The sequence below is a fragment of the Poecilia mexicana genome, unplaced genomic scaffold, assembly GCF_051168715.1.
Source record: "Poecilia mexicana isolate PSO_F unplaced genomic scaffold, ASM5116871v1 scaffold_6, whole genome shotgun sequence".
Taxonomy (NCBI): domain Eukaryota; kingdom Metazoa; phylum Chordata; class Actinopteri; order Cyprinodontiformes; family Poeciliidae; genus Poecilia; species Poecilia mexicana.
Genome location: NW_028263375.1, coordinates 25,615,942 through 25,904,299, shown reverse-complemented (window position 1 = coordinate 25,904,299; position 288,358 = coordinate 25,615,942). Strand labels below are relative to the sequence as shown.

General features: G+C 40.9%; 5 protein-coding genes and 1 long non-coding RNA gene across 8 annotated transcripts; 1 reads left to right on the top strand and 5 right to left on the bottom strand.

Annotated features, from left to right (window-relative positions):
• Window positions 1–58,438: 58,438 nt before the first annotated feature.
• On the bottom strand, window positions 58,439–61,270 carry LOC148158725 (uncharacterized). The gene is made up of 2 exons (XR_015763083.1): window positions 60,451–61,270; window positions 58,439–58,947 (listed from the first exon to the last, which is right to left on the bottom strand). It is a non-coding gene; the product is annotated as an uncharacterized LOC148158725 (long non-coding RNA).
• A 1,075-nt stretch (window positions 61,271–62,345) lies between these two features.
• kcnq1.2 (potassium voltage-gated channel, KQT-like subfamily, member 1.2) lies at window positions 62,346–188,908 on the bottom strand. The gene is made up of 15 exons (XM_015003907.2): window positions 188,392–188,908; window positions 184,907–185,562; window positions 172,225–172,315; window positions 165,341–165,467; window positions 165,093–165,171; window positions 164,909–165,005; window positions 160,748–160,888; window positions 156,526–156,636; window positions 156,302–156,397; window positions 154,889–155,026; window positions 151,700–151,865; window positions 148,188–148,214; window positions 144,659–144,712; window positions 144,311–144,428; window positions 62,346–62,438 (listed from the first exon to the last, which is right to left on the bottom strand). The coding sequence occupies exons 2-15, from the start codon at window positions 185,398–185,400 to the stop codon at window positions 62,354–62,356; spliced, it is 1,824 nt and encodes a 607-aa protein (XP_014859393.2). The 5' UTR covers window positions 185,401–185,562; window positions 188,392–188,908; the 3' UTR covers window positions 62,346–62,353.
• Window positions 188,909–190,083: 1,175 nt separating this feature from the next.
• mrps35 (mitochondrial ribosomal protein S35) lies at window positions 190,084–198,850 on the top strand. The gene is made up of 8 exons (XM_015003908.2): window positions 190,084–190,260; window positions 191,170–191,213; window positions 191,319–191,486; window positions 193,230–193,290; window positions 193,394–193,533; window positions 194,778–194,887; window positions 194,971–195,040; window positions 198,383–198,850. The coding sequence occupies exons 1-8, from the start codon at window positions 190,128–190,130 to the stop codon at window positions 198,650–198,652; spliced, it is 996 nt and encodes a 331-aa protein (XP_014859394.2). The 5' UTR covers window positions 190,084–190,127; the 3' UTR covers window positions 198,653–198,850.
• Window positions 198,851–200,543: 1,693 nt separating this feature from the next.
• Window positions 200,544–205,953, bottom strand: mansc4 (MANSC domain containing 4). Its single transcript, XM_015003906.2, has 3 exons — window positions 205,083–205,953; window positions 204,872–205,006; window positions 200,544–204,001 (listed from the first exon to the last, which is right to left on the bottom strand). Exons 1-3 carry the CDS (start codon window positions 205,300–205,302, stop codon window positions 203,187–203,189), a joined length of 1,170 nt encoding a protein of 389 aa, XP_014859392.2. The 5' UTR covers window positions 205,303–205,953; the 3' UTR covers window positions 200,544–203,186.
• Window positions 205,954–208,441: 2,488 nt separating this feature from the next.
• Window positions 208,442–244,167, bottom strand: tead4 (TEA domain transcription factor 4). 2 transcript variants are annotated; one of them, XM_088006489.1, is made up of 12 exons: window positions 243,820–244,167; window positions 233,529–233,883; window positions 222,415–222,479; window positions 220,916–220,978; window positions 219,921–220,055; window positions 218,676–218,719; window positions 218,347–218,408; window positions 218,040–218,170; window positions 217,199–217,372; window positions 213,020–213,160; window positions 211,855–212,007; window positions 208,442–209,426 (listed from the first exon to the last, which is right to left on the bottom strand). In XM_088006489.1, the coding sequence occupies exons 2-12, from the start codon at window positions 233,533–233,535 to the stop codon at window positions 209,313–209,315; spliced, it is 1,089 nt and encodes a 362-aa protein (XP_087862615.1). In that variant the 5' UTR covers window positions 233,536–233,883; window positions 243,820–244,167; the 3' UTR covers window positions 208,442–209,312. The 2 variants fall into 2 exon arrangements, with proteins under 2 accessions (XP_087862615.1, XP_087862614.1); XM_088006488.1 differs by having other exon boundaries at window positions 220,907–220,978; window positions 243,820–244,166.
• Window positions 244,168–246,817: 2,650 nt separating this feature from the next.
• si:dkey-82f1.1 (DENN domain-containing protein 2A) lies at window positions 246,818–283,297 on the bottom strand. Of its 2 annotated transcripts, XM_014971835.2 has the most exons (20): window positions 282,782–283,297; window positions 267,468–267,554; window positions 262,955–263,914; window positions 260,301–260,428; window positions 257,912–258,024; window positions 257,629–257,826; window positions 257,280–257,373; window positions 255,374–255,418; window positions 254,977–255,164; window positions 254,394–254,503; window positions 253,796–253,865; window positions 253,480–253,557; window positions 251,963–252,103; window positions 251,707–251,855; window positions 249,882–250,059; window positions 249,734–249,775; window positions 249,504–249,609; window positions 248,459–248,737; window positions 248,085–248,171; window positions 246,818–247,707 (listed from the first exon to the last, which is right to left on the bottom strand). In XM_014971835.2, the coding sequence occupies exons 2-20, from the start codon at window positions 267,551–267,553 to the stop codon at window positions 247,676–247,678; spliced, it is 3,084 nt and encodes a 1,027-aa protein (XP_014827321.2). In that variant the 5' UTR covers window position 267,554; window positions 282,782–283,297; the 3' UTR covers window positions 246,818–247,675. The 2 variants fall into 2 exon arrangements, with proteins under 2 accessions (XP_014827321.2, XP_014827319.2); XM_014971833.2 differs by lacking the exon at window positions 282,782–283,297 and having other exon boundaries at window positions 257,629–257,829; window positions 267,468–267,711.
• Between the last annotated feature and the right edge of the window lie 5,061 nt (window positions 283,298–288,358).

The window sequence follows — 288,358 nt, the reverse complement described above, 5'->3', positions numbered from 1 at the left end:
CTTCTCAACCAGAACAGCAGGAAACTTCGAGAAGCTCATATGAAAAATAAACAAACTTAGATCAGAAGTGAAAAGTGGCGCAAACATCCAAACTTGAGAAGTTTATTTTTGCTGATTTGTGAGTCGGTTGACTCTCTTCTTTTTTCTTTTTTTTCACTTCTGTGTTCGGTTCTGGGCCTAAACTATGATTATGAAACGCGATAGCATCTCATTACAAGCTGGGTTTCCTTTGTGTCCAACAGCACAGGCTTTCATGTAAAAACCTTGGCAAAGTGTGTCGGGTTTGGAGTTTTCTTGAAAGTGTTTGAAAAGAAAACCGATTGTACTTTATGAGAGTCCGTCTTCAGACTCAACGGTTTCAGTCCAAAGCATTGTTTAGCACAGCCAAACTTGTTTGCATGCTTGTGTGCTTTTTATGTGCTTAAATTCAGGTTCCTAAAGACTCGAGACTCTGGTTTGCATTTGGAAAAAAGAAGAAGAAAGAAAAGAAAAACAGAACACACCTAAAAACAACCAGTTTAAATCGAAAGATGTAAAAATGCTTACTTGATTACGCTCCTGTAATTTGGCTAATGCCAACAAAGAGGCAATTTGCAAGACGTGTAAAAAAAAAAAAAAAAAAAAGCCTTAAAGATGCAGAAGAAGTTAAATCGATAGAGTTCATGAATGAATCCCGAACCAACATGTCGGCTGTCCTCAAAGTGACCGACCCGGACGCCTGAACCAAACTGCACCACCAGCCGCCTCTGTGCCAGCTGGAGAACAGAGCTAGCCGGGCTCAGATTCACGGCGGGCCAACGTGCTGCCAGCGAGACCGGCTTCCCTTCACTTCAGCATCGCAACGTACAAAGCGCTCTTTGTGTTTGCGAGAGCAGGAGAAAAAGATGGACGGAGAGAGGAGAGAGGGGTGGAAGCAGAGTGTAGAGGCAGGAAGGTGGAGGCCTGAGGGCGGTTTCGCAAGGAGAGGAGAGAGAGAGAGAAGAGAGAAAAGAATGGGACGACGGTGGGGGCGCTCCGCTTAAAACAACAGGAAACTGAGCGAGAGCACCTGACGCTGACGGTGAGCATCAAGGGCCGCGCCACGTGCCGCTAAACTGCAGCCAAAGCTCATTTCTGAGGCGGCGGTGCTGCTAGCGATGTGCGGAGGGGTGTGTGAGCGCCGGCTAATCTCTCTTTAAAGTGGATATGCTGCTCAATGCTGCTTTTGTTTCTGAGGCCTGCTTTCACAAGGACATACAATCCCTTGTGTCCACTCCTCCCCTCCTCCTCTCTTTGTCCTACTTGGCGTTTTATCTCCGTTGTTCACTGCACACGCCTCCTTTCATGAAACCCCTATTAGGGTTTTATGGGGTTTTAGTAACTTTGTTTTGACGTGCCTGTGCGACGCCGAAGGCCTGTGCGCGCGCTTCGAGTACGTCAAATACTTACACTCGTGTCCATGCGTTGAACGGACACAGAAATGTACATATGTCTCGCTTGGAGGTTTAAGTCAGCCGCAAATTGTTGGAGAATGGCTTTGATGCTCGACTTTGAAGAATATTCATGTTTTCCTCCCATGAATATGTGGCGCTAAGGGGTTGGTAACTCAAGCTGGCTCAGTCTGCTTCTTTATATGCTCTGTGCTTATTCAATTATTACTGCATTAAGCTGAAACAAAAAAAAAAAAAACTTACAAATGAGACATGAGCAACAAGAGAGGCTTTAATGTCCAGAATGGACAGAAGAATTAATTTGGCTTAAACGACGTGCTTTATATCTTAAAGTGAGGTACTTTTGTTTAATGGGGAAGTATAAAATGGCAACCGTGAGTAAAAATAACAGTTTCAAAGTTACTTTGTCATTTACTAAATAATGTACATCAGCCAGTACGTTTTTTAATCACAAAAGCAGCAATTTTCCCAACTTCTCCTAAAATAACATCAACATTACAGTTCTAATAATATTTTGTTTATTTTAATTAAGAATGTGATACTAAGTTTTAAATGGGCAATATTTTATATTTCATAGCACAATAAAATGTAAAACTATGTTACCCTCATATATCCAATATCCACTTTTGGAAATGTGTGGGAAGGATCATTCACATGTTAACCAACAAAACATTTACAATACTCAAGTATTTCTGAGCATTTTAATACTTTTCAGTGTAACACATGAAAATCTGCAACCAGCTGCAGCTTCTATCTTTTTATTTTGTTGCTTCACAAACATGTAAACAAGAGTGAGTTTACATGTGTAATATAATTGCTACTGCAAAACAAAACTGAGAAAGAGAAGAAAAAATAATTCTATAACAATTCTGGTTTATCGAAGGCATAAAAATCAGATGGGTTATGTAATAATGAGCTGTTAAAGACTGATTATCTGGGCCTTTAAAAAGAATTTAAGGCAAACAACCTTTTTTTCTCCCCAACACTCAAAAAAAAAAAAAAAATAAATAAAATAAAATCTGCAACTTTAAAGAGCCGAGAATTATGAAACTCAAAGTGTTTGTTATCTTGCGGACTTAGTGAAGTATTGCTAAGAAAGGCTGGAATGAGGCCAAGGCTCAAACAAATGGGAAGAAAAATACAAAAACAAACTCCGCTACCCATTACCATCCATTACAGATGAAAGACGTAAACCAAAATGCCATCAATCCATAAACACTTTAACCTCCTCCAACCTTTTTCTAGGAAGCTGTCACCACATGGAGCTCCTCTGGTCCCGTTACCGAAGCGCTCGGAGCACTTAAGATGGTTTTTAGTATGTAAAGCCAAGTAAACACACTGGGGGTAGGAGGAGGTGTGTGTGTGTGTATGTGTGGAGGGGAGTGTGTGTGTGTGTGTGTGTATATGTGTGTGGGGGGCAGGGGGAGGTGAACGAGTGAGAAGAATAAGCAGTTGCCTGAAGTAGCATTTGTCCTCAAAGACAGCTGGGCGAGTCCTGCTCCTGTAACTGGTCCACGGTGCGACGGGCCTCGCTCGCAGTCGCGTTTAACGCGTCCGTTTATGCTCTCGTAAACAGTCTGTCGCTGCGTGACACTTGAGAACGTCTCTGGGTATCAGCAGACTCCGAAATTTAACATAAACATCCAAACAAACATCTGGGAGCTTGTGCGCCTACAGACGTTTCGAGTTACGTAGAGCCAGAGCTCATTTTCAGAGAAGCTATTTCAGTGCAGCCAGTGACGCAAACACTAATATTTTTTCGGGGGCTCTAATGTGGGAACGCGAACGACCGTGACATGACTCAGCTGAGACGCTCTGAATACAAACCCTAGCTACTTGAAACTAATAAACAGCTCAGGAAACATGCCGTTGGCTAGCATGGCAGCAGCTAGCCAACGGCAGTGACTCACACAGCTGCAGATCAAACACTGGCATGCATGGAAACAAAGGTAAAACGACCAGAGTGCACCTCTCAGTGTGTGTAAAGGTGAACGTGCAAGGGTTCATGCTGCTGCAAGCATCCAGGGTGTGGCGTCGCGTTGGCTTCACACAGGGGATTCTTTATAAAAGTGGAATTCCCTGCCCCCCAACTTTGCTTTCTTACCGCCAGCTGCCACAACCACCAAATGCCCACCCAACCCCTCAAACTCCAACACCCACACACACACGCACGGGCCACCGCCCCTCCTGTGCCAGGCTGTGGTCGCAGCCAGCGTGGCATCGTCAGTCACCAGGGACGCGCCATGTTTCTACGGCCACCACAGTACGCCGGCCACACTGAGGCTTTGTTCTCACCATCAATAGGCCAGTCAGCCTGATATTATAAATGACAAGGGGCGTGCCAGCACTTTGCTCGAGGTTGAGGGTGACCATTGAAATGGATACTGTTGGCATTGTGGCGTATGCGCAGAAAAAACTTTTTGTCCGACACAGACAAGGCACTTCATTTTAAAGGTCTGGAGTTGGGATAGGACGGAGTTTTTTTGTTAAAGGTATGAGATTGTGGTGCTGATTGGAATTAAATGCCGAGGCAAGAGAAATCCACTCTGATAGTCAAACTAGTAATGAAAAGTGATTCAAATTGTGAATCTCTAAGCTTTCTCACCCGTTCCAGTCAAACGGGGAGTGAATAGGTATTATCAAAGAAAGGAGAAGTTGCTAATTTCTATCCAATGTAAAAGAAATAACAACACAGCAGCCCAAAGAAGTAAAATAATTAGAAATGTGCCAAAATGTTGATGACTTTCAGCTTGACCAGGGTTGGAAACTAAAAAAATCTGACTTATTTATTTATTTTACAATTTCTGAACAGCCCATATTTGAGCTCTACCAGGACGCAGTACAGAGTTTCTGCTGGTTTCACCAACTCAAATTTAAGTCTGCTTAAGAAATTTAAGGAAAGGTTATTAATTATAGATGTCACATTTTTTTCAATTAAATACATTGATTACAGTCCCTTTTGATCTCTTCCTATTTGTCAACATGACTACATCTGTGGTTCTCTATTCTCCTTTTCCTCTGTCTCCGCGTTCTCAGCTGTATTTCTCTCCACAGTAACAACTTTGTTGAAATAAAGTTTTTCCACAGGTCAGACTGGTGCTTGACCGCCGAGTTTAAAATCCCAAAAACTTCTGACTTCGGCGTTTGCGTCGCACCAAATGCTGCTTTTAGATCAGTGCTGGTAGTAGCAGCGCTGACCGTTTCCTGAGGTGCTTTAGCCACGCCGGGGGAACAAAACTGACATTTCTAGGGTCTGCTTGTGGCTCTTGGCAGCCGCTTTGTGCTTCTCACACGGCACATGGCTCTCTACAGTGTTGTCCCCCGGAGTGCCAAGCGTTGTTGCACAGAATGCATCTAGCCAGTGGCAAAGACAAACGGACAGTCATCCAGCCAACTGGCAATAAATTTGCACTTACCCACGATAGCTGCAAAAAGCCAGCAAGCTAGCTAGCAAGCGTCTTTTAGCAGCTAGTTAGCGGAAAAACGCACGGCTCAAACTTTTGCTTGACAGACAGGTCTCGAGAAATAAACCCCAACAAACTACGTAGTATATGAGGTGATTAACGTATTTAAGACCAAAAAAAACCTAATAAAATGCTTTTATTTCAGATGTTGCAGAAAGCGTAGTGAAAAATACAGCCAACAACCCTGTGCCACAATGATAAGTTGTCATTTCTGTTCACCAAAACCATCCATGCATATCAACAAAAGTCTTTTATTTCCATATTGTTCTGGTGTTACAATAAAGTACTCTACTGTTACATGTTTTGACCAGGATATGGAACAATTTCCTCTACTAATGAACACGTAAAGCTTCAACAAAGACTCGCCTTGGTACAGTGGAGGCAATAAAAGATGATGTGTGTGTTTGTGTGTATCCCAGACAGAGAACCCCTCCCACCCCCCTCCAGCTGTCCGTCCAGCACAGACACCGGCCCGTGCCTGGTGCCGTGGCCTCAAGTGTGCCAGCTGATCTTAAGGGCTGTGAGCCAGCTTGACCTCAGCCAAAGTCCTTTCCTACTTAACCGGGATTAGCCGCCACGAACAATGGAAAGCCATATCTGTTTTTTGTGCATTGATTGTTTACTGTTTAGTATTTAAATTAGGGTGTTGCTTACTTTTCCCGGCTTCTGTCTCTTTGTAGTTTCCGGAGTGCGTCGTGACTTTATTTCCTGCCATTCGGCTCCAGCAATTGCCTCATTTTTCAGGTTCTCACACCTGTTCTGCATCAGCTAATGAGTACACCTGCCAGCCAGTCGGTAATCTCGCCCTCCAGTGTTTATCCCCTCTGGTTCCTTTGGGTTACCGCCTCCTTTGAGGGTTTGAGGGCCTTCTGGCTGACGCCTGTGGCGATATTAGACATAATTGGACATCGTTATTTTCCAATTACAAGTATTTACATTAAACTATGGGTTAGAGGTGTGCCGATCGATCGGTCACCGATCATAATCGGGCTGATTTTCGTGAAAAAGTGCATGATCGGTGATCGGCGATCATTGGCTCTTGTTGCCGATACCGATCATCTCATTTCCAACCTGCCTGTGCAGCTGGTCTCCTCTTTCCTTCACTGCGCAAACGCGGAGCAACAAATCCTAAGCGATGTGTAACTATAACGCACTGAGTGAACGGGGAAGTTTGCGTGTTGCGGCGGAAAATTGAAGCAGGTCAAAATGCATCAACACAACGAAGCTAATACGACATAAAAACAATGAGATACTTGACGGAGTTTGGCTACATCGAGGCTCACTGCAGTAAAAAAGACATACGGAGCGATCAGATGGCAGGTAAAGCAGCGCACAGCTACAAACACTCACCCGGATTAGCATGACGGTCAGAAAGCTAAACAAATAACCCGCAAAATTATTTAAGTCTTCGAGCTGCGATGTCAGACGCTGGTTCTGCTCTCCTGTTGAACCGCTGCTACGCTACAGGTAGTAATATTTCACAGACGGAGCGCCGCTTCTGCTCCACCTGGTAGTGACTCTCACACCGAACCTGCTTAAAGCTGCAGCATCTAACTTAAAAAAATAAAGTTTACATACATATTAAAACTTTCGCTGTCCTAACATGAGACAGATAATCTCTGAAAAAAATAATCGATCTCCTCCCTGTTCTGCATAATTACTCCACTCAGTCAGAAACAGCCAATCAGAGCTAGCAGTAATCAGCTAGCCGCCATGCTAACAGGAAGTTTTCATTCAGTAACTCTGGATTGTTTATTGTAATGGAACCTGTATTTGCCTTTGAATGTTAAGTTTTATACTTGAATTTTTTTGGCAATGTTTGGCAATTTTGGCTCTTTGTATTATTTAGCCTCTTCAGAGCCTTCATATGTTATCAGTCTGTTAAAGATAGTATTACCAATAGCAGTACAATTTGCACAATGCCTGTTTTGTTTAGTTTTCTTCTTGAAAAAAGTTATTAAAAACAAGTTTTTGTCTAAATTAAGGTGAATTCATGGTTCCTTTTTCCACATAATGTAACCGGTAGGGTTTATGATAAAAAATAAATAAATAATAATTATGTGATCGGTATCGGTGATCGGTATCGGTGATCGGCCCTCATGGGTGATCGGTATCGGTATCGGGAGGAAAAAACCTGATCGGCACATCTCTACTATGGGTGCTTCTTATGCTAAACAGGGCTATATGTTTTTATTTGTTTTTATCCTGTCAGTGGCTTTTTTGACTTTTAAATTATTTGACAAAGACGAGGCAGGGGACATGAAGCGAAGACCTCGGTACTTGAACTGAGGAACAATAGGCTCCGTCAGCTCTACCGCTATGTCAATTACAATGGATGTCATTCAGACTCTGACCACTAGAGGGCGGCCAAGTGCTCCAATTTGAGCCTTCTTGATAAAATGTACAGAAATGTAGACCGGAAGCCATCCAAGTAAAAAAAAAAAAAAAAAAAAAAAAAAAAAAAACTTTTTGAGAAAGAAAAAGATAAATACTACTATTAATAATAATAAAAACAGACTCAGTAACTTTTCATTATGCAGAAGCAACTTTTTTGATCTTTATGTTATGTTATAATGTCGATCAGTCATCTAAAACATACCTGGAGTGTTAGGTAAAGGTTTAATAAAAAAAAGGCATGTTTTTTAGATGGTGAGAGGAAACAAGTGTACCTGGATAGAATCCACATTGGGAGAAAATAGAAAACCTCACGCCGGAAGGGTCTAGATTAGCGGTTCTCAATGTGGGCGGTACCGCCCCCCAGGGGGCGTTCAGAGGACGGCAGGGGGCGCTGGCAGAAATTTTTACAAAAGAGGGGCGCTGGGATTCCTTTGGGGGGCGTTTGGTCGAAAGTAAACTTTACACCTTAAATACACATCAATACCAGTTTAGACTTTGAGCAACTTGGTAAGACTGTGTTGTGTGACATTACAACATGCATGGCTGCAACTGTATCGATGGCAGCTTTTCTTCTCCTCAGTGTTTGTTAGCTTTTGGCGCAGCTCCGTTCTCCTGCTACTAGTAGCTTCACCGCATCAGTTCAGCTTTACACCGGCTGATGACGTTGCTGTGATTCACTTTTTCTGGTATTTTTGTACAAATGTTTTGGCAGTTCTGTGATCATGTCAAAGCAGCAACTTATATTAAAAAGTGTTTCATTTCCGTTTGAAGGCTGCCCGCTTCCATGGAAGGACAACAGAAAATCACTCTTATAAAAATGTAATTACTAAAATCATGATACTCTGACTTTGTATCCCTCTGAAAAATGAACCCATTTAAATAAAGAAATCCCTCCATGGTTGACACCACGATAGTGAGCGTTCATTTTATAGCGTTAACAACGGTGCTGTAAGGTCCGGTATGAAACGGGTATGATGGAACAACACAGCACTTTTAAATTTCAATAATCAAAATACCGAAATTGTTTCTGTTGTTTTAAAAGGTTTATGTCAGTCTGCCTTTTCCCCATCGATACGCTCTGCACCTTAGGGGGTTAAAAAAAACAAAAAACAAGCGCACATTGCGCAAAACTCTGAAACAGGAGAACCGGGACATAAAATGGAGCGACGAACTAGATGTGAATTATAGCATAAAAACAGAGAATCCGACGCTGAACAGTGAAAAATCAACACATGATGTGAAACATGACGATTAGGCGGCGCAGCAGGTGATGAGTGAAGATTACTGATGGTGAGCGTCAATAAACGATAAGTGATGCCCCTCCTGAAAGCTCTAGTTTGCACAATAAATGCCATGAGGGTGAAGTTTTATGGATGATGCTCTGATGTCTCATTCTCCTGAAGGCAGCACAGAGCTGCACCACCAGAAACCAACAGAAACACTGAAGAGAAGAAGAGCTACGATTAATATAGTTATAGTTCTATCCATGTTTTAATGTTGCAGAGCTCAGTCTTTTTGCAAATAGTTAAAAGTTTAAACTGGCATGTTGTACATCTTTTATCTGGTCATTTTGTGTAATATTTAACAACTAGAAAATGGCACAGAACAAGAATATATTTTCCACTCTGATTGGCTGCTGTTAGGCCTACAGATTTTAACTTGAATGTTCATTGCATTTTTCGTAGACGCTTGTGAAAATAATTTCTATTCCCATGGCTTTTTTGTTCTCTGGGAAATTATTTTTGATGATAAATACAGAAACAAGCATAAAAATCAAAACATCTACAATAGTGATAGTAATATTAATAATAAAATAATAGTCAGTGCAAAGTAGCCTGCAAATTCTTTGGTGGGGGGCGGTTAGGGACCTGGATAAAGGCTAGGGGGGGCGCTGGCCCAAAAAAGGTTGAGAAACACTGGTCTAGATCGCTTCCTGCTGCAAGGCAACAGCTCCAACAACGGCGTCACTGTTCAGCCCATTTCTCATCAATCCAGACGTCAAATCCATCATCAATAAATGCTTGTAAATCGTGGCTGGTCACCTACTGTCAATAAGAGGTGCTGTCAGAAACTGTTGATAGGATACGCCCTTCCATAGTGCGACATGTTGAAAAGTACCGTATCAAACTAGAAAAACCGGTCCGAAATTACATATCGAGTTTCAAAACTGTTATCAATTGTTGGAATGTGAAAGAGGAATATAGATTACACAAGAAACAAGGCAAGAGGAACATTTGTATTTACTCAGATTATAACGCAACAGGAAGTGAAAGAAAAGTTTACTGTCATCATCGGCTCTCAGGAGGCGATACAACCAGTCAGATGACTGCTCATGAATGTTTATGTCTGCTGTCATGAAGTGTCATTCTGTAAATAATGACACTTTTAACACAAAGCTGGATTAAAAGTGCATTAAAAATGTTAGCCTAGCATTATTCGGCAAATAATGACATCTTTATGCAATGTTGCATTAAAACTTACATAAAAAGTCCCTTAAAAGAGTCAACTTTGCAGCAATGGGAACCAACAATATCTCCACAAGATCATGATAATATGAAGGAAGCAAGTAAAAAAACTAAGCATAACTAATAGTAACGGCTTTTTGCGAAGTATTGACTGTCTGAATGTGCAGTCGGCGCCAGCCTTTTTTCATAATTTCAACATTAAAATTTTCAGCCATTGTTTACGTCCCAATTTGCAATGCATGGCTTCTTCTGGTGAAGAATTACGACGCATGTCTCTCATCAATGACATGAAAGCAGGATAAAATGCGACATGACCATTCAGACTGCGGACGCTTTGCCAACAGCCGGATACGTATCCAGAATAGCATCGCATAGGGAGGTGGCACAGATCGCATGTTTCATTGGGTGAAAAGATCGGAATCAGGGCGTTCAGACCGTGGTGAGAAAGCTGGATGTAGGTTAAACACAGGCAATAAAAAGTGAATTTGAGTTGCATTTGCCTGCTGTGTGAATGTAGACTGATTGGACTTTTTAGTGTCTTCTGGATTTTGTAATTCCCATCAGGCGGAAGACACAGAAGGCTTTTTTTCTTTCTTTAGAAAAAAACTTAATATAATTAAATTTACCCTACACTGGTAAAAATGACCAAGAACTGAACAGATTTTTTCTTTTGGGTTGAACTGAGCAGAGGAATAAGAACCTAAAATATATTTTTTTGTGCTTTTCATGTCAAGTAGGAGGAAATCTCAATGGACCTGCTGCCCTGCGCCGATGCAGAGACCTGCTGGGATGGCAGCTGGGCTGCTCGCTTCCCATTCACAGTGAGGAGGGATGCTTGGTGCTACTTCAGAACCAGATCTCAAAATAACTCCGCCGGCTTCGCTTGATGACCCCGCATTCCTTCCCGAAGACCAACTCTGGGCCTGCCGGGCCAGGCAGACATAACAAAAAGCATGGAACTGATAAAGTCGGAAAGTATTTCACTCACGCAGGAGACCCTCGCTGGAGTCTGTGTGCACTCCCCCTGAAAGACCGGGCCGAAATACGGCCGCTCTGTTTTGTCTGCCTAAAACTAATAAATCACGCATTTCAGAAGGAGAACACAAAGCAACGCAATTAAAGTCATTTATTTTATCATAGCCGACGTTGGTTTCTGCAGAGACTGCAGGGACACCGGGCAGAGCGCCTGGCTTATTTAGAGTGGAAACAGAAAATCGACGCTACCCTCTACCCCCAGGATCAGATGTCAGGTTTCTGCGATGTAAAAACATTGAATTTATTGTGGCATAAATCCTGTAAAATTTAACTGAAAAACAGACTTGTTAGTAGGAAACATGTGACAAATAAAAGTCTTAAAGTTTCTGAGGGTTTAGGGTCAAACAGCCCTGTTCGCTGTGGGTTATGTGTTCGTTAGGTGACATGCAATGAGTCAGACCAACATCCATGTATTTGGGAGGATCTTAGCCAGGACTAAATGGCTAAGATCCAAACAAACGCATATGCTTTGTTTGGAAGCATATGCGTTTGCTTTTTTTGTTTTTTTAATCCTACTTCTTAGTCCAGACAGAGAGAATATATGAAACCATACCAACCGGAAACTCGTGCGACGCCATTGGTGTTACAGCCTCCCTGACAAGTCCGTCTTGTATTTACATCAGCTTTTGAGAAACATCCACTTTGACAATATTCCACTAATGTAAAAAAACAAAACAAAACAAAAACAACACCCACCCACAATTTCGCAATCGTGGTGTTTCCACTAAATAAGAGGAATTAAAATCACACAGGAATCATATTGTTCACGCAATTAATCATTAAAAACACTTGACGCGGCATCATCGTCAAACTACTTCCTATTGATGATGATGATTAAATAGAAATCGTAATTGTTTAATCTTGACAAAAAGAGTGTTTTCACTTTAAATCAGTTTGAAATTTGACGACAGAATCAATAAACGGAGATTTATTAAAGATGTAAGGAGAGTTCTACTGTTAGATGAAGACTGATTAGATCGTTCTAATCAGTGAAGTTTCGTTCAGAATGTCCTACTGCAAGTAAAACCAAATCACACAACCACGTTGGGGTAAAAGGCTCAGTACATGTGCAATCATTACAGTGATGCACATGTAAAAATAAATAAAGTAAAATAAATAAAACTTTCTGGATTAAAAACATGTTGGCATGACACCGACAGGCAGTGATCACATGTGCAGCTGTCTGTCCTCTAACCTCGTCTCATTTAACAACACATATTTCCTGGCTTTAGGTTTCAAGCGTTTTGGCTCATTATCTATAAGAGTTACTCCCCTAAACCTAAACTCAGCTGCAGCTTCTCTTACGCTGTCAAGTCATAAAACATTCATTAAGTGAATCATCTTACGGTTCTCCCCTCTCCCAGCCAATCGGATGAGGAGTAGCACGTATCATCAGTCTGTGATGAATTCATTTGCGCTCAGATATCTGATATTTACTCAGTCAAGCAGCAGTTCAGACAGCATACGTGTTTGGATTTCAGTCTAATGAAATGCAATATTCTCTGTAATTAAATGAACAAATTAAACACGTTAAATGCATGAGGAGTGGCCTAGCAGTAGAGTTAGTGTCTGAGGGAAAGCATTAGTAGTCGATTACTGATAAACGTGAGCAACGATTACCGATAAGCATAAAAATGACTGATAAGCACGAGTAATGGTTGAGTCAATAACTCAAATATTCATTTTTGGACCTTTAGTTATTTACTGATGGATTATCTTGGACACAAGGCTTTATGTAAGGAGCGTGTTTGGTTTTTGATTTTGTAAAAACTGCACATCCTGGTGCAATCACTCGCCCGCGCGCGGCTCAAGTAACGATTGCCAATTTGCGTCTACAGTGTTTATGCTTCCCCTTGTTTTTTACACAACTAAAATCCTTACAGAAACGCATCTAATCAAGAAATCCGTCGTTTTGGCTTCATTTTGGATCCACTCGCCACAATGCGAAAGGGAAGGGGACCCACAGCTGCCGTGGTTCAGTCAGTCTCACAGCACCTAGTCTCTGTCATTTGAGAAGTCCAATTGCCTCTTCTGCTGAGAGCAAAAACAAGCAGTGGGAAAATACACACATGCTAGCTTCCTGACGCGCACACCCATAAAAATAGAGGCCTATTAAACAAGCCAACGCACTGCCCATACCAGAGCCTCAGCATCAGCACCAACAACACAGTCATTAATTTTGATTCATAGCACTGCTGCAGTCAGAGATTTAAATAGATTAGAGGGCATGAATAAGACAATTCAGGCTCCAGTTTAGCTTTAGACACAGGCTCTGTGTGATACCAGGGTTTTTTCTTCTTCTTTTTTTTTTTTTACAAGGCTACTAGTGTGTGAAACTCTTGTGGGTACATGTAAGGAAGGAGTTGTGCACACGCTCGCCCTGTCATGCACACTCGTGTCCTCGAGCCATTAGGCATACTCAAACATATGTACAGTACAAGCACAGAGCCACCTACCCTCCCCACCTGTTGCTGCCCCAGCAGCAGCATGGGACCCTGTAGCCTCCAGCTGTTGGGTTTGACACGCACACACACGCCTACACACGTTCGCGTGTGCACACACACAAATATTCACACAACTCCCCACATGCCACAAACCATACTGGCTATTATTTTTAGCTCTGTAGTAAACAGAGAGCTTGGTTTTCACGAAGCAGAGCACCCCTTGCCCGCCCCCTTCCCCTTCTTCTTCTTCATTTTGCAGGACCTTCCAGTGTTTGTGCCCCTTCGGAGGAAGCAGCCTGTTCAAAGATCACATACCAGAACCTCACAGCACCTTGGTACGCCGTGTTCTTTTTAAAACAACTAATGGACAAAGGGAGATTTCATGCAGGCGCCTTATAAAAGCACTCATGCTGCTCGGACTCTTTTTTTTCTTACCATTTGTCAAGTTGTTATTAAAAACTTGTTTTGTTTGCTTTGATTTTACTTGACTGACCAACACAAACTGTTGCACAGCTGAAGTGGAGGGAAAATTATATTAAATATTATCGTGCCTCTGGACTCACACTAAGTGGACAAGTGTTTTAGGGTATGTCTGTACCAGCCTTGCATGTCCAAGATTTTGTCTCAAGCTAATGGTGCGTTCCATCTGCACTCAAAACTCAGGAATTTTGACTTCCCAGTCAAACCGGATCGCCCAACCCGAGGTCGATCTTCCCACTTGTGTTCCTAAGGCCGACTTTGAGTTTTGATGTGGCCGCGCCTCGCACCAACAGTCGGGAGTTGTGGCGAAAACATGTTTACACTTCAAAGAGTGTGTCTGAAATCATTGTTACATGTAGTGCCTGTAACGAAGCTGAACAAATTGAAAGTGGTGTTTGTTTATGGAAAATAGCAGCTTATAAAGATGTTTGTGGGAGGTACTATGCACAGGGTCTGATTGGGCATTGCCATGTTGGCATCCCGACTTCTCCGACTGTGTTGACTGGAGCCGCGCTCGTTCGGGTGTGAATTCAAACCCAGCTGTGACGTCTGACTGCATGGCTAAGCGGAGTGCACCTTAAAACTATGTTCACAAAACAACATCTGACTTTCTCGTAGCACTTATTCCGATCTTCATGGATGATTTACGTCACCAGATGAAGCCGGATGCATTGAATCTGGATGTAGGAAATTACTGAAAATTATAATTGTGGACACTGTGAAAAAAGTGACGCGCCTCACGTCACATTCCCACCACTCCTGGTTCCGACAGCACACCCAAACAGAAGTTGCGGTCGATGCTCCACAAAAGGCCATGACTGTTGGTTGTGCTTTCCTTTTCCGGACGCCTTCCTTTGTCCATATGCGGCTCCTGTTGTTCAATAAAATTAAAGTATTCTTCTGCGTGTGTGTGGGTCGAATGGGGTCGTAAACTGTTCACACAGAAGCCTTACCATGGTCACGTTTTCCAGTAGATCACGCCAAAAAAAAAAATTTATTTCAGCAAAAAATGACAAAAGGTAAACTTTAACTCCATCTCAAGACTTTTACAGTCTTTAACAGGATTGCCAAGCACTTAGCACTTAACTCTGAGCGTGATGTAACGCTCACATATTTCACTGAAGTCGTTATGTATTTTGTAAATGTCCCCTACAGGCTGCATGTTAATCTAACATGCAAATTGGACGTCTTTGGCTTTCTTCCTGCCACTCTTCCATAAATTGAACAAATGTGACTGCTTTTCTTGACAGATTTGTAGTTTGCAACAGAAAGACAAGCTCAGGTCGCACGTCATTCCTGTTGAGGTCATGTTAACGAGAAACCTGAGGCTAAACGACTGAGGCAGAAACAGCAGTGTGATGCTGCTGTTTTGATCCTGGATGGAATGAACCAGTTCCTGCAATATTTTGGCAAAATTTTGTGCAAAAAAGAAAAAAGTACCCCAAGATAGACAATTCAAACGCCACCAAATGTTTTCATTGAACATAGTCGCCCACATGGTGCCATCTGATGTTGTGACAAATACACCCTCTGAGGAATCCAGTTTGTGTATCATGTTTGAGGACTCCAGGTTTATGCTAGAAGCCATCTTGAGTATTTTGCCTCATGCGTTAGCTTGCTTTCCCCCCACTCCCCTGTTCTTCTATTTAATGGCTCCATTTAAGGTCACTTTTTTATGGATACTTCCATGTAAGATACTGGAATAAATCCTATCTAACCCTATAATTTAATAATGTCAAACTGCAGGGTTCTTGGGCTGCTGGGGACTTCAAATATTGCATATCCAGATGAGAAAATCTTTTCATAATCCTCACAGTCTTAGAGAAAAGTCCACAAAGAAAACGGAGTGACTCCTCTAGTGTCTCTTGTGGGGGATCTTATGCTTTCTCACCTCTCAGCAGGGACAAGCGGTGATCCACTAACCCAGACTTCCTGAAAATACGCCCTGAGTCAGGAGGCTGCTAATGAGACTTGACCAGAGAAAAACTGCATGTGAGGGGATTCATGTGACTGAGTGCGCAGTTATGCTTGTGCGTCTTCCTGATTTCTGGAACCGGCAACTCTGACTGTCACGCACTCCAGGCCTCATCTGGTGACACTGCCGTAATGACAGCGAGGACGTATTGTGAAAACACGAAGCAGGATGCTTTACTGGTCCTGAACAACAACAGAGGGTCTTGGATGTGATCCTGATTAACCTCTCTGCAGCAAACCCCAAACATCCGGACCACTCCTCCCAACACACGACTGAACCACCAGTTGATGCCGGAGGGTTGCGGATGTTCCCATCTAAGATGACAGCAAAAACAGCACCTCCAGTTGAGAAACAGGTTAATTGTACTTCCAGGGCATTTATAATGCCTTGTAAACATCTTTATACCAACTTTTTTTTCAGTTTACCATGTCGCTGCAACAAACTTCAATGTTTTTAAGAAGATTAAACGTGACAGACCAATAGAAAGTCTTAACTTTGAGGTGAAAAGTGGTTTCCAATCTATTGAAACATTAGTGAAGAAACAAACTGGTAGAAGGCCAGAAAAAACCTCAAGATATCGCCAGAACACCAAGAGTAGAGATTTTATCAAAACATATTTCTATGGTAGAATGGCCCGGTTAAGGTCCAGACCTAAATTTGTTTGAAAATCTACAGCAGCACCTAGAAATACAGGTTCGCAGATGCTCGCTCAACGAACCTGTTTGAGCTGGAGTCGTTTTGCATTTAAAAGAACGGGGAAATGTTCCTGCTTGTAAATGTCGAACCCCAGAAAATTTGCAGCTGTAAACACAGTGAAAGATGGCTCTACAAAGTATTGATTCGACAGAATGGAGCACAAAAGCGTAGAGGCTGAATGCTACTTCCCTGTGTTTGGTTCTGGTTCTGGGGACGCAGAGCTAAAAATGAGAACCAAGAGATGCCTTTCAAAGGAGCACCAAACAAACAGCATCTGATTGGTCTGTAAAAATGTTTGAAGAAGTCCCAAAGTGACGTCCATTATAACTCCAGGATGAAGTCCAAAACGACACACCAGTTGTAACCAAAAGAAGCGTTGCTGTGATTTAAAGAAACGCCCTCCACCCCCCAGGCTGCCGACCAACGGCTTCCTTTAGCCAAATGGTTTACATCCAAAGAGGGGAAGGATGTCTATCCGGCTGTTGGGCCAGAAATATTTATAGGTCAAGAAACAAACTAGCATTGTCCAAACAGGCACAGGGCTAAAAACAGAATATCATTTTCTTTTGTAAAATAGCACGAAACAATCTAAATCAACAGAGTAAACAAACTACGGCGCTGGTGGAAGGTGAAGAGTAAATAAACTCCTCAGGAAGGAAGACACAGCAAAGCTTTTCCGTGACAAATCCGTGCCTACGCAGAAATACTTATGAAGTTTGTTTGTCCTGTTGACCTCTTGACATGTGTGCTCTGTGCAAACTCTGAGATTTGTCATGGATTTAGTGTGTTGGCAAACAGTGGCGATGGTGTGACAGTGATTACTTTCCAATATCTGACGTGGAAGAAAGCACACACCAAAAGATTCACCAAACAAACAGCATCTGATTTAATTGACTTGAAACCTAGTGGTTTAAAGCGTTACACACTAAAAAACAACACAAGGGAAAAATAAATATTTCTTTTCAGATCCAACTGGAAGAAAATGCAACCAACCAAATAATTCAGGGGAAGATCCAGCAGAGCAGCAAATATCACAGATTTTTTTCTGTCACTTCCATTTACCAACTCCACAAAGGAAAGACTTACAGTTTACACTGCTGCAGCTTTTCTCATTATAAAAGACAGTGGACCTTGGAATACATCGCTTTGGTTATCAAAGATGTGGCCCAATGACTAATATAAATGATAATAAATTAATTATAAATCAATTAATCAAGTCTTGCTTCATTAATTTACATTTTGTCACATTTCAACGACATACTTGAATTCATTTCATCAGGATTTTATGTGACAGACCAACACAAAGTAATTCTGGTGGAGAAGGAGAATCACCAGTGTTTTAAACATGTTACAGAAATAAGAGTCAAGTGCTAACATCTGTCACTGACATGATTTTTAATGATTTATCATGTGAACAAGCTTATTCACATGTGATTTTAACTGCATTTCCCATTTCATGGAAACACCACAATGGCAAAATTGTGTTTTTTCAACATTTGCAGAATATTACAGAAAGATTTGAGCACACGACTTGAAATCATTTCCATTACCAAAAAACTATAAAATAAAAATAAAGATTAGCTGTTGTGAACATTTCTTAAGGGAGAACAGATTATTTAATAGGTAGTACTATTTATCACTGCAGTTTCTGCACACAGTCTAAAATTAGACAAACATACACAATGGTGATAAGTGAAAAACAAAAACCGACAAAGCAATCCACAGTAACCAGACAACTGTCATCTGATTCTTAAACTAAGTTGATTTAGGTTGAAAAGAGATTAAAATGATCTAAATCGCCCAGATAAACTCTTAAAACAGTTAGTAGTAAGATTTAAGGAGTTGCTTCTCTAAATCACCTTTCGGTTCTCCAGCTTGAGAAGCCATCAGGAAAACTCTCCCTGGTTTGTACTGAGGCTAATGAAATCCACACTGACACACACACGCACGCAGGTGGTGTTTCACTTTCACTCTGGGAGGAAAGTGACTGACTGGCCTAATGTGAGGCGCCCTCTGTCCCTGCACATCTGGAGCGAGCTAAGCGGAGGGAGGAGAGGGGAGCGGTGATGGTGAAAATACAGAGGCTCAGTACGGGCATCTGTTGGCGGCGTCACGTGACGTGAGCATTGTGGTTCTTATCGCTTTATTTTTTGAGGGAATTAGAGGATCTTTGTGTATTTATGGAGGGGGAAGACAGAGACAAAGCCACAAAAGGAGAATATTTAAAGTTTTTCGTTAGCCTATTTCTTAAAAAAAAAAAAAAAAAGGTTTAGCAAAAGGCAGTCATGTCTGCTACATCTGACTTGTAGGTACTACATAAGAATCAATTATTGTTTTTTTTTAAAGCAATTGAAAAAAAAATACATTTCTGACCATGTACCACAGTAAAAAACACTAATATACAGTTGAAACCAGATACATACTATGTTAAGATTACTAAAATTATTTCTGTTTAAAAACAATTGGAAAAAGCAGAGATGGCTAAGTCGATGTTTTGAAATGAATGAACACTAATCTCGTTGTCGTTCTTGTGACTTAGCAGAATAATAATACTCATATGTTGAACCACAGGAGAATATTGATGTATTTTTATACATGTATATAAATATCTAGTTCCAATTGTATGTGTATCAAATGCCAGACTTTTCCTGCTGGGTCTGAAACAAAAGTAATTTTACTGACACTTAAAATTAATACTTTTAAAAACTCTTATTACTGTGTTCAGATTCTAGGACAAGAGTGATGTTGCTAATGAGTTTGAGGATGTTTGTTGTTACTCTGTTTACTAAGCATGTGCTAAAAACCTCCACTGCTATCTTGTCTGGCTGGCTTTGCTATATATTTTCAGAATGAAGCTAGCCAAAAAGGAAGTTTGTAAGTGCTGACAATGTAGGAATCACGTTTGCAGTTAATAAACAACAACAAAAAAATAAAAATACAATTTAAGTCATTAAAGAAATGTTTTGTTTGTGAATCTTGGGCTAGAAGCATTAGCTTGTAGCTATGTCTGATTAACTTTGTTCAGACACTTTCAGAAGCGACACAGCCAAAAACCGAGCCAGTACATGTCAAAAGGGTGTTTGTATCATTACACTTTGGCTAATTTTTATTATTTAAATCAGTAATATTGCTCAAAATATTTGTGAAATGTATCAGTTTAGGCGCTGTGCACACAAACGGTGGTATATGTTGAAAACCAAACTTCTTCTGATTGATTTAATCTTGCTAACCGCATTAGCTAGCAACAATTAGCTAGCTAGTAGCAACTAGTAAACGAGTCCCAGAGGAGGAGATAAAATGAACAAAGTAATTATTGACAAAACTCAAATGACTCAAATTCATCTGAAATTGTGGCAGGAAAAGGAAGGGGAAAAAAAAAAAACACGACTGACTCACGATGCTCCCATGCTGCTGTACCTCCCAGCAAGGCGGGACACGGCTGCTGGGAGGTTGGGAGATGACAAATCAAACGCCATCTAGAAATGAGCGAGATATTTCCACTTACCTCATATTTCGTGAGCTGATCACCTGCGTGAGCAGCAGTGTCTCCATCTGTGACTCTGTAACTGAGTCAAATGTTTTCGCGGACCTCACGCACACACAGACGAGTTTAGAGACCTTGACAGATTAACACATGCTTTCATGACTACAGAATAACACTGACGTACGCAGACTCCCCCCTATGGGAGAAAAGTGATACCAAAACAAACCAGAGTGAATGAACAAGATGTATCTGGTGACTCTGTTTTTTGTGGTAGGTGAATAAGCACAAACAATGAATTAATACAAGAGGGAGGCAAGTTGAGCCTTTCATTTATATTTTTCTTGTAGAGGTTCATGGTTGTTTTCCTGCTGTTTTTTGAAATTTTTTGGATTTTCCCACAAAGTCACGAAAGGAAGCAGTGTGTTTTTGGGCAATATTATGTATTTTCCAGACACAGAGTGCCATTTTATAGAACAATTAAGTCTTCTGTTGTGATGAAAATACTGTATGTATCAAATATGACTTCAAAGAAATTTAATTTTGTAATTCATCGCCTTGAAATTCTGTCACTTTAAAAACTCCTGTTCCTCCCGAAACTCCGCCTTCAGGAAGTCGTCACAACGCCACTCCTCTATTAACCCTTTAACAACCGGCTTGGCAAATCTCTAGGCAAAGTACTGGAACTTTTACAAAATATTCAAAATTTGTGACTTTTACCAGAAACATACAAATGAAAATCAACACTAAGCACCAAAAGCACACTGCGTCTCCTCATACTATCCATGCATTTTGATGTTTACACGTTTCAACATATACCAACATTTGTGTCAAGTGAACAGGATCAAAATTACAAGTGTTCAAAAATGCAGGGTTGTTTTTTTTATTTTAGCGACTAACACGCAGAGCTTTTTTGTACGAGTGCATTATTTGAACAAATAAGTTCATCAGATGATTTTATTTTACTTTACAGCCGGGGTAAGTCATTTATTTATAGCTCTCATCAGCAAAAGACGAGCAAGTCACGAGACGTTTTGGCACGTCGGGTTCCCCGTGGAGGAATTTCACATATTGGAAAATCAGACATTGCGGGACGCTTGCGCAGCGAGACAGCCTCATAAAAGAAGAAGATGATTTGTGGAAACCTTCGTCCGGAGGAATGTCTGAACACCTAGGCTGAACGGCTCCATGGGAATGTTCTATTTCAGTGTCAGGCCTGTTCTGGGAATAGAAACAACGCTAGACATAACAGTGGCGCATTCGCAAGGTGGATGATAAGATGCCAATTAGATGAGCTCAGTCTTGGATGTGTGTGTGTGGTTAGATGATAGAAAGGGAAGAACGCACAGAAACAAAAAAAGAACACACACAGATGAGAGGAACAGAAAAAAAGCTGTTGCAAATGAAAGGTTTCCAGGAGGAAATGAAACAGTGACACTGCTGACATAGAAGGACGTACTGGGAGCAGGTTAAGTGAGTGAAGCTGATAACAAATGAGGCCCCCAGCCCCGACCCACTGCAATGAGCCGAGTACCGGATCCAGACTTAATGCAGACAAATGCACTCGAGTTTCTGCTCCACACAAAGAAGAGCAACACTGACGATGCTCAGCAGGGAGAACCTATTAGCTTCACAGTCCTTACCACACACACTCATGAATGTGAGAAAGTAAGAGGAAAAGCTACGTACTGAAAAGACGAGCGGTCCTTACTGACAAAGCATAGAGCCGCCAACATCTTCCTGTACTGATCATTAAAGTAAGCAGGAAAGGAAAGATGTTTGAAATGTAGCTAAAAATGGTAGAAAATGAAAGAATTTCACTGATTTAAAAAAAAAAAAAAAATTGACCTACTATTTTCACTTGATATAAAAACTTGTCTGTGAAGACAGATCTTTAGCTTTTAAGTGCTTTTAAGTGTAAAGCGTGATCTATTGGTTTTATTACGATTTCCTTTTTTGAATTTACTTGCATATTTTATGCATTTAACAGCATCAGAAACACATCCCTAGAAGAAGTATGAAGGGTGAATTTCCTGTCTCTCTGTCACAGAGGAAGCAGAGCTGTTAGTTACTTTGTTCCCTCACGTCAACAAGTAATTTCTCATTTATTTTACATCACGATAAATGACCATCACTCAGCATGATAATCTTTTTAAAATAACCTTCAGATTTTGTATCAGTTGACCAGCAGAATCAGTGTTTTCCTGATATTGTGGTTTGAGAATCTTTCAAGTCTCACCATCGACTCGATGAGGTGGATCTATATCACTCGCATCTCGTTAGCTTTCCATCACACACAAGCACCAGAAAGCTCATGCTATTAATCAAACCTGTCCTCTTAACGCATGCACACCTACACATTTGAATATAGCAAACTGCATCCGTGCACAGGAAGAAGCTATTTGCTTACATTTTGAATTTCAGTTGTGACTATTTGAGAGTTGGCGTGAAAACTCTGGTTGACTCAAAAGTCACGGGATCCTTTTTGTCACAAACTCTGAGGATGTGAAGATAAAACGTGCTTCAAGTTTGGTTAATTCAAAGGTTAAATGGAACCTAATGCGGCAGTATGTAAAAACCAGACAAGATATGTTATGAGATAAGATATGATTTTTTTTCCCCCCCTCATCTAATCTATGGCCTCAGGCACCCGTCTACTCAGGTTCGTTGTGCTTATTTTTTTATTATTATTATTTTGAAGGTGTACTAACATGTGAAATTCCCCTTTGGGGATTCATAAAGTGTATTAAGTAACTCATTCAACTTTAATTGTGAAAATTCATCTGTAATTCTCAGTTCCTCCTTTTTAGGGCTAAAACAAGCTGGATTCATCTGAAATCAGGAGAGTTCTGGTACCGTCCGGTTAGAACGTTCTTTACCTCATTTCGTTCCTCTATCCATCCTTTCTTTCTTTGCTCTCCATTTTTCTTTTTTTATTGCAGATGTAACAAAACTATTCCTATGGCGAGCCGTTCATCTGTTTCATGTTGTACGGGGACATAAATCAGGGGACTGAAATGTCCTATAAACCTTGGCAACCATCTAGTGCCATGAACGGGCCCCGTTGAAAATTAGATAATTTAATATAGGAGACTGCTCTGTCTCTGCAGCACTGAAAAAAAAATAAAATAATAATGTTAAGTCCATCTGGCAGCTGGAAAAAATATGAAAGAGTAAAGCAAACATGGAGGCAAAAGCTCCAGGGAAATCTCTGTTATTCCTTCATATTGTGGTCAAAAATAACTCCACATTTTCTGTACGACTCGTTTTTACCGCCGCAGAATCTCGCACGAGGAGCAGCATACAATGCTCACTTAAGGGAAAATCTCATGCCTGGGTTGGGTCAGTGTGAACACGAAGCTGCTCCGTCATGAGAAAACAGACGTTTGGATCGTGGAAGGAATGACCCGTCAGAACCGAGTGACCGCCCTCCTCACGTCCCGTTGCTCCGAAAACATGGCGTCAGTCAGCGGCCGTGTCTTCACGCCTCCGTGCCAAGGAGGTGTCCAAACACTCGGTGGGACAAAAGGCACAAGAGTGGACTTAATGGGCCCCATTTACACCTGCCAAGCTGGAAGAAGTGATGGGCCACAGAGCGAGAGCCAAGAAACAGAGTGACGGGGGTTTGTAGAGGAAGAGGGTGACACGCTTCGGATGTCGGGTCGTAGTCGGTTCCACCAGAGATGAATATTCACAGGACGACGGCTGTGGAAACTGTTCAAAGCGAAGACGACTCTGTTTTGGGTTTTCTAGGACTACATATAGCAATTTATTCACTCCCCCAGTTGTTTTGGATTTCGTCCATCTTTTTGATTCTGGCTTGCCCTGGTGTTGTGATACAGGATCAATAACTCAAATGCAAGTTGGAAAAGGAGTTTGATTTTAGGATAAATAAAAAAAAACTGTATGTGGGAATGAAATGAACTGAAATCAGAGACGATAATGTACAGGAATAGTTGAAGGCTAAAAAAAAATTTTAGATTGAGGCAAAGTTTCACCTTGATGCACAATAACAGCCCCAAACGTTCAGCCAGACCTGCATGAAGAAGCTCAGATCAAATGAATTTTGTGGTAAGCCCTGTAAGTCGGAGGCCAATTGGAGAGGCCAATTAACCCGACAGTCATGTTTTTGAACTGTGGGAGGAAACCGGAGTACCGGGAGAAAACCCACGATTGCACAGGGAGAACATGCAAACTCCATGCAGAAAGATGAGCCGTAGACTCTTAATCAACATAATGTGTCGGGTTTACTTTGTGCTCAGCCGTATAATTAAAGTCAATTAGTCAGATCGGATACAATGCCCGATCTAAAACTCTGCTCTGAGCACAGATTTTTGTTGATGACGGAACAGACAGGAAGTCGGTGTTTTCAGGCGATTAAACAAATTTTACATGAAAGCAGCTCTTTATGCTGAAAAAAAAGGAGCTCTTATATGGAAATGAAATTTCCATGTAAAATTTAAAAGTGTAAAATAAAATTAAAAATTCCAGTTTGCCTAACAATCAAAGATACAGTTTGTACAAAATGACAGCGGACATTCACAGCGCACTCGCAGCAACACCCTTGACCTCGGTCGAATTTACCCTGGGCCGCCACTCGGGCCCCCGCGTCGCTGCCCTTTCCACCCCGTCCATCACGCAGAATTATGATAAAGACGTTACCAGACGCCGCGACACATTCTGAGCGAGGACACATGCGCGGGGAGCATTGTCCCCGCTGCTACCTTGAAAGCTAGCCTGTGGCGAGATCTGCTCATTCATCACAGGGGGGCCCTTCTTCTGCTGCGGCGTTTTCATGCTTTCACTTCACATTAAACCTACAAAAAAGGGGAACTGCAAAGGCCCCTCGGAGCCCGGCCATCGGAGATGTTGCTACTTTCAGCCACAAAGATGTGCAGCCCGGCCTCACAAACAAACCCGAGGGGTGAAGGGGCTGCGGAGGGGGGGCTCTCTGGCTGCCGTGTAATAAGTCCTGGCGTGCTAACCTTGTAATTGGCCATAATTAAAAGGAGGCAGAAGGAGACGAGGATCTTTCTCTCAGCTTCAGCTGCCAGGCTGCAGGAAGCAGTAAAGACACGCTGTCTCCTCCTTTACAAGGTGGCACACTGTCTCTCCCTTTCTTCTCGTCACTCATAATCTTTGCGAGGGGTATTTCTGCATCTCGTTTTAGAAGCACCTCTAGAATGTAGAGGATGAGCGCGAGTGTGTAAACCTTTATCCTCAAATCCTCACCGCGGTTAGCGTACGATGGCGGTGTGTGTGTTTGTGGGCGCACACACCATTTTACCATCTTTTTTTTTTCTTTTTTCCCCAGTTTGGTCTGTAATTACCACGTCTGGAGATGCGCCCCGTGTGTTTGTTGTTGTCTGTTCCCTGATTGCAGCCTCGTCGGTGACGGCTTCACTCAGCGGGGCCGATTACAAACACGATGAGGGGAAATCGGTTCCTTCTCTTTCTGTGACATCTCCACATTTCACCATGATTTTCTCCTTTTTTTTAAAATAAAAGGGCTGGTAATATATTTGTCTAAATCAGTGATTTAGACTTTTATGTAGCTGTATGTGCCACGTCAGATTGTTCTTTAGAAACGAAGAACAACTTTTATGTGAGATGCTGCTGTTAGAACATCACAGCAGCTTTCTGTACGCTGCAGCAGAGACGACAGTCGACAAAAAGCTTCAGGACGACATGCAGGTTTCTTAAGAAAAAGAAAGAAGCATCATGATCTTAATTACTGTTTTCTGGTGTAGCTTCTGCGAAATCCCAAAACAGTTATATTCCATAAATTACAATGAATGTCATTTGTTAGATTAAAAGTACGTTTTGAAAATGACGACCGGTAAGAGGGTATTAAATATTTTTTTAATTAAGCCCACATTTCTGTTTTAAAGAAGAGCTTTTAGTTGATTTGATGTAATATTCACATTTTAAATGTCATGTTTTCGTTAGCAGTTAGTGGAAAATCATCAAAATTAACAGAAGTTCAAACAACCATCTGAGTGTAATTCATCTATATAAAATGTGTCTAACATGGTGGAAAGTTTGTAAGATAAATGGGCTTTTCAATTATATTGGGTTTGTACGTCTGCAGATCAGATTTAAGTTTTGTGTTTTTTTCCAACGCAAAAAAGGAAAGAAAGCTAAATCAGCAAATCAGCTGGCTATCTAAGTTCAGCCTTGGTTTTCACTTGTTACAGATTCCTACTGACCTTTAGATTCAAATTATTTGTTACCTTTATCGTTTGTGCAGAAAGGCAATTAATCTCCTGAGGCTTGAAAATTACTAAGGGTTACACTTATGTGACCACAGTTTCAGAATATTTTTGCAATTTCCTGTTTTCCAGATGCCATTAAGGTATCCAATCATCTCCTAAAAGCTCTCGATTTCCACAATCATCTCTAATTCACGACTGTTTTTGTTTTACTACAAAGGCTCTGTCTCTGGACCACGAAGGCCTCGGTGCCGTGTGCATACGGCCCGGGCGCGGCGTCGCTACCCGAGCCGCAGCTAGCATCTGCTTCGGGGCTCCGCTGACAGACGGGAGAGTGCTGACGGGGCAGCGCTGAGCTTTTGTCACCTGAGCGTCACTCACTGTAACCCAAAACCAGACAGCTGCTCGACTCACCATCAAGCTGAAAGGAAACACCAACGGGGAGAGGAGAAAAGAGGAGGAGGAGGAGGGACATCAAGTTCATCTGGGTGCCAAGTTCATGCGGGAGACGCATTTTATGTCGTAAGCTTGGCTTTGAGAAGAAATTATAATAGGTTTGATTTAAGGGGGGGAAAAAATTCCAGTGTATTTTTTCTTTAAAACGGATGATACTTACCCAAACAAAGCAAATAACTTTCCCTATCAATCCTGAAGGACCCTAAATAACCCCACGTTCCACTAATCTGTGTCCATATAAATCTTTAACCTTTGCTGAACTTTGTTTTGAACTTCAGTTTCATCTTTCTTCTTGTCCTCTCCGCTGTCAATAGATGACGAAACGAGCCGAGGTCAGTCCTCGCCCACCGGCGGCCATATTTCCTCAGGCTCCGCCTGTGGTCCCCGCGGCTGAAGACACGCAGAGACAGACAGTGGGAGGACTCGGACCGTGACCTTTCAACCCAGCTGGGCTCCCTCCGGGTTAACAGAGGCCACGTTGCCATCTCTGCAGAGGCCAGCACCTGGATGGCTGGACCTACATGGACAAGTGTGTGTTGTGCGTGTGAGTGAAGAAGGGGGGGGAGGGTCCCTGGGGAAATGAATTAACCACCCAGTCGAGCCGCCCGACCCCTGACTTACAGCGACCTAAAGGTCAACCCTCACCCTCTCTCGCATTTCGTGCTCATTTTTATTTTTTATATATATATATATGCAGCTCTGGAAAAGCCCACTGATCCCCTTTGAAAACCTTGTGGTTTTTCCACCAAATATTGATTTCTGAACTCTTCCTGAGTTAAAACATCAGTATTGTTGTTTCTAAATTAATTTGAACTTGTTTTCTTTGCATTATTTTAGGTCTGAAAGCTCTGCGTGTTTTTTGTTATTTGGACCATTTCTCATTTTCTGTGAAAAAATAGTACATTTTTGTTTGGAGTTTCAAAGACATGTTGTCAGTAGTTCATAGAATAAAAGAACAAAGTTCTTCTTACTCAAACACAGACCTATAAAAAGTCAAAATCTGAGAAACTGATCATTTTAAATGGCATCTTCATTTTTTTTTTTCCAGAGCTGTATGTCTACTTTGCTGTGACTCGCCACGCCTCTTCCAGGTTCAATCAACGAGAAGTGAAATCAGAAACATGTAAGTATGAAGAAAATAAGCCTGCAGGTTGAGTGAGACGCTAAGAAAATTACAACTGATTACCTAGAAATTTTCTTTTTTTCTTTTGACAAAATTTATTTTCTCACCTTGTTTTTATGCCTTAAGAAAATAAAAGAAAAACTGACATAAAGGATCATAATTAATGCATGAAAGCGATATAGCAGTTTCCCCTTGTAAGTGGACAAAATATGAAAAACGTCAAACGGCCAAAATACTTTTGGAAGGAATCTTAAAAAAAGTAGATGTCGGTATGTGCGTGCAGATGACCGAAATGCTTTGGGTTGCTCCTGAGATGCCTGTGTGTGCGTGTGCGTGTGTGTGTGTGTGTGCGTGCTCCAAATGTCAGAGCAGAGTAATGAGCCTTTGTGTGCAGCGCCCCCACAAGCAGCAGCTGGGGCTATCTCTTACCTCGTCGCCCATTAAGAAAGCGGCGTTCGCTAGAGGCAAGAGAGTGGCGTTTCGTTTCCACGTTTTGGGACACTCGCGCCAGATGCGCTCTGACGGAAAGTCTGGGTTGACCAAACATGTCGACGCAGCCTGAATAACCACAGACACACACACACACACACACACATGCAGAGGGAAACTGGAGGCTGACACACTGGAGGGCAGACGGGAGTGAAAGGAGGCTGGTGGAGGTGAGAGAGACAGAGAGAAGATGATAAGTGAGTGCAGCGGGGCGGGTTGTTGTGGCTGACATCTGGCTGTAAGAGAATCTGCAGCAGCTCTGGACGCCCGGAGGCTGGATGCTGATGACAGCTCCCCGCCTGTGCCTCCTTCTGCCTGGTGACAAAGCTGGCAGCAACAGGGCCGAAGTGGCCCCGTGACGTGATGACACGGTGCTGATGCAGCACCGTGTCATGCGCTGCTGTGAAAACACACATCAAAAATCCTGAAACCCCTCGTAACGATGGGTTGGTGTCATTTTAACGCTTTTGTCAAATAACTTTAGTTTCACTTATTGGGATTTTGTGCGATGGACCAAAACAAACTGACATGATTTTGCAGGAGCAGGTTAAAAGAACACAGACTCTGAAGAGACTAATTACCCTCAGAAGTAAGGGTGGATATTTATCGTGTGGTTTATCTTTTAACGTGATAAGAATTTTGATTCATTGCCATCACAATAAAATCCAATTAATTTTATTTTAGAAGCTCCCACAACTGACCACGGGATTGTTAGTTTTACCATTTTGTTTACTGTATTTCTTTTTTTTAAAGTATAAGTAAGTACCGTATTTTCCGCACTATAAGGCGCACCTAAAAACCTTCAATTCTCTCAAAAGCCAACAATGAGCCTTATAATCCGGTGCGCCTTATATGTGGACCAATATTGAGTCACAACAGGTCTAGCAACTACAGTAAGCAGCCGCCGACTTCATTTTCACCCGTAGAAGAAGAAGCGCGCGGTGCATGCTGGGATAGTTGTCAGAACGCTGATTTGTTAATAAAGTTTGACTGACCTATCTACCTACCGTCGTCTGCAGGTCATTTAGCACCATATGAAGAAAGTTTTAAAATAGGCCATTCATTGAATGTTGCCTTATAATCCTGTGTGTACTTATAGTGTGGAAAATACGGTATCAATAAATATCAGTAAATTTGAAAATGTGTGAGCAGCTTAGTGATACAAATCACACTTCTTTATGTGATTGGTGTCCTAAAGAAGCGTGTCACAAACAGGAATGTTTTTCATGAGCAGTAATTGTGTTTGTGGGGCTGTGATTGCGATATAGCTACCTAAAAAAAAATTTATAAATAGTTCTTATTGTCACTTTCATTGTTATCGTAATTGTACCACAAAGTATCGTGATACAAGTTTACTCAGAGGCCTGAATGTTTTCTTTCTCTGCAATTCCACTTTGATTCTCATCTCCCTTCACTGCTTCATCTGGGTTTTCTCCCACTGAAGTGGATTCTCTCCAGTAGAATTCCAACCGGGCCAATCAGCAAACAGAAGGAGTTGTGAACGATGACATCGATTTTCTGCGTTGTTTTAGAGTTGTAGCTTTAGCAATGGTAGCAGAGGAAGTGAACAAAGTCGTTCAGTCTGCCTCAGCCACGCCTCCAAATATTGACCTTAACAACCGCATTTCTCTCTACACGATGGGGGACGGTTGTTTACAGTGCAGGCAGTTTTAGGTAAGCTTCATAGCATACATCTTGGCCAAACCATGACGTATTTGATTTGGTCAATTTTACAAACTTTAATCTTCAATCACAGAGAGTCCAGACACTCCATACGAAAAACAAAGTGTAGAATAACCGGCTGGTTTTTACCGGGCTATTTACAGTATTTTATTGTAAAAGTCAAACTATGTGTCGTTTAAGATCCATTTAAATTAAATTTGAAGGCCGACACTCTTTTTATACTCAGAACAGACTGTGCAAACTTTTATAACTTTTTAAAAAATTTGATTTCTCACACACACACACAACAAGGAAAGACACAGCACATTAACAAGTGAATCCATTTTGCAGAGCGCACACCGAGGTGGAAGGAGATCTGTTGCATTACACAACAGAAAACCTTTAACTGGAGATTTCATTGTGTGGCTTCGTGGCATTTGGTTACCAACCCCTTCCATCGCCTTAGAGCCGTATGCCTGTGCAACCAGATCTGTCAGCCTGGTCCATCAGATAGGCACGCTGACTGTGTCTAGCTCTGTCTACCTGTCAGTGCTGTGTGGCTGTCATCCAGCCAGTCAGGCAGCCATTGCCCGGCCACCGCCCCTGCCTTATCGGGATAATGAGCCGCATTTAGGTCCATTATGAGCTGACCCCAAGGACTTTCTCTGCTGCTAAGCAGAGGCCTTGTGCCAGTGATGGACAGGCCAGCAGGGAACCCGATACTCGGCTGGGTTGTGCCACGAGAAGCGGGCTGCAGGGGAGGAAAAATGAAGACGGGCTTCTTCGCCTAGTGAGAGTTTGCAGGTTTACAAGTAAAGCTGATCGGAAAGGCGAGTTTCAGCACAAACTCTGAATGCAGTGGCCCAGAAAAAAAGCTCTGTTTTGGTTATTTGGCTACAAGCTAACTTAAGAATATGCAGCTTGCTTCTTAGGTCACAAATGACAACATCAAACCTTTTATAGGATTTTTTACTGTCTTTTACTGTCTTGTAGGAAAACGTAATTTCTCCAGGTTCATAAAGTTAAAGCAGAAAATTGGCTGGGTTGCTGATTGTTGGGCCGAGATTTAATGAACCAGGGATCTAAAAGTGTGAAGTTGGCTTCACCTCGACTCTGAACATCCCAACAAGCTGGGAAGCGTCTGAACTTTTACTATCCCTCCAGGCTCTGAGAAGAATCAGGTGCAAGGCTTTCTGTGGAAGAAAAATAACCTTAGGCTAATCCTCACGTTCCAAACCGTCGGTCAGAAGAGTCGGGGCAGAAGATACGTCCAGCCTTCTGCATTTACTGGAACGCAGAAAAAGCCTCATAACTAATTCATCTTTCATTGCAGCAACAACAAAAAAACAAAAAACAAAGAGGAAACTACTTTTTACCAAGATAAGTTATCATATGTATGCAACCCTGCTTTGCTAATAGGGCAATACTTATTCAGTCCACACCACTCTGATACCCCTAAATAACATCTATCGTAATCAAGGCAACCAGCAGCTACTGTTAGTAGTGTGAGATTTATTGCTGGCACAGTTTAAATATATATCAATTTAAAATCAATACACATTTGAGGTCTAAGGCAGATGCTTAATAATAATGTTCAACACTCTACAGGTTGGTTTCTTTAACAATCAAATTGGCAACAACAGAGTACAGCAGAGCAATGAATATGGCCATTTTTTATTTAAAAATTTAAAATGAGGCACACCAGTGAGAAAGGCTTTTAAATCCAGAGGTACCGCCCTGTGGATTTTATGAGCCTGGATCACAGCGGACAGATCAGGGATGAAAGTTGTGGCAAGATGGAGATTAATCGGAGAAATAGCACAGAGGCCAACGACAGCGCCAAAGAATCCATGCTGGGAAACAGCAGCTAAGGGACACAGACATTTCCAGATCACTAATTAGAAGTTTCTAGAAAGTATGACCAACGTGAAAAACATAGAAAAAAAAAAAAAATTTTAATAACCTTTATGTTTGAACTGACTTTTAGGGGTACCAATAAATGTGACACCATTAATTAAGTCTTCACAAGGGATGTTCCTGCACTAAATGCACTTCAATAAAATCTTGAGAGATTTTAAGTGTGAGATTTTACTCATCACTACCAACAAATTTGACTTTGTATGTGGAACCCAATTACAAACAAAAAAGCTGAATTTTGTATGCGTGCATATTTACACACACAGATAGTACCACTACTCATTTATACATAAATATACACAGGCAAAAAAGAGAGAGAGAAAAAAACACACCCACAGACACGCAATCTAACCCTGAATCTCTTGTTATCTTCGCCTCTCTGTCTCTTGTCTTTCGCAGTCAACAGGACTCTAATCTACTGATTGTGGACGCCTAACAAGCTCTTCTTTGTTTTTGCAACAGTAAATTCCACCACAGCAAAGAAAAAAAGAAAAGAAGATAACCCACCAGCGGGTTTGGAGAAACCAACAAAGCCTTGGCTAAAATGACGCACACTCATTACCATCATCACAGAGGATAATTAGTAAAAGAGGGTGAAAATAATGTTGCCATCAATCAAAACAAAGGCCGTGGGGGGAGACGCAACTGGTGAAAGGATGGAGGGGAGCAAAAGTGTCAGGACTCAGCAGAATAGGGGCCATGGGAACTCTGAGTCAGGCACAGTCATGCTCCGAGTGCAGCAATGTGTCTGGCTGCCTGGTGAGGTATCTGGATGCATGTAGGCACATTTCCCTCCATTGTATTTGAATGTTTAAGCAAGCAAAGCAGGTAAAAGTTCATGCTAATGAGACTCGAGCTATTTTGAGTCTACGGAAACCCCAAGATTGGCTAAGTTTAGCTGTGGCTTTACACTTTCCGAAAATAAGACAAAAACAAACATGACTGGGGTGAGTTGGTTAGATTTAAAACGCATATTACCACAGTTGTAAATATATATATCTTTGCTTTTTCCTGTGTAAACAGTCTAGAGACAATCAGACGTTAACACCAACGCCTGAAATGACGACTGTTTGTTTGTTAGTCTGAACTCGTTTGGCTCCATCAGTGCACTCACTGGTGGGTTTCTTGGCTTTGTCTGCTGGAAAGAGTAATTGTACCAGCCTCGAGTGTTTTTACGAGGTGTATTGGTGTTTTCCATCAAGCCGCAATTACTGGGCTTTGTTGCACACGGCAAATCCTCCTGAGAGAGCCGTGAATGGAGCCGGGCCGCGGCGCTCGGTACTGGCAGAAACGGGTAACGTATTGATATGCAAAGCACATACGTGTTGGTATGCAAACATAGGTGGAGTCAACATCTATACAGGCTGGTCCAAAGGAAAAATAAAAGCCTGCAGATCTCATGCAAATAAGGGCCAGACTGTTGCAGCAAACGGGCAAAGTGAGATCAGGTCCCGTGAGAACGTTTCTGCGTGGCTTTTGCTGGCTGTGCAGCTGGACGCAGCAAAGTACCGTGTTACCACTCAACCCCCTTCGACTCTACGGACGAGGCATAAATTGCTCTGTTTTGATCGGCTGTTGTGAGAAAGTGGAAGTAAAAAATGACAAACTGCTGAAGAAACAGAAAAACACCAAACAAATCTGAGAACGTGTTCAAATTGTTTGGATGTAAGAAGTACACAAACACAGTTTCTTTCGCTTTTGCACACAAACTCAGAGCGACTGAAAGAAGACTGCCAGATGGGAAGAGAGAGCAGACAGGAACATTCAGCAGAGAGACGGCTGAATCTTGGCTTCAGCCGTTTAGAACTAAACCTTTCCAGTCACATTAGATTTGGGACATTTGGCCCCAAGAAGATGGGCTGGACTATGGGAAAATCTTCACATACGAGTGCAAAAGCGTGGGAAAATGCAGTCCCGTGTTCCCACACTATTAATCTCCAATTTCATGGCGGTGGTTTAAAATGTCTTTAACTTTGATGCAGCATCTCAGGCAGCTTTAACTTCTGCTACAGAAGACTGAACACCGAAGGTAGAGAGGCCAGAGAAGTAAAGTCTTGCTCAGTGAAGCAGACTTTTAAGGCAATTGGTTCACAGCATACTTTTTTCTTTTTTTTAATGTATGCTGCTCAAGTTCTGCTCAAGTTCTGCTCAAGTTCCTTATGAGCAGAACTTGAGACAAATATTAACATGTTTTTTTATTGTGTGGAAATTGTGTGAAAACAACTTCCCCAAAATGTGGAAAAAAAACCAAAAACCCCAAACAAAGTCTGTTATTAAACTATTATTGTGACACAAAGTTGTTTGTGTCTCTGCACGTGTCGTGCGAGAGACTGCATTTGCCGTCTTTCCTCCTCGAGGTCAGTCAAACGGTATCTTGTGATGCAACAAAACACACGTGCGTGATTGCACGTCCAAATATAACAATGACTCACTCATCTTTTGACAGAGACTTAGCAGATCTGCTCCAACTGTGCTGCATGTGGATTCAATTTCAGGATCCTAACATAGCACGCATTAAACACCATACTGTGAATTGGATGAGTGGGTTTACATGAAGGTGTGTGTGTGTGTGTGTGTTTGCGTGACTCCATGTATGCATACAGAAATTTGTGCGCGTCTAGCAGAGGAGACCACTAATAAGAGATTGGGAGAGTGACCCTGCGGGTTGTTGAGAGAGCCAACGCGCTTGTGCCTCGAAAGACACACGCGCACACACACACACGGGTGTATGATTATTCAGTCACGGGTCTGTTTGAGTCCGTGAGTGTATCTTACAGTGTGTAAGTGCGTATCATGATAACCGCCACCCCCTCATTAACTCCATCATGGCTGGAAACAATCAGCCACTCTGCCCGAGTTGTAGGGCAGACTCAGGAATTGCAGACCTACAGACCTAAAATTAGAGAAGCCTCGATCACCACAGCCTGACTGGCCACAGATTATACCCAGCTTTCCAAACATGCAACATAATCTCAGAAACCAAAAACAAAATAGCTTTTGCACCACTTATGCCATAATTGTTTAATGCCTGGAGGTTAAGTTTGTTGATTGGCATATATATATATAGGTCCAATGCAATGTATACTAGTTGGTGGTTTAAGACAAATATCCTATAGGTTCCTATCGCAGAAGGGGTCTCCATCAAATGCCTATCTTTGGATTTATGTGAACACTGTCAGGAGAGAACCAGCTACCGTAGAACCTCTGGTTGGCCTTAATGACACTCTGACACTTGCTCAGGTGTCTCAGGCAGAGGAGGATGGAGTGACACTGCGTAGGAATGCTGCCAACATCATCCGAGAACCTTTTCCAGTGAATGACTCCGACCCAGGACTTGTTAGAGTGAAATATGTGTCTTGGTTGACCTGTGGTTGCATCTGTGTTACTAGCTAGGAAGAGGCAAATCTGGTAACTGCGGACTCTTCAGGTTATGCTCCGGTATGTTTTAGCTACAAATTTTTGTAGTTTCTGTAGTTCTTTGCCAACTGTGAGTCAGAAATTCACTCATCATGACTTTGATTGGGTTACAAGGGTAAAGGGATGAAATCTCAACACCCAGGAAGGCTCCTCCTTCCCAAAACATACTCCAGGTCCTCTCAGTATGATCTGGATATGTAGAGCGAGGTTCCTTGAAGATGTCTAAGATTAGATGGATCGTAACTCCATGGAACTCTTTTCAGTGTGGATGAATATGAACTTCATTTAACCAACTGAATCCAGGATCTTGGTCTCTTGGACATAATCCAGGCTCAAAACGTAGATGGATTAGTGAAACAGGTTCTTCGGTTTCTTTGGTTGCTGATCACCTGAACTAGTTCACCACTTCCTGAGAAGAAGACATCAAGATGCATGGCCTTTTATTCTACTTTAGACACTGACTCCTATTTTATACAAATTAATACAATGAGCATTTCATTCATTTATTAATTAGCTTAATTAATTTCATGATGAAAAGCACTTTGAACTGCGCTGTTGCTGAAATGTGCTACACATATAACCGTGATTGATTGATCGATTAATTGTACAAAGGACATGAACACAGAGACATACAGTGAGTATTGTGAGATGTGACTAGTGCTGGCTAAATTATCATTTTAACTCCAAGGTGAAGTCCATGTTGGGTTTCTAGGCAATTAATTATTTTAGGGAAGGTAAGATTCAGGCGTACTGCCTTGAAAGCAGTTTAAAAAATACAATGCATAATCTTCACCTCTGAGGGGAGAGTCAGTAAAAGAGAAAAAGAAGAAGAAAGTGAAAAGGGACTGAAGAGAGAGCAACTGAAACCAGAAGCCAAAATTGTGTGTTAGGTGCATGCCTGCAGGGCATGGTATTTACTTTTAGCACAGAATGTGCTCTGAGGGAGTAGGGCTCATTGTACGTGATGATATAATGGCTTCTGACATGCAACAAATACTATCTGTCATCATGGGGCTGGGAAGATAAGTACGCAAAGCCGACAAGCCGGAACGTTGCCACCAAATCCATCGATAGCCAAGCAAGTCTTGATTAGTCCAGGTTTGAGAACACAAAGTGTTCAAGCCATCTAGTCAAGACAAAGGTGATTATTGACATAACAGATGTGGTGGTGTGTTGATGTGAATAACAGAACTAAACCAGAAGTTAATGTTGAAGACAATTTTCTATCAAGATGTGCTAAGGCAGTGGTTCCCAAACTTTTTCTTCTGCGCCCCCCCAAGTGGTTTCCAAACATTTTCTGCGCCCCCCCTATGGATTACAAATGGCTGTCTGGTTGAAACGACGTGTGTGACGGGGGGGGGAGGGGCATCGACTTTTTGGGGGGCAAACTGAATGTACGTAGCTGAAAATAGACGCCAACATCGGTAGCCTACAAGGTACTTGTTAAGCTTAAGGTTCTGTATTGACATTAGCTAGTCATCTTTTAGCTAACATTACCTGCATCCAACAGCTTTACTCAACTCAGTCGGTTAGTTTGGAGGGAAAAACTGTGAAAAGTTCTTTGCGTTTTGCTGGTTTGCTGCCGTGACTCTAACACAAACCTACGTAGCTCCGCCCAGCAGCAGCAGGTCTCCTTCACAGGTGGAAACCCAGCGCGAGCGTCGTAGCGCTCATGTTGCGTTTAAAGGCGGCTCGGAAAAACAGGTTACAACATGTTAACAACGGATTAAACAGTTTTAACTGCTGATAAAAGTGACAGAGGACACAAATATGGGAAGTGTGGAAGCCTCTACTGTATCAAATTGACATAGGAATAACAGAGAGTTGGCCATTCTAAGGTAAAAACCCAGCGCATACAGTGTTCATGTTTTGTTTTGTTTTTCATCCAGACGGCTTCCCGCGCCCCCCCTGCAATGACACGGCGCCCCCCCAGGGGGCGCGCTCCACAGTTTGGGAACCTCTGTGCTAAGGTATCCTGGCTGCAAGTATTTTTCGTGTAATAATACTACCAAGATGATATTTTAGGTGTAGCATTAGTGTCGACCGCTTCTTCAACCTTACAACTCAAGGAAGGGGTTGAAACTGAGCAATGTTGAGTGCCAGACTCAAGGACATCACAAACACATTAATCATGGTATCGCCGAAACCGGTGCTTAGCCCAAGAGCCACAATTGCCAGGGTCTACCACACCAGAAAGGTCCCAAGATTCAGACTGTGAAAAGATGATCCAGAAACAGTTCTGCACATAATAGTAGGGTGTAAGACACAGGCAGCTTACATGGGACACCATGACAAAGTGGCTGCAAAAGTGAATGTGAGGATTGCTCTGAGATTGAACTGGAATTCCCCTAGTCAAAGTTGGATCCTGCCATGGAGAATGACAGGACACAAATGCTGTGGAGTGTGTAGATCGGTGGCCTCAAACTGCAGTCCTCGAGGGCGGGAGTCCTTCAGCTTTTAGATGCGTCACTTGTACACACTTGAATTAAATGGGGAAACTGCCTCGCATGTTGCATCAAACTGCATCTTGCAGAGCTACAGAACTACAGAGCCGATATTGGAGCCAGGTGTGCTGAGGCAGAGCGACGTCTCAAAGTTGCAGGGAAACCGGCCCTTGAGGACTGGAGTTTTAGACCACGGGTGTCGATCCAGACACACGATCTGGACATTTTTGTTTTGAGTAAAAGCTACAGAAGAAGATGATAGTGACTGACATCTGACTTTAATGACGGTGCTATTGAGTCTGTGCGTTGACGTCACATTGAGTGTGAATGAAACCAAGCTGGATAGACGGCAGTAATAGAAGTAGCATTAGCTCACATACTTGGTACTGATCATCAGAGCCATAAAACAAAATAGAACGTCCAGGTAGGTTGGCGTAGATTCTCAATTAAACAAGACATGGCGACTGTGAGCAGACTTCTTCTCTAGATAATTCACCTCGCACCGAAAATGAATTCGTCAATGCTGATCGTGGGTTTGGAGTTCCCATCTAATAGTACAAACTATCACACTAATAGGGCTGTTTGTTGAGTCGATATTTATTCTAAGCTAGGAATTCCCAATCCGTGACCAGAAGTGAAGAACCCCATTGGATGATTGGTGAAAAGTCTTTGGTGAGAAGGCATAAAGTTTCCTTAAGGAGTTAGATACATCTAGAGAGGTTTCTAAAAACACCCTACATCTAAAAGGTAATGTCAGTCATTGATATATTGAAAAATGTTTGCTTTCTGTGGGAAAGACTCAGACAATCTGACATAAAAGTTCTTTAGAGATTCAACCAAACACCCTGGAGTTCCTCAAGATTAAGGTTTCGTCCGTTCTCACTGTAAATTCGTACAGGCCTAAGAAGCTACTTAAATAACAAAGCTGAAGTTGAAGCATTTAAGCTTGAGACACTGCATCCTGCAGATGCATAATTAAATATTGCCCGCCCTTTAGAAGATTCTTGCCATCTGAAGGTGATTTGAGGGTGTGTGTTGTTGGGTAGGCCCAACAAGTTTATTAGAGAATCGGTTTTGAAGCGATAAGTCAAAATGAGGAATGTATTTTTTCCTCAACTTCCTTCATTTTGAATGTAAAATGTTGCAATTGACCAAAGAAATTTTTGCATAAAGCAGTCCCATCTAAACACAGAGGGAATCAAGCAAACCTTAGTACTATTGCCTTAGCATTTATTTTTTATTTTTTTACATGCAAACATAGAGATTTGTGAGGCAAATTCGACATATCATCCTGGTTCCCAGTTTCCTCTTATTTCACTTTGATCCAAGTAGCTCTTTGTTTACAATCCTAACCCTAAACCTTCAATGTCATTTCCAGCAAATGAGAAATGACTAAAATCAGTTTGGAGAGAAGAGAGTCTGTCATTTCTTTGCGTACTGGTATCGCTTGTGTTTCCGGGATCAGAAAAAAACATTAGCTGATTCAAGAAAGAGAAAAGAGTTACTCGTTAGATTATTAATGGTGCTACAAACTTTTAAGTTTACAATGCCGATACTAGTTGTTCAGAAATCTACTTTGTTAGGCTCGTTGTGAAGATCACCGTTGATAGATCCGCGTTCTTTAGACACAACAGTTCACTGACTCACAGCTTATTGCCTTAGCACCTATAAAACACTTCCTTTCACTTATGGAGTTTCCACACTGTTCCAAAGAGACCATTGTTAAGACTTTAAACAGATGATCAAATATGATAGCTTGCCTCCTTTATCTACGTGTTCACTCAGATTCCGGCTCCAGTGCTGTAAAAGTTATATGTCAGTAGAAACTGCTGTGAATTTATGTCTGTATGTTTTAGTGTGACGCTGTAAAAACTCAGGGCAGACTCTGAGAGGTTAGTGCTGCATACGACAGACTATATTCTGGCTGACTGGATGGGGCTGGACAATCCCAAGGCCACCAATACACACACACACACAAACACACACACACACACACACACACACTCACCCACACACACAGATGTAACCTCATTTAACACCTGCATTCCCACAGTAGTCAAAAGCGGCAGTCAAAACCCAACCCCCCTCTTGACTCAATCTGAAAAGGGAGGAAAGGAGTAAAGTTTGTGTAGGAGGTGGGGCGGGGAGAGCGAAGCTAGTGATTTAAACTCCTCTCCCATGGCGGGGAATGAGCTGGAAGGGCCTGGAGAGGAGACGGGAATCCAGAGCAAGCTGGGGGTTGAGTGATGGAGAAACAGGGGAGGTAGAAAAAAAGGGAGCAGAGTAATCTAGCTGAGGCAGTGGATGAGCCAAGTGTGCCGACACTAAGGTGCTCTTGACACAAAGAATCACAAAGTTTCCACAATCTCGGTGTGAACAAAACTAGGTGAGCGAGAACACACACACACAGCTACACACACCAAGCTTATCATGTTCGAGTGCCTCTCCTGCCCTCTTCTGTCCACGACGTTCTTCATCTTTCTTCCTGCTGCAACATCCTGCCGGGCGAAGAGGGCCGTCGCGTACCGACACGCAATGACTAAATTGATCCCTTCATGACCTAATGATGAAGCCAACCGAGACGATCTTAGACATCAAGACAACGGATACTCTGTCCAGCAGTGACTTGAAAGAATGACCTCTTGGTCACGGATTAATGCGTTTCAACATTTCAACTGTTGGGTGTCTTCTAGCCTGCTCAGCTTCAAAAGTTTGTGTTTGTTGGCTTCGCATGCACATGCTAAAGTTGTGAAACTTCATACCATCGTAATTTTTGCTTCATTTCTCTTCACAAAGTTTACAACTTGATAGACCCAGCATGGAGACTAATCTGGCACACACAAAAACTGCACAAATACAGAAAGAGCGCCGAGGAAGCTGTGAGTAGGTAATCCCTCCTGACAGGGTGGTGACAGACAACGACAGAAACAAAGCTGACGTTGAGTGAGAGAGAGAGCGCCACGCCACGGGGGACAAAATGGGAGATAACAAGAATAAAAGTCAGCAAAAAGCATAGTTGCATAGTTGTTTAGTCAGAATGTCGCAGCTTAAAAGCTCTCCGGTTGAAATCTGCTAAGACGTTCAACATGAGGTCATCAGTGAGCAACATGGGAACAATGTACGGTACATTGCCTGGCCAAGAATCATTCTTGTTGCCTTCCTAAAATAATGACCTCGTTTTTGGTCAAAACTGATTTTGTCGGAAAAAAAAAAGAAAACAAATCACCTCATTTTTTTGCCACAAGATGCTTTAGGTAAAAACAAACAAACAAAAATACAAGCCATTATTTTAGGAATGTGATGATCTCTAACAAAACTGGATTTAACTGGACCTGGACTGGTCTTTGACAAAATAGCGGCGTCATACCACAGCCAGACATTTGCACCCCTCGCTACACTCCCTCTAGGAATCGATGAATCTCCACTCGAGCCGTCTGCGCTCTCAAAAAGTGAAAGTGACATCGAAGCCACAAAGCTAGCGTAGAGCAGCAGGGGTCAGTCAAGAGCACTGAGCACAAAGTGTGTCAAACAGAAACCATCCTGCAGGGGAAAGTGTGTAAATGGTGTGTTCTCAACTTATCTGCTTTTCAGACATCAGTGCTACTAAAGAAAATCCAGTCATCTGTTCTGTCTCTGCGATGCCTAAAACTACGGCAAAAAAAAAACAAACAAAAAAAAACACATCATGAAGGTGTGTGAGTTTACACGTGTTGGGAGGTAAAGCCATGAAATGACCCGACAGAGTATGTTCACGTTTGAATTATGTAATTGCAGTTTCATAATGTTGCGGCCATTCTGATGAGGAACATCAGTGATGGTTCCTCTTACTCTTAGCGCTCTTAGTCTGAGGTCAAAGCCGAGTTTTGCTTATGAGGTAAACAAATAAGATAAAGAGTAGTCACTATGTTCGTGGGGAAACAAAATTTAGCCATGTAACTTTTGAATAAGTGTTTATAGAGTACCATCTGTGCTTCTTAGATATTATTTGGGATGAATCCTAACCAGGTAGGTCCCTGTACTTAGGTAATTCATGCAGGTTGCTTTTGAAACTCAGGTGCACAGGAGAGGAGCAGAGCTTTAATTTGGCCCTACAAATTAAAGTTTTTTGAAATGTTATGACATGTTTAAGAAAAATGCAAGCTTGATAAAATGATTCAATGCATTTATTTTCATGTGAAGTTTTGACAACTGATGGCACTGGGAACATGGTAACCACCACATCTAATGACCTCAAATCAAGTTCCAGTTTGTCTTGGTAATGAAATGTGATTTTTGGAATAGAAATTAGGTTTTGGCCTTCGTTAATTAACCTTATTCATTACTAATTAAATTCTGTTGCTTTACCTCTGTGTAAGCTTGTGCCACAGCCTCGTATCATATCGTTTTGTTATCTCCCTGGCTTTGGTCTTCTTTTGGTCTTTCGTTCTGGGTGTAAATGAAGAGAAATAGCCTTAATCAGCTTGGCCTTCTCCTTCATTCTTGTCCCTGTCTGAAGTTCACTGCAACGTTTTATCTCCTCTTCTTCTTATCAGGCCAGCTTTAGCTCAGAGTCTCTCAGCCTCCCTTATCCTTCTCAGTAACGGTGGAGACGTACAGTATCACATCAAGACCTCCAGACTTTCATCTGTCTCTCATCCTATCGTTGTCTGCTCGTCTTTATCTGTCTTTGTCTCTGAGCTGCCTTGGGAACGAGAGGTAGTGCATCATCGCAACTGACCTTCTGGTATGACGGATGTGTTTTGGACACTCCTGTTGTGTTTTTCTTCCAGAAAAATCTATTTGATTTTTTTTTTCCTTGCATGTGAAACTTGCAATTTTCAGTGAAAAGCTGACATAAATGTCCTTTCTTCCACCATAGAAAGGCTGAACTTGATTACGACGGGCAGAAATTCAGTAGATTGTGTGGAAATATCCCAGTAGAGATTCCTGTGTCTGTAGGTGCGTTTCCATTAACCATAAAACTGTGCAACTTGTTTTGCAAAAAAATAAATATGCTTAATGGAAACACGGCAATTACAAAAAAAAAAAAAAAAAAAAAAAAAAACTCATGTTCTTTGAGAAAAAAAAAAAAAAAAGCTTTTGCGCTAAGACGAGGTGGTTTTTCTACCACTACTAAATCTATCTACTAAATCTAGTGAAAACCACGAGGAAGACAACAGAAAGTGGTAGGAGGGTAATGCTTTCTTTTTGTTTTTTTTTCAGCCAAAACGCAGCTGGCTCCATCAAACGTGTTGGATCCCGAGCTCTTCCAATTCCTCCAAAGCGCTGCATACGTGGCCACTTCCAAGTATAATGGGCTATAACGCCTGAATGAGACGCTGACGTCTCCCCTGACGGCTGACAGACGATGAGCGCTGGCGCCATCGCTGACGTATGAATGCACTTCAACAGCTTACATCCGTTACCGCCGTGACTTTAAACGACTTATTGTGTGGACAAGCTTATTCATACGCGACCTTAATTTCATTTCGTATTTAATGGAAACGCTGCACATGCGAGTTTTGTCAACATTAGCAGAATATCAACAAATATTTGCAGATATTTGTAATGAAAACACAGCTGGTGCCGCTGCGCCAGAACGGTCGAGAACATCTGTAGGAGAAGTACAAAGAGGACAGAAAAGGGGCTACTCTGCTGTAACAAAGGTGCTTTAGTGCATCAGTCGTGAGTAATCACACCCAATAATAAATCCCCTCCTCCACAGGACCCAATTGGAGTAACTCAAACTTTTGTACAGCAGTTGCTTTGCCACAGAAGACATGTGACTGCATAAACAGGAGTAACTGAGCCCCTGGTGGAGGCCCTCTGCTCTCTGGCTCTTTATTTATGGCACGGGTAAATGATATCCCCATAAAGACACAACTTGGGTGACCTTGTTCTTAATAGCTACCGTTCGATACAACTGTAAATATCCGCCTCCCCCCCTCCCCCTGTCCATTCACAAATTAAAGAACCGAACGGCAGCTCTCTGATTGCATGCGTTGCACCAAACTCGACGAGGTGAGCCTTGAGCTCTGTTTGGATCACAGAGTTAATTACCTACAACTGAAAGGTGTGCCGCTTTAATTGTACGTCAGGGAAACACAAAGCCCACAGATTTAGAAAAACACACATTTCCATAAAATGATTAGTCATTTACCAAGAATAAAAGCCCACGATGGAATACAGATAAGCCTATTAAATATCCTGCAAAACGCTCAGGGTATTTAAGCAAACAGAAACTTGGCCCGGACAGATCGAGTTGGGTGAACGCGCATAACGTGATTTGCCTTGGGTGCCATTAACCTCCACCGCTGCCTGAGGGATGTGTCTGGGCATGGATTATCACAGGACCAATATCTAAACCCTAAGATGCCCAATCAAATATTTACACAGTCATAAACACGCCTGCATTAGTAACAGTTAGCTCAAACCATAATAAACCTACGAGCTCGTCTGCAGTATCTCGACACCCTCAGCCCTAATAAAGTCTACAACGTTTTCTTTCTTTGGTCTCAACGTAAAGGGAGTCAGTTCAACACAGAGAGGCCTGAGGTTTGGGAATACGTCAATATTTTCTGCTGATGCATCAAGAAAAAGGTGAATCCAACGGACTTTGGTGATCCTTTGACTTCTCTTTGACAACTAATAACGTTGCATTATCTTTCCCCCGTCAAAACTGAAGGCCGAGACTTTTACTGCCACCGAGACATAAAAAAACTCTTCACTGAAATAACATAGCTAGGTTATTTGTGCATGTAGAACAAACCTTTAGACATGACAAGGTTTGTCACTTTGAAAGGTGACAGTTTCAAAACATTTCTTTTAAATAAAGTTACATACCCCAGCTTTGACCAGCAGTTGTCTTTTAACATGTGTTTGTGTAATCAGACACTTTATGCATTTGTTTTTCACCTTTTACTTGTCAAACACATTTACACGTGTACGTAGATGTCAATCTTTGTTTCTTTCAAAACATTAGCCCAGAGGTTTGTGGTCGATCGTAGTTTATCATATCGTTTTCTTAAAAAAAAAAAGAAAAAGACTGCAGAGACGCCATTTGGACCTCAACAAGGATTAACCTTGAAGGGCCGGGTGCTGTGCGTAAACAAACCTGATATCCAGCTCTTACAAAAACAGCCGTGTGTAAGAGCACGCACACATACACACACTTTTACACACACACTACCCATTACGAGTTCCCCAGGTACCAGCTTGGTTTAACAGTGGTGACATTTGCACTTGAGGCCCTGGGGGTAATTTAAACATGTTGGCATTGTTCACAGCTCTTTTATTGTTTCACGCAGTAGACTGAGATTGAGTAACACTTAAAAGTAAGGTGGCACCAGAGCCTTTTAGCACTGTGTAATAGCAAGAATGTGGGTCCCAATAAAACACGGACTCCGGTTCCGTGAACTATACGCTGACCCTTGCGTAACCCGTTTAAGCACGCTTACGCCCCGGCGTTGATAATGAACTGGTTGATGAAGTAGTATATTAGTGGCGAGATCCAGCTAAAAGTGGCTCGGGCATTTGGCCAAGACGGTAAAATATATGACCTGAAATATCTCACAGGGCCCTGTGAAAGTTGAGCAAATAAAATAAAAACGTAGCGGGGGCATTTACAGCCAAAGAGCTGGCCCGCTGTAGGAATTAGAGAGATGCCAGCAGAAAGTAGGAGTGGGACTGATGACAAGAGACAGTGGCAAGGAGCTGGATGATTTAGATACTGCGAGTGAGACTGCAGGCCTGTAATCCTGCAGGCAGAGAAACAGACAGGCACAGGGGAAATAAGAAGGGCACCCTCGAGGAACGGCAGACCAACAGCCACAGAAGAAAAAGAGAGTATAGCATAGCAGGCCAACGAACTGAGAGAGAGAGAGAGAAAGAAAGTGATAGAGAGAGAGACAAAAAAATACGAAAGAAGAAAAGCTAAGACCGAGGGATGGAAAGCGAGCAGCCAGACATGCAGGCAGACTGTCCGTCTCTGGTTTGTGGGAATGCGGTAAAGACACAGTAGTAGGCAGGGTCCCGGCTCTGAAATTAGAGAGTGGCGCTAAGAGAGGGGAGCCAGAGCCAAAGGCCGTCTGGGAGCTGCCAGGGGCTGCATCCCCAGCGCACTGCCGAAACGTGATTTACTGCCGGGCTCCACTACAAACGGCGCCCTGCTTGTAAGCGCGCTATCTAGCTCGTAGCGGCACGCCACGGCCTGGTTCTGCTTGCTATCTGGTTCGCAGAGCTCCAACGGCACCACATCAATGGTGGGAAGTGTCGATGTGAGGAAGACCGAGTTCGGCCAAAAATAGTGCCTTAAGGGAACCGCGGAGGGGATTGTGGCATTGGTATGTTTATGTTGCGACATTAAAAAGATCAAATACAAACACTAGGTGTCCGTTGGGCTGTAAATCACACCACACAGAGACGAAAATCATTTTTACTGCTGTGGAAATATGTCAACTTGCCTTTTCTTGTCTTAGCAAGGTAACATTTAATATGGGCGATATACATGAAGCTGTGTGTATGAATAAGTAGCCTTTTTAAAAACCTTAGTTGTTTTAAAGATGACCTGTTATGATATGTCTCTGAGATATACAAAACATGTTTGTTACATTTTTTACACAAAATCATTTTTAGAAAATAAGACTTTAGTCTGGTTGGTTTGAGGTCTTTCAGGGCCTCTTGTCACTTTAAATCTAAACAAATTGTAAATGGCCAAGACCCCCATTTCAACGTTTACACTCACACATAAAAATGACTGCAAACAGATGTGCAATTGAACAACTGTACATCTTTGAAGAGCGGGAGTGGAGCCTCCTGCACAACCAACAAGAATGCAGGACGTGGTTTCTGGATGGTAAGTCAACAACAAAACACTTGGAATTTTCCAGCAGCCATTGTACAGCGCATACAGCGGGAAAACAAGCTGAACAAACCTGCTGGAGCTCCGCTGAGGTTGCTAGGAGATGGGTTGGGCTTAACTGTGGTTGCTAAGTAAAGGCACAGTGCCCGTTGAATATGCCATAACAATCGGGAGGTTTTTGAAAAGCCCCCGAAAATACGAACTCGTCAAAAATTGGGCTGTGTGGTTTTTTTAAGCACTGAGTGTTTTTTGGGTTTTTTTTAGAAGCAGTTGAGACAAAAATGGAGGCATAAAAATGTGCAATGTGTAATTTTTGCATAATAGGTCTCATTTAAGTTGATACTAATTGTGAAAACAACATGTGTCTGTAACCCTGATCCCATAATGACTCAGTAATGTATAGGAATGTTTCAAGACTGTATTTATTTATTTATTTTTGGAGATGCTACATTCCAAAACATGATGAGGATTCATTTCCAGTTAAGTGATTAGGATAAAATATCCAAACCTTATGTAACATTTCAGTTTTTCTATCTTTACATTTTTAAACCAAAATTTCACAATGATGCCGAAGCATGTGCCGCTTGTATTTTCGGTGTTCAGCCCTTGCAAAGAAATCACTATTGCAAAAAAATAAAAATAAAAATAATAATAAATAAATAAATAAATAAACTTAATCAGCAAATGAGAACGCAACCAGCTGCATGCTGGGTAACTGTGTCATTCAGCTTCGCCCCGAGCCAGGCACAGAAATCCACAGAGTTTGTTTTCCCAACTACCAGTAAGAATATCGCCAAACCAGCCAAAGCATGGATAATCTGTGTTCCAGGATTTCTCTTTGTGAATGTGTGCATGTGTGTGCTTCCTTTGCCAAGTTTCCTCTCTTTGTTTAGACCAGTCTGGTCAGTCCAGCTCCCTGCTGAGCTCCTATTGGCCAAACACACATATATCAAAACACTGGAAAACAACAGAAAGGATTCTCTCAGGGACGAGGAGTGCTGGGAAGAGGAGTAAATGGGAGTTCAGGAAAGGACAAACAAGTGTCCAGACACAAAAGCAAGCACAGGGAACGGCAGGTGATGACATAATTATTACTGGAGGAGCAGCTATAACCCAAAGCAGGGATGCATTAGGGCAAATGACCAAATTGGTAGTTTTCCTGTCAATTCTTGTCTTTTGCAAGTTTTTTTTGAGAACACACACACAAAAAAAATAATTAGCTTCATTTGTCAAACAGTGACTCTTAAACAGCTACTTTTCTGACTTCCTATCTCAGGCAGCTGTGCTGAGGTGCTAATGCTAGATTGTTTGTAAACAGGAAGTGACAAGGTTGCGGTAAATTTCAGACTTTATGAGTCAAGCTGGGTTTTAATGCTTTAAATATACACATGACTTTGTTCATTTGTGATGTTTGGAGCTGGTAAAGAAGTCGATGGTTATTACACGCAAGTTACCAAACCTTAATGCCTTTAAACCACATAATCAGTGAGCTTTACAACTGTGATTAATTATATATCCTTGTACTGAAAGAAAACTCCAGTACATATAAACTCTACCGTGACATGGAAGCTGGCAGATTAGATTTCAGTTCAACTGCAATAAACTGGTTTCACGACCAGAATCTTTTTTTTTTTTTTTTTTACAGATTATATCCAGGGCTGAATGTCAAGTGATAAATCACTTCCAATGTGGCTTTGGTCACCTGAATCATGGGCCATGTAATGCTGTCACAGCCTAACAAAAACATGAAAACCTGAGCCAGAACTGCAACGCAAATAAGTCATTTCTCAAAACCATGAAAAAAAAAAAACTTATGTCACAGATAATGACCCGAGCTCTGACTGAGCTCGGGTTATTTTTCAAAGATGCATGGGTTAATATTTCAGCCTCTAGATATGCAACACGGGTGACTTGCAGAACTCTCTTGGACTTCTGCAAGTCTTTTGCAGAAGTCCAAGAGACCTATAAAGCAGCTTCCACATAAACCAGGGGTCAAACTCATTTCATTGTTTCATTCAATCAGGGTCATGAATGTCCTCAAACTGCTGGCAGCAAGAGAATGAATTCATAAAACCCACTAATAAGCTGTTTAATATATTAATGTTGAACATCTTTTCACGATAAAATATTTGAGTGTGTAACTGCTGTCCTGAAAGTTTTCTTTGTGTGTCTCTAAAGTTTAGGCGGCCACATGCAAAGTTATGATGGTCCAGATTTGGCCCCCGTGCCTCGAGTTTGACACGTGTGACCTAAACAGATTAAAAATGCACACTTTTGCTTTAAGTACGCTGAATATTTCCTTCGTAGTAGTTCCACCCCCCTCTCACTCTCTTAATTGAATCCAGCTACAGAAAACAAGATTGTTCAATTTTAAATTACTTTTGAAAGCCTGCCTACGTTTTTGGTAGGAATATTGTGGCTAGTTTTTTTATTCCAGTGCGTCAATTATTTCATTCTCTTTATGAAGAATGAACTTTATGGACGTATTAAGAATTAGTCATTTATTTGCGCTGATCTTGCTGCAGCTAGCATCTTAACTAAAATTGAAAACAGAACTTATTTGGAGGCATTAAATCCCGACGCATGCTCCTAAACAGATTTCAAGGACAAAATCACACATTAGTTCATTTTACACCAGAAATGAGGAGCCGCCGGTCGGGCAGGTTAATGTTTGCGTATGACGCCGTTACTGCTCTTAATATATTTATGCGAGCCTGGACATCCAGTTGTAAATCTTTATGCGTTCTTACGTTTAAATGTGTGTGTGTGTGTGTGTGTGTGTGTGTGCCTGGCTGTTTACAACACCAGACTCTTGTCTCGAAAGCTCTGCGCTGGCGCTACATCAGACCAGTCTAAACACACACACATACACGCACACACACACACATACACACACACACACATACACACACACGCACACGCGCGCTCGCACACACACTGCCCCCCTCGGAGCCATGCTTTCAGAGACGAGGGGCCCTAAACGCCTTACAGACTCCTAACAAACACAACTCTCAATGTCGGCCCGCAAGTATTCGCAGTATTTGGCCTTGCTGTAATTTACAACATACTTACCTAATTGAGATGCTATTAAGGTCAGAGCGCGGATTGTTCTGCGTCTGCCTCATGGCTAATTCACATGATATAAGCGTGACATACGCAGCGCAGCATAATTGTCCTAATATAGCAGAGCGGAGTTAACCACATAGTGAGAGTGATCTATGGTCAGCGCAGTGTACTTAGAGAAACATAAATAATGACTGATGTCTTGAGCGGAGACGTGCCTGCGCCGGCCTGCTAGGCATGGTGCGGAGTGTTTCTGCTGAAAGCTACTGACGGTGTTACACAAACACACACACGCGAATGTATAGGATCTTGATGAGGTAATCATGAAAACAAATACTGCATTAAATATAGATTGCTGAATTTTGTCTGGATTTGTGTTTTTTGGACATTGTTTTCACACACACTTTTCAAATTGAACCCCGTATGCAGCTGAAATCTGCAGGAGGACAAGGAAGCGACTGGAGCTGTGGAGTCGTCCAGCCAAACATCCCTCTGAAGTTTTTAATCGACAAGTCCAAGTCACGTCTCTAATGACTGAAATATAAATAATCTTTGCACTTTTTGTAAAAATGTGGCTGTTAAATAAGCGGATTTGTACTCACTGTTGACGAGGGCAAAGGAATTGTTTTGTGAATTGTCTGTCTGTTGATTTGCTTGGTTTTTAGTGAGATCTGATTAATGACTTATCAAACATTTATGCAATTAATTCCTAAACTGGCTTTTCACCAAGTCATTATCTGCTAAATCATGCTTTATTATATCAGCTTGTCCAGGGATTGCAGGTGGAAATTGTTTTTATTTCTGTTGCATATTTGCTTTTAAATGGTTAATCGAATGTTGTACATCATCTCTGCATGAATAGACAGAACAATATCAGATTCATCCTTTCCATTTTGAACAATGCTGACTTATGAATTCAAACCTTGTAATGTTTTATCTGTACGCCTAACGTGTTAAAATGACATTGAAAAGTTTGGTTTATTTTAAACTGATGTGACATTTCACCCCATGGAAACATAAACGTGTGCTGCTGTTCAAATAAAAATTTGTAGATCAAGGATGATCAAGATGTTATGTTCAAATCTCTCTCTAAAAAAAAAAAAAAAAAAGATCCAAACAGGAAAATATTTTAATTGAAAGATCCTCAAGTGTCTAAGGACGTAGTTACCGCCTGTCAGTCTCTCGGTTCATAAATATCAAGAAGCATTGTCGAAGCAAAAAAAAAAGAAAAAAAAATGGCTGTAAAACAAAAGGTTTGAGTTATAGCTGTTAAAAAATCTGATTTTGATCCGTGTACTAATCTTAAAACATAATTGAAAGTCAAATTCCATACACTCACTAATTTCTACCTTTAATTTGGGTAATAATAGATCAAAATGTTCCAGTTATGTTTCCTTTTTTGCTTGTTGAAAATATAAATATTAATCTCTATAATGAAAATGTTCCCCTTGTGGTAAAATATTTAAAAGTCCACAATGTTTGCTCTTCGCTATACTTTGTCCCAGTTTAAATTAATCGAAATGTCAAACATAATTTACACTTCAAACATTGAAAAAAAAGTGTTTGTGGCATTGAAAATATTATCTGACCATTTATTTCTACTTGTGAGCTTATTTGTCCCTGAAAACCTTTGATGTTTCTTACAATTTCCAGTGTTAAGGGCTCAGTTTCAGTTTCAGGGGGCAAAAGGTGAAAGAGGACAATTTGTTAAGGGTCAGATTAGTAAGCAAAGAAACATGTTCTGCACTATACAACCCGTAGTATTTGTAATATTGTCTGGGATGTCGTCAATTGGAATCTGCTGAGATTAGTTCATATGGATATGTTTGAGTTGATGCCGTTTGTATTGTTGTTTTGATGTTCTACTTTGTCTGCTGTTATGTATAACCTCAGCAACGGCTAAACTTTGGCATGTAAATGTGCTTTTCTATCTTCTAGCTGCAGCTGGCTGCGCAGCATCATCAGCGCTAGCTCGCACATCGAAGAGCAGAGGTTTAATTTTAGCTGTGCCATTTTCTATCCCTGTGCTCCTCTATAACAACCTTTCTTGTTATCACCTCCGCTCACCAAAAAAAATAATAATCGTCTGTGCTGGGAATTTATTTTTTCAAAATTTCGTTGCGTTGTTATATCTGCTGTCTACCACAAGGGGGGGAGCAGCGCCCCCGACCGATACTAACATATACAAATTTTAGTCAATACAGGTTTCAGCAGATTTCAACACAGTTTGAACTGGACCACAACCACAAAAAAAAGGAAAAAAAAAAGTGAATTATTGCTAAATATGTTCACATTTTACAACTTGAACTTGCTGCTTGCCCCAAGCGGCGGACTGATTTCGCCCCCCGGGCAAATAAAATCGCCTCCCTCTTCCCTGACAGGCGGCGCTGATGCCCAGGCCGCACCGGCCACTGTTTGAGCTCGTCACTGGGGTATTTTTCATCGAGTGCGCCTGACAGAAAGATAAGACGCTGTCGCGGGGCGTCATCCATCTTTGTTTCCAAGTTACTCTCGGAGAATTCAATCTCAAGAGTGTGGGGTTAGACACACTGGTGATTAATCAACTCCGTGTTCATGTGGGTGCGAGTGTGTGTGCGCAGATCTTCACGGGCCTTTGTCTGCGAGCGATAAATCAATGTCCGAGCCCGTACAGGACGCAGAATGCCTTAACCCCTATCAGCCCGTACAAGATGAATTCATCTAGAATTGTCTGGCGGACAATACTTTGACAGCATAGCTACGCTATCTGACTCAGCTGGAGCGGTGGGACGATGGCGAACCTGCAGGGTTATGAAGCAGAGGGAGCGGAGAGCGAGTATTTATCCTGAAGGAGGGAGGGGAAAACAAAAAAAAGAAGAAAAGAAGAAAAAAGCTGGCGGCTGACCAGGAATGAGACAGGCATGGGAACACGACTTGTGTGCACAGAGATGTCAGCTCACAGTTTATGAATAATCCCTCGGACCTCTGGGAGAAATCCTATTCAAAAGCGAATCAACTGTGACACTAAGGTTTTTTTTTTTTTTTAGCCCGGTGAGTGATTAGATTTACGTCTACGGGCGACTCGCGGAAGACGGTGTAGCTAAGAAAAGTGCAGAGCCATTTAAAGAATGCGCAGTCACAAAACGACAAAAGTGTTCCCCCCCTTCCCACCTTCCCCCCCCCTGCAGGAGATTCTGGTGCAAAGAGCGAGGGATAAAAGATGAAGATTAATGACATAACATGGCTCTGCTTTCATTATGTCACTGTAGTTGTAATCAAATCGCTTTTAAATGAATTTAATTTCCTTATAATTTATCACCCCGTTTAGTTCATGCGATTTATCTTTTGATCGTTGTTGTTTTGACTGTTTGGAAAAGTGCTGCATCTGAAGGCCGGGATTTTTGAACAAACAGGATTTTAAGAGTAAAGCAAACAACGAGTGAAACTGGTTCACAAGACATCGCTCCAGTCCTCCGACTGACGAGAGACGATGTTTGAAACTTTACGCCTTTTCAGCAAAGATACGCCGCTGGATGTAAATATTATTAACCTTTCTGTGCGTCTGATTCACAATCTGTCAGTAGTGGAAAAACTTTTTTGAGGGAAGGGATGATGTTTTGAAGTCAGGTGGGTGACCATTGATGTTTAGGTCAATTACGAGAAGAAAGTCGTTTTAGTAAGAGGAAAGCTTGGATAATTTATTTTCTGGTAATGCTAAGACTTCATCCTGGTATTATTTCAACTGTCTTATTGTGACATTATGACGTAAAAAAAAAAAAAATTATTCTTAGCCTGACCCTCATATTTTGTCAAACTGAATTCAAAGTCCAAATACTTAGAAGCTGTAAAAACGCACCTGTCAAGGAAGACAGTGGGCTTCGGGTGGAACCATGGAAACAAGATGAGCGTTGGTGGATAAAAAAATAAAGTAAAATAAAAATCCAGATTTTCCAAAAATGTAATCTTCAAAAACCAAAGTTAAAGAATGAGAACAGTCTTTGTGTTTCCTGTAGAATTACAAGGATGACTAAACGGCTTAATGACTTCCAGTTGTTTCAAATAAAAAAATTAAAAGTAGCTTTCCTCTCTAGCACCGTTACAAAAACACATTTGGTCATCCAAATTAAAAGCACTTCCTTTCAAAATTATTCACAAATGCAAAAGCCTCTCGCATCAATTCACTACTGACTTACTTCTCACAAAATGCTAATTTGAGTTGTTAGAGACGTGCGAGTAGCTTATTTAAACATTTCTGACATTCTGCCAACAAGAAATACTTTTAATTTGAGCAATAAATCAAATTTTACTCCTTTGTTTGAGAAGAATGATGGGATCCCACAGGGTGTGGCTAGTCAGACCGCCTGAACCGAGGTTTCACAAAAAAAAAAAAACTTGAAGTTTCAAGACTGGCCTATTAACAACATGGTGGTTTTGTCCACTTCTTCTTTACAGTGTAGATGGAAACATGGGTCAATAGGTTCGTACACCTGCTTCCCAAAGGCGAAAAGGAAGCCCCTGCCCCCCCTTGTCTGTGTAACAGGTGTGTCCCCCCCACAGGACCATCAAAACAAGAAACTCACATGAGCAGAAACGAAAGCCGGGCAGTGGGTGGGCACTCCAGAGGAAAACAGTAATTATGAAGGATTTATGGCTGACACAGATTCTTGCAGCTGTTTTAGCGTTACACCTTAAGAAAGCTGGTTGTGGCACCAAAACAAATGAAGCTCTGATCAGAAGTAAAGTCTATTTAAAAAAAAAAAAAAAAAGAAGAAAAAAGAAGATTTTCTTAAATTGACCCGTGTGTTTTGAAATTATACTGGCTTCATGTGCGGATTGAAGGCGAGGCTGAAGGAGGCGAAGCGGGAGGTGCAGCGTCTAAACACAGGTTTGTGTTCCCAATCGGGAGACGGTGATTACAACACGACGGCCAATGCCAGTGGGCCGTGGCACAGTCTCAGGGAGGTCTTCAGGGCTTTCGATGTACAGCGGTTCAAGATCATTACTCCCCTCTCCAAAACAAAGACGTCTGAGAATGACTGACGCTTGCAAACAGCCGTGGTAATGGGCGCATAGCGACGGCAAGGTAAATACCCAGGAAAGTGAGGGAAATCCTGAGCTGGCCGACTTGAATGGCTGCAGAATGCATTGTTCTATTGTATAGGAATTGTTTTCGACTCAGAATAACCTCATATTGAGGTGAGCCTTACGTCCAAAACATCAGAACCACGAGAGAAAACGGAATAAGCAGCAACGCAGCAGACTTGGAATAAAAAGAGGAAATCAAAGCAGTCAGCATGCAGGCGAAATGTCCGTCTCCCTCAGACTCAAAAGCATTAAGCTTTCACTTACTGTAAAGATTAAATAAATAATCTAAGTAAAACGTGTTAAGAATGCACTCAAATACAAGATCGAATGAACATTGAATGTTTTACCTTTTTTTACTGGTTTGACAAATTAATCATGAACAATCAAATTTGGCCTATTTGACAAAAAAAATATACAAAAAAACCTTTGATGTTAAAGTGAAAACTGATTTTTACAAACATAATGAAACTTAAATAAAAAACGTGACATAAAATACATGATTGCATGGATATTCACTGCATTTAAAGTGACTGACCTAATTCAACAAAGGTCCAGCCTATTGGTGCTACTAGCCTCACAGTGGGTGGGATAGAGGTCACCTGAGTGCAGTGACCTCTATCTCTACATATGACTGTAACATAGAGTCATATGTAGAGTTAATCACTGGTTAATCAGTATTCCTGCTCATCATTAAAACATGAAAATAAAAGAACAAGAGCAAATCAGATAAAATGTTACTGAAAAGTCATGGGATGTCTTCATGTTGCATATTGTTATTTAATTGTCATTATTTTCTAGAAATCCGTTTTTCACTTTGACATTAAGACATTTGTTTAGTTGTAAAAGCAATAAAAAGGTACAGAGCTCATAAAACTATACAGGTTTGGCTGGAGGAGGACCGACGCCCGGTTTCTAAAGTACGCACACAGATGCACACTGTAAAACTGTAACTGTTAAAATTATAGCCTTGACAGTATTTTTTTCAGCGCTCAATATAACCATCTGATGTTTTATCAAACGGTTGACATGCAATCTAAACGTAAGGTTGTCTTCCAGCCAAATCCCCTAATATTTCAAGGGAAATGTTCTTAAGTTAGCTTCTCCTCTGCGTGCAAAACCACGAATGCTATCCAGAGGTTTGGGAGCAACATTAATTTAGCTTTATTGCAATTAAGAACAAGCATTAATTCAAATAGTGATGCCTGCTGGAGCCGGCAGGTGAATACAAGCTCGTCAACTCGCGCCGCAGAGCACAGCCACATGAATAAAATACAACGGCGTCATCAGCATAAAGGCGTGCTGAAGCTGAAGAGACACGGTGATCCCAATGTTAATAATAAAGTAAAATGACATTAAATAGAGCCTCTAAAACCACCTGAAGGTTAATTACTAAACCAATTACCAGTAAGTCTGTTTAAGAGCAGCTCATTTCACAATGCTGGTTGCCGATATGGTACAACGACCAGAGCTAAAGCCAGACTGATCTTCACTTAAGATATCATTGTCAACCAAATATTGCTTCAGGTGAATATTTATATTTATTTCAGGTTTTAGAATCCTGACCAAAAAGAATCAGAAAGTTGGGATACAGGCAGATTTAACTTAAATCCGAGTTTAAAGGCTCTACAACAACAGGAGGTCAATTAGTCTGGAGAGTCGGATAAAAAATAAGGGAAGTTCGTCCTTTTATGTTCCAAGAAGTAAAACTCCTCAATAGTAATAAAAGAAGCTAAAACACTGTTGTTTCAGTCATACTTTATGTATACATAAAGTCACTCCTTCTGTGTTGCGATGTAGTTTCATAAAGGCCGATGCATGGTGTTCTCAAGAGCAGCTCGAAGCCCCAATGTTGATATCTGATATCCAAAACAAGGCTGGGCTGGCAAACACCAACTTCCTCCTTTATTAATGGCCGGTTAATATCTTTTGCTTAGACTACTTGCTACAATCCAGACAAGATCTAATCTTCCTACTTGGCTGGTTCTGGTGCTGGATGAAGTCCAGGACATTTTCTGTGCTGCTTCCTGAGTTGCTCTCATCCACTATCAGGTCCAATAGAGAAGTCTTAAATTATCAACCCACGGTTGGTTTTCTAAAGCATCGTCCACTTGCAGCGTTGACGTCACAATTCGCTCTCTTCCTGTAAAAGCAGCTGCTGTGTTTTTCGGTTATGCCTCGCTGCAAAAACTCCTCACTCTTTAGCTACGATCTGGTCATCTATGCAGCAAAGTTAAGCATTTAGTTCTTACGACAGCAGAACGGGTGGACCAGTGTGACACAATAAGGTAAGAGAAATAACACTCTTAAATCGCTCTCACTCGTCCGACAGCATCGACAAGACGGCAAAATCAAATCAGTTCTGCTGTCAGACGCAGGACTCCGCTTCTGAACGCCCAGAGTAATCTGATCAGTCTCGCTTAAAGTCAAAACACACACACTGTGGCGTGCCTACCTTATCTTCCATTCTGATCATGCGTGCTCCAATGGTTGGGTACTCTTTATCTTCTCCCTTTCCTAGTGAATTGACAGAAAAGGCGGGTGGGAGGGGAAACATTCAGAAAACACTTGATAGCATAACTAACATTACTTGATGACAAATCTCAAGATAAATCTTGGCATTTATCCATAAGAGATGAAAACAGATGTGGAGGCAGAATGCATTTGCCACTGAACATATCATTTGTTTTTATGGACCTCGGAAAGCTCCAAGCTGTAATTACCATCTTACGTTGGCACCAGTGAATGACATGTAAGGGCACGAGAAATGAGCAGGAGGACAGTAGGAGGAAGTACATTAAATAAATGATTGCTTACATGGGCTGTAACTGAATAGGACGGCAGAAATCAATGAATGACATTCACTCATACAGACGAGATATTTCCGCCTCACTGTTTTATCACTAACTCTGACTGGAAAGGTTTTGCATGCTCCCTTCTCTGTTTGCACCGGCTTCTATCTCCACGTTCCATGTCGATGCTCAATAAGCCCCCAGTATGAGCGCGTCAGTGGGGTCCGCCATGTTGCTGGCATCGCTGCTGCAAGATTGAATATGTCAGATAAATATGTTGGATAAATTACAGCTAATTTTCTTTTTCATTTGTTGCTATAATTTCACATTTACAAACGCATCTTTTCGAATCTTGGAGTTTTGGTTTTATAAATACAGCCAAACTGGTAACACTTCATTTGATCATAAGGTTGACATAACACCAGTCATTTAGATAAAATAGTCTATGAATGTCTGTGACTGTTGTCATGAAGTGTCACTCGGTAAATAATACTTTTAATGCATTAAAACTTGTGTTAAAAGTCCATTAAAATTGTTGACTTTGCATTAAAAGTGTCATTATTTACCAAAAAACACTACATGACGACAGTGGTAAACATTCATAAAGACTCCTTCCTGTTCATCACAGTGTCATGTCAGTCTTATGCACATCCCATCAAATAAACTGTTACAATTAATGACGTTGTTTTATGATCTGAAATAAATCAGTAGTGCATCCCAGTCTCTCTTTCTCTCTCTCATTCTCAATCTTCAACAGAAACTGATCATTTAAAATAGTCAAAGACAAAAATAATGAGCTCTCAGCAGTTATATATACACCTCTGTCTTTCACAAGACAGATAAATATGCTGCAACAGGTGAATACGGGTTCACAGCACTCTGATAAACTATCATCATTCTTGGGAGATTTAATCTTCAGGACGGCAGCAGTCAGCTGTGGTTTTAGCCCCTTCCAGATTAGCTGTTAGCTAGTCATTTGTTTAGCTAATTTGGATTTATACAAAACCAAGACGAAAAAAGAGTTCGGCCTCACAGGTAACATGCTAACCGCACTTTAAAGAGAGAGTTCAGAATTTTTTAATTTTCGTTAACTTCATTAGCATCGTATGTTTGGTCATATTAACACTTTTCGTGTTGGAACAAGAAGCTGCCGTTTCACCTTTAGCTTCGCTCCTGTTCAGTTTAGGCTCGGTTTGTTTTCCCTCTGTCAGCAGCAACGTCAGTCGACAAAGAAGCTCCAGTAGCAGTCGATGCAACCGATGGGACCGCCGAGACAGTTTGAAAGTAACGTAACAAACGAGTGTTTGTAAGTCGTCTGACAGGAATTTACGCAAAGGTGCCAATAAATGGCGGCACACGGCCCAACGAGCCGCGGCAAACAAATCCAAGCGCTTATAAACACAAAAACACTCATCCAAACAGAGCCGTGAGCGCAAACATTACGGCCCTGTCATTCTCCGGTATTTAGTCTGCTGGTGCTTGAGCATGTGTGAGTTATAAACACAGAGGTGGAGCAAGGAGTGATGGTTGTCTGTCAGATCCGGCCTGTTTCCTTGCTGTTTACCTGGCAAAAACATTCCCGGCTTCCCGAGGGTGCCATCCAGCCTGACGGAGAGCAGATAAAGACGGAGAAAAGTTAAAAACAGATACAGAAGAGATTCATCTGGCCAGACAGCTTGTTATGGTAACTGTTAAACAAGGAAGAAACACAAGACAAAACTGATTCATCTTTACACGAAAATACAGTAATGAAGGGCAGTGGAAATCCTCCCCACACTACGGGGGAGATCTGAAAATCGAAGTGAGTAAATAACATATTATTTAACAGCTTTTTCATTTTGCGTTGATCCGAAACAAACTTGCTTCACTGTTTCTTTTAAGCTAATTATTTTAATAGTAGGCGACTGCGGTGCAATCAGTGGTAGCTTTTTATGCACGTTTTATACCATTTAGAGTCGGTCGGGCACTTAATGTAAAACATCAAAATAATTATTTTGAACTCTACTCAAAGCATCAACAATCTTCTGCCTTATTTATCATTGCTTTCTATTTGAAACTTTACATTGTTGGGATCACTAACAAAGACTGTTAGTGACATTGTCGTTTATCAAAACATTAAAAATACAACAAAATATGCCAAAAACTATGATTTTTTTAATTTCTTACTACTCATGTTATTGCTTCTTTTATATCGTATCTGTGTTGATTTCCAAATGTATCTTTTTTTTGTCTTACATTGATGTTGTTATTCTGTCTATTAATATTACATCTTTTATCTTACAAATAAGTTTGGAAAAAAATGAAACTGATTGGTGTTTATTAATTCAGCCGTGGTTAAAAAAAAAGCATAAGAAATAACATTGCCATAATTATTGACCTCAAACCACACTAAGCATTTTTTGATCGTTCACTTAAAGCTGCAGTAAGTAACTTTTATTTTAAAAACTGTTTTTTTTTTTTTTTTTTTTTTACATATCTGTTAAAATTTCACAATGTGGTGACAGTATGAGACGATTAATGTGTGAAAATATGGAGCTTCTCCATCTCCTCCCAGTTCTCCCAGTTCTATCTGCAGGAATACACCACTCAGTCAGAAACAACCAATCAGAGTCAGGAGGAGGGTCTTAGACCTGTCAATCATGCTTGTGTACAGGCTTTCTAAAATTTCTCTGTAGAGAAATAATGATGATTTGGTGATTGCATTTGACAAAATGTAATGTTTATTGCTTGTTTCATAATTGCAAAACACTTTGACCTGCCTTGTTGATGAAATGTGCGATAAAAATAAACTTGACTAAGTTCCCATAGCAACCATTTTTTGAATTTTTTTTTTTAAATTTTCATCATGAGTGCCAATATTGTGATGCTCGCTATAAAGAAACTTTACGTCTTTCTTCCCAAAAATGAGAACTTCACTGTTCCTATTGGATATATTTACGAGAGCGACAGCCAGTTGCACTCACAACATATATTTCTTAATCATTTACATAACTTTAAACATTTTTTTTCTTTTTTTTCTATAAAATATCGAGGAAACTTGCTAAAAATCCATGCAAAGATTTATGGGGCATCAGAATAAGAAACAGGACAAAAAGTCGAGGCGTCCACCTTCTCTGCAGCTCCTTGATGCGAACCATCATGTTAAGGTGACCCTGGGAATACTGCTCAATCACGTCTCGCACATCATAGGGCTTCCGAGCTTGCTGCGGATCCACACACACGCACACACACACACAAGAAAAACACACGCACACATGGTGGGACACAAAGCCATTGTCAATCACAACCTCTTGTTGCTCGGTCCCCTGAAAACATCCCCCAACCCCGGTGGGTGCAAAGAGTTCATTGTGAGCTCAATGTGTGTTTTGTGTGAGTGTGAGCATGCATGCGTGTGCATACGTATGTTTGTGTGCGCACAGAGAGGCGCATGGTCATGTAGAGAGCAATCGTGTTAAGGTCCTTTCACAGCTTTGTGTGGTGTGACGTTGACACAGGGGGTATCAGAATGAACTCGGTGAACCCTTTAGGGTATCCCTGCTAGACACACTATGGTCTGTACAGCTGAGATCACTTAGCTCGTAATTGGAAACATGCAGAAGACCTGAAAAGAATAAAATAAAAAAAACGTGGCCAGAGAAACTGTGATAGGGAACTTTTACTAAAGATAAATGTGTTTAATAGCACATGTTACTGCAGGTTTTCCTTAAAGATTTGAAAAAGATAACAACACATGCAGGCTTCACAACTATAGGGCCATGCACTGCTGTAGTTTTATACGTTCCTATGATAAATGCATTATGACTATAAAGACAGACAGGCAAATTTTTTCACAAATTAAAACTTTACGCTGAATTACTGAACCCTACAAAAGACAAAACAGGAAAAAAAGAGAGACACTTCTACGACATCTCTGGAAAGGTTTACAAGATCCCCGAGTTACTTTAGCAAGTTCCAGTGAAATTTGTGCAGGTTAATTTTGTGAGATCAACTTAAAGGTTTTACAAAATTCCAAGTTATTTCAGCAAGTTCCAGCAGAGACTTTGTGAGAGCCTATTGCAAGATTCCAAGTTTCTTCAGGAAATTCAAAGAAAGGTATTTGTGATCCTGCAAAGGTTTTGCAAGAGTCCCAAGTCTCTTTAGCAAGTTCCAGTGAATGTTTGCTTTTGTAAGATCCTGTATAAGTTGTGCTAAAGTCCAAGACGCATTAGCAAGATCTTATGAAGGGTTTGCTAGACCAGTGAAGGTTCTGGAGAGTCTGAGATACTTTTACAAGGCAGAGCACAAATTCAGCAAAATCTAAAGTTACTTTTGCAACTGTCCCCCCAATTTTTAAGAGACATTTTGCGAGACCCTTTAGTGAATTCTGCAAAGGATTAGGAAAACCCAGAGTGACGTTTGTGAAATTCAGGAAAAACTTTACGATGTGACACTAATGTTTTTGCTCTTTTGTTGGTTTTTTTGCAAGAGTATCTGGCTGGAGCCCATTTGGAAATCCTACACTGTAAATACTGTAAGTACCTCCCCTACAGGAAGTGGAAAGGTTAGAGAATATCCTGGAGTTTCCTGTTATTATCTTAACTCCACTGGTGTCAAAATAACAAAAATTTAAACTAAAATATTGGAAATTGGAGATGATTTATGTAATATGTGAGTTAGCTACTGATTTACAAATGACGATTTAAAAAATTACAGTTAATTAGACATTTGTATCATATTGAGGATTTTTGTGCATGTTTAATTTATCTGGACATCAGAAGAGTGGCGTCACTGAATAGTTTCCATAAAGTGACGATCACATTTTTCAGAAGAAGATTCTCTGTTCTCACAAACTTTTACTGAATCTTTTTTTTCTTTTCTTAATTGTTTCTCAAACGTCTCTAGTGGGGCTCAGTATTTGGACACAAACACACTCCTCTTCCTCTTCGTGCATAACACACTGCTTCCACTCAGAATCTGACCTTCTCATCTGCCGTTGCTCTAACTCCTGTTTCCCCCTCTCGGGATTTCTTTTTCATATTACCTGAAATTTCCTCCTGGCCACGAAGTACTGCATTCTGCGCAGGACTTTCACAGCAGACCTCTGGGCATGGGATAACCTGGGATGAGAAAACGAGACGGAATAAGGTTACAAAACAAGAGACTGTCGCTCAGGAAGAGCTCAGGCGTAAAATTAATTTGAAACATAAATGCACACTTGAGTTCGACTTGTTGCGTTTTAAGCGCCTGCAGGTATTGCATGAACTGTGCAACGGCGAGGTGCATTAAATGTGGGTCTAACGCGTGATAAAGAGGCATGAGGATAAAAATGCTGTGTGCACTGCAGCTGCCGCCTCCTCATCCCGCTCATTGAACCTGACCTGTAGGTCACGGCATTAAATCTGCAACCTTATGCAGAGTGAAAGAGAAGCAAAACAGATTCCATCTGCACCGCAAAGGGTCCAAAAAACATAAGTCCCTCAGGTCAGAGCCGCACATCTGTGTCAACACGAAAGACAGGCCAATGCTGGGGTTCTGTGGAACACTGAAATTAAAACTAGTGGATGTAAACAACACGCACGCAGTCAAACTTGCATGCCACGATGGCTTCCTTGCATGCAACTCAGTTTGTTTTTTCAACACAGGGCCGTTTGGCTTACTTGTACTGAATCATTCGGATGTGCAATAAGCCGCACGCTGAACAGAAGGGGAAAAAAGTCAAATGTGACGTAAAAGACTGCAAAACACATCAGGTGTTACGAAAGCTGCACACAGCTTCATAACTGGACGAGTTCCAGCTTGATTTGCCCTGAAGCTCAAATATAAAATCTCCTTCAGATCAACCGATGACTAACAATGCTCTTCAGTGTTGACACAATTACTGAGAGAAGATTTTAAAGTTAGTGAGTCAAGATGGCTCATTTATATTGTGACGGGAAAGAAGCAGTGTTGCCAGTTTTCAGATGACGTTGCTGCAGTTAGTGACAACAAAATCATCCTACAATCACTCCTCAGTCAAAATGCACAGCTATTTTTGCTGCTGTTGTGAGAGACCTTTGGAGACGCTGCTGTGGAAGTCTTGTCACTGTAGCAAGTTTTACTGGGCGACGAATTTCCCAAGAAATCACCGCGTTAGTAGTACTGTCATTCTGTGACTGTTTTCGAGTAACGTAGTGGCGTAATAACTCAAGTTCGCCGTCTCAAAGACTAAGTGAGCTTTCATCCTGAACAGAAAACTCCACACTGGAACTGGAAATAATTTTGAGGTTTTAAACCGTGACATGGAACATGCTAGAGTTACAGGAAAATATACAATCTCTAGGATACACACACAGAGAGTGCTGTTTCAGTAATGCTAACCATGCTAAGCGCTAACATAAGATACCAAAGCCCTTTTCTCACAGCTACAGCCCTGAGAATGAAAAATAGCACAACATATTAAATATATATATATGTAAATATATATTAATAAATGAGTGAGTGAGTGTGTTTGAGGTGCTCTTAGGTTTTCCTTGTGTCTGCAGGTGGAGTGATGTTTCGGTCCATTGAAAAGCACCTCCAGCTGTAAATGAATAACCTCATTCTTGTGTTAAAGCCTGTGCTTTGTATACATGTGCGTCGTGCACACCTCTCACGCAACGTGTCGGTCGCAGCAGACACACACACACACACACACACACACACACACACACACACACGGACGCCGAGCTGACATGAGGAAACACATGGCTTCCACCCTCCTCCCCAAATAAGGTCTTCTGTGGAGTCAACAAGTCGCTTTGAGGTCTTAATTAGGGCAAAGGGGACGACAAAAAGACTCGAGAGACAATATGTTGACAGCGGACCGTAAAACAGGAACATCAAAGAGCAATGGGTCGCACATTTTTTCTTTTTTTTTTTTGAGGGAAATACTCAAACACTCAAACAATACCAAACATAAAGAGTGGGAGGCCTTAATCTGGGGAAAAAGAAAGGAAAAAAGAAGGATGCTGACCACCCACTCCTCGCTCTTTTCTGTGTCGACAGTGAGAGATATGCGTGTTGTTTTCCTTGCTTTCTGTGTGACTTGGACATTCTGGTGTTATTGGTGGAAGGGGGGGGAGGCAGGAGGAGAACATGTGTAGGAAACAAAAAACATGTGGGGCTCTGATGCTTGTACAACTCCCTCCTCGCCCTCCTCCCATTTCCTGCATCTCAAACAAATGCACACACATGTTTGGAGGACAAGTGTGATAAAAACGAGAACGCTGAGCGGCTCTGGTCTACCGCGCCGACTCCAGCACACATTTGGCGCGCAGAGAAACCAAACAAGTCCCGCGTCTCTGTGCTGCTGCAACAACTGCTGACTCGGCGTCTTTAGCCATCGCCCCGAGCCTCCGTGTTCGTTCTTTCACGTTGCTGAAGGTTCGTCCTGCAGACACGGGTTGGGGATTCCTCTCGAGCCGGCGGAGATCAGACTTCCTCCCCCCCACAACGACTCCAATGTACCGTCCATTGTTCTGGTTCAGGGCAGCGATTTGTATTTTTTTTTTTTTTACATTTAACTTTTTATTGAAATTTTTACATTTATTTACATATACAGTGAACTTGAACACAACACATCCACCTCTACCCAAAATAAAAAGAAACCAAAACTGTTGCTCGGGGGCTTGTACTCATTATTACCTTATTGTCTCTCATTTTCATAGGCCTTTATCCACTTTTGTCGCTCTCTGTTGTCCTGAATATAGTCCATTTTGTCCATTTTTTTTCCATTTGTGCTTGTTGCAGTCTCAATCTATGTGTCAGTTTTTCCATAATATAAATTTCTTCCACAATTTCAGTCCAATGTTCTTGGCATGGGGGGTCCTCTTTCCCCCACTTCCTCGTGATCGCTTTCTTACCCGCTATTAACAGAATCTTAATCAGGTATCTATCCTTTACCCTAATCTTGGTGTTATTAAAATTACATAGATAGAATACCATGCTACTCATAGGGATATCATACCCCAGTATCCTCTTCACAGATACATAAACATTTTTCCAGAATGCAACAATTTTTGGACAGTTCCAAAATATGTGCGAGTGATCAGCATTCATCATTCCGCATTTTCTCCAACACTCTGCGCTTGTATCACTATATTTATTCTTGATTTTAGGCGTGATGAAAAAACGTATAAGGTTCTTCCATGCAAACTCCCTCCATATCCGCGAATTAGTAGATGTCTGTTGTGTTTTCCACATATCTATCCAGTCTTTATCCGTAATTGTCATATTAAACTCTGATTCCCATTTCTCTTTAATATACTTTGTAGAATGCCTATTCATTAGTTTTTGATATAGTGTAGAGATGGTTTTCATTTTAGTTCCATTAATAGATTTAAGTATCACTCCAATCACACTATTCCTTTCCATCTTAGTGTCCCATTTGATGTCTGTCCTGTAGTAGTCTCTCGTTTGCAAATACCTATAGAACTCATGTTTATCTAGATTATACTTGTCCTTCATTTGTTGAAAGCTCAACAGCTCATTATTTTCCTGGAGGGTATACCATCCCGTAATCCCTTTCCCTATCCATTGCTTGAATCCTTTATCATATTTTAATGGTTTAAAATCTGTGTCGTATGCTATCCACCTAAGCACTTTCATTTCTTTCTTTATTTTGTGTTTTTTCAATGTTTTGAACCATGTTTCCAATGTAAAATTAGTGATCGGATCTTTATAATTCTTGATCTTCTCATATCTATCTTCGTCTCCAATAACACTCTGAATTGGACATCCTCCAAACTCTTTCTCCATGTCTTTCCACCTTGCTGAGTAGTCCGGCGAGCACCAACACACCACATGCCTGAGCTGTGCTGCCCAGAAGTACTCTCTCAGTCTTGGTAGGCCCAAACCCCCTTCGTCTTTCGGTAGCTGTAACGTTTTATATTTAACTCTTGGTTTTTTGCCCCCCCAGATGAATCTTGATAATATCTTGTCCCAGATATCAAATTGAGTTTGACTCACCTCTATCGGTAATGCCTGGAACAGATATAGAAGTTTCGCTTGCACATTCATTTTGATAATTTCGACTCTCGAGTTCAAATCCAATGGTAAAGTATTCCATCTATCTATATCTTTTTGTATTTCTTGGGTTATTTTACTATAATTCGCTTTAAACAATGTAGATATTTCTTTAGTAATATTGACTCCTAGATATTTTATTTCTTTCGTGTTCCATTTAATGGGAAATGCTTCCTGTATTTCTTTTGATGGGTTATAGTTGAGTGTTAGTGTCTGTGTTTTGCTTACATTAATTTTGTATCCTGAAAGATATTCATACTTTCCAAACAAGTCCATCAAAACTGGCAACGATCTATTTGGCTGTTCAAGGAAGGTTATTATATCATCTGCAAAAAGTCCTATTTTATGTTCTTCACCATTTACTGTAACGCCTTTGATTCTTTCATCTTGACGTACTGCCTGTGCCAAAGGTTCCACAAAGAGTGCAAATAAGGTAGGTGATAGGCAGCACCCTTGTCTGGTTGATCTTTGTATATTAAATTTTTCTGTCAGACTTCCATTTATTTTTATTCTCGCTATAGGTTGATGGTATAATGCTTTTATACTCAATATCGATTTATTGTTGAATCCAAATCGTTCTAGCACCCTATATAGAAATGTCCAATTCACCAAATCGAATGCTTTTTCTGCATCGACACTTACTAATATGGTGCTTTTTTTTTCCTGTTGCGCTTGATCCACTATATGCAATACTCTTCTAATATTATCGTGAGTTTGTCGTCCTTTCACAAATCCTGTTTGATCCTCCTCTATCAATTCTGTTACCCATTTATTTAATCTAGCAGAGATAATGGATGTATAAATCTGCGATTTGTATTTTAATGCACAGGATTAAACCACCTTCCTCGGCTCCCGTCTCCGCAGACACGCTATTTTTCATCTGGTGAAATGCAGAAGTTGCATCTAAGCTAGGTAGGCGCTACAGCTCTTAATTATCCCCCCAAAAACAGTGACTGATTTACCCCCAGGGCTTCTTCTTGACCCCTCCGTTTTTAATAAGTTTTCTCCTTTTTCATTTTCAGATGGTCACTTTGGAGATCTCCGAGTTGTCAGTGGCAACTCTCTCCATTCCCTCACCCCCTCCAAACGCCCAAACGCCCCCAGGCCCTCTTTTTGGCAGGGGGACAGTCAAATATCCTGTGCTTCCATGGTGCACAGCAATAACCTTAAAAACAAGCAGCCTCAGACATCAGTGTGCAACGGTCAGGGCCCAGAAAGACTGCTGAAGTGTGTTTGTCTCTGCGCTGATGTGTGTGTGTGTGACAGATAAGCCTGATAGCTGGTGCTTTGGTCTGTCAGAGAGATGTGCTTTTTCTCTGTTCTTCACAAAATCAGACAGCTTTCCATCGTATCTTTGGGAGATAAGAACTGTTTGCTTTAAGTGAAGAAATGCCAGAGGGTGACGTGGCAAGCACAAAAGCTGGAGACACATGGTAGCAGATCCTTGGCAACGTGGATCTGGAATAAGTAAGATAAATGACATTATAGCCTGAAGGTGAATAATAACAATAAAGTGTGAAAAACAGCTCTGCACATCCAGAGGCTTTGTTTCGTTTTTTTTTTTTTGACCGTTTGTCTTTGCAAAATAGCTCACGTTTGGTCAGATTTGATGGAGAGAATTTGCATACAGCATTTCAAGTTAAGCCAAAATTCTGAACTGGACTTGGGTGTGTACTTTGACTGGTCCACTTAGATATGCTTTGATCGCAGGCTATTGGAGTAAGAGGAACAGATGGAAGCACTCCTTTGTACCCAGCGCAATCGGATATCCACATTTGTGAGTTTTTTTTGTTGTTTTTGTATGTTGGAAATGCCTGGATTCAACACTAATTTCCCCCCTGAAAGAGAATAAAGATGCTAAAATAATATCAATACCTGTCGTGATAGATACATGATCAATATCAATAGAAAAAACTCTAAATGTGTGAGTAGTGGGGTCCTTGGACTAGTTAAAACGGCACACGTTTTCAGGCCAATTTCCACAACTCATTTACTCTTTTTAGTTACCTAGCAACAATCTGTTGTGCAGCATGCGCAGCAGCGGTTTCATGTTGTAGCGATTTTAATATGGCAAAAGGTAAAATAAAAGTTACAGATATACAATGTATGTACAGGTCTTTTCCTCTGCTTTTTTATTATCTCATTCGAATTGTAAAAAACAAAACAAAACAAAAAACAAAACAAAAAAAAAAAAACAGAAAACAACTTCCATACAGGGTGATGCTGCTGTTTAACAAAAGGCTTTCATTCAGTATCCGCCATTCAGCTATGAATAGCCTGATCGGGACATAAGCGGCACATTAGGAGTCACCGAGCCACATCAAAGCCCAGCGCCCCCGTTTGATGTACGTGACCACAAACACACAAAAGACGAGAAATACTGTACGCTCTGAATTAAACGTGCCGCATTTTACTCTCAAACCTGCAAAATATATGTCTTAACTTGCAAAAGAACGACAGCAAATAAAATGGAATCGTATAAAATATCAACATCCAAAAACACAAACAAAGAAGAACGAAAAATCAGTCCAAATCCTGCTGTTTTAATTTAATGAGACAGAAAATCAGAAGAGGTCAAAACTCTGACCTAACACACAGACAACCCACTGCAGAGGTGAACGACTAACAAAAAGAGTCAATTTCTGCTGACTTCCTCTGGACTCTGAGCTCCACTTTGTGTGAAGACAAGAGTGACGATGAGCGATCCAGATCTAAAACTCTGAAATCTCCGTTTCAACTCGCGTTTTACTAGAAGTACCTGTTTCAATCAGAATAAAAATAAGAAGAAATACATACTGTTGAGGGATTTGTTTGCATTAAAAAAGTAAAAGATCAGTGTGCGACAATGGTTTCCATGGAGATAAAACCAGTAAAATATGAGGTTTAGTGTTGCAGAGCGGAGATGGAGACAGCTTAAAGAGAAGGGCGTGGAGTGAAGTTATCCTCTAAGTGGGGTCTAATTAGAGAGATGGAGCGCTGGGTAATTTGGTGGTTATTACCCCCATGTTAGACTTTCTGGTCTAAATGTTATGCCTAGTCTGTTCCAGTGGCTTTTTTACTACTTGGTGATAATATCATGTGTTATCCCCATTAATTTGGCTCCTTTTTGTTCAGGTTGCTAAGTTGGTGGTCTGACGTTCTCTTCAGTCTCTTCAGTCCTGATGTAAGGATGCAGGTAGCCATTAGACCACTTCAAGGATTTACAACCAGTCAGACCCATCAACTGCAAATACACTCCCACACCTGTCTCTTATTACAGATTAGAGATAATTAAGGCTCTGGAAGTACTTCTTCATATGGACTGAAACGAAAAAAAAAATTACTTCTGCACACCGAAGTGGAATACTGAAGTTAATTATAGCAACAACTGGAACGTGTCTCTTTAACTTAATCTGTCTCATTATTCAGATGGACTACGTTGACGTTTGTGTATTTAAGTAGCATTGAGGAGAAATTTAACAGTTGCAAACTGGATTTTTAGGATGCCAATCATCTGCTTCCAGCTGTAAAAAACAAACAAAAAAAAAATGGTTGCCATGGTTGTGCATCCTAACAACTATCCTAAAGTAAAAAACAGTAAGGCCAGCTGCAGAGCATCCAAAACCAGAAGGGGTAATGGTCCAAACAAAACAAAGTCAATTAAAAAAGGACAAAAACTGCCACATTCAGTCAGAAGTAACGGTAGCAGCAATAAACATATACATTACCTTCTATACTGTAAGCATTTCTTCATAGCAGTGTTGTGGTACTCGAAGTTGGTCTTGGTCTTAAGACCGGTCTTAAGACCATTTTTTGATGGTCTCGGTCTCGTCTCGGACTCGACCGCATTTGGTCTCGGTCTTGTCTCGGTCTCGGGCGCTGAGGACTCGGCATTTTATTTCAAGACCAGTCAAGACCGCAACTGTGAAAATGTCACTAAACGTACAGCATTCTGTCCACTTTGTTAACATCTTTGTTTTCAGTGGATGCAAAACGCACCGATTAAAATCCAAGCAACTACGTGTTTTTGTTACTCCCCCCTCCCCTTCCCACCTTTCACTCGCGCGCGGCGCTCCAGGACACGCGCAGTGGTTTCCTCTCAGCGGCAGAAAATGTTTGTCTAATCGTCAGTAATATAATAGCGCTGCATAAATAGTAAGAAATCCGATGGCCACAGCTAACTCAGCAGCGCTTCGCTTTCACAGACGGTGGGGACAACGTCTAACTTTTTTCGTCACTTAGAAAAGTAGCTCAAAGAAGGTAAGCTCCGTTGACGTGATGTTAGCAAAGCTAGCTGTATAGAGACACATAAGCATTGTGATGAAAAATGTTATCACTCACTGTGCTGAATTATTGTGCGGAGGTGTTGACTGACTTGTCGCATATATGGGACAACGCTATGTCCAATAGTCTGCAATATAGTGAGGTGACATTCAGAAACAGTTGATTCTTCTCCACGGCTCTTTACTTATTAGATAAGACTGGAGTGTCACTCACTGAGAGCCGTTGTTCTATCAGATAGCCATACGCTGTCAGGATAGCATACATGCATTAAGCACTAAGAAATCCGACCATCAGAGGAATTGTCAGTTCACCATACGCAGCAAGTTATGATGAACATAAGTCATTAAATTGTTTTCAATGATAACTATATAGATATACATGTGTTGTCATGGTTTCAAAGTGTATTTAAAGCAGGTCTGGCTGCAGCTGGAGTCAGCTACAACACACACCCGTGTAAAACTCACTTAACCGCTAAGTCAGGATGCCATACAACTGTTAATAATAAAGTGTATGACGATCTACGTCATGATTCTATGTTGTTGATTAAATAAAATCTTATGGTAATGACGTGTCTGACAGATATAGCCGGTGTTCTATCAGATAGCCATACGCTGTCAGAATAGCATACATGCAGTGAGTACCATGCCAGCGCATGCGCATTAAGTCCGACCGTCAGTGTAGTTGTCAGTATACGCAACAAGTTATGACGAAAATAAGTAATTAAATTGTTTCTAATATGACATAATGTGATAACTAGATGGATATACATGCGTTGTCGTGGTTTTAAAGTGTGTTTAAAGTAGGTCTGGCTGCAGCTGGATGCCATACAACTGTTAATAACCAAGTGTATGATGATCTACGTCATGATTCTATGTTGCTGATTAAATAAAATCATATGGTAATGACAGCGTATGCATATTTGAGCTAAGCGTACGACTATCTGACAACGTATGCTGATCTGACAGAACACCGTGAGTTTGTGTTAAGCATATGACGATCTGACCTGACAGAACACCTGTTCTTTGTTCTTGTAATGCTCTGTGTACACTGCATCATTATTTAGTTATGTACGTTGATATTTAAATTAACAAATAACTAAAACACAAGAACGAAAGAGCACGCAGAGCATGCACATTGCTCTTTGATTGTTTTTGTTCAAAGTGGCAGCTGTAATATCTGCCATGGTGTCAGACTGCCTGGCTTCATGTACTGGGATGGAGAGTGAAAACAGTCACGATGAGCGCCTTCGGTTTGGTTACTTCTTGCTTGTTGCTCCTTGGTCAGTGTTCATGGTTGAGCGTTATTTACCGTCAGGGCATTGCCTCAATTGCTATGTTTAATGGTGCAACAGTGGTGGTTTCTTATATGAGCAATATGGGCAAATGCCCAGGGCGTTATGTTTTTAGGGATGGCACGAGACAATCACACTTTTTAGCACATAAATGGAATATTTAATATTGGTAAAATGTATTAAGTATTTAATATCTAGGTGTTTTATGGTAATATGGATCTTTCAGATTATTTTGAGAAGCAATTTCGATCATATTTTACATTTTATTGTGTCATGTAGCGCGGGCCGCTGGTCTTGGTCTTGACTCGGTCTCGACTCCCCTCGGTCTTGGTCTTGACTTGGTCTCGGACCCCAAAAGTCTTGGTCTTGTCTCTGTCTCGATACACTCTGGTCTTGGTCTTGTCTTGGTCTCGGGTTAGGTGGTCTTGAACACAACACTGCTTCATAGTTTCCCACTTCGCATTTTGAAAATCAACTCGTTTAATGAAAACAGAGCAACTTAAAAAAAACAACTTTGCTAAGTTTTGGCGCTAGAATGAGGCGAGTTTTTTTGGCTGCACTGGAAGCACTTTTTTCTTTTGCATCACGAGTCACAAGATCAACAACCGGATGTTTCCACTGGTGCAAACCACGAAGACGACGACAGGAAGTGGCTGGAGGATCATGGCGCTTTTTAATTACTTATTATCACATAAACCAACGTATTCATGTGCGATTTTCATTGCATTTCTTACTTAATGGTAACACCGCTACTGTGACATTAGCGGAATATCGACAAAGTTTTGCACACATTCGTAATGGAAACCCAGCTAATGTCACATGAGTTCAGTCAATCCACATTCGGCTCAAAAGTGTTAGGATATGAGCGAACATGTTGCTGAATCTTTATAAGATCTGGAGGGAAACCGGCTTCCAGGGCTGGAGGAGGGGGTAAGGTGGCAAGGAAGGATTTATGATTCATGGCCTAATAGGATTTGTTGCTATTTAGCTGGATTAGACATGTTAGAGAAAGAATCTATTTATTGCCGCCTATCGGGGGGTCCCTCACGCCTCGGTGGGGCGGGGGCAGCCTTCAGAGGTTAGGAAAAGCGAGGTGAGGTCAGGTGGTTTGCAAGGACCCTTGTTCTCATCCCCCCCTCCTTCCTTTCATAAGAGTGTTTTCGGGGATAACCCCTGGCATTAATGCCTGAGGAGCACCGAAGCCCTTCCCCCCCATCCACCCACCCACCTCCATTTTCAGTTCCACTACAACCACCGTGTTTGGATTAAACAGGTTTTCTTTCACAGTGTTCTGGTAATCCAAGCACATGAGCCCAGCGGTTGGTCATGCCAACACACATGGCTGTTCATGGGCGGTTTTGTGTGCGTCTGCATGTCAAGGCACAATTAGCACCACCTTGGACTTCTGGGAGCAAGGGCCAGCGAGAGGCGACGGTCCCGGCTCTGCTGGCCTTAATCCTGCCAGTGGGAAGACTGGGAAGAAGAAGAGGAAGGAGAAAACAGAGAAAGAAAGGAAGACGTGAAGGGTGACCTTAAGCAAACGGGCTTCCCCTTCATAAGCCAATGGCTTTAGATTATAAAACTGAGCTCCTTGACAAAAGAGCATTATTCTCTCATTCATGTGTGGCATATGGGACTGCAGTGGGGAGGGACTGGAGCTAAAAACTGACGTTTAATTGGGTTTTTCTACAGCAGTTTGTCTTTTGAAGACGGGCGAACGTATGAAGGAAGAGGAAAAAAATAGTAAAATGAACAATATAATCAGTCAAACGGAGCTTGAGTGAGTGAGGTCCGGATGAGAAGTGACAGATTTATGGGCTCCAGGGATACAAATGTTTGCTCTGTTTTTGATAAGAGTCGTCCTGAAAAGCAGATGTGTTTGTGGACGGGAGGCAGACTCAGACAGGAGAAACAATCTGGTTTCATGCAAACGTGGGCACACATGATGTGGTGCGTCTTGTTTACAATGACAATAATATTATATTCTATTACCTAAAACATAAGTAATGGTTCAAACATGTATTCCCAGTGTGTCAGTCGGGAGAAGCTAAAAGCACTGTACAGATGTGGGCTACTGGGATACAAATTATGCAAAACATAAAAATATCTGGTACATGTGTGTTTAAAATGCCCATTTTCTTCGCTTTTTCATAAGTCTGCATAAAAAGAATAATAAAATACACCAAGACAATGTCTCTATGTTATACTGTATAGCAGGGGTCCCCAAACTTTTTCCTGCGAGGGCCACATAGCTGTTCCTTTCTCTGGTTGGGGGCCGGTCTTAGTTTTTGGAGAAAGAAACCTTTGAAAATTCTTGTCGAGGGGGAGAGGGGGGGGGGGGCGACGACACATTCGCGCTTTTAGATAGATTTTTACCCAGAATGCAAATGGAAAAAACCGTGAGTGAAACGGTGACTGGGACTGACTAGTATATATTCCATTGAGGGAAAGTTAGTTTCATCTCTGGTATGAGGAGGCGGGCTGGATCCGGTATTGTTCAGGGGGCCGGACCAAATGAGGTGGCGGGCCGGATCTGGCCCGCGGGCCGTAGTTTGGGGACCCCTGCTGTATACAGCTGTGTGAGAGAAAGAGTTGGGGCAGTTGGGGCAGTGGAGAGATTATAAATAGCAAGCAGATTTATGGTCACATAAGAGGCTGTGAATAACCTGGCAAAGTTGCTTTAATATCCAGTTGTTCAACGTTTCACTTCAAGGGTCTGGGTTCTCGGCTTCTGAGAAACGATTGGCGAAGGTCTTCAATTTTACCGCTAACATTTGGCAATGCACTAATTGGACGCTATGAAGCTTACCAGAAATTGCCAGCGCAGTAAACAACCATCTTTGGAGGTGTGTCCAAAACGGACTGAACGGCTTCGTTCACTTCCTCCGTTGCCATTGCTAAAACTATAGGCAGACCACATGTCTAAAAACAGCACAGAAAATCGACGTCATCCTTCACAACTTCTCCTTCTGTTCACTGGCAGTCCTGGAACAAATTCTGCTGGAGGAATCCAAGCGAATGGGAGAAATTCCAGACGGAATGGGAGAAATTCCAGACGGAGCACTGGAATGCTTCTCGATCAGCATTGCGTAGCTGATCGAGAAGCAGTGAAGCAAAGAGAGGAAGGCCAAAAAAGTCCAACGGAGACTTCATAGCTAAATTTCAGAATAGATTATTTCTTATTGATTTTCCAGTTAAATCTCTTGAGTTATTTACTTTTACATTTTTGGTTTTAACTCTTGAAGATGCTCAAAACATGCTTTAGGAATAACAAATATACAAACAAGATCTTACTAATGTAAGTTTGAACAACTCAGAATTCATATGTACATTTAGCAGCAAACAGATCCATGCTCATGCTTTCACGTTTAGAGCAACACGCAGCTTAACTCCTTCAAAGTTCCACTTGTAAACAAATTACAGTGAGTCTTTTTATCATTGCCAGGTGGTTCCTGCCAGCTGAGGATTATAAGGAAGCCAATTACATTACAAGATCCCATTTTCATTTTTTTCTTCATTACGTTAACTTTTTTTTTTTTTTTTTTTAAACACTAAAAGACCACTTTGGATTTCGACAATATCAGTAAAGTGACCGGTTTATCAGTTCTTATGTTTGCCCACAGAAGAACAGCCAGACTGTTTCTGCTGACTCCAGGCTAAGATCGTATTTGTTTTGACAGTGTAAACAGAGCAAGTCATTGGAGTTTGGCGGGGAGGAGATCAGGGCGCTCAGGGTCGTCTCCGTCTGGTCAGACCGACCTTCTCAATGCGAGCGGGGGAGTGAGCCGAGGGTCGGCTAAATTATAAGACCTTGTCACGGCTTCAAGATCTTCTGAAAATGAAATGCGCTCGGTTTAACGCCTCTCATCTAGCGCTGTGATATTTAAGTGCTATTGGGCAGCTGTGTCAACATTTGAAGTCTGTTTGAGGCCTTAGGGCAAGGCTGTTATCTAAAACCCGGTGTCAGTGTAAAAGGCAAATATATCCGCTTGTCCCATTAAAAGTGATCGTGGCTGCAGAAGGAAGTACATCTGTCAAAAGCGCCACAGTTGATTCTGGCGCGCTTCTCGTTGATTGACCTTTTTTTGAGGTTGCGTTACAAAAAGACGTGACGTTTACTTGCAGTGGGAGGGCAAACGATGACCGGAAAATATGAGGAAAAAGCTGGGAAGCAACTTGGCTGCCCAACTTTAAAGCAACAAGAACTCAAGTTTCCAGTTCTGAAGCTCAACAAAGTCGATGTTAAAACCGAAACAGCATCCAAAAGATGAATCAATCAAAAAATACCAAAAAATAAACATTAAGAACAAGAGAACATGAAAATATTTTTACATAAATAAATATACACAAGAAGCCATCACTACAAAAAAGTGACGTATATTGATTTATATATTGCAATATTATCATTCCTGGGACAAATTATCGTCCAACAAAATTTGTTTTGACAAATTTTGCTGGCCTCCTAACATAGCCTCGCCCCCAATGACAAAAGTCTAGCTCCGCCACTGCTTGTGCTGTCAGGAAACTTTAAAAAAAATTCAGAGGATGTCAAATCTTTTGGAAGACACTAAGAAATCCATGGCTTTCTTTCTTACCTTGAAGTTGTATTATTAAAACAACACCAGGGTCATTTATGAAGCTCAAGGTCAAACATTGCAAACGATACAACATTGCTACGTTATGACATAAGAAATTGCGCAACCTGTCAGCACAACGTCAACGAAAAACGACCTCGTAGCACAACTCCGCACCGGCAGACAAGCAACGAGGACGAGATGGCTCGTTGCCCGGAACATTAAATAACAGGCTGCAGCTCAGAGACGTTTATCCGTCACGTCCCGAAGCATAAGCAGGCTTCAGATCAGCTGATTATCTGTCAACGTGCCACAACATTTATGTCAAAACTGGGAAAAAAATTAAATAATTTAAAAAAAAAAACTTTATAGAGAAAAAAAGAAAGAAAAAAAAACCTTCCTGGCCAAATAACAGAGGAAGGAGTATACGGGGGATTCATTCTGTTTTCAAAGAGCTCGGTTATGAGAGCCGTTATCTGAGGAGAGGCGCTGGGAACGGGGTGCAAAACCATAATTGGAGGCTTGTCCTCAGCCAATTTTTCAGGGGAAATTATCAACGCATGGGCTGGATTGCTGGATCCGAGCTGTGGGATCTCTGACGAGCCAGCGCCATGCACCAATAGAAATCACTTAGTTCACTGAAAGCGGCGTGATAGATGGAGCTGCTGCTGCGTTAAACCTGCTGACTCAGCGCACAGGCAGGTAGCGCGGACGGAGCGTGCTGCCATCTGAATGTGAAGCGTTTGCATGTGTGTGGCTTTCGCTGGAATCTGCACAACACAGCCGGCGAAATGTGGAGGGTTATTAATCTCAGAGGGAGTGCATGACACTCTGACATCTCAGTTCGGGACCACCTCCCTGCCCAATACCCCCAACTCTTCAGAGGCAATCTTGTCACTGCGCTCCAAAATAAAAAAGCTAAACATATATCACTCATGTGACGCTAACTTTAGAAACAAAATCATTTCAGGATTTTATTTGTTTTCATACAATGCTGCGCTGAGACGCCACTTCAAAGCCAGCGACTGCGGAGGAAATTGGAATAATTACAAAGCTGTTTGTTGCCATTGTCATTTGTGCAGCACAGCAAGAATCTGCTGTTTATATTGTGCCAGCATGCGGCTGCCCGCAACTACAGAGCTGAAACCGGGAGGGAGCTATATCAGGGATCCGTGACTCCGAAATGAAATGTTTTCTGATGAATGACTGCCATAAACAGAAGACAGTCCGGCATAAATCAACAGCACAGAAACATGACTTCAACAAAAGAAAAAAAAAATTATTTCAGCACAAGAGGTTTAATTAGAGATTTTATTACCGAAAAAACAAAAGAAGATTAAGGTAATTAGAATGCACCAGTCCACTTGTCTTAAAAGAGCCGAGAGATGATCTCAGTTCTGGATTTTTTTTTTTTTTTTTTAGCTCCCAGCCATCATGAACTATCACAACCCACTTGTGTTGTTTCACACAAAGGGTTTGTGTGTGGGTGTTAACTGGGTCTCAAACAGGTATTAGGAACTCAGTCTAACTTGCACAACACATCTTGAACCCATATGGTTCCCACTTGTAATCAATAGTTGGTTTGGATCAAACTTAAATATGCAGTTACCACAGGGCCATAATCCATAAACAAGCCAACATGGGGTCCATTTTTTCAGCATTTGGTCATCTCCTTAAAACATTAGGAGACGTTTACAATTTTCCAAATGGTAAAAGGCAAAGCAAAAGGAATACTTGACCTTTCCTCTTTAAGAAACTCGTCTGGATTCACCAAAGTCGTTCCATTAAAGGCGTTTCTCTTCAGCTCATCACGCAGCTTTTCCATAGGATTCAGGTCCACAGACTGAAATAATCATTGAAGAATTGTGCTAAATTTCCCAGTGATGAAATGATTATCTGTTTTCAGCTTCCTGGTAGATTCTGGTTTAATATCTCCTGGAATGTTAAAGGTTGAATGGCGGCATGTGCTTCAACACGCCCCCAAGACCTTTGGATGAGAAACAGATTCTCCACAGTCAACACACAGTGCGAGTCCGGCCAAATGCACTAGGACTCATCTGACCAATGCAACGCTTAGCTAACCCTGCATGTTTACATTTGTGATGGTAGGACAGTAAAACACATTTGATATGCCTCCCAAACTGGCTGTCATACAGATACAGTCTTTTTGTGTTTTCGCACCTGATAGTCTGGTGGACTCGGTTCGGTTGGGGACCAAAATTGCAACATTTGTTACATTTTCAGCTGCTGCAGTTCGCTTTCACACTGCACTGTGTCAAAGGCTTTTTACTTTGAAAAACCTGTTCGCCCCCTTCACCTGTGGCGGCGCTGCAGCAAGGACCGCTGAAGAAAATGACACAAAAACCTCTGAAGAAGACATGAGCGCGACTTCCTTCTTCATGAAATGTAAACAAACAAACAAGATTTCTCATTTCATCATGGGTTTGTTTTGGTTGCATTTGCCCAGAATGCCTTGTGCCACGGTGCGCTTATTGCTCTTGGTCCACTTGGCATTCACATGTCTATTCAAACTGCACCAGAGTTCACTTCGACCTAACAGGGACCAGAGTTTGCTTTTTGTTTTTCTTGGTCCCAATCAGAGCTTGAATGGACGTTCACACCTCCTGAAACGGACCGGGCTTTGTAGACAAACAGACCAGAATTGGAGTCCCCAGAAAACTGGAAGTCGTTAAATCTACAAAGGGTGAGCCAACGTTGCGGTAAACCCTACGGACAAAGAGTGGGATGTTACTGACGACGTGTGCACAGGGAGATCACTGAACATGTTCACCAGTAAAGTCCTTACATCTCTGAGAAGGAAGGAGGAAGTCACGGAGTAACAATTAAGTTAAATAAAAGATCAAATGTGAATTCATCCTCAGGCTTTTGACACATCTTTACCGCAGTAGTGGATTCCTGGAGTACAAAGAAAGAAAATCTGGAGCTTGAGAGGAAACTCTTTGACCAGGTTTGGAAATGTTATTTTGAACGTGACGCCCAAGTCCTCATTTGGGTTTCAGCTGCTCATCAATCAGAACTCAGGGTCATTTTTGTTGTACTTTGCTGTCATATTTTGAAAAGGGAGGGATGGTTTAGACTGCTAGTTTAGCCAGAAGTAAAAAAAAAATAATAATAATAATGAAAGCAGCTGCTTTTGAGGAAAGCTGATGTGCGATGTTGCACACAGGGGGAAAAAGGCCTACAGCTCTCGCCACATAATTACTTTGAAATTCAATAGCCCAATTACATCTGGTTTGATGTTTCCACAAACATGAAAAGTACTTTCATTCTGATTGTTTTAGTCGTTACGCCACAGTCTCAGTTTCACCGTGACTATCCAGCGTCAACTCAGAACCAGTCGAATCGAGACTTGAAATCGAAATATGTATTCATTAAGCGAGTGATAAATTCAAAGCTCAGTTAAAGCAGAGATGCATGAACGGTGGAGCTGGCCAGTTTCCAGTCCAGGGAGGGTGGAAATACCACAGAGAAAATCCTTTCTATGCAGGAGGCGAAGCAAGATAGAGCTGTGAAGAATTGTGGAAAATTTGCTTTGTGATCAACTAAACAATATGGGGTGCAACCCGACTTTTCACAGATATCGTACTCACTCACTTTAAAGGTCCTTAAATGCTTGAACTGACAGATGACGGAGTGGGAGGAAAGAGCAGCAAATTAAGAAAAAACAAGAGTGAAAGAAGAGCTTCATAAACAAAAGTGAAGTCAGTTACAGAAGGTAGGGAGGAAAATAAAGAGTCAGAGTGCAGAAGAGAGAGCGGGAAGAACCGCTTTTCAGTGTTTGAGTAGGTGGAGTAGAAAGGCAGAGAAAGAGAGAGAGAGAGAGAGAGAGAGAAAAGAAACAAGGAGATATAGACAGAAAAAGAAAGAGAGAGAGAGAGAAGGAGAGTGTCAAGGCTAAGGGTGATTAAGCCCGGGGTCTCCTCTCTGCCGAGACACGTGCGCAGACTTAATCAAGTTGACGCCAGCCAGCCACATTTCCACATTATCCCCTGGCCGCCTGCCTGACAGGTCCGAGCGAGGGAAAGGGGAAGAGGAGCTGAAGGAGTTGGCCTGCCCCGCACACCCCAACCCGCTGCTCCTCCTCCTCCTCCTTCTCTCTCCTCAACCCTGGGCCTCAAAGCAATGCCAGAGCACATGTGAGCAGTCACTGGGGGGAGTGGATGTGTGTCAGTAAGGTAGAGAAAAGCAAACTAACTTCACTGAATGAAGTGGCCATAAAGAATGAAACATCGTAGCAGCTTTCAGCGAAAAGCTAACTGAAAGCGCCTCTGTGTAAAATGTAAGATGTTCTTTTGTGTGTTTCTTATAAATAGGCTCTGAATCGGATTTCGCCCGCTGAACAATGCAGAAAGTGCTGTTAATCAATCTTAAAACTGCGGTTTTGTAATGAATGTGAATATGTTGTAATTTCAGTCTGGCTCTGACTCGCATGTAAGCAAACACTCATTCTGAAATTACAAAGCTTGCGTCTCCCTCTCAACCACAGTTTCGTTTCCATCCGTTCACTTCTGTATTATCGTCCTTGTGTCCTGCTTCTGAGCAAATATTCAAACACTTGGTTTTTCCTGCATTTCCTTCCGTCTTCCCCTGCTATAATTCAAGCTAATCTAAACACAAAAAAAGCCTTAATGCTCTGGGTGTGACGACTTCCTCGTTTCTATTGAGCTGCTAAGCTAAGCTATTGATGTGAGAACAGGAGGCGAAGTATTTTATTTTATTCTGAAGTAACATGTGAAGTAGTTCTTTAGTTGTATAATTGGTTGGATAAAAAGAAAATGACAGAAAAAGATAAGAACAATTTGCTAGCGCTATGAGATTACCGTGGCTGGCTAACTGTTAGCTGCTAATGAGGCTAAAGTTACGTCCGTTTTGTAGCTTCCTGTGGTGAGTCAAAGCGCGATTCCACAGTTTTCTGCCAAATCTGGACTTGATTTGATTATTTCTACTTCAAAATATATGTGAAAATATGTATACAAATATATAAATCAACAAGGCTAATCAAACATGAAATGGATGGTAAAGCACATTAATGCTACTGTCTCGCTTCTTGCTCTGCACTGCCAGTCAGCTGGCTGAAAGAAGGTTTCTGTACTTATACATACAGCAGAGACAAACAACAAAAACAACGGAGTGAAAACTTAATATTGCGCTATTTTAGGATGGCATGTCTTCTAAGCAGCCATCAACTGATATGAGGAGAGGTTGACACCGACTCAGAAAACAACAGCTGATTTCGACACGTCACGCATCGCCTAGTGACGCCTCTGACATGCCGCCGAAACACGTCTGGTACGCCTCGGCCTGCCCCTCACACCCCAACGACAGGAAACAGACACACTGAACTTCATTGAGACTTATTGCACTTGTTACGTGAATGAGTATAAACAGCAATAAGCCCCAATATTCCCTGCAATGGGTTCTTAGAACTGCAACCAAATTTAGAGATTGTTTGTTCTATTGTTTTTGGGTTTTTTTTTTAAGTCTAAATATTATTGGGATAACGTGACTACTTTTGAGTGCTGGCAGGATCCAATATAAGGAAGGTAGCAAGAAGAATCAAAATTACAGACAGTTGACCAAAAAAAGACCTGCATGAGGAAACAAACGATATCGGAAACATTGTGGGTGGGTTCAACAATGAAGTAATACAACTGATTATGGCGGGGTTAGTACCCTGTAGTATAGCTCACTTTTAATGAGCGAATGGAGCAAAGAAGATGACAGTGATGGTGACGGTAAACCTTCTCCATCTGCTGCCTTGCCTCTTTTAAAGTCTTCCTCTAAGGATGTACAATTGTAAAGACTTTGTTTGCTATTTTCACTGAATCCGGAAGCTAACTCAGAACTGCCCTCTAGAGGCCACAACAACTAACAACCAATAAACACACCGAAAGCATTAGACCTGCTACACTTCATGTTAAAAATGGACAGAGCTATTTCAGCAGATACTATGGTTTTCTAATTATTACTTTGTTTAATTTGCTTCTGGGATCAATAACATATTTTTCAATTGAATTTGAAGTGAAACAACGAGGGATTAAAGGACAAATAATGAAGGATGCACTGGGATCAGTAAAGTTAGCTGAACATGAAAAACACAGTAAAGGTGACTTCTAAGAATGAACTGAAATGGAAAATAAGAGATAAAAATAATTAAAAGTTCTAAGAATCAGCATGTGATATACTATTTCAGAAAAGTTCCTATTTTCACTCAGAGTTATTGTATTACGAGAATCTAATGGCCGCCCATGACTAAACACAAACGAGGATTGCATGCACACAAAAAAGCCTTTTGTGTATTTTTTCTTAAAATGGGAGGGAGGCTGTGCTTCTTGCTGCACTGTGCAGCAGAGATTAGTGTCATTTCACAATAACGAGGCCCTGCTTACAGCATTTCCAGTAATGGCTCAGCTTCTAATCTCTCAGGGCACAAAATCCCTGATAGGGATGCAAACAAAGAGTCATTTGGATCCCCTGTGCTGCTTCTGAACAACTACCAAGGTGTGACTTCGACACATCAGTGAAACAATGTGTGCCTGTGCTGCTTTAATCTGCCTTGAAATTATGCACAGGTGGTTTGACGATAAGGTTAGGAGTGGCTATGCGGCGAGCTCGAGGATGGATGTGTCCTGACGCAACATCGAGCGTTAACCCGTGGTTGTGTGTGCACAGGCGTTCCCGTGAAGCCCTTCAGTGACTTGTGAGTGAGGGCTGAATAAGTGAGAGGAGACGACAATGAACTGGGGGCCTCAAAAGGCCAATCCATCACTCAAGCCTCCTGTAATGACCAGTCACCTACAGGTGTGCTGATCCCTGCACAGAACTATGCACCAACACGCACGCACGCACGCACGCACGCACGCACGCACGCACGCACGCACGCACGCACGCACGCACACACACAAAAAAACTGGCTCCACCACTCATAATTCAGCTGTGAGGAGAAGCAGACGCTAGCTGCATTTCCATTACAAACGTGCGCAAATCTTTGTCGATATTCTGCCAATGTTGAGAAAACAATCGCAATTATAGTATTTTTATTAAATAACAAATGGAATTAAAATCACACAAAGTCATTAAAAATCATGGCAGAGATGGATGTGAACAGTTTCATGAGATATTTGTAGTTCAGTCACGGCGCTATCCAGGCTTTGGAACGACAAGCCTCTTGTATTTGGAAGCGGCTCCGTACGCGGCGTTTTGGGGAAATTGTAGTCGGCCATTTTACAGAAGAGCTACGGATTCAACACGTTTGAATGACGCATAACTTTTTACAAACCAAAACAAACCATCACTCTCATCATCTCATGTCATCTTTGTTTTTTTTTCGCCAACATTAACATCCTTTTGTCGATCGTGCGATGCGAAAAAAGTGTTCCCTTTGCAGTTTTGCGGCTTACCTCTATTTCAACATGGCCGAAAAACCACCTCGTCCCAGCACAAAAACTTTTTATTGATTTATTTTTTTTTTTGAAATTGCTGTGTTTCCGTTAAGAGAATTTATTTTCGCAATTTTAATTTGTGAAATTTTATGCTTAATGGAAACACAGCTACAGTGAAAACAGACGTGCAGAGCCATTCAAAGTGTAACTTTTCCGCATTTTGTTACGATGCAACCATAAGTGTGTCTTATTTTATCGAGACTTTTCAAATAAAAGCATGAAGTATGGTGTGCATTCTGTACTGCAGACTGTGGGTCTGGGGTCAATGTCTTGACAGGTTTCCTTCAATGCTTGCCCTACAATTAGGTGCACTCATCTTCACCAACTCGATTGTTTTACGCCCCCCGTGGTGAAACGATGATGTGCTCTGGTACTTTTCCGGCATTAGTGACATTTTTTGCACAAAAGCGGCCAGAAGCTTCAAGTTCTGCTCATTTTATTAGTATTTTATGTGTTCTGAAACCATTTTCTGTCTGTATTTTATGTTTCTGTGTCTTTACAATGGCATTTGTAATGTTTTAAATGTTTTTATGTATTCTGTACAGCACTTTGGTCCCTTTGGTAATTTAAAGTGCTTCATAAATAAAGCTGGATTGGACTGGATCGAAAGCCAAAAGCTCATATTTGGTTTCATGTGACGAGAGCGCCTACTTCCACGTGTTCTTCATGACGCTAATGGTTCTCTAATGCCGTCCAACAAACCTCTGAGGCCTTCACAGAACAGCTGTATTTACACTGGTTCTCCTACACATAAGTGGACTCTTAGTTCTTAAGATTACACTGGATTTTATTTAAGTGTATTAAGAGTATTAAAAAAATGGTGAAAACCGTTTTTTCTCCCCTTCAGCTTCATAAATATGCTCTACTCTGTGTTGGTCTATCAAGTAAGATCTCTGTCAGATTCAAATACATACGAACGATTTTCCCAATGAACTGTAAACTCACCAACTATAAGTTGGTCTTCTCTCCTTATTGAACAAGGACCTGGCATGAATACGTCCCAACCCAGCCCAGAATCTCCCAAGAACCTGCGCGACATTCGTGAGCCAAATAAAACGTGCTTTTCCCACATTAGCGAACAACTTCCTGTACCGCTGACTGCATATGTTTCACTTGTTGAGGGCTCACAGGAAACGGTAACCACATCTGCCCTTTACAGCTGACTCCTTCACTTAACATTTCAATTTGGAATAATCTGCTGCTTGAATTATGTTACCAAGGCTCCCCTTCCTTCATGGCAAAGGAGAACTTAAACATACCTTCCCCTACAGATTAAAACCAGGCTTCCCTTCCTGACTCTCTTTTTCCATTTCCACAAGACTGATGAAACCTCACCATTTCATTTCCTAGAGACGTGCCAGGGAAAGTGCCGTGGCGATGCCCAAAGCCCAGTTCCTTTCTTGCGTTTTTATGGGCTTAATTAACAGACCCTAATTGCTTCTGAAAAGAAATAAATACGGTGACCAGCAGAGCACATCCTACAGTTAACGGATTATTTCCTCTATGGGAACAATAACAGAATGTTCTAGTTTTGTCCTCTGGGGCCCTGTTAACCACCCTCAGCCTCAATATTCGTTACAGAGCGGTTACAAATCTCTCCAGTCTTCCGAAGATGTGTTTTGTGACAAATGACACCGCATATAGAGATGTAATATTTTCCCATGTCAAAGAAGTCACCCATAAAATCTGCAAGAAAGAAAAGAAGAAAAAAAAAAAACATTACTGAAATGTGTACCTCTCCATATCTTTGATGTGTTCGGTTTTCAAACACAATCCCAACTGGCACAGTTTCTATTCTGCATGAAACGAGAGAGGCCTCTAGCCAAAACAAAGGCAGCCGATTCAAAAGAACATGTTTTTCTCTCCCCGTGCCCTGGTCTTTCTAGTACAATGACGACAGGAAATGAGTCTCGACATCAAAGTCTGAGAAGGAAGTGACTCTCTTCCCGTCCTTTCTGTGGAGCTGTCCACTGCACCTGCCACTCGGTGGGAGCACTCACACGTACATGTAAAATCCCACTGCCAGGCTGCATGTGTTTTTTTCCCCCCTCAGTTTTCATTTACACCCTACGACACCGCCCTGCAGAGTGATGACAGGTCAAGGGACACCTAGAGGTTTCTCAAAGCACCGATTCATACGACAGGAGAGTTTGCGTGTTCAAGAGGGCGGGGTTTTTTTTGTCCTGTGGAGGAATGCAAATATTTAGCTTGCCTGGTATTAAGTGAAAATTACGCAGTACAAAAGGAATACCTGTGTTGCTACCCAGGTGACCGCCAGCCTGGCTCCATCCAGTAAGATGTAAATATAGTAATTACCAGCAGGCTTCATGGACACAAAGGCGAGTCACTAAAGGAAGCTTATTGGTCGTTACCGGACAATGACTCCTGACAAAATGTGAAGTACCGACTTGGCAGGACCAGAGGGGAATGATATTGCTCTGTGATACAGAGAAGGAGATTCGTTTGAGAGGGAGACACATCAGCCAATAGGACAGCAGTAGGAAAGAGACACACCAAAAGTAGGCCAATTACCAAAATCCGATGATATCTGGTTTAATCCCTGAGCGGTTCTCATCTCTCTTCCCTGCTCCATCTGGGATTTCTCCCATTGAGCTGAATTCCGCCGTTAGAATTTCTACCGGGCCAATCAGCGAACAGAACATGATGTGAACAATGACGCCGATTTTCTGTGCTGATTTAGAATTGTAGTCTGCCTGTAGTTTTAGCGGAGGAAACGGAGGAAGTGAACCAAGCTGTTCAGTTCATGTTGGCTACGCTTCCAAATGTTGAATTAACATCGATGGCCATCTTGTTTGGCTCGGCACTTCTCTCTTTGCAGTGGTGGGAGGGGGGGGTTGTTTACAGCACAGGCAATTTCTGGTAAGCTTCATAGCGTTACCCATGTCACAGGCAAACATTGGGTATAATTTGAAACCTTAACAGAGCCCACGCCTCAGGAAGCAATCGTTTCTCAATAGCTGAGCGTCCAGACCCTTCGTACGAAGCGAAACGCAGAACGAGGTGCTGGTTTTTACCAGGCTACTGAGTTGTAGCAGTCCAGTCAGAAACTCTAAATCTGGTCCTTTTCTGACCAGCAAAAGCGGAAACACACAGAAGGAGAGCCAGAGAATTGAGTCTTACTATTGGTTTCCAAGCACTACCAGGTCAGACTAATAACAACACCCTTCAGAGTGAAAGGTGTTACTGAGTAAAGAAGAATCACCAGTCTTTTACTGCCATTCAGCAATTAAAAAATACAATATTTTCTGACTGGTGAACACACCATTAATAGCTGCAAACAGATTAGTCTCTTGGTCTGGATCGTGTTACTGAAGGTAGAAACACATCTGCGGTTTAGTTGGGCTGTGAGAGAGAACAACAATTTCAGCAGATAACAGAAAGGCTGCTGACATGTTGACTTTTTGAAAAAGCTCGATTTGGACAATTCGGCACACTCTGACTCTCAAGGTCCAGGTAATGGTCTACATTTCCCAAAATATGAGACTACTGATTTATTAATGCTAGCAATGCTAACCATTAACACGAGAGTTGAAAAAGACATCTTGTGCCTGTAATAGGTCAGCAGTAGGTTGCCGGTTTTACAGCGTCTCCTCTTTCACACAAAGTGCGCTGTCACTTCTGCTCCTGACCAAAGTGGTGAGGCTAGAATAATCTTTTTCTCCTTAGCATAATTATATGTTTTTACTCTGTAGTTCAAACTTGAGAAAGTAAAAGCAAAAACCAGGGATCAGAAATCAGTCTCAGCTCAAGTGTCAGGTTTATTTTTTTGGGATTAAATTGATGGAAGGGGCTAAATGTTGCCATATTTACATAAACAGAGCAACCCCTTGTGTTTTATTTTATTTTTTAAAAACTTGCGCACGTATTTGCTGGTACACTGCTACTACGCAGAGTTTGAGGCGGTGAACACCAACTCACATCAGAGGTGTGACTGACAAAAAAAAAAAAAGAACCAAATGAGTGTGTTAAAGTCTAAGTGACAGAAAAATAAAGGTAAAGGAAATAGAAAGAACTGAAAGAGATGAAAAGATAAAGGGAAGGAGAGATAAAACAGTGCCCTCTACAGGTCAAACATGGTAAACTGCTTTGGCTCGGACAAACATCTGTTCTCAATGACAGACTGGCGGTGCTATACCAAGAGTTATGTAAGCTGGTGCATTACATCCTTCAGCTTTGATTTTGCAGTTACTGGAGAGATATTAGGTGTGTCAAAAGTTAGTTTAAATCAGAGGAAGCACAAAGAGCAAATACATTTCACATGAATTCAGAGAAAATACTTGCTCTTCCAACCCGTTCAGTCGTTGTGTGATTATTAGAGGACTGTAAGTCACCCTGCGTCCACATGTGCTCCCTTCTCCTCTGAACGTTTGTGTGTTTATCTGAGCGCTTCGGTGTTTGGAGTCAGCATGTGTGTCAAGTCAGAGTGCGTGAGTGAATGTTTGGATGGATTTTCCATAGTCTTCTCTCTCCACCACCCCCCTCAGATTTCATAGCCATGTGTGAGGAGTTTTTTCCTTTGTATACTGATCATAACAACCCCCATCGTCCCTCAGAAAAAGTCTGTGCGGCCAAGCAACACCTGCTGCACCGCAGGTACACCTGCAATAAAACCATAGAGGGAATTTTTCGCACCAGAACCAAATGGATAATTTTCATATGGAGTCAGATTGGATGGAAAACATCTTGTTCGATTTTCACGTCCTTTCCACGAAATTCTCGTTTGGATTTGGGCCTGTACTCTTGTTGGGTCACTCTTGCACACATAAACATGCTTTGATCTGAACGATCCCGATTTAGCTCTGGCTGTATATGTTTAGGACAACGTTCTGCTGTTTAGGGTGAAGTGTAGGGTTAATTTTCCACCACACATAGCGTTTCCCTTTGAGGCAACAAAAGAAAAAAAACAACAAAAAAACACTTTGTTCTCGTCAGATCAGAGCTCCTTCTTTCACATGTTTGCCATGTCTCCATCATGGATTGGGGAAAACTTGTGGGGACTTCTTAGAGTTTTCTTTCAACAATGACTTCCTGCAATTCTTCCATGAAGGCTGGATTTAGGGAATGCACATGTAACAATTGTCAAGTCGTCGGTTTAGGTAGACAGCCATGTCCGGGAAGGTTTAGTACATTTTTCTAATTTTGGATGATGGATATATTTCCATGCCATGCTCAAAGCTTGCGATGGATATATTTTTTATCAAACATTACTCATTGAAACTTCAATGATGGTCAGACATGCAACCCATCTCCCGTGTTCCTTGGTCTTCATGATGCTAATTGTTTGTTATATTCTCTAACAAACGTATAATGTTCACCGGATCTCATATTACTAAAAGATAGACTCCGCTTACTAAAACCAAGTTGACACAGCAGGCGAACGTGACCCTAATTTGCGATGTTTTTGCCCAAATACAACCCGTATTCAACTTTTTAAAACGGCCCGATTCCGATCTTTTCACCCCCAAAAGAATCCGATTCGTGTCATTTTCAGTCTGAATGGCCATGTCGAAATTCATCCAACTTTCACGTCGTTGATGTGAGACATGAATCATAGTTCTGCACCAGGAGAAGCCAGATGGGCTAAACCAGGGCGTAAACGATGACAGAAAATTATGATAATGAACAGACGGAAAAAAATCCGTCACTGAAGCGCAAAACATCACAATCTCACCCCTCTGACTCCATAGCTAAGTTGAAATCACAGTCAATAGTCTAGAAAAAGCCATTGCTCCCAGCTTGCTTTCTTTACAGTAGCTTCCTCTTGTGACGACACTGCTGACTCATTGCTGAACAAACTGTAAAGTCGATCCATAAACAGCTCCATAAATTGCTTCCGTAAACAGGACGCTGCTGTGTGACGTTGATGTTCTTCTTCTGCGCATGCGAGTCGCTTTGAACTATTCACACAGAAGTCTCACTGCAGTCGAGTTTAATTAACAGCATGAACAACTATGCAAAAAATTAATAAAAAATAACTGGATATAAGCAAAAGACCTGAAGAAAGCTGGTTGCACAGAGCTTTAGAGGCTTTTAGAGCAAAGGAGGAAAAATACAGATGCATGCCGCACTTTCCAGATTATATAAATCTGAAAACCATGTCACAACTAGGCAGTACTTTGTGTTGGTCCATCACATAAAATCCCATTAAAATACATTTAAATTTTGAGTTGGAGCACGTAAATACTTTTTAAAGGCTCTCAATGGACGCTCATAGCACAAACTTGTGTTGTTGTTTTTTTTAAATGCAAAATGTGTTGCAGTTTACAACAATCTGTAAAATAAACACGCATGTGTGCAATTATAATAACTGCAGGATATTTTCCACATATGTGAATCCAAACCCAGCAGTGAGCAACAGTGTAAATGCCTAAAGCAGGACCGTAAACGACAGGGACGCACCGGACTAGACTTTTATGCTCCAGCTTGCAAACCACACCCAGGCAGATCTTTGACAGCTTAGCACATGAGAACACGTGCACAGCTTAAGAAATGGAAAAAAAACAGTCCTGTAATACGAAGGAAAGAAATCCCACAGCTGCACAGTTGGTGATGTTTTGGTTCTTTTTCACAGTGAGAGCTGTCACTGCGAGAAAAGCCGAGGAATGATAGCTGCTGGGGTCGCTGGAAATGGTGTGATTAATTTTGGATGTTTATTTGAGATTGTCACACCGGCTGGGCGGGTGACAGGTGCCGAGAGTCGGTCCAAGTGCGGACGCTGGATGATGCTTTGCAGATGAGGGGTTACTTTTTCCAGAACCCCTAGCAACTGGACCGAGCCCAGCTGGCCTCCTCGAGGCAGTAACCAGACTCTTCTCTCACACTCAGGTTATTTCTCTCTCTCTTCATTTTCTGTCTTCCTATTGTGCTTCCTCTTCTCCGCGCCGCTCCCACTCCCTCTCTTATCCACCTCTCCCATATCTCTCCATCCTAGCTCCCTGTTTCAACTTCTTTGGAAAAGCTTAATGGGACTCAAACATGGAAATGAAAATAATGGCCTAGAGAGAGAGAAAGAGGGAAAAAAAAAGAAACTTCTGCTGATCTGATCTTGGATCAAATTTATAGCCTCCTAAACATCAGAGCCTTGGCCAAAGTAATACTACCCTCTCAGATCTTTAGCGATTACAAAAAAATACATAAGGAACAACTTCTGTCATGTATTCCTTTCAGCAAGAAAAGAAAAACATATTCCCACCCTTACTATATGAGTAATACTTAATCATCTGTGTTTTTGAGTCTGTGTGTGTGTGCATATGTGTGTGTCTGGTGTTTAATTCAAGGATACACGTCCAAATGAGCCCAACTCAGAACCTCTCCTGAGTGAGTGTGTTCTCCCCTCTCACAGCTCTGCAGTTCCTCCGTTTGGACCAGCCAGCCAGTTATTAGGAGCAGAGTTGTCACCGGTGGGACCGAGGGTCATTCATCACCCAACAGGCTCTCAGGACAGCAACGGTTGGACGGCTTCCAACTTGCTAAACACACACACACTCACGCACACAATAACACTCGCCTGCTGTGTCTGAATAGAAAAGGAAACGAGATGTTTTGATCTGAGAAAGCAACTTGAACTCTAACTCTTGATTAGTTTCTGTTCTCTCAACGAGTAACAGCAAATTCAAACTATCTTTTTTACACAGAATGACGTTTTGCTACATTAAAAACAACTAATTTTATCAGAAGATGCTTTTGTAAAGAGATATGTGGTCACAACATTTTGCAACAATGCATAGAATCAGTCTGTTGTGTAACGGTATCTAGCATGTATAGTCTCGCCGCTTTCAGACGCTATTCCACTCGATTCTCATCTCCCTTCACTGGTTCATATGGGCTTTCTCCCATTGAAGTGGATTTCTCTGTAGAATTTCAACCGGGCCAATCAGCAAACAGGAGGTGAAGTTGATTTTCGGGGTAATTTTAGAATTACGGAGGAAGTGAATGAAGCCGTTCAGTCCGTGTTGGCCATACTTCCAAATACTGAATTAACACTGACCGCCATCTTGTAAGTCTTGGCCCTTCTTTTTTTGGAGTGGAATTTCTGGTAAGCTTCATAGGATGGAATTGGCACATTGTGGGGTGTGCTGTGGTGGTGCAGGGGTTAAGCACAACCCACATACGGAGGCCTTAGTCCTCGACGCAGCTGTTGCAGGTTTGATTCCCAGGCTTGGCGACCTTTGCTGCATGTCTTCCCCCTTCTCTCATTGCCCACTTTCCTGTCAAATAAAGGCCATTAGAGCCAAAAAATATATATATAAAAAAGAAGGAATTTGCACATTGCATAAATCATGGCTAAACAATTGAGTGGAATTTTACAAAGTCCAATCCTCAATGGAGTCCAGACCCTGCGTACAAGGTAAATAGCATAGAACTAGGAGTTGGTTTCTACCAGGATAAGTGGCATGTATAAAGTTTAACCCCAAAAACCTGTTGTATCTACAAGTTAACCCAAAATTATTTAATCCAATTGAGTTGCAAAACAATCCTTCAATTTTCCAACTTTTTTCTTTGGACGGTAAAGTTGCACAACTAGCGTCCTGAATATGGGTATGAATAATTTAAGTTAATGTCAGAAACTCTTATTTTAAGATGAGAAAAGTAGTTATGTAAGTAATACTGCTGAGTTGACTCAATTGGACTTTAAGCTCTGCTTGTCTGGGTAGCTGATGGCACTAGGCTGCATTAGAATTAAAAAGCCCCAACCACTTTCACAAGACTGATCCTTAAGCCACAGCTAAAATCTCAACGTGTTCTCATCCCAAGACTGTCTCATCTTGTCCACTGGCTGCATCTTTACATCACTAGTGGTTAGTGTTGAAAGCGTTTTCTAAAACTGCTCTGTGTGTCGGCCATCAGCCGATCGGTGGAAAGACTTTATCTTTAGCCCATCTGACCTGCAGTGTTAGCAGTGACTTTAAAGTATTTCAAACTTGGCCCAGATGAATCTATTTTAGGTTTAAATCCAACACAAAACACCTTTTTCTCTCTTCCTTCTCATTCTGGAGAGATTGGGAGCCTTTGGTCTAAACTAAACAAAATACCAGGTTGAAAGTTCTCTCTGCGTGACTCGGGCTGGTGGGAGCTGAGATTTGAACTGAATATCACAAGTCCCTGATTTAATCTCATAATAGTTAGCTTTAATGTCCAAATGCAAGACATATGTGGGCCCTCTTTGGTTCACTCTCTTGGACCACGTAGTTCACTTTCTCAAGATAGGAGCCGGTAGAGGGAATTGGCAACGGAACCGAAGCATTCCTGCTAGTTTGGTTTGATGCTAATTAGCCAAGACACTATAAGCACCCCTCAGCGAGTGGATTTAGAGGTTCTGCTGCCGAAGATGAACATTTGGAGAAGACGGGTTTTATAATTTTTGAAAAGCAAAGTAGGAAAAAGACCATAAAAACAATGACAGGGATGATTTAGGAGGATCTGAAAGGATTAAATTGCTACATTATAACAACCGGTGCATGCAAACATTACTGCAGTTTGTTTTGGCCTTCGCCCATGTGAGCGCTGATCCTTCTGGAATCCTACTCACACTTGTATCATGTACTGTACGTTCACTGAAGCTCTGCAGCAGAGAGAGTGTTGCTACTGAGATAGGAAGGGCAGGATTTGCTTAGAGCAACAAGCCCACCGGAGCCTCCCCTCACACACACACTGACACGGATACCATGGCGCCCACATGGCACGTCTCTTCTGTGACATCACCTCCGGCAACATTACGCAGACAGAACATGAAGCCCTTTTTATTTACTGTATGTATGAGCACAAACCTAGAGACGACACTGTGCTATATGGGATAACTTAATTAAATAACCTTCAATGGATTAATAAGGATTTTCATTTTCCCATTTCTACACGGAAACTGTCATGTCAGGACAGACATTTTGCATTCTAAGAAAGAAAAACATTTTAAAAATTCACTTCATCAAATCGACAAACTTCTAACTTATTATTAAAAATGAATTTCTTCTCTGGTTTGCCTGCTAACTGGCAGCTAGAGTTAAGAAGCTCAAGCTGCTAGCAAGTATAGCATTAGCATTAGTACTGTGGTTATTTATAATTTTTAATCATGTTCTACCAAGATGGGGCGGGATCCGTTTCCCCGACAACTACAGCTAAGACGTGTCCTTCACTGCAACACCTTCCTCAGCGCTAACTAGCTCAGCTCGCCAACAAGTTTAGCGCTGGTTGCTAACTTAAATTGTCACTCCAACACAGAAACCTTGTCGACCACAGTACTGGCTGCAGTTCTTAGCTTTTTCCAAGTCAATGAAGTTGACTTAGGAGACTTTATTGACTCAGTAAAGTCTCTATTACCCACGTTACACAAATCCTCCTTACTCTTTTACCCACAATGAAAGAGGTTAGCGGCTGACTGCACCAACATCGCTGCTTAAATTTAAATCAAAAATGTTTGCTACCAAAATAAAGCAACTAATATGGTCAATATCACATTATGAAAGTAATTTTCTTGATTAAAATGTGGATAACTTGATATTTATATACGTTCGCAGCACCTGGAATGTCCTTAAATGTCCCTCCCAGCTGACAAACAACACGCATGGAAAATGTTCCACCCAGATGATGTTTCAACAGCAAGATGAGTCCGTGGAGAAATAACCATGTTAGTACATTGTTTACGTCTCTTTTTCTACTTTTTCCAACAAAATTAGAAACGCCACGATTGCTGGAAGACATAATCACCTTCATAACTTGATCAGAGTTTAGAAATCTAAATGTATAATCCAGGATTTCTTGTTTTTCTAAGGGATAATACTGACGCAGAGCTCCATTTCCACTCTTTAAAATTGGAAAGAAAGCAGAACATGTCATGTAAGCGACCCAGATGTCTGTCAGCCTCATAAGTAATAAATACTCAACAGAAAATAACTACTTACCACATTTAAAAGTTACAGCAACTAAAGCACTATACCAAGGCTGGACAAGAATCCAAGCCTATCTAACCATTAGATGACAACAGAAGTAGAAAAAAATCTCTAAAATTTGCAGTTGGACGATTACAGCAAATCTGTCATTGTGGCATTATGCAACAGTTTTAAAAGATGAATTCATTTTAAGCCTTTTTACACATATTAATTATGCATGCTCTCTCTTTCTTCACTCAATACATGTGATATTGGTTTCTGTCCAAACTATTCTGGGAAGAGATGTTCAGGTTAACATGAACCGGCGTATAAACGAGGTCAGGCAGAGAAACACAAATATTTGTGTTTCAAATTCAAATCAATCTACAATCACCTCAAACCTTTTGCCCAACTGCTTTTTTTTTCTTTTCTTTTCTTCATTTTTGATGTCTTTCAAGGTATCCAGCCCTTCCCAGGTGATCTTAACAGGTTTTAAAAGATCTTAAAAATGCATTTCAAACAGATACCTGCTTACATACATTTCTAAGATGATTATGAGCTTAAACTATAGAGCAGTTGTGTAATTTTCATGACTGCAACAATTTCTTCAGAACAACTTTTTAGTCCTGTATGAACTACAGTGTTTACAAATTGACACAAATATCGTAGTGTTAAAATGGTGTTCTTATATACGAATTTCCTTTTTATTTTTATTATTATTATGCATTCGTACAGTCTATTGCTTGCCACGTTAGGGAATAACGGGGTCAGTGTATCGCTGGCTCTTTTCTGCAGGGATTATCCAGTGATAACAATCCGGCACGGCCTCAGCGAGCAGCAATCCCCTCCACCTAAACCGAGTAGCTTTGCACAGCGTGTGACCGGAAGGATTTCTTTTTGTCTCCACAACAGGAACGGGACGAAACGCGGTATGGGAACGAGAATGGGGAAGTTGGAGTTTCAGGTCCAAACCTGATGCTGTGGGAGAGTTATTGTAGCAGCAACCTGCTGCAGATACGTTCGCTCCGGCAGGAAGACGGTTTAACAATGAGAGCGCGAATGACAGCAGCGACGCAGGCAGGGATCGCATTAGTACCCAGAATCTGCGTAGGAGCAAAGGTCATGGCAGGAAACCCGCAGAGCAAACATCAACGTAGCCGTCACAAGAGACAATCGACGTCGATCTTGAAAGATCACTTGGCCTGTTTTTGCAGTAACTTCTCTTTCAAATTCAAGATGTTAAGTTAAAAAAAGAAAAAAAGAAAAAAAAAAGAAAAAAAACGTTCCATTTGCGGTACATTTTGATGTCTGTATCGAAAACTGCACACAGGAAATTACACACCAGCTACAACAATAATCAGACAAATATATCATTCTACAGTAGTGCTTTTTCAGAAGGTAACTCAGGTCGTGAAGGGAAGTTGTACGGGAAGCGAGGCCTGCCTCGTGCTCTGCGGCAAGGATCTTGTATTAAGACCAGCCGTGGGGATTTTTTTAAATTTTATTTTACTTCCTTCTTTCCATTCATTCAGTCTTTCCTTTCTTTGGCCGGCCTACCACTCCTTCTTCATTGAAAATACAGCATATTCAAATAGCAGATGTGTGAAGCTTAAAAACAATGTAGGGTCTGACTTAACGGCACACATTCATTCAGAAAATCTAAGTGTACTCCCCTTTTTCATCCCATTGAAATACTGCTGACTCAGCACTTTCTGTTCAACCATGTGCCTCTCCAAGAGAAAACCACTAATGGACTTACTGCTGACATTAACGTGGCGGTTACCTCTTTTTTTTGTCATTGTGTTCCATGTTATTATGCGTCTGGTTTGTCTTTTTTAACCTGCTGATTAAACTGGTTAAAAACTGTTTAAAAGTACGTTTTTCCCTTTTCACTGCAGCCATTTGCTTGCTCAGGAGGAGAGATTGCTGAAAAGTCAGAGCGTCAATGCCGTTAAATAGATGGCGCGGGTTGTGAATGTGACTGTCGTGACGTTCAGACAAAGTTTTGATTTTGTAATAGAGGTTTTTCCGCTCCACAGCTGTAGGGGGCGCTCAGGAGCAAACGCTTTCGACTCCTCCTTCTGGGTTCGGAGCCAGAAGAACAAAGTTATGACGCGGTAAGTTTCTAATATACATTTCAAAACCAATTTTCTTTTCTCGAAAAGGCATTAGCCACATTTTGTGATGCGGTAGTGATGAAACGTTTTGAAGGTTGATGTAGGAACAGCTGCATTTGTGACTGGAAGGTCTCAGGCAGACGGTTTCTAATGCGAGACTTTTGACCATTTTTGAAATGCAGCATTTTCTTTTGACAACTGTGTAATTTTTTTTTATTTATTCCACTTTACATGGTCACTTTACATTGTCATAATTTGAGTATAATAACATTGAAGTTTGCAGACCTTTAATGTGATGTAGAAAAAAAAAAAAAACAGGAAAAGGTTCAATACGTACAAATACATTTGCAGGGCATTGACCCGATGACAAAATAAAAAAGCCAAAACATTGACCAGTTGACATCCTAAAGAGGAGACTACAGCTCGTTTACCATTCATTTTCAGGAAATCAAAGGTTAAACAAGAAAAATAGTCAATTTGGAACAAAACAAAAAAAATATGGGAACATGAGATTAGAGTTAAAAATATGGCAACTATGCTGAAGCAAAATCTGCTGACAAAGGAGAGTCTCATAGGTGTCAGGCCACAGAAACTTAACAACAACTCTCCTTCTTTCTCAACCACTCGTCCTTGGAGACAGGTCACACCCTGCACACACACCCACAATCACACTTTCTATATATGTACATACACACACAGGATTACAGATCCTTGTCTGCCTTTCTTCATGCACAAAACTGGACATTCATAGAGGATCTGCTCTAATGACAAACAGGAGAGGTTTTGCACCGGCAGCCAAGAGCCACTGGCTGCACTTCCTGTCTCTGTGCATTTGTTTTCTTAGGTGCTTTTTTTTTTTTTTCTAATTACACTTCATGTAAACTCTTTGTAGGACACTGCATAGAGACGGGGAGAGAAAGAGAGAGAGAGTGTGTGTGTTTGTGCACGTCTATAAGAGCATTCTGGTTACAGAGGAGAGTTCAAATGAGGCTAGTGGGCCCCTGAAAATGCCAGTATGTCTGAGTGGGAAAACCCCAGCACAATGGGCAACGGGATCTGGGCCGGGACGGCAGCAGGCTATCTGCCAGCACTAACACAGCACTGAGTATGTTTGTGTGTGTGCATGCCTGTGTGAAGGAGAGATAGAGGAATTATTTTTCTAATCAATCAATCTCTGGTCAATGGGGATGTAAAATAATAATAAAAAAAAAAAGAAATTAAAAAGTGCCTCTGGCTCAGACTAAAAGCACGTAAATCGAAGCTGAGCGTCGCAATGGCAGCTGCCGAAAGGGATCCGAATCGAGTTGTTGTCGTCCTTCCAAATTCAAAATGTATGCAAACGACAACCGACGTGTCCTGAGTGGCTAGTATTTAACAGCCCTTTGTTCTTTCCTCTGCTATCTTTAACTGCTGCAGATAGAAAGCTGGAGCAGCAGTGATTTACATGACAAATTGCTGCTGGCGGAGCAACAGATGGTGCCAATATGGGCTCGTCACACTATCACAGAATCAATTGTGCGTGAGACGGGCTACATGCTCTCTGAGCTTTAACGTCACTCGTGTTTACAGCTCGTGTGTGTGTGTGTGGTCTGGTCATGTCTTTTTAGTAAAGTCCTATCGCTGGGCACCTGCAGCAATTATGTCTTTTTTCTCTTTTTTTTTTTTTTGTGGAGGGCGGATATAAAGGTCTCCTTGTGAGCACGCGTGAGCCCGGATTACCAGATGTGTGCTCTCTCTGTACTTCTGAATCTTCAGGTGAGGAAGCAAACATGCACTCGCTCCACCCCGTCCCCTGCAGCCTGTTACTGTAAGAGAGCTTCGGCTAGAGCAAACAAGCGCTTTCCCGCCTGCAGCGTTCAACCGCCCAGGGCAGGAGAGAATGAAACAAGAAAAAAAAAAAAAATCACACTGCAGCTTCCTCCTGGCTACAACAACTAAAATGAGCCAAATCGCCTATTAAGGTGCTTTAACATAAATAACACATGTTATATACATATTACACATAAACATGTATAGAATGGAGTGAAAAAATATTTAGGAAATTCTTGTGTTTTTGTCATATGGTACATGTTGCGGATCAGCAGACAGAAGTGATCTGTTGACAGCATGCAGTTTTGAGATTATGAATTTATTCATGAGATGAACGAAAGTCATCCAGAGCAACCTGACCCTGTGTGACGATGTAGCTGCCACCTAAACTTTATGACGCACAGCGTTGGCACTTACTCCACTTTAAAGCCCACTCTAGTTTGCAGAATCTGTTTTCATTGAGCTGCATTGGAGGGTCAGCGAGCAAGAAACAGTTGGGTGTTATTCTAGACTTTGACTAGGCCACGCCAAGACTTTCATTTTGTTTAATTCTGAGCCCTTTGGAGGTGGAGATGCTGACATTGCTTTAAATCATTTCCAGCTGCATAACTCATGAGTACTTGAGTTTATGTCAGAAACTGCTGACTTGGACGTATAACAGAACGACACACCGACTCAGAATGTCAGAATGAAATAAAACCATAACAGTTTGTTGCAAAGGTACCAAAGTCCAAAACATTTTTATGCTACTCTGGCACAAATATTGACATAAATTAACTGCCAGGTTCGAAAATTTCAATCTTGCGTTGGGACAAAAACAGCAAAACACTTTCAGAAGCCCCCATTTAGAAATAAAAACCCTTGTCTGTTGTTGTTGCTCTCACTAGGTGAGATTTTGCTTCTGCTGCCCTCAACCCCACCTGCAGTTTGCTAAAATAACTTCCTCAAATATCACGGCTTTGCATAGCTAAAGATAACGGCAATAACTTTTACCTCATTCAATATGAGCTCAGTGTGATGGACAACAAGCCGGGCCTTATTTTCAGCAACAACCAGGGCGCCTACACAACACACAGGAGGCGGTTAAGCATCCATAAAAACAATTTTAAAAGTTGTTCCACGCATAAATGAGATAATTGTTTTTAGCAATTATTTCATTTATGTGATCCTGGTCTGCCCCGTCTTTTAGAGTCGCCCTGGGTAACTGCCCACATGTCCAATTATTCAAAAATGTCACTTTTTTCTGAATCTTTTCCACAAGATGAAGTAAAAATCAGTTGCATAGTAAAATTATTTTAGATAATTTTATTACTTTGAGTAGGTTAATAATAAATTAGTTTTCTCACTTAACATTAACCTGTAGCTAGAGAAAGCTAGCATTCGCTATGCTAAGCGCTAACACTTTGATCAAAACAATGGCCTAAGAGTTCAAATTCAGGGCCAACATTTTATGATGCTGCACAGTGAACTGATCCTGCATGTTATTGTGCAAATTCAAGTTGACTGAATTGCTTTTTTTGTAACTCAGCACTTTTCCAAGTGCTGACTTTTTATTTACATCCAGTAATCATTCCTGCCTCCACAATTTAATCCTCACTCAGCCTTAGAAGCAATAATCTGGAAAACATCCGCCAACTGTGAAAATATCTTTTTCACTACATATTCATAACGATCTGAAACATCCTTGCGCCACATGATGACCTCATACTTTGTGTTACTATGCGCGCAGTAGCCTCAAGGTTACAGTGGCTCGTTCGTGATAAGTAGACCGGCGGTTAAAATCCCAAGACGGGCACAATTTTGGTCGAGGGAAAGTGAATGAGTAACACTTTCCCTCCTTTAGGCAAGGTGCTTAACCCACAGCTGCTGCAGCGGAGCGGAGTAGTGGCAGGGAGAATAACTGCTGTGGTCGTCCTGGGCAGCTTTTTAAAGTGTGAATGCGTGTTCGGTGAATGAATGAGAAGAGCATGTGTGTTCCCAGCGAAAAGAACACTGGGTTGAGGTTTAAATAATAAGAATTAAAAAATAATAACAGTGCAACTGGAAATTTAAATGGGGGAAAAAGAAAAGAAAAGCTGAGAATCAATAACTAAATAATGCAAGAAAACACACAAAGAGCGGTCAGTGATAATGAGGATTATGACTCATATTGCGTACTGTCTCTGGCTTGCAGCTGTGTGTGTGTGTGTGTGTGTGTGTGTGTGTGTGTGTGTGTGTGTGTGTGTGTGTGTGTGCGTGTGTGTGTGTGTGTGTGTGTGTGTGTGTGTGTGTGTGTGAATATTTGTGCATTTGGGTGAGTGTGCTCAGATCTCTCTGCGTGTGTGTGCATGTGTGTCCCTCCATTCTGGCTGGTACTATTTGCCTCCCTGTTTTCCTCCCTTCCAAAAGATTAATCGCCCAGATGTTTCCTTGTTTTGCTGTTGGCTCTTTTTCGCATTATATATCAAACAGAAACATCTCTCTCTCTCTTCCTCTCTCTCTCTCTCTCTCTCACTCGCAATGAGTCAATGTGGTTTTTGTTAATGGTCATGTAGTGAGTGGAGGTAGAGCAGCGAGAACGGGATTTTTATTTTTCCACTTGCGGTTTAATTTCTTACAGACATGTCCAATCCGATTCAATCGCAGTGCATTTGAGAAGATCTGTGCTCTCCCGAGAAGTTTTTGTGCGGCGCAAGGAAAACCTCTCCATTGTCACCTCCGCACTGTGGAGGATTTTATGAAAGAAAAAGAAACAGCATCTGCTTCGCAGGTGTGTGATTATAGATTAATGGGCCGTCACACTGGGATGACAGATTTGCTGGTGAAACATGAATCCACGTCGTTCACACACTGTAATTTTCAGTGCTGTACTCGCTATCCACAATGAATTTCAGTCATTTGCTCTCCTCAAATTTTAAAGCACTAACATTTTGAGGGTAGTGACACCTTGTGGCACAAACTATAAACTGCAACCTATAAAGTAACATTTTTTTAGCAGATTCAACAACTTCGCTCTCAAAAGTTTGGTTTGCTTCTGTCACATAATGGTGGAAGAACAAAGGAGAGCGCCAATTAGTGTCAGCTTGCGGCAATTTTGGAAAGTGAAGGTTTTGATGTAAAAGAAAGACAATTATCCACATTCCTCCACAGAAAAAAATGTCGCTCATTTGCATATCTTGCAAATTCTTCTAAATGGTGCCCAAAGACTTCTGACTTAACCTGCACTTTAACTAGACATCAGCTAGTGACTGGAGTCAGTCAATTCTCAGCTCCGTTGTTTCCAGTCGATGACCTGCAAGTGGAACATCGGAATTTCAGATTTTCTTTCCGGTCAGTCAACACACCACGACTGAACTGATTCGGGGCGATGACGTTCCTCAGTGAAGATGGCTCAAAGTCGGCCCTTTTCAGGATTAGTGAGGTGTTCAAGATGGACGCATAGAGATGTAAGAAGACATTTCAAACTGAAGTGTATTTTCTGTGATACCTCAAGAAATGTCAGTGGTTTATTCAGGAAAAGTGAGACTTTCAGCAGACAACAGGAAGGCCTAACGCAGAGCAGGAAACTGGCTTCGTTTTCTCAGTTTGGAGATTTAAAGTCATGTCTGGTAAAAGTGTACATTCAATTAAATATAACCATGCTTCCTGTCAAGAAATATTGATGTCATGGACATCAGTGTAATAGATACACATGAACTCTGTCAGCCCTTTCTCAGCAAAACTCAACAACACAATGCCAATATGTTTGTTTTTTTTTTTTTTAGCAATGACTCAGACTCATACTTGCGGCTTTTTGTCCTTGAATGTGAACCATTTTCCAGGTTTACATTAAGGGCAGGCTTCTGTTAGCTCTTTAAAAACAAACTTCTATTTTCCTTTGTGTAATGCACTCTTCCGCCGCTTAGACTAACTATTGCAACTTAATCGTTTTCCCTCTTCCTACTCTGAACCTTCAGTGCCTATAGAAAGTATTGATCCCTTTGGATCATTTTTGTTGCTTTTACAATTCAGTCATGAGCAACAAAATTTAGGCTGTTTTGAAATTTCATTTCCAACTGGAAACTGATTTCTACAAAATAATGACAAGTAATATGCGATATAAAATAAGTGCTTGCATAAGTATTCACCTCTTTAAGTCAACATTTGCAACATTTTTTGTTTTTGTTCACATGCTTTTCGTCAACATTTTGTTAGAAAATAAATGTTCTCTGAAGATGTAGTCCTGTTGTGGATGAAAAATAAAACTGTTCTCCAGGACTTCCCTATATTTTTGCTGCATTCATTTTACCTTCTGCCTTTACAAACCTTCAGTGTTGATGCCAAGAAGCATCCACACAGCATGATGCTGACACCACCATGCTTCACAGGGAGGTGATATGCAATGAATGGACCAAACATGGCGTCTTGTCTGATCCATTTTGGCAAATGGACCAGACACTTGACCATGGACTCTCCGATGTGCCTTTTGGCAAACTCTCGTCAAGCCTTGGCATGACTTTTCTTCAACAGTGGCTTTTTCAGGAAAGAAACTGTACAGCTAGCATGTTTTAGTCTCGCTAGCTGTTGTCTCTACACCTCTGAAGATGCTACAGAAGGTTTTTAAAATGTTGACTCTGCTCCATGAAAGCTCTTATCAATAAGGCTAGAAAGGTTGTTGTAGGATAAAATAATCTCTTTCTTTAAAGGCCAAAACTGGCATTGCCAGATGAAAAGTTTTCAAAAACTGGAAATCTCAAATCAGTCACAAGCTCTCAAATCAATGTATCCAAATTCATTCATTCATTTTTTTTATTTCAATATAGAAACCATGCTCGGTCTGACCTCAACCACCAAGCAGCCTACATTAGACCAAAGTACCCTGATTGAACTCAGACATCAAAGTTACAATTTATTTAACTAAACAAGTTTTCAAAGAGCAAATACAGTCAAGTCCAGCTAAATATCGTAACACAATCCTGACCTTGTGACCGTTACGAAATTCTGTAACACTAGCTTATGCTAGTGTGGCCCGCACACACACATACACACACACTCCCTTTGTGCAGCATCATATTAAAGGTCGGTGCGTTGAACTCTACGGGCTCCTTCCCCATACAGCCACTGGCCATATGGTGCCCAGGGGCTGGCCTTAGTAATTGATGGTATCTGTCGGTCTGTCCGTAGATAGGGGCCCCCGGGGCCCCTGAGATGGCAAACCTAAAACATACAGATATCCAGCATGGGGAATGGAGATGAGGAGGGGGATATGCTAGTGTTTCAGCCCTCCTCCTCTATTCATTCATTCATCTATACAAAGAGTTAACTCCCCCAACTCCCACACTGCAAACCACAATTGTGCTCAGGCTTTCTGATAAAGGCCTTACTCTCTCTCTCTCCCTCTCTGGCTCTGGCTCTGGTTGGCTGGCCAGGACCCTCAGTCTTTGGGGCTTCAAAGCCCCCTGGCCTGGGTTTGGTCCGGCTGCCTCGGTCTGCACCGCTCACTCTCCCACTGCTGCTTAGTTAACCCCTAGAATGAGCTCTTTGACTGGGACACAGCCAGCCAGATGGCACCCACTGCATGGGGATCACTGGGCACCGGCAGATTGAGACTGGGAGAAAAGCACAACACTGGCCAGGTTTAATGGGAATACTTCAGCACACCAGTTTGGATGCTACGTGAATAGTCAGTTTTAGAAAGACGGACACTGACGTGTCAGAGGCGCCACAGGCCAATATGAGAGTCTTGCCGTATGCAGATAAGCACCACGTTACATCACAAACTACTTCAAGTGCTACTTACACATTAAACCAATTAAAATAATGTCACCTATGAGATTTCGATATTGTTATTTGGATTTCTATGCATATATTAAAGAAAGAAAACAGGGATGAAGCACTAAATTTAATTACAGCTTTAAACTGAGCATATTTTCATCTTTTTTGTCGTTCTTTTGTAGGGTAGCACTAGGAGCCTAACAAGTTAACCTGAGCTGGTTAATTAGCTGGCCGTTTCTTCAGGAAGCCAGTGGGCTGTACACACATAGTTTACTGGTTGTACTTTTCTAGGTAAATACTATTCAATTTGACCAATTGGTTGGGCTCCCTTATGCCATGGCTGTTTCTTACAATCAGAAATACCTAAAAAAAAAAAATAATAATAATAATCACTGAATGTGTTTTTTTTTTTTTTTTCTTCGAAGAAAGAGGAATGAATGGTAGGCTTCTTTCAGCCATCTGACTGCCAGTGCACGGCAACGAGTGTGGGAGGGGCACTGCTGAATTTGTAGCTACAGTGGGGAGAACAAGTATTTGATACACTGTTGATTTTTCAGGTTTTCCCACTTGCAAAGCTTGTAGAAGACTGTAATTTTTATCATAGGTACTCTTCAACTGTGAGTGATGGAATCTAAAACAAAAATCCAGAAAAATACAATGTATGATTTTTAAATAATTAATTTCCATTTTATTGTGTGAAATAAGTATTTGATCATCTATCAACCAGTAAGAATTTTGGCTCTCACAGACATGTTAGTTCTTCTTTAAGAAGCCCTCCTGTTCTCCACTCATTACCTGTATTAACTGCACCTGTTTGAACTTTTTACCTGTATAAAAGACACCTGTCCACACACTCAATCAATCAGACTCCAGCATCTCCACAATGCCCAAGACCAGAGAGCTGTGTAAGGACATCAGGGATAAAATTGTAGACCTGCACAAGGCTGGGATGGGCTACAGGACAATAGGCAAGCAGCTTGGTGAGAAGGCAACAACAGTTGGTGCAATTATTAGAAAATGGAAGAAATACAAAATAACGGAAAATCTCCCTCGGTCTGGGGCGCCATGCAAGATCTCACCTCGTGGAGCATCATTGATCTTGAGGAAGGTGAGGAATGAGCCCAGAACTACACGGCAGGACCTGGTCAATGACCTGAGTAGAGCTGGGACCACAGTCTCAAAGAAAACAATCAGTAACACTCTACGCCGTCAAGGATTAAAATCCTGCAGTGCACGCAAGGTGCCCTTCCTCAAGCCAACGCATGTCAAAGCCCGTCTGATGTTTGCAAATGACCATCTGAATGATCCAGAGGAGGAATGGGAGAAGGTCATGTGGTCTGATGAGACAAAAATAGAACTTTTTGGTTTAAACTCCACTCGTCATGTTTGGAGGAAGAAGAATGATGAGTACAACCCCAAGAACACCATCCCAACCGTGAAGCATGGCGGTGGAAACATCATTCTTTGGGGATGCTTTTCTGCAAAGGGGACAGGACGACTGCACCATATTGTGGGAAGGATGGATGGGGCCATGTATCGTGAGATTTTGGCCAACAACCTCCTTCCCTCAGTAAGAGCACTGAAGATGGGTCGTGGCTAGGTCTTCCAGCATGATAACGACCCAAAACACACAGCCAGGGCAACTAAAGAGTGGCTCCGTAGGAAACATCTTAAGGTCCTGGAGTGGCCTAGCCAGTCTCCAGACCTGAATCCAATAGAAAATCTTTGGAGGGAGCTTAAAGTCCGTGTGGCCCAGCGACAGCCCCGAAACCTGAAGGCTCTGGAGGAGATCTGTATGGAGGAGTGGGCCAAAATCCCTGCTGCAGTGTGTGCAAACCTGGTCAAGAACTACAGGAAACGTCTGATCTCTGTAATTGCAAACAAAGGTTTCTGTACCAAATATTAAGTTTCATTTTTCTGGTGTATCAAATACTTATTTCACACAATAAAATGGAAATTAATTATTTAAAAATCATACATTGTATTTTTCTGGATTTTTGTTTTAGATTCCATCACTCACAGTTGAAGAGTACCTATGATAAAAATTACAGTCTTCTACAAGCTTTGCAAGTGGGAAAACCTGAAAAATCAACAGTGTATCAAATACTTGTTCTCCCCACTGTACTTCATACCGGTGTGAAACATTTTTTGGCATCTAATTAAAAAGGACTTACAGGAACAATGTGATGGAAAATATTGGTGTTTTTAACCAAAAAGCCGAGACAAATCTTGATGCTAATAAACAGACAGTGCTTAAAAAGCAGAGCAGAATAATTCCTCACTTTTAAATTGTCTGTCTGGAAAAAGAAAGCATGATAGAGCGACAGACAAGATAGAAATAATTTCATTTTTAAGTACTGCAAAAACAACGGGCTAACCATTAGCCGCTAACAAACACTGAAGTCGGCGTCTGCTTTGCAGTTGCTGATCTGCTCTTTCAGATCTTTGATCTGAAATTTCAAATCAATCAAGTCTTTGATTTCTTTGAAATTTATGGGTCTATTTTCATTCAAATTTAAATAAAGATTCAACTTGTCCTCACAGCCTCTATGTCTCACAACCAGACTTATTTAACATTTTTCCAATTAAATCCTGCCAGATTTGAAACAGGCTAAAAGATTCATAAATGCAGAGCAATAAAACAAGAAAGAGAGAAGAAGCTGTAGAAACAACTTCTACAACTACCAAAAAAAAGGCAAATCTGTAGCATTTTTTCCCCCTCCCCATATCTTAACTCTGCAGTCTATGTGTAGCATATAGCCATTTTCCGTATTTCGTCCACTTAAAGTCGCATGCAGCTCCATTTTCTCAGGGTCTGTTGACCCTTACACATGCGTGTGTGACTTTTTCCACAGCCATGTTCGCTGCACCCCACCTCCCCATCACCAGGGGCGAGGCAGACACACACAGGATGGGATGAGTGTGAAAGCGTGGGAGAGAGAGGAGAGGAGCTCAGCTCGTTCCCACAGGCCTCCGGCTCATGGTGCTACGCTTTCAACAAAGACCTCTGCACCGGGGCGCGGCACCCCGGCGTGTAAGGCTGACGTATACGCAAACACACATGAATGTGCGCGCATACGACAACGCGTTTAATCTAATCTAATTGCACAAACAGGGGGGGACGGAGGGGGAAGGGGGGGCATTCGCAACTTGACGGTCACAAAAAGCAGATTAAAAGCGTAAACAAAGCCACGATTTTTGGCAGTGACCTTGTCGGTGCTCGTCAAAGACGACAATTACAGTGATTTCAGAGAAGTGGCATCAGCTAAGACAATCAGGGTGAAACGACACAATGTGTTCGTTTTTTACTATATATATACGCGGCTCAAACAACACGGACATCGTAGGAAGGTGGAGCATGCGTCGCGACGTTCGTCACGCAGAGAGCGGCTCGATGTTTCACTCGAACTCGGTTGTGAACCCTCTGCGTCTCGGGGATGACCTTGAACTCGGAAAGCTCTGCGGATGGGTCATCCGTGGAAAATCTCCGGCTCGTGTGACGCAATGCCTCAGGCCGTCGAGGCAAACAAACATCAACAAACGACGCATTGGAGAGGGAGCTTTAATCTCGCATGCGGCAAGCTGAGCGCCAGATGATGTTTCCCTTAATATCAAGCAGCTTGTTCCCATTTTATTACCGTTATGGCAGCTGCCTCTCTTAATCATTTCCCCTAAACAGCTCAGAGCTCAGAATCGGAGCTGCAAAAAAAATCCAATATTATTCACATGTAGCTGACAGGAGGAGGATTGTCAGGGTTGCTCATGTTTGGTTTCATTTTAAGGAAGATAAAGATTTTACTCTCCTTTCCAGTTGAGTAAAATCTCTTAAAATTAGGATGATTTTCTAATTTGTTTTGACTGAATTCTTATAAAATGTGTGATTGACTACATCAGACTGACCAAAGAAGGAAACACCTGAATTGGATCGTTTCTCGTCGCCTTCAGATAAACTAAGTTTCATTTTACGGATAACCGCTACGCTGAAAAAAGCTAAATCTCAGAAAGTATTTCTGGTCTAGTTTCAAGCACAAATATCTTAGTATGTTTGAAATAAGACAAAACTAACTCACAAGTAACTTTTCAACAAGATATATGACCTTGTTTTAAGTCAATAATTTAAAACAAGACATGTTTCCCATGTCTTCAGTGAAATAATCTGTTAGTGGAGCTGGCACTTTTTCATTTTTGTTTTTTTTTGCAGTTAACCCTACAGATAAAAAAAGAAACGAAAATCAGATCAACTTTTCTGAAGATACACGTGACAGACGATACAGTTTGTTTTTTAACTTGTGAAATAAATCCTCTCGTCTTCCTGCGGAAAATAAAACGACGGTGACCTTAACGTAACCTGTCCACGGCGAAGACGGACCGAAAGGATGCCAGAAAAGAAAGACGACCCCACTCCGAAGCCCATACCTTAAAAGAAGACTGAAATTTGCAGCTGTCAACGTGGAAAACCCAAATACCTTTCAGGTATTTTTAGGGTCTGATGAGACAAAGAATCGGCTGCTAAGCAACAATGACAAGGAAAAAAGGTTTCAGTGAATCAAAACTTTTCTGTCCATCACGCTGATTAGGACTGCACAAAATGAGTTGAATGTAAACATAATTTATTATACAGAAATTGGTATTTCCGACAGAAAGATGATCCCAAAGACATCAAAACTGTTGATTCAAGACAATCTACAGTACATTCAAATCAGGCAAAGTCAGATTTATTTGTATGCCACATTTCAGGAACGAAGCAATTCAAAGTGCATCCAAACAAGTTCACACAGTTCTTGTTTTTTTTTTTTTTTTTCAACATCACTGTATTTGTATGTTCGACATGCAATCCTCCTCCAAAAACTGAATGGTTCAAATAAAACCTGAAAGGCCCAAATTATTAAAAATATTAGACTAACACCTAAACAAGCTGAAACAACCTCTGAGTAAAAATAGAAGTGGAAAAAAATGACATTCATTTATTAATGACTTCCAAACAGCTAATTTTTATTATCTGTGTACTTTTTTTCCCCAGCCCGTAAACAAAAATACTGCCTAATTTAGAAATTAGAAATATCACATACCTTTTTTAAAAGTTTTTTAAAGTCCATGCGGTGCCGTTTCAGACGTCATTTAGCTGATTGCCTCTCAATAAAGAGCCGTCAGACTGGTGCAAAAGCTGCTTTTCTAAAACCAGGCGACTCTGAATACGCAAAATCCGTCAACCAGAATTTCACATTTTTTAGAAAACACTACAGAAAATAATTTGACATTAGTACCAGGTATGGCACTAAAATTAAATTCAGGGTTGCTTAAAGGCCGGAAATAAACCTGCTATTCCTGCGTGTCTCGTTTATCATCTTAAAAAGTGAAATCTTTATAAAAGGAGTGAGGATATCACGTTTAACAGCTGTTCTTGTGACTTTGTAAGGCATTTATACATCTAAAAATATCTAAAATGAAAAAGTCCACTAAATAAATAAATAAACTGCAGAAAGCTCATCAGGTGTGATTGTAGTTCAGTGCCACATGACCCACATGCTAAAGGCAGCAGCTTCCTGTGTGATTCCACAAGGCAACCAGAGTAACTCTCTCTCTCTCTCTCTCTCTCTGTCAGCCCCCCCTCCTCCCTCCACACCTTTTATTTATTGTATTTTCTGTTGCCTGTAAGAGCACCGGGCCTCCCCACCCTCGTCTTTCTCTGTACGTTACAGGTCTGTCTCTGGTCTGGGTAAACAATGTCGGCTATAGTCAACAGCTCGCTGCTCGCCTGAATGGCCGCTCTTATCTGCAGTGTGCAGGTTGCGTGGTGGCAGCGGCACATGTGCTGATGACAGCTTCGCGCTGAACAGGCTGCGCCGCCATACAATACCTTCCACTGTACACCTGTCCCCCGGCTTAGCAGTCTAGACTGGCTCACAATAAACCTACGACGCTCCTTAAGCAGCCATTTGTTCCATGTGTAGCATTGTTATGTTGTTTTTTTTTTTTCATTCTTTCTGAGTCACTTTAGCAAACTTTATAAATTATTTGCATTAGCTGCTGAGCTTTGTAGATGACAGAGAAAATGTCAGCCACCTGCCCACATCCCCTCACCGTGTCGCTGCCTTTGTCGCGGCACTGTTTGCCCTGGTCTGACCCGGGCCAGGCCTGTTTGCTCTTTGGGACGGACAGACTGATAAAGAGGGAGCGACGTGGAGGAGCGAGGAGCCTCTTCATTTGTACAAGCTCTCTGGCACCATTCAAGACTGGAGGCTTTGACAAATGGAGGCAATAAAGGGGCGAGGCCTGGCAGGGGCTCAATTAACCACTAGTGGCATTGGAAGAAGAGTGGGACACGGACCAGGACCTTTGCCTCTATAGAGACGGAACAAGTGAACTACAGGGAGGGGGAGGCCTGGCAATTTGTTCAGCTGTCTGTCCGTCCCTCAGAGCAGACCTGGAGCGTCTGTCTCGGTGTCTTTCAGCTCTTTCTTTGGGAGCGTTAACCTTGCTCAAACACACGCACAGCAGCTAGAGTCGTTTCTTACAGCGTGCTTGCTGTAAGAAACGCAAGCGCGTTTCTTACAGCAAGAAACATCGCAAACCGTGCGATGCCGGTTTGTCTCAAACCGGCATCGCACGGTTTGAGACAAATAAAATCCTGTCCACACAGTGCTCATCCTGAAGGATGTGCCGTTTTGACTCCGAGGCTACTTCAGCCATGCGTGCACCAATATGGCGTTCATGCTAGTACAAACATGGCATTAGTTAAGCAGAGCCAAAAAGCCAACAGTCCTTATTTAGGGGGACAAGTGCGCGCAGTCCCTGTAGCGCTGCCATCCATTCCCAGTGACAGTCATTTGTGTACCTTACACTCTCGGCACCAGCGAGCCCGTTCCATTCAAATTCAAATGGAAACCTATAAGGGGGGTTCGCAGAGAGCAATTAGCGGTGGACTTCTGCAAAGTCTGGTGAAGACTTTTAGCTCTGTGGGTCCGTCATGCAGAGGCACTGACCCCTTTCAGATTGACGAAAAGAAAATAATAATAATAAAAAAGGGAGAGGGTATTGCCTAGCAACAAGAAGAATGACCGGCGGAGATGGGACAGCATGTTACGCTCAGAGACGAGAGCTGGCGTGGTTTCATGGCGGTTGAGCGAAGGGAGATTTCAATCGTGGCAGTATGAGCATCAAACCAAGAGACACTTTGGAAATCTTTGTCTGTGGCAAAAAAGTCTCCAGAAAAGGCATTCAAGTTTTCATTATATATACACTTTTACAAGCCCCTTTACCAAATCAAACTTGCAGCTCACTAATGAGCAAATAAATCCAAAACCTTAAGTAGCTCAAGAAAATGTATTCTTAATTTAAGGTCTTTTGTTTAGGTGTGCTCAAAGAAGGTATTCTTGAAGACTTTCTTAAGACAAACAAAACCACTTTGGTTTTTTTTCCCTTTCTTTTTGGAAACAGTCACAAAAACAAGCCAATTCCCTGAAATCTGGAAAATACGCCAAATAACACGTCGAGCTGCCTGACAAGTAGCTTACAGCGAAAGAAATTGTTTTGATATCCCCTTTCTGCGAACAAGAAGTCTGCAAAGGAGCGATAACAATCTTATCTTGACAGCTGGCTCACACACACACACAGCACACACACACAAATATACAAGCACACCACATCAAACACGGCAGCACATGGTCAGACTGTGAGCACATGTTCACCAAAATTGAACAGCGAGATGTGTACATAAAGACGCTCATGTACGACCACATCCAAAGCACAGCTGTCTGTTTTAGTCCCGTTTGAAGAGAAGACACAATGACTTGTTGCAGACGACGCAGAGAAAACATGTTGGTAACACAAAGAACAGAAAGAGGATGTGAGAGTGGAAAAAACAGAGCGACTGCTTTGACTAAGAGGAAGACAGGTGAGTGCAAGACGAGAAGGAAAAGTTAACCTGAAGTGGAAATCAGAGGGAAGAGTAAAATAAAGCATAAGACCTGAAGACATGTAATGCAGTGCGATAGCTGAGGAAAGTCAACTATGCGTGTCGACCCCCCAGACACCTATCCACGCCAACATCCATCTTTCCGTCACCTTTGTACGAGTTGCAGTGATGCGAAAACATATTAGCCCTTTACAGATTTCTTCTATTTTCTTGCTCAAAACATTTCAGATCCCCCAAAAAACCCTTTCAGTAAAAACTGCCATCAATCATTTGCAATAACTTGCTATGAGTTGTTTTGCTGAGAGGCTGTGCTAGTTTTACAATGCCAAATGCACTCTTGGCTCATGCCTCATGCTGGCCACCCTTGAGCAGGATTACCACTGTTCTGTGTTTCCATATTGAGGAACGGCTCTCGCTGAGGTTTGCAAAGTCTTAGGAATGGCGTTTTAACCTTGTCTAGAAAGATAGATGGCGATGGCTTTTTTTTTTTCTTTCTTTCTTGAATTTATGTTGATGAATTTAACTGATGCTATTGTGGGAGCTATTGAAATCTTTTAGCCTGTGCTATGTTGTCAAACAGGTTCTGATTCAGAGATTTCTTCTTTTTTTTTCCAGATCTGGCAGTAATCAGATATGGGTGCGATTAGTGAAATCGATCTCAGCTGTCCAGAAAATGTAGATAATCACAGTTAATTAATGTGTTTAACAATGTTGCTTTCCGTCATCGGATCAGTTTGGGTTGTAGAGATGGATTTTGTTTCTGAAGTTACTATTCTCCTTATTTGTGATGCTTCTAGCTCTCTCTGCATCTTTATCATCTGTGTCAGGTGTGGGAGTTTATTGCAATGAGGTTTCAACCAACAGCCTGAATTTACCATTAGTACAGACAATGAAATTACAAGGACAATATGTAATTTAAATTTCAGGACAAGTTCAAGCATTGAAATAGTTTGTAGGAAGGACAAATGTTCTCTCTGCTCAACATACAACACATTACAGAAATAAACTCCTTTCATTCAGATTTATGAATTTTGAGCATGCATATTTGGTCACAATTGAAATCTATTTAAACAAATTATATCGTCAGTTTGCCATTTTGTTGTCAACACATTGTTCTTTTTTCAATTCTAATCAACTCAATAGTAACCCTCCTCCCCCCAAAAAATACTTCTTTTTTTTTGCCAAAAAGAAAAGAAACAGACTGGGCTACATACTGTGTGCAACATGCAGCTTTTTTTTTTTTTTTTTTTTTTTTTGTTCAATTCTGTTTGGAGGACAGTAAAAGCTGTTGCGCAGCGGCTCGTCTCTGCGTTGCTGGGGATGTTTACTTAAACTTTGCCTGCCCAGCACAGGCGGCGACCGTGAGGAGGGGACGGACTGACATGACTCCAGATTTTCCTTCAAATATTGTGTGTCAGTCATCTCTGATTTATCTGTGCTGTGTACATTTAAATGGTCTTGTTTTTTTTTTTTTTCCCTTGGCCTTCCTACTGATAAGCCTGATGGAAAGGCGCTGGCTCCTGCGACAGCCCTGACGGAGAAGCCTCTTCAGCCGCATGTCTGCCCTCCCTCGAGGTCGAACACGGGTCACGGTGTTTAAAGCTGAACTCCTGACACCCGTGCCAAAGAATGAGACGTCTCATTGTGCAGAAACAGATATCTAGTAGCACAAAAAGCCCGAGGCCGACTCCCCGTCTTTTGCCTGATGAGATACGTCTTCTCCTGGTCGCGATGGCGGCGGCGGCTTGAAGGAGTTTTTTCCTCTCTTACGGTTGGCTGGTGACCTGATAGTCACCCAGACATTTTAACCGTTAGTCATACTTTCCTGCGAGTCTTGCATTGGAGCAAACGGAGCTGGACGGGAGTTCATCCTAAACACGCTTTGGGAGATGACAGGTTTTTCTAAAGATGAGACTCGTTTACACGGCAAAGCTCATTCCGGTATCTGCTAAAGGCATCAGCGCAGTGCAGGGCTGCTCCGTTTTGCTCCCTCCCTGCACTATTTTTCCAAAGCAGCAGAAAACCCACTTGGGAATACTTGAGGTTTGGAAGAGTCGGATTCTGGCAGCGGCTCCGGGAAAAGTTGGATGCCGTCCAGAAACAATATTTTTGATAAGAACGCATAAGACACTGTATCTACGCTTATAAAATACTCTGTGCTTTTCCCTCCAAAAAGAAAGAAAAAAAGCCTTCTATCTGATCAGGTTACTGTTCTCATTTTTGACAAATTAAAAAGAAGCAGCTTAAAGAACCTTTTTCTCTTCTGATAGATTTACAACCTGCTACTCAACATGGAGTATTTAGGTATTTCTCGCTAAATCTCTGTGAATTCCTGCTATTTCCATTCCTCGATTCTTGAAGTAATACTTAAACAATCTTCGCATGACATCGGCGGAGCAATTACTCAGCTCCCAGTCATCTGTCGGAGGCCCAAATTTGAGTCCATCTGCAGAATAAAGATTTCTTTCTTTACTTGTGACGGCCCATCAAGGAATACGGCCGAAACGAGAGCCAAGCTGAAGGACAGCGAGGATTCTGTGTCAGCCGAAGAGCGCAGCTTGGCAAAGGCTCTTGATAAAAGACCAGCATCCGTACACCGAGTTTGCTGCGAATGTGGTTTTGGCATTCATTCACTTAAATAAGCAGGCCCATCCTGGTAGCAGATGTTGCTTCAAAATCTACAAATATTGTTCAGCGGTATTGGTGTTTTCACAGATGGACATTTTTACTCGAGCCAAGCGTTCCTGCTCACAATAACTGATCCTGGTCTTTGTTCAGCCTCATAGTCGTGGAGTCTCGGACCACATTACAGTGAATGCTTTGCTGCAAAGGTAACTTTTCCCCTCCGTTCTGAGGAACACCAAAAGTAGATGGTTTCCTGTTCGACCAGAAGGTGGGGAAAAACATTTTCATTGATGTCAAACTAAAACACACGAGACGAAAACTAGGGGACTCTCCCAAAACAATTACATTTTATTTTTCATTAACCATTGTTTTACTCAACAGAAATCCTATTCAGGAAACAACTAATGTAACTTTGATGCTTTGGATTAATTTATCCCTTCGCTATAATTCATACCTTTCTTCTTCTTTACATTCTGTACCCAAAAACAAACCACTGTGAAGCAATCGGTTAATTTCTCTTGGTAACTAAGTACGTTTAAAAATAATGTGGGTAAATAGTCATAAAAATGATGACAATTGAAGAATAATTTAAGCTAAGGGCGTCCAAATTGCGGTTCGGGGACCATTAGTGGCCCTTGGACTGATTTATTACGGCCTCCAAATGTAATTACAATACAAATTTGACCCGTCCAACACGGGTTGATGCAGATGGTTTTAGTTTTAATCAGGGTAGAATAATAAAAGACAAAATATATTTCTTGCAATGGAAGAGACTTTTACTGAAAAGCCAATTCTGCTGCACCCAATTTCTCTTTCATCTAATTTTACTACATATGGCTAAATATTAGCGAGCGCTTTGAAAGAACGGAGAAGCGATGTTGTTATGAAGGTGCCGTTTCAGAAAGAGCAGGAGTTTGTAAAGAAACAGAGGTCCAATTTCAAGGCTTAGTCATATTTGATATAGCATTTTTACAACAACTGAAGATAACAGTTACTTGATTGTGCTATAAAATGGCACTATGAGCACAGAAAATACATAATACTGCCCCTTTAATCAAAAGGCCCCCCGGCTTCTTCCTCCTCCAAACCAGGTGGGTCTAATAAAAACAAAAACAACAACTTTGAATCAAATAGGGACCATCCCAATCCCTCCCATAAACACACACACAGCTCATCATCAGAAACGAGGCCTCGCCAGCCCAGCTGTGGCTCTCGTCTTTACCATCTAATAGCCATGACCTTCACGCTCTGCCTGTCAGACCTTTATTACCGCCTGCCACAAGGAAAGCGCGAAACAAAGGAGAGACAGGAACGCAATAAAAGGCCACAGATGGGTGTGGGACGGCGGAGCTGACGGACGGGGTGAAAGCGAGCTTTTCACATACCGACGCTGCTGACAAGGATTTCGGCGACCTGAGATGGCTGGCAGATGCCGATCCCTTCAGCAATTCAGGACGGCGTCTAATGAGTTTGAAATGTGGATTTCTTTCAATACGTTATGGGTTAGCGTTTTAGTGCGTGTGTGTGTGTGTGCGTGTGTGCGTGTGTGTGTGTGGGTGTGTGTGTGTGTGTGTGTGCGCGTGGCAGGCTTTTGGCTCACATTCCAAATCAACATGCACTCAGCCTTCGCCAAGGGACTAAAAATAATATCCAGGTTACAATGCTGCGCCGAGGCCCAAACACAAAAAAGACTCAGGAAGTAATCTTTCTCCACCACGTTGCCGTGGCAACCGACCGCGTGAGCCAGTCAGACAGGGGCGAGTGGTCGAAGCAGAAGTGAGGCTGAGTTGTCTCCTTAACAATCATAGGTCTAAAATACAGCCTTCATTTCGCTCCTCATGGTTGGCTGGACGACAGCTTAGCTTACGATCGCGGGTCATGCGGAGGGCGTCCGAGGTCCAAAACGCCTCTGGATCAAACAAGAAGTAATTGTCAAAGCTTTGTAGAGGTTAGCAACTTAATTGAACGGGCTGAAACTGTGACAACTATCTGGTGTTCTACATGCTAATTTTTTCATAAAACCACAGTTGAAAGATGGAAAGCTGCCTAACTAATGTTGGGGTTAACTGAGGCCAGCAGATACATTTTATGGAGGCAATGTCAGCAAACAGCCACTGAAGATTAATTCGGAGTTATCGTTTTTCATTGCCGTCAAGCTAATCCTTTAGGAATACCTACTTATTAGGGGATACTGTTCCACATTAGTCATTTATACGGTCTTCTGAACTCTGTCATTGCCTTTTATGAACCAAAGCCGGAGTTCTGTACAAACTCATAAAAAACCCATTTCAGCGAAAAGAAAAGTATAATGGAAACCATAACTTTGTGAAACCTTGATTTCAGAAACCAGACAAAAGCCACTTTTCAGCTTTAGCATTTTTGCTACCTGAGAAAAACGAAGCTGTCGCTTTAAAGGAGGTTGTTATTCAAAATGAACGCGCCGTCACATAACCTCTGTGACGCCGCGACCGACACTCCCGACTAAATTCCCAAAGGAAAACATTCCCAGGTGCTGAAAACTTTGGAAAGTTAGACTCTGCAGCTACCTGGCGTGATGTATGTAAAGAGTGAAACTGAGATGTAGACGCTGCTGTGAAAGAGTGTGCCTACTGCTCCATCAAATCTTTTAAGGGGTAAAGCAAATATACCATTTACACTTTCGACATGTTTGAAAAGCAGAGCAAAATGATGGATGCGCACCATAGTGACAAGTGAAGCTACGCTGACCTTAAAAACATTTGCAATGTCTTGGCGAGTGTTGGCAGTAAGCCTGATGCCGTCTAATCTTTCTGCTTTGTACATGATTAACTATGTCTAACAAATAAAATGCAGTATGTGAATAAATATCCATTAATACTCCACGATATTTTTCATCTTAGGGAAGACTTTGCCGCAAAGCGCCATCTGTGTGATTACATCTGGGAAAGTAAATCCAAACTATTATTAATCCCACTTTAAGGTGGGATTAGAGTTCCTTCATGTGTAACAAGATTTACAAGCATAAACAAGACTCGGAAAGTCATGTCCAACAAAAAGAGGAAATCATTTAAATATGAAGCATTTGCTTGACCAACAACAAGATTTCTACGCTGAGATTTGTTCGTTATTGTTTTTAAAAGACGTGGTGAGCTTTCCAGCTAGTTGTCCCAAACTGTTGGCTTACCCACTTTTTTTTCGAAAAGTCGCAGTTGTGAGGTATGTCGCCATCTACGCTTGAGATTTATTAACAGCTAAGTGTGAATCAGATCAGGATTGTCTTTTGTGGATTTATGATTGAAATGTTTGGTGAAAGTCTATGATGATCCCCAGATGTGAAGGAGTGATTTTCAGCTTGACCTCTAGAGTTTATGCTAGTTTGTGACTAGTATTCTGATTTTTATTTTTTGGCTTTTTTTTGGCAATAAACCCTGCTCTTAAATAGGCATTAATAAACCCCCCTACTTTTAAATGCTCTAGAAGCATTTTAAGTACTTGGAAACTTCAAAATTGCTAACTTTTAGCCACTAACATTACTAAGGTTGGTCTCTGTTTTGAGCACCTGAGTTTTTTTAATAAGTCCTGATGACATTTAAACCATAGACAGAACATTTTATTGTTTATCATCGTGACCCTTGACCTGGCTGAATGTTTCACCCTCATTTCCTAAACTTCACATCTGACCAAACGATCCAAACAGTAAACTTTTAGCAAGAAACTGACTCTAAAGCTAGCATAGCTTTACACTCTTGTCAGGAAAATAATAGGGTAGAAATAAGGAAAGAGCTGCCAGGCAATTAATACAATCTCCTCTGAAAGGGGAAAAAAAAATTCTTGCAGTGAACTAAGTGTCAATAGCTTCAGCCTTGGAAACCACACTCCTTTCCAGGTGGCGAGTTGAGCCAAGGTTGAGCTTGACTGAAACCAAACAGGTTGGAACATATGGTCTCTTTTTAATGGTTTCGTGCAGCTGCACAGAAAACCGATTTCATTTGGAAATAATCACAGAGAAAAATTCCCAATGGCACATTCACATAAACTTTAAACAAAAAAACAAAAATGGCTGTCCGCTGAGTAATCCTTCTCTGTTTGACTGGGGGGGCAGAAGCAATTTTGTGAAACCATTGGGGCATATAGAGTCCAGTGAAAATGTAGTTACCCCATGTCAAATTTCCGGTTTGTTCTTTTATTTTCCAGTTAAATGTTTTGGATCATTGAGCAAACTGTAAGTTGCAGAATATAAAAAGCAGTTTTGTAATAATAACTATTTATTAAGAAAAAAGCTGTAATAACTATCATGAACCCGTGTTAAAGATTAATAACCCCATAAACCTCAAGACATGTGGTACCAACCTTGGCAACAACAACAACCTTTAGCACCTAATAGCATTAACTAGCAAAAAGTATTTTACATGTTGGACATTTTGTCCCGCGTCTCTCTATAGAAATGGTTTTGATGAGTCACACTGGACGGTTTCGAAACCTTTATTTTTAATTTTCCAATTCAAAAAATGTTTGAAGAGTTAACTTTGGCTCAGTCAATCCCCCAAAAGTGAAGATATTTTTTTACAAATGCAATATTGACCTTGATGCTCTATTAAACCAGCAGATTGGATCTCTACCAACATTTGACCTGCTCACTTTTTTAATGGCTTGAGGTTCACTGAGTCCCAAAGACTTAAATATAACTTTGCAACTTTTCCAAACTAATAGATGTCAATGATATTGGTTTTTTATCTACTCTTGAGCTCCTTTAGATCAAGAGGTGACGTATTGCTCTTTGAAATCTCTGAGTCTTTGTCCATACTGTTGCCAGCAGTCAGAACGGAGGAGACCCACTCCACTCCACGCCCATACTGCAATTAAATCACACATTTGAGAAGATAAATATCATTATCCATCCATGCTAGCGTCGCTCACAGTCGGCTTGCTACTCCACCTCCTGACTCGCCCCCAGGCGGATCTGTGCGTCTAAGTGAGACGGTTTGATACCCGAGCGCCGAGCTCTGATCAAGTTGTACCGTGTTGCATCACTGACAGCCAATAGAAAAATTCAACAGACAAAAAACAGAAACGTAAAGATAGAACCCTAGATGTCCTATTTAGACTGTTAAACTTTACGGGGTTTCTTGATTCGTTCTACTGGTCTGATGTTAATAAAACCAGTACACAGTCACTTAGGCGAGTAAGTCGGTATGAGAGTCGAGCAGCGGGGAGGGCTGGGAGTCAGGGGTTCCCCAGCAAGCTGTGCAGCTGTGCTACTGACAGATCTGTGCAGGGCAGCATGCAGCCGGACGCTCCAGACCCTTGGCACATCAAAGCTCCAGGCCGCAAAGCGAGCCACCCCCTCTTCGCCCCCCGTTACTCTGCGGCCGGCCACTTCAAAAGCCTTTGAGGCGCATCACAGATCCCCATCCAAGGGCCCTGGACACAACCCACACAAGCAGGCCAGCCAAAAAGATATGATTAAAAGCATATTATAGAAGAAAGGTGGGAGGAAAAAGAAGAGATTTAGCAGGCATAGAAAGTGATATCTTTCTTACAGATAATGGAGCTCAGCTTGTAAGGCCTTCAGAGCAGAATAAAACAGCTCAGCAAAACTCAAGTGCTTACTCTGTTTGTTTCCCCGTCGTCCCCCCGCCTTGTACCAAAATGTTTCACCCTCCAAGGTCACGTCTCAGGTCAGTCGATATAAGCCGTTTGCCACACAGCCAATTCACACCTGAAATCGCTGGTCGGTTGCAGCAAACGGCCCCCTGAATGGTGGCATTGTTGTCCCCATGGGGGGTCACTCAGACAGCAGCTCGCCAGCAAATGGCTACAATGGGATCCTGGAATAATTTGACTAAATGCACGGGATTTGTGAACACGGATTATCACCGTTCAGCCACGCAACAAACCGACAAGGCAATCAACCCCCCACTAACCAGTCCTCGGTTAAAGCGCCATTGTTTCTCCCAACGCGACCGGACCCGGGTCGGCCGCGTTGCGCCGAGTTTTAAAGTTTTACTTTGGTACAATAGCAGCTGCTGCGTGTGCAACATGGGTTATTGGTTTTCAGGGTGGAATAATCTGCTCTATCCCATAGCATCGTGCGCATGACTCTGTCAGAGGGCCTCTTATTAGCAATCCGAGTATCTCCATTTCCATACGTCTCATGCCTTGCCCAATGCGCTTTTTGCAACTTCAACAATATTGCTGTCAAAAAAAAAAGCGTTGGAAAAGCTGGAGCGGCTGCGCCTTTCTTCCGCCGCTCATGATGGCTTCACTTCCATACGCCTCCCCGCGCTGCTGCATATGTCCAAAACGTCAACAGAATGTGTTATGGACTGTTGAGAAATCACTCTCCAGCACAAGTCACCCACTGTTCTGCCATCCATAAGAGAGAGGGAGGGAGAGGAGAAGATAAGGGGTTTATATTCTTAAGGGGTGGAGAGAAGAGAATGGAGGGGGCAGCCTGCCTTTGGAGGAGCTTACGGCCCAGTGTGGCGAATTAAACAAAATGCCCAGACAGAATTAGTTCCAAGGCAGACTGGGTCCCATTCTATGATACTCAACCATTAGACGGATTAAACGTAATAACTCAGCCCGCGCTGCCGCAGCTGCATTATGGTTGCCCCCCGCGCGCCCCTCAGGGCCGCCGCCGCCGCCGCGTGTGAGGAGGGGATTTATGCTCACATATGAAAAGTGACAACTTGGAGAGAGAACGCCGTAAACTTGGGGGAGGAGGGGGAAGGAGAGATAAACACAGCACCGCGCTGTTAGAGATCGCGCTCGTCATCCGCAGAAGGCAGCGTTTGACATCGTGTTGTGACTTTGGCTGTGTGTTGTGATTTGCCGCGGTGAAGTGCGGATGCAAAAGGCCACGCTCGGTGACGTTTCGCTCACAAAAAGTGTGCTGCGAAAGCCCGGCTTCTCACGCCGACGGTAAACACCAACGTATCAGAGGGCGTTTCTCAGGATTCTGGCGGAACGTGGAAAACGTCAAGTCGGACCCCCGCAGATCCGGGGGAGCAGCTGACGTTTCTGCTGTGTGAGTGGCAGGCCGACTGATTAGCTTACTGACTGGCTGCTTTGCTTTACTAGCTGGCTTCTGCGCTACGTGGCCGACTGCCGCCCCCCCACCTCGCCTACCGTGCACCTGTGTATAAAAAGGCCCTTTGTCAGCGAGGCCTAATTTGATCTGACGCACCCTTCACATGTGGAACAGCTCAGCAGCTCCGCACAATCTGGTTATTGCACCGTGCGTGTCAGTAACAGAGGACACAACACGTAGAGGAGGAGATAGCTGGAGAGAAAGATGTTAGCAAGAAGAAAAAAAAGCAAAGGAAATAGCTTTGGTTCATGCGACAAAGTAGATAGTATTTATTTATCATTTATCTAATTTAGTTCATCTTTCTGTAGTTTGCCAAAATACTTTAGTTTAATGTTGCTGTTGTAATGTTGCTTCACTGTTTGTTTTTTAAGCTAGCACTAATGAACCATTAGATCAATACAAACGTTTCAGTTTTTAGTAAATTATTTCTCTACGTCTTTTTCATATTCACCATTGTTTGATCAGGTGATGGGTGGGGCCGGCCCAGCACTTCCTGTTTAAATTGGTTCATGATGTCACCGATTACATCACTGGGACACGACCAAAAAGAGTTTTCTGTTTTGCATCATTCGTCCTCTGACTTGTCCTGTATTAAATGTTTTATTTTGCAGACCATTGAGTTGTGTTGATGAGTTGGTAAATTAGATTAATAATCTCATTCCTGTTTCTGTGTTGGGATTTTATTGTTTGGTTTGACCTATTTTCTAACAGTACAGACTAATGAAGTGCATGTGTGTTTCCCATGGTGTATAAAACCAGAAAGATTTTCGCTACTGGCAAGTCGAGCTGTCAGAAACCGAAGGTGTCAGAAATTAAAATCCACCAAGAAGAAACGTGAACTCGACTCTCTGACTGCACTGCTTCACAGTTCACCTTACACAACATTTTTCCCAAACCGCTTGTCATTTTTCTGAAGATGACACTGTTCTCCTGTAGCAGTGCTCGTACACACACACACACACACACTTCTAGATTTTGTTGGTGCGTTTGAACCTCCCGTTTGCATTCAAATGAAGTTTTTTTTATTTTTTTTGTGCCAGAAACTGAGATTTTTAACAACTGTTTGTGGTGTGTCCATGAGGCCTGGATATGCTAAGATTATTACAAAACAATGACGTGAATTTCCCTCTTCTCGCAGGAACGTGATTGCTTTTCATGCTACAAACCTCAACAACAATGGAAATGTTTATTTGTGGGTCGTTTTGCCCAGTCATCATTTTGTGACTCTGGACTTTTTCTTCCGTTACACCACAAAGCTTTTTGCGATGAAGCGCAAAACCTGCCGCTGGACATTTTGAACCAGCAGCGCATCAACTCAAACCTGCTAGGGGGAAAACTCCTGACTCATTGGCAATCAGTGATCAAAGCAAGCTTCTGTAATCTTCTCAGTGATTAATAAAACAATATTCCACTTCTCAAATGCGACCCGACAACTTCATGTAATTTACTTCAGATGTGCATCACAGAAAGGATGGCACTCACCACCATGAATCAACCAGGACGAAATATTGAGCAGGAAACAAGACATGGCTGAAGAAGAACTGAACAGATCAGGTCCACCTCATCAATCAGACCCGTCTATCTGGATGGCTTTCAGCGCCGCTAATGCCGTTAGCATCTAGCAGCTAAAATGTGACGGCTATTAAAACGGCCGACAACGGTTCAAGACGTCACACAGAACTCCATGTCAACTCAAGATGGATTTATATTACTTTCTCCATGAGTTGCAATTCTCACTCATTACATGCAGTGACTAAGTGTCCCTCAGGACACAACAGATTCCCATCACATGGTGCAGAATTAGTGGGAGGCTCCATTTCACTTTTGCCGCCCACCAGGTGCCCTTCTCCATCTGCCCTCTCCCGCCCTCATTCAGGTCAGCCTGGTCCTGCGCCTCGCCTGCGTATTTAAACTAATTGCTCATGGCAGTCTAGGTGTCTGCATAAGGGCCTGTCGTAAGCAATCTGCTGGCATGAGTAGCAGCCTTGTGCATGAACTTAATCCAGTCAAAAGCCAAACGGACGTCTGGAGGAGGGCAGGGGGGTTGGGGGGAACGTTGAAATGGGAGGATTTTTTTTTTTTTTGCCAACCGCTTCCTTAAAAAAAGGAAAAAAAGGTTGTGAGAGTTTTTAAATCTCTTCAAAGAACAAGAAAGACACATTTTCTTTTACCTTAGAAAAAAAAAAACATGTTTTAATTACCTTGAGACTGTAATTGTTTTTGCACATTTTTTTGGTTTTCATCCCTTTTTACGATTGTATCTAATCAGTCTTAATGATGTCGTTGTTTTTTTAGAACAGCTCTCTATGTTTGCCTCGACGGCGTGGAGACTAAGTGCCGGACACCTTTGACACACTCAGAAATTCCTCACCCGCCTACCCACTGCTGCTCCAAGTGGCCTGACTGAGAGGCAGGAACTGGGGGGCAGAGACTGGACGTCGAGGCGCTCCGTGGCGTGGCGACTCCAGTCCGACGCGGCAATAAGCAGCGGAGGCCCCGGCCCCTCCAGCCAGACTTAAGGTCCTATAAGTGTTTGGGAAACAGGCCCATCAATGTCAAAGCCTTTTATTGCTCTGGCTTCCTATTGCTTTTCCCTGCTTGGGGGCCGGCATGAATCAACTCCCAGCCAGGCAGTGGGATGGGCTCACCTTTCATCACTTATAACTTTAGCAATTAGGTAAGCACACATGAGAAAGGACTCGATATTAACAGAGAAAGGTCATGGGTCGGTTCAAGTAGGGGTTTAGTAGGGGGCTTGTTGAATTACTGAAAGATCTTCAGCACTTTCCGAGAACTGAAGATGCAGTTTTGTTCGGGGAATTATTCAAAAACATTATGAACGAGAGAGAAAAGCACCTAGATATATAACTTTATTTAAAAAAAAGATGAGAAATGAATTAAAAGTAAAAAAATTTATAAAATAAAAAAAAAAACATGGCTTTGATTTACATAAGTATTCACTATGAAAAAAATCATTATCTAAAGAATCTAACCTTTTCCAGGTTTTACAAGTTTGGCTCCCTTTTTGTGTTTTTACAAATAAAATGGACCCCCGGTATTTTTGGGGACTAGAAACCCCAGCTGCCCGTTAAAATCATCAAATGCTTGAGACTCGCTCTAAAAAGATTTATAATGACCTATTTTAATAGTTTAAGACTAAATATACCTTAATGTGCCTAAACGTGCACATTGTAACTAATATACAATATCCTCTTGTAAGTGGCTGTATTGCTAACACAAGCCAATGGCATGAAGCATCAGCCTCCAACGCCGCATTTTCTTTTGAGTATTTTAGATACACTCAAAGAAAAATTTTGCAAATAGGCGAATCCGCGAAGACTGAACCATAAATAGGAGAGAGGTCACTGTAGAGTAGATTGAACATTTTAGAAATCTTGGACTTCAAATATGAAAGCACTGTAGTCTCTGTGTAGTCAAACGAACCAAACCTTTCAAAAAACCCTGTTCACCTGTGGGGGGCGCTGCACCCAGAACCAAAGAGGGAAACGACACAGAAACCTCTGAAGAAGACACTGAGCGAAACCTCCTTTTTAACAAAATGTAAAAAAAAAATGGAGAAGTGTCAGCCTTTTGTTGTTGGTAAAAAAAAGACAATGAGCCATTTCCCATGGCTAGCACTAGAATTGTGTGTTTGTTTTGATGCATTTACCCAGAATGCCCTGCGCTATAATCTGCTTCCTGCTCTTGGCGTGGCCTTTGACCTGCTCACATATGGATTTGAGTCACACCAGCGTTCACCCAGGCCAGTGTTCCTCAACCTTTTTTAGGCCAGCACCCCCTGCTGTCCTCTGAACGCCCCCTAGGGGGCGGTACCACCCCCGTTGAGAAACTAGGCGGACCAGAGTTTGACTTTCTGGTCCATATTAGAGTTCGATTGGATGGTCACATCTTCCAAACGAACCGGACTTTCAAGACAAAAGCTGCAGTTTGTTTGAAGCGGACTAAACGCGGCTGCAGAGAACGCACCCTAGTTTAGAGCCGATCATTAGCATTGTATTCTGACAACCGGAGCAAACTGTACGAATCTCACCAAAACGAGTTGCTCTAAGATGATCCTTTTAAACTAATTGGTTAAAGGTTTCACTTTAGATATGATCAGCAACACGTCAGTTTTTGCTCTATTCACCATGTGAAGTGAGAGGTTCAACATTTTAGCCGTAGCAGTGTTGGAAACCAAACGTGAACGCACACACACGCAAAGGCTTCACAAGAAAATATTGAAAGTATTGCCAGGTGAGAAAATAGAAAATGACCAGAAAGAACTTTGAAACCAAAATCTCGTCTGGATAAATGGCGGAGAAGTGGCTTTTGCTGTTTGTATTAAATAAACTTTTAAATCAAACAAACGGGAAAAAATTCGATTGTATTTATTTTAAAGCTGCTGGAACGTGCAAGACTTGACTGAAGAACGAAACGGTGGAAGTTGGTCCTTTTTCTGTCGATAAGGTCAGTCTCTCCTTCCAAACAGATTTATTACTTTCACAATAATAAATCTGTTTTTAGACTCCTTTCCTCCATGTGTTTCGTGAGGATAAACCCCCCAGTTCCCGCCGAGGGTCACCGTGGCAGCATGGAGGCGGGGTGCGCGTTGCGGAGCAAGTGGACGGGCGCCGCAGACGCTGGCGTGTGACAAACAGCCTGTTTTAATGCTCCTGACAACCCTGTGAGATGAGCCTCTGCTTACGACAACACACACTCACTCTCACATGTGTTTTTCCTCCCCGAGCCTCAAACGGCAGACAAATCTGATCCACACACACACACGCACACACACGCACACACACACACACACACACACACACACACACACACACACACGCACTGAGCAACATGCAAACATCTTCCCCCTAATTACAACGCAGTTTGTTCATGAAAGATAAACTTTCAACGGGAGACGCTCTGGTGGATACCAAAAGTTGTTTCCTATAAAAATAAGTGTAAGCATCAGCTGTGCAAATCAGAGGGTTTTTCTTGTATGTGGGCCTGTTTCCTTCTTTAAATAACATCACCACAGTTGTTTTTGTTTTTTTTACTGGAAAAAAAAAAAAAGGGGGAGAGAAAAAAAAAAAAAAAGGGATTTCTGTAGAACTGACAGCTCGATCAGATTACAGCCGGTCCACTGAAGCCGCCAACTTGAGTCGAAGCCCGATGATGAGCAGGCGGAGCGACGTCGGAGGGAGCAAAACAAGTCGAAAACATTTACAAAGCGATTCCCTCGCGTGGGCTCGACGTCGTCTGTCCTGGTGTAAATTATTTCACGTTTGTTATTGTGTCATCGTTCCCGGAGATCGCCGAGCCAAACGGCCCCAGGAAGAATCTGGGCTCCTGTGTGCTTACTACAATATCCTGTTTGAACTCAAAACTTCTCTCTCTGCCTCTCCACGCCGCCCCCGAGCCCGGGACGTCCAGCTTGGTTTTCATTACATTTCTGATGCATTTCAACCCCCACAGATGACGCAGCGGAGCCTCCAGCAGCGAAACTCTTTTTTTCCTGAATGAAAACGGACAACTTAAAAAAACGAGTGTGTTTTTGGTGGGGTAAAGGTGGACGACACACAAAATATAACATGTTGCTCAGAAAGCTAAATCCATTCAGTGATTCTCTTTGATATTACTCTTTCTTACGGCAGTCAGGACAAAAGAAAGGGAGGAGGGGGAGGTGTTGTGTTCCCGTAAGCGGTCGATAAAATGAAAAACAGTGAAAAAAAAAGAAGAAAAGAAATAGCTGACCCAAAGGCAGATACCTCACTTCCCAACAGAGCGCAGTGCATTTCCTGAAACTGACAACTGCTCCTACTTGTACTGAGGCCAGACCAAATGTGAAAGAGACGGGGGGGGGGAGAGAGAGAGAGAGAGAGAGTAAAGGGAGCAGGGCTTGACCTACAGTAAGGCGAAAAAACGTAATGGAGCTGTAGAAAAACAAAACAAAAAAAAAACCATGCACGTACACAGAGTACCTGCTATCAGATGAGTCCCTTTTTTTTGTTTTGTTTTTTTAAACACCTCCCTCTGATGAGGAACAACGCACGTGCTGAGTGGCAGGAAACACACCGATCTGACAGATGAAGGAACGTGCGGTTAATCGTTTTCATTTTCAGGCCCTGAAAAAAAAAAGGTTGAGCCGAAATGGTGACAGAAAAGGAGAATTTGAGCTGGTGTTGCCGTGAAGGTCACGTCCCGCTGCCGACATCAAACCAAACAACATCTCAGCAAAGCCCGACCTCCCCGGGTTTATTTTTCTGAGAGAAAATCCAGAAGAAAAGCAACTGATTGGATCGACACCGAAAGAAAAATAAGATATCTGATGCAGAAAAGGACGTTTTTATGCAACGGTACCCGTGCGTGCGTGTGTGCGTATGTGTGTGCGTGTGTGTGTGTGTGTGTGTGTGTGTGTGCGCGTGTGCATGCATGTGTGAGTGTAGGGTTGTGAAGAGGAGGGATGTTGCAACACCCCACCCTGCTGGTCATGAAGGGAAATGAACTTACTGAGCCACCCTCTCGTCTTTTTCGTGTTTTTAGCGCTGCTGTGTTTTATTGGCTCCTTTCTGGATTATCGGTCTAGTCCATACAAAGTTCAAATTAAAGTCCTACTGCTGCAGAAACAGTTGACTCCTTTAAATCCGGAATAGAAAAAAATTACTGTACAGCATGAAGGTCAGAGAATGTTATTTGTTTGTTCCAATTCTTAAACTTTTCTATATATATATATATATATTTTTAATATAAGTTTGTTTCCAGTATTTCTGTTCCGGTTTTCCTCTTTTTAAAGCACGCCACGTACCAGTCCCCACAGGACGATGTTTTATGATTGCTGCAGCCTAAAATTGCTGATTTTTGCTGCACCTTCTGCAAAACTTGGCGGTCAGAGTTGCACATTTTTTAAAGCTTTATTTCTGCCATTACACGGTCTTAGAAAAAAGTTGAAACTGCAGCACTTTGCACGTCGCCTTCCTTTTCCTCCTCTTTTCCCTCATCTAGTCATAATCAGTCCTGACCTGAGGACACCCTGCATCATCGTCCTGCTGCTGGGCTTTGGTCCAAGGTCTCGTCTCTGACTCTTTGCTCTTTCCACTGTGACAATGGAGATTTATTTTAAATGTGTGGAAAACAGTGAGCTGGGTTTACTCCAGGCATTAACTAACTAGCAAGATGTAAAATAGGCAACACCACATTAGTATTCTTGTTAGCAAGCTTAATATGTTATATATTTTAAATCAAAGCTAAAAGCCTTTAAACTTGACCTTTGGTGAATATTTCCACTCTCCTACTTTACCCCTAATCAGAATCTACATGAATTCATTGTCTTCAATTTTGTACTTTTCCAAACTGAGCCAAACAAATCCATTCAATCAGCCTCAGTTCTGATTGAAATGCTACATTACTGGTCGTACCATTACCAGAAACGCCGCTCTGTTTTTAAAACCTCTGCGTGGCCGATTCATTCAGCACGAATGGGAATGATTCATTTTCAGCAGTTCGCTCCACCGACTGACGTCTGCTGATCATTTTTTAATATCAGCTTATCTGCTACAGCGACCAAAAGCAACACTAAATGGTCAACAGAAGGCCTTCTGAATAGGAAAACTCAAAAGCCACATGAGTTCACACATTCGGATCAGAATCCCACAACGCTGGATTGAAGAGCGAGTCACAGAGGTGAAAGTATGAGTAAATAAAGCCAAACGCAGGCCGTTTACTGGATGAATTTTCTGACAGATGTGGAGCGGCACTGTCAGCATACGTGCCAGTTTTCAGTGGTTTAGGCTGGAAGGCCCTGCTGACGTTAGCACACACTTTCTTCCTCATTTCTGTAAGTGGCTTTGATGAAAAATAATAAGGCTCAGGAAACAGAGCTGATCCAGTATAAATAGACCAATATGAGCTGAGGAGAATGACTAAGCAGGTTATTAGTCATGTCTACTTGTTGGTTGTGAACTCCAGGCTATATTTGGATTTCACTTTAATCGCACTAACAACGAGTAGCCGACTCCTCTTTTGATAAAATAACCTGCTGGCTGCACTTTCAGCTTCTGTCGAGTAGAGAAACTCAAAAGTCTGTTTCTCTCTTTACCTCGGCAAGAGGTAAAGAGAGAAGCTCCAATTGAACTCGTCGCGTCTTGGCGACGAGTTCAATTGGAGGTTCCAGATCAGTGCCGAAACAGCGCGCTTCTGTGGATGCCTTTTTTTCTAAGCAAGAAAACGCGAGTCAAATTCCTGCGAATTCTGCGGTGCAGCTGCAGACGTGTGTGGGGAAGCGGCGGCTGTCGACTGTAAGATGTGCAAAGTGCGACGGGGCCCGGCGACGCCGCAGCGATACGAGCAAGCAGGGCGCTGATGGGTTGTTTTTTTTCTTCTTTTTTTTTCACAGTGGTCAGTGAGATAAAGAAAAACTCTTGAGGGACTGATTTTCAATTGAAAATAGGAACCGTCTTTCAGAGAAATCTCATTCAGTCTCTTGCAAGGAAGGAAGTAAAAAAAAACAAAAAAAAAACACTGATTCTGAGAAAAGCCTGCTGAGGTCTGCCCATATCTGTGGTGAGGTACAGTAGCTTCTTTTAATTGGTGATGTTTACTGGAAAATGCAAGTTCAGAAATTGGTTTAAAAGGAACCTTTCAGCGCAGACCAAAAACAAAATACGCATTTAGACACATTTTGAATAGAAAACACCCACTGCCTCTGTAGAAAGGCCCAATAGGTGCAAAGTAGCAGTAGCGTGTTGTGGTTTCTGAGTACAGTGGCTTGCAGAAATGCTGACGCTCCACAATTTGTCAACGTTAGAACCACAAAACTCCAATTCAAAGACGTGGGGAAAGGACACACGAGCTTCAAAATATGAACATTCGTACAGCCAACAGCTCAACGTTTCTACCAGCTTTTTACATAAACTACATGCGACATACTGAATCATCTCCCACAATTCAGACTTCAAAAAATAAAACAAATCTGACGTCTGTCGGCCTCGTTTTGTAACTACGTTGGACGTTCTGATGTCACGGTGCAGCTGGTACTGGAATGTGCTCAAAGCGCAGTAAAACAGAGCGAAGTAGAAAAATAAAAGAGAGAGAGGGGATGATTCAGCAGGTCTACGCTGGACCCGGTTAGTTTCTCACCGACTGCCGGGGAAGGCCGAGCTCGACGTGAGCCTCACTGGGCGCAACGTTCACAAGATGAAGATTGAGCATTTCGGGAAACGCCGTAAACGGAGCCGAGCTGCGGCTGAACCCAGGAGCGCCTCACCCTCCGGCACAGAGCTCTGTGCTGGGTGATCATCGGTCAGAGGCTTGTCGATGTATTTTCTTCAGAAATGAACTCGGACGGCAATGTTGATTGGTCTGCTTCCACTATCGGTTCTTTGTATTTGCAAAGAACAGATAGTACTTTTAAGAAATGTTTAATTAGATGTTGTGAGGAGTTCTGTACATTTTTTTTGTTGCCATCTTTACATAATATCTGCAAAGACTAATGACTAAAACCTGCAACGTTGCTGGCAGCAGAGGAGGTGTGGTGGTGTTTCTCTGTGTGAGCGCCTTGCAAAACGAAAGATTCAGGGAGAGAGTAACAACAACCAAGCATGGAATAATATTTAAAAAAATTTAAGTGTTAAATGTCATCGTAAAAAATATTCCCACTCCTAATAGATAAACTGATTTTTTTTGCCTCATTCTTCTTTGCAAAAAAACAGCTGAAGCTCAGTCAGAATGGACGGAGTGTGTCTGGGAACATCGATTTTAAAGTGCAGCCACAGGTCCTCGCTCGGCTTTAGTTCTGTGCTTTGACTGGACCATTCGCGAAGACGCTTTGATCTGAACTATTCCACTGCTGCTCTGAATGCTTAGGGTTGATTTCCTGTTCAAACTCTGTTCCCGTTTAAAGTCCTTTTCAGCCTCTAACAGGATGTTTTTCCCAAGTTTTACCTTGAATACATCTTCCCATCAGCCCTGATCAGCTTCTCTGTCGCTGCTAAAACCAAAAGCATTCCCACAGCATGATGCCACCACCACCGCCACGTGTCACACGTTATGCAAGCAAGCCAGAAAATTCAGTTTTGGTCTCGTCTGACCAGAAAACCTTTCCCTAATATTTTGTTTGTTTTGTTTGTTTTGTTTTGTTTTGTTTTTTCCAGTGGCTTTAATCTTTGTGGAGTGTCAAACTACTAGTTGTCTTGTTGACAGATTCTCCTCAAGACCACAATAAGAACAAAAATTTATTTTTCCCGATGCAAACACTGACGAACATACTTAAACACGGCCACCCAAACACGAGTGGGTATATGCTCAAAAGGAAGTAAGGTGGAGTATTTAAGCCGCTGCGGGATCTGCTTTCAGACGTAAAAAGGGGCTCATTTACACAGGTGGGGCAGCCACTTACCCAGGGTGGGCTCAGAGTGAGGAAGACGCGCGCGCACACACACACACGCACACACACACACGAAAACACATATCATGATACAAGTTCCTCTTTGGTGGCACCGGATGTCATAGCTCCCCTTTTCGTCAACCCCTCCTCCCGTGCAGCAGGTCGTCGCCCTGCTCCGCCGTACCTCCCTGCTGCTGCTCGCAAGAGAGCAGAAACCACAGAGCACCGGCAGACGAGCTTCATCAATAAGCCCTCTATGCTCGCCACGCTCCGGAACAGTGGGCTCCCTGACAGAGCTCCGGCACCTGGACGCAGCGCGTCAAGAGGCCCGGGCGTCTGCGAGCGCCACGGCTCAAAAACAAAAAAACCTGGCACACCTGAATAAACCCCTCGAACGAAAACCACATCAAATGGCGGGAGGGAACCTGCGAGCCTCAGATCTGTGGGGAGTCCGGCCCAAAATAAAAAAAAACACACACGGTCGGGCCGGGAGGGCCATGAAACGCGAAAGAAACGGTTGTGCAAACAGGCCGCTCAGGTGCCGGATTACTGCTTTCATTAACAGGAGAGGAGAAGAAGAAACTGAGCCGCGTACAGGAGATCGGGGAGGAGGGGGAGGCAAAACGATGGAGGGTATTTATACAGGTGCTTCCAATGGAAGCCGAGAGCGCAGCACCGCTGTAATAGAGCAGCATCTATAGCAAGTCGGAGGATTTGGTTGAGCCCTTTTAATTTTGCAGTATTTAAAAACAGATCTGTCAGGATTAAAGAAAAGACTACAGAGAAGTCTGCTGTGTCAAATACAAAGACTGATGTTGACTGACACGACCGAACTTCAAGGGCCGTTTGCAACAAGCGACATCAAAATACACATAATAAAACGTCATTATTATCTTCAAGGCAAGATGTCATGTCTTTCTTCTCAAAACGTTTAATACTTGTGCTTACATTTTCAGTTTGAAAGCAGGACTTTGTGTCTTTCTTCTCAAAACTTGTGCTGCTTGTATTCAAAACTTCTGCTCTCTTTCAAATATTCACTGTGCTCTCTCAAACCTTTCACCTCTCGCTCAAAACCCGTCTCTGCTCGGATCAAATCACTTTTCTCTTCCGAATCGTTTTCTGCTCGCAATTGGAACAGAGAAGTACCGTCACCTGGCAACCTCTCCGCCAATAGAATGCAAGAGTTTCCTGCTACTAGCCGAAAAGACAAAGACGACGACAGGAAGTGGCAGGAGGACAACGACGTGCCTTGTTTTCTAATCACTTATTGTGAGAGCAAACTTAATTGCGTTTCTTATTTAGCGGAAACGCTGCGTTTGTGAATTTGTGTTTTATGCAGCTGCTGAGATTCTGAAGAATTATCAAAGAATTAGGTACATCACAACAATACATATGGAGAGCAAAAATGGGTAAAAATTGTGACTTTTACACCTTAAATGACATAACATTGCCATGCTAGTCCATCTCTATTTCAAAGACAGTTTGGATGGGCTCAAGAAATTGAGGTGAATTTTGAGAGGACTTTCTCCATATTCAGTTCAGGAGTAAAACGAGCGCACCAAGGGCTTCCTGTGGTCACTCTAAAGTTAGACTCTTCAGCCATATTTCTCTTGATTCCTCATCTGCTGATAACCGACAGAAAATAATCCACCGATTGCAGGAATAATCCATCCTTGGCACGCACCATCTGGAGCCACAGGTTAAGCTTCGTCTGACTGAAGATAAAGCCGTAACGAGCAGGCAGGTTCAGATGTGTCAGAGGTCGACGTGTGTGTGAGAACTTTAATGGAAACTAAAAGAGAAATTTAGCTAAATTGCGAGCAGTTACTTCCAAAACTGACTACGGCCCACTCTGCTTGGCAGAACCGTTTCAATTCAACCACAGCAGAAGGTTTTCCATCGTGGACAGGCTGCTTGATGTTATGCCGTGACATCTCCTCTGAATCATGTTACTAGGCTTTCACTAGACCAGAACCCTCATTAAAATTGTTCAGTCATTCTGTCATGGACTTCAGAATTTTCTGGTAGCAAGAAAATTAAATTCACGGTTCCACCAAATACAGCAAATCGACCAGGTTTTGCCCAAGACCATCACCGCACCGCCACCGCCATGTTTGTCTTAACGTAAGGCGTTTTTCTTAAATAGTGTGTTAATTTTATGGAATATGTAACGTAACACAAATTTTCAAACAAAGTTAATTTTGGTCTAAAGAGTCCGCAAACTTTTCCAAAAGTCATCAACATGTTTTTTTGGTAAATGTGAGGTGTCATGATCACCGACTCTAACTGAGGTCAGCGACGCCTGCAGGGTCGTAGATGTTTGTCTGGTTTCGTCTGTGACCTCCATGGACGTCATTTAACCCTTTCCAGTCCCGTCTTCTTTTTTCACCTGACCTTGAGTTTCTTTAAATCGAGGAATGACGTGTTGCTTTTCCAGATGTTTCGGCCCACTCGTCCTGTTTGAGTGATTTCTGAAATCTGGATTTGCAAGACTCCTTCTAATTTTTTAAAACTTTTTAATGTTTCTTTACAGGACAATAACCTTTTTTTGTTGTTTTAGTAATGTGGGGTATGTTTGTTTTTTTACTTTAACTTCCCATGAAAGGATCTTTTTGTTTGCTGCTCTCCCAGAGGATGTGTGTAATTCAAATAAAATAGTATATTGTGATCAAGATGCTTAATTTAATCCGGTTTTCTCTTTTGTAGCAAAGTGAGACAGAGGGAAGGAGCATGGACTAATAGAAACATAAAAAAAACAGAAATAATAAAATATTTCCAATAAGATAGGACTTTGGAACTATTTTATGAACAAAAAACAAATATTAAACATCGAAAGCAACATCTGTGTACTAATTTGATGGATTGCTATTTCAAAAGTAATCTGATTTAATGAAGGTCGTTCGGGAGTCATCTACTGGTGGTCATGGATTTATCAATACACACGGTTGCAACTGGACGAACATTTCCCCGAGCTATACCACGACTTGACTTCCATTCATGGGAGCCCTAATAGTTTAATTTTCTCTAATTCTACTGGGTAATTACTTTAAATGACTATTTAACCTCAGCGTCACAGAGCTGCAGCCCATTAAGGCAAACATGATTAAAATTAAAATGAGCCAGCAGCACAGTAGAAGGAATAATAAATTATGAAGGCAGCTAAGAAAAACACTAATTGTCATTACATTAGTTCTGCAAGTGAATAATTGTTAACAGCACTCCAGTAATCAACCCAGAGACTTTTTGTTTTTTTTCTTCTTTTCCTAAATCCGTCTCTGCCCCGGGCAGAGAACAAGAGCAGGGATGATGTCACCGAGAGACTCCATGATTCGTGTAGCGAAAACAGCAATTTCCTGAGTTATTTTTGCTCCCCTATTATCTCTGTTTTTATTTGCCTTTGTGGTGGTGCGAGTCTTTATGGAGGGTTCATCAAAACAGATGCCAGGGACGAAGACGTTGCCGCGCATTTCGAAGGCGCGCTCCCACACTCACACATGAGCTCTGTTCGTTACAATCGGCGCAAAAGAATCGACTTTCTGCGCCGAATCGACGTCGGATCCCACCGAAAACCGTGGGGTTATGGATCCGGCTCTTGTTTGTCTATTTTTCGCCTGCTGCAGCTCTGAACGCCGGTCGGGCCGGCCTCATTCAGGAGTACTTATTCATGCTGAGTTTGGACTGGCGCCTGAAGCACTGCACACCGGGATGCTTACCAAAGCGGCGAGCATGCGCGATGGGTTCACTTCAGCCCATTAGTCTGCGCACCCTGGGCTCGTCTTTGCTCGTGCTGACGGAGCCAGCAGTGCCGCTGAGACGAACCAAAGCCGCTGCAGCTAATGTAGCGGCTGCAGTGCCTCGCGGGCGTATTATTCATACCCCCTTAATTTTTCCCACATTTTGTCAAGTTACAAACACAAACTTTAATGGATTTTATTGGGGTTTTATGTTGACACACCAACACGAAGTAGCGCATAACTCTTAAGTGGAGGGAAAAGAATGCTCGGCGTTAAAAATGTGCAACATTAAAAATCCAGCGTTTGAAATCAGCCACTCTTCACTCTCATTTTATTGTTGTTAATTACGTCTTTTTGCTTTTTTTTTTTTTTTTTTCCCTTGTGTACAGCATGGGAAAGATGGGAAGAGTTAATAGGAAGATGGGTTAGTCAGGTTTGGAAGAAAACCTTAAAGAGGAACCAAATATCTGAGACTGGTGTAGATTTTTACAGTCTGTCAGCACAAAAACTCTAAACGTGTAAGCGGAGCCTAGTCAAAGTCCAGACTTAGCTTCGATTGGGAATATGTGAAAGGTTTTTAAAATTATATTTTAACAAGAAGAATGAGTAAAAGTCTCAGTGTCGATTTGCAGAAATCGCAGTGGACGGTGTAGTTAGAGGGCCGAGTTAAAATACATTTACAGATTTTTATTTTTAGGTCATTTTAAAAAAAAAATTGTTTATCACTTTCCTCCCAGTTCACAACAAATCACTGTTTCTGTGTGTTGGCATATCACAGAAAATCCCAATGAAATGAAATGAATTCTTAATTTTTGTCAGATCTACATGTACTTTTCCATTTATGTGTTCAATATGCGATCATCTGTGGAAGATTAAATGACTGAACACAAAGAAGCCCAGCTACATTCATTTAATGAACATAACAGAATGTAATCACATGCAAATTTTCTTTTTTTTTTCTTCTTATTCTGGGAACATTTCCCAGATTCGTACGGCACGCAGTTGCAAAGCCTGTGATAATTTGGCAATCTGAAACATTTTGAAATTCAATCCACGCTTTTTGATCTTCAAATGAGAGTGACCTACAGCGGCGCATTAACACCGTCTTGATTTAAAACCTGCGATGCCTCTTTGACGCAGTCGGGACTTGGATCCTGTCAGGACCTTGCGCTGCCCTGTTGAGATTTTTTCTTTCGTTTTTTTTCTTCCTTCACGTCTTTGATCACGTTTGCACCTGCTGCGTTTGTGGCTGAAGAGAAGACAGCTGCAATCCGTCACAAAAGCAGGTGCAAATTGCTCCCATGTGTTTGGAGCTGATGGGCGTGTTTGCATCTGCATGTATTTAGCGCAATCTGCATCATAAATCTTGCGCAGAAATACAGCGGATAGCAGGGGATAGCGGCATGAAAATTGGTTCGCTTGACGAATCGAAACAGAGCAGACTCATGCCGTTTATGGTAAGCAACATGAGGGAGGGTAGAAAAGGTTATTTTCTTTAGCAATTCTACCTCTTCATGTCTGAACCTCCTTGTTTTTTTGCTGCAGGCCCGAAAACCTTTGTTTTTTATCAAATAAATGTATATAGGTATTAAAACAAAAATACCGAAGAGTAGATTACGAAATATTTAGCAACGACATGACGTCTGCTCCTTGAAGTTGTGGAGTGTACAGTTGGGATGAAAATGGGCGAGGAGGGAGGAGGAAGAGGTTGGACTCGGGGTAAGTTCTTTAGAAATCATTCGTCAATGTGAACATTCACGGTTTATGAAAAAAGACCACAATAACGGCTGCTTCCTTCGACCGAATGCTGTTAAAATCCGTCCGTGCCGTTAGCGTTCGATTGCAGCCGTACAAGAACAAGCATCCCCTCACAAACACAAAGTCAATTTGCTCATAGGATGCCAGTTGTTTAGTGGAGAGCCTCCGTCTCAAAGGAGAGCCGCCATGATGATGTGTGCGTCCGCCTGGAAAAACTCCCGCGGCGCAGCAGTGGCTTTTCTTTCTTTGCGTCCTGCCAGCCTGAGAGAAGGGGAGCTAATTAAGAGAGGAGCCCGCAGGTGGAACATGCTGGTTTTTATGGGTCCCGGAGGACACGAAACGGAGCAAAGGGCCGAAGAGGCTGACCACACCCAGCAGGAGACAAAGGGGGCGACCGCCTCGGGTCACAAGACGACACCCATCACTGACCCGCTGCGGCAAGACACTGTAATTAAGCAGGAGAGGAGGGTCTGGATGGCAGGGGTGTAATGATACAAGGTACTGGACGGTTCAAAAGACGCAATTTTAACAGCACTTTAGGTTAAGCCAAGATTTGCTTCACAAAAACTACCATGAGGTGAATAATAAAAAAAAAGATTAGACACTGGTATGAGAACATTAGTTTCTGACCGTTTACTGAGGTGACGTAGTTTTTCACATATCTGAATATTGCAGCAAAAATGCATCTAATTCTAAAGTGGCTCCGATTAGAAATATATATTTTTAAGTATATTTTATAACTGTTGTGTTTTCTGTACTCAAAAACACAACAGAAGTTTCATAAACTTCACGCTGTGTTGTAAAGAGCTTCTGTTCAGTTTGATTCTTGGGTTTCATTGTTGCGAGAGTTTTCCCAATAACACCATCCCGATGCACGTTTTAAAGAAGTACTGCTGCATGGCGTGGAGCTTTTCAGTTTGTCACAAAAGAAAGTAAAAAGACTAAAGTTTTATCTGTTTGCAAAGCTTGATTGGTTCAAAGATCCGGAATGATTATGCATTTCAGTCGTGTTCAGGAGTTGAATCTTTTGATTTTGTTTCACAAAGATCAACAGATCTTTAGAAATTAGGAATAAAAATAATAAAACGTTCATTTTCACTTTGTGTATCTTAATAAATTCACATTTACAACCATTCCAGTCTCTTTTAGTGAACAGGTTGCCGCAATTTTTTGAACATACAAAAAAATTGGATGTTCTTACTGTGAGCTTGTAAGAGGAATAGTAGCTAGCCTGGTCAGAGAAAATGTCAATAAGCTAATTTTCCCGGTCTGCCAATTTGAAACGTGAACGTGGTAAAAATGGTTTTGATGCAATTTCCATAATCCAAATTTGACTTTGAAACAAATGAATACCATTTTTTTCCTGAGTGACACTAAAAGCAGCCCTAACAACACCAGTGCTACCACAGATAGCGAAACGCAACAATAACCATTGTAAACTTTGAACTACATAAAATCAAATGCAGCCCAAACTCAAAGAAAATTGTGTGTTTTTATTTTAGCAGGAAGAGGAAGCACCAAACCAGATGACAATTTGAATTTGGACCTATGAACTGCTCCAAACCAGTTGTTAGCATGCTATGAAATGCTAACCATTAGCGGTTAGCATTTGACTGTATAGTTTACCAATCATTCACATCCTGTCTGTCGATGTTTTTGCCACACAGATGGTTTTAAGGAGGTCGGGGTTTAAACGACTCAGCATTTTGTGTGAGCTTTAGGTTAGCAATAGAAGTAGCAACTCAAGAGCCAATTCCAATCGTACGTCAAAATAAAAGTTGGCGAAAGACTTTATTTTAACAAAAAATAAATAAAATTGGGGTGCTGCAATTTTTTAAATTTTAAATAGACAAGAGAATCTAAGAAGCAGAGAGTAAAACAGCAAGAGACAAAAAAAAGGGAATAAAGTAGGAGCAAAGAACACAAACACTGCAATCAGCTAAACAAGGCCTTCCTCTGTTTACGGCCAGAGATGTGTGTTGGAAATATTTACTCACACTCCAAGAATGTTGATGTCAATAAACCTCTAAATCTTAAAAATTGACATCGTCAAAGTTCTGTATAAGCATACACACGCTGCATCGAACCAAACAAAACGCCAAACCACTTAGTTCTCACACACTCTGATGTATGCACACAATCAGGGGAAACCAGTGCTTGTCTGAACCGGACCAAGATCAACCCTCATTTGCGCAGGAGTAGGTAAACAAACGGCGAAGGAAGTGTTTATAATGAAAAAAAAAGGGAAGTACTATGTTGACAACTGTGTACTCTGTGTTTTTGTTATGTGCCTCTGTGTGTTTTTCTTCTTTTTTTTTTACTTCACATATTTTATAAAATTCAATAAATCTAAGCAAGATGATTCAAAATAAACGAGGAGGCAAGTAATGGAGACTTATTTTCTCAGGGGAAGATAAGCAGACTTATGTGTGTGTTTTGGGTTGAGTGGGGGGGGGAGTGAAATCAAAGTTTGCGTGTGGACGCGACCCAGCCCCACTTCCTCAGAAGGCCAGAGACATCACAGCCAGCTGTATGGATGCTTCTCTTGCTTGTGGGCTAACGCACACACATGAAAGTTTCTTCTTTTTTTTTTTTTTTTTATCATGGAGGATTGGGGTCGAAGGGGGGAGGGGGGAGCGGCTTCTTCAGCGAAGCCAAACAAACAGAGGAATGTTCCGGCTTGTGTGCCGTCACAGACAAATTAAAAGTGACAGAGATGCCAGTGGTGCAGTCCAGAGTCTGCTCTCAACACGCAGAAACATAAACCCAGAATGGCATCGACTTGTGTCAACTTTACATCGCAGATGGAAGGTGTGGATGAAACCCTGGGATGATTTTTTTTGAGTGTAAACTAACAGAAAAGCGATATGGAGTGTGTGCAAGCAAGCAGCCTCGGGCAGCACTGGGTGGATCCGGGAGCTGTCTGCAGAGATCCAGATAAGGATGCCAAATAACAGCGCCTGTCCTTAGTGGCGTGACAACGAGGGCAAAACAAACCAGCTGTTATGGGAGTGCCCAGCCAGGCCTAAATCACAGGCTTTGGAGTTTGGGGGCACAATAGCCCTGCAAAGCATAGAAATATACGTTGCCCGTCTTTCTAGCCATAGGAATCTAGATATTTTCCCTAATAAAAGTCTTCACACTGGAACAAGTTCATGAACATCTTTTCAACGCCCAAACTCAAAACCGTACACGAGCCCCTGGGATATAATTACATTTAAAGGGGTAAGGCGCAGCAGTTAAACATTCCCTTTCAAAATGGCCACACCTTTAACAAGCGGATCGTAAATCTTTCTTCGTCTTGCTTATGATTTGTTTTACATAAACAGAAGTGGGACCAACACACCCACGAGTTGTGCAAGAAGCTACAGAATACATGTTAAGAAAGATTGACAATAGTACCAAACGTAGCACAGCAGAATAGACTATCCTTATGATAGCAGTGACAGTGCAATTTTTGTAATCTAGAAAGTACAGTTATGACATTTTGAGCCTTGAAGGTGTGCTGCGGTATCCAACATCAGGATGTTAGCAGCAGCTCGTTTACGCTAACGAGGTGAAGGTTGTGGTAAGGGACTGGTTTGTCCAGCACACCCCACCAATGCTTCACTTACTTGAGATCTGGGAAGTCTGGCGGACAAGTACCCTTAAAAGGGTCTAAATGCTTTCCAACGACACTAAAGTAAGTGGTAAGTATCAACGTAACGTCCCTGTAGATGGCACAGTGCCAACGCAAAACGGGCTTCGCCAGACCATCTGAATGATTCACAGACATTTCAATATGGAAGATTCAATATGTACATCTTTCTACTAGGAGAACAACAAGAAAAGGGCAAGAGAGAACCAGTGTTGGTAAAGCCCGGTACAGTACCTGGAAGAATTTAACTGATGTGTGGATAAAGAGTCCTGAACCAATGCCATGGAGGGGCACGTCAATCGACTGCAAGACAGAGAAAAGGCATCTTCCCACTCATGACTGCTTCACATTATGCTTGGCTTTATTAGTTATTTTATTAGTTTGGTTACGGGTTTGGTTTCAGTCTCTTTACCATGTAAAGTAGACATTTTGTTAGAATGTATGGGGCACTAGCGACTGACGCAGAGGATGTTACTCGGTATGTCACTGTCGGTTTTATTAGTCCTGAAGGATTAGTGAATTACAAGGCAGTGAGAGTGATAAAGAATGAGTCACACATTTGAACGTAGGTTCAAAAGGTCGTCAGAGGGTTTGGAGCTTTAGAGCAAATTATACTAACCAACCAACATCAATGTAGAAATCAGCACAAACAGTAACAAAACGCAATTTGATTGGTTCTCTGCCGATGTGGTGGTTACATGGCTGAACGAAAGGTTTATCCTGTAGTTATGTTGCAGTACAAATGGCCCCCAGGATGAACAAATGGCATCAGAAATACAACAGACAATAAAAGTGAGCTTTTTTTCAAAAATTATACTAATGCAAGTACTTTTAAATGTATTAATTGTAATTTTAAAAATAATACAGTAATTTAGACATTTGAAAAAACACAAATCAGAAATGTGTCATAGTTCAATGTCTGTTCCTTTAAAGTTTAAATGTTTCACAAGGTCTCTAATTTTCCACAGTTCTTTTTATCTGCATTTGTTCTCCTTTCTTCAACCAAACTAGTTTCAGGTTGCACAATAAGCCACTTAATCGTTTTTGGCTGCTTTTAATGACAATAATATTTAAAGTTTAAATATTTTTTAAATTTCAGAACAGCATTCACAGCAGGCTCTGCTAGCTACAGTGCAGCACAGAGCAAGAGAGGGGGGTGACGAGCAGCACCACACAGAGGGTGATTGATGACGCTAAGACACGCCCCCTGGCTCTGATTGGTTATCTCTAGTTGGAACTGGGAGCACTGGGAGAGCTTGATTTTTTTCAGGTTACCTGTCTCATACCATACTGTCAACACAGCGACAGTTTCAACAAATATTTAAAAAAGAAAATTAAAAACTTAACATATTTAAAGAGCTTGTGCAAACAAAGACTGCCATGAGAGTCCAAATCAGGGGACAGGAAAGGTCTCAGAGTGAATTTCACACCTGTTCAAAAAAAGTTTAAAAGTTGTCCTAACAATTAGATACACTATAATACAATATATTATACGCGTCCAGTTCTCTTTTTCAAGTTCTCTTTTTATCCAATGTCAGATTTATCAAACATTGGATAAAAAGAGAGCAGTTGTCTATAAATCACACTTATATATATATATATATATATATATATATATAAATTAAACATTTACATTTGTCTTTATATTTGAAAAAAAAAGCTCAATTTTTGTATGCTCGGTCTGCAGCGTTGTATTATTTCTTGAGAAATAATACATGCATGCAATGCATGCAAAAATATTTTGGATGAAAAACACCTGCATGCAACTTTTCTCTACTACAAATGTGACAAATCTGCCGATTTGTGTTTGACCTGGTCCAGTCGTCCCTTCGCTATTTTCATACGACAGTTTCTGTCTTTTCCTACACACCACAAAAACCAGAGATCTGCCATTGAACGTCTCCTGTCTGCCAACAACTGATCAGGGTTTGGTTGGTTATAAACAAAAAGTCTGATGGACTGGAAGCGACTTACGTCAAGGCGAGGGTCTACAGAGAATACACACAACTGTCAGTCATGCTAGCTGTGCAGACTAATCACACTAATCATGCTTTTTGCTAATATATGACACTATACACTGCATAATTTTCAATTTTTTTAATGGATCTTTAAGAAAAACGGAGCATTTCTTGTCACATTTTCTTTCCATCCATCCGTCCACAATGTTGAAGTACTGGTGTCAAAACCTCTGAAAAGATGGATGATTAAGAATGACTGAGACTTAGTCACCAAAGTAGTCAGTGCGACGACACAGGAAGCAAACCAAATCTAATTGCGCAGAGGTTGAAACCCATTTGAATGACCAGGTCAGTGGGAGGGAGGGAGAGCGAGCATCAGCATTCATTCTTGCATTCACACAGCAAACAACAATGAGTTCAGTGAGGGCATGTGACGACAAGCCATCTGTACCATAACATGTTCTACAACCCATTCACCGTTTCCCTCAAGAATGGAGGGATAATCCCCTTCACAGCCCTCTGTACCTGATATGGCCATGGCCCCTCGAGAGTCTCTTTAACCCTCAAGAGACTTCAACAAAACAGCTTCATTTAGAAAGCAGCTAAAGTGGCTCTCCTCTCTGACAAAGGAACTCCAGGCACTACGACCAGGAGGGGAATCAGACTAAAATGAATCAGATAATGGAGGTCAGCAGAGGGTGATGCTTTGGGAAGGGGGTGAACTTTTGGAGGCTTACTGGTTCTTGTTGGTGACCACTGGCAAGGGAATATCCTCACTCATGTCATCTAGGTCATCGGTTAGGCTGTTGGCGCGGGAGATGTCTATGGACGTGCTTTTATTGCCACTCCCCTTTACTGGAAGGGACAAAGACATGAGATAAAGTTACCGGTCGGATCGCAGCCAGGAAAGTGTTTACAAGGTTGAAACAGCGTCATTAGCCCGGGTGGACCAGGTGTTGGATAAAGACGACTTGTGCGCTCCGATAAATATAAATGAAATATCAAAAGGAGCCAAGATAAGTAAGCTGATGTTAGTTGTAACATAAATGAGAGAACTGGAAAAAGGCAGATGAACAGAAGGGTACCTGGGGAAGCAGGGCAGCTCAGAGTGAAAGATGACCAAGAGTGGTGAGGAGGGCCTAAAAGTGAGGGACACACAAAGGAAGAAAAGTCCATTAGAAAATAGGTCCCAAAACTTTCAAACGCATTCACACAAATTTAAGACTTTTTCACATTTTGTCACATTACAACCACCGACTTCAGTGTGTTTTACTGGGATCCTGTGACAGATCAAACACGTAGCCATATTTAATTGTGAAAGAGCAGTTAGAAATACATGTTTTTCATGTTTGTCCCCTAAAACTTTGGTCCATTCTTCTTTGAGAAACGGCACAAGCTCAGTCCGATTTGATGAAGAGTGTGAATAAGTTTTTTCACTCTCAACTGGATTTATGTCGCGGCCTTCAATAAACATCAATACTCTTCGATCTAAACAATTCAATCATTGTTGCTGTAAGTTTAGGGTCAAGGTCAATTCTGGCCACAGTGTCAAGTCTTTGGCAGTCTCTAGAAAGGTTTTCTTCCAGGATTTATCTGCATTTACCTAAATGTCATCACATGTTTGGATCAACTGTTTGGTTTCTGCTGAAGTAAAACATCCCCACACAGCATGACACTGCCACCACCTAGTTGCATCAGTGGACAGTGAGTTCAGGATGAGTGATGATTTTCCACAACATAAGAAATTATGCATGCAGGCCGAAGGGCGCAAGAAAACGTTTTCCAAATGTGTCCATGTGTTCAAGAGTTCTTCTACTGGTGAAAGAAAGCTAGTGCATCTTGTCATCATTTCATTAAAAGGGCAGTGTTAGGAGTTTTCCAGGCACACAGTGCTTCAGTTGTTAAAAAATGCCACATAAATATCAAACATGACTTGAAAGAAATTGTACTTTGACGTCTTGAAATTGGGCCTCTGTCTCTTTAAGGAACTCTTGCTCCTTCTGAAACTCCGCCTTCTGGAAGTCATCGACATGGCTCCTCTATTAACCCTCATCTTCCTCATCATTTCATTGAGAAGTAGCTCCTTAATGGGCTCAGCAGATCCACAGTTCCACCAGCTCTTTGCTAATTGCTGCTAGCTAATCTGCAGGACCTGAGTGGAAAGTCGCAGGGAAGGGCTGAGTAGAAGCTGAGTGGGTTGGACCTGCAACTCAGAGTAGGAGCTACGCCTTGAAGGCGGAGCTACGTCCACCCAGGCGTTTTGCACAGCTGAATGGTTGCCACGGGAGATTAAAGGATTTCTCAAACGTGCATGAAAGAATCAAAGCAACACTCCAGGTACGTTTTTGATGAGGGAGTAACATTGTAACATGATGTAAAGCTAAAAATACCAAAACAAACAAAAAAAAACTTAATTTTACATGGTACTGGCCCTTTAAGGCCACTTTTATGAAGCACTCAACAAAACAGCAGCTGCAGCCGCCCTCCAGAGTTAGCATTTTTTTGGCAATGTTTTATAAAAACACTTTTGAGGCCTTAGAACAGCTTGATTTATACCGAGATTAAAATATTCACAGATTCGTTTAGGTGTTTTAGGGTAAAGGAGGGCTGGATGTAAATGCACACCACACTTTTCAGATTTTTATTTGTAAAAACAAAACAAAAAACCACAAATCATTTCCTTCATCTCCTCCACAATGAATCACTGTGCGTTAGTGCAGGACAGAAGATAAGAATCACATTAGATATTCACGTTTGTGATGCGACAAAAAGTGAAAAGTTCAGGTTTATTCAGAGAAGTCCGGACCCGACACAGAGAGAGAGAGACAGAGAGAGAGAGAGAGAGAGAGAGACAGAGAGAGAGAGAGACAGAGACAGAGAGAGAGAGAGAGACAGAGAGAGAGAGAGAGAGAGAGAGAAACTGCAGAGCTCCACTTCAGCACTGCAGCTGGCTGGCTGACTGGGGCGGCTAAAAACAACAGCAAAGAACAACATGTGTAGCCGGGTCTTGACCTGCAGCCAGACTGTCAGCAGAGTTTGACGTGTCTCTCCTCCAAAGCACCAAGCCTCCATTGTGATGAAGAATGGCGAAGCAAATCTGCGTCCAAGTACTGAATGACCAGTCCAATTCAAGTAAAGGCCTTTCAAAGCCACTTGTATTCCATCATCCGCTTTTCCCGACAATGTCAAATGTGGAGGTGGAGACGGGCAATGAGAGCGGAAGTGGAAGCAGAGAGAATAGGTAGAATATCCAAATATAACCAGAGCTGCCTTTGAGGGACCGTTTTATGTGGTTGTGAATTTGTTTCAGAGTATAAAAACGACAGAATGGAATTTGATAAGGGGCTGATTTGACCGTCCAGCGAAAGAGAAACACGGAGAAGAAAAACGATAAGGAGATAGAGAAACTGCACTGCGTTGAGTTATTCTCTCAGACAGGGGGAGCTGGGCTGAGCCAGACAGATAAGTGGAACAACTAAAATCAGACAATGAGCCGTTCATTTCTAACCACCGCAGCTCCACAATGGCAGCTTATCAACTCTGCATCTCCCCTCGCTCCCCACCTCTCTACCTTTCTCTGGCCTGTGTGTGCTCCGCTTCCCCCGAGGACTCGGTCCGTATCTAGCCACGCCAGTCCCGTCGCTCAGCCATTCTCTTGGCAGGGCACCCAGTAAAGAAAACAGGCCGGGTCAACTTGGGACCAGCGCTTGAGAGTGTCTCTGTTTGGCTCTGGTTTGGTCCGGTTGAGGACAAAGGCTCAGCCAGCCAGTAAGTCTAATTGAAATACAGTCTGGGCCACATTAAAGGGACTGGCTGGCTAATGATTAACACAGACGGGTTTTTAATAGAAAATAGAAGTACTTAGTGAAGTGGCTCCTTGGCCAACAATTACAAATACTTTTGCGTCACTTGTACAAGTTGCACATCTGTTTTGACATGACAAGAAGTAGCAGAGAGAAGACATGAATAAGAACCTGAAGGCCGGGTTACCTAGAGCATTAGCTTGAAGCAAGCAGTCACGTAAAACATGCGGTCGCCTTGCAAAACTATTCAGACCCCACAGGATTTTTTTTTTCTTTCACAAATTAAAAGGTATTGCAAGCAACTGCAAGCATTTTAAGGTAGGTCTCCATCAAATTTGCGCAGATGTAAACAGTGAACTGTGCAAAACTATTGGTTGGTTGCTCTCCTTGCTTTTTATTTTTATTTTTTTATCTGCCGTTTTTTTTATGGGGATAGATAAAAGAAACAAAGACACTTTAATGTCTGCATCACTGCACTGGCCTATCAGCTAAGGATCTTTTTAGAGAGTTGTGTCGTTCTTGTTCCATTTCAGACGATCATCCTTGACCCGTCTGCTGTTTTCCTCCGTCTTCACAATGTTGTGTGTTTGCTAATATTCACAAGCAAACCTCTGAGGCCTTCACAGAACATCTGGATTTATGAGACTAAACAATTTGCAATAGGAAATGTAAAGATTACGTATCGTTTCGGCGATCTTTTACATGAATTCTAGCAGAATACAGTGAAGCTAAAGGGGCAGAAATACTTTTGCAAGGCACTGGGCTTTGTAGCAAACATGTCTCATTTAACGTTTGGTCGGACAGAACTCACCTGTTTTCCTGAACATCCTGGTAATCCCTGCAAAAGACGGAAATATAAGGAAGATATAACAAGGTATGAGAAAAGGTCAATCTTTAAAAAAAAAAAAAAAGCTAACTAACATGGAATATTTAGGACTTTTTAAAGTTTCCAGTATAAGAAAAACACAATGAATATACGAAAATCAATACAAGTCAGTGATCAGTCGCCTTCCTACTCAGTTAAATTTGTATACAATTGTTGAAAAAAATTATGTTAGTTTCCATGTACCATGTTTCAAAACTATTTGAGACTCATTGACTCATTGACACAAAGCCCAGGCTCTTCAACTCGTACTTTATAATTACAGACTGCAGGCTGCAGACTTTGGCGTCGTCCCCTCAATTTGTCACGTTCGCTCCTTTACTGATGCCTGTGAACTATTTGTTACACGAACACGAGAAATGCCCCGTACATAAAGACAGGATGTTTTGTGCTGTCTAAGCGATTTGACATCTCTTGAATTTCATTGCTTCTTTCCCATGCAACCGCGCCGTCTGCTCATTTTCCAAGATCCACCCAATTAAGCGGAAAACTTAAGCTCTTCCTGGTGTTGGTAGCTGCTCCCATAGTGATGGTTTGCCTTTATGTCAGGTTTATGTCACTGCAGCTCTTTTTATGACAGCGCGCTTTGACAGGAAAACCTCGTAAACTCAGTTTATTAACCTGGAATCTGGGTCAGTTAATTTGCTTGGGATGGCTTTTAACACAGGAAGCCAAACCTCCTCCCCACACCGACGAGTCCCCGCCATCCGCCGAACATTGTCTGCATGTACATTTTAAATCATCCCGAAATTAGGCACACACAGATCAAACTGTTGATTTAATACTCTTTGATCAATCTTTGCCATGTGTGCTGTCATAAACATGTCGGCTTTGATGTGACTGCCTTGGTAAACTGTAAACGGGATTACAAGAAATTCCCACTTGTAACTTTGACAAGCTGGGATCTTAAAGTAGTCTCCATTTAAGCCTGATGAGAGTGTCTTTGGCCAGCGAAGGGTAGTGGGGTGGCGGGGGGGGGGACAGAAACCGTAAAGAGCTTGTAACTATGACCTCTAATCACCACTGAAGCAGTAATGGTTTCCATGTGGCTTAAGGGAGGCACCTGGTAGCCATCTTGGCTCTGAACGGAGGAGGACAGCGTCTCTGTTTACTGCGTGAAAATGAGGAGCCATCCCATAACAGCTCCTCCCATCATAATAACTACAGAGAGGCTCAAAGTGCTCTCCATGTCTGCTTTCCTCACTCTCCAGTGGTGAGAAACCAACTCAATCTGTTATCGTTACTCTTTTACCGCCAGCAACTCCATTTCTAAGCTTTTGTTCCGACTCCACTGAAGACGTAAACACACAGTAGCGGCGAAAAGGTTGGACACACCTACCCATTCATTCTAAATGAATAGGTGTGCGCGAGGTTTTTCAGAAAATAAGTTTGACAACACAAAAGCAAAGCGTTTCTGAAGTGCCATAAAAACACGCCATTCACAATGAGGCCGTTCTGAACACCAAATTCCCCTCAGAGCGTAACAAATGTATTTATTTTTTTTGCTGAGATCGTGGATCCCCACGGCCGCTAAGGTAGCATGACGTCGTTTAATGTCTAAATGTGCCTTACAGAAGTACCCACTGAACTTTGTAATCACAAACTTGAACTAACAAAAAGAAGTGTAAGGTCGTGTCGTGGATGGAAAAACGTTCAAAAATGTTTGGTGCGGATTTGTGTCCAACCCCCTTTAATCTGATATCCCTCAGTAAACTCCTGTGCAACCAATTGCTTTTGGAGGTTCTCCAATTAGTAAATATAGTCCACCTGTGTGTAATTTAATCTTATCACACATACAGCTGTTCACTGAAAGACTCAGAGGTTTGTTACAGGACATTTTTCAGCAGCCAGAGTCGTTTTTGGAGGTCACTATTAACCCAGACATTTTCTCCTCTTTACTGTGTCCCTTTAAAACTGTATGCACAAAAACTCTTCCATGGATGCTCCAATGCCTCCAGACAAATTAAGAAGTGTGACATAATCACTGGTTGTAGTTTTATTAATTAGAAATTAAACCAAAACAAATTAAAAAAAAACTAAAAGAGGTCAACGCTGAAGCAGGGGGGGGGAGGTGTCTGCTCAGCATCTCAGGATGTCATGTTCCTATGTTGGACCCACAGCAGGTGGGTCAGGAGTTCATCGCTGCTCTCTGCTGATGATCTGGTTCTGTTGGCCTCATCAGGTCGTGATCTACAGCTTTCACTGGAGCGATCAGATGATGATGAGGATCAGTGCCTCCGAATAAGAGGCCAAATGGAGAAGTTTGAGCGTTGTAAGGTTCACAAATGAGGGCAAAATGCTGGAGATCGATAGGCAGATTGCTGCAGTGTCTGCAGCGATGCAGGTGGTGTACCGGTCTGTCATGGTAAAGAGAGAACCGAGACCAAAACCAAAGCTCTTGATTTATCGGTTGATCTACATTCCTGTGGTCACAAGGTTTGTGTAATGACCAAAAGAATGAGATTGCAGATACAGGCGCCCAAAATGAGCTTCTGCCGCAGGATGTCTGGGCCCTGGATTGGTCATCGGGGAGGGGACTCAAGAGTAGAGCCGCTGCTTCTCCATGTCGAGAGAAGCCAGTTGAGGTGGCTCAGGCATCTGGTTGGTTAGGACATCTCCTGGACGCCTCCCTGGTGAGGCGTTCTGGGTACATCCTGGGTACAGGAGACCCAGAGGAAGACCCAGGACACGCTGGAGGGACTATGTCTGTCGGTTGGCCTGGGAACGCCTCGGGATTCCCCCGGAGGAGCTGGAACAAGTGTCTTGGGAGAGGGAAGTCTGGGCCTCCATACTGCCACCCTCATGACCCGACTCTGGATAAGCGGAAGTCAGTGGATGGATGGGTGGATTTTGAAAATCATGTAAGATTTTCCTTTTCATTGTTTCATTGCGCACTACTCTGCGTTGGATACAAAATCCCATCAAAATAGATGGAAGCTGGCAGCCGTAACGTGACACAATGCCATAAAGGTCGAGGGTTGCACAGAGAATACCTCTGGAAGGCACTGCATCCGTCCAGCAAAGCTTTGTTTCACCCGTGTTTAAACAGCAAAGCTAGTAGCACTGCCGTATGAGTTCCTGTTTCAAAACACTCTCCGAGAATCATTTCGAGGTGTCAAGTTTAAAAAACAAATCTCTAGTCAAGAGATCCAAAAGGACTGGGTTTAATCAAGCGGCAATAAAGTGGGATTTGGTGCTTTCATGCGTAATCTTGGCAAGTTCAAGCGCTTGGACTGATGGAAGAATTGCAATTAAAAAAAAAAAAAAAAAGAAAAAAAAGGTTAGCAGGCTTCCTTTGAAACAGCTGCCAGAGTGAAAGGAGCTCAGTCAGAGCATGTTACAAATGAGCATTTGATACGAGTTTGTAGCTCAAACTGTACAGCAAAGTGATATGAGAGACTAAGGACTTTTTATGATTTTTTTTTCCAGTAGAGCATTACCTTCAGCTGTCCCCCTCGGCTCTTCGATGAAAAATGAGACGTCCTTCTTTTCCACTGAGTCGTCAATGTGGTCATAGGTGATCTGAGGGATCGACACGGCCCGCTCTGAGGCAACACCCAAAGAGCCGGTTCCTTTGGACTTCAGCCGTCTCTTGGTCCCCTTTTTCTGACAGAAAGAGGAAACATCAGGTCACAGCTGTCGTTATGATTAAACTGTAAATAGCCTATTTATCACAGCAGTGTAATAAATCCAAGAGAGTTAACGGTAAAAAAAAAAAAAAACAGCAGCTCCAAGATGAGGTCATGTTTGACGTTTTAATGATTTTCCCCGGCTTTCTTCTCTTATTAAAGAGACATCCACGTCATTGCAGACGCTGAACTGATCTCGCTTGTGAGCAGCAACAGATGGGTCATTAACACTCTCATATGAAATCTATTTCTGGTTCGAAGGAGCGTAAAATTCAAGTCAAGTAGTTTTTCACTCAAAATGATCACCAGAGCAGCTGCGAAAGGTTGACTGAGGAGAAAGACGTAGAAGTTGTACGTTTCTGGAACGGTTGGCAGCGCCGTCGCCTCGCAGCAAGAAGGTCGCGGGTTCAGATCCTGAGCTGTGGATCTGGACCCGCGAGTTTCCAGGATTCTCCCTGGAAACTCCGGCTTCCTTCCACAGCCGAAAAACATGACAGATGGATGGCTGGATGGGTTTCTAGTCACCAAATTGTGCCTCACCCTTCAAGGTTTCACCCTTAGAGAATCTGTTCAGTTTTCAGCTTTTTGTCCTGAAAAACTCAACACCATTCAATCACAAATTACTACTGCCCCCAAAATATTTTAATAGATAATCAAGAACTTCATTAGGTACCGATGTATACTTAGCAAAAAAAGTCATAATGTGTAGAACAATACTGCTTAGAAAGCCCTACTACATGATTCTGTTTGCCTTGGATACTCTGTACAGGTGTAAAGCCGTAATTGGCACAGAGAAAAAGACTAAGAAATTGAAAAGCTGAGTGTCAGACAAAAGTTTTGCACTTTGAAAACTTTAACAGAACCTTAAGAAACTCAAAATACTTTTATTCAAGTAATAGCGTTGATTCGAAAGCGTTGAATCCACAGCTCTTCTGTAAAATTGCAAGCTACAACTTCCCAAAAACCCTGAAAGACGCCTACGTCTCCTCTGTTGGTCGAATTATGGATATATTTCATGTAACTCTTTACATCCGGCGCTGCCATGATTTTTAATGACTCTTCGCGTGAACATTTCTCACTTAATGGAAACACAGGAATTGCAAAATTGTGTTTTTTCCATGACAGGAGAATATTGACGACGTTTTGCGCACATTTGTAAATGAAGAGCAGGTAGTGTGTTGCATAGCAGCCGTTAATGATAAAGGCAAGAACTTTCTTTACAAGTTAAAGCTAAAAGTAATCTGATAATAAAAACACTAATAAAATGAGCACGTAGAAAACACACCTATTTATTCACAATAGTGATATGAAGGATTCTTCAATTTCGCCAGTGACACCAGATAACTTTCTTTCTCCCAGCGTTTTTCTTTTTTTCTACAAATATGCAGAACATCTGACTTCTTCAACAAACATTATTGGAGTTTTCACTGTTTTTATTCACTTCACGCATTTTCTCCTCGTTTCACACACTACTGCCAAATCAAGGGAGAACGAGAGTACAGCAGCTGCTTGTGATGGACTGAGATGTGGTACCTGTTGAGGACAACCGAGACCAGCGAACTGACTGCCATGCTGCTTTGTGACGTGGAGATGCATCCTGGTGGAAGTGGCCATCAGAAGATGGATGCTCTGTGATCTGCAGCAACACTCAGACAGTTTGCTGCAGCCCAAAAAGTGCCAAGAAATGTCTTCCATAGTGTTACATCACCACCAGCCTGAGCCGTTACTACTTTTGTGGGGGTTTTTTCCCGGAGTGGTGTTCTGCTGTCGTTTCCCCGTTTGCTGTAAACGCTGGTGTCCAACAGCCAGCCCACTAAAAAGCACAGTCCATTTGATTTGGATCTTTTGCAGGTGTTTGGGAAAGTGTTAGACAAGAATTTTCTCAGAATAATAACTGAACCCATTCAGCCGCTCGCCCTGGTGTAAAAAGGCCAGGCCGTGCCAGCGACAATGATTTAACACAAAGCGTTTCTTCCATTACACATCCCAGTCTTACCAAATCATGAACTCAGGCTGTGATGATATAAGTGTTGCCTGCTTAATCTCTTGTTTAGTGGAGTGAAATCATAGCTGCGTACCAGGCGACTCAGTGAGCGTGCCGTCTCCAGGCAGATCCGCGGAGCAAACAGTCGAAATTACGAAGGTGACCTTTCAACGTAGCTCCGTATTTAGATTGACTGGGCCAGACTGGGGCATTTACATGCAGTTACGCCTAAACGGACAAATGACGTCTTGAGTCATTGATGGGAATTACAAAAGAGTGGCGAACGGTTCACAAGAAAACAAAACGATAAGACGACAGTGACGCACTTTGTGAAAACTTGTGAACGAGGAAGAGAGCGAAGGAAAAGCATGATCAATAAAAGTAACAATAGAAGAGAAGAGAGAGGAGAGAGACAGCGAGTCGGCTACAGGACAATCTGGGGAAGCATCTTGAAAGACCGAGAAGAGGCAGAAGGGAGGAAAGACAGAGGAGAAAGTCACATGCCGAAACAGAAAAGAGCGGAAACAGCCTTCATTCTCTCCAATACGTGTGGGCCCAACGCGACACAAAGATTTTTTTGTCGTTGTACTACTTGACAAAGGTTTACTCCCATGAGAAAGGCGGCGGTGACATCATCTCAACTGACTGGGTTTTTGTCCGGCGAAGACAAAGGCCTCGAGTCATCCTGCTGGAGTCAAGCCTTTTGGGGTAGGAGGAGCTGCTGTGTGTGTGTGGGTATTTGTGTTTTCTGGGCATTGTGTGCCTCAGCGTGTGTGTGTGTGTGTATTAGTGGGAACTTCGCTCGCCCTTTTTATGCTTTATGGTCTCCGCACAGTACAGCTAATATTGTTGCAAAAGGTGAACGGCACAAAAAGGACAATACACATGCAATATGAGGTAACGCAACCCGGCAGCGTCTGACGTCATTCAGCTCGCTTCTGAGGAACTCTCTGGCCAAATGCATAACGTGCATTTTAACAAACAGTTCGGGTGAACTGAAGCGAGGAAGCAGTTACCGCCAGGTTCAGCTTCTTGATGCTCGGACTGCCGTTGTCTGCTTGCGCTGCGGCCACACCCTCTGGAGTCAAGACGTACATTTTCCACGTAGCAGCACAGCCGTTCGGTTTCTCCGCAGCGTAACACCTCCAGAGTGTCTGGAACACACAGACGACAAAAAGGGAAAAATCGAACGAACGCCGCAAATCTAAACAGCCCGCTTTGGCGTTCTGGTGCAGCCACATCTCCGACGCTAATAAATACGGCGCGCGACACAATATAAAACAGCCACTGGTTTCTAGTTACAGCCAGCGCTATGCAGGTGAATCTTAGTGACTGTGTACCAATCAGATTACGATCTGTTCAGGCATCTGCTGACACACTTTTAGAGTCATTTGGCTAAAATGCCATAATATCCATTGGAGCCCTTTGATCAGTATAAGAGATAATAACCACCAGGTAAAAAACATGGGTGAGATAAGAAAGGTAGACATTGTTTATATTATGAAAGAAAACCAATGCTTTACATATTAATGCTGGTTTAGCACTGTTCATAAATAGAGAACAGCGCTTTATAAAAGCATCCCCTTTCACACACATGCTGCGATAGACAAGCAAAAAGCAGAGCGTAGTAGTCAAGCAGAAGAAAAATGGGTTTAGGGTTAACCCAAGTAGCCATAGTTCACACCTATTATATTATTTAAGCTGTAGTTTTCTCATACCATTTTTAATTTGCTGAGTTTAGAGTTGCAGTCGCTACACGGGGCATTGATTTTGATGTACTATTACAGGTGTGTCTTGTAAAATAAACATGTTTTCACCACAGCATACAATTGTTGAGGCAAGGATCCAACATGGAGCTGCCATGTTGGATCTCGAAGTCGGCATTTTGAAAAACTCTTCCACTTTTCGCCTGTATGATCTGACCTGGAGGGCGTGGGGGGCGTTTCGGTTGATTTGGCTGACAGGAAGTAGAATTACTCATAATGAAGACAAAGGAGCATAGCAAATTATAAAATTGTAAAAAGAAAAAGTCTAACTGAACACAATACGCCTCAACTCAAAACTCATCCGTTGAAGTTAGCCTTCACACTTTAATGTTTTAGTTAATTCATGGTTTTGTGTTGGTATTGCCATTTTTCTTACTGCTTAATTTGTGTTTTTAATGTTATAAAGTGTCTTTGGGTGTTTTGAAATGCATTATTATTATTATTATTATTATTATTATTATTATCACCTTCAAACTTGTTTGAATCTTCCACTTTGTGGCGAGAAGAATCAATTTCATTTTTGTCTCAGCTTTGGATTTAATTTGACTGCCGAAAAATTGTTGGTAAGAAATGACTTTGGTCAATTTTACCAGGGATACATGTCAAATAGAAACGCTTCCACTTGTTTAAGGAGAAAGCGATGCCGGTTTCCATGGCGACTACCTGGATGAGGCAGGCTGCAGCAGGGATCTGCCTGTTGAAGTGCTTCTGTCGCTGCTTCTGCTGGACCTTGAGGGCAAATCCTGAACCCAAAATCCCCTGAATGGGAAAAGTACAGTACAACTTCAATCTTCAAACATTTTGCTTTGAATTTAGAGGCTATAAGTACATCATAACACATCCAAATCCAAAACTGCACATATGGATCTAGATAAAATTGTATTTACAGCAGGGAGAGCGAAGAACGAGATAGCAAAGACGCTGAAACAGGAGGCGATGGCCTTCCCTATCCACGTCTGAGGAATTTTGTCTCCATATCCGATGGTGGTGACGGTCACCTAAGGGAAAAAATAAATAAACAATGATTTGAGATTTTCTCATATCAACCACGGTTATCCAAAACAAAAAACCCCAATCCGACTCATGAAGCTTTCATGAGAATGAAAGCTGGGTGAATTATTACACGTTTACTACAGAGGTCTCGTTTAAAATGAAACTTTAATGTCAAATAAAACAGCTATATTAAACCCCCTTTCATTTTAATTAAATGGAAACGCTATAAAACGGTCTTTCAAAGACCCTAAAACTTGATTTGGACAATAAAGAAGTTCATCGGCCATTGTCGAGTTGCCCCACAACTGTCTGAACGATTGCGGAGGCATTTGGGTTTCTTTCTTCTCCGGGGGGGGGGGGTAGGAATGAGATTCCCATCCACTAATCCTCACTGAGTGCAGGAATTTGCAGGGCTGAGGAGGGAAAACAAATAGCTCTCGCGCTCGCATGTGCGCCCCGCTCTGAAAGCCGAGCCAGTTCTGACACATTCAGAGCGCGCTCGGCTTAGCCTGGGTGTCTGTGGGGCATCGGCGGGCGAGCCACCGCTGCGCCACCGACACAAAGCGGCCGATGTAAGGTGAGATACTTTAAAGAGCTTTGAGGGTAAAAGAAACAAAGAGGGGAGGCGGGAGAGGAGGGCTGGTGTATGTTAGGGCTGGGCGGAGCTCCGGGGGGATTTAATCACTCATCCACAAATCCGATGACTAAACAATGTCCTCCTGACATAAGAGTGGAATGCTCTATTCACAAAACAGGTCCTTTCATTCAGATTGTAGAGTGTGGGGCCAAAACTGCTCCAAAGCCACACACACACACACACACACGCACACACACGTCAGAGGGCTGGTTTTTAAATTATGTACAGGGCCTTACAGCGTACAGACTTTAATGTAAATATTGAGGTATAATGTGATGCTGACAGCCGCTGCCATGGTTTCAGAGTGGGGATCCGATTCCTCCAACAGGAAAAACATAAATACATATGAGACAAATAGTCATGCCAGCTGACATGCAATTTTGCACAATTTGTTCAAAATGGAGCAGATAGAAGATTAAAAAAGAAATCTTATGTGTTGCTGCACCTCTCATCAAATTCATTCCAGTCTCCACACCAGTTAAAATCCTAAATGACTCTCAGGCCTCACACTCTGATCACTTACTGTTATTCACACATTATTCACATCCACAAGGCCCAATTTTGCCCATATTTTCCAATCAGTTCATTTTTGTCCAGGTATTTTTTTTTTAAAGCTGGTTTATATTTGTAGTTAGTTTGAGCTCATCACTTAATCAATCCCATAGATGTCCCCCACACACTGATTGGTTGTTTTGGTCGTTCTGACACATTGTGTGTGTGTATGTGTGTTTTTAAATTTCCTTCTCTTAAATCATATTGCTATGCTTGTCACAAAAAGGGGAACCAGTCACAGTTGAGTTCCCGTTTTCATTCAGACAGATTCCAGCAGCGGAGAAACCAGTGCTGCTGTGGTCAAATGGATGCACTGGTTTGGTGTTTTGTGTGGTTCTACGTATGTTGGCATTACTTATTGTTACCTGTGTTGCTATTTGTGGGCAGAAGAAAAGAGTTTCTCCTCTTTTTTTTTTTGACATTTTTCTGGTGTGGGGACATTTTAAATAAAAGAAAGAAAAGTAGAATGAAAATATTTTTATTGCGCTTTTGTGCTGAAGGTTTTACAAGTGGCACAGACTTTTTGTATCACCCAGTTGACGACAAGTGTTAACACTTTCACTCAAGTAGAGTTGAGTACTTTGTCCACCACTGATATCAGCAGCAATGTAGCCCGCCGTATGGATCTAAATCTAATAACGCCGTGGAGTGTAAACAGAAATGAGCCCCGTTATCCAACCATTAGCAACAGGCAAAAGGAAAAAGAAAAAGACGGTCTGTGGGAGGAGAGCGAGGCTTTAGGGGTAAGGAGTTTGGGATATGAATCATAGCATCGGCTCGTCCTCCAGCTGTGCGGTGCACCTGCACATCCGAACGTCCAGATTATGCCAAGAGAAGGAATGCGCTGTGGAAAAGCTTAGCAGGTTCCCATCAGCACAGTGTCATTTCAGCAAACGCGTGCGTGCGCACGCACACGCACACGCACACACACACACACACACACACACACACACACACACACACACACACACACACACACAGCGCCTGCATTCCTTACCCCACCCATTATAAGCGCATATCATGACTCTCGAGTCTACAGTTTCTGAAAACCACAAAGAAGTGCAAATCCCAGAGTGCGGTTCTTTTTCCTCTGTGCTGTGAACAGAACAAAAAAAAAAAAAAAAGAAAGCAGAAGAAGAAGAAATCACAAATAACAGCCTGCGCGTAGCAGGGGAGGAGCGACGCGACCCTCGTAACCCCGTGTTACATAAAGGTAGCAACCCCGCAATTAAAGTTTTAATTAAGGGAACTGACACTTTATATCGGTGCTCTAAAAGTCCTTTGAGGCAAAGATGCAAGAGGTGAATGGTTTATTACCGTCTTCTTTGTGTCAGGCTGATCCCCTGCACAAGGCCTGCCATAGGTTTCTCATTATTCTGCACTTTCAATTCAAAAGTTTAATTAACTCCTCTGGAAACCCGAGCCTTCAACGCGGGAGTGAAAGAGACACAGACCGTCGGGGAAAGCATCGACACGTTTGGGTTATCTGTTTCTGTCTCGCTCCTGAGTGATAAAACAGAAAACGACCGAGAAATAAAACAATCGCTCATCCAGTTACGCCGACCACATTCAATTTCTCAATTAAATGTGCTTTTTAACTGTAATTTTGCTCTTTAACAACAGAACAAATTCTGGTTTTGGTTTTGCGTTTTGGTCGTGACCTTTCCAGACAGGGGGCCGACTTCAGCCGTATTATTCATGATTCTGGCTACACAGTGCCGTGAAAACGTATTTCTCCCGTACAGATTTCTTCTGATGTCGCTTTTTTGTTGCACCTAAATATCTCAGATCATTAAAGACTCATTTTAAAATCCAGACTAGCATAACCTTAAAACCCAAAAGCGGTTTTCAGAAGCGTGACTGCTACCAGACGCGTAGAGTTAAGAAGCCGCTTTAACAGAAGCTGCCCGATGACATTTAGTAAAATCGATAGCTGAAGCAGCTCAACAACAGATGAGTCTAGAAAAGGTTTCAGAGGCGTTTCTAAGGCTTTGAGACCCACAGTGAAAACCGTTTTCCACAGAGTGACCATTTCCACTGGTTCAGGAAGTGCTTGACCTATGAGGTCATCAGCTCTAAAGGCCTCACTTGTAGCACCTGAGGTCATTGTTTGTGATCCAACAATAAAAAAAAAGAATAAAAAAAAAAAAAAAAAAAGAGAGAGACTGGGCAACAAATGGCCAGGAGCTCCAAGGTCAAAACCATTACTGACCAAAAATAACACAAATGTCAGCAAAACGTTCTGCAGACTGATGAGTGAAAGGATTCTGGAAGTTTGTTCAAGATCGGTGGAGCTGAACGCTGCTTCTCCATGTCTGGGTCTGGTTCTGTGACGTGGTTCAGTTCCTATGGATGCCCAGCATGAAGTTTGAGGAAAAAGAACCTTAGAGGATCTCAGAGGTGGAGGTACTGTAATAGTGTGGCCTTGCTTTGCTGCTTCAGATCTGGGTGATTTGCTGTAAATTATGGAGCCATGCATTCAGCTCTCTAGCAGAAATGCCCAGTTGTCAGTTTGTGACCTTAAGCTCGAGCTCAAGAGGCAAAATGAGCCAAAACATCCCAAAAAAGTGCAGTATTTAATGTCTAAGAAAAAGATGAAGGAGGATTTTGAGTGGCCTACTTAAAGTCTGGACATAAATGCAATTCAAATGCTGTGGCATGACCTTAAACACTTGAAAACTGGGCCACAGTGACCCATCGCACACACTTGATGTAATTTGTTATGACACAACTAGTCATTACGCTTAGAGTGCAATTACTTTTCACACTGAGTCAAGCTGGTCTGGATAGCTTTTCCCACCTAATAAATAAAATAACTTCCATTTTGAAGCTGCTACATTTGCTAGATGGTCTGAAACATTTTGGCGATTGCTTTAAGAATCCTCTAAGACTCTCTGAGCACGAAGCATTTCAGTCTGCTGCCTTACCACGCCCCACCACAGCGCGTCAGCGTAGCTGGAAAAGCCCGTCTTGCCCTCCTCGTCCACGGCGTCCTTCTCTGCCAAGTAGACGAAGTACGAGGAGAAGATCAGGCCCAGGAAGCCGATGTACAGGGTGGTGATCAGCTCCTGAGGGAAAACGACAGTCGGGAAGAGAAGAAACGGTGAAATAAAGTACAGAATGGAGGCTCAATGCTTTGACATGATTCTAACACTCGGCTTTGAGCATCGACACGTTTGGGTTATCTGTTTCTGTCTCGCTCCTGTGCGATAAAAGAGAAAACCGAGAAATTAAAGTGTTTCTATCCTCCATCTGGGACATAAACTAAGAAGCACATTTGATTTCTTGAGTGAAATATCAATCAAGAAAACAAATTATGGACTCGATACTTTTCTTTTACTTTATTTATTGCTTTTTAGGTTTGTGGGAAACAATTAAATGAATAAATTATAATTTTTTTCTTTTTACTTTGCAGGTGCACAAGAGCAAACATCTCAGGGTTTGCCCCAGTGTATTATAAGCCTGACGGGTCACCAGGCTTTACTTGTGACCCCACCAGGCTAAGCATTGCTCATTTATTTAAGTCTTTTTAAAATGTTTGCATGTTTTAAGACTTTACAGTTGGTGTTCAGGTAGTAATCTGCCCCATCTTTCAATAATACATAATTATCAAGTGATATTTTCAAATTTCCTGTCAACTTTAAACAGTTATTAAACTCAAAAACACAACGGGCCGCTGGATGAACGACTGCCTTAGAAAGTTTTCTGGGGGGAAACCGTGCTCTGGCATTGTCTCCTTATGTATCCGATGAGAGTTTTTCCATACACAGATGTCTGAGCTTTTCCTTCTTTCATTCACTTTTGTACCAAATTGGGTGTTATTTTTTTTGGCAGTCACATTTCAAAGATGGAACATAATGACCTGATGCAAAAATGGTAAATGGGACCACCAGAAGTACTTTACACCATAGTAACTTTTACCAAAATCTTGAACATTCAGACTCAGATAGTCAGGCAACTTGAAATCAGGTGCCTTGCCCAAGGGTACATGAACATGTGGCATGAGGAAGATGAAATCAAACCCACAACCTTCAGGTCCCAAGACAGCTTCACACTGAGCCACCGCCACATGTCCGCACTCGCTGCACCGGTAAACCATTAGTGCTCCGTGCTTTGTAAATTAGACACTAGAAGAGAAAATAGCTTGTGTGAAAGACATGGAGAGCAACAGTGAAGATCTGAAGGCACTCCTTCTCTATCTGCTTCTTTAACGAGCAATGCATTTCGACTAAACGGAGCATATCACCCAACAAAACAGAAAAGGCAAAGAATCACATCGGACTCACTCTTACAAGTAGGTTAATGACCCTCTCCACTTAAGGCTCAATGTCAGGTTCCACACCTCTTTGTGTGTCAAAGACGTGAATGTCAGGTTTGACCCAACGAAAGGAACACAGCATTCTCCAGGGATTAAAGAAAAGAGCGTTACTCTGACGCCATTGTGCATCAACAAGAGAGAAATCTAAAACAAGTGTACGATGATAAAGAGGAGAAAGAAAAACAGCGGTGAAGGTTGACTGCTCCTTTTCTTCTCCTTATAAAGCCAGATCTGCCGTAGATTTTTGCTCACGCAAGCACACCGCCATGTCACGAGGAGGAAATTTAATGGGGATTTTAACTCTGTGTACAAGCAGTAGTTATGCCTGCACCTTTTGTTCCCCACAGAAAAAAAAAAAAAAACACTTAAACTTCTTTATGTTTAGCCATGTTAGAACCTTATTGGATTTTATTGAAATTGTATGATACAAAAAAATAGTGTGTGATTTTAAACTACCGTATTTTCCGGACCTTACTATAAGACGCATCTATAAAGTAAAAAAAAAAAAAAAAAAGAAAAAAAAAAAAGAAAGAAAATAGACTGAAAACGTACGTATATAAGCCGCACCGGGATATAAGCCGATGATATCTCCGCTGCTCTCGGTTTTTCACAAGTCTGTGAAATATGCTGGTAAGGATGCAGCCCTCCGTCTCCAACGCCGAACCATGGATTCGTTCAACCCGAGCTTAGCAGCTATCGATCTCTACTGCCAGATCTTCAGCCTTCAACTTAAAATCTGCATCATATGAACTTCTTCGTGTGATTTACATGATCAGGGGGTATGAATCTGAAGAAATTTCTCCGTCGTGCCTGCTGCTAGCATGTGCTTGTACTAAATGAAAATCAGCACTTTCTTCTTCTTCTTTTTGTTTTATGGCAGTTGGCAAACAACTTATAAAATCAGCACTTTCTTCTTTGATTTCCAATTTTGACTTCCAATGATTCCCTTCCTGCTAAAGCGCCCCCTGGCGGTTGAAGAAAAATCCACAGAAAAGCCGCACCGGGCTTCAAGCCGCATGGTTCAAAGAGTGGGGAAAAAGTAGCGTCTTATAGAAAAATACAGTATTTTTACTAAAGAAAATATTGAAATGTCTCCCATTTGGAATTTGCCACAAACCATGACAAGAACCAAACAACTTTTTGTCCCCTACTCACCATGAAACATGGTGCCAACAGCATCATGCTAGGGGGATGTTTTTTTTTGTTTTGTTTTGTTTTGTTCAGCTGGTCAGATGGACTGCGTTAAATTCAGCGACATTGAAGACAAAGGCTGGAAAAGGCTTAACACTGAGCTAAAGGCTCACTTTCCAACAGAATAACTATCATAAATTGGCCCAGTCAAAGTCAAGACGTGATGCCCTTGTCCGATTTTCCAGTTGTGAGGTGCAATGGTAGTTGTGAGTTGCTAGTTAGGCTAAAGCCTAAACTAGCAAAAGTTTAGGCTTTAGCTGAAAGCTTAGGCCTTAGCTGAGGTAAGTTCAACTCGGGGCTAAAAATATATACACATCACTGTCTAGCGATTCCATTTCGATTTTTAGTTTCACGATTCGATTCAAAAACAAATTTTCTATTCAAAATGTCAAGAGCAGTGGTTCTTAACCTGGGTTCGATCGAACCGTCGGTCTCAGGGGTTCGGCGGAGCCTCTGCCGCGGAGGTAAAGACACACTTGTGTAAAGTCGTGATGACGCCCCGCTTTGCCATCACTTGCTGCAGAGGATCACGTTACATTGCTGAGCCAATCCGAGCTGCAGAGGAACACTGATTGAAGGAGCTCCACTCTCAGCATGGATTTGAACTTGTGTCTTTAATTACTTCAGCAAAACTCACAGTTTTTACCAAATTCTGTAGCTTTTAGTGTACTTCTAAATCTGCTCCTTAGTTGCATCTTTTCAGGGTTGGTACTGCCTCTAGTGGCGTGGGGGTGGTAACACAACTAATATAATTACATTACTAAATCAGAATACCGCAAAGTCTTTATTATTTATTATTAATTTTTCATTCTCTTAAGAATGTAGAGCTAATTAAATTATCTAAACAAGACCTGTTGAAACTGTGGCAAATTTTAAATACCTTGGGTCGTTCCTGGACAGTCAGCTCAACTTTGCTGAAAACGCCGACTATATTTTGAAGAACTGTTCTCAGAAACTCTACCTTTTCAGAAGACTTAGTGATCTTGGGGTGCCCCAACTAGACTCTAGTTCAGTGAAAAATAGGTATTTTTACTAAAGAAAATGCGCATATGAAAATGGTGGGTTCGGTACCTCAAAAAAGGCTAAGAACCACTTGTCTAGAGATTCTGTGTAAATGATGTGACTGACCAGAGGACAAACAGTGCAAACAAATAGAGCATGTCTTTAAAATGAGTCTGTAAGTCTCTATACTGCATCAGAATCCATCAGTCTATATTTAAACAAAAATAGGTTTGAGCATAAAACACTTAAATTAGCAGTGCTACGTTAGCTTAGCCGCCTGGCTTTTTCTTAGTTATGATAGTAGATTTTATGTGAACAGCAGAATAGACTAATACACTATAGAATATTTTTTCTGCACCTTTACACACCTCAGTGTTCAGATTTTAATTGGTAAGAGATTGTAATTATTATATGCTACCTAAGTTGATACATCACACAATTACAATGAAATATCTACAAATTGGTAAAAGTTCAAGGGTCTGAATACATTTGCCAGGAACTGTAAACGTGACAGATCGACTGTGTAAGACTTGAATCGCGTCTTCTTTGACTTTTCAGACTTTTCTCCTTCACCCACCTGTCGATGAATAAAAACGACGGATCCCAGCAGCCTCCACGTCCCTCCTTGTCGATCCACATGCAGCATGCGCAGGATCTGCAGGAAGCGGATGCCCCTGGAACAACACAGGGCCACCTTGTCGGTCACATTCATCCGAGTCCGTGTCACTCGGTGAATCAGCCTCTAAAAACCGCTACGGTACCTGATGGCGGACGTGGCGAACACCTGCCCGTTTGACCCCACGCCGAGCACGATGATGGAGGCAATCACAACTATTAAATCTGTGAGAAAGAAACGGGAAAACAAGCAAAAATTCAACTTTGAGATTTAATAAAATGGCGAGAGGCAAAAAAATTAAATTAGTACTGGAATCATCCAATAGGTGATTTACGTATAAAAACCACTTTTCATTGCGACTTAATGAGAACAAAAGAGAAAGGCCAGGTGCACCTATGATTGATATGGGCTTCCTGACAAAGCGGAGGCGTCCCTTGATGCCCGCATATTTGCTGCGGCAGCCGGCCGACCACAACCGGACCACATACTCGGTGCCAAAGAACAAAACCAGCACGATCTCCTGTGGAGCACAATGCAGAAAGGGTTACCTCAATCCACAGGCTCAGAGACAAAACAGCAAAACGTACACAAAGGACGATGGGATGCAGACGCAGACGGCACGTCTGTCCTGAAAACGGCAATAACGGCGCCAAGCATTGACTCTAAATTAAAGCTATTATTATTATTATCACCAAGATTTACAATGAGATACGAAGGGAGCAGCGACAGGTGTGTGAGGAAGAAGCAGAAGAAGAAGAAGAAGGGGTCAGTGACGAAGTGACTGAGGCCTGAGGAAGACGTGGCATCCGACCGTTTGAAGGGGTGAAGGTTTACCTCAGGTGTTTCTATAGGATTTAACTGACAAAAGAAGTGAAAACGATGCAAAAACACTAAAATGTTACCCAGTATTTTTGTGCAGTCTATTGTCGTAGTATTACACTGCCAAAACACAAGATTTTGCTAAGTGTTTCTGGTGTAGTTTCTAGTGCAAATATCTCAGGAAACTTGAAATACGACAAAAATAGCTTCAAAGTAACTTTGAGATGCTTGTTTTAAGTAAATAATTCTTTAATATTGATGAAAATGCACCAGTTCCGCTGGCAGATTATTTCACTTATAACAAGACATTTTCCACCATGTTATAAAATAATTTATCTGCCAGCAGAATTAGTTCTTTTTCAACAATATTAAGGAATTCTTAAAATAATCGTCTATATCTTGCTGGAAAGTTACTTTTGAGATAGTTTTGCCTTATTTCAAGAGTACTAAGACATTTGCACTGGAAAATAAACCAAAAATACTTAAGATTTTATGTTTTTGCAGTGTGCACTTGAAATAAGTCAAAACTAATCTATAGGAAACTTTTCAGCAAGATATATATAGAAGCTAGTTTTAAGTTAATTCATTAATACTGATGGGAATAGTACTGCAGTAGTTATAAGTGAAATAATCTGACACTAGATTAGTCAAAATATTGACTTTTTAAAAATCAGTATTAGCTCTGATTTCTTGCTGAAGTTACTTGTAAGTTAGTTTTGTCTTTTGTCAAGTGTGCCAAGATATTTGCACTAGAAACTAGACCAAAAATACTTGGTAAGATTTTGTGTTTGTACTTACTATTGGGCTGATCTTTTAACATTATTGGAGGGTTTCTGACTTAAATAACAGTGTCTGGTGGAGATCGTTTTCCTAGACACTGTCTTTCCATAATATTTAGCCGCCATAGTGCCTGCTGGAGCCATTGGCCACGTGGGTGGCCTCCTTTATTGACTGCACTTGCCTGGGCTGCCCGCTCCCTGACCACCCCTCGTATGAAATGTAATACCGACAGCCCTGCTGCAATAACACAGCGGCACCGGGCTGCAAAACAATGGCCTGTCCATCAAAAGTCTTCCTCTTGGAGGAGAAGTCTTACGTTTCGGTCGGGGAACAAAAGATTTCTGGTTGGCCTAACCTTGCTAAAGTATTGATGCAACTCTGCAATGTGATAATTAATGGTTGTCAAACTTTTTTCTACAAATATAAATCTGAGAACTGTTCATGTTATCCTGTGGTGGACTGTATATACACATAGAATATACGGGATTAAATAGTTCTGTAAAGATTTAAGGCCTGTGATTAACAAATTAAAGACCAACTTACTTTTTTTTAATGAGTTTAAGACTTTTTAAGGATGTGTGGTCTCATCTGATCAGATTAATGTCTTCCACATTTGTGCTGTTTCCCTCTCAGAAAACAGATTTTCTTGCTTGTTACGTCAGTTTAGGTGAAAGGCAGTGCCTTAACAGGTTTAAAGTTTGGGGGTTATCGCTTACAAATCTATGCTCTTCAAAGTTATCTAATGTACCAATTGGGTTATGTCTCAAGAAAATAAGGTGTAGTAGATTTTACTTAGCAATGTTAATGTAAAGGGGGTTGAACATAAATGCAAAGTCACCAATTTTTTTAGCTTTATTTGCAAAAAGTTTGAAAACAATGCCTCATTCACCTCCCATTTTACAATCATGCACTACTTTTGTTTTCACATTAAATTCTAGGAAAAAAAAAACAGTATGTTGAAACCTGTGATTGTAATGTGATAAATTATCAAAATGGGGTGTGAATTCAAAGTCATCTTCAACAGTATATTAATTTTTGATAACAATGCGCTCCCTATTGGTGATTAAAGTAGGATAGTTTCATTGTGAGACAGTAGCTAAAGCACAACCCCACACACAAATACACACACACACACACACTAAAAAAACAAAACAAACAACAAAAAAACCCAAACACAAACCTATTCAGCTTTATGACAGATGGATGAAATCCAAAAGTCAAAAGGTACACATGAATTTGGGAAATTTGAAGAGATTAGTCATAATAATTCCATAAAATGGGTCACCCAGATGTTGGGGGGGTTGTAGCTGAAACCGGCAACTATGTTTACTGGAAACAGCTGCCCGATTGTGAGACCGTAATCTCATCAAGCCAGGACGGAGGACGAAGCACATCAGAAGAGCATCATGTGAAAATGTGATTAGACTGCATAGTGTCTCACTGGAGAGAGGAGAAAACACACACGAAAACACACGCGTGCACACACGTTGCACACAGAAAGCCACCAGGGCTGCGCGATGACGCCGTGCGTTTCCTAAAAGGTAATAAACTTCAGCGTGATCAGCTTCCTGTTAATGCTTCCAAACTTAGTGAGGATTTATCTAAATCATTTAAATGCCACACTGTTTAAAAACAGATTTACTTTGAAAATTTTCTCTTATTTTACTAGGAAATAATTTGACCTGAATGATTAGGCTGACAAGTTTTTCTCTCTGAATTTCAACATTCCCGTTAGGTCAGCTTTAAATGGTTTTGAACAGTTTTGTTCATTACGACACATTAACAATGAGCATTATTTTACTGCAAAACAAAATATAAAAAATTAGTCTCATAAAATCATGTCTGAGTTTCTGCAGCTGGCGTCTCTAGTAAAGATTAAAGCCTTAAAATAATTTGTATCACAGCAGAAAAATTTCACACTTGAGCAAAATCATAAAATAATGGGAAAAAACATCAAGAAATGATGGATTTTCCCCCCAAAAATTAAACAAATTAAAAAAAATATATATATTTTATTTTGCAATTTTTCAGTAAAAACAGCTCCCCTGTGTCGACTGGACAACCCTCAATCTTCCCTATTACGTTTCACAATGATAGCCGACATTTTGGACCAATTTCCTGTGAAAACGGAGTAATGGCCCACATTTAGCTTTCTGCTGAGACTTTTATTTTCATTTCAGATTTCAAAGAACTTATGACAGAAAGCATTGCACCAAAGTACAAGGGGCTTTTGAGAAAACGAAATAAATCAAACTCGACAGGAGCCATAAGTCGATGTTAAGCATGTCACTTTTTTTTAAGCCAAACCAACATGACTGAGTGTTTGCTGCATGACCTGAATCTCATCTGACCAAACAGTTCAGTAGGCCTACATTAGACAGCATACAGCACACAATTACATTTTTTTAATGGTAATGCAGAGAGAGAAGATTTTCTTCAGGCATGCTTTTATTAGACTTTTAGACTTATTGATCTCAAGATGCCTCTGTTTGCTGCAATTCTTCAACCATGAGCTTTGGAGATTTAGTTTACCCTCGTTACCATCCTGTTCACTCGGCATAAATATAGCAAAACCAATATGGTTCTTCTTCAGCTTATTGGCCACTGACTAAGAAAAATAGCAATATGCAAGATGTCACATTTAAACACGCGGAAAACAGGAAGATTTTCAGCAAAAGGTCCTGTCAAAATAAATAAAAGCACATATGAATTTAAAGCATGCATGAATGCATTATTCAGGGCATCAATCATTGTGATTTTAATACAAAATAATGACTTTTTAACATGTATGAATAACGGTAATCAACTGGAATTAGTTTTGAATACCAAAATATATATATTATTATTATATTTATAAAGACCATTAAGACCAATGGCGGGGCTGAACGAAGTGCTGCACAATACAAATCTAATTTAAATTTAATTTAAAGATAGACACATGTCAGAGAACAAAAAGGTAAAAAATTATGCAAATAACAAAAATAAAACATTAAAAAAAATGTTAGCAAAAATTGATCTGCAAAATTTAGCTTCAGCCATAAAAGTTACATTTATCTTTTTAGATTTTTCACAAATCTCAACTTTAGTCAGCTTAAAATTAAAAATCTACTTACTTTTAATTATTTTTAACATATATGTGTGAATTTGACCTAAAGACATAGTCTTTACTCCTTTTTAAAACACCACTAATCCCTCTACAAACCACTCACTTCTCGTCTTGCCAAAGGTTTACAACAATATGTGGCAACATAACCTAATTACCAGCATTTATGCTTATTTAAGCTGCTATTTCAAACAAAGTGAAAAGGTTGCAAAAGTCAGCAGAACCTGAACCCGTGTATTTTATTTTATTTTTTTAACAAATATAAGTGCAGAAGAGAAAGGCAAACAAGATAATGCATTGGAAGTTTGTGTGACTGCGCGTGTGTGTGTGTGTGTGTGTGTGTGTGTGTGTGTGTGTGTGTGTGTGTGTGTGTGTGTGTGCGTGCGTGTGCGTTGTGCTGCCCAGCCTGACTTGCTTGACTTTGGCAGCTGCCCCGAAGGCCAAATATCCTCAAGGACTAATGTCCTCTGTGCCATCCAAAACAAGCAGCCTGTGATTCAGCGATGTGAGCTGACCCTGAACTTTCTAAGTTTAGTTACTACCACCAGCGTTCTCCATCGGGACACACCGGCCCCTAAAAACACACCGACACAAACTGCACAGAGTAATAAAAAACAAAAATTGAAAAAGCAGATAATATCTTATTTTACCACTGATATTAAACCTATTCCAATTATTTACAATCCTGCAAACATAAACATGCAGTCAGGTGTGCAAACGTTGCATTCATAGGGCGATCTTTCTGCAGAAAAAGTTCAAACCTGACAGTTTAGGGAGACCAAACCAAATAAGAAAAAAAAAAAGAAAAAAGAAAAGTGTGATAGTAGGTCATTAAAGTGCACTGACCAAAAGTTTACAGAACACGGTGTCCTCTCTGGGCTCTGGCTGGAGGTACTACGTGTGTGTTTGTGCAGCTTTTGTATGCGTGTGCACACTGTGTGCATGCATTCAGGAGCTACGTGTGTATTTATATATTCCCTCTGTGCTGGCAGGAGACGGATGATGCAAGCTCTTTGTAGGGTTTCCAAACGGCGGCCATAATTTCTCTCAACCTGTTGTAAGGCCTCGATTTATTGCATCACTTAGCGGGCCTTAATAGACAAATAAGCCACAAAGAAGTCAATCTAACCAGCGAGTATCAGCAGGCGCAGTCTGTGCGGAGCCAAGTGGTTCTATACGAGTGTGACCATGAAAGCCTTAAAAGACATGCAACTATTAAGAGCTTTGGGTAAGTGCAGTGTAAGCAGTGTGTGTCAGATTGTTTGTGTTAGCTAAAAGTCATTAGTCTCCTAAGTTTAGTAATATCTTTAGAAGGATCAAGATGGCCGGCAGGGTCAATCTTCTCGAACTAAAATCTTACATCTCCATCCTGTGGCGAAAAATGGGTACTGCATGGCAAGCTCCTATTTCTGTTGCCCCCTGACTTGTTTTAAAATGTTCACCAATATAACTACTATTGACTCAGTTTATATACGTAAGTGAACAGAAACTTAGATTGAGTTTTACTTAGTTTGTGGCTCAAATCTTCTGTTTTGAGCCTTGGCGAAACCAGCACAGAGTATGTTCAGCTTCTTTTCAGATGTTAAAATGTCATTTAGTGAATTAGATTAAAAGCAGTTACATTTTTCTAACCAAAACAGAAAACATATTAAAAGTATCATCAACTTAGAGTTAGGAACTTTTAGTAAAATTCACATATTCCAACTGGAGATGTCAGAGTTTTTTAATTAGCCAATTTGAATTTAGTTGAGCTGTTTTTCCGATTCATTAAATGGATCAAAACTAAGACCTCCACAAATTTAAGTCTATAAATGTTTTAACTATTACCCACTTTGCTATGATGGCGTATTAGGGCATTGTAGATAGAAAAAAAAGTAGTAAATTTACACCAAAAAACTCTGAAATTTTTAGATTAATTTCAGAAATGTTGTAGAAAAAATCTGAAAAATTCTGAGCTTGAAAAGTAGAAAATTTCACATTTGTATCTAATTTTCATGTTTTTTTGAATGTCTGTACAACAGAAGACTAATAATTTAGAGGGACAAAAGTAGAAATTATTTTTCTGAGTTTCAAGAAGTCAAAAACTTTTTCTACAAATTTTCTGAGATTAATCCCAAAATTTCTGAGTTTTATTTATAGAAAATTTTTGACTTTTGAAACTCAGAAACTTCCAAAAAATTGTCTAGAAAATTTTTCAGATTAATTAAAACATTTCTGAGGTTTTGGCACAAATGTACCCCTTTTCCTCTGTCAGAGTGACACAAGTAGGCCGTTATACTTTGTTCCACTTTCCTCAGATTGATAAAAAAAAAATCTGATAAGGTCTGCAGGGCACCGTTTGTCACTTTGGGCAAATTTAAAGGAACAAACATATAAGATTATTCTTCCAATTCAAAGATACATTATTAATCCCATTAATAATTAAGAATTTCTTCAGAAGCAACTTATGTGTTGCTTCTGAAGAAATCTAAGACCTAAAATGAACAGAAATTTCTCTTTGTGATTAACATGACATTATGAAATCACTTAAACTCCATGTGTTGTTCTAAATAAAGATCTATATAAAAATACTCACCATCCAAAAGAGCGTTCCTGTAGCAAAGTCTGCATATTGTTCTATTGTGGACAGAACACTGAAGATAAGACACACCAAGACCATGAGGAAGCTGCAGGGAGACAGAGAAACCGATTATTACTTTGCACCAAAGTTTAAGATGCACAAAATATTAACATTTCAGAATCGGAATCAGCTTTATTCACCAGCTTTGCACGCACAAAAAGCAATCGGACTTCAGTTCCACTCTACTGTCCATGAAGACATTTTAAATATAAATGTACAAAAAGACTTGTTGGAAAATAAAAAGATTTTTTTGGGGGGGGTGTAAATATTTGTATATTTGAAGTTTTTAGTAAAGAGGAAGAGAAGGTGGAATTAGTGCAAATACTCATGGCATGAAGAGTTTGTGACCAGGATGTGTGTGGTCTGCAGACATGTTAGCTGCCTGGAGTTTAGCTTGTAAGGATAAGTATAACTTTTTTGGTGTGAATTCAGATTGAAGTTCATGATGCACCTTTGCAGAAACTAGCAATCTAATGTTTAAAAAAATAATAATAATAATAAAAAAAGGGAATCCAGAGGGGATAATGTGAAAAAAAACAAAGAATGGAAACTGTCATACTGTTATAAACTCCTGGCAGTGTAAGGTATGAATTTAAGCAAAATGCCTCCAACCAAAAGACAGAATAAATCCTGCAGCAGTTGGAAGTTTGAGGTGCTTCGTCTCAGTTTTGCTCTGTTTTCACCGACCGGCCCGTATCATTAGCTGACAGGGTGTTTCCACATCTCCTAGCAACGGTGAAACATTCCGACGAGACGCTCCATCTGTCAGTGTACATACATCGTCTACAAATACGGCCTCCTGAGCTAAACATACATGGCCGGCTCACCTAACAGAGGATGGAAGAAGAAGAAGAAGAAGAAGAGCATGCAAGAGGAAGGTGGGGAGGTGGAAGACCGGACAAACTAGTAAAGGAAAACAGAAAGCAAAAAGCAGAATAAAGTCACGGCTGAAGGTTTTTTTTGGTGTATGCATTCATTGCAGATTGTTGTGGAGAGTGATCACAACAGTGCATGTCAAGGTGTGTAGAATCTTGATTCATTAACTTCTTAAAAATCTACTGATCTATTTAGCAGGATGATGGCACGTATGGCTGAAATCTATTCCTACAAGCAGTTATTTACTCCAAAGAAAATGTTTTCAGTCGTTTTTGTAATAAAAACAGCCTCCTTTACAAAAAATGTGCTGCTAACAATCTTCCAGCTAAAGCTGTGGTCACCGTTGCGTCTCGTCTTGACACGCATGTTTGTGCACCTGAAATTGTACGTAACGTGGGCCAAAATGTTACGCGGCTCATCGACTAAGCTTGAGTTCAGTCGATGAGCCACTTTCACTCCGTTTTTTATAGTGCGTGTTTATTGAGATGAAGGGCGTAACATTCTGTGCACTCTAGGGTGGAGAAAGTTAACGGCTAACACTTTCTATTTTTATTTGTTGTTTTTGCTCACACTTAAGTTAGTTACTTTGCAGGTGCAACATGAGGCGTTTGGATGAAAGTCTTCCGATTAGGCTGGCTGGAAAGTCTGTTGAAAAATATCAAAAATTCCAAAAATAGTACAAAGATGATCAGCGGAAAACTGAACTTATGCAAAATAAAAGTGAAAAAAATGTGAATATTTTGAAATGGTTTACTTTCAAAATGGCAAAAATTACAAATACAAATGGCAAAACTGTATCTGAAGTCATTTATCACCACATTTTAGAGAAAAGGACATAGCACAGGTGTGTTTTTAGGTTCCTACCTGCTATATTGCAACTCACTGAACCGATTTCACGGTTTCCACAGAAGCTCTCGGCTGCCCGCGTTTCAACTTTCTTAACACAACTTTCTTGGCACAGCAAGGATTAACAGTAATCCCAGTTAGGAGCATTTTCACTATGCGAAGGGGGGATAATCCTTGAAACCTTTTTAAAAGCCTCTCAGTAACATGACTGGCAGTATTTGCATGCACCATTATGAAGATGAGAGTCACTTTAAAACACACACACACGTCACAGGATGCATTACAACTCTGTGAGCTGCAAGGACTCCATGTCACATGTCAGGAAGGTTAAGTAAGAGTTTTCACTTTTCCTGCCCTAGTCATGATAATGCAAATAGCTGAAATCTGATATCTACATAGAGTGCAAAGAAACATAGGTATCCCCACCGCCCCATTCTCTGAAATTAAGTCTGACTGAAAGTTTTAGTGTTTTAGACAATGAAAAGTGGCCCAATTACCAAAATAATGACAAGAGATTCTTATAATTTTATAAACTTTTAGACAAGTTTGGTCGCCCAGCTGACATTTGAGAGAATCTGAGGAACACTTCAAATTCACTACTGTGACATCAGGCAAAAAAAAAAAAAAGCAAATGAAATCAGACAAAATATTTGCAGTAAAACTGCTGATCTTCTATCAACCTTAGTGACCTTTATAATTCAAGGTCCTTAAAGAAAGCTGGGATAATTTGTCACTGATCCCAGAGACACTCCGCCCAGCTGAAGCCGAAGCCAGTGAGAAATTCATTATCTGCAGTGAAATGGTGGACAGCATGGGCTGAAAGGCCTCGAAGCCACTCCTCCGAAAGCAAACAGCCAAATAAGTGTTTGCAAATCAACACCGAGACGAGGGTCTTGATTTTACCAGGCGTTGTCTTCTGCTGCGATGAAACTAAAATTAAACCGTTTGGCAAAAAGCAATCAAGGGAAACAACTGCAAGCCCGGGGGCACAGGGTCATTTCACTGCACTTCACACGATTGATGGCGTTACATGGAAAGAACGTTATGTGTAAATATTAACGCAGCAGCAGTCAGAAAGCTAGTCTGGACACAAATGGTTCTTCCAAGTGGATAACGACCCAAAGAGTGCCGCCAGATTAGTTACAAAGCGGCTTAAGGAAACGGAGACGCTGTTTTTTGGAATGGCCTGATCTCAGTCCCACGCGAAATACTGCGCTTGTGAGAAGAGTTTTGTACGAGCAAAGCGGTCTAACAAATCCGACTCTGTGACACCATTTCCGTCAGGAGGAATGGGCCAAAACTCCAGCATTAGATGGTGAGGAAAAAAAACCCAAAAGTTTGATTCCAGTCATACAGTTTAGAAGAGAATTCAAAGTAGGATGAAGGAATTCTGAATTTGAAGGAAAATGATTTTAAAAAATTACTCCAGTTTAACCCTAAGTTACCTAAGAAGTGAAATATTTTGTTTAAATGTCAGAGAGTGAGGAACACAATGCAGTAAATATCAGGTTACAGATAGACTCCACAAGCCACTGAGTTTTTCTTTTCTCCTGGAAGAGAAGCGAATCCCTGGATCTGGATCCTCAGATGATCCAGTCAGGAAGCAGAAGATGTGCTTTGCTTGACAGATTACTTTCCACAATATCATGCCATGCAAAGAGGAAGACTTGGAGAAGGAGGATTCCCCTCTCTCTCACGCACACACACACGACCTCCTGGCCAGATGGGACAATGATTTAACTCTATAGGGATTACACAGAGACACACACTCAAAACCACATTTCTTACTCCCTCTTATCCTCCTCCGGCATCAGTTCAAAGCAAAAAAGCTGAAGAAAAGAAAAGAAAATCATTTTCTACAGATTTGGGTAAATGTAGAGGAAAGACGTATAGCTTTGGCTCACGGTGAGCATCGGCCGGTCACGTTTTTGGAAAGGGAGGTTTTAATGAAACACCTGCTTGCACAACATCTGGTACTGAGGGATTTAAGGCCATTTCTCATATAAATCCATTAAACATACAATGTAGGCATGAGCCACAGGACTTTTTTTGTTTCCAGAGTTAAGGAAAGAGTATAGAGTGAGTGATCCGTTTTTCATTTAGACGTCATAGGGATTGATATTGTAAAGGTTTGCAGGTACAACAACGGGGGCAAACTTGATAGCACACGCAAACCTGACAAGGTGCAAACAGGATCTCATCAGCAAAAATGAGAAGACTGGCAAGACCTGAATTTGGCATTTCTGCCTTCATTTGTAGCAAAGGATGTGTCTGCAGCTAAAAGAAATAAAAACTTAAATAAGTCCTGTCTGCTTTATTGGTGCAGGCTGATCTGCTGACTATTTTTTCAATTAACCAATAATTGGATAGCAAATGATATTTAGTATGAGATTTTCTTTACAGGATTTGAACTGGGTGAAGATAAAACTATGCCACTAGAGTTCTGGACAGAACATATTTACACACTAAAAAGGTTTTTCACCTAAAAGGCAAAATGTATAGATTTTCTTTGTCCAGTTTTGGCTTATTTACTGCTTGCTCTCTTTGTGTTGTTTTTTCAGCAAAGGTAATGTTTTTGAGTCTGCTAGCAACTGACTGATTACTAAATTAATTGATGACTATTTCAATAATTGATCAATTGCCATTAATCCGTCCGTCTCCAGCCCTAGATTCTTGACAGAAAACATTTACCAACGCCATAAATAAAACTCAGAACATTTGTTTTTACCCATGACAACAATGTTGTAAATCCTGCCGTGTTTCTAAAGCAGTGATATTTTATCAGTTATAGTAAGGAGTTGGACACACACACCATTGACACCACAGAGATGTGTGTGTTTTTTTGTTGTTTTTTTTTTTTTCTGCAGACACGACTGAGTCACTCACAGCCATTAGCTAACCTTGTTTCGCCAGGCCAAAACCCCTGGGATCTGATTAAAACAAAACAGCTGGGGTTTTAGTGAGTATTATTGACTGCAAATCTGTCTAGCTGCACTAAAATAGAGCCGCACCAAAGCGTCCACTCAGTCAGCAGTGGCACTGTGTAAGCTTTAAAAGCGTCGAAATACCAGAGACAGTGACCTCACTGTGCACATAAAGAAAATATGCAGCACGTAAAGAGAACCAGAGATTTATTATTATTATTATCATCATCCTCAAAGATGGGTTCCAATGAAGGTAAGGGAATCAAATATACATAGAAAATCAAGCTAATATCAATGTGTGAGAGCTTCATTGGGCAGCAGCAGAGTTTGGTGCAAACCACCTTAGCTTTACAAATGAGCAGAAAGGTCTTTTGGTTTTAATCTTGGATGATTAGATGGATCAGCAAGTTCCTTTAAAGTCACAGTTTTCAGATTGCTGTGGCTGAGAAAGACTTGTGTAGGAAAATGGAAGTTTGAAAAAGCAGACGGCAACAAAGAAATGATGTTAGAACCAGAACCCAGAATAAGTGTACCTTATTGGGAATTTTCATCATACTCCAACATAAAGTGGGAGTGGCATGAAAATGAAACATGATTTTAAAATGTGGTTGACATGTGTAAAGCCAACACTCTGTAGAACCCCCGTTATAATCTGGAGTATGTCTCTACTTGGTTCACAAAACTAGAAAGTAGATCATTTTCTGTGTTGTTGTGATTTCAGGTTACATTGGAGTTTAACCAAGAAACCAGTGGCTAAAAGACACCAGTCCATCACATTGCCAATAAAAAGACAAACAAGATTAATAAAAACACACGTTCACACCCAGTCATTTGCCCAACATGGAGGGTTTTGAACTGTGAAGTGGAAAACGACACATCCGGAGGGAACTCAGTGAGAATCAGTCAAACTCTACACAGCTGGGCCCCAGTTGAGATTTGAACTGGACATGTGGGGCAAACCAGAATAATAACCTCACAGTCCAGAGCATGCTCAAGCCACTTGTACAGACACTGTAAGCATGGCTAAAGGCACAGCAGACCTCCACAGCCTTCTTCTCCGACCCCCCGCCCCCATTTAAACTCAAAGAGGAGCTTAGGGTGGATTACACTACATCAGAGTTCAGCCACAAACACGGTTATTGCATCTGAGCAGAGCCTTCAGATTGGTCACCACATTCTGTGACCAAGGCAGCAAAGCAACGCCTGGTTGATCTTGAACAGACTCAGAATTTCTCTTTGGGTTAAAGACGTCAGACTGATGGAAAGAGAAAAATGGAAACGGGCCAGTTAATTATTTCTGTTGAGAAGTATTTCTTTGAAAAATGATCTGGTGTTTACTTATTCATTGTCAGATACGCTCAAAAACACAAGTAACAAGTAATTTATTTTCAATTTTAAATGTGAAAAAGTTGAAACCAGATGTTTACAGTCACTGCTTAAGACTTTACTTTTGCTATGTTAATGTTGATTACCACAATTATTTCTATTGGCTAAATATCAGAATAACCAAAGATTTTAAAGATAATTTAATGTAACTGTATTGAATTCAGAAGTTTAGACAAACATTTAGTATTTATTTAGTAGCATTGCCTCCTTTATATGCTGTATGACCTGGGGTCAAACATTTTGGGTTTCCTTCCACAAGTTTCTCACAATAGTTTACTGGTATGTTTAGGGTCACTGTCCATTTTTGAGACTTAGAAAAGAGAGCTAAACTACGTGGCTGCTAACGTTAATTCAATATTTGGAAGTGTGGCCAACACGGACTGAACGGCTTCGTTCACTTCCTCCGCTCATTTACTAAAAGTACAGTGCAAGTTTAAAACTGCGCAGAAATTCAACGTCATCATCAAACCTTCTCCTTCTGTTCACTGATTGGCCCGTTTGAAATTTCACTGGAGAAATCCAAGTCAATGGGAGAAAGCCTAGACGGAGCATAAAGGGAGATGAGAATCAAGAGGAATCACGTAGGAAGGTAATGGCTCAAAGTTACCTTGAATTAGATGATAATAATGGATTTGATTTGTTGCTACAAAGTGATAAAGAAACCACATCAACCAGCGCTTATATGCAACTTGTGTAGAAGCTTTTAAAGACACACGGATGTACCGTTTTCTGCACCGTAAAAGAAACAAAAGGCCACATAAGATTTTCCAACCTAGCGTAAACAGAAAGTGACGCATACAGTTTGCTTCACTCAGACGGTAATCTCATGGTAAGCAAACATTTAAAAAGAGGTTTTCCTTTTCACATACAGAGGGCTGGGGGTGGGAGCAGGGCATGGAAAAGTGAGGATTCACTGTAGTTATTTCAGTAATCTGTCCAAATGTAAAAACACATCCAAGTCTTTCAGACAGCATCTGGCCGGCAGCGTTTTCACGAGGAAAAGCAGGTGCCATTCATCCTCTACTCCAAACCAGCAAGGGTATAGCAGAACAAAACAAAAAAAGAGAAATCTGAATCCACAACACCATGTGACGCACTCATAATGACGCGAACTGGGTTGCTTTTAAAAATAGTGCAAAGATCAGGTTTTTGTGTCGTGCAGATTTAACTTCCTCGGAGGATTTTCAGCTCAAACCTGTTTGCTTGAGAGAAGCTTCAACCAGCTCCTGTATCGCATCGCATTTAGGTGTCAGTATGAACTGACTGCAGCCTGGAAGGTCATGATGGAGTCATGGAGGGCAGCATCTTTATTTCCTTTTGGTTATGTAAACGACTGAGAGGGAGTGGTCCAAATCTGTGTGTGTGCGGTGGGTGATCGCTGCCACAGGTTGTGTGTGTGTGCTGGCGATGCTCAACTCCATTGCGTAAGGTTCTTTCTGGACACATGGCCACATATGCCGTCCCGAGTCCAAAGGTTTTCGACCGAGCCCGACTCACTCAGACATCAATACAACAGTATTTCTGTTTGTTTGTATTTCTGTGCATTGCAGTTGGACAGGAAGTGACCCTCGTTCAGTTCTGTGATCTATTATGAATGATGCCACTGTCTGTCTACAAGAAGCTGGAGCAAACTCATCAACAAGCCCTCAGAAGAGCTTTAAGCTGCGACCGAAACGCTTCTTAAATTCCCCTTAATTATTTACATTAGTTAGACTTAGGGTATTAGTTCATTAAATAGTGATGAAGCACTTAACATGTCAATAGATTTGTACAAAATAATTATCCAGAGTCCTTTTCTTCTTTATTCTAGATGGCTCTTGTGGCTGCTAACACAGATGCAGCTGGATTAACAGAAGATGGTCATATATACATGCAAGAGCATTCACACTGCATGCATTTTATTATGTTAAACTGCAAACTTTAGTGTTTTGTTATCTTAATTTATCGAGACAGATTAATAAATTAAAATAAGCAGTATTTTTTGCAAAGTGGAAGGAAAATGATACAATGTTTTCATATTTTTTACCAACTAAAGGAGAATTTCAGATCTTATCACTAGAAAATTAAATGGTGAAAGAACGACAAAGTGTTTTAGAATGATAAAAACAACTAAATCAGATCATGATGTAAGAATGTTATGAGGCAAAGTGGCAAAACCTGAAACTGCTGCTGTGCAACTTACTCATCGAGTTGTTGCTAGGCAACCAAAGAGCGACTCAGTTAGTTGAGTTACTGGCTGTGAGAGATTGAGTATAGCTTTTCTTCTGCCTACAGTGGAGTTCAATAAAATTAATCGATATTCTGTCACCTATTGATATTGATCACATGTCAATATGTTGTTACTGACATATTGTCCAGCTCCAGCTAAATCTCAGAGTTCTTGGTCAGTCAAGAGTCCATCAAGAAAGAAATTATGTACTTCGCTACTTTAGCAATATTTTTGAGAAATCTAAAAGTCACAGTTTGGAGATTCACAAATAAAACTGTGCTTTAACAAAATATTATCAGTGTGCGTTTAAAAGTTTTGTTTTGAAATGCAAAAGAAAACTTTATGTTAAAATTAAAATTATGTTTTTAAGGTCTAAAAACTTGATTAATTTTCACAATGCTGCAGAAACTGAAGGTGAATATGAGACTGCTGTGTTTTTGTTTTTTACCATCTCCATAGAGCTGTCCCTGAGTCATGCTGGATGTTTCATAGGTTGGCAGCTGACATCCATCGTTGACTTCAGTGGATGTCTGAGAAAACTTCACAATGGGGTTTAACCAGATTTAGATGAATGCAAGTCTGAGAGTATATCTAAGAAAAAATGTGGGACCAAAATGAACTAGTCAACAACCCTGTGTGTGTGTGTGTGTGTGTGTTATTTATTGTGTGCCATATAGAGCTGGCCCTTTAGAGCCGCCCTATTAAGGCTGTCATTGCTCTTTATCCTTCCTCTCCACTGATCACCACAGAGAACAGGAGAATGAATGGCCACCAGCCATCGCCATTAACAATTAAGAGTTACCTAAAGGAGTGTTAGTGAAGAACGGTTAGAGGGGTTTCATTTTAAATGAAGGCGAGGCTCAAGTTCCCGCTCCTTTATGAGGGAGGAAACACTGGAGCTTCAGTTACTCCTGGTAGGAATTACATTTGCTGCAGAGCAAAGGAAGCATCTGTGTGAAGCAAAGAGGAGATCTCTCTCTCTCTCTCTCTCTCTCATTAGTTATTAGTTGAGCAAAATTAGAAAAAAAAAAAAAGGTGGATACTTTTAGCTGAAGCTTTCTTGTAGAGTTTGGGTTGAATGGGTGTAAGCAATCAGGCAGAGTAAAGGCAACTAAATCATCATAACAAAGCACTTCATAAGCTGGAAGCTAATAAATAATTACACGGCAGCCAGAACTGTGGGCTGCCGGTTATTCATGACCACGGACCTAATTTCTAAGTCATGTAACATAAATGTGGAATAAAAAAAATAAAATAAAATAAAAAACTACACAGTAATCAAGAAAAAAGGCTTACTTTAGAAGAGCAGCTATATTAAAGCCCAAGTATTTTTTCTTGACAGGACACTTTTTGCATGGAGAATTATGGATAACAGAATATTTCACATTCTGTCTATTTGACCGGATATAGCCATTGTATCTATTGTTTGGTGTTTCAGTGGGGAAAAAAACAGTTTGCAAAAGTATCGTCTCATTTTGTTGCATCAAAACCACAAACTTCAATGTCATTTTTATTAAGTTTTTTTTTGTGACAACACATAGATGTGTTCAGTCCATCAATCAGAAATGAAAGAAGTGATGATTTATTTAGAGACGGTGTCACCACTCTGAGAAACTGCATTGAGATATTTCAACAGTGTGTAAATTAAATAAAAAATGAAAAAATTAAAAATTAAAAATGTAAGTTTGAGTCTCTGACAAGCCAGAAAATCCACAACTCAAGGGACCAGCTTGAATCTCTAAATCACTGAAGGATTATCATGTCTTTATGTACTTATCTTCAGAAAGGTCCAAAGGCCAAGTAAAAAAAAAAAACATCTGATTCGGGCTCTACAGTTTAAATGCGGCACTTCTTAACAATATCTCTAACAATTAAAGATTAAACCAACCAAAACTCTGCAGAGAGAATCGGGAGAAACAAAATGGCTTTATTTGTTTCTCCCGAACAAATAAATAAATAAGTTAAACCTGTGGAACATCTGTGGAATTGTGACATGTATTGTCACAATACGTGTCACAATTCCTTGACAGGTATTGTGACATGTCATGGAGTTTCCTTGACATGTCACAATATGACATGTCACAATGCAGTCATGTTTGTTTATATGAGTATAAATGAACTGTAGCGTGGAGAATTTGTACAAAGTGGTCATTTATTTCAGCTTAAAGTAAAAACAATTGAGAGAAACTTTTTACATTTTTGATATTTTTCTCCAATTTTCACAAATTGGGATTTTTCTAGAAAATAATGTTGCAAATCCCATCCATCCATCCATCTAAAATAAAGGAATAACAGAAGGGACATAAAATCATGAACATTTACACCTGCACCCTGTTTAAAATCACTATTCAACCTTATCTGCATGTCTGCTGATTGTGTGAGACAATGACAGCCTCTGATTTAAATATAGACATCCACAGGAAGAACAAAGGAACTTTATGTTACCAAAGAGTGAAGTGCATCACTGAAAACATTGAGCCACTGCAACTTTTCCTAAAGCTTTACTCTCAAAATGAGGAAAATGAAAAAGACAAATGGACTGAAACTGCATTTTGTAAGCATTGCTCACAAAAAACATGCCAGTAGTTCTGCAGAGTGAAAATTGGCTTTACTTATTTTAAACTAGAAAACAACACCAAAACAGAGCAAATTGGATAGAGACAGAAAAAAACAACAAACATTTGCTTTCATTTTGGACTTTGTGTCTTAGAGTTTTTATGATTCTTATACACTCTTTTACTCTCTAATGTGGCCTGATGTAATAAAATCTACCCACACACAGCTCCCTGCCCCCACACACACACCTTCCTCTGAGTTATATATATGTCAGCCTGACCACAAAGAAATGCACACAAAAAACCCCCGACTGAGGCTGCACCACAAAACTAAATATGACATTTATCAGTCATATTGCTGATAAATGGGCCAGAAATAATCACATTTTTAAAAAATGATTTTAAAAGAAGTGTTTAAATGTTTTGTTAAATTACTAAATTCTTTTTTTTTTTTTAAATTAGGACCTCGTGTTATAGGACAGCATGAAAAGCTGTAGCAGGACTTGAAAGTCGTCTGATATTTTTTCTGGAAAGACGAATGGAAAATAAAACTTCTGTGTTTAAAGTATTTACTCGGTTAGGTCGAATATAAACACGCCGTCGGCTAAGTTGGTTGCAAAGTTTAGCCAGGCTTTGTATATTTAGAAATGAATGTAAATAGTATCTAGTAGAGGCATTTCAATTGAACGTCTATGATGAATATTATTCATATTTTCCATCTAATCTGACCTAAATCCTCGTGCTTCAGGCTTACGACGGCTAAACTGTGGAATACTTATGAGATCATAGAAGCTCGTTCTCTCACATATTACCAGGGCACTCTGGGATTTCTGATAGGAGTAGTAGTTTGATTTTTAATTTTTTTTTTTTTAAATGCCCAAACTACTAAATGTTAAAGTTTGTGGGATATTTTCTCCTTTAATAACGAACCAAATGTTTTATCTTGTTCAACTGCAAGACACTTCATTTCATCTAAGACACATTTATAATCCCCAATTGGACTCCAGCGCTTTTTCTGTAAACTTTTGCTGACATGACTGTTGAAGGTCCGGCATCAGCAAACATGATGCAGCACAGCAAGAAAAATAAAAAATAAAAATCTACAACTTCATACTAACGAGACACACAAACAAAGACTAAGTTCAGCTCATTTTAGTCATGTGAGCAGACATTAAAGTTTTAGTTAGTTTTCCTTTCTTGAAGTTTTATTGCAAATTTTGGTAATTTCGTTAGTTTTCATCAACAATAATGAAACACGATTTGATATTAATATGTGTATCGGTACCAATAAGGGCAGAGCTACTCTGTCTATTTCTATGAGTTGTGATGTCGAGCTTTATTACTTATTTTACATTATATTTAGATAATTGCACTTTCTGAACCATTTGAAATATTTTCACGACTGACCGAAGTGGTCAATGTTTTTTCTGGTTTCTTTATGACATTGACTGTTTTACTACTAACTGCACTAACAATTAGGAGTAAAGCAGGATGTAAAAGTGTTTGTTTTTGCATGTTTGACCAAGCTTGTGGAGCTACAGGTGTATTTAAGCATCCTGTACTGGTGCAGAGGTATCAAAGATTGTGTAATTCAGTACATTTATATCTGTGTTTAAATAAAAGAAACACTTCAAATCAATTCAGAACTGCTTTTCCGTATCATATCGGTATCAGCCGATACTAAACATCAGATATCTGTATCGGATACAGAAACCTAAAACCTTTTCTTTACATTAAACTCTTTGCAGTTGGGTTCACAAACGTTTCAATTCAAACCAACATCGAGTTCATCTGAAGTTTGCAGCCAAATGGGTAAAGAACAAAAGCAGGCAGGTACTCACACTAGAAAGTGGTAGAGGAAGCATTTCAACCCTGCGGGTCTTTCTAGAAAGTTGTAAACGTCCCCCTGCATGCTAGTCTTAATGTAAGGACTCTGGAACTCCTTCTGATGATGGCGCAGCCAACTGGAGCGAGGGAGAGGCGGCGGGACGGGGGTAACGGACGGCTGGCTGTGTGCGATCTGCAGCTCCGGGTCCTTTGTGTCAGCTGGAGGTAAGCAGGGGAAGCCTGATCCATTATTCACCGCCGGGGGGTCCATCTCCAGCGAAACTGGCGAGTAGTGGCCGACGTCAGGCACGGGGACCCGCAAGGCACCGCAGCCGGCAGCGGGACCGGTGGAGGCGGCCAGGTCCATCTCCTGGTCCAGGCTCAGGCTGATGCTCGTGCCGGCACATCCGTTGGGGCTGCAGCGTATGAAGGAGCTCCGCATCCTGCTGCCATAGTCCCGCTGCACATGGCAGGTCATGTGAAAGGAGCGTGCTCGTCTTTCCCCCATCGTGCCCCTTCAGGACGGGCAGAGGGGTGCTAATGAGGACTTTTAAAATCCTGGTGGTTCTGGCCGAGGTTTGCGCAGGAGGGAGCGGCCCAGCAGCAGGTGAGAACTAGCTACCTGCGGCGGAGAAGTGTGCTCTTTGTAGGGCCGCATGGGTCTCCATACCTAAAAAAGGAAAAGGTGACAGGAGTCATGAGGATGCACATAAATCAAGTTTGTCTGCGTGGGACATTTCAGCAACAAGGCAGTTCAAAGTGCTTTACATCATAAAAACACATAAATCCACAATTGAACCATCACATTTTGCCAAGTGCCGTCATTACACATCAAAATATTGGTTAGTGTTTAATTTATTATGGCACAAAAGCAACTCCAACCTTGTGGGGTTTTAGTCTAGATTTAAAGTTTTGGTTGTTTTACAATTTTCCGGGTGTTTGTTCCAGATTTGTGTTGCATAAAAGCTGAATGCTGCTTCTCCATGTTTGGTTCTGGTTCTGGGGATTCAGAGCATCATGAACTGGAATCAACTTTGCCCTCTAATGTTGTGCTACCCGTTACTCAATATCTTGAAACTCTTCTATATACGTAGTGCTAACTTCTCTCCTCTGACTTTCTCCTTGATTATTCCTTTTCAACATGACAGCAATAGTAGCAGTAGGAAATAAACAATTTCAGGTCGCAGTGACATCTTGCCCACCCGGGTGTACTTGTGAACAACAGGATTTGGATTTGCACTTTCGTCACACACAGAAACACATCTGCCAGGTATGTGCAGCTCGTTGCGACTGGGAAAGTAGAAAATTTGTTTTCCCAGTTCCTTCGTAAAGCTACACTAAGCATCAGTCCACCAGTCTATCTGCATGTCGCCGTTCCTACTGTGCATTTTTAAATTTTGTATAGGGAGAAGGGAGAGCGTTGCGCAACATAAATAATCACCCAGCCGGAACACGGCGCGCTTACTAATAAAATATAATTTAACGAAGCTTCGAGGCAGATAATTTGCCTCGAGGAATTTTAATAATCAAGGCACTTGAACCATTCGAGGAATCGTTACAGCCCTACAATACATGTTAGGTAATTATCTAAGCACCATACTTTCAGAGTCTATACATTCTTTTGATGTATAAACAGCTGATGAAAGCCGCAACCAACTTTTTCAACACCTGGTTGCTGAGATTAAATTTAAACAGAATAAAAAGCTAAATATCATCTGATTTTCATTCATAAAAATAGCCTTAGTCGATTGCTAAAGTTAGAGGCTGCATTTTTGTGACCTCTGTGAACATAATAACACTAAGAGGTAACGTTTTGCTTTTATGTAATATTTTGCAATGTTCCCTTACAACACACTTTCTCTCTCTGAGGATTTTCTTTTGTGAAACCGCCATCCGGCTGGATTGCCCTGGATGGATGTCAAACACCACCCGCCCCGCTCCTCTTCCATCTGGAAAGGAAAAACAGATGCACCGCATGGACTCTGAATATATTTAGAGAAAATAATTCGGCTGTCCACACCAAAGTGTAAACCCGGGAATTTGAGCAAAACATGTCGCGTTAACGTGCAGCTGAATAAAAATAAAGTTAGACTGATAAGTGAAGAAGGTAGCAGTGGTCATGTGCATTACTCTCTACTGACCTCCCTTTAACTTTTTTGGGGTTTTATAATCTGGCCACATTTGCACCAGGTTGGATACTGTGTGAAGCAGAACCTGCTAGCTGCTGATATCTTTTGAACTTTTTCACATCTTGTGACGTTGAACCAAAAAAAAGCCACATTTGCTTTGTTGAGACTTTATGTGATAGACACTCACGGGATAAAGTCCCAAATTGTGGAATGGAAGGAAAATGATTTATTTTTTGTGATTACAAATCTGAAAAGTGTGGGTGCACAGGGTCTGTGACTTCACAACAGTTCTTAGTAACTTTGCCTACAAATAATAATAAACAAAAGAAAAAACATACAATAAATTGAGGTTATAGGAGTTTTTTTTGTTTTTTTTTACAGCAGAACGACACTGAAAGTACCAGTAATGTTTAATATTTTCTTGTCTTTTTTTTTCTTTTTACATCATTTTACACAAATATTGACGCCCCATAGAAGATAATCTATCCTTTTCTGGCACATTCTGATGTTTTTTTTCTGTATTTTAAACCCAAAAGTAGAAATAATAATTAATTAAATAAATAAATAAATAAAAATTCTAATTATAAATATTTATTTAAAAAAATGTGTAGGTCATGTAAGACTTGCTGCACTAAGCAAGTTTTATTTAGCTGGACTGATTAAAGAATTGACTCTGGATTGTAAAGGTTGCTGAAATTTCTCAAGCTCAGTCAGTCTGGATGGAGCAGATTATTTACATAAAAAAAAAAAAAAGATATGGCAATTTAAAACCATTATGCTCACGGAAAAAGTAACTTGTGCGTATATAAGGGCAGGTTGACAACTCAACAAAACGTCATCTTTCATTCATAAAAGCCTTCAGTTACAGGTTGGGAGGGCAGCTTGTTGTATTACCAGGAGGGAGACTGAACCAGGTGATGACATGCTCAGGCTAAATGATCGGAAAATGTCTCCTGGGGCAACAGAGGGGGGCGGCGGCAATTAGGAGCAGGTACCCCGTCCTCAACTATAGATGAGCTGGTGACAGGACGGTATCGGAGAGCTTCTGCATTTAAAAACCGCATCCTCATGCCACACACGATGAACTGTCAGACAGGACTCCAATTACCGGGTACTGTTGTCTAACTTTACGTTAAACTGAGTCGCCCCTCCAGCTTCAGGAAGCAAGTTAAACAAGAAGTTGAGTGTCGAAAAATCCCCAACACATTTTCCATTACCTAAAGAAGCATGCGTGGTCGCTGTTTATTTGATACATTGAGAGAGAGAGGAAAAACTTGTGATGGAAAGTATCCTGTATTATTATTGACATATGATCGTTGCAACAGACGTATAAAACGATAAATATGTCACCAAAAAAATATCGGATTTACCTTGAACTCCAAGTTGTAATCTGCAAGTGATGCAAGTTCCAACTGAGACGAGCAGAAATCCCTTCTTTTGAGCTTTTCATTAAAACAAACTCCAGTCATGCATTGCGCATGATCAATAAATCATCCAGCAGCGTTCAGAAACAAAGGCAATATCGCAAATGCAATCAAACCACCAGTCTTCAATCGGTTGCTGCCCTCGGGACCTGTCTCCTTGAAGTGCATCGCAGCTGCGCCTGGCCGAGTGCTGCATTCAAAGTTTATAGGAAATGACAATACTGATGGTCAAAGTAATCATCACCGACTGTCCAAGCAAACTAAAGTTGCAAGCGACTCCTTTTGTTTGATATGGTGAATTTAAAAAAAATATATATAGTTTTTTTTTTAAATAGTATTTTGTTTGGGAAACTGAAAAATTGCAAATAAACACAGGCCAAGCAGCTCTGTATTATTTTAGTTTGAAATATAAAATAAAATGACTGTTTGCACACTCAAAGATGTTTTACAATGCAATCAGACATTCCCACTCAAACTCACATTCACATGTGGATGAAGGCAAAAATACTGGATTGAAGCCACATCTGCCCTGGGCAGATCAATATTAATATCAATATCAATAATATGATCACTTAGGTTAATATTCTACTTGGATATCAATGTTGTTGTATGTTGCCATTTTTAATCACCTTGACACTACAACTTCAGATTTAAATTTTAAAAAACTTTTCCACTTGCATTTTATCTATTTGTTAAATTAGGTTTTCACCTACTGTTTAAGCCACTGCTTTAAAGTGAAGTTTAAAACCAGCAGCTGAAGATAAAGACTTTGTACACGTCCTACTTAAATAGATAAATCTATTTGGATCACATAAAAATAATTTCATGGATGAGACATCACAAGTAGTAAGTTCTATAGTTTTAAATTTAAAACATTGCTTAAATTTAAAACCAAAGACCAAATTATGAAATACAAAGTCAGAGTATGAATCGTCAATGGCGAGACGATTTCAACTTTCACTGTCATAGTTTAGATACAAAGTCAGAATTAAGAAGATTATAATTTTTATCTCATCTAATGACTTTGAAAATGAAAATAATCTTATAGTTAAATCTCACAATTAACATTTGGAAAACTAAAATGATGACCTACATGACGTTAAAAATGTAAACCATTATCATCTATCTCATAACTGAAATTTGTATGTAATAAATATGACAAAAAGTTGTAAAAAATTGTATTTGTATCTCACAATGATGACTTGAAAATTGATATTATCAGCTTATATCTCACAACTATGGCTTTATATCTCGTAGTCCTGAAATACTCTTTTAAGTGGAGGAAATGGGCTCCTATTAATAAGCGAGGGTTTATTTTAATCGAGTTCAGTGTTGGGGAAATATTTATTGTTTGTGGCTATTTTACCGGTGGTCACTGAACGCAGCAGCTGTTTGGAAAGCAGCAGCTGGCAGAGGGAGACTCAACAGCTGGTCAAGCGCGTTCATGGAAAATAACTAAGAAGATAAATAAAGAGAGGATACCATCTGTAATTGTTATAACATCCTTACCTGAGCAGCAGTGTGGAAGAATTGTCACTACCTTACAGTAAATGAGAGCTTGAAAATCTCTTTTCATCTGCAGGAGGCGCTGAAACGCTCTCGACGAGTCAACTTGGTCGTTTCGCGGTTACCACATATTGTCTCTCGTCGGTGTCCGTAGTCAATGAAGCGGGTGAAAAAACATGGCGTCCTTTGGTAGCAAGGTTTTTCTGTCGCTAGGTCGAACTAATGTCTCTGGTGTGGGTTTTAAGAAGACAGGAAACAGAGCCACATATGCTACGGCGTTGACAGTAAACTCTTCTTCTACAAATAAAGGTGAGTTCGTCTCTGGAAATGCTGACTATGCTAAAAGAAATAAAGAGCTACTGATGCTAAGCTAACCATATGAAACTGTTAGCAAAGTCAAGTGCCTTCATTTCTTGAGGCTATGCAGAGTTAATGGTGATGGTGATTAGACTTGAAAACGATTTGGTCAGATTAAAAATGCTTTGTCGTCTTTGCCTAAATGTGGACAGATCAGAGTAACTGTGATCCCCACCGTCTTTTCATCTAAAGTCAATACTGTTTGTGTATGTGATTGTAAGCGAATTTTGCTGTGATACAAGACAAATTTCAGACATACTCTGACCATTGTGTTGTACCATGCATGGCGTAAAATCATTTTTTGCGAGTGAAAACTTAAAATAAAATAGAGCTTGCTTTTGTGTTCAGCGAATACGGAAAATGTCTCTAATTTAAATGCCTCATTTAAATTAGAGACATTTGATATGACACCTCTAAATGAAATGTCAAATATCAAAATAATAAGTTTTTGAGTTACATGCAAAACATGGCAAGTCAAGGTCACTTAGTGTGGCAGCATCATGGTGTGGGGATGTTCCCCCCCCCCCTGTCACGGAAGATGAAAAGAGATAAATGCAGCCTACAAAGGTTAAAAGCAATAAAATTATTTAAAATCAAAGATTTTTTTATGTGTGAGAAAGGCCTAGTCAAAGTTTAACACTAACTTTGTGATTCTGTGGGGAAATTTAAAAACTGTTAAAGCTGAACTAATTTGCAAAGATGAAATGGTAAAAATTTCAGTCGTTGGACATGCATAGCTCTTTATTAATGAACATACTGCTACAGCTTTTTGTTTTTTTTTATAAATAGAAACAGTTTATAGCAGGTAAAGTAATATATCTTTGATAAAACTAGAAATCCTGTCAATTTTAAATCTTCCAGCGAGGGGCGGTAAAGGATCCACTGGCAGAAGACCAAAGAGAGGAGTAAGTTAACACAAGACCTACTAGCAATATTATTTTACAACTTTCAAAATTATCTTCACTCTTTTTTTTTCTTTTTTTTTTTCTTCACTTTTTTTTGTACATTAGCCTGGGGAGCCTAGGACTGAAAAGATGGCGCTGGATCAGGACTGGACCTCAGTTTATCCCGCAGCGACCCCCTTCAGGGCCAACACCGTCCCTCTTCCTCTGCGGATGGGCTACCCTGTGAAGAGAGGCATTCCACCAGAGAAGAAGGGCAACTTGGAATTAATAAAGGTCAGAGTTCATGACCTATGAAGAACCAAAGCTAAATAAATAATGAATAAAAAATTAATTACGCGGTTCTAGCTTTTTGAATTACAAATTTTCTCAGAAATGTAAGATTTATTTCTCCTGACTAGCCAAGTCAGTGCTGCTGCTGCGCTAGTGGAGCTCCTCTTTCTGTATTGTTCTCCCCCATGGCCGTGTCTCTGTGCACGGATTAGCAAGCAGCAGCTGCCCCATCTGGACTCGAGCCACTCGCAGATCCACTACTTACATTCGTCACAGCTGGAAGTCAGCCGGGTGGCCTGACGATACTCATTTCCTTCTGCCTGCAGGAGATAAACTGCTGTTTGTTACTTACTTGGCTTGAGTACTTGAAACATCACACCTTAGAGATTATTATCTACACTCATTTTGACATTATATCAGGATATTTTATATATTTTTGTGTTTTATGTAATATTCTCTTTACCCAAAGGATGAGAGGAGGTTTGTTTTCCCGTTCTGTCCATCATTCCTTTGTAAAACTGGTATTGGTGCATATTAATGAATTAAACCATTATTGAAGTGTTTATTTATTTTATTCCAACAACTTAAACCCATTACATTATAAAATAAATGACACCCAGAGTTAAATTTATGAAGCTACTGTTTCTGTTAGTTTTAGTGATGACAGCTAATGGCGAGCCAGTATTTTAGTTTCTTAGAAAACTAATTTTTTTTTTTTTTAAGTCTTGAGAATTGTCCAAATTGTAAATGAAGCTGGTAGTTCACTGAGTGCTTTGTTGAAGCACATTGATGGAAAGTTTAGTGAAAGGAAAAATACTTAGCAGCTTCTCATTCATGCCAACAAAAAAAATCCATCTTTAACTCTCAATAACAAATTTTAGTAACAAGTAGAAAATAATTTTCATCAGATCAAATGTAATTTTAAATGTAGAAAGCAGTAGTAGCATTAAATAAAATGCCTTTCATGGTAAAACTGTTTATTTTCCAGCTACTAAGCCATTATTCCGGTGTAAGTATATATATCTATTACTAACAAACATGTGAAAGGTTAGTGAGCAGATTAAAATACGGAGGGATAAAGGCTGGACTGAATTATTATATCCATCATTACATTAAAAGGGCCATTAAAGGATTCCATGTTTTATTTTTTATATAATCTGCTTACACTCATTTATTCAATGAATGTTGTTTTTTCTGATGATATAAGGCTTCGTTATGATTCCACATGCTTAATGTCATCGTGTGTGTGTGTGTGTCTATAACATGAAACAGGAATTTTATGAATAAGAATTGGGTGCACACATTTTATATTTATTGTAGAATTGCACATATAGATTAAAACATAAATATGGGTCATTGTTTAGATTACCACCAATAAGCTTCTGGAACAATTTTGTCTGAATATTTCACCACTTTTTTCCAACTGATTTTTTGTAGGGGTCTTTTAAATTGGTTTGTTTTCCTGCTGTGGGTCACACTTTTAAAATCCAAATATTTTCAGTTTAGCATCCAAATCTAAATGTTCATTTACTTTTCAAACTCCAAAAGCAATGTTGATGTGTTTGAGAACATTATCTTGTTGGGGAAAACCCAGAAAGTTTTTTTTTTTTTTTTTTTTTTTTTTTGCTTTTTCACCATCCAGCTGCTGATTGGAAGAGGTGGAGAAGTTGTTTTTAGTAATAAAAAAAAGTGTTTAGTTCCTTCTCGTATCCAAATCGCTACATGATCTTTTCGACTTTGTTTCAGATACCAAACTTTTTGCATCTGACACCAGCAGCTATCAGGAAACACTGTGAAGCTCTGAAACGTAAGCACTCAGTCCAGGATAATGTTACTTGCCTTGTTTAAAGGTATTTTCTTTTTGGTTTTCATGAGTTTTAATATGATAATGTTATCTTCTCCGCTGTTAGCTTTCTGCACAGAGTGGCCCTCGGCCCTGGACACCGACGCCAAATGCGACGAGCACTTTCCAGTTAAATTCCAGAGCACAGACTACGTGTCTGCTGGGCCCTCCATCAGGAATCCTTCAGCTCGCGTCGTTCACATGAAAGTGAGTTTCCACGACGATCGCTCTGAAAAAGTCCCGGCCGCTGTTTTTACCTGACTGAGTTGAACTTGAATTGTTTCTCAAGATTACAGAATTACACAGCGGCCAGTCGACGCAATGACACAGACATTCATTCACAAACAAAACACTTTGCATTATTAAACTGACAGATTTGCCCTGGACTTAGTTGGTTTTTCTTTTATTTATTTGCCCCCCCCCACCCCCCCCGCCCCTCCCTCTTGCTTCCCAACAGCTTCCACAGCAGGGGGGGGGTCAGAAAACAGTTTGCCATCAACATATTTTTGGAGACATTTTAATATTCCACTTAATCCTCGTGCTACCACTAATCCATCAATACCCAATCCTTCTTTCAGACTGAAGCCATACATGCAAATACATGCAGAAAACCAAGAACATGATCACTTAATATAAACCAAACGTAAACATACTGAATATATAAACGAGTTGAGAAAATACAGTTTGCTCCGCTCCGGTTAAATTTAGTCAGAAAATGCAACAAAAGCGACTCTTTAGAAACGTGGAGACATTTGGAAAAAACATGACGACAACATGAGCTTCTGTATCCATAGTTGCATACTGAGGACAGTGAAGATTCTGACATTAATAGTTTTCTCTTGTGTCAAATTTGCTATTAATCACCAACCATCTGCTCTCCTGACACATTGCCTTAGATTATAGCAGCAAGGTAGGAATTAGAAATTAATCCAGGTGGATTAGGCTCCAAGATGGATTGGAGAGCAAATCTCTCAAAGAGGAATCACAAATCTAGAGCAAATTCATCCAGACTCGTATTTCTGCATGTAAAAGAACATTTTCTTCTCTTGCCATAACAGACGAGTTATATCTGTGCGTGTTTGCATACCTGATGCCTTGAACTTGAATTGCAACAGGTATGTTTTTAAAAGATTTGATGTCATCAGAATGTTATTTTATGATATTCTATACATCCGAACGGTGACTATATTTCAGTCACTTAATTAAACACTTAAAATTAGGGCTGCAACGATTTTAGCTTTCGATTGTTCTGACGATTAATCGGATAAAAATTGGCACATCCTAGAGATTTTCCATGTAACAACTTGAGCTTTTTTTTAATATACTGTATTAGAAATACATTAAGACATGCAAATAAGTAATAATAAATTATTAGAAATTATTCAAAGCTGAATTGAAAACTTTGTGTAATTTGTTTAACGTCTAAGCGCGTCATGTGACCTGCCCTCCAGGTAAAGTTGTCCAGTTTGAACCTGGATGGCCACGCCCGCAAGAAGATGCTCAAACTTGTTGGGGACAGATACTGCAAAGACTCAGACATCCTCACCATCAAAACAGAAAGGTAAACAACACCGCCCCCCCTGAAAACACACAATCCTAACACAAATCAAACATACCCTTAAATATCCCCCTTTTCTGCCCCAGCTGCCCTCTGAGGCAGCAGAACTATGACTACGCCATGTACCTGCTGACTGTCCTGTACCACGAATCCTGGGTAAGTCGAGCAGCTTGTCTTTTTGTTTTGCTCACTCTGTCGTGTCAGGATGTATCCGTGCCTCGTTCGCGGGGTTTTTAGGTGAATTGTTTGTGCCTCTTCAGAATCCCCCCGTAAGTGTCTGACCTTTACTTTGCTGACCTTTTTTGTTTTGTTTTGTTTTCTTTCAACTATCATCCGCTCATTTAAAGGCCAACTGTTCAGTTAAAGACCTGCTGTCGCATTTGGTTTGTTCTCAGTTGGGCTTGAGATGAGATGTTTCTGGAAAGCCTTCCTCACGCCGCAGCGTTAAATGGGAGGCAGTGCCTCTCGGGTTTCCACTTATGTAATCTGTGTTACTTATCCTTTATCCTTTAATATACCTTTGAATTTACAGATTTATCTGTTTAGTACGTACTTGTCTGTCACACTTAAATGCTTCGGATTATCAAAGATATTTTAATATTTGGGAAGTAAATTTTAAAAAGCAGTATTCAGATTATGATTTAATTTATTAGAGGAAAAAAAATTGTCCAAACCAGCCCAACCCTGTGTGAAAATATAATTACAGCACTTGCTAAATCCTGGATTAGTCACAAATTTTCACAAATAAAAGGATAAACGGCTTTAAAAAAACATTGCATTTACTAGTGTGAAGAAAATTGGAGAACAAATTGGGATCAAAAGTAATATTTAAGGTTTCAGTTCTTCAGTAAGGTGCAGCGAGAGGCGTTATCCACTAATGAAGAAAAGATGGAACAGGGCGAGGTCGGCCTGCCAAAAAAAACATCTAAACTACTGTAGCCTTCACTGTCCCCTGTAAATATTAGTTATTTAATTTAAAAAAAATACAAAAATGAATTTAAATTGTGAAATAAACCTAAAGTTGAGTTTAAACCAGACTTCTTTAAATCTGTATTTTAATATTTGTTTCTTTTATACAATGCTTTCAAGTGGTTGACATATTAAGTAATAACAAACTGAAAGATTTTTATTAGGGATGCACAACATATCGGCAGGAATATCCATGTCTGTCTGATATCGGATATTCAAATTGGCCCAAATTCTCATATCGGTTCCCAGTTTTTATGCTCTTTTCATGTTTCCTTTAAGGCCTCGCAAATAAACTTGCCTTTGCTTGGGCTTACTAGTGAGAACCTAAAAACACCCTAGAAAAATAATAATAATAAAAAAAAATAGAATAAAGGTTTTAAAGTGGCTTAGTCAAAGTCTGGACTAAAAACCAATAAATCTGAATTCCCCCAGCTCCAGATAGGCAGGTGGGGTAAAGAGTTGCTAACGGTCCTCCAAGCTCTTATTGTTTAGGGGTCAATTTTTCTCAGTGCCAAGTTATTTTGGATGGCTTTTCATTCTATAAGTTAATTGTTTAGGAAACATTTGTTATTTACTCCATTTTTTTTTCTAATATTACATTTGGTTTGATCAGAAACATTTAAGTGCTATTAAATACAAAAACATTTCATACCCATAGTAAACAACCAGCTTGTGCCGCATGTTCTAGACTTTATTTTCAGGATTTTTAAATCCTTCAGCTTCATATATTCTTATCGGATGAGCCAGCATTTCTCTCCAGGACAGAGAGCGATCTTGTCCGCTTTTCTTGGAGAGCTAACCCCATTAGGGAGGCGTCGGAGCTAAATAGGCAGGAGGACGGCAAACAGCAGCATTGTCCAGTTGACATTTTCTCCCTGATGAGTAAAGAAAAAAAGAAAACAGACGCCCCTATCAGGTGTTGGACCACACCACGTCGGCCTCAGTGCTGTCCCTACGCATTTGGAGCCAGGCATATAAAAAGAAAATGACTCTCTTTGTTGTCCAACCTCTGCTTTCAGGAGCTCTTCCTGTCACGGCTTGGCCACATTAGCGAGGGGAAGGAAAAAAAAAAAAAAAAAAAATCTCCCAGTCAAAAAAAGGTGTTTGAGTCAGGAAGCAGAACATTGTCCGCTGCCCTTTCGGACACACAATGGAAGGCACAGTGCTTGTCCAGCGGGCTTTTGGACGACTTTACAGTGGAGCGGCGATCGGGTTGTAACGCTAGCCCACAAAGGAGCCAATTGTTAGCAGCCACTGAGGTGATAATATCTCCCCACTTGGAGAGGAAGACCTCGGCTGCTAATTCCAACGGGTGCTAATCCGAATCAGCTCTGGAGCTGACTGCAAGAAACCTTTCAGTAGCATGAGGGGGAGACTTGCTTCCCCCTACCCCACCCGGTGCACAACACCTGTCATCTTCCCAAAACGGATTTGTTTGAAGGTACACAAACGCAATCAGGAAGAACAGGTGGCCTTTTGTCTGTGAAAGGCCTGGAAAGTAAGCTGCATGCACACTGAACAATCTACTCTTTGATGGATGCTTAAACAGTCATTGGAAAAATAGTTTTGCTTTTTTAATAAAAAAAAATAAAAAATTGAATGTGTTTGGTTTTCTGGGGCGGTTACTGATCTATGAGGTATCATACTCTGCTCCTGGACCTGATCCAGACAGGGTTTTATGAGGAATCAGATGCGTATCGCAGTAAATGATGGTCATTAACCCCAAACACCTGGATCGAAGCGCCACTGATGGCCCAGTCGCCGCTCCGCTTTAAGATAATGGTTCTTATTGTTCTCCGGGGAACCCGATGACGGCTGAACAGGCAGCATACAGAGCAGGAGAAAATAACTTTGTTAGAAGATGAGACATAAGATATTTAGCCTTTGTTGCCAAAAAGGGAAGTGGAAAAAGCAGTTTCAAAGTTGTTTAATCTTTGATCTATTTTCACTCAGCAGGAAAAATGCAGTGCCTATATTACTCCAAATCTATTCATACTATTAATTTCCCTTGAAATTCTTCATTTTTGTCAAGTTGCTACTGCAAATTTCTGTATATTTTATGGTGGTTTTGTGAGTTACCTCAACACAAAATGGGGTACAAATGTAATTAAGGTGGTTTTAAAACATTTAACACAAAAAAACATCTAAAGTGTGGTGTGCATTTGTCTTCATAACAATTTGCTCTTAAAAACCAAAACCAGATTTAGAGAAATTCTCAGAATAAATACAGCCATCTTGAGAAAGTCTAAAAGAATTGTTTTCAGAGAAGGAGATTAAAAAAGCGCTATTGGTGGTGGCAGCATCATTCTGTCGGGATGCTTTTGTTCAGCAAGGGAAAATAAATGTAGCTAAATGTAGGAGAAAACCTGTTGGTGGCCACAAAAGACACCAGTGCAGAAAATGGCGTAGTCAAATCCAAACCAAATCCAAGATTCAGTGGTTGATGCTTACAAATGCTGTACTGTGATTTCATATCGTCCTGGTGGTGTGAAGCCGTAGTTCCACATATTTCCTTTCTTCCCTTTTCAGAAAATCGAGCCGTGGGAGGCAGAGAAAACCCGCGCAGACATGGAGGAGTACAGCTGGGAGGACAGCACGTCCCAGAAGAACATCCTGGACACGCTGCTGCGCATCAACGCTACCGGAGAAGGAGAGGAAGCTGAAGTGAGAGAGCAGCTGCTGGGAAGGGAGGAGGTGCTGGAATATAAGGACTCAGTCGAGACGCTGAAGAATGAAGAGCCGAGCGAGAGCAACATGCTGCGGTACAAGGAGGCGGTCAGGAAGGTTCTCAAGGTGTGAAATCGTTAAAGCTGATAAACATTTACAGGAGGACAGTTGAAAGCATGTTAAGCAGAATGATTTCAACTGAGTTATTCTGTTGCCAGAATGATCTTGAATGTCTGATGGTGTCAGCAGCATTTATTTTCTCAAATAAATTTGCTGTAATATCCAGTATGTGGTGTTTTTAATACAAAAATAAAAGCAGAACATAAGAAACTGTTTGAGTTTTCTCTTCAAAGCAGGAAAGATTTCATAATAAGAGCTCCATTCAGTCAAAGAATCAGCTTTAAATTTGATCATACTCATCAGGAAAGATGCTTCCTGAGACAGTTTGTCCCTCTTGGAAGACGTTCTGTCTGTAATCTGTTTTTTTTTTTTTTAAGGTCAGGCAATAAACTGAGAAAACGTGGTCTCCGTCTGGTCAGTTGATGTGCAGCAAAGTTTCAACATATCACAGGCTGTAGCGTCCCGGTTGAAAGGATGATCTCTCTGATGGTTCACGTTTCTTTATTCAACAGCCTTTGTACATGAACACACCGTAAGAGCTACAAACATACAAATAAAATACCATTAGTAACTCTTAGTGGTTCTAACCTTTTACCTTAACCCATAAACTTTACTTTATGTAATATTAAATTTACAATACATGTATTTAAGTAACTATTTCTGTATTACAAATTAACTAAAACATATTCCAACTGTTCGACAGTTAATCAAATATTAGCACAAATATTAACACTTTCATGTCGAAACATAAACATTACGCTCAACAATACTCGTCAAAACACTCACTTTGTTCCCTCATCAACCAAGCGCTAACTAATTAATTGTTTAGACCTTAGTTGGACTATTCCTTAGTTATCTCCCTTTAACTGTGACTAGTACACTCTCTTACTCTGCCCTATGTCCAAAACAGTTGTCAGTTAGTCTGCAGCTCCCGTGTCAGTCACCTAGCAACCCTGCCTCTCAAAGCCCCGTCAAAACAAAAGCATCGGCCGCAAAGGCAACAAATAACTCTTGGCCAAATGAGGAAACGAATAAACACCAACAAAGTCATTTACACAGGTTGTCAACTATGAAACCAAAAAGATGGCAGCTCAATCCAGCCTCTTTTCTATTTTCACATTTTGTTCCTGCATGCCTGCAATAGAATAAATAAAAAGCTGATGCATTTTACATCAAAGATCTCCTTGGAAACTAGAGCTGATATAACACAAAGTGTACAAATTTATGTGTAGGGGCGTAATTCTCACGGTATTGTTGCCTTTGGTAAAATAAAAATGCCACAGTTCTAAAGAACTTACACCAATATTTAAAGCATCATTAATCACTTTTTGAAAACAGAAGGGAACAGTTATTTGTAGTGCCTCTAACGAATGGACAGTAACATTATTTACAGTGGCTCACCTGCAACTTTGTAGTACCAAGTTGGACCTTATTTTGCCTTCAGAACTGCCTGACATCTAAAATCTTGGTATAGTAGTCCATGGTGTCTTTCAGTTGCTGCAGATGATTTTATTCTGTTTTTGTTGGACTGAGACCTGGCATACCACTCATTGTAATGTTGAAGAAACAAGTTGGAGATGGTTTGAGCTTTCTGCCGCGGTCCGTTTCTTGTCCTGCCGGAAGTACCGATCTCGAGGTGAGTAGTGCACGGAGGTCATAATAATGGTGATTATCAACAATACTCAAGTTAACTGTGGCGTTAATTGCGTGTTGATGCTCGGGTGGTAGTACTAAAGTGTCCCAGGAAAATATTCAAAACATCATAATGCCACTAACAACAGCCTAAGTTGGACCTTACCACCAAGATGTCGCAGCAGAACTTGAGGCCTATTCAGTATCTAAAATGAAGGCCTAAAATGACTTGGATTCATTAAGAAAAAAGTATTATAAAGTTGGCCTTTAATACGCTAGTCTCTTGTCTAATTTGTCGTGGCAGGACTACTCAATCTTGCATTTTTTTTTAAATTCTTGCCTAAATTTTCTGTCAGGCAAATGCCGCGGGTACACATCTTCCATGCGACCCAACGGAGTAGCTAGCTGCTATCATATGGCTGCTATAGCCTAGCTAGCTTTTCTTTATCAAGTGTCAGTCATGGCGTAGAGTAGACGACGTTCGTTTTAGTCACTGGCTCACTTCTGTTGCAAGCCCGTAAGAGCCAGCAGAATATACAAGTCTTCCCCAATATTAATAGTTTTTTCTATCTGAAAATGTATTCAAGCTAGCATTAAAAATGTCTTTACAGTATTAGGCACGTGCAGAGGGGAGTGCTTGAGCACCTGCCCCTTTTGCTCCTTGCCCCCAAGTGCCCTTTTGGTCAAACTTTTTTATTTTTATTTTTGCTATTATTATTTCATAAGCCCTCTTCTGACACATAATAACATGTACTAAAATTATTATTATTATTATTATTATTATTATTATTATTATTATTATTATTAATTAATTACATTTTTTTTTGTACAACATTATAAGCCGGTCACCTTGTTACCTTTGACCTTTTGCCCGTGACGCATGACGCAATTGCCCCTTGCGCATTGAGATAAGGCAGCTAACTGGAGCTGAACGTAGCGAACGTTCCAGATTACAGAACAGTTTTTGGTGAACTAAAAAAAAAGTTTTTGGTGAATAAAGTGGAGTAGACCTGCTACTTGTCAGATAACGGAAAAGGTTGAAGTATCGTTTCTGCTTCAGCGGTTTAAGCAGAGAGGTAATGAAATACAACAGACACTGACAGACCTTTCTCTGAAGAACTACTGAGCGGGAGGAGACAGCCAGGTGAGGAAAAACTGTTCTTAATTATCGATTCAGTATTTTTATCATACAGACATTAGGCTCTTGTTGATGTGCTATTAGCTAGCTGCTAGCTAACGACTTTGCTAGCAAAGCTAGATAACTAAAAAGCTTCTTCCCTATATCGTTAATGATATCAGTCATTCTTCAGTATTGCTTATGCAATAGGGGCACATCGCCCGTCCAAAACCGATCATTTCCATAACGGATATATGTCTTCTAATTTCCTTTGCTGCATAATGTACATTGCATTTATTCTGGTGTTAGGTAAATGTATCTTGAAGGAGAATAGCACTTAAATAAAAGCCCAACAAGGACATTGATTTAGAATTTAAAATAATTCAGCCTGAATTACCATGATAGATATAATGTATGTAATAAAAGTGTCATTAATGAAGGGGAAAAACTCAATCCAGACTTTAAGTAAGTTTAGGGTCTGGTTCATAGTATGAAGTAAATTTGTTTTCCCCAATTATTCAATGAAAAAAAAAAAAAAACTAACCTCAGTTAAGTAAAATAAAATTGTAAACAAAACCTTTGGAATTGTAATGATTTTTTTTAAACAAAAAATGTATTTTAAAAATCTTTTTTTTTAATTAAGTAACTCATTTTTGTCTCGTGAATTAAAAAAGTTATTTGCCAAACATAAACTTTTATTTGCACACATCAGAAATCTTTTGTTGTTATTTTAGGCCCTGCCCACCACATGTGAGAATCACAAGCAAAATTTTGAGTCACAAACAAAAACTTAGAATATCAAGAAAAGATTTCTGACATACGCAAATAAGTTTGTTTTGCAAATAATTTTTTCACTTCATGAGACAAAAATGTGTGATTTTAATTTTAAAAAAAGTTGTTTTTTTTTTAAGCAAAACTCAGTTGGCTTTTCTCATGGTGACATGTATTAACAATTCAATATTTGCTTCTTCTTTTTTCTGCAGTTCCACATTAAAGTTTGATGCAGCTCTGCTTTCCTGAATGGATCATCTTCATCTCCACTGCAAGTGTAGCAAACAGGCAGCTCTTTTTTTATAGATTACAGTACACTAAAGGTTGCATTGTGCCCTTGTTTATATTTTTAATAGTGTAATTCTGTAAAGACAAAATGTCTGGTGGTTTAGCTCTGATTTACATATCTTGCTAAATTGTGGGTTTGAATATTGCAATACTTTCCTATAACAAAATAGACCCACAGAAAGAAATTACTAATCAATTATCTTACATATGCATAGTGTTATGCTCCATATAGAGATTTTCCTTAGCTTTGATTGTATATCTCACAATTTTGTAATTTATCATTGTTTTTATTAAACTCTGCAGGCTGTGTGGCTTTAATATTCTGTCCTAGAAGGTGGTTAGATGTGCCCTTTTTTTTTTGAGCACCTGCCCCTTTAGTGGTCTCTGCACGGCCCTGTTAAAAAGTTTTCAGTGTGATGTACTGAAACCTGTAGATACCCTGTTCAGATGATGTCCATTTTTCCATTCTGATATTGTTTGATTTTGGTGAACCTGTGTGAATTGTTGCCTCTGATATACTCAGACCAGTCTGTCTGTCTCACCAACAACCATGCCACAGTCAAAACCACCTAAATCCCTTCTTCTGATCCTTTGCTACACTCAGTTTGAATTTCGGCAAGTCATCTTTGAGAAGTCTGCATGCCTAAATGCTTCCAAGTCATTAGCTGAGATGCAATTTGTCCTAAGTAATTGAACAAGTGTGCGCCTCTAGTTCTTAATATTTAGAATATTTATGTTTCAGTATTTCTCTTTCACCAGCACATACTTAATCAGACGCATGGAAGCTCGCTTCCCTCTCCACGATGTGCGATAGCGGCCCACCCTCTTCCTCTGGCCCCTCCAGCTCACCACCAGCAGCACAGAGCAGCAGCAGCTCAGCAGCAGTGTGACGCAAATGGCCACAGCAACCAGTAGAGTGTGTGCAGCCACATGCCACCCAGACCCCGGCTCTTCCACGGTGTCGTCCTCACCAACTTCCTGACCTTCATCGCCGCCTGCGGTGTAGTTCCCCCCGGCGGTGACGTCTATGCTGCCGTTACTGCTGCTGCTGCGCTCTGTCTCGCTTGTGAGAGTTGTGGTCGCTGAAGCGCCGCTGGTCACCTTATGAACGGTGGTGGCTGGGATGGATGTGAAGGGTGTTGTAGATAACCCCGCAGGCGTCTCCAGGTCAACGGAGGTTGGAGACGTAATGGGGTTTGATGTGGTGATGCTCGGTTCAGCAGATGTTGCAGCGGTAGTCAGGATTGTTGTTTGGACATGATTGTCTGAGGATGAGGAGGTTTGTTCGGTGAAGGCTGATTTAGTTGTGGAATCGGTCGTGAGTTGACGGGTGCTCCGCTGCGTTGTGGTGGTGTCCGCTTCAGTCTGTGGAATGGATGGCTTCACAGAGGGAACGGCGGTGGGAGGCCGCACGGGATGAGGAGGCGGATGGATGAAGTTTCGCTTGTCTGAGGGCAGCGGATCTGAAGCGTTCACTCTGCTGTAGTGGTGGGGTAGCACGCGGACGTTGGAGGTAAAGTGTTTCCCAAACACTAACAGATCAGGATCCATGCCTGGAACAGGTAGAGATGTATTTTATATCTTACATCCTATGACCCAGAGACTCTTCATTACTTTTTAGTAATGACCTAAAGCTGAATACAAATATCTGCTAAAATATGCCATAAGTAATCTGTTAAGGGCATTGGGAAGGTTGCCGTTCTCTTACAACCTTAAAGTTCAATTTATTTTAATGGGACTGTAATGGACCTGAAATTGGAAAGAAAACTGCACAGCAGCAAAACCAACCCAGATGTGTCCGTTCTCCTAAACTGATACTGATACTGATGTCACACTAAGCAAGCAATGATGGGTTGTGTTGGTTTATTACATAATTTAGATAAAATACATGGAAGTTGTTGATTTGGCGTGTGAGCAAATGTGGAAAATGTTTAAGATGAATTACAGTCATTCTCAGTGAATTAGAATATAAATAAATCCAAATGAATCTCGTCTGTCAGATGAAATGTACCTTATGCAAATAATCTTTAAGTAAGTGTTAAATATAATTTTCAATACAAATAGTTTTTGACATTCTACTTTTAAATGTCATTTTTTAAAATAAGTTGTTAGCAGAAAATGAGAAATATGTGTTAAAACGTCTGTCTTTGTCTAATAAAGATATAATGTGTTTTACTTGGTGATTAAGTTTCTGAAATAAATTGGCTTTTGTATTATTTTGTATTCTAATTTATGTAGCTATGTTGTTTTCTTTTTAGTCTCTGGTGTGTTGTGGACTCAAGGGGAGATGAATGCAAATGCTAAAGTTAAGACCTTGATTTACTGAGACTAGAGATCCAATGTTTTATTTATTTATTTATTTTACATTAAATTAAAAAAAGTTTTAGTTAAGAAAAAAACGTCCTCCGGGTGTCTCTCCTTACCCTTTGTGATGTTGTAGAGGACGACGTTCTCCCTGTGACTCAGAATGCAACTCTCCAGAGTTGGACAGTGCAGGTGGACGCAGTTCACGTTCTCCTGTGTGGTATCAAAGTGAAATATGGCCAGATTGCAGGAAACTGTGAGAATAGAAGAAACAGACGAACATAAGTTACCAGCAAACCCAAAAAGGACAACTACAGAAACGCAGCTCACAGTTTCTGGTGAGACAGCAGCTGCGGCTGCATTTCAGCGCCGTCTCCTCCGGGTAGGACCTCAACAGCTGCGCGCCTCTTCTCTGAGACTCCTCGATGTCGATGAAGATCCCCGGGAACCGACGGATCCAGCAGTTCTTGTAGTAGGAGGTCGGTGAGCACATCGACTCAGTGTGGCACACCAGACTCAAAACCGTCAGGAGACCCCGTGTGGCATTCATCGCGCATAGTGTCAGTCAAACCATGTTTCAACCCCAGTCTGGACAAAGGGCGCACATATCCAGGAGAGGCGTGGCGCATGCAGCGGTCTGCTTTTACAGGTGGGAGTTCGTCTCCAGGTGAGTCCCGGAGAAGGAGGAGACCCAGCCCAGTCCGAACAGAGCTGCGTTCATGCTTTTTTTTTTTTTCCTTGTTGGTTGTTCTATTTTGAACATTTTATATATCTTCCAGTTTCAGTGCTAATTAAAGGAGTTTTTTATGTTTGGGAGGATGAGCCAGCATTGCTATGCCAATGCCAGTAATAATATATAAACTTGAAAATAGTCCAAAAGCAACAATATTATCGCTTTTCGCGATAATTATGGGGAACAATTTATTGTCCAGCAAAAATTGTTAGTGACCGGCTTGTACAGTACAACAATGAAACACAATGAACTGAACTAAGAACTGATCAACAAAGAGGCTGATGCGACGACTTTCGATTACAATACAACAGCTGATGAGTTCTGGGTAGAAAATATGTGCAAACGAAAAAGCTTTTTTGAATTAAGACACTGAATTTTGTTGATTAAAGTGTAATGATATAGTTACGCCACCAGATGGAGACAGTTTCCTACTTCAGAAGGTTATTTGTGATTTCATCCCCTTTTCTGGCTATTGTGAAGTAGAATTATTAATTGATTAAATGGCTCTTCTTAGGGTAAATCAAGCATATTTTTGGGTTGTTTCTTGCCTTTTTGTGTAATGAATAAGATATTATTACAATACCACATTTTGTCTTCAATCAATCAATCAAATTTTATTTGTATAGCACATTTCAGCAGCAAGGCATTTCAAGGTGCTTTACACAATTAAAGAAAAATAAAAACAGTATGTGACATTAATAAATAGATGAAAAGTAAAGATAAAAACATCGAAGGCATCAAAACCCACACCCTAATCCTAATTTAGCCATAAGCAACTCTAACAGATGGGTTTTAAGTTGAGATTTAAAGACACCCAGTGTTTCAGCTGTTTTACAGTTTTCTGGAAGTTTGTTCCAGATTTGTGGTGCATAGAAGCTGAATGCTGATTCTCGTCGTTTGGTTCTGGTTCTGGGGATGCAGAGCAGAACCAGAACCAGAAGATCTGAGGGGTCTAGACGGTTGGTACAGCAATAACAGATCTTTAAGGTATTGTGGTGCTAAACCATTCAGTGATTTATAAACTAAACATTATTTTAAAGTCTATGCTTTGAGCTACAGGGAACTAGTGTAGGAACTTTAAAACTGGTGTTATGTGCTCTATCTTGTGTCTTGTATCAAATCATTCTCTTTATCTTTATTCAGCCCCACTGAGTCCATTTTGTAGACCCAGTGTTTTGTCTGAGATTATTACCCATTCCTTCATGCAAAATAGCTTCGGCTTATGTTTGTCACGTTGATGACAAGTTTCTTCGACTGAACAATTCAAATACATAAGTATACTTTTATCTAAACACTTTTACTGTGGCTCTGTGCGTGTGTGTAAAGTCATTGTCCTGCTGGTAACCTTCATCTATAGTAAATTTGTCAAGTTATACAGAAAGCAAAACAGCATGGATTATCTGCAAAAGTCATTCTTCAGTTCATCTCTGAAAAGTAAATATCTTTGTCAATGAACATGTGACAATTATTGTAAGTTGTAATTGTTGGAGATTATGTATTGTCAAGATTAAATTTTTTTGTTTGTACTGTAATTTGCTGACTGAATCATGTCATTGCACAGGAAAAGACAAGGCTGCAGAGCTTAAGAAAAAAAAAGTAGAAATGAGAACATGAGACAATCTCCTTAAGGAAAATTGTGCAGTTTTGTAGGAATTACAGTGACATCTTCCTATACCCGTCATGACATTATTGACTTTTGGGCCACAAATTCTCATCCCTGTCACAAAAAATATCTTCTCTTGCAGTATAGTGACTAAAGAATCTGTTAGTACTTTATCCAGCCTCTGCCATCACACACTGCATCCATAGCAGCCAGAAGGGCCATCTATGTATGAGGCAAGCAATCATATTATTTCCATCTCCATGCTGAGAAAAATTCCTGAATGGAGTTAAAAATGAAGAGAAGTGTCAGAGGAACTTGGTCAGTATCTTGTGGATTTGCAAACCATTACCTGATGATGTTGGAGCGTTGAAAACTAGAATATGTCCTCAGCCTCACTCCTCTTCCTCTTCTGTCTCACTGCTGACCTCAGCCAAATCCTTGTCCTTCCATTGGCAAAATGTAGCATTGTGTTGTGGTCTGGCTATTTGCCAGATCATGTGATGTACTTTTGAGCTATGTCAGAAAACTGTTGGATCGTTGGTTAATCTGATGCTTCAGACATTTACTCTGAGAAACTCCCAATTAAGGACAGATTTAGAAAAACCCTTGACGTGTTATGACAAGTTGTTCAAGCATTTTGGATGTTAAGACTGACACGATTAATGTACGTTGTGGAGCTTGAGAGTATTGAAGAGAGGCCCCTATAATACATTTTGATCAACATGACATTAGCAATTGAAAATGTGTGAATCAGCAGAGAACTGTGCATAATCACTTGCATTGATGTTCTAAAGCATTTGCAACTTGTTCAAAGAAATGAGAATCTGCTTCTTTGATGTGGACAAAAGACACACTGATTAATCTAATAAATTGAGAATTTAATTTCTGATCTGAGAACTGCATAAGACGGTATGTTCAGCCAAAGTATTTTGCATGTAGTTAAAAACATTCCAGTATTATCAGACCTTCTACTTCCTTAGGCAGTACATCTAATGTCTTTCTTATTACCACTCTTTGATGAAGGCCAGAGTTTTGAAGGACAAGCCAATTGCAACATATTCCTTCACCTGAGCAGTTGATCTCCAGCGTTACCCAAGAATTACTGTTGTCTTCCTGACTGTTGCTCTTTGCAATCCCATCGGCTGAGGTGGACGGAGATGATTTGGTAGGTCTGAATATATCTTATTTCTTCCACTTCGCAATTATGCCCTACTTAGTATTAGTCTTCCTAAGAAAATCTCAGCGAAATACACTTTTATAGTTTGTGGTTGTAACATGACAACAAAAATTCAAAGGGTATGGATACTTTTGCAAAGCACTGTGCATGAAGTTTTCCCAAATGCACTCATTAAATTGTAGTTTCATCGGGAGAAATCCTGCCTTTAATTATATATGTCATTAGATTCATACCACACTTTACAAAAACCCAGCAACAGAAGGAGTTGTGTGTGAAACACGTGTTTTTCACTCTGACACAGGCCAACTTACATATGCAGACAACTTCAGCTTACAGATCCCATTTAGTTCAGGTTAACAGTGTTACAATGTGCCTTCAGTTGGAGTCGGACTGTTGTCAATCAAGGACAAGAAGACGATACGAGATCCATTCGACAATCGACGCCAAACAAAGTGAATACACCTTTCAGTTCACCCTAACTTTGTTAAGAGATGAATGTGATTCTGTAGATGATTGCTGAAATGCTGTAAAATATTGGCACCATCAGTTATGATCTGTGGATGTGCAAAAAGAGGGATCTTGAATCTTCTTTTTCTTCTTTTGCAATATTAATTCAAGTCACTAGATGGCACCCTGAGGCAATCCAACTCCACACCCCCTCCACATGCACGTTGGTAAAAGAATCTACATTTAAAACAAGCTCTAGTTAAAACACGATGAAGAATACCGCCAATGTCAACTCTCTCATGCAGCTTGTGTCGGCCGCGTTTGGCTCCTTTGGTATCGAGACCACAGTGTAGGATGGTCCTCCTCCTCACTTTTTCACAGCCTTTCAGCTTCCGCAGTTCATCGTCTTCTTCAGCAGTAGTAGTGTTCCTGTGCGCACGCTGACGCAGCCAGTGTTTCTCCGAGTTCCCAAACAACTTGTCAGATTGCAGCTTTAAGCTCTGCGGCTTTTGTTTTTTTGTTTTTTTGGTGTGTTGTTGTTGCTTAACTCTTGCTACAAAAGGGTCTAAGAGTTGGCAAGTTCCACCAGTGTGACTCTTGTCAGTCTTTGACTAGCCTGTAAATATGATGCTGGGCGCCATGCTCGCTGGTGGACACTTCAAAGACGTAAGCTATGCACAGCAGGGTCTCCAGAGTGTCCTTGTTTGTCACCACCTGGAAAACACACGCACACACACGCACACGCACACACACACACACACACACACAGGTCCAGATATTTATGGATTTATCTCACATAGTTGGGAAATTCTGCATCCCTATCCATCCATGACATTAAACTGACATTCCTTTATTTCTGCTTATGAATTACCTTTAGATGTTAAAAGTTATACATTATTAAGTGGGAATTTATTCTTTCTCTGTTATTCAGAGGGGTAGCAAGGTGAACATACAGTACAATTTATGTACTTTTACGAAGTTTATAATGAAGAATTAAAAAAGATTCAACAGAAATTTAGAAAAAATTCCAAACTTTTCCAGCAGTTTTTATGAAATTCTGAATATTAGAGAGCAAAATATTTACTACAAATTATTAAATAAGATGACGGTGATGTTGACCTGAAAATTTGTACTTGAAAGGTCGGGACTGTATTATCCTTTACTAACCACAGATTCTTTAATATGCAGTTTGTGATCAATTATATACTTGTATTGTTAGTAAAATAATATGATGGTTTCAGTGCTTAGTTCACTAGACCCTGTCAGGCACCACAGGTTGAGTTTACAGTCCTGATTTAAGAGCATCTCCAGGATAAAAAGCAGTGAAATCGACCTGGTTTTCTTTTTTGAATGCATTTGTTCTTTATCAGATATTCAAAGATCACACTGATCAATGAATTTACCAAATAACGGTTTGTAACACTGGGGCATATTACACATATGCCTTGATGTTGCAATTTGTAATCTACCAAATTAAATAAAAGAAAACGATTGACCTATTAATCAATGCTAAATATATATATAAATTTTAAAAAAAATCAATTTAGATTTCTATCTTTTATTGATATCTGTCTTCTGGCTCAACAATCCACTTTTTCCCAGTCATTGAATGCACCATACTAAGCACCGTCAGGTCATGTGTTTAGCAACACTTGTTGGCGAAAAGATGAAACTAGTCAAAAGTATGCTTTTTTTAAAATGCTGTATATATTGATTTGCTGTTCATTAAGGCTGTGAGAGAGCAAGACTCTCAGGAGATAACAGAAAGGCTGAATAGAGTAAAGAAAGGCTGTTTTATTCTTCAAATCTTTTAGCACTATTATCAAACGTGCAAGATTAAGACATATTGTCAGCCTTTTGGAAATCCCAGTTTCCCAGTCCCAAAACATATGAACAGTAATGCTAACAGCACTAATATGAAGTGGTAAACAGGTTAAAACGAGACCTCTGTATTCCTTTTGTCTTGTGTGATTGCTTTCTCACACGTTACCTGTTCTCGACACATAAATAGGTAATGGCCACACACAGCAGGAAGATTTAAAAATGTCCTAGTCTTATGTAGTAGTTCTTCCTGAAAAGTCAGACTGACCCTATAAAAATGGAGCAGAAGTTGATCACAGAGTTCTGGTAAAAAATTATTAAAATCAAGTTTTACAATTTCCAGACTTTTTTAATATGGCACAGCAATCTTGTGTTTATATATATGATGCTAATATTTACCTATAGCATTTCGGAGAACCATGACAACGCCATGGCAACGCTACAGGCACAACACAAGCGCACAGCTTCAGCCACTCATTGTTTTCTGTTGACTTGTGAATGCAACACTTGTCACAAGAGGCACTATGCATTGTGCTGCATGTATCTGCTGTCTTTATGGGATTATGAGCTGTTGGTTAAACTGAACTAAATCAGCCCATTGAGACACATAATGTCTCAATGCTGCCCTGTGGTCGTCGGCGTGGGCTCAATGTGGCTATTGTCCGCAGGCTCGTTTGTCAGGAATGCGACCGTCAACAGAAGGACCACAAAATTCTTTGAACGTTGCTGCTGATAATAACTCTTGTCGCGGTGATACACTCCACTCGGCGCACTTTCCCCTCAGTGCCTGTTGTCTGAGGAGCACAGCGGCTCATTCAGGAGAATCAAGCTGACTGCATGAAATGATCAGCAAACAAACGGGGGTGGGGGGGGGGGCGCAAATGCATGCCACGCTTTTTCAAATAAAACCCAATTGAAATATATAGAAGTTTGCGTTTGGGTGTGAATACTTTTATATGCGTTTGGGGTTCAGAAACAATGATGACACTCTTTGCTGTGGGTCTCGTCAAAAAAGAAAAAAAAAAAACACGAAAATCAACACAATAAAGTTGGAGAAAATGATAAGCAGTAATCTTTAAAATACGCTATCGTATGTTGGTAACATGCCTGGAGACATGCATGTTGTTAAAAACTAATATTTCCGCCACGTAGTTAAAAAAAATTATTTTGTACACATGGGACACGTCCAGAGTTTTCTCGTATCTCCTCTTTGGTCCGAGTTTTCACAAAGAATCGTTTTTGTGTGGATGAAAGGCCAAAACGCATTTAAATTTATTTGCTTTCCCACATATCAGAATCAACCACACGTTCCTGTAAGTACCTGTAGGATAGTGAAGTTTTCCAGCACGCTGTTCATCATGTATTTCTCAGGCAGGTGTTTGAGCTTGTGGATGAAATTGATCATGTATTCACACAGCGGGGATCGGTGGATCCGAAACACGTATCGTCCGTTCTCAAAGCGAGCGAACTCCGTCTGTGAAGATAAACGAGGAAATGTGAACTAAAAACCCAGGAAAGGGTTAAAAATATCCCCACCTACGGAAGAAAAAAAAATAAAATAAACCACAAGGATGTATGCTCCACTTAAATGGATACAGTGGATCTATGGGACGAGCCGTAATGTGAGTAATGCAATATATCTAATGCAGCATATGGCATGCTGGATTTGACATTAAACACATTTCTCGTGACAACTGTAATCAAATAATGAAACCATTAAATATAACCACGTGTGGCCTGCAGAGGCAGATGTCTCAACCAGAAAATATGGAGTGTGTGTGTGTGTGTGTGTGTGTGTGTGTGTGTGTGTGTGTGTGTGTGTGTGTGTGTGTGTGTGTGTGTGTGTGCGTTTGTTTGTAATACCTTGTGGGGACGATTTTCCTGACATATACTACGTTGTGGGGACCAATCGCTCCTTGTGGGGACCAGAGCCTGGTCCCCACAAGGGGAAACCCTGTTTTTGGGTCAGGGATCAGATTTAGGTTTAGAGTTTTGGTTAGGGTTAGGAAAAGGGTAAAGGTAAGGTTTAGGCTGTAGAAATGAATGGAAGTCAATGGAAAGTCCCCACAAAGATAGCAACACAAACATGTGTGTGTGTGTGTGTGTGTGTGTGTGTGTGTGTGTGTGTGTGTGTGTGTGTGTGTGTGTGTGTGTGTGTGTGCGTGCGTGTGTGTGTGTGTGTGTGTGTGTGTGTGTGTGCGGGGGTGTGTGTGTGTGTGTGTGTGCGTGTGTGTGTGTGTGTTAATATTGTACAATCCATCAGCACTGCATGGGGGCGGAGCGGCGACTCTGTTTGGCTAACTGGAAATATAAAACTTAGTCAGATTGGGGAGATTTTATGAGTCAGTTTCCAGACCGCAGATCAGAGGCAACCTGACTGGAATCCATCTGAACCAGCAGCGGTTATTCACTCAGGCAGAGGACGGTCATGTCCCTTTGATGTTGCAGACGAAAGAGAGATTCTTGATACGTTTCCACTGTCTTACCTCCACTTTCTCCACCACCTGCTTGCCAAAAGAGCAGACCTTGGTGGACGAGGTGATGACCATGTTCTCAGAGCTTTCGTACTGGCTGGACACGCCGTAGAAGAAGCTGCTGTCGTCCTGCAGGTTTACGCTGAGGTCCGCCTTGAGGGAAGACGCACAAAAACACACTTCACTAAATGAATTCACAGCCTACTACGTAGTGCATCTAGTGCGAAGAGAAAGGAAAATGATTCAAATAAAGTCAAAGTCTTGATTGGGATTTTTACTGAGAAAGCAGAGACAGAGAAGTGAAGTCAGCGTCGTGGTTGTTTCTTTCAAGGTGTCGAAATGGAAGTGAAATATATTTAATATATATAATACCTGTAAACACTGGTTATTAGCCGCAGCAATATCAGTACTAAATATCGATATCAGCTCAAACTTTTTCGTCCATCCCTATCTTATGGTAGACTTAGCTGTTTTTTCCGCTTGTCCGAACTGTTAGAAAAAATGTGTAGCTACATAGATAATCTAAATAATAAAGTGTGCTTTGACTAGACCAATTTCTTGCTTAGAAAAAGACCCAGCCTGTGGCATCGGATGTAAAAGGTAACGGTACTTGCCGAGTTTTCTTTTAGTAAATATTTATACTGTATTCCTCCTTTCATGTTTACAATACATGATCTTCTTGGACAAAATGTTCCCTTGAGTTGAGCTCAAAGGAAGACGACGGTCGTGTTCCCTGCTGCTCGGGTCGAAGCAGATTGGCCCAGTGGTGCAGCTTTGAAATGAGGCAGGTATAATCAGATTACAGATCAGACTGAGGTGCCATCTCCTCTGTCAGACAGCTGGCCTGTTTTACCTTTTCCCCCTGACGGGCTCTTGTCCTCTAATGGGCCATTGAGACACCGCTCAGCCTCCCCTCATCTCTTCATCACCCCGTTTGTCTTCATCCCTAGCTCATGTAATTTCTCTATTTGTCTTCATCCCTGGGGCCCAGTGGCCCTCCCCAAACCGCCGTCCTCTGCTTCCCTAACAGCCAGCGAGGGAATTCATCCAATTACAATCATCAGCGTGCAATTGGCTGATTAGATCACGGTGGGCTGGCTGGCTGTGTAACAATTTAGCCGAGCCGGTTCAAATCAGATTCCCCCTGCACTTCAAAGGCGTGAGACAATCCGTTAGGACAGGGCCACGGGCGCTGAAGGGGAGAGGAGCCGGGCAGCCGGTGGCCGACAGGAGGGTCTGCAGGAAATTCAATCTAGAATACCATAGCTTTGGAGGTGGGTCAGTCGCCTGTCACTGTCCCCATGCCAACCTGCGCCTCGGCACACCCCCACCCTCACAACCCCCACAGTCATGACCTGCCTCCTGGCAGCGGCACAATGAAAAAGGTTTTCACATCTTTTATAATGTGTTTTTTTTTTTTTTTTAATCACATTTTTGGGGTGTGTCAAGGATTTCAGTAAGAAATCTTGCTTTTCTTTCCCCCCCCCCCACAGCTGCTTAGTTGTGTTTGTGTGTTTTTGTCATGGATGCCTTGAGGACCGGACGATCACCTTGGGAAACGGCGAGCCGAGCAAACTGAGGGCACAAAGTGTTACGCGCCTGTTTTCATCTCACGCGCCGAGCTGCGGATGTCGTAACCGTCGACTCCACCAGGCTCTGACACCAACCGAGAGAGTAATATTTCACGGACGGATGTCTCGTTGGTTACACGCCACCCAGAATTTCTGCTGCGATCCCCCAACTCTTGTTCGCGCTGTCTGCATCCCTATTTGTATCTCTTCTTTATTGCTGTCTTGCTCTGCTTTTCGTTATGATATATGGCACAGTCAGTCATCCCCTTCCTCCCATAACCCCCAAATCAAATACCATGGGTCCACCAGCTGCTCTGTCCAAGGAATGGAGAGGCCCGATCCAAACGCAGTGCCACTCACCAATGTCTTTTATCTCTTTACAATAAATAATGTGGACGTCAAGCATGCAAGAAGGGTAATGCCACAAATACACTCCTATCTGCTGGAGTGAGAAGCGGGGCGGCACTTTGAACTCGACCTTTTCGGTGTCCTGCGTCCTGAACGTCTGCGACCAACTAGCAGGTCCATGTGGGTTTTTTTTTTCCCAGCTAGTAATGGACCTCAAATTTAAAACATATAAGCCTCGACCTATAATTTATAGAGAAACTACATTGTTGTCTCTACCTCTAATCTGTCAGGACCTCCAACTATTTAGATAAAACCACAGATAATTAGTTTTTCTGTGCAGATGCTACGATCTGTGCTAGCGATCAAAATTAGCCAATTTTCCGCTTGACTGGAGTTGACCAGTGACTGGTGATTCAGAAAATGTAAAAATCAGATTTATTATGTGATTAGTAGTAACACACACTGCTGCACCTGGTTGTACTGAAAACAACAACAGTCTAGTTTGGAAACAACTTCTGAAGGAGGAAGAAAGTCAGCTACTTTCAGGATCAGTCAGGTGTTTAAATATGGAAGCGCAGGAAAGATATTTAAAGTAAAACGAAAAGCAGATAACAGAAAGGTTAAACCTTTTCTGAAGAAAACGCGCAGAGACCAGGGTTAAAGTAATAAAAGCAGAGATTGAAAATCAGTCCCAAATTTTGATCAGTGCATCTCTGGGTTTCTCCCACGTATATTTCCACATATTTCTGACTACCTTAAAAAGCAACTCGTGCATCTGAGTAAATGTTTTTTAGAAACGGGGAACGATAAGCATGTTGACTCACCGAAGACACTCATGAATCTCATTAATCTGTGACGCTGCACACACACACACACACACACACACACGCACACACACACACACCACTCTTCTTTTGTCCTTAAAAATATTTTACACTTCAGGGACACCCATGCTGTGGCCTAAACAGTACAGGTTGTATGTATTTTAAGAAAAAACACGTATCTGAACAGTGTATCATAGTTTTACACTTAGAACTGGATTCATTAAAATTCCTAGCCTGGTTTTATGTTCACAAAACGAGACAAATTGAGAGTGTTTCTCTAACTGTGCTGCCAAGCTAAAACCATCTCTTCAATTTGCAGACAGTGGAATAAGTTATAAATAACTATTGAATATGTAAAAATGCACCTCAAGCCCCATGTTAAGGATGGTGGAGGACGTGTGATGCTGTGGGATTATATTTCTCTTACAAAGTCTCTGGAGACCTTGCTGCAGTCCAGGGCATTTTAAACCATTTGAGGCTCAAGGAGATTTTAAATAAAAATCTGGTGGATATGAACAGAAGGCAGATCATGAATCATCTTCTGGGACTGAGTTGGAAAAGGATTTGAAACATATGCACAGATCAGCACAGAAAAGTGATTAAGATGAGGATTCATTTTTCATTATTTGTTCCCTATTTCCAGCACAAACGGTGAATGAAGTGGCCTATGGATGTAAACACATACAGTGGACATCAGAAGTGGACGATGTTCACCTTGTCTTGCTGGATTGTCTGCCGTCTCTCTGTATCCCTCATATTGTCATCATTCTTTACTCTCTTAACACTTTCAAAGTGTCACTGTCTCTAACCGTGATTTAAGAGCGTTGCATGGACATCTGTGCATGGTTGCGTGTGCGTGTGTGTGTAAGGGGAGTATCTATAAATAAGGATCTTGGGTGTAGGAGTGTGGGGGGTCACGAGCATTGGATTCAGGCTAATAGTGCAGAGACAGGTGTCTGGGATCACATTTCTCCTGCTGAAAGATCAGGCCTGCCACTCTTGCCAAGGCTGCTGTCACACACACACACACACACGCACACGCGCACACACACACACATCACAGACATATACAAATACAGTAATGGAAGAAGCTCTCTGCACAGCAATGCTCACTCTGATGGAAGATAACCCACCGATAAGGTCACAGGAGTGGTGACTTTCCATCCTTTCTGGCCCTAAATCGAACTTAAGGCCTTTAACTCCAATGCTTAAGCTGTCTCAACACAGTTAACACCGCAAGGCCATTAACAGCCAACAGGTGCTACAAAACATTAACAAGAGTATGCTCACTTTACCCCCATGACTTGGGGAGGATTAGACGATGATGTAGGAAATTTTCGACTTCTACATGACGGGGAACACGACTGAGGACGCGGCATTTAAAAACTAGACGGATTTGGTCCGGATGCCGATAAAGCAGTTGAAACAGACGTCAGAAAGGGCTTTACCCAGAATTTGACGAGAAAGAAAGCGTTGTGTGGCCCTTTGTCAAACAGCTCTTTCAGGCCCCCTTTCTTCTCGGGGTACTTGTCGTAGATCTGCCGGATGTCCACGGACTCCAGGTAGGCATCACTGTAGCTGGGGTTGGACTGTCCGATGTGCACAAACAAGTGCTTGTTGAACTGGAGAGAAAAGAAACATATCAGAGGTCGATAATCCCAGTTCGCTGAACAACAGCCATGTTCTAAATTACCAATTCTTTGGGACTCTAATGCATTGTGTCTTCGGTAAAGGAAGTAATGTCTGTTCTCCTTTTCTCCATCACGTATTGCGATACCATAATTTCACAGAAAAAGAACAACTCGTCTCTATTTTTTTATTTATTATCCATACATATGCTGGACTCATATATAACCTTTCTAATGTTTTTAATATTTCACAAGGATGGAGCTTGTCCTTTTAAGGCTTTTTACACAATTTTACCAGGGGTCACATTAAGAGTGGAGATCCCTATGTGTCTAATTTTAATTTAAAAAATGACACAATGTGGATTTCAGAATTTACTTTAAATAGAAAAATCTCTAGAGCGAGAATTATAGGATGGTCTAAAGAAAAACAGACGACACACTGGCAAAACAAAGTTTGCTTTTGCAAACCATCATATATTAAAAACTACCCTGCTTAGTTAAAACTGCAATTTTAATTCAGATCTGAGCTCTAAAATTACATTAATATCTTAGTAAAATCTTACTCAGCTCAGTTTTTTAATTTATTTTAGCCACTTTTTGCCTTAGAACACCTGAGATACTCTCCACAAAGCCGCAGACTGATGAAGGCAGCTGAACTCACAGTCTCCGAGTCCTGAGGTTGCTCCAGGAAGGCGGAAAACTCCAGCATCCGCAGCCTGGAACTGGCAATACTTCTGCCTTGCCAAGGGGGGGCGCCGGGAGACATGGACAGTCCTGCTGTGCTCTCATAACCTGCAAAACAGTGAGTGTGCAAATGTGCTGCTTGAATGGGACGCAGCCAGAACTCGAGAAGACATAAAAACCAGAGGCATTTTTCGGAGCTTTGCACAAACGGAGCCGAGTCGTCCCGTTTCTCGGTGACATGACGGGTGTCTTTCAACGCAGCAGAGGAGAGAAGGAGCACCCACCTGTTATCGGGGTCGGGCCTGACGCCTGCATGGCATAACTCTGCTGGGAGAAGGGCTTAATGCTGGGAGGGAGAGACAGACACAGAGAAGGAGAGGCATGTTATGGTGCTTCTCGGCCCCACGACCCCGTCTCATGTACTCACTAATTGGACTGAGTGACCGCGAGGAGCAGCTAGGTGCACCGAGCGCCAGGCTGCTGAGGGCCTCTGTTTCTAAAAGCACTGATGCGTTTTGATTTGCTCAGAAGTTATTTTTCCTGACTGAAATATATCTGGTGATTATTGAGTTAATGACAAATCACTGATGGACGGCAGAAAACGGATACTTACTCCTCATGGCCTCCTGTCTGAGCTGGAATTGTCCCGTGCCAGAACTGGGGGAAAAAAATAAATAAAAGAGAAAAAAATAATTGAAACTTCAAAAGTGATTATTCTGGAGTCACTGTGGTTAATCTGCTTTTGAATGTGATGTAAATTACATTACTGTATTTGACAAACATGTTAAATACAGACATATTTGATGTATATTTGCTTGACGATGTCAATGGAAGCATTTGAGAAAATGCAATGTTTACTGCTTGTTTCACAATCGGTTACTATATGATGTTTTTAAGGTGTAAAGGACTTTGAGCTGCCATTGTTGCTGAAATGTGTTGTGCAAATAAGCTTGACTTGACTTTTCTACAATGCTGTCAAGTCATTTTGTGTGTATAAATGTATGCCCACTGCATGATGATGCCAACACCATGCTTTACAAAGGGAACGTTGTGTTATAGACTTTAAATTATACACAGGTGGACTTTTTACTAATTGAGCAACTTCAGAAGGCAGTTAATTGTGTTGGCTTTTTCAGAGTAAAAGCCTCTGAATGCACACTTTTAAGATTTTAACAGATGTTGAACCATGTACTCCCTCCCACTTCACAGTTTTAAGCTTCTTTACTCCTTTATGACCTAAGTTTCAAATCTTCGCCTGGATATTTTTACTTATTTTAATTGTACGCAGTTCTTTAAATGTCCTGTGAGTTAATATATATTTGCCCATTTATCCATAACAACTGGAACTTTCAACATCTGGCGAGTTATTTTCGTAATTTACCGTCGATTTAAAAGAGTGTTTCGTCATTTTAATTTCACTCCTTGCTACAACGGGAGTGAAATTACCGTAATAACTGGAAAGCACAACGTCTCTCCTTTCAGAAACCACTGGAATTTTCAGACAGCGCTACGTGTGGCGGAATTAAGGTACTGCAAATTTGGCTGGATCGCTGCCGGAAGTGTTAAGTTGGTTTGTTGATAAGCCACAATATAAATCCACTGTAGCATGTATTGTGACAAAATGTAGAAATATCCAAAGGATGCACACCTTTGCATTAAAATAAATCTAAAACATAGTCCACACAAATCCCTACAAAAGCATGTTTGCATTAAAAAAAAATCAGAAAATCTCTCAAGATAGGAAGCGTCATCTGGATGAAAACATTTATTCAGAAAACTTCAGATAACTAAAATGAATTTATTTAATGTCCAAAAATAAACACATAAATCCAACTTCTCTGTGTGATTTAAGACTTACTCCACCAGCAGTAGGATAAGCTGGTCTCGAGAGACCCTGGAGAGCCATCTTGTTCTGGAAGGCTGTGGGTGAGATGATCTGAGCAGAGGACATGGTGGCCATGCTCTGGAGGGCTTTGTCTTTGGCAGCCTGATCCTGTAGAGATGGACAAACAGCTCAGCATAAGACAAACAGACTAAAGAACAGCTCTCATCAGCCTAACTGTGAGTAAACATCAGTCCTCTTTCTAACACAAGCGCTGCCCTAAAAAGGGAAATGAGAGGCTGAGGCCACCTTGCATCATCTGTGAGTTCCTGCCAGGCGAAGAGCTGGACAGAAGGTAATATTACCGTGGAGGGCCTTTGGGTCAAGAGTTAAGTTTATTGCTTTGGCAGGAGCAACTGGAAGCCAAAGCAGGCATCAGGATGATGTGTCGGTTCTGGCACCGAAACCGTAAAATACTCATATCCTCACAAACAGTAAGGACGACGGACAAGCTGGAGACAAAACGTTTGAGTTTTCAAATCTCCTCCTTCAGCAGTTTCCGAACCGCAGCGGGCTGCGAGCGCCTGCCACCCTGCCCAAATAGGCAAGGCCACACGGTGCATTCTTGTTCCCAGAACTGGCGAACACAAGGGCATAGCTGAAATATGGGGGTTACATGTGGCAGGGATCTCAGTTACACTAAAGGCGTATTTAAAAAGGCTGGCCGCTGGGGCCAACCCTGTGACTGGTGCAGAGCCCTGCCAGCTGAACCCTGGTGGCGGGCGTCCAAGGTGAAGGAGAGGCGCGTTGCCTGTTGTGACTGTGAGCATGTAAGTGTATGCGGATGAGTAATGCAAACTGAGAAAGTACTGAAGAGGCAGGGATGTGTGAGCCCTTGGTAAACCGTAGAGGAAAACTTTTATTACCGAGGGTAAAACCTGGAGAGGGAAAAGGTGTTTTCTAATCATTTTGAGGTATTAAAGTGGAAAAAATAGATGAAAAGCAAATAAAAGTTGACTCACGTAGCGTACCTTGAGCTTCACCTGGATCTCCCTGGCCTTCCGTCGGGCAAGAACCTGGATGTGACTGGATACCTGGAAGACAAAGACAACGACAGACGGCACAAGGTGAAGCAGAACCTCACACGAAGGGAATTAACATTAAATTCAAATTTAATGAGACCAGAATCGGACTCATACTGTTTTTCAATTAGTGAACAGATTTCAACAGAACGCTACCACAACACTCTTTGGTGTAGAAGTTGTCTACAAAGAAGATGTAATTTAGCTATTTTCCTTATTCGCCTGGTTTTTTCAACATAAGGTTCTGCAAAATACCCTTCTGGCTTCTACAACAAAGAGCTAGACTTCGATCTATAATCTAGAATATACATGAGAAGCGCTTAGTGCAGCCAAGCTGTACTAACTGGACTAATTTAGTTTATTACATAAATTAATTATTTTCTCTTTGTTTTAATATGACTGAGACCCCTATTTCTTCTCAAAGACACACAATATGATGTCACCTTATCTAACAATGACATTTTAAAAATATTTCAATTGTTTTTCTAATATTTTGCAATTTGCTAATCAGAAATGCTCCACACAGCCATTAACGATGTCACTCTAGTTTAAATTTTTGCTTTTATTCAAAACATGTTAAAAATGTAACAGAATTATGATCTGAACTCACTCAAAATGTAGATATTTCACACTTTCTCAAGAATGATGCAGCTCATTCCCTAAAATAAACAAATAGCCTCAATCTGAAATAATAATAATAATAATAATAATAATAATAATAATAATAATAATAATAAACACTTGTTCTTAAAATTAAAGTGAATCAAAATCAGGAAAGAGGAGCTATGTGTTCCAAAGGTAAATATTGTTTTTTACTATATAACTGAAGAATAAAAATGTTATTATTGTAAATAATGGGTGAAATTATTGGTGAAATAAAGCTCCAACTAACTAACATCTAACAGCTGAACTAAAACATGCAGACAGACCTTTAACAGGTTATAAACCAGTAGGTGTCCCTCTACGCCCTCATCAGGTTTATTATCTAGTTTGAATCCTTTTCTGACCCTTCCTGGCTTCTCATCTCCATTCATTCCCAGTCTAACGTGGTCAGATGACTTCGTAATGCATCAGTCACCGTCCCATAAATCAGTCCTTCCATATCAATAATTCAGAAAGTAAGACAACGTTCCGAATTCCTCGCCTTCCCGCTTCCCTCCTCCATCAGAATCACAGTATTCCCCAGCTTCTTCTTCCCGTCTAACAAGCAGCAGATCCACGAGGTGCTGAAGAAACAACACCGACACATGATCCTATAGCATCTGTGCATTGGGCCCCGGCCCTAAATCAATCATCGTCTCTGGCTCTCCGGCCAGGAGGTGGGTGGTGGTGGCGGAGCGGCGGCGGGTGGTGGGTTCCACGGGATGTCGGTGCATCACTCAACAGGATTTTCTGCAGCCGTTCAAAAATAGCAGGCTGCAGCAAATGGCACTCGGAGAGAAACTCACCTGCTTCCTGGTCCGTGTCTTCCCCGTGCGAAGTTTGATGTACCTCGCTATCAACTCGTTCCGCCCTGCCGAAACAACAGAAAAGTTTTTCCCCTCAACATTTTAGCTACAGAATCGGTCTCCTCTTTCCGTTAAATTTGTATTTTAAACCTTGAATGAAATGTTAAAATGGATAAATAATAATGAGGTATTGAAAAATGAAAACAATATGTAAAAGAACATGGTGGAAAATCCTGTCATTATTAGCTGGATAACAGTCTCCAGCAAAATCCGATGTGCTGCACATGCAGCTTATTTCTGTGCACATATTTATAGAAACAGTACAATAGAATAGACCAAATGCATGCCTGATCACACTTCTGAGTGTCTACAATGAGACAGTGTTTCCTCGTGTAAAGTTGTACACTGTCTTGCATAAAGTATCCATACCCAGTGAACTTTTACACATTTCAACCACAAACTTCAGCGTACGTTACTGAGACTTTATGTGATAGAGTGAACAGAAAAAGACGCATGGCTTTTCAATATGTTTTTAATAAATCAAACTCCTAAATTGTGGTGTGCATTTCCATTCAGCCTCCCTGAGTTAATACTTTGTAGAAGCTTTGCTTGACATTTTTTCCCAGACTTGCCACAAATTCTCCTTCAATTGACACAAGGACTTTGATGTCTAATACATAATAATGTTCTTAAACAATATTCTGTTAGTCTGGTTAGTGAGAGGTGAACATCCTATGTGCGAAATAAATTTTTCTTTCATTATTGCTCTTTTTTCAGCTCCATCAATATTACCATAGGTTATGTGCAGCTATCAGTACTGCAGATAAACAAACCCACAGCATGAAAGGCCATAAACTGATACTTTGGTCACAAAAGTATCAGTACAATTTTATGAAATTGGTTACAAAATAAAATGGGAGGGTAAAGAAAAATTTAGGGGGTATAAATGCTGCATAAAAATGTATCCAGTCTGACAAAAATGAATTAAAACAACTTCTCAAATCACAAAAAAAGTAGAAAATAAAATCAACAAATATGCAACGCCCCATGCATGTACGGATCACTCTGCAAACACACACGCAGAAAAGCGTCGTGGCTGTCTAGTGTGTCAGCACCGGACGCTTTAAGTGTAAGTGTATCGTGTTAGTTTATCACTAAGTATACAGTCTTGTGTGTGAGGGCTTGCATCAGGCTCAGAGTGGCCCCGGGAGCCTTAGCTCAGCTCATATCTCTGCGGTGAGTGTGTGTCTGTGCGCTGCTGACAGACAGGTCACACTGGCGGAGCAGGTGGAGGCTGAGGCCATGCGATCCTCAGACGGGACTCGGGAGAGACAGAACACAGGCCAGGGACCGGAGGCCCGGCGCGGTGAAGCAACTGGTTTGTGTTTCCTTGTTTATAGAATATCGCCTTTTACTGTGGGCAATCATAAATCTTCCCCAAATCTGATGAAGAGAGTCATTCGTAACGACAATAATTAAACACACCTGATCGAGTTAAATAACTCCAGAATGAAGAAAAGGTCTGACAAGCGTTTGCGTCACCTCCTAAACACGTTTGTTTTTCCACTTGGCACCGCATCGCCACGAGTTAACACGTGGGGCAGTCACGTCCGTCACGCACGTCGGGAAGGATTTCACATTTTCTCCGACATACTAACGCTTCGGTCAGACCTTACACATCCCACTTCCTGCACAGTAATCAGAGGAAACCAGACACCCGCTCTAGACCCCATCAGGCATTTTGTCAACCAATAAAAGTGATCAGATTTTGGACAGAATGCAGAGCGACATTTCTCCCTGGTGCGCATGTGAACCCAAACAACTCCCAGTTTTCTCAGGGAGAAATTTCCACATAGAAAGCAGTCTTGTGTTTGCATTAAAGAAAACTGGTAACTGTCTCTGTGTGCTGCAGTGCAGAGGCAGCAGAGAACTCTATTCAGAGGTAGAAATCACAATCCTGTGTTTTAGATATACCGTCAAGCTTTCTGCTTGCATTTTCTATTTTTAACATGAAAAAAATTAAAAATGTTTTTTTTTTTTTTTGCTTTCTGAAAGTTGGGACTTTGCGCACCTTGTTTCCATCGCCTTCGGTCTGCCCAAACCTTTCTGCACAATGAGGCGACATGCTACTTACAGCTAACTACATTCAGTGATGTGCATTAGCCACAGATTGCAAGCCGCTGTCTGTTGGAATAATATGTAATCATAAACAGGGGGACCTGAACCTGCCACATGATCTTGTGATATTAAAATGCCACAATATTTCATGTCAAAGTGAGGCCTGTCCCGCGAAGCACTATCAAGTCGCTGCATCTGTCTACGCTGTTATCGTAAGATCCAGATCCCAAGGTCACTGCTTTAACCTTGACACTCTGTGTATTTCTGAAAATAAAAAGGAAGTAGTTCCTAAGTTAACCATAAGTCGAATTATAGTAACCGTTTGTCAGACTGGCAGAGAATCTCGGTTGCAGCATCATTATATTATTACGGTATTATATTATCATTATTATAATCGTTGAAGAATTCTTGGGACGATTTGAAGTCGTTTCTTTTAGGTGTAAAAAATAAAATAAAATGCGACAGACGAGGTACAAAGGATAGCTGAAAATTTGTAAGACTATTTCTTGGTCTGACGTGCAGCTCTCTGTTTTTGAAGGCCTTTGTGAATTACAGTGGCGCCTAAATTGATCCAATGTTATCTGCAAATTGGGTTTATTGGGAAGGATACTAACTAGACGACAGGCGACTTATACAGTTAAGCGACTTAAAAGGCTCTGTGTAAGTGATATTACAATTGGTTTCTCTTGAATTAGCACTACAACCTCAAAATGATTCAAACTCTTCAGGACTAACATGTTTAGTACTTAGTAGAGCACTTTTCTGCTGATTCATAATTTCTAGTCACCAACTTCTGAGGCTGCCAGTTTGTTGATGTTCCTGGTTTTCTGTGCCGTTTCAGCTGCCTTTTGCAGATCCCATCAGAGATTTTCAACAGAGTTAAAGTCGTAACGGTCTTGAAGATTTTGGCCTACTGTGAATTGTTGCAATTCGAGCCACACCACTTTGGCTCGTGCATGAGCATTAGGCGCCGAGTCCACGTCTGAGGAAACTAGTGAGTCAAAATATTTGAACTCTGTGCTCTTGATTCGTTCCTGTCCACTGATTTTGATTGTGCCATTGGTATTTTAGGTATTGGAGACGAGCAAACAACTGAATGATATTGACTTTTTTAAGGAATCTAATCTGCATCAACGGTTGAATCGCTGTAGTACGGTTGGCCTCTGTTAGCTGGTACAAAAATTGTGCAATCTGTTACTGAATCACTTCCTGCTAAAGAGCCCCCTGGTGGTTGAAGAAAAATCCACAAGAATTATACAGTCACATTTCCAAAGAAATTGCTTTTGTATGAAGCTTTTGAGGACTAAAGGGAAATCTTAAGCCCCACACATAGTTTCTGACACATTTCTGCTCCAGTCGCTGTATTCTTCCTGTTCTGATCTTATTTTCTTTTCAGGGGCGTAACGTAACCGTTCAGTGTTTATCAGGAGGTGAACTTTTCTCAAATGATTGTTTGAGCCCCTAAATACATATTTCTTTAATTGCTTGGGGATTAAGGAAGTGTTCCACATTTCCTGACAATCAAAGTCTTAAAAGGCAGAAAAGAGAACATTTTGTCAAAACTGCTCAAATTCTACAACCTCAAATTAACGTTCAGGAGAGATTTTCCCCTCTGGAAATTATCTTCACTTGCGCAGTGTCTCTGTGCAACAAGACTTTTCAAAGCAGCAGCGACGGGAGCTTCAGGTCTCCGTTGGTGAATGAACCAAGTTTAAAAAAAAAGGGGGGGCGGGGGGGATATTTTAAAAACCTCCTATCTTATTTCATGGATTTAAAAACCACATTCCTGAAGTGAACTTACTTTTCCACTTGACTGACCTGCCAAAAACATTTTACAAATTAGTATAAGAAACCAAAGCTGGAACTTTTTTCCCTCTTACCATGAATGATTTTTTAAAAATATTCCACCACCAACTGAGCAAAGGGACAAACTGCTTTCATCAGTGTGACAGTATGCCTTTCCAAAGTGGTCAGGTTCACATTTCCAGCATTAAACAACTTGGGAAGTCAAAGACGCTTCGCCTGATGCACTCGTATCAGATGCCCTACCACTCCTAGTGTGAGTGCTTGACTCTTCAAAAATACCCTCCAACACACCCATGAGATCAGAGAGGCGACTCAGTCACACAACGATGAGATCATGATATCCAAATCGGGGAGCGCAGACACAGAAGTCGCTCCCACCGAGGCTGTAGGAAAGTTCTACTGTTACAAATCGCTCCACAGCTTGATGTTGTTTATTGCGCCGCCCAGAGTCACGGAAATTTCTGGAGGGGGAATCTGATTCTGTAAAGATTTCTTGGGGTGGGGGGCTATGAAAAGTCCAGGTTTCCCCGAGTTCAAAGTTGTCGTGTCCTGTCAACCGAGAAGAGCTGGAGAATGAGACATTTCTAGTAGTTTCATCAGGATGTGATGAAAAAGAGCAGGTGTGAACCACTGTCTCGTGGTGAAGGAGGTAAACGATGCCACAACTGCTTAGATAAAATCTGATGCTGTAGTTTTGCTCTGAAAAATTAAATGTACTCAGTGAGAACAGAGAAATGTTAAACCACAACTTTAACATGTCAAAAGTGATTCTATGGGCTTTGCACTCATGCATGTTACACTTTTTATTGTTTTATTTTGAATAAAATATGTATAATTTTCCATCCACTCCACAGAAATGTTTCATTTTGCTTTGGCCGATCACATAAAACCTTAAAAAAAACACACACAATTTTATGATCGTTACAAAATAAATTAAAATCTCAATAAGTTTTAGTAATTTAATGGAGGACATGATCAATACTGCTGATCAGTGTCTGGTCTCTTTGGTTTATCCAACCACAGCGTTTGATATTCCAGATATCGGACAGCCCAACCTACTCACATAAACTAATCCTTAAAGGAAAAATACGAGTATTTGGAGGAGAATTTCATCCAAAGAAGAAATAAACCATGAGAGAAATTTGTTAAATTTGTCTCCCTGTCCTCAACGTTGTGGATGGAGGCCAAACAGAGGTGCAAGAGGTTCTACTGAGTATTTTCCAAAGGCTGCCTCTGGGCCCGGCTGCTCATAAATCGGCTCTCCCCCGGTCCGGGTCCGACCATCGCTGACCTGGTCTGATTTCTCTCCCTCTGTCTTAAGAGTTTCTTCAACGCATTCCTGACATTCCTGTTTACTCATTGGCTCACCTTGGCTCCTGAATTTGCTGCTACAACATTGTTCTGTGTTTTTTTTTGTGAGGGCTTCTTTTGTACAACTTCATGTCTGTGCAACAGAAAAGCAATGTGCTTTACAATTAAAATAAATTACTATTGCAATAAAGGGGAATAGTAGCTATAACTGTATCTGAAAAACACATTTTCTGTCCTTGTGTCCCACTGCTTCCTCTTAAGAAAACACAGATCAAATGCAGGCATGAGGAATCTCTAGGTTGGTTGTCATTTGCTCTCCAATAGAGTCGAGCGTCTATTAAGAGATGCGTAAAGGCTTATATCAAACTCCAATTCCAACAACATGTCAATTTTATATTGGTCCAGAACAATCTGAGCAGATTCATTTTCTCTAACTTGTAACAAAGTTGATCATTTTTGCCCTAACTCTAATCTTAGAGAGGCATTTAATTGAGAAAAAACTGTTCATATGGAAGGGGAGATAGAGAAGTTTTTCAAGGTTAGAATTTTTTTCTAGGGGGAAAATTAAGCGTTCTCAATATCTAAATATGATCTGATGCACTAATCCCAGCCGTAATAATACAGCTGTCATCTTCTGAGAAGATGACAGAAACCAAGGGCGTATTGAACTGAATCAGAGAAGTAATGTCTGTAGTGCGGCCATTTTTACATGTTGTTTTTCATGGTGTTGACATAATATTGGCAGATATTGGTTATCAGCCATAACAGCAGTATTATTTTCTGGCATTGTCAGAAAATAATAATAATAATAATAAAAATAATACCGACATTGATCTCGGTGCCACCGCAAAATAAAATGTTTATCTTACATTTGACAAAGTATGTCGCACTGGATGCAGTGACTCACCTAAAGCGCACTGCAAAAACACCGTTCAGTTTCTTTCTTTTAATACTTATCAACAACAAACTTTCGTTTTGTTGGAATCTTACACAATAAACCAACACAAACCGGCACATAACTGTAAAGTGGAAAGAAACTTACACATTGTCTTAAACTTTCTTACCAAATAAAAATGTGAAAAGTGAAAAGTATCCATCTAAACTATTATTCCAACAATAAAAATCAATTTAACCAAATGGCTTTAAAAGTAATGTACTAGTAATTAGTAAGCAGTAAATGGCACAATAATGAATATACTGATACAATCCTGTCCAACTAAATTGTCAGGTCTAGACGAAGAAGCAGCCAAATGACCTGTGGAGACTCTGGATGAGCAACGGAGAGCCGTGGCTCAGGTGGGATTACCTATTGACTGGAAATTTATTGGACTTCTTAATCTGCAGTGGGAAGGAAAGAGACAAATAAAAGTGCCATTTAACCTTTTCAGTGAGCGAAGTTGTGAAAGAAGAGGCCTGGCTGGATGAGAATAAAATGAACCTTTTTGACTGAATGAGAAAACGTAATGCATGATACAAAGCAAACACTGCACATCACCAGGAACAGACCATATCCACTCTGGTACACGGTGGCGGCAGAATTATGTTGAGGGAATAATTTTCTTCAGCAGGAACAAGGAAGCTGGACAGATTTGATGGGATCATTGATGGAGGGAGATAAAACCCTTTGAGGCTGGAGATCCGTCCTCCGTCAGAACGAGAGCGCTAAAGACTCAGCCAAATGGTTTACATCAAAGCATGCCTGTGGCCCAGTCAAAGTACAGACCTTCATTCAATTCAGAATCTGTGGCCATTTCAACGGCTCAAACTCACACACCTTTACAGTTCAGTGTTTTCTAGAAGTGTCATTTTCCAAGCGTGCCTCGAGGCTTCACGGGTCAAAGTGGCTGGTGAATCTCTCAATTTACTGCCAAACTTTGAACCTGAGTGAAGACTCGTTGCTGCTTTCCGCTGACCTTCTCATCATATTCTCAATAAGGACGGCTTGCGCCTGAAGCATATTAGTCTTTCGCGACTAAAATCGTCAACAGGATGAAATGTTTCCCAACTAAACCTCAATGAGAGAATAATTCATTATGTTGTCAATAAAAACATTTTATGTTTCTCTTACAAAATGGAGCTCTATTTACTCTTCTAACACTGCCGTTCTGTCTCCCTGCCCCTCCAGAAAGTCAGATACATTAAAATGTGAGAAAAACATTTGTCATACAGACGTTTGGAAATCCAGAGAGACAAAACCAGGCAGCTGCACAAAAAAAATGCTGTGAGGCAAGAGCAAATGCAGCTAAATCAAAAAACATATTAAATAGGCATAAAATAAAATAATTACAATTGCAAAAGTGACTCACAAATCAAACTGGCAGATATATGACAGCAAATGAACAGAGAAGATAATTATATTTCCAGGGCTGCATTCTTCTGCAAGGAGCTGTCAACACATGGGCACAAGTTTGGGACTTTTCCTCCACCGCTTGCAGCATGAAACCCTTTCACCACAACACGTCTCTCTGGCCCGGAGCAGCACAAGGCAGGAAATGTTTTTCTTGGCAGATGCATGTCGAATTACTACTGGTCCACATAAGCGCCACAATATCCATGACACCCTCCCTAATAAGCAAGCTAAAAGGTCTGTTGAGCAATGGTCGTCCGGGTGAGCGAAACCCAGAGGGTTCTGCGTAAAAATGTGGAGCGTTCGTGCAGAATGTGGACTAAAGCATTCAAAATTTCTTTCAACGCACAATGTGAGCTAAACACATTCTTTGGTTTTGGTTGGTTTGGGACTCGGCATCATGTAGCTTAGGAAGGAATGGCGTTTGTGTCTCTTGATGGAATTTAGCCTTAAATTCAGAGTATGCCACTCTCAGTCGACAGACACGTCTCTTGGTTTGTTTTGTCTATGAATCCACATTTAGACTGTGCAAGAAGACTCAATGGCATTTCTAAAACCACCATGTCATCTCTTAGCAATTTCAGGAATGCCTTTTAAGATATTATTAGCAGATATTTGATTTGGGCACCTGATTTAATACCACCCATCAGCACTTTAACAACATTAACAACAATAAAGACCTCCAAAGAGGCTTTGCCTCGATTGTGGTTGCCTGAATGACTTGAGCTGTTGACCAAAAGTGACCGCAGGGATGGGATGGCGATAAGAGTGAGAGCTCCCGGGGCTGAGTGGACTGAAAAGGAAGGCCCTGCGTGGTTGTTTGAGGGCAACGGGGGTAAAGCAGGCCAAGCACGGCCTCGGTCTAGTCTTTTTCTCAAGTCATAAATCTGGATTTGTCACAAGGCTGTCGGGTTGAACTCAGGGAGCAGCTGGAGGCGAACTGAGAGGCGGACCAACCAGCAGACGCACTGACAGACAGAAGACGTTTCTCGTGAAGGACAAAGAGAACTGCCTGAGACAAAGACACACGGGTGGCAGTGAATCAAGGACACCCTGAACAAAGGAGTGCAACAGAACACACAAATTTCAATTCTCCCCTTCTGCAACATGGGGACAGGTGTGAGAGAGCTCTAGCATGCTCTGAGGCTCTGCAAAACATCACTGGCCACCTTGGTGTTTATTCGTTCACTCCTCATCCTCCCCTCCAGGCGCTCAAAGGGTAAACGTCTATTCTGGTTTAGGGTTACAGCCAAGTTGCCTTGAACCCCCGGGCTTCCATGCACACATGCCATTCCTGACAAGCCATCATGCTCCCGGGTGCACATCACCTGCCTCTGACCCCCACAGAGAGGAAGGGGTACCTCAATACCTTCCTTGTCAAAACCCGAACAACGTCGCCCAACGAGCACCGCCCCACCGAATCCCCGTGACCAAGAGTAAGACACCTGCGCCTCCCTCCTTTTGCCTCCCCCACCAACTATTATTAAAGGCTTTATAAGGGTTTAAGTGTTGATCAGGGAATGGCCGTGACCTCAATCGACAGCTACGCTAGGCTAGGCTAAGCTAAGAGTTAAAGGAGCTGTCTGGCACAGTGACAAAACTAGGCGATGACAGACGCTGTCTGAAAGCGCCACCGCCTGCGTCCACCCAGTTTTCCACCAAGCAGATCCATTATCAAATGGTCGGGCAGAAGGCCTCTCTCCGGCCAAACCATCTGTCACCAAACATCTTTCAGCAAAGTTCTGCAGCAACCTCACCTCACCAGCACATGCTTGATTTTGACATCACTCTGAGAAAGTCTTAGGAAACGTTGTGGTCACGAAAACCCGAAATTACTGAGAAATAAAAGAAACCCCCCCAAAAATCTAAAAGACTATTTGCAGTAAATTCAGAGTCAGTTGAGTATTACGGCTTTACAAAGTTTAGTAATTAGCTAACAAGAAATATTTCTGATAGAAGATTAAACTCTAAGTGGTGCTAAATCTTACTATGTTAATAAACATGTAAGCGGACACTCTTTTGCAAAGTTTTATCAAAGACTTGTTGGGATGTGACCTTGCCTTGTGAAGTAAGTGAAAGCTATAATTATGAACCCTGCAGGTGGAAGTAAGTCCTTTAGGCTTCATTGTCTGTTGTATTTGTTTTGAAGACTTTTCAAAATAGACACATCTATTTGAAAGAGAGGTACTTTCTTTCTTCTTAAGTAAGTTGCTGTGTTTTGTTGACAGTCAACTAAAACAGACCTTCATTTGGCTAGCAAACAATACTCTATCGCAAATGTTACAATGTTATAAAAGCATTGAAGAAGTCTCCTCTGCTTGTAAACCCTTTATCTGGCACCATTTTGGCTATTCTGTACAAAAAAGTAGCAGTGACAGAGGGGTGGACATGATACAATTGATCTTAAGTACTGAGAGGAGCATCACTGACGACTAATAGCAGCTAACAGCGCTAACTTTAGCATCTGCTCTGTAGCTTCTAGTCACTGCTAAGCTAAGAAGAAATTTCACAATTTTTCATGAGTGTGCACTACACTTAATCATCTCTAGTTCAAAACTGTACATGCTTTGGTTAATCAAATCTAAACTGGACAAATCTATACTGAGTAGTAACTCTTAAATCTTTAACCCTTGTGCGTACGAGGACTGAGGCAAACGATACAAGTGATATGGGTGTGGCGTCGGTTGGACCCCATTTGTAAACACAAGGGTCAAGGATTAAAATCAATACATTTGAATCACTCAAGACTGGACTGGATTATTCGACAGTGGTTACAGATTCAGTGAAACACAAATTGTGGAACCTCTTATCTATTTGTGAAAATAAAACAAAACAAAAAAGTTGGGATGCTTGGTTTTCCCAAAAATATTGCTACACTCCCCACTTCCAATTTTAATAAATTTGTCAAGTGTCAACTAAGAAAAGAATGAAAATTTGGACTCAGGTTTTCCCCCAAAAAGCGGCTAAAATCTTGTTCCAGTCTTGCGAAAGTTGCAATGCTAAACCTCTAGGAAGGAGTGACATATCAAACCATCAAACTGAGGATTGTAGGAACTTCAGCTCAACAGCTGCAAAGGAAACATGAGGTATGTGACTCATGAACATACAGAGACATTATTGTATGTAAAAAAAACTGAGTACGAAGCAATCAGTGAGGGCAGTTTGACCATATCCAGAAGTGTTTGGTAAAGGATTTTTGTTTTCGTCCACACAAACTGTGACGGTTGTCATCAAAGTTACTGAGAGGCACTTGTAGCAAACTGATGTGTGGTTAAAGGAGGATGTATGAGAATGACATGATTACTGAAATGTCCAGTGGAAAAAATGTACTTTCATTATTTCAATGGCTACACAAACAGGTAAGTGTACTTTGTTTGATAGATTCTTACATCCTAAACTATTGAAGGAGATTTAAATCAAGTACTTCCTGATTTGCTGGAGATGCATAATTATGCCTTAATGTGCATTTGTATCATGTTCCTTTAAAAAGAGTGAAAGAAACAAGGGATGATGACAATAGAGATGGGCGTACCGTACATCTTGCCCTCATCAGAGAGGATTATCTTCCTGCGGCCACATGGTGGATAAATTGCCAGGGCTTCCTGGAAGCTCTGCTCGATGTCGGGGCTCCACACGCCCTCGGCGTCGTTCTCCAGGGGTTTGTCAAGTCCATCACCCAGCTCCTCGCTCCCACCCCTCGGGGAGGGAGCCGGCACCCACTCCGCAGACGTGGTGGGGTGTCAGGAAGAGGACCACAGAGCAAGGAGTGGCTGTGGAGCTGGGGTTGGGATGGCTGCCGGCGGTGGAGGGAGGGAGAGGCTTTAACGAGAAGCACGCCGGCCTGTAGGACATCCAGAGGTGGGGTGAAGATGGCGACAATGACGAGCCTGGATGTGGTGACAATAAAAAGGAGAAATAATTTAACTTTAGGGTTAAAGTGGTAGCAAAGGCCGAGGCAATTGGGTAAAATTTAAAACCTCAATAAAGTCCATGGCTTGAGGAAACAATTGATTATCAATCAGTGACAGGGGGTTCAGACCTGTATGAAGTAAAGCACAGAGCAGGGGGCCGGTTTTCAAAACACTTAACGAGCCACAGAAGACGAGACTAAAACTGCAAAGATACAAAATGGCAAAGGGGCAAAATGGCCAGTACTCATTCACCAGAGACTGAGACTTGATTTCCCTTTGAGATCAATAAAGTATTTTAAACTGAATTGAATCTCAATGTGGTAAAAAATAAAACCACATTAAGTAAGAAAAGAGGGACTGGAACAGCTGGGGGGAGCTGAATGAGTCGCCATGCTCCACTGTTTCACTTTCTCCAAGAACTTTTTTGAACTGTTCCCTGTGTTTTTATTATTTATTTAACAACTTTTTAGAGTCGTATTCCATAAGGGTCTCTGATATTCTCAAAAAAACAAACAAAAGGAGGCTAACATAGGGGGACTTGCAACAGATTCCCATCCTGTTTTCCCTACACGAGTTTGTTTAAGATGTGCACACGGTTCCTAAACCTCTGGGTGAAGAGAATGAGACAGACGTCGGCTCCACCTCTTCCTATCGACAAGCACACAGGAGACAAATGGGAACAATGGTCGGACACAGCGAAGAAAGGACAGTCAGACTCATGAGTCAATGCAAACAGAGTTTGTCTTTGTCATGGGTTGTTTTCCTGCCGCAGTGAAACTATGACAACACCGTGTCCGTTTAAGCCAACAAAGGCAAAAGTAGCAAGCATTACGTCACCGCAGAGACTTGGTCAGCAAGTCAGTGTTACAGGCAGAGAGAAAGAATCCACCTAGTCTGCCCCCACTTTCCGACCCTCGTCCGTCACGCTTCCCTCTAGACAACTGATCTCCCGCAGCCACTTCCTGCTGCTGAGAGACGTCGGCTCAGGAGTTATCTGTCCACATTTCCAAGCTTGTGCGCAAAGATGCATGTAGACATGAAGATCAAACACAAGCAGATGGACAAAGGTTCGTAGACGATCACCTAGATGTTGACTTTGAGTCGAGTTTTTTTGTGGAACTGCTGAGAAACCAGATCTGTCTGATTGTATTGGAGGCTGTGAAAAACAGACAGTTTGACCTAAATGACATTTTGACCTCCACTGCCTCTCTGCCTGACTTTCTACTCATGAACCCAGGCAGACATTTAAAGAGGAGTGGCAAAAGCAAATGAGGTGGATTAGTGGTGTGGCTTAGCTCATGCCACCATGTTGCCATAGATTAAAATTTCTGCTGCTGGTGCATTCAATCTTTTCAAGCAGACAGAGAAATTGAGTTTGCATGAAGTTAAAAACAAAGTGAACACTAAATAGTTGTGAAAGAAAAACGAACGAGGCCCACAAGAAAGTGTAAAAGCTGTTCATAAACCACTAGTAAACAGGATTAACTGATTAGCTACACAGCCTGTCTAGGAAATGTGTATCGCTAGAAACATTGAACTATTATCTAATAATCGATATACAATTCTTTACGAAAATATTCATGCTTTCATTCATGTATGCAGTCACAGATTTTAATCTGCTTTGTCTGGATTTTTGTGACATACCAGCATGAGGAAGTCCATAACTGTGAAGTGGTGAGAAAAAGGGACTAAAGCCTGTCCTTTGTGGGATAAAAATAATCCCACAAGCAACATAGAGGACACAGTAAACTTGTGTAAGAAGGTACTCTGGATAGATGACACCTAAATTATTATTTTTTTATACTGAGTTTGAGCAAAATTATCAAAAATGTAACTCTAAATGTGCAAAGCAGATACAGAGATGCTCTGAAATACTTTCAGCTCTGTGGTTCCATAAAATATTGAATCAGGAGGCCTAAAACCAAATGCAAAACACACTTTTATTTTTTTTCTACATTTGCAAAACATGGAAAACAATGCTTAATTTTCCTTATTCATTCCTTTATTGTAATGCTCTAATACAGAAAGTTGCAATGAACACATAAAAGCTTGTGTTAATGTGACACAATGTGCAAAAGTTCTGTCAGTGGCCTGAAAACAATAATAAAAAAGGAGACACTGGAGAAATGTAACAAAACGTTTTCCTCTGTCCTCGTCTAACCCAACTTTTCTGAAGCAACTCAGAGCTATGCAACGATTTATTTTGTGTTTTTCACAAATCCCTAAATAAGATCATGAGCCACTCAAACAGTCAGCTTTAACAACCACAAAGTTTCAACAAAAAAAAAAAGAAGCAAACATTACCTAATGCGACATTTCCATTGTTTACTAAACTGATTTTAAAGCACCTGCGACTGCGACCCGGGGCGACTGCAGGTCAGCGTGAGATTTGTAGCCGCCATAAACCTTTAGAGTGCAGCTCTGTGCCTCGCTCAGTGCATCCGGGAGGTTAATTAAACTAAGCCATGTTTTAAAACAGCCGCCCCCACCACCAACAACTCCCACTTCTTTCCTCGCTCCTCCGGCCGGCTTGCTGGTCCTCCTCCACCGCCCCCTCTCACTTGATCTGCTCAGTGGGATAATCCCCCAGCTGGAGCTGCGGTCAGGGGGCCAAGAAACCAGCAGACCAATCCCCTTCGCCCCCTACACAACGGCACACACACCGACCAAATCAGGCACACTAACACCTTCATGTTATAGACAAAAACCCCACTAAACACAGACGTTAAGGTGCAGACTCCGTCTTTGACACGTCGACACCATGCATTCTGCAGGGGTCACGATGTCTGTCCAGCTAAAACTAACACACAGCAACTGAAGGGAGACGTTCTTATGAGTCTGCAGGAAGCTGGACCTCTGTTCACCTTTGACCTGGGCTGCATCCAGACAGGCGGGCAGGTCTGAAGGCTTCACTCATCAGTTCAAAACTTAGAGTAGAAACTTGATTACTACTGCAACTACCAGTTATTTTAGTAAGGATAAGTGATTTTTTTCCCCAACTAATCACTTAGCCTTTTCTTGCAATGTTAGAAATACATTATAAGATGCATATAAACAAATAATTAAATTCCATGTTGAAATAAGAAAATAAGCATTTTATTGCTGAAAATACAACAACATAGTATTCTTTTAGTGAAGTAGGGCTGGGTAAAGCTGAAACTGTCACTTGATAAATTTGGGGTAAAACATATTTACATATTACAAATTTACATATTTATCTCAAATGTACAGTTTTCAGTATGTTGTTCTTTCAGGAAACTGAATTGTTAGCTACTAAATTAGCTGACAATTATTACAACAATCGAGTAATTGAACTTATCATTTCAGCCCTGAACTAGATACATTTACTAATTACTTTTAGTAGTTTTGCTGTCCTGTAATTTTTTACTTTAACTTGAGTTATATTATTATGATTTATTGCTATTCTTACTGGAGTGAAATTTCTGGATTCTCTATTCAACATAAGTAACTTCAGTAAAGAAAGAACAAACAGATTATATGAAACACAGACACACACCTACAGTTTATGTGGAAGTGAGATTTCTTGTTATTGCACCAGATTTGTTTTCTCACGTTATTTTCTGTCTGCTGGGCGTGTTGGAGATAAGTAAGACACAGTAAATACAATTTACTGGAAATAGATGAGCCTAACTTATACGTTATATGCTGTAGGTATTAAATTTATGTAAAGTTAATTTTTTTAATTATTTTTTGAAAACTGTTTCTTCTACCTAAATGTGCTACTTTGTACTTGTTTTAGTAGCTTTTTTTTTACATGCAAATTCTTCCATATTTTATATTTTGTCTATTTTATGGCATAATTTTAAAGTATTAAATCAGATTTTATGATCGATTACTCAGGACATAAGTAGCCTTTTTGTTTTTTTGTTTTTTTACCAAATACTTTTTCACTCTTACTTGAGTAAAATTTTGTCTACTCTGCTCACATGTGATGCTTGTCAAAGTCTTTTTAATCCGGTGAAAACTTTTAAGTCAAAACTAAAATCAGACCTAAATATTGGCTTTGTCTACTTGCAGTGACTTTGCTGCTCCTGCCTGCGCCACTTCCTGTTCTACATAAGACCTGCGAGAGTGTGTGTGTGTGTGTGTGTGTGTGTGTGTGTGTGTGTGTGTGTGTGTGTGTGTGTGTGTGTGTGTGTGTGTGTGCGTGTGTGTGTGTGTGTGTGTGTGTGTCTGCTCAAGTGGCCAAAATCTGCACTAATCACATGGGGAATGCAGGGGGGCAGGAAATATTTGGGATATAAAGCCACAGTGCGGGATGGCAATAAAGTCACTGTGAGAGCTGGTGGCAACCAGCGTGTTTGTTTTGCTTGGTGCGAGTCCTGCTGGGCTGCATCAGTGAGAACTTAAAGGCTTAACCACAGAGCACAGGGTTTTATGTTTTAGATGGTGAAGACTTATAACAACCACAGAAACGTCTTGAGTCAAACGCCACACTTTCCCAGGTGCCACAGTAACTCTACGGTGTTTTTAAATGTGTTTCTTTAGACTCTGGCTTCTTTTACAGTTTCTCTCAGTTGTCCACATGAGACTCTTTTAAGAGAGGTACTTCCTCGGCACATAACGCATACCAGGGTTTCCCCCAGTGTATTATAAGCCTGGCAGGTCACCAGGCTGTACTTGCACCCTGCCACTCTAAGCATGGTTTGTTTATTTATTATAAGTTTTTTATTCACCAGTAAGAGTGAAATGGTTAGAAGCACCATGGCAACGATCAGTAAGTGAACATATAGAGACTGAGGTCGGGTGTCTTTTTGTTCACCCACAGCCGGTCTCTATACGGCAACAACTTAATCGAATAAAGTGACAAGTCATGGATAAAAGATCCAAAAATATTGGATGCTTGAATTAGGTTGAAGTGCAAATAAAATTATATTTATTTTAATTGTATTTCTTTTTATGTTTGCCTTTCTAGGATCACAGTTGGTGTTTAGGTATTTCTGATCATCTTTTCCAGTAACCCATAATTAACTAGACACATTTCTTGTCAAGTTTAAGCATTTTTAAAAAAATCAAACACACGCTAAAGCCGTACCACTTATCAGGTTTGCTAACCTGAAAACGGACAAAAACCGTCCCGAAAGAAGTACAACAATCAAATAAATATGTCTGAATTAATGACGTGCTTTGTAAATAAACAGCAGAAAAGTAGAGATCTAGATTTTTCCTGTCGATATTTTCCGATTCTACCTTTTTTCACTCAATTCAATTCAATTCAATTCAATTCAATTCAATTCAATTCAATTCACACATACTTTATTTATTAAAAAGGAAAAATGAAACGTTTAAATCACCAGCATGTCTCCAAAGAGTCATCATGGATAGTGATGCTGTGGGCAGGGAGGATCACCAGTAGCAGTCAGTGTTGTAATTAATCAGAGGAGGCTTCTGACTGAAGACATTCCACAGTAACATGTCGTGAATGACACCATCAGCTGTCGGCAAGCCCTGCTAATCCACCTCATTTGCTTTTGCCGCTCCTCTGTGCATTTCTGTCTGGCCGTATTGTCAGAAAGGTCTTTTTTTTTTCATGATAGGATTTTATCCAGTTTAAGATTAAGATTTTGTGTCCTGCTGTTTTTAAGCACACATTCAGCAAAATGTCGACATACAAGAACTGGACATAAATACAATTATGAAGGTGTTAAAATGTAAAACCTTAGAGAAATATCCAGAAAACCCAAAAAACTTTTAAAGAAGATAACCTTAAAAGACACTGTGCAGAAGAGCTTTATGACTTTTGCCCAACTCTCTGTGTTCTTAAAGGAATGTGGGACAGATAGAGATCATTCACACAATCAGCTAACTTGTTTGTTTTATTGATTGAGCATTGAGTCTGAAGTCTTTAGCTGATTAATCTAGTTTCTAGCAGCTGTCTTCCCGGAACTCACAAACTTTCAGCCTTTCAGATCTAAAATCTAGATATCAACTAATATCTATGGATAAAAATCCACAAAATACTTTTGTTTGGTCATAAAAGTCGAGGAGCAGGAAGACAAGACACTGTAACACAAATAAACACTTTGTCATAAGCTTTAGTGTGTGGAGTGTGGAATAATTATCCTGTGCAGCCAGTAACAGATGTGGTGAATTAGAAACCGGGTATTTAGGACTTTAAACCTCTGTTAGCTCCTAATGTGTTTGGGAAAAGTTGTAAAAGAAAAAAGAAAACAGAACAGAGGGTCTGTAAGCCGGACAGACAGACATGCAGCAGGGAGGGAGGTGCAGAAAGGCTTTTCTCTCCGCAAGGCTCATATCTGAGGCATTATTCATTTTTCTTGTGCAAGAGGGGGAGGAATGATCACTATGTGGGATGAGCACAACAAACCAGAAAGGAGACAAAAAAAAAGAGAACAAACTCGTCTGCTGTGGAGTGGACCCGCTCAAGGCGATGCGAACACGCTGAACCGTTTTCTCCTCGCTCACACACCATTACACTCCTTTCTCTTTTTTTTTTTTTTATACCCACACAAACACGTCCACCCGCACGCAAAATGCTAAAACAACGAAAACCTTTAGATTCCAGCATAACAGAAGCACTCGTCTGTCTGAGACTGCAGCGGACTCGATGGTTATTGAGACAAAGGATAAGAGGCCATGGAGGGAAATAAATAAATAGACAACTCCTCTGGCTTTTGGCTGGATGGGGCGTGAGGGGGGGGGGGAAACGTTTCAGGAGAGGATGTGACAGGTGGGTTTTTTTTTTTTCCCTCCTCCCTCGTCTCCTTCCACTCATTCGTCACACTGCCTCCCATCCACCTGTTGCTCCTCGGGAAAACACACTCCTGTCAGCTGCTGCGGTGCGCACCACACGACACACGCACTCACACACACACGGAGCGGCGGCACTTTTACACCGCAGCTCGTTAAGTTGAACCGAGATCAACTGAAACACACTCTGTCTGCTGCACGAAGACACACAGACACAAAGCTGGAGCTCTTGGTCTTTGTTTTAACAATTATTCTAGTCGAGGGGTTTTTAGTTATTATTATTTTATTACTTGAGGGGTCAAAAATATGCTGGTAGTCATGAGTGGTTTTTAGTTTCTGTTAGAAAACGTGTTTAGTCAGGCGATTCTTTCCAACGTTTCCCTCAGTTCTCACCTATTTACGAGACAATTATCCCACCAAATGACAAGACACGATAATAACACGACGATAGATTAATGCAGTCAGTAAAAGGTACTGTTGTAGCTACATTTATAAGTAAACTCCTGTCCATGTTTCAACTGCATCAGCACAGATTGGTCAGATCAATACCTTCCCGTTCTTTGTTTCAATACGACAAAGACGCAAACATTCGTATTTAGACAGAAATAGTTGATGTGATAAACTCAACTTCGACATTCAGAGTTAAACCAAAACAGATTAAAGCCGTCCAAATATTTCCAAATACAATGTTTATAACAACACCATGAGTAATTCAGATTATTATTATTATTATTATTTCACTGTGGTTTCTGACTCCCTGAGTGATTTTGTTTTGCTCTTTGCTGATGTTCAGCCTTGCGGTCATTTCCTTCATTAGCTGCTTTGCTTTCTGTTTCACTTTTCATTTTTCCTGACAGATTTTATCGATGATTGTTGCCTTTTTGTCAGCCTTACCACAAACATAATCTACATGTATTTTATATATCAAAAGAAAATAAATACCTTCAAGGTGAAATGTACTCTTTTCCATATCCTGGTATTTAGGAATATTATGTGAAAAGCTACACATAGCATCTCCTCACAAACTCGTATTTTAAACCAGTAGATCTCAACCAAACAAAAACATTTCAATAAATTGTGTCGTGGTGTAAACTAAACTAAAAAAAAGTCTGTAATATTTGTTTTTAAAGAAAAAAAATGCTTTTTGAGAATAAGTCCTGTCTGCACTTTGTCATATTTTTTTTTAACTTAGTTGAATGTGTTTAACTACAATGTAATGTTTTTAATTTCTATCTGTGATTTATTTTGTTGAGCTTACATCAGGCACAGGGTCTACAGATCGAAACTACGCTTCTAGATAATTTTGGTAGAAATACATTTAAACTGTTTGCATGTGCTTCTTGTGTGAACCTCAGAATAAAGCAGGTCAGAGTAAACATGCCGCGTTTAAAAGCAAATTAGTGCAGACAGGCCCAGGCCGAGGTTGAGTCGGGGCCAAAAGCAGGATTTGATTTGGAAACCCACTTGCAAGAAAATTAAATAAATAAAAGAAAAGAAAAGAAAAGAAATCCTCGCCCACCCGTACCACCATTTTTATTGTGGCCCAACAACTAATTCCCTATATTGATCATTTGACATTGGTTTGCATAATTAAGTGAATAAATGAATGAATGAAGGGCACTTGAGATGAAGTGTTTGCAAATTAAAAGCTGCTACTAAATTGTGAAAATGCTTTTATTTTACTCTCATAATGTCAGTCTCTCAGTAGAGTTTCAAAGAGGTGGTCAAGTTTTTAGGCAAGGCAGGGGAAATCGATCTGGGTATATTTGTTTGCAAACAGTTACAGTGTGCATGAACTGTTACTCAGAACAAAGAAAAATTAATTGTTTAATGACGGAAGAGCCAAAAAAATATATGGTTTTAAAGCAATCTCTCATAGCATGCACTTTAAAGAAATGTGATTGCATGACGCCAGTAACTAATAACTAAACAAAAGATGTAACTTTGAGTGATTTTTGTCAAATAAGGGGTCATAATCTGCAATAATTTATCAGATGGAAGAGCCTATCCTGGCATCATGTAGAACTAAGATATAATATATATATATATTTTTTGGAATATAATACATATTAAAATGAAACTATAAGTAAGAATTTAACATTTTATGACACTATTAATTCATGAAAGTCCTTAGTTACAGTGAAAAACAAACCAGCACTTCATGGTTAAAGTACATGGATAGATAAAGGATGTAAGAAAATGCATAGTATATTATGGCTTGATGTCCTTAGCAACCGCTTACTTCACTTCAGGTCATGGCCGACTCTTGGTTCATGTTTTACAGAAAGAAAATGTTCCATAAAACCTGATGCATAAATACTAATGTTTTATCAATATGAAATTTACACACATTTATATATATATATATATATATATATATATATATATATATATATATATATATATATATATATATATATATATATATATATATATATATATATATATATATATATATATATAGGACTTCTGCTATTCTAAATAGCAGTGGTAAAATTTAAACAATATCTACTTTTAAAATACATAGCAGTAAAATTAAAAGTCAAAAAATAAAGCACAATTGCTTCATTATCAGTAATAACTGCAGTAAAACTTCGATAAACTCAACAAAAGTTGCGCCGTGTAATTTTTCACTTCGCAGAATTCATCTTTTGCGTTAATTCAAGATGTTAAGCAACAACAAACGACTTAAAAACTTTAACAAATCATGTCACAACATGAATTCAACCCGAATATTCAGACGACCACCGCTCCGTCAGACCCACTCCAGTCCACTAACACTTGTTGCTGCAACCGGAAATGATGAGGAGAAAGATATATATATATATAATTTAGTGAGTTAATAAATAGGCGGTTTAACTGGCTCCGGAGTAAAACTTTACCCGGCCAGGCGCTAATGTTTGACCGCACGGCTGGGAGTCCGTTTCCCGGCAGAGGCACAGGAACTCAGAGCCGCGGCTCACTCCACAGCTGTAATTAAAGGAAGGAGGGGGAAAAATGCAGGGATTCTTCCTGAGAAATGTGAGACATTTAAGGTATGTTATGTCCGCCAGTGAATGGAAATTATTTTGTGTAGAAATAGTGACGCAGAAAAGTTCACGCTCCGACACAAGGAGGAGAAGAAGAAGAAGAAGAAAAAACCCTGGACACAAGAAACAGCAAAACACTGAAATAGCTTACCTGCTGAAACTCTATGACAAGTCCGACAGGCGCATTCAGGGAGGCAGGTGAAGCAATTATTATCTCTGTCTTAATTAAAAAAAGAAGCTGAATTAGCTTTCTCGTTTGTTTCTCTGTTGTTGTTGTTGTTGTTGTTGTGTTTTCTTCTTTTCCTCTCCTTTGTTTGTTTTGTGCTGCCTCGTCTCCTTCCTGGAGCTCGCTTGTTTGAAGCGCAAGGAGGGCAGGAATTTCAGGAATTAGCCGTGGTATGACATGAAGCCTGGAAAAAGCCAGAGAAAAAGACCAAGGGAGGAAAGGAGGGGAGGAGAGAGGAGGAGGAGGAGGAGGGGAGGAAGGTCTGACCGGTCAGCACGTAATGACGACGAAGAGGAGGAGGAGGAGGGTTTCTGAAGAAGAAAAGTAACTAAAGCAAAACGAAAGGCAATCACATCATGAGTAATGATATTACAACAGTATCCCCGGGATACTGCGCGTGACGTCACGACAAGGGATGGAGATTATTACAAAGATTATTTCAAATAAATTTATATTGTTAATGGCATGACACCACGTTAACAACAACAACAACAAAAAAGAACTTGACAGATAACTTTTTCTTGTTGGGAATAATATTCTGTAAAGTTCTGTACAAAACACGTTTGTTTCCAAACTGATCAGGAATTTGATCAGTTTAATGGGTTAAAAGAGTGTAAATTCACTTTTAATGGGTTTTGGTTTCATTTTTATGCTGCAAGACATTCACACCCTTGAGTTCCTGTTTCTCTTTACTAGTGTGAATGCTGTAGGCACAACATGGTTTATTATGTTGGATTCACCATCTGTCTCTAAATAGTGATTCTGATTAAATGTTTGATTACCTGATTACTGATTTCAGGGAGACAATGTCATTTGAACTGGCTCTTGTTTTTGCTGGAAAAATAAAAGAACTGCAGAATTATTTAAAGTGCACTGGGGGGCATAGAGTGTCACAGCTATAGGCAGTGCTTAATTTGTAAATTAAAACGATGCCGGAACGCAAGTAGCACCACAGATATTGGAACCCACACGCAACACAACGCTTAGGCACTCAAATGTGAAAATACTAAGCCAATTAATATAGCTGTATTATTTTTAAGTGTTTATGTGACATTTATAAGACATGGGAATCCATTTCAATGGAAGAAAGCCCAGACAAGCAGCAGAGTGAAATGTGAATCGAGCCGATCTGTGTAGACATGACATGTAGCTTTTGAGGATGTTTTGGTGTACTTCACTTTGTGAGGCAGGTCATGTTTAAGTGACAATCTGATTGAGAACAGGTGAGACAGTTGAACAGGTGTGATAAACTACAGCTGGGTTTTAACAGAGCAGTCATTTTTTCACACAGGGCCATGCAGGGTTTCTTCTCCCTTAATGATGAACATCTTCACTTAAAATCTGTGTCTTTGAATGATATCTACAATGGACTGTGTGATAAACATGCTAAAACAGAAAATCAGGAAGAGGGCAAACACTTAGCACAAGTGTAATACAGTATAAACATAAAAATAAGTTTGTTTTTTTTCTCAATTAAACTAGCATCTCTTTAAATACTTTATATTTTACAATTTTGATCGATGTTTATGGATATAACAGCGAAGATAGAAGTAACATGTCATAGAAGAGCTGAAAACAATCTTACTGACCTTGAAGTAGTAGGAGTGAATTTTAATATCAACATGCTAGTGTTAGCTTAAAAACTTTTAGTTTTTTTAGCGGACTTAAGCTTCTTAGCTAGTTTTAGATTTTACATGGGTTTTTTTTCACTTTGCATGGAGTAGGTTAACATGCTAGTTCTAGCCTAGATGCTATCATTAGTATTTTAGCTAGCTTTTTTCATTTTACCTAATAAACTGCTGTGACCGTACAGTTTAGCTTTGTAAACACTGTTTTGCACCAATTTCTAACACTGTGTGGGATTTTAGCGTTGCTTGAAAGTTTTTACACATTTTAAGCAGTTTCTGTATTGGCATTTTTTCTTACATTTCTGCACATCTTCTGCAGTTGACTTCAATTGCTTCAGCAATTTTCACCAAAAACATTCAGTGTCCAGCGTTCACACGGCATTTTCATAACAAATGCTAATTTTTTGTAGTCATCATTGTTATATTATTCAAATATCCTGAATTTATAAGTGAGATGTGGCTCTGAACTTTGGACCCCGAGAAGCAACAAGTGCTGCATGATACCAAATGACTAGGAGAGCCCCCTAGCGGATACCACAGGTATTAGAGAAGGTTTGCTCATAAGAGAAAAAAGGTCATTCTTCACCTTCTCTAGTGCATGAATTGGAATGAGGGAAAAATATATACATATCCTTAAAAATGCAGAAGAAACAATCTGAAGCAATATTGTAGATTTTAATTGCTGTTTCCTTGATTGTAGCAGGACGTATTAGGTAAAAATAGTCTGAAGAATTATCTAGTGAATTAGTGTGTTAAAACCCAAAAGAATAAGTTTGAGATGTAACTGAAGTCAATAGTTTGAACAGGTTACAATACAAAACATGTAATTTAAAATGTAAACCTATCAAAAAGGATGCTTTTTAAAATAAGACTGGTCTGGTTGTGGCCTATAGTGAACATTGTCGTTGTTATTAATATGATAAGTGAGGTCTGCTACCATTATAAGTGTAGAGAAAGTCGACAACATGGCGGACTTAGCCGTGTTGCACAATATATTAAGGACCTGGAGGCGTTAATGTCTCAGATGTTACACTGAACTTTGAACCATGAGAAGCAACAAGTGAACTTAAAGTGTCGCAGAGCCTCCTACTGGATGTTGTAGTTATTGCAGAAGGCTTGTAGAAGCAACGTATTCCACGTTTCGTAACCTGAGCTTCTCTACAATTTATGATCCAACTGACCAATAAATGTATTTTCATTTCTGTTAGAAGGGAAGCCATGTTCACCAGGAATACAAAAATATATTGCCGATAGCCAGCCTGAGTGTGTTGCAGTTTTTAAGAGATGAATAGTCGTTTGTCAAACTTAAAATCACCTTATTTATTAAGTTTCATTGCTTTATGACTAAAAGTTTAAGACATCCCGAGTAGTTTTATACACTGTTTGATCTACAATATATATCATTGTTTAATTGTTGGCACATAAACTCCAGTAAAACGCCCCCAAAAAATACATTTCACATTGTTTACCCTCTCAATCTTCGACCTTGGTGGATGTTATTATTCCAGAAAAGGTGAAATTCCTTAAAAACAGTCACACATTTTCCCACAGTGGTCTACAAAATATCTGGAGTACAACTCTTTAGAAGTTTACAACCAACTACAGGAAATTCATTTGCACTTATGTGAATACAGATTTTAAAATAAAAGATTAGATCTGTCTAGAAGTGACATAAATTATTTAAAAAGCCTCCTGTCGATGAAGAAGTTGTACTGTTATAGTCATAAAAAGCCTCTATAAAAAAAAAAAAGCAGGAATGTAAGTTAAGGTCTTGTACAACATTGGACTTTAGTGGTATTTCTCTTCACAGGGTTATGGCTGGTGTTAGTCACTGAGAACACTGCTGCTAAAACATTTACAATGCAATGTGCTGTACAGTGATACACTGCAGAGACAGAACTTAACCTGTAAAACATTGATCATTTACCATTGATTATAAGACTACATATTGGTCTCCACAACACCAACGGGACGAGCTGTCGGAGTCGAGAACTGAACCCGACTGTCCTCCAGATTCTGTCATCTTCACAGATCGTAAATCCAGTTCGTTTCAGAGGGACACGACTGAAAGACGCGTCCCCGTCCCCCCCGCACATCCAACGGAGGACGTCTTCTCCATCGTGCTTCCTCTGACAACCGCTTTGCTCAGTCTCTCATTTTTTGGACAGAAATTTCATTTTGTTCCCTGAAAAATAATAAGCAACAAATATGTAACAGGAAGTGCAACAAAGATGACATTTTCAAAGAGCAAAACAAAATCATGATACGACGGAGTATTAAGAGTCAAACTAAGAAGAAATAAATAAAAAAAACTGAAGAGGATAAAGCCATAATATTACGTGAATAGTTACAGTATTACGAGAATAAAGTAAAAAATAGTGTAACACTTAAACTATTTTTGAGAATAAATCAAAAACTTACTAGAAGAAAGTTGTAAAATTATTATTTTATTCTCATAATATAATGACTTTATCCTCATCATGTATGTTTAAAAATGTTCTCACCATGAGCCTAATACCCTTTCATATGCCGACTTGCTAAGGTAATAAAAATAAATCTCACCTAGCCCCTTGAGAAACTTGTTTACTCCTCTTTGTTCGCTACCGGGTAGTGAATCCAGATACTCTTGTGCTCTCACCTCAAACAGACCTGGACACAAAATATTAGTTTTACTAATTCAAAGTCAGATGCTTCGAAGAAATTAGTGTAAGCTTAAATATTGTGCATTGCAAAAACATTCATATTTCTTTAAAATCTTTAACACGCTTCCTCAACATGTAAACCATTTTACCACTGGCTGATAGTTTAGGGTTGTTTTGCTTCTTAAAGTGTTTCTTTCACATAAAAGTATAATAACACACTGATGTTTGGTTGGTTGCATCATGAAACGAGAGAGGATGAATACTTTTGCGAGGATGCTACAAAAGGATCTGTACCCTTGAGGCCCTGTCTGCGCAGCTCCCTCTCCTGGATGAAGCCGCTGAACATCTGGGTCTCCATGAACACCTCCAGAAAGCGTCTCAGGCTCTTGGAAGTGACCGCCTTGCGAAATGCCTCCCGCTGAAATGACGAGGCGGAGGGACACGATGGGACGGGCGACGTGGGCGAATCGTCGTCCCGCTCCGATCCACTCATGAAAAGGGAGTAGTGGCCCACCATCTCCACAAAGAAACGCACAAAGGCCTCCGAGACCACCGCACCGAGAGAGCTGGAGTCTGGAGGGGAGCACACGTTTGGAAAACAAGCGCAAGCAGAAAATGTGAAATTATTTGAACCCTAATGGGGTTTTTTATGCAATAATTCACAATCTCAGTTCCTAAACAGGAAGTCAAAATGTACGACCAAAATATATAGAACCAATAAATAAAGTATAAAGTCTGAGGTACTGGTATGGCAGAAGAGTTTGACTGAAAAGCATCAGTAAAGGCTCCAAGTTAACGGGACCTTCATGATTGTATGTAGGCCTGTCACAATAAACAACAAATCAATTGACAAATTAAAAACAAATGCAATCACTTTCATTTGCTTGATTTTTGTCTTTTCTCTCTGAATGATAAAAGTCTTCGATCTGGAGTTTTTTGATAGATAATTTTGTTGACAGAGATTTCATAATTAATTTTATTTGTTGTTTCTGTTTATTTATTTTGAATATTTCAAATGTTTTTCAGTTCCAGTGTTCAAATGTTCATTAGAATTTAAAGTTTATTGATCTTTGAGAATGAGTTCTTGCATTTTTATGCCTTTATTGCTATTATATTACTTGAAAATGGTCTCAAAACAACGATATTATTGTTTATTGCAATAAGTTCTGGGACAAATTATCGTCCAGTAAAATTTGTTATCGTGACAGAGCTGTATGTAAACCTTTCCCAAGGCAGAAAAAAATGATGTATGTAAAATTAAATAACAATTCCCTTTTCTCATTGTGCTTCCTTTGCCTTAGTAATGATTGATATACTGTCATATAAGTTGTTCAGTCACCATTAGGTAGGTCTCCTTTCTCACAGGCCAACTCTCTTCTCTTTTCCAACACGTGCTCAAGAGCTGCCTGCAGCTTGTGAGGAAGAATAGAGTCCTCATCATCCAGCTGCAGGGAAACAAAACAGATTTATAGCCAACATGTTGCATTCACTTGATCACTAGATAGAGCTGCATCCCCAACACCTCCATGGACCAGAGCAGATTTTTGCAGCGCTCTCTGCGGTTACTACCTGACGTAGGAAGCGGCTGTTGCCGAGGTCGACCACCAGGACCTGAACAGAGGGAGAGTGACGTCATTTTCCTGAGCTATTGTTCAGCAGAGGAAATTCTCAGAGTCAAGGGCACCACAACAACATCCAAAACAAAGTCGACTCTTACTTCTTCTATGGGCAGCTCTTTGAGTCGAGGTAGAGAGCTGGAGAGGAGGCCCACTATGAAGGGAGTCGGGGAGCAGACTATGTCCAACATGGACGGCGGCAGAACAGGAATGTATGTATGTTGCCAGGTGAAGGGATAGAGCAAAGCCACCACTGCATGACAACACTGAGACAATGTGCTGAGGGAAGACACAAGGCGAGGCGTCAGTGGGGGTCAAACTGCATGTGGAAGAACATAACTGAAAAATAAATTCAAAGTGCTGTTGCCCATTAAATGAAAGGAAATTGTTTAGCATGGTAATTCAAATTCAAAAATACTTTATTGATCCCAAAAGAACATTAAATAACTTATAGGAGATCATGATAGCGGTTAGCAGGAAAGACCTTCTGCAGCGGTCTGTAAGAAGCCTCTGACTGAAGAACGTCACATGCCAAATTCCTTACTGAACCTTTAAGCTCTACATATAAAATAGAATAAAATCAAATAAAACTGCACATAAATATGAAAAATATTCAAATTTGAGAACTTGATATGGCTAAGGAGTATTGAATACACACGTGTAATGCTGACTGACATTGTGTGTTTAGCACTATTGTCTGTTAATGTAAAGTCAACACATACCAAGAGTCATATTGAAAGCTCTTTGCTGCCATCTAGTGGCCACAGTTAAACCAAATTATGCAAAACTTGCCTAATTAGCACCATTTGTTAAATTCATAGTTTTTAAATTGATTGCATATACTAAATTCAAATCAAATCTACTTAATTTAGAATAAAAAAAAGTATTTCTTTTTATATAACTGAATAACTCCAGGCAGTCAGGGTTAAGAGAAATGATCAAATATCCACACAAAATGACTTTGGGAGCCTGGTGGTGACTTTAAAATGGATTTTTGAGCCACAACTTTCAAATGAATATAGTTGGAGTCAGTGCATGTATATTATAGTATCTGTGTGGATCAGAGAAATGTGCAATAAGCTCAAACTTCAGTTTTTGTTTCATTATATTAAAAGAGAAAAGAAATGGGGGGGGGGGGGATCATTAAAAGTCTTGAAAAAGTTAACATGACATTGCAGACCAGGAATGAGTGAATTTATGACTGTAACTGTTCATATACCAGCACACTTTTATTGTTTTGCAACATGCAACCTCACTGTCACTGTTATTGCCCAACAGCACATGAGGCATTACTTTTGAGCTTTGTAAATGTCTATATTCTTCTTCCAGGTCTACTTCAATAAGTTAGTTAATAACACAGTTGTAAAAATCTCTCAGAGTTGGACTGTAAACATAAGAGTTTCCCTAAGTCGGACGGTGATATACAGTGGCCCATAAATTTCTAGTTTCCACCACATGGTGGCACTAGCCTCTTTCAAAAGCCTTTTCAACCAGTTTTTATAAAGAAAAGCCTGTTAGTTAAAGCTAAATGCTGGACGTTGACATTGTCACCAGAACCAAACACACATGAGGTCAGAGCGGTCCATTTACTGAGCTTTTGCTCCACGTCAGATAAAAACCGGAGAGTCAGTTCTCAGTGAATATTGTGCGTGTTAAGAGTGTGAAGCACTGCCGCGGTAACTCTGAAGTTACGCTTCAAAGCAGCCTATCTGGCATCCATGACAGATTTCCATTGAAGAACTGATTGTTCCCCAAGTGACTGTCGAACACAACAACATTCCTTCCTCTCACACTCTGCTGGAATCCTCCCATCCTTCAACTGCTGGCCATCTTGAGGTCTCTCTTTCCTTATTTTATTTAGCAGTATTTAGCAGCTGGCTATTCAATAGTGCTAATCCTCTGTCGGGTGCTAATGCAGGAACCTACCTAAGTTTGTCTGCGGTGAATATGACCCTGCGCTCCAGCAGCAGAGAGGCAAAAACTCGGAGGAGCAGACGGAGACTCAGCGAAGAGAAGAGACATTCGAAATCCACGTGTTCCAGACGGGAGTCAGACGGCCGGCACAGCTGTATCACCTGTGGGGAAGCAAGACTAATAAAAATAAGCACATCCGTCATATCCATCACATTTACATCACTTTTGATGGTTTGACCGTAAATTACTGAAAAAAAAAGAAGAAGACCTCGGTCCCAGAGCCAGGCAAAAAGTTTTTAACGGTGATGGTCCTTCCTGGGGCGGGGAAGGGAGCTTCCATGATGCCTCTCATGAAAGGCTGCACAAGAGCAGGAGAGATGGCCCTCCTCTTTTCCACTTCATCCAGGATCTGGAAGAAAAACCAGAAACATGCTGAACTGAACGCTAAATGCAGTACAAACACAGGTAACTAATATGTCCACTGAAGGCATTTAATTTTCTTTCTGGATAACTATTTATTAACCAAAAATCCTGATATTTTAAGAACTTCATATGCACAAAGTTCTGCAGATCAGAGAAACAGGCCCACAGCATCAAAGATCCTCTACCTTGCTTAAAACTGAGGGAACGAGGTTCCACATAGTCCACAAAGTGTGTTGTTGTTAGTAACAACTGACGAGAAAATCAGCAAAAGAGTTTAACAAGGCCTACATGTTTATCTTTGTGATAGTAGGACAGGAAATGTATTTTTTTTATTTATTTTTTTTCAGAATTCAAATCAAACTGTGCGGCTCAAGTACCGTATCTTGTGTGAAACTTCCTTTTACTACAAACATCAGGAGCACACAGGCTTATTAAGGCACAAAGTGAACAAATTGAAAAACACCGGCAGAATTTCAAATCCTCTTATAATAAATTAACATTATAAACGCCCGCAAGTCCATCTGCACTCGCAGTTTAATCAAGTTGCGGTAAACCAACAACCCCTCGCCCCCCTTTTAATCTAAAATAACCCCTTATATTTATCTATACAAATTAAACTCCATCAACTGCATGGGGAGCACGTCTAAGGAAGCAGAAAAATCCACAACTCATTACAGGGAACTTTTTTCCACAGTAGTAACCACGCCATCTGCATTTCATATGTGCTGCTGAACCGCAGCCAGAACTGCGAAGGTTCAGAGAGAGACGAGTGGGTGAGGTTCAGTGGGCACCAGGGGTGGTGTGGTTTTAATAGGGGGTGGGTTCTGGGTTGGCGTATGCGAGCTTTAATGGATGTGCCGTTTTAAGCCGTTGGATGCAGTTAGTAGGTCTGAACGTTATCCAGCGCTTGTCAAATTAACTGGAACCCCTGGTGAAGATGTGTAAAGTAACCCTTAAAATTAATTAATCTTTTATTGTGGCACCATAATCTCACACTTAAAGTTTTAGAAAAATCCAAGTTTTATTAATGTGGGGAAGAAAAAAAAAAAAAAAAAAAAAAAACGCTGTTAAAATCGTTTTTAAGGCATACTACAGTCCTAATTTGATTAAAGAGATGTGGAACCTTTAATTGGAAATCAACAACTTCCTGCTTTCCTTTGGCATAAACATAATGTGACAAAGTGGCTCATTCCTCAAAACAGGAAAGACAAGTGAACATGATTTTTTATTTTTTACTTTTTTAAAAATAGTGTTCCAACTTGCTAAGAAGAGAAACTTGCAAAGAGAAAATAACTTTGTGATTAAACTTGATCTTATCCACGATCAAGGTAATAATTAAAATCCCACTGAAAGCTTAACTACCTTAGAGAAAAGGTCGAAACAACCCAGGCGGCTGACGATACAGTAGACCTCTGGGAGCCTTCGGCCTTTTCCGCTGGGCTGTGAACAGACAATTCAAAGGGAAATTACCTGATTATAGAGCAATTCTCACCCCACAAAAAAATAAAAACAGTTCAAGAATTACAACAATTATTTAAATCCATGAAGTTGTTTTTTTTTTTTTTGGCTGAAGCAATGAAAAGAAAACAAATGTTTAATTGGTGCACCAGAAGCAATGGATTTTATATAGATAACTCCATAATAATGAAAATAAAATAAAGACTTTATTTAAGCGTACCAGTAAACGGCGACAATAGCCAAACCGTCTGCTTCCATCTTCACCCGTCAGTACAAATGAGAACGTCTCACTGTGGATGTAAAAAAAAAAGAAGATACAATTATGATAGTTTGAAAAGCCCTCAGGAGAAATTTCCACAGTGCAAACACAAAAACTCCAGAGCTCAAACTCATCGACCTTCCTGACATGACAAAGTCTCCGCCAGTTTGGAGCAAATTGCGTATGTTTGGTCGCCTGTCAGACGTTTTGGAACAGGTGATTATTATCCATCATCGTTAAAAAAAAACAACAAAAAAAACACGTCATCGCTTCTCATAGCGGACGTACCGCGTTACACAGAGCGTTTCACACAGCGAACAGGGAGAGGTGATTCAGATGTAACACTCCAGGTGTTCGTATTTTCCTGTACCCTGTAGTTAAAGACAGATGGGTCACTTTGACAAGCTGCTCGGTCAGCTCTTTAGGCCCCTCACAGCCAGGTAGTCATTAGCCCTCACAAACAGCTGAGCTATTACCACTACACTAGGAAACTCCACTGTATTGTGTTTGTGTTCTGATAACGCTGTTGCAGTGAGGCAGCACCTGGACTTGGACCGACCTGGGGAAGTTGTCGACCGGGGCCCAGTCTTTGGCGTCAGGGAAGCAGAACTGAGGGATGACCTTCAGCTGGTCCTCCGTCTCCCGCATGAATTTAAAGCTCCTCTCGAGCTGAATGGAAGAGAAACCTTTTGTCAAATCCATTACAAACTGTGTTTGCTGTGTTTGTGCGAGTAAAAAGCCTTGAATTATAATTCAGTGGAGGGGGAAAACCCATGTTACTGCAACAAAATCACTAGTAGCACAGTTATTGGTCCCACTTTTTTTTGGCTCCATCCTTTTAAAATTTTTCACAGGCTTGGTCTGGCAACCCCTAAGAAATTTTTCTGGGGTGCCACTGGGACTAATATTGTCCCTGATGGTGAAAATTAAAATTAGTTCCTTGTTTTTTCCCCCCTTTCATTCCAGATAAGACAGAATTGTTCAAACAATCAGAATTGTTTACAGAAAAATGTTTGAATCACTTTTTCATCCCCAGAATTTGATGTTTAGTAGGATTTTTTTCCCCAAGCTGATGTCTACTAAGAAAACAATAACAAAACAAGTAGATAAAGTCATCTTTATCTACTCCCATACTCCTTTACCTTTAGAGGAAACTGCTGCGTGACTTCTGGCAGGTACGGGACTCCAGCTTTGGTCTTGTGGAGTGCAACAACGATGAAATATTCAAAGAGTTTTCTCTCCTGTAACTCCATCAAATCCCTCTCCAAGGTCCGGTACCGGCCCGTCTGCCTCAGCATGGACTGCAGTGACACCAGGCGCTGGCTGTGAGCTGAAGGGGGTCAAAACCGTTTAATTCACTTAAAAACGTCCTTCTAGTGCAAACATACACACATTTGAGCAAGTCAAACGCATACTCTACTCCAGTGTTTTGGTGCTAAAGGGGTGGCAAACAAATATGAAATAAATCGATTCCATTTAAATCTCAATTGTGTACATACAGACTTGTTTTATACACGAAGCGTTCAGGAAGATTCTCACCTTTTAGTTTCTCTTCGCTGTCGCTTTCTGACTCGCTGTTCTCATCTGTCGCAGAATTAAAAGAAGAGACAAGAAGAGGAGTAAAAAGACTGAAAATAGAAATCAAAGCATTTCATAAGGTTCGGTTAAATGAGTTCTCCAGCCCTGGCTGCTACCACAAAAACAGTCGTCTTCTAAGTAGGTTAGCCTAAAAATAATAGTTTGTCACAGAGAAAGAGACGGAGAGATCGAGATGTTTTGGGTGACAAACTTTGGCAAAACATTTTTAGATGAAAGTCTCACTAATGGAGACAATATGAATTATCTGCATTCTCTTTTATTCGATTCAGGAGTTGTGCATATTGCTGTAATTATTTTTGTTATTCTGGATGATCAGGTTGGGTTTACGTTAGTTTTCTAAGTCCATGTGTCAGTTTACGTATTAGTATGACTTTATTTTGCATGGCAGTATTTTTCTGATGTTGTTTGGGAATACTGTTGGTTCACAGTGGGTTTTTAGGATTTTTATATTTAAAATGTTGCCTTTAGGCAACCAGAAATACATAAAAAGAGGTAGAACGACTAAGAAAAGCAACATTTTAGAGGAAGGTATATTCTAACAATAAATGCTTCATGTATAAAAAATTGTTTGGATTTTTTTTTCACTGAAGCATAGCATAAATGTAAATGTTCGTATGCAAAGATACAAGATAATATTATATCTTTCTACATTCCAATCAAAGTGAAATGGGGGGAAGAATAGAAACTTCACAGAATAAGAATTGAAAATGCACTTCAATGAGGTTGCGGAGAGTAAAAACACACTCAAGAAGTATTTATATTTTGCATTCCCAACCTTTCACTGATTGATATACACCACTATTTCTATAATCTCAGAGTCACTCAAGAGTTTGGTGGAACACTGAAACTGGAGTTTAATCGGCAAACTCACTTTAAGCACCGACTGGTAATGAAGCATCTGCACTTCTCGATAAGGATTTGGACTTGTTCCCTAGGAAGCCAGCTATTCCTGCACCCTGATGGCTTTTCTACTCACAGCCATCCTGTTTGGTGAAATGATCTAATGATACATTGAACCATAAAACCTGACTACAATGTCGGTTAGTTGAATTGGTGCGTGAATTAAATCTCTACTTTGAATAAAATCGCTTTCTATTGAAGTAAGTCTATTTGGTCCTGGTGCTGTTGTTGCACAGTGTGTGTAGCAAAAAGCTACAACTACACCTGGGAAAGAAACAACTTATCAGAAGCTGCACTTTCATGTCCTCTTTGCAGCTACATTGTATTTGATAAAGTTGATTAAAATACAGATAACTGTATCCAACACCCAAATGTGGTCAACAGCTACATGGGTACGGTCCGAGATCATCCACCACTCAGACCACAGTACAGGACTGCCAACAGGTCTGCCCTTGGAAATATAAATCTGCCGATCAGGCAGTCCTCATCTTTTGCAGTGCCATCCAAAAAGTCGTTGCTGTTAAACGTAGTTTCTGTGTAATATCTACTCTAACTGCAAATGTGAGACGCGACAATTGCCTGTCATGTGTCACTGGTGTGTATAGCAATTGTTTTCAAATCGTTACCAGTTTTTCAGTACCCAATAAGCTATTGACTGGAGAAATGTTTGTACAAGAGCTATGAAGTCAGCGTGAGGTTGCTTTGTGTGGAAAAGGGTGTATGCCACATTTTGTGCTTACTTTTTTTTTTTTTACATAAAGTCCTTGGAAAATGTTTGGCAGAAAACTAAAAGCAGTTCCTTGAGTTTTCACAAACTCCTAATAAAGCAAATGAATATAAAATATGCAACAAAGACCAACGAAAAAACAGCCACGTTTGAATTATTGAAGAAGGGGGTATTTTTAAACTTTGAAGAGGTGCGTACGGTTTTCATTCTGAGGCTCACCTCTTCCTGAGCTGGACTCTGCAGACTGAGACACCTTCTTTGTGTGTTTCTTGCCTCTCCGTGCCTCAAAGATGGCATTGATCTTCAGCACCATCTGTAATAGACAAAGAAAAGTTCACCTTTAACTTTGTGGAAGATAACTCAGTTTCCATGCCAAATCATGTTAATAATGCATTACTGAAGCCTTCCACGGTGTGCGGTACCCATCCCAAAGAAAAAAATACAACCCTCCGGCATGCTCTGCGTTACTCATCCCCCGACAGAGGCTTGAGTAGACCGGCTCAAAACCATTGCTTGGCCATAAATCATGGGCCATAACCTTTGAGAGGGGCCTCCCAGGCTTCCATACCTTTGGGATTTTCCTTCGTCTACGATTGTAAGGGTCTCCAGAGAGACACGGGGTGTCGTCAGGGCTGCTGGGTGTGGAGGGGGGGCTGATACGAGAGGGAGAAGAGAGGCCAGTGTCTCTGCTGGTCTTGCGCAGCTCTGGGACTTTGAAGCTTTGTCTCTCTGAGTTTTGCCTGTAGAAGCCAGGCTTGGACGGAAGCTGCTGGGGAAAGACGGACATAAAGGTATTCAACCGCTTGAGTAATTCAGGTATACATAGAAATGCACTCAATGTGATCAGATACCTTGGCTGGAGTGTCAGGGACAGGAGAAGATGACACAGGTGAAACACATTTGCTTCCCACACAGCTTCGCTCCAACTCGATGTCTTCGTAAGGGTTCTCCTTGCATGGTGGATCTTCAGAACACAGATTTATTTTTATTCAAATTATATCTAGGTTCCACAACATGTTCAGACCAGATGAGCACTCTGTGTTTGTACAGCCAGGTGATTTGTGCTCCAGCTGTCTCCAAAGAGACGATGCACTGACTCATATGTTTCCGTGAAAAGACGTTTGAAGAGCTAATGCTAAATGTAGCTGCAAGAGCTCCCCTGCAGATATGGAGCAACAGAGGTTTGTAAATCGGTAACTCTTTGCTCTGCTCTATCAATCTATCCACCAGATGTGGACGCAGGCAAACAAAGACAGCCACTCAGTCCAGCCCTAATCTCTCAAAAGAAAAAAACAGTACGGTGCAGCGTTTTCCATACTGCTGGCTGATATGACCAACACATAAATCTCTGAGATCCATTACAGTGTGTTGTAAAAGCATTCATACCCCTGGAACTATCCCTTCATTTTGCTCATGACCTGCAATGACAAACTTAAATGTATCGTATGTAATATGCTGTAATGAGGTTAATATAGGTCGACGCAAATAAGTGATTAGCTGTAAAACGGAAGGAAAGATGAAACCGATAAAACCAGAAAAGAGTGGAGAGCCTTTGTATTCAGCCCCACTTAGTCAGTACTGTTCAATCTGGTTTTGACTAGGCCATTCTTCTGAAACGCAACCCCTATGTAGCTCTGGATGTGTTCTTGTGCCACAGTCTCAAGTTTTTTTCAGGTCAACCACCTGAGCAGTGGATATCTGCAGCTCCTCCAGAGTTCAGGTGGACAGCCATGTCATGTTAGGAATGCAGGTGCAGTCTTGATTTCCTGATAATGACCTGAACTGCCAACTTGTAAAATCAATGTTCTGTTCAACCGCATCAGTCCGTTTTGTTTGCGATGGAGAACAACAGGCAACGTTGACCTCTTGCTGTTGACTTGTTCTTTTTGTTTCACTCAGACCACAATTATGTACTATTTGGGTAAATAAATGTAGTTTAAAAGGGAAAAAAATTAATTTCTTTGGTTTCATTTAGGGCTGACTACAATTCTCCTTCACATGTTTCAGATTTTCCTCGACAAGAACGTAAAAACCACAAAGCAATTTCCCTCCACTTGAAAAAGAGAAAAGTTATTATTAGAGGAATGAGAACATGGAGCTCCCTTCCTTTATCTGTTTTAAATGCAACACATGCTAGAGCTTTTAAAAGAACCTTGTTTAATTGTGTTATATCAAAGTGTAATAACTATACATTTACAAATCAATACGCTATGTTGCTAATGTTTTGTAATAAATGCTTTTTTATGATGTGGACCCAAGGAAAAGTAGCCATCGTCATGGCAATGGATAACGTGTATCCAAACAAACTACAGGAAATATGCATATATGTATATGCAAGACACTGATCAGTTTAAACAGTTCAGATGAGAGAACAATTTAAAGCCCTTCGCCTGGATGCTTTCTGCTGACAGAAATCTCTTGGTTTGAAGAAACCAACATGTCAAAGTTTAAAGTGTGCTTACAGGAGGTTCTGAGGGTGGAGAAAACCCAAATGACTTACCATTGTTTCAACTTTCCATATCTCTGCCTTCTTGAGCTGCTTTTGAATAGACAGCTGAGTTGAATTACCCAAGGGATGCTGGTAAGCCTCTACTTGACATTGTCTGCACGTTTTGAACAAACAATGACGATTCAAAATAGCTTGCATCATAAGTTTAACTAACGTTGATTAATCGTTGCCAGCAAACTCGGCTCCTGTTGGACATTATTTACTCAAATGAAACCCAAAGTGAACAAATTGTGTTTAATCCAGGGATCCACACCGTCCAATCAAAGCAGGCAACATCATATAAGACTGCTACTACTGTACGCTAAGTAGTTAAACAGGCTCTTGGTGGGGTTGCCACAACACTAGAGACAATAAGGAGGGAACATGCAGTTTCTAATAAAGAAGAAACAACGTGCCTGTAAATTAAAATCGGAGCAGCAAAATAAACAGAGCTAAAGACACTTAATCTTTCTCATCATGTCTGCGTCTGACCTGAAGTAGATTCATGCACAATACTGCACAGATTTGACCTACTTTGGATAAAATACTGCAGTGCATCTAAATACAGAAAAATAATGGATAAACTAAAGCCCACAATGTTGTTTCAAATCTAAATTGATTCATAAGCTGCCTTGTTCGTATGGTAATACTTTGAAGTCAGATGCTAAACAGCAGATGTTTCATATTTAACACTTTGCCAGATTTCACTTAGTTAAGAGGGGGGAAAAATAGGTGTTATATCAATTATTTACCCATTATGTCTTCATAGACGTTCTCTTCTGATAAAGTGCATGTGAGGCCCAGTTTGGACTGAGCGTACCAGTCCACCCGACTGCTTTCCGTAGATGACTGCAGAAGATCCTCAAACTCATAGGACTTCCTGTTGGATAAAGAAGCACAAAGACTCTCATTTATTTTAAATGGACAAGTCTCCAAACACCCCAGTGTGCCAAATTCAGGCTTTTTCAAAATACTGCCATTTGGTAGATTTCTGTCCATCTAGTGTAAATGCTAATGGATTGCGCTAATGACACTCTTTGAGGTGGAAGTAGTTATACAGAGAGTTAAGGCTCAAAGTTGGCTACTTTCGGCGTCAGTCGGGTGTTTGAAAATTAAGTTAGGGGAGCCACAAAAAAGCGGAATAAGCCGTTTGGAAAGAAGATGTATAGTCTACTCCAAAATGTTGACCATTTACTCATGCTGCTTCATTTGAAAAGACTGAGTTTTCGACATATAGCAAAAAGGCTAAGCATATAGTAGGAAAGTTGTTTTGATGTTTCTTTTTTTTTAGTTTTCAGCCTCTCATTGTTATGGAACATGCTGAATTTACAAATCTATTTTAGAAATCTCAGAGTTAGAGTAGGTTCCTATATTCTCGTGGGTCGAATGAGTGATGTAGTGATGATGTATGTCTTGTTCGACCAGCCGGCCGCAGCAGGATCTGCACAAAGCAATAATTTGAATCCCGTTTTTTATCCCCAACGTCTTAAAGATTTGACTAAGGAATCTAAAAATGGCTATAAAAATCAGACTGAGCATCTGTAATACTTGGAAAAACTCAAATCTAATCATAATGAACGTCAAAACATGTCAAAGTTTAAAGTCCAACATAATATGTATCAACCAGAAACCATATTTATGGGCTAGAAAAACACAGAGAACATGACACATGGTTTTCAAATTTTGTTTTACAGTTAAAAATCTGAAAAGTGTGGTGTAATTTTTCCCCTTTACAGTTTTTTGGACAGCAAAAGAAAAAAAAAAGTGTGGCAGGAAACTAACACTAACCAGACCATGCCCACCTTTAAAAACGGTTGTGGCAGCATCATGTTGCAGTGATGCTGGTCTTCGATAGGGACTAGAAGCAGGACAACAACCTTTAGCATACAGCCAGAGAGGCACAGCTGATCAAAGCATATTTATGAATTCAAATGGACAAGTCACAATCTAATGGAGGATTTTCTGTAAGTCTGGAAAATGTATGTTTTCTGTCTAATCAGACTGAGTTTGAGCTACTTTGCAAAGAAGAGTTGGCAAAAAAGAAAAAAAAAGAAATGTCTGCCACCAGATGTGGAAAACTGGTAGGGACATACAGTAGCAACAAATAAACAAATATTTGCAGCTGCAATTGAAGTGGAAGGTGATTCTATAAATAATTAAATAAAACATTTTTGTGTATAACTGTGGTTTGAAAATGACAAAATGTGAAACGAACACTTTTGCAACATATGGTTCATTTCTCTGTGACTGAACACGTATTTCAATGTCAACCTTTGTTTAACTCTCTGTTTACCTCCTAGTTCACTAAGTGCTTTTGCCATCACATTAGGTTTTTAAACCTCTTGAACCAGAAACGTGCATTTTAATTTTCTCAAAGGCATACATCTTTGTATCGGTGAACACTCATGAGGGAGACAGTCTGACCAAACAAAAGGTTTGATACAGCGGATTTGAGCAAGTCCTCCACATATGGTATGGAAAGTAACAGATCCAAGGCCAAACAAAAATGCAAGCCACTGGAGGAACTGAACAATAGATGTGATCCAATACTGCTATAGCCACATTGCTTTCTGGTTTCTCTGCACAGCTCTCTTTATTTGATTGCAACCACATGAATTCAAATACTGTGGCGTTGTTTGGGATTCTAGATCAGATTCCCTTAATTTAACTTCAGAAAAGTCAACCTCTGCAGAAAGGAGTTCTAGGAAGAAAGATGTCTGCAGCAACCAAATGAGTTGCACAATCATTTTCACCATGAAGACTAAAATTGGACATGCAGTAATTCTGCCCTTCTGAAAGTCCTCTAAAGATTATATACTTTTGGTGTCCTGGAAAGAGTGCATCCCTCAAATCCAAGAACTAAGCTCATTTTAACCTAACAGCCATTGTTTTTGGACTGTGGAAAGAAACCAGAGTATCTGGAGAGAACAAACGCATGCTCAGGGAGAGCATGCAAACTCCATGCAGAAAGACCCCAGGTCGGGATTCCAACCCAGGCTGCAAGGCAACAGTGCAACCACCATCTTTGAACATATAGACAGAATATTTTTGCCTTTTTTTTTTCTTGGCAAAACAGTTCAAGCTTTGTCAGTTTTGATGAAGAGTATCTGTGAACACAGACACTCAATAGGATTAGGTCTGGATTTTGACAGGGCCAATGATGGGTTTTAGCTACATAATGCCTTCTGCATGGAGGCCTTAGAGTTTAATTTCTTGCTCCACTAACCAGAGCACCGTCTAGAAGAAGGCTGAAAACAAGGTTTGATTTTTAGACTTCTGAAAGTTTTTTTGATAACACTTTATTTGAAGGGGTGTTCATAAGTCATGACAGTCTCAGGTGGGCGTAATAAGGTCTAGATTGGATGTCTGCAGCTGGAGATAGTCTCTGGTTTTTGCACAAGCTTACCTGTTGTTGCTGTCCCGGGCTCTGTCAACCCAAGGTCTTCTGCAAACCCCTGGAGGAGGGCATGTGGGTAGAGGTGGGGGAGGGATAGTGGGCAGCGGAGGCAGGGTTCTCTTCGCCTTTCCAAAGGAAGGACTCGAACCCGTAGATTGTGTGTGATGCTGGAAAGTTCTTTGAGGTTTAGGTAAGGGGTTTATAGAAGGAGCACCGGGCTCACAGTATTCGTTCTCAGATTCCCCATCCTGTCTCCTCTGCAATCCACCGGGTCGAACCTTGTCAAAAGTCCCAAAAATTGGCTCATTGGCCTTCTTCTCTGCTGCCTCCAACTCCTCCTTTGATGGGGGGCAGAAGTAATTCCCTGGAAATGCGAGTGAAGGCTTATAGGGAACTTCCTTTGTGGCTTTCTCCAGTTTTTTGACATGAGTCAAAACTGTTTTCTTGTCTTGGAGTTCAGTAGGCTTATTAGCAAAACACTTCTCTGCATTTGCTGTGCCGTCTGGATGTTTAGGGCTCGAATCCCCAAATTTTCCGAGATTTTCTTTCCCTGAGTCTTGCCTCTCCCAGCTAGCAAACCTCCTGCTGTCTGTCCGTTGGACGTCTGAAGCTTTGGATTCCTTTTTCCTCACAATGTCAGCTTCCTTCTGCGTTGTGCTAAGAGGACATGTTCCTGTAGCAGCCACATGGGAGGACTCCTTTTTGCCTTCCCACTGGGATATTTTATCACGGATGCTGGCAGTCCTGGCTCCCGCTGAGCTCTTGCTGTGGCTCAGTCCGTTTTCCATGGTGGGAATTTGCGGTTCCTTCGTGGTGGCGGCTCTCCTTTGAGTCAGCATGGTGTCAGGACCTAAGGTGTCACTGAGAGTGTGCCTCCTGTCTCTGTCCCCTGGTAACCCACACACCTCTGAAGGCTGGGGCGCCACAGACGATGGCGCCTCCCCAACCTTCAAGCCACAGCAATGGAGCCTTGAAAAGACATGAAGAGAAAACTGAATGCAGACTATGAAAAGCTTCCACAATTTGAATAGTAATCATTCTGTATGGAGATGTACCAAGAAATTAGTCAGTGTCCAGAATCAAACGGGTTATTTTTTAGCTTGATTGGCCCCGACTGGTGACCAGTAGTTCGTAAGCTCAAAGATAGAATCTAGTATATGAAAAAATACCACTGACATAACACACGCACACACACACACACACACACGCGCACGCACACACACACACACACACACACACACACACACACACACACACTCGCACACACACACACACACGCACACACACACACGCACACACACGCACACACACACACACACAAAATAAAACACATACTGACCACCGGCCATACGGGAAACCTCCCAATCCTCCCAATGGCCAAGCTGCCCCTCTATAAATGGCTATACCGACAAATACTTCTACATGCTGTTCATATTACCCTGTATTTTTTCTTCCTCTAATGTTTAGATATTTACACTTCATGTTGGGACTGCCTAAGTGCTTGAAGTCAAAGTCAAATTCCTTGTTTATGCACATAATCTTGGCCAATAAAGCTCTTCCTGGTTCCGTTTCTGATCACAGTAGCTTTGTTTGTGGTTCAAACCATTTTCTTTAAGTTGCAGTAGGGTCACTTGTTTTTTTTTTTTTAAAGTTATCAGAGTATGTAACTCTGATATTTTAGTCAAATTTTTCACGTGATTAGAAGATAAAAACATTTAAAGTTTTAGTATACTCAATATTTAAAAGCATGTTTCGGAGACAGACAATGTGGTGGTTACTGAATTTGGTCCGATGCTCCTGTCTCTGTCGGTCTGGGTACCAGGCCTGTCCCACTACACATGCTGTCTCAGGCCTACTTTCTTCTTTCAACAAATGGTCTAATCCCTGTCTCTGCATGTGACTGGCCTCATAATCTGCCTTCTAAATTACAATAAATTCAATTAAATATCTGTCTTCCCCACAGGGAGGCGTCTTCCCTCCTTTGCTACAGAGAGTTGTGTCTTGGCTCATTCGTGAATAACTAATGTAAAAACTGAATGAAGTGCAGTAAATCTGGTCTGAAGGTTTTATATAAATGAACTACACCCACACTAGATGTGAAACATCAAATGCAGCCCGAATTGTCTGAATCATCCGTGCTTAGGCTGCCGGACATTTCCCACAATAATTTGGAGAAATGTGTTCTGTCACCAGTGACTCACACAACCTGGTTGGTTAAGAAGTGTGTCTGTGGCCTACAGAAAGGAAAAGCTGGCTGTTACTGGTAGCAAGGTAAGAGTTTTCCTTTAAAAGGATTTTGTGGCATTATTGGCTTTTATTCAATTGTAGCTCAGAAGGGGAGGACATGCAGTAAATGGCCCGAGAATCAAACCTAGGACAGATGTTTCAAGCAGCTTTTCTTTGTCCCGTCTTTTTCAGCTAATTACATCTACTGGCTAGTAGTTTTCAACATGTACCCAGCCTGTCCTAAACAATAAAAAGGACAGATACTATCTAGATTTTTTTTAAATGTATGTGCAAAGGGTAAGACATTATTTTGAAGAGTTTTGAAAATAGATGCCTAGCTCATCACTTGAGACTGACTGGTCGAACAAGACTTTTCTCTTGAGCTTTTTATGAAAACCAGACCATCTTCGGTCTTCGCCTTATCAATTCCTCTTCATTCCAAGTGGCGATCATGATCATCAAATAATGCTATTTTTTCATATTTTTTACAACAGCTCAAAAAATGTATTTTGCTGAAAACCGAATTTGAAACCAGCCACTAAATTCTGATCAGTACAGCTATAATTGGTTTTAGAGATTATATTCAGCATGCAGAGTAAAAACAAATACGCCTCACGTGCCCTGAAAGAAATTATTTAAGACTTTCATAATTACAACAGCTTCAAAGGGTAAAGAAAACACTTAGAAAAAGAGGCTGTTTCAGCTGCGAGTCAGTCCCGGAGCGTCACCGGGTTATGACAGTTTGAACTCCGGGTTTGAGGGTCAAAGTTTATGAGCTACACACACTGCTATTTATGGAGTGGAGACAAAGTATGCAAAAAAAAAAAAAGGTGGGGGTTGTGGGGCAGAGGCCCAAGTGTAGACATGCATCTCTCCTTTTCTTCTTCCCAACCCATAGAGCTCAGTTTTGGTTCAAAGCCTATCAAATGCTTCCCACCAACAAATGGAGGAAAGGCAGATTTGCTGATTGAGTTTTGATGACGATGCTAAATTAGACATCCAACAGTTGTGTAATCTAGAGGAAATCTGAGGAGAGAGTTGAAGAGATTGAGAACTCAAATTTCATTGTTCTTTGAGAAGCTGCTGACGAGACATGACTAAAAAAGGAATTTAAATAACTTTCCTCTTTGCATTAGGTTTTTAAACTGTGGCCACATTTATTTTCCTCTTTCAAGATATGCTAGCAGCAACAAAGAAAAAAAAAAAACTAGGTCAAACAAAAAAGGACAAGTAAAACAGAGGAATTGGGATATAATGTGGCAAAGGATTGCCCATACATTAAAGGTTGTGTTAAAGACAGAATAAACTGAAGAGTATGGATTTAAAAAATGTGTCCATGTCTAACGGGACACCAAAGATAAAAGATGTGGCCTTTGAATGATGCAGTAAGCAAATGGTTCATTGAGACGAAAAACACTGCATAATAACTACAGCAAAAATGAAAGAGAGGACTTTATATAGAGGCGCTGGACAGCATTAGCAGGAATTAACCAACACTAGCCAACCAGCAGATTGATAATGCAGCCCTCGTCTCCTCTCTTGCTCTGCCTTTATTTTACTGAAAACTTTAAGGAACAGGGACATTTACAGCTATCCTAAGATTAATTCAAAAGGTTAAAACCTTTAAAATCATTGTTATTCCTGAAAAGCTGTGCTCTTGATTGGCTTCCTTAGTATTTAAATAGATAATTTTTATGAAAATATCTTTATTACATATTTGTTAAAACTGTCACTATCCTGATAATATGAGACAGGTAATCTGTGAGAAAAAAACATTAACCTCTTCTGTCTTCTCTCTGTGGTTCTACTGTCATGTACAGAAATACACAGCTCCCAGTCAGAAGCAACCAATCAGAGCAAGGGAGAGAGCAGCATGAACAAAAGTAGACTGACAGAGCTAGGACGTTGCTGCTCGCTCTGATTGATTGTTTCTGACCAAGTGGTGTATTTCTGCAGCTGGCTTTAGGACCATAAGGAGGCAGAGGAGCTTGATTTTGTGGGAACATAAAGTGTTATTTTTTTCTATTTTTATATAAAACGCTCTAACATAAGTAATTTAACCTTGAAAGTATGACTGACTACAGATTTTACTCCCTCTTTCTGAAAAGGCAGCTGAAATCTCCCTCCACAAAACTTCATCCCAAAGTTTCAGGGCAAACTTCCTCCCTACCACGATTGTTTCCTAGGGTCAGGTTTTGCTTTGTTTTTTGTTTTTTTTACTGGGACACATATTTTATTCTGATAAATGTAGTGGAATAAATACTGTGAAAACGTTCTCAGAATCTGAAGCACCTACCCGTTGACTGATTGGTAAATACAGTTGTCAGTGTTTGCACAGAGCAGCAGGGCCCTTCCGCCGGTCATGGTGCTAACAGCTGGCATCCTGAACACACAAAGGCAGAACATGTCAGACGGTATCACGTGGGCTGCACGAAGGGCAAGGTTCTTGAAAGAAACAACATGTAAATAGGGGACATTTGGTTTGTTGGGAACACACCATGAACCATTATTCAGCAGACAATGGCATGCTGTGCCCTTACAAAGACATTGAACCTTTTTTTTTAATGGCAAACTTTGTTGTAATCTGTTGCTTTTTCATGTGATAGGCCAAAGCAAAAATAATTATGAAGTGGAAAGAGTATTTTTTACAAGCATTTTATTATTTTGCAAATGAAAATCTGACTCTATTTACCAATTTAGGTGACAACTGAAGGCAACTTGTTGTACTGGGTTTTATTTAAGGGCATCAATATAACGGGAGCTGAATACAAATGCACATTCTTGTATCTTTCTCCTTCCTCTGACTTGACTTGGTATTTGGGTGATGCACTGTAATTATATGAAAATATAAAAACATAAATGGGAGGTAGGATTGGTGCTATTAACTTTATTGCCCATTATGTTTCAGCATGTTGCTGTTAAAATGCCAGATTTCTTAAATGAACATAATGAAAACACATATTTGAAAAGGTTCCTTCATTTGAAATGTGCTTTCCAGCTTTTGATTTATTTTTGACTTTTTTTTTTTCTTTTTTTTTGCCACGCAAGTATATGGCACTAAGTGTAAAACAAGATGCTCAAAAAGTATTTAAAAGATGAGCCAAATGTAAGATCCAAATAAACTTGGGCTAAAAAAAAAAATAAAAAAAAAAGAAGAAGAAACTGGTAGGTAGGGAGTAGGAAAAAAAATCCACGTTCTACCAAAATCAAGGGATACGGCAGAGAACCATGTGGTATTTAAGCATTTACTCTGCGGTAAACGCACACAGATTCACATTAGTGCTTTGTAATCTTACAGAGAATTCAAAACACGCCTACATGTTTGCATTGCAGTCCCACACAGAGCTCGCCAAGAATCCATATGCCGGTCCAGCGAATGGATTTTATGTGTGTGACTTTTTCCAGATGTGCCGAGATACTTTGCAGGGTATTTTCAGGCTGTTAAACATTTCCTGAGCACTGCCTGGCCCAGATTCCCCCTCTGTCTTTTTTTTTTATTATTATTTTTCTACAAACCTGCATCAGCCAACCCTGATACTTCTCTTCTCTGCACTTTTAACTATTTAGGGAATGTGGCCCTAATTCCTCTGATCGTTTTCCCGATTGGTAAGAGTTCAGACACTAATGATGCTCAGAGTTTTGGACTTGTGCTATTATCCACAATAAAGGGACAGTTCAGATCTTGCCTGTCATATTTTACCTTTTGTCTTTCCTTACAGCTCAAGTTATTCATTCGTTTGTCTTTGCCCCATAAGTCCAAAGCCAAGCCGCCGCGGAGGGAAGAAAATGGAGAAGGAAGGCTTGCGTCAAGCATTCACCGGGCTTGTAGGCCAAAATTATTTTCAGCTGTGAGCCAAGTGGGGGTCACATGTTTGAGGAGAAACATCAACCACTTCTTTTTCCCTTCTTCCCTCCCCAACTGATTATTTTTTCTTTCCACAAATGCAACACAGAACCCAAGAACAGAGATCTAGCATGGAAAAAGACTGAAAACAAGGACTATGAATAATGTGTAATACCCTCTAGTTGTTTTATTAACATGTTAAAAATGTGTTGTTTTATTGTTTTTCCCCCAATGTTGAGATCAGAGATATAGGAAGGAAGGAAGAAGGGAAGGAAGGATGGATGGCAGTGGGTTGGGGGTGTCCTTAGGGTTAGCATGTCTCCGAGAGAAATGGAAGATGGGAAAAACGGATGAGAGGGACAGGCCTTGTAAAAACTAAAGAGGAAAGTGGATAATGCAAAGAATAATAAAAGTATACTGTTGCAGTGAAAAGTCCAGGCTTTTAGGATGTCCTGTCATTATTTAGAAACCTTCAGTCCAAACAGAAAAGCATCTCAGTGGCGATTTAAGTTTCTTTGAAAGGTCATTTTGACACGTTTCCTGACTTTCTGTCATCATCAACATATCTCCAACCTGACAGGAAACGACAATTATATATGCAGGTCTTTAAATTCGACATCAGAAGGTCTTCAGCATCCCGTTACTCAGGAAACTTTTTTTAAATGGGGGGACAATAGGCTTTTGTCTCCTTGAACTATTAGCAACAATTGTTAACACCAACCCCCCAGAGCAACATGTCCATCATAACAATACAGAGGCCGAGGGAAGCCATCTGCCGAGGCCAATAAAACCATCATGGGGAAACTGGGACCTCAGGACCTCTACCTGTCCCCCCGTCCCGCCCCTTTGAACTGCCCTGTGAGGTGTGACAGGAAATGGAAGCAGTATCATTATTATTATTAACAGCAGTGGGATGGAAGGGAAAATAGCTGAAAATATCTTATAATCTCAATTACTTTCTAATATTAAACTTTTTTTCTGATTGTAATCCAAGGGGAAATATTTCAGTTTATAACACAAGTTAAACTCAAGAAATCTCATGTTGCCTCTAGAGTTGTTGGTGAGACTGAGATGAATGAACTCATGACCTCAGATGGAAGAAAAACTCAAATTTTGGCTCACCATAACAAAAAGAAAGAAAGGCCAAAAGGCCAAAGAGAAGGCCTTAACGTCAATAATGACAAACAAAGCCCTAAGCTAGTTTTAACCAGTACTAGGAAATACAAAGATAACACTATTTTTTGGAAGTCGTCTATGTTTTTTCACCTGAATTAGGACTATTTTCAACCGCTGAATCCAAAAATGACATCCATTTTTCTCAATCAGGTCAGGCTTTTTATTCTAATTTGATTTAGATAAATCCAATCTTCTGACTAAATTGATGACATTTCTGTGACATTATCAGCTCATTTCCGTTAATATTTCTCATCCAGAAAAGGTTTTAGGAGAAAATATGTTTTCAAACAGCATGTGTCAGCAGCATCCGTCGCCTAACATCTCCATCACGCCTTTACAAAATGTTTATCTACCCTGGGTGTCTGTACAGATATCCAAATATTCCTCAAGCCTCATCTTCCTACACATTTGGTGCTGCATCTTGTGTGAATTAATCTCCTGCTAAGAAAATTGCAAAATGTTTTGGGACACATCCAAGTCAGTGATGGTACATATACAGTGCTCTTAACCACAAACACAAAGAATTTATATAAATGCTACTCGAATGCCACTGCAATGATTGGATAGTAATGTGACTTAATCTCATGCTACAGTATGCATGCACTTTGTCTGCATGCAATGGTGAAAATTCGCTCATGCCGAATGCACAAAACCACTGACGATGCAGTGGATGTGGCTTTATTTTCTAATTTATTTAACTAATAATTAATTAACCATTGTTTGTGTATAACACATTGAACATTTAGTAGTCAGCAGTAGTCAACATAAAACCTATGCAAAGAAAAACATTCAATGATTACATCAACTCTAGACATCAACATCTGTGGTAGATCTTGATGTCCTACTAAATGCACTTTATTTTTTCAAACTAGGCCTCACGGAAAATATTTTCATAAACATTGGAGAAAAACTTATTTTAAATTATTTTAAAACCTCTTCTTTTGCTTACTGGGCTCCATCACAAGCTGCCAGATTGAGTTGTTTTGGAAATAAGTAAGGAGTAACACTGTCCATTTTAGAGAAGAAATTAAGCTATCATTAGATTACCGATTTAATGAAGGAAAACAGTCAAAGATTATAGACTTACATTCAAGTTAGTATGTACAGAATGAAAGCAAGTACAAAAGAAAATTTTCAAAAGAAATTGACTTGTTAGCATTGCTACCAAGTCAATTTTCCCATTGTTATTAGTTGCACAGTTAGCCGTTTTTAGTTGCTCAGAAAGCAAAGATTCCCAGTCTTTATATAAATGGTCCAGTTTTGCTTGAAAGCAACAACTGCTTTAAAAAAGGTGCATAGATTTTTAGCAAGAATATAAATTACTTCACATGCTTCAATTTAACTGGATTTTCTAATTCTGGGCTCGCATGGTGATGGTCCTTGCACTGAATTTCCTTCAACCCATTCAGTTGTGATGTACCAATACACACGCAGACACACACACGCACGCGCGCGCGCGCACACACGCACGCACGCACGCACGCACGCACGCACACACACACACACACACCAAGCTTGCCAGAGTGGGGTAATTCTCACGGTGTGAGTTAAGTCTTGGTCTGCACTTTCAGAGAAGATGTTTTTCAAAAATAATCAAGTGTTGTTTTTTATGAACAACATATTACGCAAGAGTGTTTTGCAGCTGAAGAGGAATCAGCTTCATCACACTGGATGCAGGTGGTGCTGTTCGTGTGTTTAATCATCAGCTTCCAGATGCTGTCAGTGAGCTGCTGGGCGGGCTGGTGTTGCAGGGCTCCGGAGGCCTGCCTGCCCGCCTGCCTGCATCTTCCCTACAGCTGCTTCTCATAAAGACTTCTCCCCTCCCCTCCATCGCTCCTCTCTTTCCCCTGCAGAAAGAGCTAGCACCGTTACATCATCTTCATTCTTTGCTTGTTTGCTCTGAAACTTCTCCACTTTCCCCCCCCCATGTCATTTCTAAATGCCTAAAAAGGACAAAGTTTCTGATAGCCCTCCCCAACCCCCACCGCTGCAAAGAACGTCTTGGAGTTTTCCAAAAGTCAGAAATCAACCAAAACATGTCTCAGAACCTCTTGCTGTTATCAACGGTTTGTAGAGGATAAGTAAATCATCACTCTCGGCAAACATGATAGCTCGAAATGTGGCTCACGTTAAAGTGATGAATTTCTGTTTCTGTCTTTCTTTCTGCGCCCAGGCACAGTGAGGACCCCATCTCCAACAGAATGTGGCTGAGTGCAGCTTATAGTCCAAAAGCCTCATCTGTAATCAATTTAACACACTGCTGCACACTTAGCCTAGCTCCTTCTGGAAGGGCCAACTTGGCTGTTCTCTCTATCCCACCCTTCTCTCTTTTATTTTCCACTTTAGTTTTTTCCTCCTTCATTGCTATTTGGTTACAAAGTTGTGGGGAGACCACGCTAATAGAGGAATAAGGATGAGCCATAGGGAGGTAAAAGGATAACATTGAATCCTTTGCTTCTTTGTGTTGGTTGTCCTGAGCCGATCTCAGATTTTCTGAAAATCTGGAGGACAGATTGTTGATTCAAAGCTAATTTTATCACGTTACAACAAATTTCAATGCCGTTTACAGATATTTTGAGTAACACATAGTTGAACTTGAAGTGGAAGGAGTATGAGCTACTGGTTTTATTATTGGCAACATATTGTATAGACGTTTGCAGGTCAACAGACAGGTCAGGGATAAAGTTGTGAAGAAGTTTAAAGCAGGATTAGATTATAGTGCTGTCAATCGATTATAAAATGTAATCGTATTCGTCATATTCTAGCGCTTTATGCAATCACGATTAATAACTATGCTTGACTTTGTAAGCTCGACAAGTAAATAATCATATTTTCAAAAATCGTTTAAGAAAATATTTCAGTGTCTCCAACCGAAAATGTCCGCATGTTCTGTTTTGCAGGTTTTAATATTCAGGAATGTCTAAAAGATGTCTGATTTTTTATTTTTTTTTTTCAAATGTTAACTTAGAAATGGATAAAGGATAATTAATCATTACAATACGCATACCGTCTTGGTTTTATCCAAATTTCTTTTGTAGTGTTTTTTTTAAAGCAAAATTTGCCACATCACTTTGACTCTCCTCGCTCATTTTTTCACTCGGTTTGAGACACTGGGTTGTTGACCACAGTGCATGTTGTTTGAAGTAACCCTCTGCAGGAAATAGGCTTTTAGGCCACTGCATTACGAAATATTAACATGTTAAACTTTCTAGATTAATCACATGCATTAATGTCAACAGCCCTAGTTATAAAACAATATTACAGGCTTTGAATGTCTTGCAGAGCTTTGTTCAATCCATCAGGCAGAAATGAAAATTGTATGGTGAATTTTATTTATGCTTTTTCTTCTTTTAAAGTTTTTTTTTTTTTTTTGCCTCTAGTGGCCTTTATTTGATAGTGAATTGATAGGAAAGTGGGTAATGACAGAGGGGGTCAGACAAGGTCATCAGGCCGGGACTCAAACCAGTGACACTGAGGATTAAGATCTCCATGTGGGTTGTGCTTAATTCTTGCACCACAACAGAACCCATGGTCCAATTATACACATACAATTGCACCAAACTGATATGCAGTTTGGAAAACATCAATCAGACAAGCAGCCAAGAGGTCCATGGTGACTCTGGAGCAACTACAGAGATAAACTGCTCAGGTGAAAGAAGCTGACACAATTTGGCTTAACAGCAGCAAGAGGCAGGTCGATGTAATATACTTCCATCCCACTCACTGTTCAACATAGGATATAAAAACATGCAGCACAGCCAAACACAGTCGAACATCCAGCAAAGGCTACAAAGGTTTAGATCAAAGTTCAATGTTTGCCACCCAATCTGCCTGTTATTTTTTGCAAAGAATATGTAATTGTTTCTAGCATATTCCAAAAGACCTGCAGCTGTGACTGCAGCAAAAAGGAGCTGAATACAAACGGAGGCCACACCTTCAAGATTTTCATGTTATTTTTGTTAGCTTAACAATAAAATGTAAAACTGTGTATCAGTCTCCTTCCTTTTAACATTTATGTGTTGCTTTCCATCTAATCTAATCTAATGTAATCTAATTTAGTCACATAAAATCCCAAGAAGACACAGCGAGGTTTGTGGTTGGAATATGACAAATTGTGAAAAAGTTAGAGGCATACGAAAACCTCTGCAAGGCGCTTTATATTACCACTTAGAACTTGTTGGAAAACAACATACTTCCTTCCAGAAGAAGCAAAGAAATGTTAAAGGAACTGTAGAGAGGGAGAGGAACAAGCAAATGAAGAAGAGAATTGTAGCGTTCCTTCACGGTGTCCTTCCCTCTGTTTTCGTCTTTGTGTCATGCTCAGGGGCCCCGCTGCTTTCCCAAGCTGATTTCATTGCAAGGCCTTGGACTCGAGCCAAGCACGCCAACTCTACGGCCATGCGTGCGTGCTCAAATCTGTGTAGGAAACTTTTCATGTACGTGGCTGTCATACACAATCTGTCACGAGTCTGGAAATTACATTTCACCATCGCACACTTTCTATGTACAAGCCGTCTCATGTTCACTCCAATGCTGTCTAAACTCCTCGTCCTCATTGTTGCATTCCCTTCTCCCCCAATCTCCCTCCCACCCCACTCACCATTCCTTTATTGTAAAAAAGAGGACGGACGTGAGACAGTACTGAAACTGGTACAGGCACGGGGCCAAACAGGAACCGAAGGGGGATACCGCAAACAATTATTTCTCACAGCACATTTCTCTGCTTATCAAGCAATTCCAAATATAACACATGCATCCCATTGTTACATTTCCAACCCCACACTTAGCAGTGCTTATTATTGTCTTGGTAATTTACATTAGGGACCTCTGACAGTCTGTGTGTCTGAGTACTGGAAGTACGCTGATGAATATTACATCTCAAAAAGTTTGGTTTCAAACCTCTATTGGCACTTTTAGAAATTTCCATTGTTGCTCAAATATTTTGAACAAAGTCATGACACCAAGCTCAGCTGAAGACTTTATGTATTCATGATGAAATTTGGAGCCTTAAGCACAAGTGGTTGAGGCATGAGGATAATTTATCAATTTTTGTTCTTCCAAGACCAAAATAATTTGCAAACTGGATGCTTTGCTTTTCCGAAGACAAATGTGTAAAGGTTTTGAATCTACAATCATTAGCATACACATTTTCTACATTTATTTGTTTAATTAAAACATTGCATGTTTAATTTACTGTTGAGCAGGTTAAAAAAAGTTTTTTAACCAGCTTAAAATGTTTTGGTGATTTTAGCTTTTCTATTATTATTATTACTACACTGACAGGTGAGACCTGAAAGCTAGGTTTTTCTTTTTGTCCATATTTCTAAGCTTGACTGATTTCTTAATCAGAGCTGTCCAATTCTGCCAACAGGAGTGGGCAGATTTTCAAATAATGCCAGAAGCTTTTAAATTACATTTATCTGGATTGAATGTAGATATTTAAGCCTATATTTGTGATTTTGACCATGTGTTGATCAATGATGATTCAGTGCACGAGTTTCAAGTCAATTTTCTTTAAAGTAGTTTGACCTTCGCTTTCTGAAAAAGTCAGTTTGAATGCATTGTCAACGACACCACATGACGTTCATGTCCATGGTGAGTGAAAGCAAACTTCTCACCGCAACTGTAAAATGCAGCAGTTTTTACAAATGCAAGGTTAACATGGCTGCCAGCGGAAGGAAGCTCTGGACATGGTCGGCATTGTCCTTCCCTACTCCTTTCACCCGTCAAAAGTTTACAAATGACCAATCGTCAAGGTTTAGGTCAAGACTTTTATTGTAAAAGATTTCAGACTCCATTCGTGTTTATTCCTTTAGTCTTAGTTCAAAAAACAAATCTGGGAAACCTTTCAACAATGCTGCCTTGTTGAAAGCCAAAAAAATCCTTGTTAAACATCATCTAAAAGGGTGGCAAGTCAGCCAATTAGAGGAATTATTGCATACAAACATTTTTTCCAGCAAACAGTTGACAACACAACACTTTAATTGGCTCAATGAGGTGGGTGAAAAACAAAAGCACAAGACAGAGAACAAAAGAACACAACTCCAATGAAAAGGGGAGAAAGTGAAGTACCAGAAGTATCCAGAGAGTCTCTGTAAACCGGTCTCTGTCATTCTGCTCAAATGGGAAAGAGTGTCTTGTTTCCTCCTTGTATAGAGGTGGAGCATCTGTCGGCCGTGGACTTGTCAGTCCATTCTCACCACAGATACAGAGCACCCCTCAGCAGAGCTCCTGACTCATGCAGAATCTGCTCTCAATTACCCTGCTGGCTCCACACAACAATGTGTGCTGCCAATTCATTCCAGGACACGTTTTCAATAAACTGCTCTCACTTTGGCCCACATCAGCCCGTTTAACACTGCTTCTGTTATATGCAAAGAGCCACGTTTGTTTCCCCTCATATCTGAAAGATGAGTGCAGCTCCAGCCAACGACTGAGATCTTCATAAGATTAATTTTTTTCTGCCCAATAACCGTTGCACATACACGGCATCCCCACAAGCGGGTATAAGCAGGACAGCCTACTTTGGCCACATTTTAAACAAATCTTTGACATCCTATTTTTGGCAGAGCCTGGGGTACTAAGTGTACAGTTTTTGTCTTGGGTAGATAACTGACATCAAATCAATTAAACAAAGCATAACATTTATGAAATCTATTTTAAAACAAGATCAAGTCAATTCAACATTAAAATTGATGTTTGCGTTTCATTTTCAATGAGGCTGTAAAGCTTGCTAATTGTACGTGAAGACCTTATTTCTACCTTACTTGTTGGATTTCTACAATAGTCTGTTTAATTTCAAAAGTTGAAATTTTTCTAAAGCCACAGTGTAAATGCAGGCTTCAGAAAAACTTAATACTTCACTTGAAGACATTGCCACTGTTGTTTGTCAGATGAGAAGCCCTGCCACATGCTAGCATTTGAGTTTGGAAAGCCTCCTTGCAATCACCCTAATCATAGCTCCATCCTAAGATTCAAGTCGGGATTCTGGCTGGGCAACTACATTCATATTATCTCAAAATGAAACATGTAGGTTAAATTAAAAGATCACTCCAAGGCTAAATCTGCAATAACTTTGGGCTTACTAGCAAATGCAAGGCCGCGGCAGGTCTCAAACCTCTATAGCGTCTATAATGATTGGGGAAAATAATGGGTAGCAATTTTTTAACCTAACCATAAAACCCAAAAAGCTTAAGTCTGACGAAAGTGAGCTCACATATTTCTGCAGCCATAAACTGGCTACTTCAACATACAAACATTAACTTCAGGGGTCTAGATCAAGTTTCACCTCCAAACCATGGTCTCTGAGTTGAGGTCCAATTTCAAAACCCTCCTCTCTTCATCTCCTTCCTGATTTTTTTTTCCTTCCTGGTATATATTTAAAGGATTCCAATAGAGAATTCCCAACAGAGCTCCACTGTCTCATCCAAGCTTCCCTGCTCCTCTGTATGCTTGCACAGACATATTTTCATAATTCACCCTCCAGTCCTCGGGGGATCTAAACAAGGCGAGAGCTTGGGAAAGTGCTCTTCCGGAGCGTAAACTCAGAGATGACGCTACTGACATCCACACACCCCTCGACTGAGAGCTGTGAGCCAGGGTTAAGGCCGCCACTGGACAAATATGAGTAAAACAGAGTCTTTTGTTTGGTTTCCCCTCACACAAATCATACTAAACCAATGTAAAAAAAATTACTTTAGAACAATAAAATTTGTTCTTTAATAAAAATTAGAGCTATTATCTGACCAAACATAAGATCTGAAGCTAAATATTTTTAAATAAGAAGAAAGAATTACAAGTACAACTCAGAGATAACACATCACCAGCAAACGCCACTGCTTTCCCTGCTCTACATTTGAAACAAGACAGTGTTTAAATGTGATTTGTTATAATCCAGCCTCCTCTGTGTCTGCAGTGCGTCTGGGGCATCTACTTATTATGTTGTTAAACTTGGATGAACTTAAAGGTGCAGAATTGTTTTAATTGCCATTTTCCAAGAGATCCTTAAATTGACAGGTAAACGCCATTCTTTCCGCTCACAGTCATGTCTGCAAGAGGGCACAAAATAATGGAAGAGTGGAGGAAGGAGAGAAGGCTGTAACTCTACGTAAGTAACCTTCTGGCAGGACAGTAATCACTAAGATAGTAAAAAAATAATATTAAGTTCAACTGTAAGTTAACAGGAATAACTGGGGCCTAATCATCTTCTGTTTTAGGTTAAGTATGGTATGTCTATTAAAATGCCGCGTAGTGAAAATAAAACCAAACTATTTAATTGTAAGAACAAGGGAGGAGGTACAGGAGACTCTTGTGGGCTCCATTGCAGACTTTAGTTCAATCATATAGAATTAAACAGTTAAGGGTTAGTGTCAAAACCTTGTATCATAAGTTACTGATGGCACAAGCATGTATTTTGTAGTGAAAAACAGCTAATTTTGTTCTGAAACATACATCACTATAGTGACATAAAGCCTCTGTATGAAAATGCAGAGGATTCATTCATTCAACTGATGCATTCCAGTGTTTGAGTAGAACATATTTGGTTGAATTTTATTTAATACCATTCTTTATGTGACAAAGTCTGTGTACAGGCAACATTGATCAGCACTGTTTTGGAGTGAATATTTTAGGAGACAAATAATTTATGTCAAAAAGAGTCAGAGCATTTCACCCTGAAAGGCAAGACCATGGTGACTGTTGTGTCTAAGCGAAAATGTGAATTGGACTGAAACAAATGTCTCTTTTCGTAGTGACTCCTCACTGATAAGGGGAAAAGTACAGGCCAGGCCTGTACTTTTCCCCTCAAATTTAACTGAACGGCCAAACTGAAGCTGTGATGACCTGTCCAGAGTGTACCCTGCCTTTCGCCCATTGACAGCGGGAGAGACACCAGCACCCCTCATGGCCCCAACGGGATAAGGGTGTCAGAAAATGGATGGATGGATGGATGGATGGATGGATGGATGGATGGATGGATGGATGGATGGATGGATGGATGGATGGATGGATGGATGGATGGATGGATGGATGGATGGATGGATGGATGGATGAACATTTCTAGGTGGTAAACACAGAATGTGCATTAATTTAGCTTTAATCCAGCTGAATTTAATACACTTGACAATACATATATAGAATTTATATTAAAATTTGTTTGGTTGGCGTTGGTCTACAATCCAACAATCTACATCGAGTCCAACAATCTACATTGAAAAGTGTTAATGTAAATTAGTCCAACACTGCAATGCAGAAGTAATGCGTGATTTGATTTGACTCTGGGTTTTGGATGTACAAGATTTAACCACGCGAGTGCTTGAGAGGAGGGGGCGAGACCTATTTTTGATCATGACAAAATCCATGACCCACTAACAGTATTACACACTAAACACCCCCATCATAACAAGAGGAATTCATAGACCATAACCACAGGAAGCATTCCTTCAGGGTATATCTCTGTGGTAACAGCAGCAGCAGCTCTGGGACAGCAGAAGGTTGGCCTTTTTGAGTAGCAGGCTGCTGGGAACGGTGTCTGTTAAAAACAGGCTGCAATACCTCCCAGCCCCCAAACCCTGCCGTCCGTCACCATTCTGAGACGAAAACAATAAGCAGTAAAACGCATCAACCCGTAGAAGCCACAGCAGACAAATTTACACAAGAACTTTCTATGAATATACATGGATATCAGCATGGTTCTAACTTTGTAGGTCTGTGAAAGTGATTCACGTTATGGCTACAATTTCACATGTAATTAGAGTTACTGTTATTATTAAGCCAAATTATTGGTCACACCAATCACTTATGAATACGATCTCCACTTGCAAAACAAAAAAAAGATCCCAAATTAAGAAACAACATGATAAAAAGCATTTGTTGTAGAATTTTCTCCTGATAAGATACAATATTCTGTTGTTTGTTGATATGGGTTTAGCTGGTGCTTATGCAAACAATCTTGAGACATGCTGTATTCAGTGTGCAACAAAAATATAAAGGTTTTTGTTTAAACATAAAAAACAATAAATAAAGCCTGAGAAAATGTGGAAATTATATGCAGTATGTAAGGTTGATCCTGAAAGGAACACAGAAAAAGAAAGCCAGAAATCAGAAAGTAATTTTCTACAACGGCATACAGTGACTTGCAAAAAGTATTAACGCTCCTTGAACTTCTTCATATTATGTTTTCATGTCACAATCTCAAACTTCAATGTATATTGGAATTTTATGGAACAGAAAACAAAGATAACAGTGTTTCACAAGTTTCTTACTTCTTCCTACTCCTTTTCAAGCATGTTAAGATTATTGTAGTACAAAAAAATTTGTCTTTTGCATTCCTTGTTGATGTGTATGATTTTATACTTCTGTCATGTTGGAAATAAATATAATAAAATAGTGTCACTGGCCAGACACAATAGTGAAGTGGAAGGAATTGGTTTTTATCATTATCATTATTTTTAACAAGTAAAAATCTGGATGTTCATTTCAGACTGAATGGTTAAAATAAAAGTATTGCCATAGACAATATTAGGTCTGGACTTTGACTTTGTCTTTCTCAGACCTTCATTTTTAAAAATATTTTAAAAGCTATGTATCATTTTGTCTGGTAAAAAAAAACAAAAAACATCACAGATTGTGGCTGCAATGTGACAAAATGTGAAAACCATTAAGAGGCATGAATGCCATTCCAACATTGCTGAAGAAAGTTTACCTCTGACCTTGACTCCAAACGCAAATAGTTAACCCAATCAACCAGAAGAGTGGGTGTATGATAGTAACACCGGTACTAGACACGGGGGCACGTATAAACACAGAGTGGGTTCAGAGGACAGGATAGGAGCCCAGCCTTTACAGTCCTCCAGACCAGCAGACAAACCGTCACCATCTCTTTATCTCAAGCTCTATAAACCTTCTCCGTAACTCCAGAGAGTCAGCTTGTCTCTGTTCAATAAAATCTCACTCCTACTTTGCTAGGTAAATAAAAGGCAGGATCAGGCAGACACGGAGGATTAGAGGTCCAAAGGAATTTTGATCTGTAATCTGCTTCAGCTGTTCATTTGTCTACTTATGAATATAAAGGAGAAAATATGGTACAGAAGATTGTGCTTCTAGATGAAATCGTTTTTTAAAATCACCTTCTGATAAAACAAACCAAACACACAAGGATGAATGTGTTTGAACACAAAATGTGATCATCAGCTACAAAACAACATCCCAAAACCCTTGTGAAGATGCCGGTTGATTGCTGGGAAAGGCATGTAATTTTCTAGATTAAACAAGCCCAGTACCCATCTGGGCTCATGGAAGAAGTATTTACTTCAAAAGTATCATGAAAAGCCAGATTGAACACTCTGTGATTGGTCTAAAACTGAAGTGGTCAGGCATAATAATCATTGTAACATAAGGAGCAAAAAAATGGAGGCTTTACGTAGATTGAAAAAAACTTTAAGTTATCAAAGTTGGTATGAATGGAGGTTCTTTTCACGACATAAAAAGTCAGATACAAAACAACCAAAAGTAGCAACGGAGGAAAATGAACCGGCGCTTTTTGAAAGTAATATAACGCTACTAACAGTTAAAAACAAAAAAGAACGAGAAAGTGTTTGTGAGTTTTAGAAGTAGTTACGAAAGCAATGCGAGTTTTAATGGGGAAAAACTCACTCAAAACATCTGCTTGTTTCATTTTCTCTTAAGAAATCCTCAGAAGTCGACCCTGTTTACAATGACAACTCCACAAACTCCATTAGCAGACAATGTTCACTCTTAATCTGTTCTGTGTGAACATTTAAACGTCTTTTTTTTAAATGGTCTTTTTGGACAAGTTGTTGCTTTTCTAGATTTTTAACAGTGACCCGTTGATAATTAATGTTGTGCTTTTTTTTGACAAGAGCTGTAATTTTCTGTATTGTACTATTTATAGAGATTAAACTTAATCCCTCTGGCAGAGGTTTTTTCAGTATCAAAACATCCTGACATTTTTTTTTTACCCTTCCAGCCTTCTTTAGCTAACTTCATTCTGACTGGAGATTTTATGGACAGCCACCTGTAGGTGAACTCCTGCTTCCTCCCTGAGGAGGTTTCCATCCAGGCAAGCCCTTTCAAAACAATACAAGCAATGCATGAAGAGGTTCTTTTGTTCGCATGGAGGAATGCTCATATCTCTATCATAACATCATTATATGCCTGCACATTTTTAAGCCTGTGATTGTTGTTTGGTGCAATCACAAACAGCTCAGTGGGGAGCAAAGTTTTGAACCCCCAGTGTAAGTTTTAAGAAAGTCTTAAAGACGGGGGGAAAAAATCAATCTGGAAGAAACAAAGCTAAAATAAAGAGAGAAAACCAGCTTATAGCATTTTTCCATTAGCATTGCTTGAGGGAAGCATAGACCCACATTCTTTACACAGATAAAGGAAGCCTGACACAATCAAGGTCAGGCGCAAGCAATTACACTAGCACTGCTGAGTAGAAGGTAGAGATGCACACCAGCATAACCTCTTAGAAATAAACCTTTGTACAACTGTAAGAAAACGTTTTTTCTTACTTTTTCTGGATTAAAAAAAAAACTGTGACAAATAAAATCTTTTAGATTTCACTATACCTTTCTGAGCTGGCTGAGCCCCGATGAAGCTCTCTCGGTGTAGCTATTCATTTTGTGAAACCCGATCCCGCAGAGAACAGCATCCACTTGCATGGCTCCTTTTCTTCCAAACCAACTAGCTTTTCCACCCCCTCTCCTCTCTCTTCCTCCGTTTCAGCGCCCCTACCCCTGCCTCTGACTTCTCTCGCTCTGCATAGCTCCTTCCCGAACCTCCTACAAAGTCACAGCCGAGAAAGCACAAAAAAAAAAAAAAGTTTGGGAAAAGTGGGAAGCGGAATGAAGGGACTCCCTCTTCTCCCGTTCAACCTCGAGGCTAAAACGGTTCGCGGCTCCGTCTGCGCGCGCTCACAGTCCTATCCATAAATGACACTGATTTTCTTCTCTACCCCTCTGAAACTTTTCCCACCCCTCTTTTCCTCAAGCCACCCCCTTCCTCCTAATTTCTCTCTCTCTCCTCTTTCTTCATTTTCCATCATCACCGCCCCCCACCCAGCTAAGCCCCCCACCGCTAAACTAATCTGCAGCTGGCCGGGTGATTGGAGCTCCGGTTACCTGGGAAACCAATTGTCCCGTTCGGTAAAAGAAAGACAGGGGGAAACGGAGCAGGAAGGGAAAAGGCTTAAAGAGCGACTACACATAACTAAAAGCTCCTCTGGGAGGCAATCAAGAGGGATTCTTTCTATCTCAGTGAGACGACAACATGTCCATCAGTTTTGTCTCTTTGTTCAGATGTGTCAACTAATGACGGCAGCCACAAGAAAAAACACAAACAAACGTTGTATGGAAGGATTAGCTTGATTGAGAAGATACAAACAGGGGAGTCCACAGCTAACTCAATGGACCTGTCGAAGAAAATGAGAAAGAGAAAGCAAGTGTCCAGGAAACGATGTTGGACATGCATACTGATGTCTTGCGGATTAACAATTAACCTTCACACCCCCATTGTTTCTAGTGTTGCTGCATAGAAAGGATGTGTTCAAACAAAGAGTACTTATAAACTCTGAACTCTTTGGCATACAGTAAACCACACATTTCTAAATTTTTATTGGGACCGAGCAAAGACAAGGTCCTTATTGCCAGTACCAATTATCTCAAAACTATTTACAAAATTATACAATTAGGTTAGTTTTATAAACAGTGTCAATTTCTAGGGAGTTGACTACAAATGGAAGTCCTACGTTTCAGATTTTCATTTGAAATAATAATACCATGTAATTGTCATTCTCCTTCAGCTCCCAATGAAATAGATTGAATACATTGACACCTGTGGTTGAAACGTGACATAAATACTATATGTCTCCATGCCACTGAACCTCTCTGGTAAAAGTAGAGGTATGCATTTGCTAAAGTCAGTGGTACAGATAAAATCCTTTTTCTTTTTATTATCAGCCTGAACTGCAGTCCCAGCAGACCGGTCTACAAGGTTATTTGCTTGAGATCAATGTTGTGGCACAGGCTGAATAATACAGCGCTTTACCACCATTTTGTTTGCGACATTTTCAGAAGACTGTACTGAAAGCCAACATGGAGCCAACGCTACATCCAGGCAAGATCCTCAAAAACTGAGGAAAAGGAATGATAAATGTTGTGGTCAATGGATCTTGGAAGCGAACAGCGACATAAATGACACTTGGGCTTAAATTCTTCAGTCATTCCATCGAGCAGCCTTCATAAAGTGCCTGGCAGCCTCAATGTAGCAGCTATGGAGCTGACCTCTGAGCCCGAAGCCTGACCTCGCCTTTGAAATGCAAGCTCAAACTAAAAAAAGCCTGGCTTGTTCATCAATAGCAGTGGGAGGCGGAGGCCAGTGACATCTGTTTGCCGTTTATCTCAGCTTTTTGTGTTCCTCGGTCCTCTATCAGGCCTACAGCTGGGACCTGGGTGTGTACTGAGCTCACTGTCCAGGGGACTCCCACTGTGATTGGGGGCATGGTGCCAGCAAGTTCTCAATCACTGACATTGCTGCCTGAAAGAGCTCTTGTTTGAGCTAGGGGAAATTAAATCTCACCATGGGTGTGTTTGGTTCCTTACCTCCTACTTCTTCCTGTGACCCAGAGTCTCAATTACTCACGCGTTAGTAAAACGGTAACATGGTTAGAATGAAAGCAATTAGAAATATTATTAAGTAGAAAGTAATAACACAAATGCATCATTAGACCGTAGGGGATAGTGTAGCTTTAGGGACAGTTAGTTTTGTCTTTAACTTGTTTTTTTCTTCTTTTCTTTAATTGAAAATGTGTGGTTATTATGTCATTTTATTTGTGCATTTTATTTAATTTTATTTCTTTGTAAAGATTCCAGATGTTGTTGACTAAATTTGACTTGTATTTTATTTATCTTTTTTTTTTTTTTTTTTTTGAAAATGTGCATCAGAATAAACGAGCTCTTGCCAGAGTAACATTCTATCAACTCGCTTCCTCTGTGACCCACAGACATTGGGTGCACAGGATTCTTCTGCCTGTGTGCCACTTGATACCGGCTCAGATTCCCCTAGATCTGGTGCTGGTAATGTACTCGCATCACATGCACAATTGAGAAACAGTTCAAGTTATTGTTTTATTTGCAAAGAGGTGGCATATCTGGAGGATGCGCCAGGAGATTTAGGTTGAGCGTCCAACAGTCATGCAAAACAAGCAAACTAGGGTCACCAAATAAAAACATCTGCTGTGCACTGCATTGACCAGTAGAGTTTGACTACAATAATGTCTGAGTCCATGAAGCAAGGTGATTGCGCAGTATGGAAACCAGATTTCATAGGGGTTTGCAAGTACCGTACCACCAAACAACCCTTCATCCCACACTATACTGGAAAGAGTAAACCCATAAAAAAATCCCTTGATCTTATGAAGAACCATAGCCAATATGAAGCAATGGCAAGTACTTCTAGGAAGGGGGAGCCTCTCATACCCATTCCTTCTGAGAGCTGACCATTTGCTTTTAAAGTGTAGCTGTCAAAAACCAACATACTACAAAATGCTGTAATTAAAAAAAAACAACATACCATCAATATACGTGGTAGAGCAGTTGTTAGCGCTGTTAATTACAGAGAGAAGGTCGTTTACATCCTGGCTGGGGCTATGTATGTGAAGTTTGCATGCACTCTCTTTACATGTGGCACTCTGCTGTTCTCTTACAGTCCAGACACATCTGGCTGGTAACTCACATCCCGTAGATGTGAGTAATTAAGTAATGTCTAGTGAGTTACCCGTTGATTGACCCCAAAATTCAATAACAATTGAGTGAAGACCTGTAATTTTGTTTCATATTTAAACATGACATTTGAAGAAATTTTCATGAAATTTACATTTAGATACTTTCTAAACCAGCAATACGCTTATCTAAACACAAGTACGTACTTTTGTATCAGTTGCTTGAGCCTTTTCATCCTGTTGCGTCCAACTGTAATGCTTAAAAAGATACAAAACCATACCATACCAACTTTATTTATAAAGCACTTTAAAACAACTACAGCTGATACAAAGTGCTGTACATTGAAACACAACATAACAATTCAAAAAATTAAAAAAATAAAAACTCTTATAGTTTAAAAAACAAACAAACCTACAATTTAAAACTGGATCCCGCTGGAGTAGAAAGCCAAGTAAAATAGATGGGTTTTAAGACGAGCTTTAAAAGTGGACAGTGAAGGGGCCTCTCTGACCTGCAAAGGCAAGTCATTCCATAACTTAGGACCCATGACAGAGAAAGCCCTGTCCCCTCTGAGCTTCCTTCTTGATCTTGGTACCCCCAAGAGCAGCTGATCTGCGGACCTGAGAGACCGATAGGGTATGTATGGGTGAAGAAGCTCAGAGAGGTAAGCCGGGGCAAGATTATGAGGTGATTTAAAAACAAACATAAGAATTTTTAAATGAATCCTAAAATATACAGGCAGTCAGTGAAGTGAGGCCAGGAAAGGGGTCACATGCTCTCTCTTTCGAGTTCCTGTCAAAAGTCGTGCAGCAGCATTCTGAACCAGCTGCAAACGTCCAAGTAGCACCGAATACGGCAAAGTATAAGATTTTGTCTCCATCTGGTGGCCACATGACCTCTCTACAGGACCTAATTTTACTTCCTGTTTTATATTTTGTTACGGCTTCAGTGGGTCTCTGCCCTTTTTTCCTTTTAGGGTTCTGCAGACAGGTCTCTGCAGGTGATGCGTGTTGCCCTGATTGGTGTTCTGCAGCTTTAAAAACTGCCAGGCATGCAGCAGTCAGGAGGCTTTTCCCTCCTCTCTCCTCAGAACCCCATTTGGTTTGGTTGGTATCTTTTGTCGGAGATTTGTTAGGTTTGTTTAGCATTTGCTTATTTCTGGTCAATTATAGGTTCTGCTTTAATCTATGTTGGTTTCTCATTACAGGTATTCTTTTTTCAGGGTTATTTCTTTAATATAATTTGATAAATTCTATTTTCATTCAGTTACTAAATCCTTGTGTGGTCTCCTTTTAATGTTACCCCATCAAACGAGCCTGGTGGACGTAACATTGTGGGAGCTCGTCCAATTTATGTGGACTAATTAGGCTTGTTTGGCCTTATTATTGGGTTCAGGTTGCAGTTACATGCCCCTGACTTTGGTTTGCCTGTATTGCAGGTTATTTGTAGGTTTTTTGGCTAGTTTAAGGTGTTTAACCTTACTAGATTTTGGACATTTTTGATGTTCCATATGTATGTTGTTGGAGGTCCATGAGGATTTTTGTACTTTTGTTGGAGGGGGGAGAGAGGATCTTGTTTTGTAATAGGTAAGTGCTGTCTGGTATTTGTTTTTGGCAACTCCATTTTAGACGACCCTGTTTGTTGTTTTAGTTTGTTATTTTTGGGTTGGACTCTGGGCTGAGGGCACCGCCGTGGTTTGCTGCCTGAGAGGTCTTGGCCTGGAGGGATTTGCTGCCAGCGGTATCTTGGTGCTTAAAGTGCCTTGGCTCTTGGAGGAAGGCCTGAAGACTAGGCTAAGCTTAGTCAGGGTTTTGGCATTTAGTTAGTTGTAGGAAAATGGAGGTCTGCCATTTGTTGGTGCCAGTCATGCACTTCCTTGTGGTTGGTTAAATAATTTGGTATACTTTGACTTGTAGTATTTTTTTTGGAAGTGGGTTTGTTGGGTTGGTCTGGTTTGAGAATGGATACTGTGAGTTCTTTTTTGTCTTCTCCAACATTAGAACTCTTGGAAAAGCTTACAAAGGAGCAGATTCGTCAAGTAGCTGAACACTTTAAAGTTGATCTTGAAGATGTAAAAGGATTAAGATTACCTCCACTAAGGAGTTTTTTAAAAGACGAACTTATAAAACTGAAAGTCTTTAATGTCTCTCTTTCAGATGCTGATGTGACAGATGAAACTTCCCTTGGTTCAGATTCTTTAACTGGTGCTCCAAGGTTGGAAGATGAATTGTCAAGCTCAACAGTTTCTCAAGCTTCTCAATTAAAGTTTCAGTCTAAGAAAACTGAGATGGAAATGCAGTTGGAGTTAGAAAAATTACGGCTAGCACATGAGCTTGAGGAGAGAAAACTAGCTTTACAGGAAAAGCGGCTAGCTCATGAGCAAGAAGAAAAGAGGTTAGCACATGAGTTGGAGGTGAAGAAACTGTC

Coding starts and splice junctions, on each gene's coding strand:
- mrps35 (XM_015003908.2), top strand. CDS start 190,128: ATGGCGTCCTTTGGTAGCAAGGTTTTTCTGTCGCTAGGTCGAACTAAT. Junction 191,487..193,229: donor GCAACTTGGAATTAATAAAG/GTCAGAGTTCAT, acceptor ACTTTGTTTCAG/ATACCAAACTTTTTGCATCT. Junction 195,041..198,382: donor TCCTGTACCACGAATCCTGG/GTAAGTCGAGCA, acceptor TTCCCTTTTCAG/AAAATCGAGCCGTGGGAGGC.
- si:dkey-82f1.1 (XM_014971833.2), bottom strand. CDS start 267,577: ATGTTCTGCCTTTGTGTGTTCAGGATGCCAGCTGTTAGCACCATGACC. Junction 249,610..249,733: donor ACAGCCGCTTCCTACGTCAG/GTAGTAACCGCA, acceptor GTTTCCCTGCAG/CTGGATGATGAGGACTCTAT. Junction 248,172..248,458: donor GCGCAGACAGGGCCTCAAGG/GTACAGATCCTT, acceptor TTTTGTGTCCAG/GTCTGTTTGAGGTGAGAGCA.
- tead4 (XM_088006488.1), bottom strand. Junction 217,373..218,039: donor AACCTCAGGACTCGGAGACT/GTGAGTTCAGCT, acceptor TTTTCTCTCCAG/TTCAACAAGCACTTGTTTGT. Junction 213,161..217,198: donor TCTTTCTCGTCAAATTCTGG/GTAAAGCCCTTT, acceptor TCTTCCCTCAAG/GCGGACCTCAGCGTAAACCT.
- kcnq1.2 (XM_015003907.2), bottom strand. CDS start 185,400: ATGGGGGAAAGACGAGCACGCTCCTTTCACATGACCTGCCATGTGCAG. Junction 151,866..154,888: donor TCAAGAAGCTGAACCTGGCG/GTAACTGCTTCC, acceptor TCTTTCTGTCAG/AAAAAGGGGACCAAGAGACG. Junction 62,439..144,310: donor GTGGTCACCAACAAGAACCA/GTAAGCCTCCAA, acceptor TTCTCATCCCAG/GTTATCCCATGCCCAGAGGT.
- mansc4 (XM_015003906.2), bottom strand. CDS start 205,302: ATGAATGCCACACGGGGTCTCCTGACGGTTTTGAGTCTGGTGTGCCAC. Junction 205,007..205,082: donor CTGCTGTCTCACCAGAAACT/GTGAGCTGCGTT, acceptor CTATTCTCACAG/TTTCCTGCAATCTGGCCATA. Junction 204,002..204,871: donor CCTCTACAACATCACAAAGG/GTAAGGAGAGAC, acceptor TACCTGTTCCAG/GCATGGATCCTGATCTGTTA.